The sequence below is a fragment of the Marmota monax genome, unplaced genomic scaffold, assembly GCF_021218885.2.
Source record: "Marmota monax isolate L192 unplaced genomic scaffold, Marmota_monax_Labrador192_F-V1.1 WCK01_AAM20220418_F8-fsc00002, whole genome shotgun sequence".
Classification (NCBI taxonomy): Eukaryota; Metazoa; Chordata; class Mammalia; order Rodentia; family Sciuridae; genus Marmota; species Marmota monax.
Genome location: NW_026693571.1, coordinates 5,175,516 through 5,463,873, shown reverse-complemented (window position 1 = coordinate 5,463,873; position 288,358 = coordinate 5,175,516). Strand labels below are relative to the sequence as shown.

Here is a 288,358-nt window from a genome sequence, read left to right as displayed (position 1 = left end):
TCCAAAGCAAGAGGGGAGAATACCTATGAAAGAGCAACCAGCCAACTTTGCTACACTATCCATGTGAATAAGTTTCTGGAAGGCCTGCCCTGCCTGTCCACCCACTTGTCTATATCTGGGTTTAAATTCAGTCTAAGACTTCACTACATCTACCCATTAAATTTTATTTCTTTGTACAATAGCATGTGCCTTGGCCAAGCCAATATTATTATTTCAAAGCTATCATAAGCTATTTTACTTTTTATTTTTTTAATTTATACATGACACTAGAATGTATTTTGACATACTATACGTACATGGAGCATAACTACATAAACTATTTTATTTGGTCTTATCTATGACAAGTATTACCACTCTTTCAATTTTATCTTCTGGCTCATATTGACTATCATCTGTATAATTGTTCTGTGTCATTATCTCATAGTATTGTCTTAAAAATGAGAGACACTCAGTCTGTCTGTTAACTACAATATTCCATATTGTGACCCTTTGCACCAACTGTGCCAAATAGTATATTTAGATGACAAGTATTTATTTTCTGAAATTCTGCCCATGGAAGGGTATAAGCCTATGTTAATTTCTGATGGGTCTTTCTACTGGAGTTAATAGAACTCATACAAATTGTTTAGGGTTGACTTTAGGACATTCAGCAATGTGATTTCTTTTTTTCTTTTTTAATTTAAATATATTTTTATTTGTTCTTTTTAGATATACATGACAGAGTGGTAATTTCTATTTTCTGAGTGAGTCCTGGCTGGTTCTCTAAGGTATAGATCTGGCCACTTTGAGATACTGTAGTGAGAATAATAGATTTGGTTATACAAATTATGCCCAATTTATACAGCTTGGAAGTGTGTTTTATAATTAAAGTTTACTCTTTCTCCAATCAAATTGGAAAATAAATCAGGATTGATTAGTGTTAGCTGATTTTCAGAGCTGTTTGGTATACTTTTATTTCAGGAAACACTATATGGAAAATCCAAATTTTGCCCAGGGTTAACCCTGTTTGGAGAGGTATTGATTTTAGATGCAATCAAAAGAAAATGTACAAATATATTCAGGGAAATTAGAGCCCTGTGGATATGTGTGCACTGTCAATTATTTTAGTTTCTATAATGCTAACTTTGAAATTAGTGTTAGTCATTAGCTCAAACAAAAACCAACATAGCTAAAGATGATTTTGTCTTACTCAAACACATAAACACCTACACTTATGTATGATTTGAACAAGGTGATCATTAAAGCCTAGTGTATCTTGGGTCAATAAATGCTACTCATGTGATTTTTTTTTTTTTAATTTTGGAGTTGACATTTCCCTTTTGTATTTCCCACAGAGGGAAATTTATAGCATTGAATGCATTTTAAGAAAGGAAGAAAAATCCCAAATTCAAGCATCCAAGTTTCTATTTTAGGAAACTAAGAAGAGCAATATAAGCCTTCAGTTAGCAGAAGAAAAGTGTAAATAAAACTAGAGCAGACATTAATACAACTGAAAACAATAAAACAAGAGAGAGCATTAACCAAAAAGCTGATTGTTTCAAAAGATCAATAAAATGGATACATCTCTAGCCAGACTAACCAATAAGGGAAGACAGAAATCGCTAATATTAGAAATGAAAGAGTAATCATCACTAACCTCATATACATAAAAAGACAATAAATAAATATGGTGCATTACTTAGATAAAATAGACCAGGTCTTTGAAAAACATAATCTGCCAAAACCCATAGAAGGAGAAACAGATTGTGTGTAAGCTGTGTTTATGAAAACAATTGAGTCAGTAATTAATCTTCCAATACAGAAAGCATGGGGCACAGATGATGGCACTGATTCGTTGTAACAAACGTTTAAGGAAGAAATTGTCTACAATCTCACCAAAAAAATTAAGAAGAGAACACTTTCTAACTCATTCTATGAGGCCAATATTATCTTAATATCAAAACCAGTTAAAGACATGACAAGAAAGGAAAGCTACAAACCAGTATCTGCCATGAGAAAGATGCAGAAATCCTCAGCACAATATTAGTAAATGGAATACAAGAATGTATAAAAAAGATCTATATTGTACCCCATTATCAAGTGAGATTTACTTTGGGTATAGAGGGTGGTTTAACATTTGAAAGCCAATTCATTACAGCAATAGGCTAAAGAAGAAAAAACATCTGATCAGATCAATAGGCATAGGAAAAAAAATTGACAAAATCCAACACTTTTTCCTCATTCTTTTTTTGGTGCTTGGGATTCAACTGAAGGGCTCAGGCATGCTAGGGAAGTGCTGTCTCACCAAGCTATGCTTCCAACCCCCAAAACTATTCTTTATTTTTTAAAAAGTCACAGCAAACTTCCTTAATTCAATAAATAACATCTACAGAAAACTGACAGCTAACATGCTGCACAGTGGTGAGGAACTAGCTGCTTTTCCCCTAAGATTGGGAACAAGTCAAGAATGTTCCCTCTCACCATTCCTATTCTATGTTCCACTGGAAACGTAGAATGGTAAAACTGTTCAGTGCAATTCCGTAATGGACGCACAATTCTACATATTTGTAAAACCCATAAAACGTCACAAAAGAAACTCTAATGCAAACTGTGGACCTTAGTTAACTAAAAATAAAAAATTAACACAAACAAAAACACTTTCCAAATTCCATAGATAATTGCTGATTACTTATATATGTATCTTTCTCCAAATGCATATGTATAAATGGATTGTTATGCTCGAATTCGGGACCCCCCAAAAGACCACCAGAGACCGAAGATCGATGTAAGCAGCAAAGAGGTGTTTATTGCGAGCTAGCTCGGTCCTCCGCGAGCACACACAGCAACTGGTGGCGCTGAGAGGCCCAGAGCCCAGGGTTTGCAGCAGTTTTATACATTCTTTGGAGAAGGCAGGGACTTCACATATATCATAGCATCTCTTAGCAAATCATCACACACGGTGGGAAAATTAAATAACAACTCTAAAACATGATTAGCACATTCACTGGCGGGAACAAGTTGGGTAGGGATGATTGGTTACTACAAAAGGGGTATTCATTTGAACTGATTGGTTTAAGCCAAGAGGGGTGTTCATGCTGAATTACATGGTTTCCCAACAGGTTATCAACCACCATAAACTATTGGGAGGGTCATCTGGCATCTCAGGTATTTCCCTGTCTCATGCTGATTGGTGGCTGCTAGGGGGTTACTATGGGTCTCCACGTAGCCTGACTGAGTCAGGGACACCTGGCAGCAGATCTCTCCTGTTATTTGTAGATAAACCATTTAGCAGGGTGGGAATGTGCCTAGGAGTGCTCTGTGGGTCTTTCCAAGGACAAAGGTGATGTCCCTCCCTTGGACAGGCTTTGCTCTGAGGTAGAGGCTGGTTCTTCAGGATCATAATTAGCTTTTACATTTATCAATGAATTTTCTATTTCCATAATAGCACAATAAATCAGGCTTTGACCCAATTCAAAGATACTACTTCTTCTACTATAAAAATGGAAATACTTAAATTTTCCAGGAAATTCAACATGGACCCCAAAGGAAATGTCAAATTCTAGACATTAGTGTGGTGATAGGACTCCAGAGATATACAACTTCAGCATTTTTGATCATCAGCATTCCTCCCACTGTTCTTAGCCATCGGCAAATCATACATTCTTTCATATATTTATGCATTCATCCACCTATAAGGACACTATTCCAGGCAGAGAGAAGCACACTTCAAGTCCTGATATGTGAAAGGCCCCTATCACTGGTGTGTGGTCAGGGAAGAAGACCAAGGGGAAGCCAGATTGCAAAGGCTCTGGGATTGCTACTAAGTTTAGTGGAAATTCATTATTGATGAGGCATTTGCTAAGCAGAATCAAATTTATAATTTACTTTTGCACTGAGAAGAATGCAGGATGGATGGAGTAAGTAGAAGTGGTGGAGTTAATGGAAAGCTTTTTTTTGTAGAGTTGGTGAGATGGGTTGGTGTCTGTGGGGACAAAGTGAAAGTATAGGTAGAAGACATTTAGGTAGAAAAATTTATAAGGTTCAGAGACAGATTGAATGTGGATAACTCCTACATTTTGGGATGGGTACTATTTACCCAAATGCAGATATTGGTAGGAGAAACACAATTGGGGTGAAAGATCCAGAAATATCCATCAGACTTCCAGGTGAATCTGTCAAGTGAGTTGCTCAGAAGAGAGATCGGAGAAAGAAACTTTGCATTTTAGCTGGGCATGGTGGTGCATGCCTATAATACCAGTACTTGGGAGGCTGATGCAGGAGATTACAAGTCTAAAGCCTGTCTTAGCAACTTAGTGAGACCCTGTCTCAAAATAAAAATATGAAAAGGGCTGGGATGTTGCTCAGTGAACCCCTGGGTTTAGTTCCCAGTATAGGAAGGAAGGAAGGAAGGAAGGAAGGAAGGAAAGAAGGGAGGGAGATGAAAGGGAAGGGAAGGAAAAAGAAGGAAAGAGAAGGAAAGGAAAGAAGCTTTGCATATGGCACAGACAGGAAATTTAAAGCCAGGGGAATAGATACTGCTGCTGAGGAGTTTATATAGAGTGAGAAGAAAGGAGCCCCCAGGACAGTTCTGAACTTCTGAATTTGCTGAAAAATGAGACTGAGACATAGCTGAGAAGATAGGAAAAAGAGTAAGAGAATTTTGAGTGGCAGAACCAAGGGAAGAAAGTTTAAAAAGAGGACAGAATATTCAACTGTGAAGTAGTGTTAAAAGATTTGGTAAGATGAGGACTGACAGATCTCTATTAGATTTGGTCACCTGAAGGTCACTAGTAACTTAGTAAGATATTTCTAGGTATCTTGAACCACATAATGAGACTGAGCTGAATTTCTAGTACATCCTTCTCTTTATCTTTGCATTGTCCCTGAGACTGATTTCAATTTCTGTTTCTCTCCCCTTTCCCAAGTTTTTTTTTTTTTTTTTTGGTGTGTGTGGGTGTGTGTGTTTTCCTCCCTACCCATGTAGTTTTTCACCTTTCTCTGGTCCAAAGAAAAATACGACACAGGGAGGGGACAGGTGGAAAGAAGGAAACAGGATAAAAGAAAAAGTGCAACATGGTATTTAATTTTGTGTTATTCTTCACAGAATCACTTTTCCTCCTTGTTACATTCATGCAATTTGCTTACCTTTATCTACTTAGAAAAATCACTATGGTTTTATTTAAAATATCTGTTTCATTAGGTTCACATAAATGTGACTGAATCATAAACAGAGCTTTACAATTTAGTAGCTGTGATCCATAACATAAAATGAAATTGACCCTAATGTGGAATGCAGATATTGTAATATGGCCATGTCAGGGTGACTGGAAACTTTTCATCCTTTTTCCATTTTATTTCTTATAACATTCACATAAGAAAAGACTTGGCATTAAATGCTAAGAAACAAATGCTTAGATGATCAGGATCTGAGAATTTGATAGCCTTCATGGCACGAAAACATCAACTGTCTTAAAAACAGTATTGTCTAAGACTGAAGATTTATTTTAAGTGGTAAATGTTTTTTTGAAATAAAGGGAAAAATTAGTGATGTTTTAATGGCAATTTTTAAAAGTAATCAAAAGTCACTCCAGTATATGTCAGTATGAATTTATTTTAAACAACTAAAATAATTTAGAATCCGGCTTAGCAGTAAGAAAAATCCAGTTAAAATATTGCTTTAGTATCTTTGAAGCAGGTAGGATCCCTGGAAATGCAATACTGAATATTATTTGTGCCTTAAATGATTCATCAACATTTAGGAGTATAAGATTTTTATTTCCAGTATCTTAAAAGTTAGCTATATAAACTTGATAGCGTATACATATTTGATATATGCATTAGTCATTTTTCAGGAAATGAAATATTAATGCCCACTTGAATGTTTATTTAAATATATAACAAAAGTTAAGCTGGTTAAACCTATATTTATAAAAAAGACTGATAATTATGTTTTAGCAAGTTAGAAAACATATTAGCTATAATTTTTGTCTCCTTCCTTCTCTATGCATTGTTTTTCTCAGAAGAAAATCCTAAATTAGGCAGTGTGTGTGTGTGTGTATGTGTGTGTGTGTGTGCAAAGGGCCTCACAAACCTGGGGATATAGGTTGGATGCTAAACTGTCGCGACCCCTTGCCCGCAAGGAAGACGCAACTCAGGAATCTTCTTTCAGCAGTTTATTCAGGCCCTTGATATTTCTTCTTCTCTCTCCCGGATGCCCCTCCCAGCCTTAATAAAGCATCCCAAGCCCCAATGCAAAGCTGCCGCGTGGAGCTTTCTCACAGGGTGGTGAAAAATCATGTGCCAACTTTCCCAGATAAGAAGTTGTTTGTCACAGACCACAGCGGAGCCAGCGTCATCTTGTAATGGCAACCATAATCTGCAGAAACGGCAGAAGCGGCTCACCACAGTTCCCCCTTTTCTGTTTTCTTAAAACAATACAGGCGAGAGTAGAGGTCCTATCCCACTGTGCAGAAGTGGCTGCATAGTATGACTCAGTCCTAAGGAGGCGCCTTCCCCAGATCTGAAGCCATATCAGCCGACGCCTTTTTTCGTGGGGCGGGGCGTGAACGCGTCTAACCCGCATGCAATAGGACATGCTCTCCTTGAGGTCCACGTCAAGGATCACTCAAGTGCAGTGCCTTGCCTCGCATCCTGTATCGTGACGATGGTGGACGAAGGGGGATAGCTGAGGCTGAACTGTGGCCGTTTATAAGGACAAACAAGTTGACAGCACCCTGAAAGAAAGGCACGGACTTTAAGGCGATAGAAAAGCACTAGTGTGGAAACCCATCTGCGTGCAATGGCAGTAAGACCGGCAGAGTGCAAGGGCTTTCCAACACTAAGAGAATAACAAGGAAAGTCATGTCGATCCCAGTGCAATGTTATAATAACTTGGGGTGTAACGACCATGACAAAGGTTTACTGCTTAAGATGCGCAAGCCAGACTTGAGGCAAGTTGCCATTTTCTAAAGCTGCAAGAGCTTGTATGATCATAGCCTTATCGTGAGCACTGCGGGCCTTAAGGCGACAGAGAAACCACAAACAGAGGAACATACCGAAGCAACACATTGCACCAAAAATGCCCACTCCCACCCATTCCTTAAAGAAGGAAAAAGCAGAAGATATCCAATCCGTGAATTGACCCAAAGTCACTGATTCAACACGGGTACTGTTCAAGACAGCTATCTGGGTTAGTTGAGACTGGATCATGTTTTCTGCTTCCATGGACCAGGTTCCGGATGGATACTCCCCGATGATGTGGGAGGCATTTCTGGAATCATAAAATCTGACAGAGGTTATACATAAATGTGCACGTTGATCAATACAACCCAAATGTACTAGATCAGACAATTCCTCAACTTGAGCTTGAAGTAGATCTATCCTTTGATTAGCAGCCAGAATCCCAGATAAAATGTGTTGATTAATTCTACTTTGAGATTCAAGTATGGTGGATGTTTGTTGAATAACCTGATTAATAGTGGCAGCAGTTTGTACCTGGCTGGCCATGGCTACTCCAGCTATAACTGCTGCAGCAGCAGATACCGCCACAGCTGTCACTATAGCTGCCGTAATTCCAAAATCTCTGCGGACTCTAAGTAGCTCAACAATGGGGAATTTATCTGGGTCCGCAATGACTGGGATTGGGACAAAAGTTGGAATCTTCATAACCACTGCTACAGTCCAAGAACCATTCCAACACTCAGACAAATAACAGGTAATATTAGAACAATTAAGCATCCCCTGTAATGTAACATTAGCCAAAAGAAACAGGAACGGAGATTGGAGACAGACTGCTGTGGAGGGTAATGTAGCATTAGATAATTGTGAATTATTTGCAGAAATTTTAAGCCTCCTACCTCGCTCCGAGTCTTGGGTACTGCCAGAAACATTAAACAGCCAACTTTGGACTCCTAATATTTCCCTGGGGAAACACAAGCGCGGACTAGACTAGCCCAATCTGAGGGAGTCATGCAAAATCTAGTAAGTCCCTCCACCTAAGTGAGTGAAAGCGGCATCTATGCCATAAGTGCAGACAGATTCTGCCAAGGTTTTAATTATCTTAAAGTCTAAAGGCTCATGATATCTTCCCCTGTTATTGTCCTGAAATACAGGGTATGCAAGTCCCATATCTGTATTAACTGTCCTCCAAACTTGTGCATGAAAAGATCTCCCGGAACCTTGGCTCCCCCCCACATACGGAGGTGGGGCAATCGGCACCATATCTTCTTCTAGATATTCTACCTCCTCCTCCTCAGAGTTTTGTTGACAAATGTTAACTCCCTTCCCCTTCTTACAGTAGGCCTGCGTGCCCTGTGTCTCCTTTTTCTTCTTTTTCATTTTTATCTTATGTAGTTGTTGTAACAATATATCAAGGTCCTCAGAACTCTCTGAGTCGCTTGTGTTCTCAGGCGTTTTTAATTCGGTCAAGTCTGGGTAGAGCCTTCTCCTATTTTTATCTTCAGGCTCTTTTGCCTTCTCACTACTGTTACTTTTAATACTCTCTGCCACTTCACTACATGATCCTTCAGATTTTTCCTCATGCAGCTGCTCAAGAATAGCTTGACCCTCACTCACAGCTTCCTGGCATTTACCATCTGTTATACATCCTCTAACTAACTTCCAAAGTGGTATAATGCCACCCTGCAAGGTACCTTGCTCATGAGCGAAATCTAGATCTTTCCCTAATTTGTCCCAGCTGGGAACCGTAAGACTCCCTGAAAAAGCAAACCAAGGAGCCGCTATATCAGCTTCTCTTAAAAACATCTGCAAAGTACTCTGCTTTATCTTAAGTCCTTTTGAATGTAACAACCCATCTAGGGCCAACAAAATTGGGCTTGAAGAAGCAACGCCCATAATGTTTTTAGAGCTATAAAGAAAGTGAAAGTACAAAAGTCCCCGCTCTCTTCCTTTTACAGGGGAGCGTCCCTGTCATCACAACAACAAAAGAAGCACAAAAACAAAAGCGAAATGACACAAAAAAAGAAACACAGAAGACAAAAGCGAAAGTACACAGTGCAGCTGCAATAAAATGTAAGGCGCTCTCTTTCATTACAGAGGAGCTGCCCCGCTTTGGTCGCGGATCCCACTTACCTGGGACTAACCGGTGCACCACCCCTGACTGCTGAAAGTTCTGGTTCCCGGGTCTCGGCACCACTTGTCGCGACCCCTTGCCCGCAAGGAAGACGCAACTCAGGAATCTTCTTTCAGCAGTTTATTCAGGCCCTTGATATTTCTTCTTCTCTCTCCCGGATGCCCCTCCCAGCCTTAATAAAGCATCCCAAGCCCCAATGCAAAGCTGCCGCGTGGAGCTTTCTCACAGGGTGGTGAAAAATCATGTGCCAACTTTCCCAGATAAGAAGTTGTTTGTCACAGACCACAGCGGAGCCAGCGTCATCTTGTAATGGCAACCATAATCTGCAGAAACGGCAGAAGCGGCTCACCACACTAAACCTCCATTTCTACATTATCATTCTCTATCCCATTCCATGTTTTAGTAATAAGAGTATGTTTTAGTCAGCTTTCTGTCACTATAGCAAAATACCTGAAATAAGCAATTTATGAAGAGGAAACGTTCATTTGGGTTCACAGTACTGGAGTTTTCAGTTCTCGATCAGTTAACCCTATTTACTCTGTGCCTATGGTGAAGCAAAACATCATGGCGGAGAGTGTGTGGCAGAGAAGAGCTGTTCACCACATAGGGGAGAAACAAAAAAAAAAAAAAGAAGAGGAAGGGGTAGGGACCCCAATATCCTCTTCAAGGGTATTCCCCAAATGATCTAGAGACCTCCCATTAAGCCTACTTTTCAAAGGTTCCATCACTCCCAAGAGCACCAAGCTGGGATTAAGCCTTTAACACATGGGCCTTTGGGTACATTTACCATCCAAACTCCAGTAGATTGAACTCCCACTTAGCATTCCCGTTCCATAGGTGAAATGTTATCGTCTCTTTTCAAAAATTAGATGTTGGATTTTTTTTTTTTTTTTTTTTTTTGTGTGTGTGTGTGAGAGAGAGAGAGAGAGAGAGAGAGAGAGAGAGAGAGAGAGAGAGAAATTTTGATGGAGACATGGTGGGAATTCTGTATTGGGAAATAAAAATAAAAATTTGTTCTTATAAACATTTTTGAAAACATCATCATTACAGAAAGACTTTAAATTATTTTGATAAAGACAAAAGAGTTGTAGAAAGCATGTTTATCTGGGGGAAAAAACTGAAAGAGAAGGTGGGACCATTAAAAAAATAAAAAGCAAGTGAAGTGTGACTTAAAATTAGTGGAATAAATTACAAATAACAGGAAAGGAAAAAGAACATGATTTTGGTAACAAGTGTAGTACTTTGTGACCCTACCTAATAGTATCTAGTTACAGAAAATAAACAACAGAAATGGGAAATAGCTAGACCTAGTATACTAAATGGTTGGGGTAAAAGCAGCTCTAGGAAGTAGATGATAATCCAGTCACATTGAGAGGATCTAATGTGCCTCTGGAGGGTTTCCCAATAGATAGGCAAAGCTTGGAGATGGAGAGGAGAGGAATTCTGGATATGTATTAGTATTATTGATAGTGGTCAGAGGCAAATTTTATCAGGTAGCACTGTTCCCCTCCCGGGGATGTTATTAACCTAGATTGGAATTTGCTTTTGACATCAAAACATAAACACAGTTACCTGAACTGAGATGCCTGAGTGATTTGGTCCTGCATTTTGGACAATTGCAAAAAAAAAAAAAAAAAAAAAAAAATTACTTAGTCCCAAGGCAGAATTTGGAAGTGAATATAAAGACAAGAGTTTGTGTTTGTCAAATTTCTGTCACTATGGCAAAATATCGTAGGTTACCTATTGATGAGGAAAGATTTACTTAGTGTACAGTATTGTAGGCCTCAAGGACTCCAACACTGTGAGGTTTCAGCCTATGAAGCCTCCAATGCTGATTATATTGTATTGTGTATTAGGATATAACTTAAGCCTGACTTACCGTATATTAATATACAATTTGAAACTGTATAAATAAATGTATTTTTAAATTAGTTATAAATATTGTGATCTAAAATGAGGTTAAGAAAAATCCTAGGTAGGGATCTGACAACTAAGAACCTATAAATATCTTGCTTATGCATGAATATTGCTTCCTTTGTTTTTTTAATTTCTATTTTTACTCAGAGGGAAAAACGCTGCATACTACTTTAAATTATATTTTGTATTAGATGCTTACACTTAAATTTGGTTTGACCAGAGAGGACATTTTTGTTGCCTCTATTCTGCAAAACAGAAAAATATCAATTAAAAAACAACAACAACTACAAAAATGTAGTAAGCATTAAAATAGTCCTCCAAGTCTTCTGAACATTTAGTTTCTTGAATAGTACTTTAGAGCTACTGGATTTTGATATCTTTCATCCAGCAGAGGGCTACCTATCTCTATTTCTATGAAAGTGCATGATGATAAATGTGTGTAGTTTACTTCAGTAGTTTTCAGATATTATTTTAGCAGCAGATCCTTTCTAAAAGTGGAGTTTTTCAATATGGAAGTGAGATACATGGGACCTGTTCTAAGAGAAAAAGTTCCCTTAAAGCTGCTTCTCCAGAAGGCCTGGTGAGGTATGGAGGGTAATGGAAACCTTTTGCTCTGATTTATCCAAAAATTCCCCTCCAAATCTAAAGTCAGCTCTTCTTGGATAGAGTCGTATATTATAAAAGCCACAATGCTGACACTGCAGGAAAAATATATAAGCAAAATGATTTCTGAGTTATGAAAGTCCCTCTCACTGGACTTTGTCTTCGACTGTCTTTGCAGTCTGACTGTTGTGTGGTTGTATGTGTTATTTGTTTGTTTTTGTTTTGTTTGAGGGGAAGGTGGCATTTTAGTCCAGTCTTCTGAGTTAAATAATAATAATAATAATAATAATAATAATAATAATAATAATAATAAAACATTTGTATTGACACATTTTCTTCACAATTTTTCATAGGTGTGCCCAACTAACGGGCTGGTTGCCTTGTATTTCTATATTTATCCCTGTAACTGGGCCAGTTTCTGCCCTTTACTAAAACTGGATTTTAGGGATCAATTATGGGAATGAAAAAGCATTCCATCTGCCTGTGCATTACTGGGCCTTGGTGATAAATCTATTTGTGAAAGAACTTATTGCAGAACCTTCCATTTGGAATTATGCCTGCTTGGTAGTCAAATAGTGATTGTTCTTTGTTTTGTTTTTCCACTCAAAACAAAGCCTTTGTGAGGGGCTTCTTTACTCTGACTGAGGCCTCTCCTAATCTTTTATATTGACATCAGTTCGGTAATGTGACTATAAAGAGCTGTACTTTCATCAGAGCTAGTAAGCTTCCTTTCTCATGCAGGTTTTTCAGGTTCATTCCATAGTTTCTGTTAGATTTCATTCTCTGCATGTGGTCTTCAGAAGTATGAGTTTATTAATGATGCTGACCATCCAAAGTGATCAGCAGTCTTTTCCATTTGTAGTATTTTGGGGAGGTGATTCTGTCATATTCTTGGTCCATCCCTCGTATTTCTGTCTTATAACTCTTTTTTTAAGCTTCTACATTTATGGGTTTTTTTTCAGAACAATAATCATAGAAGTCACTACTTACTGAGCATGATCATATCTTCTACATGGGCTATTTACTTGGTTATATTAGGTAGGCATTGTTAGTATACCTATTTATGTAAAAGAAGTTTGAAGCCCACAGAGACTAGGAATGCACCTGACATATGGCCCAGGTTGAGATTCAAAACCCAAACTCAAGATCTTCCATTACACAAAGAAGTTTGATTGCACAACAGAATCAAAACTGCTATTAGACCAATTAATGAAAAAGGTGACTAAAGGATCATAAAAAATGATACATACATACTTTAATCATTTTATTTTAACCTACACTTATACATAGGAGATTCTTTGACATATTATTTGCTGTAGGATCAAGATCTTTTGTTTAAGCATGTTCTATTTAAGGATGTTCTATTTGGGGTTTAACCTTGGTGTTGTTTTTCCTACAAACAATACCTACTTGTATCTATTATCTCACCTATATTTTCTGGTTTGTTATCGATTAAGTGTAGTCAAAACTTAAAGACACTTGCAAATCAATCTGAGTGTGAAATTCCCAGATTTTTCCAGTTTCCTCCCCAATCTTTTACATTTGTTTCAGCCATACCTATACTTTAGTCACTGTGTTTCTAGGGACCCATGTTTACAAAGTCCTTATAAAGCAGTTGCATTACTTTTCATAAAGCAGCAACTCTTTTGTATTCATATTTCATCAGATTATATAAGATTTGTTTATGTAACTGGAATAACAAGTACAACAGAGAAAAAGAAAAGCTCTGAAATAAATATACCTGGTTCTTGGTAAACAAACAGCTTTATTAGTGGAGAAGAATGTATACACAGAGTAGCTAGAAGGCTATATACTCTTTGCCTGAATGTTGGGTGTCAGTATTCATAGAGGAAATGTTCTGGTTTGTTGATGGAGCTTCTGCTCCACTTTTTAGTAAATCAGAGAAAGAGCTAACACATTTTCTGTGAAGACATGATATTGAAAGCTAAGCATAACACTGGTCTGGCAACAGAATTTTATTTTTACTTTACGAAGTTAGTTGGGTTAAATATTTCTCAAAGTTTCTACATAAACCCTTAAGTTTGTAGTTCTTGTAAAGGTACAGTTTGTGAAAAAAAACCCTATTGTATTTTTTGCCTCTTATTTATTTTAGATTTTGGTGATGTTTTTCAAATCTCAAAGGTTTAAGGTTACAGATTATCTATTATGATTTACTTATCATATATATGTGTTGCAATATTATACTGCACCCCATGCATATGTACAATTATTATGTTAATTAAAATTTTTTAAAAATCAGAGCTGCCTTTTTATATTGCAGTATGGCTTCATATTTACTTCAAGAAAACATCCTGAACTTCTTGGCATGGTTGAAAGTTATCTTATAATTTATTTTAAAAAATGGTGATGCAATGAGATGTTGGATGGATGGATATTTATAAACAAGAGACAGTCAGTTAATGGTTCAAATTCCCTAATGAAGAGTTCACTGCCTTTAGCTTGCTTGCAAAGAAAGATCCTCTGCAGGTGCCCATCCTCCAGAAACTACTATACCGAATCCTGACTCTTCTATGGGAGGGAAATAAACTTCTACCTTATTTGGATGAAAAAAAAAAGTGCCTATTCCATGACAGCCAGACCCCCTAGGGGATGAAGCATCCTCAAAACAGAAGGAACCTGAATCCCTGAATCACTCTGTGAAGGAAATCTGCCTGCCAGCCTGTCATGGTGTAAGACCTAAAATGAAAGCCTGATATTATATGCTGCTTTGACATCTGGTAAATTGGAGCACCTCAAATGGCCTAACTGCAAGTTTACTTCCTACTCTGCTTTTTTAGATAAGGAGCTTTGTCCAAGCAACCTTCTTTATCGAAGGGACCAGGCACAGTGTCTGCTCATCCCTGAGCAATGGGTTTCAGTTCCCTGTCAGCCCCAGTGAGTTACTCCAACAAGCCAATCACATCCTCTACCAGGAATCCAGGACCACCCTGCCCCCTGGACACCACAAAACTTGACATCCATAGTCCTACTTGTTTACTCTGTTCCCCATTAGAGCCCCCAGACAACTATACATTGCATGTGCTTTCCCAGGACTGTAAGTACATGTGACTAATAATAAATAGCTCTCAATATAAAAAAGTCTTTATTACATCATTTTTTAAACTTTATGTTTGATTAGTGGGGTTTGAACCCAGGGATGTTGCTTTACTGCTGAACTACACCTCCAGCCCCTTCTTAAATTTTTATTTTATTTTGAGAGAGGGTCTCACTGAGTTGCTGAGATTAGTCTCAAACATGAGATCCTCCTGTCTCAGTCTTCCTAGTAGCTGGGATTACAGGCATGAGTCACCATGCCCAGCTTTTAAAAACTTTTTATTAAGAAAGAAGTATAACTTTCTGCAGTCCTGGAGTACATATTTTTCTATGATTCACTATAAACATTTCTACCATGTGTATATTGCTTACTTCTTTAAAATCATCTGTTATGCAGTGTGACTTAGTGGAAGAGTGGAGGGAAAAAAAACCAAAAAAACAAGACATTAGTCTGTGCTCAAAGAGTTGAAATTGCTTAACTTCCCAACTGAGTGATACAGCTTTGGGAAACCAGAACCATGTCTTTGACTCTGTCCCTTTTGTGTCTTAGTGCCTTGTTCAGAGTTCCAGTATTTGAAGGCTTTATAGATCTGTTTCTCTGTTCTGTTATTTGTGCTGTGTGTCCAGTAGTCTTTGTTTATTGATCACTGTACTCAAAAAATGATGTAAGCAGAGGAATTTGGGCCATGGATGAATGTAACTCCTTTAGAGATGTACATTTGGTTCGGTCAGGTTTTGTGATCAAAAGTGATTTGGGAAACATAAACCAAGTTCAAGTTTTGTTTAAAGTCCAGGCAGTAAAACCCAGGTTGTTAATCTGTTTGGAGGAATGGTTGTTTATTATTCTACCCTAGCTTAATAGTATTTCTTTTTGTAGTATCAGATGACTGGGGAGAGGCCTCCCTATTGGACAAAGCACCTTATATGGACATTGACCTTTGGCTTCTGCCCTATTGCCTGGAGGTTTACAAAATCCAAGTTCAAATTTGCTGGGGAAATGCACTAAGGAAACAAAAGCAATTTCCTCGTTTGCTTCTTTCCCAGTGGTTTAATTTCCCCTCAGTTTTGTTTAGTAATTCTGTATTATCATGTTATCTATTTGTTGTTTTTAAGAAATTATTTGCATTTTATCCAGCATTTCTGGCTCATTCCAGTAATAGTGTTGGTTTAAATGACCTGTCTTCAAATAGCTGGAAACTCACATTGTGAATTTAGGTGCTTAGTGTTTTGGTTACTGATCTGATTTAAAAGTGATACATAGACCATGTCACAGAAAATTTCTACTTTCCTTTTCCCTGAAAATGGTTTCCAATGAAGGCTTAATTTGGAGATGGGGTTGTGGCTCAGTGGTAGAGTTCTTGCCTAGCATGTGCAAGGTGCTGGGTTCTATCTTCAGTACCACATAAAAATAAATAAATAAAATAAAGGTATTGTGTCCAACTAAAAAAAGTACATTTTTTAAAAAAGAAGTCTTAATTTATCTTTCTACTTTGGTTTCCATATTAATGGAATACGAGTTTGCTTGAATCAGTATAAAATTCAAAGGCTGATCTTATCTAAAATAACAAGCAATGAATGGCAAGAAATCAATTTAAGGTGTGGGTTAATTAAACACAGTAGTGAGAAAAAAAGAATATTTTATGTCTGGTGGGGAAGAAATGAAAAAGGATCATAGAAGCTCTTTCTGGGGGGGGGGGGAAGGACTGTTCAATGTGGTCACATCCAGAAGAGTAATGATCCAGATGTTTATATCTTCATAAAAGTTACTAAGTACAACAGTCATTTATACAAGTTGAAAAATGACCAGACGGTGACACTTCAATTTTCTGGTACCAACAATGCAGCCATGAGGGGATTGTTTTTAAGTGGTTGTGTTATTGAAACAACATGTTTTATAAGCCTTTTATATTCACCGAAGTATCTACTGCACAGAGACTCTGCTGGGGATAAAACTGGTTGTGGGAGTTGCCTTGTTTATGTCCATGTTTTAAAGATAAGGGTTTTGGATTAGAAAACTGGAGACCTGAAACATCTATTGTAAATTTCAATATATTTAGATTTACTCTACGACTACATTTTGCTGTCTTCCTATTGTTAAATTTGAAAAATAAAATATTTTTCTAATATTTTCTGTGTTAGAGAACTATAATTCATATTTTATAAAACTATAGAATAATGGCCCAAGGACTTTAATCTACATTTAATGAGTTTTAAACTTTACTAATTTGTATGCAAGTTCAAATTATTTCAGAAAAACTTAAAATACACATGGCTTAAATTTGGAGTCACATAAAGAATTACAATGAAAATAGCTTTGCCCCCATAAACCTGCTAATATTTTCCTCTTGCAAATAATATAATTAAAAAATGTCCTATCCAACTACTTATTCAAATAATACTTCTAATTGACATTTTGTAAATTTATAGCTTTCTAGCATTAATCCTGTTTCTTTTTTCCTTATCAAAAAGTTGTTTTCCTTGAGATGTTGAAGCTATTAACACATCATTTCTGAGTAAAAGTATGATTTCTAAATTTAAAAAAATTTTTTTTTGGATAAAGACAAGACATAAGTGCATAAAAACATCCCCATGATCTTTAAGCCTAACCAGACCAAAATTGACTTCTCACAATTTAACCACAAATTCAGTTCTTTTTATTTGACCATAGTAAAAGGATTAAGAAATACACCACGGAGCTTTTATGAAAAGCTGTTATGAACCAAAATGGGGTGTTATGTGTGTTTTAAAGCACAACGGTAAATCATCAACAGGAGTTAAAGTTAACTTCAGTGTTTCAATCCTTCAATAGACTATGGGGCCTTTTTATCCAAAATCAGTACATCTTTTGGGAAAAAAATATTTGTAAGCCATCGAATAAAATATCATTTATGGGAACAGAGAAGTACTGAGAAGACATTTGAAGATATTTACAAGGATTTTGAAACTTGAGAGCAAGTTTTTAAAGATTCTGAGGTGGCTTTCTATTGAAAATCTGAATGTCAGTAGTTATAGTCACTGCAGATTGTAGGAAGTGGCTGAGATGACCCAAAAAGTCAGTACATAATCATTTACAACTGGATTTCCATCTCAGTGAGGGCAAGCAAGAGCTTTGCTGTTTTTATTACTGCATCTCCAAATCTTAGAACTGGTTTAGAGTAGGTCTTCTGGGACTAGATTCCATGAAAAGAGAGGACCATGGATAGAAGCTGTACAGCACTGAGGTAAAGATAATGAGAAAGCCTTATGAGGGGTGAGGATGGTATTTTCTGGAGACTTAACCTAGAGACACTTTACCACTGAATCACATCACCAGATCCCCACCCTCCTTTTGTTGTTGTTGTTGTTGTTTTTATTTATTTTGAGATGGTCTCACTAAGTTACTTAGGGCCTCCCTAAGCTGCTGAGGGTGGTCTTGAACATGCAATCCTCATGTCTTAGCCTCTCAAACCTCTGGGATTATAGGTTTGTGACACTACACCCAGCAGAAAACTCCTATTTTAAGCAAAAGAATGTTTTAAAAGGCAAATTTGAAGATTAATCCCTATACTTTCAATCTAAGTTTTAAAAAGAAAGATAGTAACATTGTGGAATTTTTCTGATTCCTGAATGAACTGATTTCTTTATTTCCTGTCAAAATAAGCACAGGAAATAAAGAAGCTCTAGTGAAGCTCTGTTTTTGTCACAGGAGTTTTGCACAGTGAGCAAATCCAGTGGTTGTCTCAGGCAGATCCAGTTCACACAGGCTAGGCTGGGTCCCCCTCATCAGGGTTCATACTTGGGGAAGGACTGAGGGGGTTTGGGGGTAGAGTTGGGAGGATGCAGGAAGAGACAGACTGCAGGTAGAAATCTCTTTTCCTTCTGAACTGTGGCCTTTTCAACTTTGCCTTGTGGATTCCTTTCCCTTCCCTCTGCTGCCTGTAATCCCCAGAGCATCCATCCTGTCATAATGGAGGGAGGTCTGTGGTGACAAAACAGCAACTATTTATGACCTACACTTTGTGTGGCTTTTATATTCTTTATATAAAGGGCCTCCAGAGGGAAGCTTTTCCTCTCCTCCTCTGCTTTCCATTGTTACCAGCTAGAAAATTTCTGTGAAACTCCAGCAGTTTTGGAGCTTAGTTCTGAGGCAGGAAGATGGGAGTCTGGAGACTGCTGCTGCTTCATCCCTCCCTGAGAAGCCGCCTGGGTTGGGAGGTGGTCTGTCCTTGCTTCCTTTCCTCAGGCAGACGTAAAGGAAGATGGCTCTCATGTTTAGCCAAATCATCTCCTTATAGAAGCATTGTTATCAAAATATAGTAGGATCTCTTACATTATTAGCAAGCTCTGCTTTAGTAATTTTACACTATCAGATTAGTTTGTTCCTTGGTTTGGCTTCAGGTAATACAAATTGGGGATGGAACCATTGTAGTCATTTAGTTTGCTTTCCTATCCATTGATCTCCGAAAACACACAAAATTCTCAAATATGAATTAATACCATTGACTTGATTAGGAGGAACTCTTGTCTCAGAGCTCAAGGGAGCACATTCTTCTTGTTTGTTTTGTTTTCTTCCTTCCTTTGATTAGGTGAGTTTTAACTGCCTTTGTAGTGCATCTGCTTCTTTTCCCACATACCACCCACACTCTGTGGTGATAGAGTGACAATATATGCTGTTCAATTGCATGGCTGCTCTTCCTGGGTGGGGCCAGGGAGAGAGAAGGGGGATTAAGTTGCATATGGCTAGGTCAGTTGTTATTGAACACTACCCTGACTGATGCCTGATGTCTGCAGAGGATTTTCTTTGGATTCTGATCAATGGAGTGCTGAATAATGAAGACAGCAAATGACCATTTTTGCTCCTGTCTTTAAAAATGAAGTGTGTCCTCTCCAAAGGGCAATCTCTCTATGCTGGCTCTCAAGTTTAAACGTAAACGACAGCGTGTTCCTTACCTTTGATGGCAGACTCACGCTTTGCCCATTGATGGTCAAGATGCTTTGTGGCAGGAATCAGCTCTTGTTACAAATCCAGAACTCAGCCAGTGTTATGTCTCTGCTGGAGGCTTGATGGGAAGACCCCCTTTAATGTGGTGCATGCATCATTTAAATGGCTGTGAGCTCCTGGGACTGGAAACTGGTGCCCTGTCTGTGCAGAGGTCATCTGGTGAGTGAGCACTGCTCTCTTTGCTGATACTGATTTTTTTTTTCTATCTAAACAGAAATCATAAGAAAGTGTGAGCAACAGAAATAGGCAAGAGGAGATGATTTTAAAAAAATCAGTTTCTCGCAGTTCACTATTGAATAAGTTAGTTATAGAGAGAGTTATCACTTTGTGGGAATGTCTACTCAGCCTAGCTTTTGAAAAAGGATTATGAGCTGCTAAACATCTCATATGGGAGCAATCTATTCCTTCATTGGGGAACAGATTAATTAAAATAGCACACCCGGAAAGAACTTTTCAAAATTGATTCTAGTTTTCTGAAATTTTTTTGTTCTGTGATTTGGACAGTACAAGCCACAGTGGGGAATTTCCGAGTGGGTTCCTTTCAAGGTGGGTTGATTTAAGAGTCCTGAACTTCAGTCCTCCTGCCTTTAAGTTGTCCTAAGAAAAACAGTCTGGAACAAGTCATTTGCCTTCTAGCATCCTCATCTGTAAAAACACAGTTCCTTTGCTTCTCTGAGGCACATCCAAAAATGATTTGAGAAAAGTAAGCTAAGTTTTTAAAGATTTGGCAAACACAGTGCTTTGTACAATATGTATGTCAGTCAAGCTAATATCCAGCTAACATCTGATTCATTATCTTTCTTCATGAGATGAATCGATGCAAAGAACTCTCATACTTTTTTTGGGAAAAGTTGAAGGGAGTCCTGGAGACAAGATTGCTTCAAGCATGTCTAAGCATTTTGTTGTTGTTGTTATCAAATTGAACTTTAAAACTGTGAAATTTTATTGGCATTATAAAACAGCATAATTAAATTGAGGCTTCCCAATTTTACAATTGGGTCTCTATTGAGCTCATTAAAGGCTAATGAAATAAGTACTTCTTAAATTTTAAGAAAAATTTATAACGGACACTGCTTACTTTCTTCTCTAGCTGTGCCTGTGATTTTTCACTTTCCTACTGAGAAATCAGATGGGTAGATGATACTATGAGATGCTGTGAGCAGATACTATGAGATAGGGGGAAGAGCCTGTCCTAGAAGAACTCTCCCAGTCACCCTCATCAACAGAAAAAACACTGTAGGAGACTCGGCCCCACATTCTATTGGGACTCTTGTTACTAAACCAAAAAAGGATATTCATGAATCACATGTGACTTGCTTGTTGCAAACATTTTTTTTAAGTACTTAGAGAAAAGAGACTGGCAGATGGCATTGAGAATGCCCCATGCTCCAGTCTTGCTGCCTCCCTGCATTACTTTTGACTAATGACAGTTTGGGGCACCACAATAGTTGGTTTTCTTGTGGTGCCTGGGAGAAGAAAACACATGCCATGTGTTCAGGGGGTAAGCAATGGTTAAGGAGCTAGAAGAATCCTAACAATCCAGGTTATCCTCCCAAGAAGCCCAAGTAACCAGGTGTGTTTCTGTGTAAACATGTAAGACTTTCCAGAGAAAGGAGTTAGGTAATAATGAGGTTGATTTGGTTTATTTTCTTTTTGGAATCTGAATTCTCAGCTGTTCAGATCTGAGAAGAATGATACCCCAAACATAACAGAACTTACTTCTCTTTCTCCCTTTCTCAACCTGCTGCAAGTTGCATGACCTGTGACCAATTGTGTTCCAAATGCCACACTGCCCCTGCCCTGGTGACTGTTCTTTCATTTGACCATTACTTGCATCAGGTGAAGTGCTGGCTTCTCTGTACTGCCATGGAATGCATTTTACTTGCTTGTAGGATATTTTTTTTATTAATTTACTATTTTCTACCTAAAAATTTCAAATGTTACCTAAGCTAAAACATCTAGGGCCTACCCAGAGTAGAGAAAATTAGCATTTTTCCCTCTGAGAAGAGTTACTATTTTACTATCTTCTTACAGTACAGGAAATGAGACTTGATATTCTTCATTTAGCTACAAAAACCATCATTTTCTAAGAGAACACTTTCAATACTTAAAACAATTTTCAGTAATAATAGGATATATGCAGACTCAAATACATTAATTGATTTGAATTAATAATTTAAATTAATAATTTACATAACGATTTTTCTCCTAAAATGTAAAAGTTGGAGTGGTGTCCACGATCCACTTTGTGTCACACAGTGCCTCCAGCCAAGAGTGAATTATTAAGAAGCGAGTGCCATTCTTGACATCCTATTGGCCCTTGATAAAATTGTGGCAAAATTCTGAAAATGTAGTAGTATATGCAGTTGGGTTATGATGGAGAATTTCATTTTCTTGAGTTAACAGGCTGGATCCTCTGTCTTCTTTCATTGCCATTCCCTACATGAACATCCAGAAATTTTAACCTTGCTTTACTCCATCACATTGCTTTTCCTGTTAACTTATCTATAACCAACGCCTTTGGTAATGAATTTCCAGAGCCTGTGTGCCCCTCTTAGAGAGAGAGCGGTTTAGGCGGTGTGTGCTTTCCCTGTCCCCTTTCTCTACCCCTGCCTTCCTCTCCTTCTTTTGAGCGCCCCCCTCTTTCTCCCAGGATTACCCTGCTGAGCCCAGATTACACCCTGTGCTCACTGACAGCTCCTTTCGATTCCTTGCTTAATGCAGCTCCCTAGAGCAGCCCGCGTGGGTCTGGAAACCACACAGCCAACACCGGCTACTCCCTTCCCAGACCTGTTCATCCCTGTGGTTGCCACGGGAATGGCAAGTAACTCCAACTCTGCGGGGCTTCTCCAAAAACGGCAGCATTGATTCTTTTCTTTAAATGCACCTTGGAGAAGGGAAGGGCTGGGAGATTTAAAAGGCAGGGATTCCTGTCATGCGCTACAGCAGAGCCATCCGTAGCAACAGCAGAAGAAGCAGCAGCAGCACCGCGGCGGCGGCGGCGGCGGCGGCGGCGGCAGCAGCAGTGAGTCCTTTAGCGAGAGACTGCACCATTTTCTTCCCACCCTGCATAGAGGTGTGGTTGGAAGCGGCAATAAACTACCCACCCCTAGCAGTTTCACAGAGGTGGCCTCTTCCTGGCTCCAGTCAGAAGACACAGACTGTCTGGAGGAGTCCACAAAGACTGTTCCAATTGGTGATGTGTGTCTAAGGAAGGCTTTTTCAACTAGTAGGATGCTTGTCTGCACTTGCGGCCACCCAACTGCTGAAGAGCTCCAAGTCTAGTGCTCCGCCTTCCCCTGGGACCATTTCTGAGTGTGGGTGCACACCTATGCCTCTGTGTGCGTGCAGGTGTGTGCGGCTGAGGGACTCCGCTTGGGATCAGGGTACCCTGTAGTGAATTATGGGTGCTGCAGAGGCTGGAACAAGATTATGACCGAGCTCGGGGGCGGAGTGGATTATTTTGTGAGTGTTCTGGCTGCCAGCCATTGCTCTGGTGGGGAAAATCACATCTCCATATAGCTCTCAAATCACCTGGATTGCTGGGGAGTGGAAACTGATCCTCTGCAACTGCTTCTGCTGATTTCCCCCGCAAAATGGCTCACGCTGCTGCTTCTATTAAAAAAGTTCGAGAGGCTGAACTGGATGAAAAGGAAAAAAATCTGGAGAGAGAGAGAAAAAAACAACGGAAAATCCCCAGAGACCGTATGGAACGGAAAAGAAAGGTATGAGGAGCATCACTTTAACCTTTTCCCTCTGTAACTCTGTGTGGAACCATCAGCCTCAGAACTGGCAACTTCATCCTCCCTTTCTCCATCATTCCCCTGCACCATTTCCAAGCTCAGTTTGCAGCCTAGAGCTCATGCCTACATTTGCTGCATTGGGAGGAGATGCCTGAGCAGAGTGAATTCCCTTTGCTGTAACCAAGCAAAGCAAAATATGCCTTCGTGTCATTTACCCCTTTTTTACCCACTCAATTAAATTTATTCGATCTCAGAGACAGGTGCTTTCTCCCTCCAAGAGATTCAGCACTTGTCATAGAAGAAGGAAAGGGTTGATTTATGGCTAGAGGGTTAAGATATTTTCCTCCTTCCCTGCCTCTACTACTCAATCATTAGCACCTGTCTCCTCAGTGACTGTATATTTGATGTAGACCTCTGGTAAAGAACAAACCACAGGTTTTATGTACTCTTTTCCCTTCTGACAGTTGACACTGTCAAAATGCGCTCAAAATATTGATGCAGTGAGCTGTGTCTCTGCATTTATAAAACTCTATTTTTTTTGTTTTCTATCATTAATACCATAATTTTCTTTTCTGAGTTTGACAATTAAACAAAAACGCCAAGTTAAACAAAGGAATGAAATTCCCTTTACGTTAAACTACAGAATTGTCTTCTCTTTCCCTTAAAGTGATTTTTTTCTCCTTTAAAATATAAATAATCTCATAAATTGATGGAACTGAGTTACTCATTTACCATTGGGTCTGGATCTATAAAAGAAGAGTTCTCTGTTAAATGCTTTAATTAACAAAGTAGGTCACTGAATAATTTCAGAAGATGATAAATGGCATATTACATTAGCAGATCATAGATATAGTGGTTTGTACACAAGCTGTTGTTAAACATAGCTCTGGGATTAAGGATGCACCAGGGATACATATGCTTAGTAATCCATTTGCTCAATGGATTTTTCTTTGTTTTTTTTCTTCCATAACAGACATGTTTACCTTTGCATTTGGGGAATATTGTTTTTGCCTCATTTTTAGAGAGATACTCAAGGACCCACACTGAGTTGAGATCTTACTGCATAAGGATTTGCACATTTCAATTTTACTACTGGTTAGATCAAATTGTTGTTAGTGGGCTGTACAAATAAAATTAGCAGTACATAATGATTTCCCTTCTGGGGAAAACTTTAATACTGTTTGACCTTTAAAAGGCCTTGTTTCAAGGGTGCATTAATTCTCTTTTATAATATCAAAAGTCTTTTGACCATTTTTATGGAAGTTGGTTTCTTTCTTGACAGCTACTGCAGTTCTGTTTCTAATCCTCCAAATGGAACATGACTACATAAAGTAATTTCCTATGTTTGTGTCTTTTTTATCTTTTGTTCTCCAAAACATAATATATTATTTCTTGGTCAGGAGTGCTTGTTCAGCATCCAGTTGTGACCTAGCAACTTTGATTAGTTGGAGTACCATGCACACACCTGAAAAGTATGGCCTCGTTCTGATTTGTTTCTGCATCCAGTTCCATGTTATTCCTTTTCTATGCCTTGTTAAAACTGAAAAATTATATTGTTAAAATGCAAAAGTGCCAGTAGTTTTTGGGAGTCTCAATTGCTTGGGTGCTGCATTGCCTTAGCTTGACTCCTGCTCTGTAGGCAAGATCATTGGCTAGTAATGTGGTCATATGACAGAATCCTCTGGTCTTCACATTTAGATGTCATTAAGCTAGAACCAGAGTAAATGGGGGAATAAAGGCATAACTACTATTTATTCTTGTTTTTCTTCTTTTTCATATTCCTCCTCCCCCCTTTTCTACTGCAGATGCATGTGGTATCACATAGATATTTACAGAGCTCGACAAATGCTTGATAAAACAGTTGGTGTGTTTTTGTGCTGTATCAGATTTATTTTTTAGAAAGACAACCATCTCTCCCACCCTGCCATACAAATACTCACCTGACCCAGTTTTCAAATTTGATTTGAGAGAAAAAGCTACCTCATTATTATTCCATAAGGTGTATATAATGATAGTGCATGGAAAGATGAATAAAAGGGTGGTTGCCTATTAGTGGAATTCTAGAGCATCATCTCCAAAAATAATATAAAAATTATCATTCTATTTTTTTTTTGCCAAAGGCATTTTGTAATATAAAAAGATATATTAAAGATACAGGTAATGGAGTATATCATGTATCTTTTTCATATCTATTTGAAAAACTTCTTGCTAATGAACTTGTTTAATCAAAAAATCCAGATGAGACCTATCCCAATGAAGGTAAAATTTAATTATGGAGCTTGAAAAATACATAAGCTGATTTTGAAAGGAATTCTTTAAAAGCAAGGTAAAGATGTTGATTCTTAAAATAATTAAATTAAGCAGCCTCAGATTTACACTTTTTATTTATTTATTTTTTATTTTTTGGTACCAGGGATTGAATTGAACCCAAAGGTGCTTAACTACTGAGTCACATCCCCAGCCCTTTTTGTTTTTTCTTTTTCTTCTGAGATGCTGTCTCACTAAGTTGCTTACTAAATTTCTGAGGCTGGCCTTAAACTTGCAATCCTCCTGCCTCAGCTTCCTGAGCTGCTGGGATTACAAGCATGCACAACTGTTCCTGGCTGAACTTCACTTTGATATACTTTTGTTAACCTGCTATTAGATAAAAGAATATTTGCTCTATTATTTTTATTCCATAAAACATTTAGAGCCAATTTCAATTATTTGTAAACCTGAAACACTTTATATGTTTGATTAGTCAAACCCTTATACCAAAGTTTTCAGTGGTGTGATTTTAGAAAATGCCTCTTTGTATACTAAGGGATCTCGTTTCAACCTCATTATAAGCAGAATTTATTTTAAGATAATATGTTCATGCTTCCTAGGCTATACTCTGCATAGCTAATATTTAAATGCTCGTTGTATTTGTGTCATGCTGCACACAGCTAGAATGAAACCAAGTTTTAAGCAAATGGACCAAGATTTAAGATTAGTTGAAACAAATTAACTTGTATTTGTTTGCACAAAAGGGTATATTGATCTGGCTTTTTATAGGAATAAGATGATATATTCTGTTAACTTAAAGTGTTCTCTTTCTATGTCCAATTTCTAGTTCCTATATTAGAATCTAATAATTTTAGACTTAAGAAGGGTACCAAAAGGAATGGCTAAGTGAACTATCAGAGTTTTAACAAACTTTTAAGACTTAGTGACTTCAGGTCTTTCTACGAATAACCAACTACTATTTCTAAGCTTTTTTTTTTTAATATGGGAAAAAATTTTCAGGGAATGAGTAAAATAAAAAAAACAACAACAACAAAAAATTGCATCCTTGAGAGTAAAGCATATATTTATTTGTTTTGAGTTTTTAATGGTGTATTATAACTATACATAATAGTGGGATTTGCTATTATATATTTGTACATTCACATAGCATTAATTAGTCTATTTCATTCTCTGTACCTCCCCCTTTCCTTTTTCTCCTCCCTCCCCCCAATGCCCTTTCTCTACTAGTCCCTCTTCTATTTCCATGAGGTTCCTCCCTTTCTCTCTCTCTCTCTCTCTCTCTCTCTCTCTCTCTCATCATATGAGAGAAAACACATGACCCCTGACTTCTGAGTCTGCTTTATCTCACTTAGCATGCTGTTCTCCCATTCACCCATTTTCCTGCAAATGACATGATTCCATTCTTCACGACTGAGTAAAACTCCATTGTGTGTATAGACCACATTTTATTTATCCATTCATCTGTTGATAGACATCTAGGTTCATTCCATAACTTATTTGTTATGAATTGAGCTCCTATAAACATGAGTATGCATGCATCACTATAGTATGATGACTTTAATTCTTCAGAATAAATACCGAGGAGTGGAATAACTGTTTCATATGGTGATTACAGTCTTAGTCTTTTGGGGAATCACCATATTGATTTCCACAGAGGTTGTACTAATTTGCAGTCCTACCGACAATGTATACTAATTTACAATTATTGTAGTTTTGATTTGCATTTCTCTGATTGCTAAAGGTGTTATACATTCTTATATATTTGTCGGTTGTTTACATTTCTTCTTTTGAGAAATATCTGTTTAGTTAATTTGCAAATTTACTGATTGTGGGGTTTTTTTGGTGATTTTTGAGTTCTTTATATATTTTGGATATTAATCCTCTGTCAAGAGAGTAGCTGACAAATGTTTTCTCTCTGTACACTCTAAACTGTTTGCTGTGCAGAATTAAAGTATATATTTAAATAACCTTTTTCATTAAACATATGATAATGAATTTTCAAATAAACAGCTATAATCTCCATTTCTCAGCTTGGACATACCATTCTCCAATCAATCACAATGTTTCCAACACTTATTAGAATCATAAAAGACAATTTGACCATTTCTTAGCAATACTGATGCTCAAGAAATTCTTCCTATTATTTTAATTTATACTATTAAAATTCCAGAGTTTTCACTTAGTGAAAAAATATTTATAATAATTTATTAAGTACCTATAGGAGCCTAAATCTGACATTTTCACACAGAGTGCCATTTAACCTTATTAATAATTCTATATATGAGGGACTATTCTGCACAAATAAGGAAACCAAGACACAGAAAGTTGTGGAACTTCTTTAATCATGCACAACCAGGTTATGACAGTGTGAGAATTTAAACCCTGGTTCTGTTTGATTATACAGTTGATTGAGGAGTAAAGGTAAGAGGATTTCTTGATTTTGTACCAACAGTGAAGACAAGTAAATCATTTAATCTACTAATGTTTATATTTCTTTACCTCCAAAATGCTTTTCTACTGCTGAAATTTAAGTATTGTGAAAATAAATGAAATAATGTATAGAGGGAAACTATATAAATTGAAGATTGTGATTCTATTACAATTGCATCAAAATATTTCATGAGATTTACTGGAAAAGTACTGGCAGTCAACATTTACTCCTTAAATTGTTGCCAGTTGCTGGCAAAGATAAACTCTCAGGTTATCATTCTTTATTACAATTTCTTCAGTATTTTAAAAAATGTAACTGCATACTTACATTTATTAAAGTACAATGTGATTTTGCATGGGATTAAATGAAATCTTTCTTCTACACCTTTTCATTGAATCTCACAAGAAAAGATTCTGATTGGTTCTTTGTTTACCTGTATGTAGTTATTCTTTTGAAGGAATCAGGATTAACTATTTCTAGGATAGCTTTTGTGGGACACCCCCACCATATTCTGTGTATTTGGTTTTTTAATTGATGGCAATAAGAGTTATTACTGAGTCTATATAATGGATGCCTCGCCAATTTATAAGGGGACATTGAGAGGTAAAGATTTTTAAAAGTTATACTGGTAAGTTTTTAGTGGAAGAGTATTTTACTTGCAAGTTGAGAGAATATTTTCTATCACTTTTGAATTATAAGAATTATAAGAATTCATTGGTGATTCAGTAGTTGCCCCTTGTCTGAGGTGTTGCTTTCCATGGTTTCAGTTTCCTGAGGTCAATTGCTATCTGAAAATAGTCTAGAGGAAAATAATTCATAAGTTTTAAACTGTGCATTATCCTAAGTAGTCAGATGAGATCTTCTGCCATTCCAATCTGTCCCACCCAGAATAAGAATCCTCCTTTTGTCCAGCATACACTTGCTGGACATGTCCCCTGCTGTAGTCACCTAGTAGCCCTGTCAGTTACCAGATGATTGTCATGGTATCACAGTTCTTGTGTCCAGCTAACCCTTTTAAACATCATAGTGGCCCCAAGGGGCAAGAGAAGTGATGCTGGCTATTTGGATATACCATGCTTCCTTGAAGTAAGAAGGGGAAAGTACAAGATGGTTTGAGAGAGACCACATTTACATAACTTTTATTAGAGTTTCTTTTTCCTTTTGTGACATTTTATTATTAGCTATTGTTGTTAATCTATTATTGTGCCTACTTTATAAATAAAACTTCAACATAGGTTTAAATGTACACATAGTATTTGGTCTCGGGTAGCCACTGGGGTCTTGGACTGTGTCTCCTGCAAATAACAGGAGACAACTATAAATGTGAACTATGACAAGTGACAAGCTGTGCCTGCTTCTCCCTGTGGTCTGTGAGTGAACCCTGCTGTGTAGGAAGAGAGTGGGCAGGCTGATCATCCCTCCTGTCCTTGAGCCTTCTGCTTGGGGACTCAGCAGCCTGATTCCAAAGGGCAGTGCAGCTTTGGAAGCAGCAACACTTAGTCAAGAACCACGTATGTACGAAGATTTCTGGGCACCAAACCAAATACGATGTGATTAAAAATACAAACCATAACTGAGTAATGTGGCCCTGTATAATGTATTACATTCTAGACCTCTCCAAACATGGAAAATTCCTTGTGACATTTTTTAGGAACTACATCAATCTGTCTTTATGTGACTAACTCCCCAGAATTTCTTTATCAATATGTTGATATTTGCAGAAACCACACTGACACAGGTAGATGTGTGATGTCTTGAACTTTATCTGGACAGATGTCCTTCCCAAGTCCTAATGTTCATTTGTAAATGAGAAAGTTTTGATCATTAACTTATCCCATTTCAGTCTAAATAAACGTGTTGAGGTACAGTTATTTGAATGTGAAAGCTTCCATAAAATCATCATATTTTAAACCAGCTTCTTCCTTAAAATTCCTTCCATTCCCTTTTCTTAGCTCAATTCACAAATCCTTTCTTGGCTAGAAGAATTATTTTTATGTAAATTTTCTAACACTATTAATGGCACTCTTTACCAGCACCGTAAATCTGAGTTTTTATTAGTTTTTTAATTATAAAGAACCTCTTTCAACTACTGAGTGGGTGACTAACTACCAGATTGGGGGTACAGCTGTCAAATTTGCGTGATTGTGGCAAAAATAGATAAAATTATATGCCTTGAGATGTTTTTAAGAAGACTTTTGAAAAAAAAAGGTAGATCTTAATTTAAAAAGCTACTATGAGTGAGTTTGATTTATTTTTGGCATTTAAAGTCTTATATACAGCCCAATTAATATTTTCTCTTAATCTGCATTCATCTAAACATTTTAATCTTTTAAAAATCAGGAGGAATTCATTGGTGATTTTTATTATAAAAATTTTAATATTATTAGACATCTTATTCATTGATTATATAAAAATAATAACATTTACAGCATATTTTGACAGCAAAAAGAATACTTAAAATACTTTGTAGAAGTTTTGCAGGAATCAGTGGAAATACAAAGCCATTGGAGTATGACCCTTTCACTCCAAAGGTGGGTTGTGATTTTAAATGCTTACTGTGGCAAGTCTCATCACAATCATCTGGCTCTACCCCATTCAAAATAATCAGAATCCTGAGGTAGAAGGGGAAGGAAAGCAGAGCATAATCTACATATTTTTAAAAACTCCCTTGATAATTTTAACCAGCATTGGAAACAACTAAAATAAATATTTGTGTTCATTCACCAACCTCTAATCTACTTCATCTTGAAATATGGAGCAGAAACAGATTTATGGATGATAATAAGAATGACTCTAAATTGCCATGAGAAAATTTTTTCCATGTGTAGATAGGAAACACTGGCAACCTTTTGAAACTTTAATAAGAATAATTAGTCTATATAATAACCAATTAATTCTGAGCACGGAGAGGAGGAACAGGTGTTTAAGTTACCTTGTCAGGCTTCACGATTTGCAGGTTGACTACATTTTCCCTCGTGAGATAATGTTTCAGAAGGAGACTTGGGTGTTTCTGAGTTTTACATAAACTAAATTGAGTTTGAGCACTCATCTAAACCTAAGTTTTTGAAGAAAAGTACTAGATTGTGGTTTTAAAGTTACTTCTTAAATAGGCTGTGCTGTTTTGAAAGAATGAGACTAAATGTCCTAGGGAATTAATTGGTAACTTAGCAGCCATGGAGGCCTCAAATCTTTGGAGATGACAGCACTTCTAGAAATTCTAATACAGGTCAGCAGCTATTTTTTTGTTTCTTGTACTTGACTTTGGTCGATCTCTTTGATCTATTCACACAAAATGTCATTTATGGGAAGAAGAAGAAGAAGGAATAATAAATGAATAATCTCCCCTGAATCTTCAGATATTTCCTTTTAATATTTTTTAAAATTTTTTATTTGTTATATGTTTTATTTGTTCTAATTGGTTTACATGACAGTAGAATGCATTTTGACACATTGTACATAAATGGAGTATAACTTCTCATTCTTCTGGTTGTACATGATGTAGAGTTACACTGGTCATGTAATCATATATGCACATAGGGTGATGATGTCTGATTCATTCTACTATCCTTCACACCTGCATATCCCCTATCCTCCTTCACTCCTCTCTAATTCAAAGTGCTTCTATTCTTCCCTAGTCTCCCTCACCCCCTTATTGTGAATTAGTGTCAGCATATCAGAGAAAACATCCAGCCTTTGGTTCTTTGGAATTGGTTTATTTTGCTGAGCATAATATCCTTCAGTTCCATACATTTACCTGAAAATGCCATAATTTCATTCTTCTTTAAGGCTTAGTAATATTCCATTAGTAATATCTCATTAGCTATTGTGAATTGAGCTGCTATAAACATTAATGTGGCTGTGTCATTGTAGTATGCTGATTTTAAGTCCTTTGGGTATATGCTGAGGAGTGGGATAACTGGGTCAAATGGTTCCATTCCAAGTTTTCTGGTGAATCTCCATACTGCTTTCCGGAGTGGTTGCAACAATTTGCAGTCCTACCAGCAATGTATGGGTTACCTTTTCCCCCATATCCTCGCCAACATTTATTGTTGCTTGTATTCTTGAACATTGCCATTCTGATTAGAGTAAGATGAAATCTCAGTGTAGTTTTGATTTGCATTTCTCTAATTGCTAGAGATGTTGAACCTTTTTTTCATATATTTGTAGATTGTATATCTTCTCCTGAGAAATGACTGTTCAGTTCATCTATTGATTTGGGTTATTTTTGTTTGTTTTGGTGTTAAATTTTGAAGAAAAGATAGCCTCTTTACCAAATGTGCTGGGAAAACTGGAAATCCATATGTAGCAAAATGAAATTAAACCCCTATCTCTCACCCTGCACAAAACTCAACTCAAAGTGGATCAAGGACTTAGAGACCCTGTGCCTAATAGAGAAAAAAGTAGTCCCAAATCTTCACCATGTCAGCTTAGGAACTGACTTTCTTAAAATGAGACTCCTAAAGCACAAGAAGTAAAATCAAGACTCGATAAATGGGATGGATTCAAACTAACTTCTTCATAGGAAAGGAAACAATAATGGGAAGAGAGAGCCTACAGAATGGGAGAAAATCTTTACCAAATACACCTCGGATAGAGCATTAATCTTTTAATATTTTTAAATTCTCAACTTCGTATGGTATGAGGGTCTTTTATTTGTTTTGTTTTGTTGTTAGTTTGGCATGAATATGTGACCAGTTGAGGTGTCACTCTCTTGTTAGCTAACTGTCAGTTTCTAGGGCATCAGAAAGGAATCCCTTACTCAGTTGAATAGAATTCTGGAATAGTCTTTTTAGCACATACAGTTAGAACTACTCCTTCAGTTTTCCCTATTTTCATTAGAAGTTCTGCTATAGAAAGCACCCATAGAGCTTCATTTATATCCAACTTAGACTTCTTCTAGATATATCCTTTCATTGTATATTATTACTATGCTACTTATAATGGGGAATAGAAAACACTATCAGTAATATTAAGGAAGAGAAATATAAGGGGGACAATCATCATCATAAAGATATTAATCAATTTATTCAGTTAGGAGTAATACCATTATTTTACATTTATATCTATTTCTCGACTTTTTACTTTTTGCATGGTGACCTGTTAATTACCAATTTTAACTCACTTGTTTCTAATCTGCTAAAAACATGCCGATTGTAAGAGTGACAGTGACTTTTCTTTGTGTATTTACATATCATTAATGATAGTTTTGCTAAATGTCTGCTTTTTAGGGCACCATTTAATCTCAGGACTATTTTTTAAAAGCAAATGATATAAAAATTACAAACATGATAATATAAAGATCAAGCTGGGCACAGTGGTGTACACCTATTATCTTAGTGACTCTGGAGAATGACACAGGAGGATCGAAAGTTTGAGGCCAGCCAGAGCAATTTCAGGAGATCCTGTCGCAAAATAAAATAAAAGAAGTGCTGGTAGTAGCTCAGGGTAGAGTGTTCCTGGATTCTATCTCCACTACTGCAAAACACAAAAACAAAAACAAAACCCAATCAAATATTGCTGGTGCATTTTAAACAAAGTTTAACTGCTTATCCACATGGAACAGGATTAGAGATGGGAGTGGAATCTAAGATTATGAAGAAGATATAACATACCAGAAAGAAGCTATTTCAATTTTCCTTTTTTTTTTTTTCCTTTTTATTATACTAGAGACTGAATCCAGGGTGCTTAACCGATGAGCAACATCTCCAGCCCTTTTTATTTTTTATTTTGAAACAGGGTCTCACTAATTTGCTTAGGGCCTCACTTAGTTGCTGAGGCTGGCCTGGAATTTGTAAAATATCCTTCCTCAGACTCCTGAGTTGCTGAGAATTCAGGTGTGTGCCACCATGCCTGGCCTAATTTTATAAGTAATGGTTACACAAAATTACCAGACATTACTAAACCTTCCTAAAAAAAGACTTGAGCTTAATTCTGTATACCAACTGTGACCTTGGGTAAAAATTCATCTGACCTCAGTTTATATTGCTCTAAAATGATGAGGATCTTAGCGCTGTTAGAATTATTTCTGTTCTTATATGATGCTGTGTTTTATTTTTTTTTAAATCATGACTTTGCTTCCCTTTATTATGATAACTGAGATACTTTGGTGGAATTCCCAAGGTTTTCTTCACTCTGTGAATTATTTTGAGCTGACTCTGTGTCCCAGACATAGTGACCTCCCACAGAGCTCACACACCATCTGAGGTGATAGCAACTTTCACAAATAACAAGAATAAAATATCATTTGGGCCATTAAGTTGGATTTAAGGTTGTCTATTTTTTAATATATGATGCAAATTTTCTTACCTGGCAGATGAAATAATGGAAGGACATAGTTCCTGTTGTGGTGTTTACACTTTTCTGGAAGTTATTAAGGCAGTATATATAGAAAATGAAGTAATCATATGAAGCTATGCGGTGGTTGTTTTGTATTTCACACACTGAGTCACTGGAAGGAAGAAGTTTATTGTGGTTCCCTTATTTTCTATTAGGTACTTTGTACACTGATAGCACCAGGAATTAGAAACCACAGAAAAACATCAGCATGGTGCTGTTAATCATTTTGCAGAGACACAAGGGCAGTGATGGTGGCCTTCTGAGTTGTAGGGTGCAGTGATGGGAAGTGCCACATAAACACTGGAAGAAAACTCAGCAATTCACACACCATTCAACTGCACAACTTGGCAAAAATAAAAACTCTGCTGAGTTCTTCTAGGGGCTGTAGTACAAATTTCTTCCTTATTTATGGCTCTTGCCTCAAACTGGGCCAGAATGCTTAACTAAACCACATCGCATTCTAAAATGCCAGAGACCCACAGAGTGGGTAACCTGGAAGCTGTGAGTCCTTTGAAGATGGAGGTTACTTGGGAGGTGAGGGGCTTTTGTTCAGGGTGGTCACATACTAACCCCAGGGCTCAGTGTGGGCTCTGGGACAGGAATCAAAGCCTGGGTGTGGGTGGGAGAAGAAAAAAGCCATCTGTGAGATACAATTTATCGTTAGTGTGGAGAAGGCAGATGACAAAGGACCAAGGAGCAGATGCCAATGCCCTTGCTACAAACCCTTCATTGAATCATGTAAGGGGCTTTGTATGTAACACGGAGCACACATACCCGGTCATTTAACATAAGATCTAACATTTCAGAATTTTTAGCTTTCATACTAGAAAGCAGCGCTGAAAGGTATAGAAGAAGAATTTGAAGTAAGCCAATGACAGAAATGTTTTGCCTTTAAATGAAACTTGGTAATTAAGCCACATGCCTTTTAAATCAATTAATTGGCTTTCACGCAGAAGCCTTCTGGGTCGTGTATTCTACATTAAGTTGAATAAGAGCTTATGAAGCAGTTTGGTCACCCTAATGATCTTAAAATTCTTCAAAACTCAATTTATAATCAGGAAACTCAGATAATTTTTTTAAAATTTTAATTGATTTTAAAACTTAGAATCAATGAGAAGCTATTTTAAATAGAGCTTGTTTCGTTTCTTTTCCTTCTTGTCTTGGATGAAAATTTGCCATGCTTCATTTTCCATGAAGCTTTTGGTCTAATTCCAAAGTGGGTTCAGATGTGTACAATACACACACATTGTAACTATGGCTATTGCAGTCTCTTTGATCAAACACGTATTAACTGAATAACAACTATGCACTAACTCTTTTTCCTGTTGAATGAATTTTATTTTATTAAGAAAGTTTGCGAACACCAAAATAAAAACAAAAAGTACAAGAACAACAAAAACCCATGATCCTGTGAGCTGTCATCAAACTTCAGGACAACCATATAATTTTAATTATCTAAGAATATGTTGAAATATGATGAAATGTATAGAAAATTTGTGTACTGTATTTTAAATTGAGATTGGCAAAGATTCTTGAGTTAAAAACTATTTCCTCTCAACTAATTTCTCTTTTAGATTGGTATTTAAGATTAACCTCAGTAGAAAGAATAGAGGGTACACTAGATTAGGTGTAATAGCTGGTTCTTTGAAATCGAGGTTGGACTTGGAGGATGGTTAAATTTAGCTTGGGGTGGAGGGAATATCTCACAGGTTGGATATGGAAGTTGGTGAGCAACATGGCATGAACAAAGAGGAAGGGAGAAAAGATTTGGAAATAAAGTTGAGGGGTCTTCAAAGCAATGAATGAGGAACTAAACTCAAGCAAAAAAAAATAGAAATTATGGAAGGCTTTGTTAGAAAGAAAGATCATGGGGAGGAAGTAAAGCTAGCAAGGTCATCCGGGAGACTGTTACAATAAACCAAGAGAGATAAACAGAGCTTGGATTGAATGGCTGCCCAGGAAAATCAGCAGGGAGGGAAACAGGATGGATTAGCCCTCAACTAGAATATAGAAAAAAGAGTGACTCAAAGCGATTTCAGGGTTATTCGATAATATAAAAAGATGATAGTCAATTGACAAAAACAAATGTCAAATACATGTCAGGGGAAAATAAAAATACATTGCTTTATATATGGAAAATTTGCATTGGTGGAATGATGATGCAGAGACTTTTTGTATATAAAAGACCAACAAATGTTCTTTCTCTTTGGATGTAGTAGAAATTATATGAAATGTAGAGTTGGAAGTCCTTAACTCAGATCTCACCTCCACCAAATTCTGATGTCTGATGACTGGCCTCAGCTTTTTTAATCTATTTCAGTTAATAATGCCATATACATAAGATGTATCTCATTAATATGATACATACACACACATATAAACATAGTTCTAGGGACTTAAAATGATGCAGTGGTTTTGAAAGAAATATGTACATAGAAATATTAGTTATTTTTATCAACAGATTTCTCCCTTTTTATGTGACAGAAGGAGAAAAGGAAATACTGTCATTGCTCAAAGGTTAAAAATGTCTATGCAGTATTTTGTTCATGATAGTACAATTTTTCAAATATCTGTAATTTGCTTTATTGGTCATGTGTCTGAATGAGACTGCATTCTTAATTTAGATGATATTGGCACAAATGCAGTGGCTTTTTTTTAAACTTTACCATTTTATTTCTGTTCCTTTTTTGAGTAAACAGTCATTTAAAAGATTTTTTTTATTCTTTTTTTGGATAATGGGTAAAATTGGGTTTTTCCCTTGCCAGTGTGTTAAATATATGATACAATATTTGTTGAACAATTTCCATCTTCTTATTGGCTTGCAAAATTCTAATTTTATTTACCTTGAATTACATAAAGAACTATCTATTCTTTCACCTCTTTTGTAATAAGACTTGCCATGAATCTGTGCAATATCTGTGTATAATATCTGATGACTGGCCTCAGCTTTCTTATCTGTAAATTTCAGTTAATAATCACATATACACAAGATGTATGTCATTAATATTACACACACACACATATATAAACATAGTTCTAAGGACTTAAAATGATGCAGTAGTTTTGAAAGCAATATGTACATAGAAATATTACATATCTTCTCTTTTATAAATCAACAAGGCAACTGAAAATGTTATGAAGAATAATTTCTTTTTTATAGAGAAATATTTTTCTTCCTTTGTACCATTGATCTTTATGTATCTATTAGTACCACTGAAACGAAAACAGCTGTTTACACGAGCATGCAGTTACTTTCCATATACAGATAGTACCCTTATAATTCATGAATTGTGAGTCCCTTGTCCCCTCCCAAAACTTACTCCATTTCTCATTTTAATTAACTTTGCTACAACAGCATGATCAAACTCAGTGAAAATCTTCCTTCCTGTCTTTGTTTTTAACATTTCACTTGCCTACTTCAATTCTTCTTAGCAAAATATTCAGATATGTAATGTACATTTACTTTGTAAACCAAATTCTCAGTTATAATTAAATGTATAATGATATTGTAAGTTGAGCATTCATTCTTAAACAGCTTGTACAGCACTGTAATACTGATGAGAGACCATGACAGTATCTACATTGGGTTACATGTACATTCTTTATATAAATGACCAAATGGTATAAGGATAATTGAACGTGTTTACTTCAAAGAGCTTCTTTCCTTAAACCTGTGCACTTTGAAATTTTAATGTGCCAGAACAGCATCTTGCCTAGAACAGACAAATGCCCTGATCCCACAGGACTTGACCAGCTTGCTGTGCACAGAATGTCCACTGATCTTCTTCCTATAGCGCATCACCATTGCCTAAGACACAATAGTACCCTACTGATTCTAAACAAGCAAATACTGCTTTTGGGTCCTAAATTCAGACTTGTCATAAGTTAGTCTTCTGAATCAAACCAAGAAAGAGAAGTTTTCTTAGGCAACCTATGGATTGGACCTAGCATGAACAGTTGTTTCAGTTGTTTCATAACTGGATAAGAACTTTTAAAGATTTTGTAAATAGGACTTCTCTTTTATAAATCCACAAGGAAACTGAAAATGCTATGAAGGATAATTTCTTTTTTTTCTAGAGAAATATTTTTCTTCCTTTGTACCGTTGATCTTTAAATATTAATACATTGTGTTTGTATCTTAAAAATCACACTAAGGCCAGGTGTGGTGGCACAAGCCCGTAATTCCAGCAGCTTGGGACTGGGGGGCAGGAGGATTCCAAGTTCAAAGCCAGCCTTAGAAATTTAGTGAGGCCCTCAGAAACTTAGGAAGACCCTGTCTCAAAATAAAAAATAAAAAGCCTGGGGATGTGGCTCAGTGGTTAAGCACCCCTGGGTTTAATCCCTGGTAATCCCCCCCGCCAAAAAAAAATATCACACTAAGGTTTAAAAACTGTAAAAATTTTAAATTAATAGTTTTGAAGCTATAAATTTTCTTTGCAATACACATTTCTTACTCTGAAGGATTGAAACTTTCCTCTGGGATACTTGAAGTATACTATATTGGGTCAGCAATTCCTTCTCAAAACTATTTGTACTGTTTTTCTTTCCCATTAACCTTGATTCTTATTCACAGTCCACCTACCCGTGGCATGTTTAACTGCCCTAAAGCATGGCCAAACTCTGTAACTTTCCTTGTTCTTTTTCTACTCTACTTTGATGAATGTCACTCAAGCTCCTGTCATGATTTATCTGTATATGCCATGACCCAGGTATACAGAAAGTCTGGGTAAGGGCTGATTACTGAAATCTAGATTTCATTCCTCACGTGACATTATCAGTGTTCCAGTGACTTGTAAAGATTCGACTACCTGGTATCTGTAGGTTTCTCACATTTGAGAGTTGCTGGAGAGCAAGCACATTATTGGAATACAAGAGTGAAACAGGGAACAGAAGTGTGAACCTCATTTAGGCTTAGTGGTGGGGCCTGTCGCTGTGTTTATAATATATTCCCACGTGAAGACAAACCTGTGAAACAGAATACCAAGGGCTAGCTTCTGTTGCAACAAGCAGCATATTGTAACTGGATTGAAACCCCCCTGACATTCCTGCACACTAAAGCACAGTAGATTTAAATGGGATCTTTGTGACTCCACATATCCTGAAGAAGTTTTTCTCTGTGTGAAACCACATACATTTTCATAGAAAATTCAGAGATAAAAACACATCTGGCAAGATATTAGAGTGAAATGTATAGACAAAAGGCTGAGCATTCAAAGGCTTTTTTCTTTCCTCCTTCCTTTTCCTCTTTGAGCTCAATTATCATTTAAAGCCATGGAGTGGCTAGGTCAAGAATTTGACCAGAGTGATAAAGTTGACTAGGAAAATACTTCACCATATGAAAGAAAAAACAAGAGACTATTCTGAAATGTCACAACCTATCAGACCATAAGCCCCTTTGCAACTCGATTATAGAGTTTTTGTTTTGGTTTAGTTTGGCTTTTGATGAGCTCATTTTGGAGAAGGTCTTTTGAGAAAACCTGTACTTATAATTCTGTTCATATAGTATGATGCTTACGTATATGTTCACACATATGAACATATGTGTCTATATTCTATTTTTTTTCAGAATGTGCTTCCTTTTTATGTGTGTTCTAATACATTTCTTCCTTTGGTTTTTTCCCCTTGAGTTTTTAACATATCAAAGGTACATTATTAAAGTTTTATTATAGTGTGTACTTTAAATATATTTATGGGCTGGGCATGGTGGTGCATACCTATATGCAACTCAGGAGGCTGAGTAAGGAGGATTGCAAGTTGGAGGCCAGCCTCAGACACTTAATAAGACCCTGTCTCAAAAATAAAATAAAAAAGGCTGGAGGTATTGCTCAGTGGTAGAGGGTTTCTGGTTTAATTCCCAGTACTGGAAAAAGTAAAAGTACTTATGGGAATGATCATTTTAATAAGATTTGACTGTGAGGTAGATCCTTTTAGTAAGTTTATAAAATTAAAAGAACATTTTTGTAAGTTTAAAAATTATTGAAATTTAAATTATAGATTTCTTCCACAGAACTGCTTTCTATAGCTTGAGGCCTGATGGTACTTCATCGGCCCAGCACAGTCTGTGAATTGGAGGAATTGTGACCTATGGATGGGGTGAAGAGAACCGACTAGAGAAGACAGTGTACCAGATGGGCATGTCAGGCATGTTGTCACAGGATTACCTCAGGCTCACTGTGGGAAATAGTCAACACTGGGGTTTTCATTCAGGTGGGGGAATAAGGCAAGGGGGACTTCCAGAGACCATTAGTATTTGGGGATCAAGTAAGGAGGGGCTTCACATCGGCCAGCCACTACCCATTGATATTAATTATGAGACAACACGTCAATACTGGGAAAGAGAAATGTAGTGATGAAATACCCTGAGGGCTATACCCACCACCCTCCTCACAGCAGCGCCCCCATTAGGTGTGGGCAGTAGTGTTTTGGTCATACAGGCCAAGTTTAGAAATAAAGGTTGATGTTCAGTGACAACATGAAGAAGAAAATGAAGTTATATTTGGGGGCAACTTAATTATTGGTTGTCCCTAGACAAAGGTGAAGGCACCAAGTGGTGGGTGAGTAAGAAGGGGGCAGGAGGAGCTGTTTCCAGGGTGACTTCGCTGTGAGTCACCACTAGGTGGAAGCCTGAGGAAGTCTGACCCTTTTATTTTGAAATCAGGGATGGGAGGCAGCAGGTGGGAAGCCTCAGAAGACCCAGGTGTGAGGAAATGAGAAATAAGAACATGAAGGCTTTCTACTTGGCTTCTTGCAATTGTTTATTAAATCATGTAGTTCCTACAATGATGTAGATATTTTTAACCTCATTTTTTAGGGGCGGAAAATGGGGCTTAAAATGATTCATTTCCCCCAAAATTTCACAGCAAATAAATGCCTTAAGGGACAGATCCCAGGTGCTGGATTCCAGGCCCATGCCTTTTCCCTAAACCGTGCCTGTCTGTATGATGATACAGTATCTGAGTATTTTAAAATTAATATATCACTTTTTTTTGGGGGGGAGGGGTACTGGGGATTGAACTCAGGAACACTCCAGCACCGAGCCACATCCCCAGCCCTATTTTGCATTTTATTTAGAGACAGGGTCTCACTGAGTTTCTTAGTGCCTCACTTTTGCTGAGGCTGGCTTTGAACTTGCAATCCCCCTGTCTCAGCCTCCTGAGCTGCTGGCATTATGGGTGTGCATAACTCCCTTTTGTGAAATAGGGAAAGTGAGGTTAAAGAAGGAAGAAAAAAACATAAGACTCTGGACAACTTGTCCCTGTATTTCTCCAAATGACCTTATAATTCTTTAAAGAAAAGCTGTGATGGAGAATATGTATCACTAAAATATGGAAAAATATTTTTACCATTTCAAGGAATGGAGCAAACAGAATAGAAGAGAGTGTGTTAGGAGTTGTAATATAGTTTATACTAAGCAAGGTCTCCAATAACAAGAATGGAGGACGGAGGAGGACAGAATACTCCAAACTACTGAAGGCTCAGGCCATCCATACTGCTAGGACTTCTGACAACCAAAATGGCGTCAAAGCAGATGTCAGAGTTCTAGATGTCTTCAACAAGAAGTTCTTGTAAAGTGGAAGAGGGTCCCCCGGGCCCAAAGTGTCACATGGTTGATTAGTTCAGAGACAGTTCATCAACCTGCAGATGGAGATACTTCTAAAATTTCCTGAAAATTGTTTTTGTTTTGTTTTTCTTTCCATCTCTTTCTTTTTGGCTGAAGCCACAGAGAAAATGCAAGAACAAATAAAATAAAATGAAAAAAAAAAAAGAAGGTCCCTGAGATATTTCTGAACACAAATACAAAAACCTAGGCAGCTAGTGAAGGTCTTTGAATGCTTTGTCTGCTGAACCACAAGGTCAAGGGTCTGTATGATGCTTCTGTACATAGGAAGGTGATCTTCCTTTATCGTAATATGGGATAATAATAAACTGAACTATATCAGGTTTCAGAACAAGAAGGAAACACCTTCTCAGAGAGAGTTTTTAACCTTTGATCACCTGCTTAGCTGAAATTGAATGCTATTAAAATAGAATGCACAAATATTTTTAAAGTTGACATTTAAAAATGTCAATAGTTAATGGAAGCTACATTCACTCTTATTGATGATTCTTTTAAAAGAAGAACTTAGGATAAAATTAAATTGTCATGACATCCTTCTTGGTCAGCTAAATAGAATATGACCCATTTAGTGAAACCTGACCAGAACTTTGCCATATAGTCTGAGTTGTCAAAATATAAAATCAGAATTGAGTGCTGTGGTGGATGCTTGTAATCTCAGCAACTCGGAGACTGAGGCAGGAGAATTGAAAGTTTGAGAACAACCTCAGAAATTTAGAGAGGTCCTCAGCAACTTATTGAGACCCTTTCTCAAAACAAAAAGTTAAAAAGGGCTAGGATTGTAGCTCAGTGGTAAAGCACCTCTGAGTTCAATCCTCAGTATCATCCCCCCCCCAATATATGCGTGTGTGTAAGTGTGTGTGTAATAAGTTTATAGGCATAGAAATTGGAAATTCTAATTTCCAACATTAGAAGCATTTAGAATAATGAAAGTAAAATTTTGGTATCTTATGGTTCTCATTGTTTTAGGATGCATAGTTATTGCGTTAGACATTCTGAAGTACAAACATCTGATAATGGCAAGGAAGGAGAGGTCACCTGAGTACTTTAGTTGGTTGTTGACCATGAGAATGAGGAGGAATGCATTTCTTTCTCTGAGGATTTACTGCAGGCTCATAACTGTGAGGTATTTTTGCATTTATGCATTTGCTATATTAATGGTGGCTGTTGTCTGTAAAAGATTAATATTTATATTGAAAGTTGTTGGGAGTAATGATACATATGAAAAAATAAAATGGCAAATTAAAATATATATATATATATATAAATGGTGGAGAGGAAGAGAAGGAAGTGGGTATCATAGGTTAGAGGCAATGTCATTGAAGGTGGTGGACATGCAGAAATTATGGTTGTGAAGAGCATAAGATGCAACAGTAAAGACACAGTAAGGGAGCTCTTGATGATCCAACAGTGGGAAAAAACAGAGCCAGTAATGAAAGAACAAGGAAAGCTCTACAAGTGGGAAGTGGGATGAAAAGAATTTTCTAGGGCTGGGATTGTGGCTCAGAGGTAGAACGCTTGCCTAGCACATGCGAGGCCCTGGGTTCGATCCTTAGCACCACATGAAAATAAATAAATAAAATAAAGATATTGGTTCAACTGCAACTAAAAAATAAATATTTTTTTAAAAAGAAAAGAAATGAATTTTCTATTACACAGAATACTTTATAGATCCATGATGGCCAAGCTGAAGGGCATTGTGTGTGTGTGTGTGTGTGTGTGTGTGTGTGCCCCTTTATTGTAAGAATCCATTTGTACCTCTAGAGAACAAACACTTTATTTCTGGCATTAGTAATGATTACTCAGTTTGTTTTATAACCATATCTATAAATACCCTGAACCACCCATAGTGTAGTCAGTAGTCTTCTCCTTACCTAATAAAAGATCCTCTGTTTGTGGCTCTTATTACTTTGCATTTGTTCTTTTCATTTCTCTTCATCTTCAGATAATTACTAATAGATTCAGTGCCTGGACCATTTCATAACAAAATCAAACATCTGAAAAAATAACCATACAGGAACTGACAGAATAGTAATAAGAACAAAACAAAGGAATATTTAAGGGTGATTGGATAAATTACTACAGATAGCCATTTTCAGAGACTCACTGAAGCATGTACATTGGTAATATTACACGTTTGCCTCTTTTTATTTAAATGATGTGTTTGGGCCTGGCATGTAGTGCTAAATAAATATTTATGGGATAAATTAATAAATGTCTGTAGAAACCAATCATATTTTAAATGTGCAAAGGAAGATTTTTTATTGTTCATTTATTCAGTAATCAATTATGGGTGCCTAACATATAGAGGCACTGACAGGAGTACTAGGGACATATTAAAATAAATATCTGCCCAACATATAAAAAGATAATTACAATACAGGGTAACAATCACCATGCTGACTCTGTATCCACAGCAGATCCTAAACTTGTGGGACAAGCAGGGCTTCACAGAGGAGTTTTGTAAATATTGAGAGGGAGGGAGGTGATCCAGATAGAGGATTAGTTATTAATAAAAGCACAGAAGAAATTGCAATAAAGAAAAAGCAAAGATGGGGTGATGTAGACTAGGGTGAGGGGGATCAGATCTACACCATATTAGAGTTTGGCTTTTATCGTGAAAATTCTATGGAGTGCCCTAAACAGGTCTGAGCTGTGGAGAGAACACACTGGCTGTAGTGTAGGGAATGAATTGGAGGTAGTGCAAGGCTAGAAGCAGGAAACTGTTTAGGTGATGGTTACAGTGATTTCTGCCGGAAATGAATTACTGGCCTAAAATAGTGGCAAAAGGATAGAAAGAGTAAATTCCACAGGACTGGGTGGACGGGAAAAGGAATATTAAAATCTTTAAGATATCCAGCTTAGACAGCAAAGTGGATAGGGCAGCTGGATACTAAGCCAAAGAAGACTGGGCCAGGAGCAGGTTTGAGGAGGACCTTAGGAAAGAGAGTTTTTATTGACCCATGAAGGCTCTGAGCGTGTTTAAGTATTCTGAAGAACTATTAGAAAGGAAAAACATTTTTCTTAAAAAATTCTTTACTGCTTTTAAAAGAAAAAACAAACAAACAAAAAAACCCTTAAGATTTAGAGATAGATCTGCATTAACTTATATTTTCCTCCCTCCCTTCTTCCTTCCTTCCTTTCTCCCTCTCTTATCTTGCTATAGAGAAGATAAAGTATATGCTGACCTCATAGCAGGATTTATAAACTTCTAACTTTAAAGATTAAACACACACACACACACACACACACACATTAGCCTAAGAGGCTCTTTATTATAGCTCGTTATTATACAGATGGGAGTACTAAAGTTCAAAATGAATTTACAAAGTATGTAGCCAATAGTATTTTACAAAGGACATAAGATCACACTAACATATTTTTAGAAGACTAAGTTAATAATATTGATTTTATAATACTTTTATGATTATATTCCCAGAATTTTTGATTGCCTGTGAAGTAATTCTATTTCTGAAAGAAAAGTAGGACATAATTGAAAACTTAAAAATAATTCTCACATATGCCAGGGAGAAAAAAAAATACATAATCAGAATATTTACTCCAGCATGAATAATATATGAAGTATTATAAACAATTCTTTATACTTTAGGATACATAGAAGAAATCTGCTCTAGAGAGATCTTGAAATAGAACCCAAATAAATGTTTAGTTAAACAATGGAATTCAGACTCGTTTTGGAAGTTCTCTCAATCTTTGCAGTAAATTGAATTGAGTTTATCTATCATTCATAATTGTATGCAACTTGTCTTGATTAAATGCATAGTCAACGTGCGTTTTTAAAGGAAACCATATTTTTATGTTACTCACTGAGTAAATTCAGTTCATCTGAGTGAACACATTTGATTCATGTTTTATCATAGAACCAGGAAATATGTTACTATCTTCATAATAAATCGGGTTTAATTGTTAATCTTAAGGTAAATACTCATATCTTCTCTGGTTTGAACTAGCATTAGATATTTACTTTGAATTTGAATTTGTTCTTGATTGCCCAGTGCCTGGCTGCTGCCTCACAATGTAATTTAAATGTCTATGTCTTTTGCTTATTTCACATGTTGTATGTATATTTAGTTAGGAAATTATTATCTTAAAATACTTTGAGACCAATAGATTAAAACATTTGTGTCTATGATTACTTGGACCTGGGTTTTACAGTTAAAGAATTTTTTTGGTAATGACAAACGTATCAAAACATTAACTCTCCATATTTTGTGTCTCATGGACCAAAAAAGCTTATGAAAAATTCTCATTCTAGAACATCTAGACTAAACGTTCAAACTGAGCATATGTATGTAGCTGCATGCCTATTAACCTTCAAAGGAAAACATTGGCCAAATATTAAGCGAAGTGGGAATTGAAAAGCACCGCAAGGATAAATGGATCTTCATTTGCTGGTTGTAGTAATGATAATTCATCTTAGCGCAATGGTGAGGTTTGCTATACGCCTAATAGCAAGACATCATTTGGGGAGATTAATTACAAACTCTCCCTAATACAATACCTCCATTTATCTTGTCTAGATGCTCAAGCACTTGTTTACTACCGTGGCATGTGATAGTCCTCTTTGATAGATCAGTCTAGACAGCCTATGGAGCAGTAGCTTCTCAGCTTTCCCCCTAGCCTCCCACAAACAGTCATTTCCCCTAAGAATGTTGTTCTTTTGACCGCCAGAATCCCTCACTAATTCATCAACAGTTATGCTATGCACTATTAATTTTAAATTTACCTTAACTGAATACTTTTCAGATCATCATTTGCTGCCTCCTTTAGTTCAGAAATGAAAACTAAGAAGAAATGTTAGTAAACTGAAACAAAACAAAACAAAACAACCACATCAAAAACCGAAAAACTCACTTAGGTTTCAAAGCCAGACTGTTCACAGAGCCCCCTTCTGGCCTTTCAATTTTAATCACTTGCCCCTCTTTTCATGCAGTGCTTGTAGGGAGCCCCTGCTTCAGTAGCTGGCCATTTTCTAAGTATTATGAATACACAGATTTTTTTTTTCTTCAGAAAAAGTAGGAGTGTACAATGGGTAAATTGTTTTATTAATGTTGCATTTCAAAATCCCGTTAAATATGAAAGAACATAGAATTAGTCAAATGGCCCTTTTGGCTTTGGACACCCTACATTTCTTGACTCATGGTCTCTTTAATGTCAGTCAATGACATTTATGAGTGCCCTTTTTGTGCTGGGCATTGTGTGGAGTAGGCTTTAGAAAACTTCACAAGTTGTTAACACTGTCTATTAAAGAATGTTGTCCTTGATTTGCCAGAAGTCAAGAGGCAGCAGGCTGGAATGAAAATAATAGCTGGGAGGAATGTAAAATTAAATTGGTTAATTGATGTTTGTGGGCCATGAATAGCTCGGCAGTATCCATTTTGGTTAATTTGTGTAAAGCATAAACAGTAAAGGTCATTTATACTGACCTCAATTAGAAAAGTTATGCCATGTGTTAATTTGGGAATCCAGTGTAGATCCATAAATCATGCAGTTTTCCTGATTGATCAATTATATAACAGATCCAATTGGCAAAAATCATTATGTGCATAACTTTTAGCCAAATAAATTATATTGAATGTACTCAAACATGGAAGAAGAGAGCATGCTGCCCGAGTTGTGGCATAGAATGTTCCAAATTTATTTCCATAAGCAAGTGATTCCCAAAGTTGGAAGAACTCATCCTTAGTTTTATATGATGATGTTGGCATTGAGAATTTTGCATGCAACAGGATGATCACACTTTAGTTTAATTAGTTAAATACATTTGACTGAAGCGGTGAGTCTAGAATTGAAGCTATCCTGGTAAAAAGTGGTAAGGGTATAGGCTATAATCTACGTGGATTTTTATTTTCTTATTTTTCTTTTATTTTTTTAAATTCTTTTTGTATGTACATGACAGTACTGTGTATTTTAACATTATATATACATGGAGTATAACTTGTTCTAATTAGGATCCCATTCTTATGGTTGTACATATTGAGGAGTTTCATTGGTTTTGTATTTATATATAAACATAAGAAAGTTATGTCTGATTCCTTCTACTGTCTTTCCTATTCCTATGCCCCCTCCCTTCCCTTTATTCCCCTTTGTTTACATGGATTTTTAAATTCAACAAAGGTTACGTAAAACTTCTCTATTAACAATGAACTGAAAAATACCAAGTGTGTAACTAAACATGTTTAGTTTAGATTGAAAAAAAATCTACATTGCATTTTTCATTTTTGTAATGTTCTTGAGTAACCTTCTTAAACTCAGAGAAAAACAAAATAAATCCCAGGGTTCTGAGGGAAACTTTCTTTCTAATTTGACACTGTAGATTTGTGATGAACTATTTTTTCAGCATTTTTAATGTGATAGAACTCACTCTTTAAAAACATGTTTATGAACATATTTAAGAGGAAGTAAGAACCCTGCTAACTTACGCAGCTTGTTTGCAAAGATCTATCTTACTGAGTTCTATAAAACTGCCCAGCAAAATCAGTTTGGGAATAAGATTATTTCCAGGTGGAAGTCATATAATTATGGGATGTAGAAAGCTATGGCAGGAGATGGGTTCCAAAATGTTACAAGTTTATCAGTGGGGCTAATATTCAGGAAAGAAAGAGCACAAGGGTCCTTACCTTGGCAAAGAGCTCCTGGATACCAATAGAGTTTGTCGTGTGTCACAATGGTCCTTTCATCTTCCTGGTGAGTCTGCCAGAGAAACAAGACTGAACAAAGCCAGCCCATAGAGGCAGAAAGCATGATGCAATGTGCCAAGTAATTCTTTTATCCTCCCTGCCCCCACAATCTAATTATCTAAATAGATGGTCATCTTGGATTCTCACCTCAAGTTAGGTGTATGTTCAAATGTTAACAACTTCTATGTCCTAGAAGCAAGAAACTGCAGACTTGGAAGGGACCTGAAGCAATCATCTAGTCTAACTCCTAAAGAGATAGATAGATAGATAAATAGATAGAGAATTGAAGACTAAATTTGATAAAGGTTACATAAGTCCACACAGGTAAATTAATGGTAGAACCAAATCCTGGTATTAGTAACACCTTGCTAAGAGAGCTTTAGAAAACTCCACTATCAAGAGCCGTGATCTCACTCTGTAGCTGTGATCTCTTTTATGTTACCTTTGCAGAATTTAAATTACGGAACTGAGACAGTTACTTCTTCTCCAAGGTGTTAGTTTCCTGATGATTCTGTAATCATTACTTCTTACTTAAAAGGTGAAGTTTAGAACAGCAGTGAATGGATTTCAGATTTGCTGTTTTAAGGACTTAAGCAGCAACTTGCAAAAGATTACAGCTGAGAAGCCAGCCTTTGTTCCCAGTCCTTAATGGCTTTTCTCTAGCGATGGATTTGAAACAGCAATACAGACCCAGTCCTGACAGTAAATGCCTGGGAATTTAAGAAGATATTGCAAATATGCCACATCATGGGGTGTTTGAATTTCACCTTCTAAGTCGTAGATCAAGTTCATGTATCCTGCTCTAAGTGTGGTCAAACATGCAAATATTTGCTTTCTGAGTCATTTGCCCTAATGACTTTGAAGCATTTTTGAGGAACAGTGGTGACATTGTTCTGCCCTGGCAGAAAACATACCCCTTGTCAGATGTCCACAGAGATCCCAACCATCTACAGGCTTATTATTAAGACATGAGTGCTGCACAGCATTTGGTAACCTTGGCTTCAACTTGACAATATGTTATGTATATAAGTTATCACTTTGCCCAAGCTTTTGTGACAAACCTGTCTGGATCTTATCTGTTAGTTAACCACTGGGAGGGAGAACAAGAATTGTTTTAACTTTTTTTTTTTCTTTTTTTGATACTGGGAATTAAATTCAGGGCTTCCACATGCTGGGCAAGTGCTCTACCATTGAGCTACACCCCCTGACCTAGGATTGTTCTAACTTCTGAAGTGCCCATGGACCCTCACACTTTTGCATTTGATTAGGAAGTATTAGATCATTGGCAAAGTTTGGAGTGATCATAGCTAGGAAGCTTTTCACTGGAAATTCTGTTTTCATAGTTACTGATATCTTCTGAATTTTTCATTTAAATCTGTTCAATCAGAAAATAGAAAATTTCAGCCATCCTAGGAGTGCCAGGGTTTGTATTTTTCCCCCTTTGCCCAATCTGGTTCAGCACTGAGCAGCAAGGTTTGGGGACCATCACATGGTATATTTTGGATAGCCCTAAAGATAGGAGTATGAATAGTATATTCAAGTTTCTCTGGAGAAAGTATGAGAAAATTTCCCTGAAATGAAGAAAGGAGAGATGGGCAGAACGAGCATAATGGCCAGTTATTTATAAAACAAGTATTTTTCTAGCCAGACAGGGTGGTGCACACCTATAATCCCAGTGGCATGGGAGGTTGAGATAGGAGGATCATGAGTTCAAGGCCAGGCTCAGCAACTTAGCAAGGCACTAAGCAACTCAGTGAGACCCTGTCTCTAAATAAAGATAAAAAAGGACTGGGATGTGGCTTAGTAGTTAAGCACCCCTGGGTTCAATCCCCTCTATCCTCCCCCTCCAAAAAAAAAAAAAAATCCTTCTAGGAGTTGCGAGCCTATCACTTTTTTGGTTCATAGTGTCAGTTTTTTTTTCTTTCTTAATAAAGCATTATAATTTCTTTTCTAGGAAAAGTTATCTTGAACAGTGTCAAACACTAAAAGGAGTCTTTGTTTTAAATCAGTAAAGGGAGTTAAAATTTGTCATGCTTAAAGATGTTTAAAATAATTAAATGGTTATTGTTAATGCATAAGAGAGAGAAGCTCAGACCAGCATAGTCCAGATAAATATTGATGTTATGAATTGTACATCTATCTGCAGCTGCTTTTGTTCATTTATTTAGCAAACATTTAGTCCTAGTGTGTGTAGTTAGATCTATGAGGAAGTCAGTGAGAGAGACCAGACATATCATGCAAAAAGAGGAGCTGATAATAGTCCAACTTTACCACTAAGGTACACCCCAGTCCTTTTTATTTTTTGAGACAGAGTCTGGTTCAATTGCTGAGGTTCCCCCTAAATTGCCAAAGCTGGCTTCAAATTTGTGATCTTCCTGCCTTGGCCTCTGAGTCACTGGGATTATGACGCCTGCCACCTTGCCTGGAGAGTCCCAACCTTCATCAAAAAGACATTAGAAAAAATTTAGGGATTAATATAGAGGTGATGCAGACTTTTAGGGGAAAGTGAATTTTAAGATGAACTTTGAAGGAGACAATGAACAAAGATGGTGGAGGAGGGGAGGTGCATGCTTGACTAAAAAAGAAGCAAAATCAAAGGCGTGGAGGTAGAATGGGTAATGTATTAATGAGACAGAGAGAGGCAACAATTCATGCATAGCAGAATTATTCATCTAGCACCTAGAGACATTTCTCTAATCTGCAGTGGTTAAATATCTCTTTTACATGTGTCAGTACGGAGTTTCAGATCTCAGTTCCATGAAGATGTAGGGAATTTGCTTCTAGCATCTTAAGTTATGTAAGTGCGTGTTAAGGATTCTGTCAAATGTTGTATTGTTATGCTTTAGAGATGGTAAATTAACTCTGAAAGTATAAGGGAAGTGCAGCTGGAAAAATGTCAGTTTATGCTGTGAATAAAATAGCTCACATATGTTCAAGAAGCAGCACCCACTATTAGAGTTTGTGGACAATAGACCTTCTCTAATCTGTAAGAACCTTGGAGAAGAAGAGAGGAGAGTAAAACCACATCTTTCTAGAAAAGTTTGTAAACATATATCATTAAGCATCAGAGCTTAGGTAATTCCTACATCACACAGATGAAGGATATGGAACATTTGATGAGAAATCACCATGTTATGACAAATTGAGAGCTTCTTCTATATACAATGATCTAGGCAATGTGAAAGGTTTTGCTTCATCCATCTCAGCCAACAGCCTGATCTTATTGCTGGTATGGAAGCATTGTCTTTATGCATACTTTTACTTAATGTTTAACATCCAAAATGTTTAGATTATGCTCCTCTTGGATATGAAAGGAGAATTTGTTCCTTCCCTTGTTGTGATAATATTGTTGGCCCAGTCAGTAATTTTTTTTTTTAAAGATGGTTTAAACAGATGCCTGAGAAGTAAAAATAATCCCACTAAATACTGGTGATGCCTCTCAGAAACTGGAGGGTGGGGATAGGATCTTTATAGTAAGTCACATACCCTAGGATCCTAAACACTAGAATAGATACTCAAAACCAGATTGGTTAAAAAGCAGCTTGAGATCCTATAGAAACCAACCCAAATATGCCATTCTCCTTCAAATTTGTCGACCTTTATGAACTCAAATCCTGAGAATGGAATTTCAGGAATGTTATTTTTAATTTTATTTTTAAAAACAACAAATTGTTTTTAGTTTTCTAAAAATAATTACAGGACTGTGTGTATATGTGTATGTGTGTGTGTGTGTGTGTGTGTGTGTGTGTGTGTGTGTGGTGTAGGGGAGTGTGGTTCAATGGTAAAATGCTTGCTTAGCATCTGAAAGACCTGCAAAGATATAAATGCCAAATTACAAAGGTAATTTTAGGTGATCAAATGTATTATGATTAATGTCTAAACTTTCACATACTATTTTCTTCAAATGATTGCTTTCAATTCATTTCTTAATCACTCAGTAGTTAATATATAACACATGGATGGATGATACAAAAATCTAAGTCTGGATCCTAGTAGTTTTAAGCTATTTGAAAGAGAAGATATATCTATATATATCTATATATATCTATATCTATCTATCTATCTCTCTCTATATATATATCCACATACATACACACACACACAATAAATAACAAATGTGAAAGGACAGGACTAATATTCAAATAAAGTTTTATAGGACCCATAGCAGCCTATAATAAAACCTGATTTCTACCACAGTTGGCTTCCTTAGTATAGTGTGTATTTGATGGGCTCATCTCAGTGGGAACCAATTTCTTTCAAAAATCTATAATATGATTCCATTGTATGGTGTTGAAAGCCATCTTAATTATTTTTGTAAGGTTAGGAAATGTTTTTAAAATATTAAAAGTTTTAAAGTGAAAATGTTCTCTGTTTTGTGACCCTTATGAATAATGACAAATTGCATATGATTTATAATATCAAAAATCTCACTGGTACAAAGGCGCAGGCTTGTAATACTAGCAACTCTGGAGGCTAAGGCAGGAGAATTCCAAGTTCAAAATCAATCTTAGCAACTTAGGGAGACCCTGTCTCAAAGAAATAAAAAGGATGGGGCTATAGCTTAGTAGTAAAGAGTCTGGGTTTCAATCTGTAGTACTGGGCCTGGGGGTGGGGGGAGAAAGAAAGGAAAGGAAACCTCCATACCAGGTATAAATGAGCTATATTAACTGATATATTTACAATGAATATTAAATGCTAAAAGGATGGCTAACTGATTTCTGTAAATGATAATGAAAAAGAGTACATGTCAAGTATGTGAATGCAACTTAAAACAACTAAAAATGATTTTTTAACTGTAATACTAAGAAAGGAAGGTTATTCACAGACTTAGTATTCTGTGAAAGTTAGAGCAGCAGAGAGGAAAATCAAAGGATTCAAAGGAATTTATTGAGTAATGCAAAAATTCTCTTATGCAGAGACATTTTACACAGCAGGAACTTAAGTCCATGTGTGAGGCAGGCTGCTAGCATAGTAAAAAACAAAACAACACCGCCCCCTCCCCTGCTCTCCTTCTCCCTCACCCCCCTCACTCCATTGACATGCATAGCTGGCCTGGTAGGTGTAAAAATAGACTGGCAGTGCCTGAACTGGAAATGGTCACTGAAGGCAGCCTGCAGTTGCTGGGGTTGTGAGTTCTCTGACTCCGTCAAGCCTGCCAGCAGATGGGGAAGACTGGTGAGGGGCGTGTAGGGGAACTGAGCAGAGGAGCCAAGGATCATCTGGATGAATTGTCCACGTTAGTGTACCCCTGGGAGCCCTGGACAGAGTGCAGAGGGCTAGGACGGGCCCACTGACAGCTGAAGCCCCAGAGCTGAGATGGGGAATGCAGCTCTCTGCTCGTCCTGCCATGCGGATAAGAGTGTCAGAGCCCAAGGCAACATGCAGGACTTGGACAGAACTCCAGACTACTATGGCTATAACAGTGAGGACGTCAAAGAACCTGGGGTACGGGTAAGTTTTAGGTCACAGAGGAGGGAGCAGGGAGGATGGTGGCATGGGAATCAACAGTGGAGCCCATTGGTCAAATCTCTCAACTTCCTGGAAGGAAGTTTTGGAAGAAAAACCAATGTGATCAACCACCTGACTGCCTCTGATTCAGCGGCACACTGTTGTTCCCTCTTAATACTACCCAGAGCCACGTGTTGGTTGCTTCTTAGCTATCACTCACTATGAACTGGCATTTGGGGATGAGCAATGACAGTGTCTGTTTAATTTGGAGCTTTGTCCAAAGCTGAACCTGTATATTATTATATTATAGAGTGATGCTCAGCAGTATTGCAGAAACTCACTCATATCCAGGCTGCCAAATTCTTTTGCTTATTTATGTATTCATGTACAGTTTGTTTTTCACTAGATCACACAGTAATTTTAAGCATGTGCTTAGAATCCCAGTTTCAGCCTATAAGGACATTTTACTTCTAGTATTTCAATGAGAAGACCTTTAAGTACCATTCCGATTATGATAGTGACAGTTTGTGAAAAGGCTTGAAAGTTCAGTAATCAAATATTTAAAATCATATTTCAAATTTTTAATAATTCACTAGTATGACACATTCCTAAAAATGAAAACAAAGGTTTATTGTGATTTTTTAAAAAAGTTTTGCCTAGGAATTTCTTTCTGACATAGGTTGATTTTTAGATTTGCTGGATAATAAAAGTTTATCTTTGATCTGTCTGATCTAGCCTCTTGACCTTATTGCAAGTTGATGTATTTCAGACAGAAATCATAACACTATGATATGTAGAATTTCTGAGTATAAAAAGGTGAGGGCTTTGCCCTTGTCTTATAATTGCCTGATGTTTCCCAGGCTGACTAGAGGGTCTATAAGGCTTGTGAGGTGGTTTTCTTTCCTAGATGAATTGCATCATTGAACTTGTTAGACCATGGTGACAATGAAACCCAAACTTAGAATTTGTGAATAAAAGCACATGCAGAGTAATGTGTGCAGACAGCAGAAGTGAACATAAAGTAATGGAGTAAAGAACTTCCATTCTGGAAGTCACCTCTGGTAAAAACAGATCTGAAAGGTGAGCAGGGAGGCAGTCCCTCCGGGCAAGGGAAGCCACTTACCTGGTTTAACAACCTTACAGGCAGGTTTGTGGCCAGGAGCAGTGAGTTTCTCTTTCCAGATCATAGTTTAAATGACTACATCCTAGGACATCCACTGTCGATCTCTCACATCAGTCACTTCTAATGGAGCTGAACTGAGGGAGGAAAAAAGGTGAAGGTCTCCACAAGCTTGCCTGTTGCAGTATATAAACATATTCTCTATGAAATAATCACCTTGTTTGAAAGGTAATTTCTATGTTCATGAAATTTAAAAAATAGAGTTTAGACCATCCTTTACAATGTTAGTTAATAATTCCTTCAGTGCTTTTAAGTTGCCGAATATACTCCATTTCTTCCACCTTTTAAAAATCATTAAGAGAAAAGTGAGAGACAGAGTCATGACATGATCTAGGCAAGGAAGAACAAAGAGACCTTTGAACCTGGAGCATCATTACGGAGGAAGAAGCAGTGAAAATGAAGATAGATATTTGGGGTCAAATAAACTTTGGCCTTATTAGTCATATTAAGAGATTATTTTCAGTGATAGGAGACTGCTGATTTTGAGCACAGAAGTGTCAGTGTGACTTATGTTTGTTGCTACTATGTAGATAATAAAATGTGGGAGATCAAGGATGAAAACAGAGACAATTAAGAGATATCCACAATAATCTAGGGAAGAGAATGTGGTCAAACAGACCAAAATTGTGGTGGTGGAGGTGAGGGGAATGCAGGATAAATAAGCTAGAGTATGCAGAGTTTATGGACAGATTGTATGTGTGGTTTAAGAGAAAGAGAAGAGTCAAGTTGATTTCAATATTTTTGTTTGGACAACTAGAAAAAATAATTCTTCATTACCAAATGAAGAAGATTCAAAGAGTAGCAGTTCTGAGGGTGACAACCAAGAGTTAGCTACATTGGAGATGACTGTTAGTCTGTCAAATCATATGGGGCATAATTTCCTAGAATTTATGCTGGAATACAAAAAGTTGTGAACATAGACGAACTCAATCTCATGCCTTTTTGATTTTTCTCTAACTTTCTTTATGTCCTCCATCCTCATATCAAGATTGATGATATTTAGTTACCTGATTACATTAGGTTCTTTTGGGGAGCCATTGAGCAAATATATCCCTTATTTTGTAAGAAAGTCCCTCCCTTGAAAATCAAAGTAAAAAGTCTTTCTTAATGATACAAAAACTTGGTAGTATAATTGGAATGACATTATGTTAATTAGAGGGGATTCAGGAACAGTTATGAAGTAAGAAGAGAGGAATTTCTATTGGAAGAGAGAAAAATTGCTACAGAAGATGGGTAACAGTTCACATGAGACGCTCTCTCAAAATTAACTCACCCTGAAAGATATACAGTTTGACATGCTCTGCAGATATGTGATGATGTCATACTTCTGGAGAGAAAGCAGAACATTTCATTAGTGAATTTAAGGAGCAGAAGAAAGAATGATAACTAAATTTGATAGTTCTCCAGAGGGACAAAAAGTAGCTCTGTCAGGCCCTGAATAACTGATTAGACTTATAAGAAAATCTGGGTTAGGATTGGTTTTTGTGTTTTAGACATATCCCAGACATCTGAGTTAGGGACCAGAAAGGAAATTTGGAGGCAAAGAAGGAAAAGGAGGAAGGGAAGGGGTGGGCTCATTTTCTGGTTTGTGATATTCTGTCTACAATTTGTCCACTTTGGGCTTTAGGACATGGGGAAAAAAAAAAAAAGAAAATGATGTTTAACTTAATATTAGGGGTGAAAATGGTTTTATGCAGATGAAGTTTCCCAAACTTAAGAAATCTACCATCTTTTCTTTTTTTTACGTGTTCTGTAAGACTGAAATTACTCCTTGAATTGTTTACACATTGCTTAATTTACACATTTTCCAGCATTCATGCTTGTCACAATTGATGACAAATAATTGCTAAGAGGTTCATAACTTTTAATTGTTATATTCTTTTTAAATCATCTTTATTTATTTATTTTATTTTGGTCCTGAGGATTGAACCTATGGGCACTCTTCCACTGAGCCACATTCCCCACCCCTTTTTATTTTTTCATTTTGAGATAGGGTCTCCCTGAGTTGCATAGAGCCTTTCTGAGTTGCTGATGCTGGCCTCAAACTTGTGATCCTCCTACTTCAGCTTCCTGAGTTGCTGGGGTTACAGAACTATGGCACTATAATATTCTTTTGTTGAGGGAAAAAGTAGACAGAGGTTTTGGCATATCTTTTTCCTTCTGGAAATAAACTCAGAACTTATTTATAGAGTTTATTATATTCTTGGGTCAAAAGTCTCAAATTTTCCAGTTTTATTCATAATCACAAAAACTAACAAAATATTAACTGAAAATACTAAAACTACTGAACTTTATATAAATTAGTATTTAACTCTTTTTCATACATTTTACTTAAAGTTGTGTATACCTGACCTTATTTGTAAAGATCACTGTAGTAGTGAGTAAAAAAATCAGTCAGAAATGGTATTGGAAATAAGTGAACAAAAATAACTTCTCCTTGAACAGTATTATTGTACATCCACTTTTGAAAATTCACATGTAAGCTTTAAGAAAGATAAAGTAAATCAGCAGAATAATTCCAGATACATTATATAACTAAAAACAGAAATTACACAAAAACACTTAAACAAATGAAACTGGATATCATTTTGACGGCATGATAAATTTTAAATTTAAAACACATTAAAAATATAGAGAAAAAAGATGAGCAGCAAATATGACAAACATTTAAAAATTCCATAATGAATAATAGTATATTATTTTAATAATGTATATACACATTAATGTTTAAATCAAGAGCAGAGTTTATCAAACTGTAAAGGGTCAGAGAGTGAATGTTCTAATTTGTGGAGCACATGGTCTTAGTTGCAGCTACTCATCTCTGCTATTGGAGAGTAAAAACAGCCAGAAATTATAGATAAACAAATGGGCCTATAAGGGCCTATATATGAAAAAAATGGGCTATATTCCCATAATGACTTAATTTTTTATTACTACTGCCAATTGTTTTAATTACTAAATTTGAAAATAGTGATTTTAGTTATTTTTACTAGTTTGTAAAAATATAGATTAACATGATAAATTACATTGAATATTAATTTAAGACAGATACAAAATATAACAATGTTCAATCTTAAGAAGACTGTTGAGACTGATAAACATTCTGAGGCATTCTATAAATGGTTCTAATTATTTGGAAAGCAATTTGAAAACATATTTCAAAGTTTGGTTGTAATTTCTATTTTTCATTTTACCAATCCAACAAGGACTCTAGTAGCAGGATTTGCATGGAGAAAAAAAAAAATCATTAGCAATCTTTCTGTGCAGAGCTCCTCATCCCCAATTCCAAATAACTGGGTGTGCCTGAACTCAGATTCACCATTGTGAGTGTCCCCATACCCATCCCTCCTTCACCCAAACCCTCAAGGGCCCTACTGAATTCCTATCCCCAGAGATCTTACTCCACATCCACTGAGAAAATGTCTATCTTTCTAATGAAAACATAACTCTCAGCATATGTCAGGGTTTACCTCTGCCATGTGGTTGCCTCTTTCATTAACCCTTAAAGCACTCAAAGGTCTGCTTTTATTGCAATTGGCTTGGCAGCTCCAAAAAGAGGAAATGCTCAGGTGAGGATCAAGAACAAAATTTAGCTGTTTTAAAATTTTTATTCAAAATATGTTCTGGGAGTGCTTCTATTTTTTTTTTAAATCACAGAGGGGAAAACTATATCATCTCTCAAATACCTTTCGTTTTCATTTATGCGGCTACTATTGTATATATTTTAATTTCACTTATGAAAAAAGTAGTGCCCTGGATCCTACGGTAGTTCTGCCTGGGACATGAGTCAGTGAGGTCTTTTAGTGTCCATGTGGGCAGCATAGAGAGGGACTTAGTTAACTATGTTCATGTAAGGTGCAATCTAGAACAGTATCAGAAAGGCATTTCTATTTTATTTTCTTCTCTTGGCTTGTATTTTTATTATGGCACCATTTGTAAATTTGCATGTTGTTCTAAGTGTACTATGCATTTTTCTTACATTAGGATTATTTTTATTGTCGTATCTTTTCATATCAAATTAATTTGCTTTGTTCCAAAAGAAAAACAATAAATGTGATGTTTCATCATAAACATTGATTAAATTATCGATCCTAGCTGATTTTCTAATTACCATCCTTCTCTTTTTATCAGTTTACACTCAGAGATTTTTTTTATTTCCTTGCCTTATTTATTTTTAATAATTTTCCCCTATGGTAGTAGAGGATTTTCAGCTCTTTATATCAGCTTTATCTTTATCCTATCAATTTGTTTATTGCCTCAGACCACAAATAAATAATGAATCTCAGTGTCATGATGAAAACAATTCAGTACTTCTGCTAGGATGTGTCAAAAGACAGTCACTTGGCTCTTTATTGATCCAAGTATACTTATAGGTGCTGGCCACACAATGACAAGAAGACCAAATTCCTATAGTAAAGAGAAACAAACTGTAAAAATGTAAGGGAGGGAGGCACCCTGCCTGTCTGAGGGGTGTGCTGAGCCTGTTTAAGGGAAAGATGGTCTGAAAGATGGTCCCTTATTCAAGGGAAAGTGTGGCAGAAGCATCCTGAACAAACAGAAGTGTGGCAATGAGATATGAGAGTGAGAACTGGCTCAACCATAGCAGAAGTTTGGGGTATTTTTCTAAATGTCATTTGTCTTGGTAAAGGAATTTAGTTTTTCTTCAAAGTATAGTGGGAAGTCTTGAGGATTCCAGTCCAGGATATAAATGGTGAGCTTTCATTTAAGCTTTGAAAAGATTCATATTAATATTCTCTCTCTCTCTCTCTCTCCCTCTCCCTCTCCCTCTCTCTCCCTCTCTCTCCTTTCTCCTCTTTCACTTTAGTGGAGAATGGATTGTGGCTGTAGCAACACGGGAAGAGAGATCAATTAAACTAGTCTCAGATTAGATTAGGATGTTAACAATGAAAATGAGACATGATCAGACTCAAAATGTATTTTGGTTTCTGTAAAATAATTGTGTTGAAGTTTTAAAAGAAAAAGAAAAGAATGGGTGTTTTGGCTTAAGCAATGACAAAAGATAGTACTACTTACTGAAATGTGTGTGTGATGTCAAGAGTTACATTTTCCTCTGTTTTATATGCTAAATGATAGAAATAAAATACTTTAAATGGTATAGGGTGTACTATCTTCTGAAGCAGTTATATAAAAGATAAGGAAATTGTCTTTATATAGTTAGTTTTGATGTGAACTCCAGTGAGAACTAAAAGTGTAATGTAAATCATTTTGCTACAACATTTCAAAGAATATGAAATGGCATAGAGTGTGATTATGTAACTATTGGATGATTGATTTAAAGATAAAGATTGAGGGCTAGGGCTGTGGCTCAGTGGTAGAGTGCTCATCTAGCACATGTGAGACACTAGGTTCGATCCTCAGCACCACTTAAAAATAAATAAATAAATGTCCAACTAGAATATATATATATATATATATATATATATATATATATATAGAGAGAGAGAGAGAGAGAGAGAGAGAGAGAGAGAGAGAGATTGAAAGAAGATACAGCTTTTGGTCCCTAGGAGCTTACAGTCTAATTTTAGAAATGGAACTTATCCACATGTAATCAATTAATTAACAAACACGATAGAATTAAGTGGCAACATGAATGGTAAAATGGGTCTCCTAGGACACCCAAGAAGGGGAGGACTAGAGTGGGCCATGGTGCTCAGGAAATGTCTCTGGAACAGGAGTATTCAGCCATTTGTGGCAGAAGAGCTTTGCCACCTGTTTACAGTTTGAAATGCTTCCATGCAGGCTAATTAACTAGATAGCTGCTGCTCTGAGCTCACCAAGCTGTCCCTTCTAGTGAGGCTGAGCGACCTCCATCCCCAGGATTTCCCAGCCTGCCACCATTGCTCAAAGAAGCAAACAGGGCATAATGTCTGGACTTCTGGGACCACCCTGACCCTTGATTGTTATAGCCAGTGTTCATTATGATTGGTTGGTATCTGAAACGTTTTAGTTGTTGAATTTTTTGAGTATTCCACTTGCTAATGGAAAAGGGGAGCTTGAAGTAGATTCTGGAAACAGACTATAACCGGGGTTCCTATTTGGAAGAAAAGATGCTTGTGCATTCAGTAAGGATTTAATGACCAGGCATTGGACTTACCAAGATTAATTGAGACATGCAACCTTGGCTTGAAGGAAGTGCAACCTAAAGATGGACAAAGCTGGAGTTCGATATCATGTCACAGAGTTGCAAGAAAGGACAGGGTATTATAGGGTATTATGGAACTCCTGAGTTTCGAAGAGTTGCAGAAAGTTGAGTCTTGATGCATTAGGGGTACATCACATATTGAATCTTGGAGTAAGGAGTGATGTGTATGATTGAGAACCATTGTGTAAATCTCATGTCTATAATACCTAGTTTCTATGGGGCATGTTTGGAACCCATGACATTTGGGTAAAAAGCATGGGATCAGATTATCAAAAGCTTCATAAGCCAAGATTTAGAACTTGGACTATATTAAAGTGAAAGACCAGCAATCAAAAACTATTTTAGGAGAGTCAGTTAGGTTGTGGTCTGTATGCCACAAACTCTGTTCTTTTTGATATGCTTAACAAAGTGTCTACCATCTCCTAAATACTTAGTAAAATTTGTGGTAAAGATAAATGAATTGATGACTCAGAAATGACTCAAGGTAACAAATCTAGTTGTGGGCATTTTCCAGCTGCAGCTGACACATCCCCAGAGTATGAGACTGTGAAAAATGAAAAGGTATTGGAGGTATAAACAACATTTCTAAAAACACTTGAAGACCTTGTTGTCTAAGAAGTTTTAATTCCAACGTTTTGTTCCAGAAAGGAATGTGGCTTTACTTCAATGGCACACATGACTGCTATAAAATATTAATGTATTTATAATAGAAACTAATGGATTTTCTTGAATTGTTATCCATTTTCTATACTAAATTTTATGTAAAATATAATAGTCACATTTTATGGAAAATGTGTTAAGATTATATTGTGATAAGAGAAATAATTATGGGGCTGGGGATGTGGCTCAAGCCGTAGCACGCTCGCCTGGCATGCGTGCGGCCCGGGTTCGATCCTCAGCACCACATACAAACAACGATGTTGTGTCCGCCGAAAACTAAAAAATAAATATTAAAAAAAAAATTCTCTCTCTCTCTGTCTCTATCACTCTCTCTTTAAAAAAAAAAAAGATAATTATAGTTTAAACAAAATCTAATATATTCGTATTAGATTTTTCTTGCAGTGAGGAACATCCAAACCAAAATTTTTATTTATTTGGGCCGTATAATTATTTTAAATAATATTTATTCTGCTGCGTCTCATAGGATATGTTCCACTGTACCCACAGTGGCTTTCAAGGGTACATGTGTGACAATGGAGCTGAGAAGCCACTGTAGAACCAGCTCCCTTCTCAACATTATTTTGTTTCCTTCCCACACAGACATCTGCTGTGACTCTTACTCACTCTCAGTTGCTGTTTTGGATTTAATGTCCCTCTAGTTAAATTTATTACACCACAAGAAATATACTTGTTTTCCGATTCCTCCATTTTTACTTAAGGGTTTCTCTTTGAACTTTTAGCTAAATTATATCACATTTGATTGTCAAAATTTCAGAGGTTCGACATTTAAAAGCGTATGTTTACGTCAAATTTGTGAAAGCTTATGTGGCTATAGTACAACTTGTTTCGTAGCTTTCTATAATATTTGCTTATAAGAAGTAAAAACAATGCAATGATTATTTGAAGAGTAATCATTTCACTGGTGTCTTAAAGCTAGTCAATTGTATCTAAAAGCTAGGTGAGAGTTAAGTGTTTAATAATAGAAATTGTACATTGAACGTGTTTTGATGAATTATTAATGTTGCTGACATATCGTTTATTTCAAATTTCTCTCCACTCTTTACTTATCTCAGTCATCACTGAGTTACAAAGGAGGCTATGAAGTAAAGCTTAGATTCTACAAGATTTTTGTAGCAATTTCTATATTCTAACAACTCTTTTATTAAATAAACATATGATGTACTTAAATTTAGGTCTCTAAGATTGGTATGTTGCCTATTGAAGAATTCTTACTTTATCAAGGAAAAAATACAAGAAATTAGATTTCTCATAAGGTATTGGAACTAGAGCTGAAGCTTCTTTGAATTTGCTATTATAGTATCTTTCTAGAGTGCTGACCTTTTGGAGGAAATTTTTAAAACACCTACTAAAACATCTGGTGAGGCAGCAAAATATAGAATTGGTAAAACGCTTGCCTTTTTGAAAACCACTGGCTGTTACATATAGATTTCCCCCAAGAATGATAAAAGGAAAATAATGCCTTTCAGGATAAAAGACCTTCAACAGTTTTCTGTTAATAAGGTGTTATGTTTCAAAAATTTGTTTATATGTCTATAATACCTGATTGTTTCTTTTAAAAGTGGTTTATGACTTTCAGCTTATTTGTTGTAACAGCATACATTTTTTTTTAAATTAGATAATAAGTGGTGATATAGAGATAGAGTATATTTGGGGTTATGTGATAAATGCATGGGATAAAAGTTCTAGTCAATCCTGTATGTCAGTACTTCCCAAAGTGTTCTGTAAACTACCTAATCAGAAGAATCATCTGGGTTTTTTTTTTTTTTTTTTTTTTGTAGTTGTTGTTTGTTTGTTTGTTTGGGGGAGGGGGTTTACTTTTAAGAATGATGTAAATTGCAAAGCTTCACTCCAGACCTCCTGAATCTCAGAGGTGGGAGCCAAGAATATTTACTTAACAAAATGAAGCATGATCTCTGAGTTCTGAAGTGTGATGGCCCCTGCTTTATGTCTTAAGGAGTTGACTTTACTGAAGTGATGGGTCTGAATATGTAACAGCAGCACATAAGGTCACAGGAGTGAAAAAAAAAAGTCCTTCACATTTTATTAAGTCTTTTCTGTCCAGATTAGTTCAACTAGTTGCCAACACTCTATTTGGCAGCAGTTAAAGAAGCAAAGACCACACAGGACATGTGAGAACAGAGGATGTTCTGCCAGCAAACAGGCCCTCCTGCAGTTCCTAGCATCACCTTAAAACTAAGCAAGTGTCTCTCCTGTATCGCAGGGGAGTCTGAAACTCCTGTACTTAGAATAAACTTAAGTTCTACTTTCAAAAACTAATAATCACTGTTTCCCTATGTAGAGAGCGTTCTTTTATTCATTATTCAGCCTTGTCAACTCCCATCAGAAATCTGGTCACTGAGGGACTATACGAGGTTGTTATGGAAGTGTGTTCCCAATTTTTAAAAGGCAGAATTTCATTCCACTGTTGAGCAGCCAGCTTGAGCAGCAAGATTGTTCAGAATGATCTGTTACTCACTTGGAATTGAAGTCCAGTACAATATCCTGGCTGGATTCCAGACTTCTGCCTAAAAAGTCATGTAGCACATGAGAGATGATTAACAGAATTCTTCTGGACTCATTAAAAGTTCTTAGAACATTAACAATTAAGAGACAAACTTTAGACAAATTAAATTTAGCAGAGTTTATTTATGCAAAGAACAATTCATGATTCAAGCGGAACTTAGAACCAGAGCTCCACTCAGCAACATGGGCAGGCAGCAATTAATAGTCAGAAAAAAGGAAATGACCTACAGAAACAGCTTGACTGGTTCAGCTCTGCATTTATCTTAGTTGAGCATGGTGTGATGAGGCATTTGCCTTATCTGGATATGATCTGATCAATTGGCAGCCTGTGATTGGGTAAAGTTGCAACTCGTTTTCATACTAAGTTAGGTTGCTGTCAAAGTATAAAGTACTGAGACAGATTCAGGCCAAATTTTATTTAATTTGACACAACTAGTGCAAAATATCAAATATGCAATACTCCATATATTTAAAAAATTTACATAACAATTATTTTAATTATTATCTGAAGTATTAAATAAATTTTTTTCAAAAAAGTAAATAATTAAATTCTATAAGTCTACATGTTTTCTCTCTTTGTTTTTTTTCTGTTATATGATATATAACTACAGATCAAAGAACAAATCTTTTACTTAGTGATTGATGATTAATTCTGTAAAAAACTAAGTAGCCATCCAGATAGACATGCCAATAGCCATTCCTATTTTAAATGTGACCCATGCAATTACAGCAATGTGCCATAACCTCATCATAGACATTGTCAACTTAGTTATGGATGGTAGGTTTCCTGCTGGTCCATCCTGGACTTAATCACATGATCTGACCTTGAGACCAGATCTATCATATTCAGCATCATCAGTGACTTAGAGGTAGAAAATAAGAAAGGAATAAAAAAAGGTATATATGAATGCAATATAAGAATTTGTATGCTTGTTTCCATATTAATTATTAAAAACATAGTTATAATTTATTATTCTCTGTTTTCTACCAACTTCTATAATTTTGCTCTGTATAGCATTTTTAGAATATAATTTTTGTTTACTCCTTATAGTAGCTTTGTGAATCAAGTACTAAAATATATTTTATTAAATGACTGCTATCCCAATACACTATTCTCATGGATTTGCGTATATATGAGTAAGCTAAGACTTGAATTCACTAAGTCTTTCAATGTCACACAGGTCATGCTAAGTCACAGAACCATAATTTAGAAAGTTAGTTCTAAGCCTATTATGTTATGTTGGCTCTTTAAGAAAAGAGAATAAAAAGTGTCATAAGAGAAAATGAACAGCAGTCTGTAAGATTTTTGACACTTGAAAACTTTCAAGTAAGATTGCTCCCAAACAAACAAATAATTCAGGAAATTGTAATAGTTAGATGAAGAGGGAGAGAAGAAAAAAAAATTTAAATCTAAAAGAAAATAAAGAGAAGTATTTCATTGACTTCAGCATTAGAGAGCATAAAAGTAATGGAATAAAATATAAAAATATTGGCTTATATGGCTTATACTTTTTACTTCATATAACAAACTTCTAAAATCTTGCAAAAACCCCACAACAATGTTATCTGATCTGTATGCAGAGTTTAAAAACACATTTGAAACTCTGAAAGGACAAAAAAATATGAATTGACAAATCAAAGAAGGAAAAAAATATAACTATATGCCTAAGTTTTTGAAATCTTCAAGAAATGACAAAGGAAAATCAAAACCATGATGATAAACATATGAATTGAGCAAAGCAAATCTGAGCTTAAGAATTGTGTTGGGATGTCCTTCTGCATTCAGTTGAAGGGCAGTTTGGAAAGGTTTATAGATATACCAAGAATTTTTATCCTTTGACATGATTATTCTACCTTTAGGACACCATGGAGACTGGGACAAAGATGTACAAAAATTTTTACAATAACATAAAATAATGAAAATGGAAGGAACTACTTCTGTGCAAATCATTGGGGAAATCTAAAACAATGATAGTCCATCCACAACCATTACGAGATTTAAATTATGTTTCAAAAGTTTCCAGTGGTAAAGGCAATACTTATTTTGTGATGTTAGTTTTTAAAAACAAAAGACAGAATATTATCCCAACTTTATAAAAGCATTATCTAAACACACATACACATATTACTGTGTATACAGAAAATTCTAGAATCAAACTGACAAAAATATTCAGTGTTAAGTTTAGGTAATGGGATCATGGTTGACAGCCATAATTTTTTAAATTCATGTTTTAAACATTTTACTATGAGACTGTATATAAATATATATGTGGATGTGTAAGTATGTACATGCATGTGTGTGTGTAGATTTATATGCATATAAAATAATCTCCCTGTCTTTTATAAGAGAAGGGAAAGCAAAAATGGAGTGAGAGAACATAGAAATATGTGTAGTTTTAGGCAAATACTCTAATGGAATATACATATTTCTATGTTTCTTTGGGTTTCATAACAAATTTACATATCACATGTATTTAGACTTCCAATCAATTTGGAAGAGAGGACTTATGGGTACATTTTTTAGTACTTAACTTTTACCAAGAAGAGAGACTTTACCATTATCATTTCTTAAAGGTGTAATCAATGGTTAAACAACAAGTGTAGTGATTGATTAAGAACAGCTGAGAAAGATTCTGGAAGCATCTTGGAAACAGTCCAAGTTTAAATCCCACTCAGGGAAATATGTCAGTATGCATGAGTAAAAATCTGCATGCTGTTTTAGAAATAGAGGAACAAATGTTGTCTTTGAAACCTACCATTTCTGTGGAGCTTGAAAGTTTTCTTCTTTGCATGTTAGTAGTGACAACTGTGATAGAGACATTGCTCTTGTCTCACAATATTACTTTGAAACAACATAACTATGTCCTTGAAAGTCACAGCTTGTGTGTTAGAAACATTAAAGAAATCTTCATATTCTGGAGGTGTCAGTGTTATAAGTTCAAACTTCTGGTCCTTTCCCTAACACAAGAAAGGGATTTAGGCACCAAGGGGGGATCAAAATCTGAGTTCTGAGCCAGGAACATGATCGCCAGAGGTTTGCTCTGGGCAGGAAGAAGCAACCACCCTTATAAGTCAATGAACAGTGAAAAAATATTCAGCACTTTTGGGGGGGAGTTGGGAAAGTAAAAATGAATGGTGGTGATGAATGGCAGTCTCTTTAGTAAGACTGATTGGGTACCAATCTCAGCACTGCCGTTTATTACCCCCAAATCTCTGGACAAGAGGCTTAATTTGCTAAGCCTGAGTTGCTCATTTGGGAGGTTTATGAGGATTAAATAAGATTATGAATATATTTGTCCTGTACTGTTATCAATATTGTAATAGAAGATACAAGAAAGAAATATAAAGAGTGCAGATATTATTCATCCCTCCAAGGTTCCGAGAGTCTAGTTGAATAGTCGAATATCTATACACGAAAGCAAATTACATCTTTATAGAATCTTATGAGTAGATAAATGACATAAAAGAAAAAGTCAGCCTAGATAGCACGTAGAATCCTAGTATGATGTGTTATGCCGTTCTCTATTCTGTAAGAAAACATTTGACATTTTTAATAAGTAATCACTAAAACTGCATGGGTGTATATAAATCATGTAAAAAATGTTGAATAGACTTGTTTGCCTGATGTCCTTTTTGGCAAGTCTTTAATCTTAAAACAAAATATACTAGATAAAACTATAGTAAACCTAATAAAAACAACAGAAAACTATAGTAAACCTAATCAAAACAGAGAAAGTATTATATTTCAACCCAGTTAAATTTGGTGGATGAACAATGTTTTTCTGGCTATAGTTAATTCTGCCTTGTGAAAAATAATTTGAATGTTTTTATATGTGTAAAAGTTACCAAATTCTTGCTTTAGCAATTTTCTGGTTTTTTTTTTTAGCAATTAAAGTGGTTGTCACTTGTATTTTATATTATCTGTTTCCAGCTTTACCTAAGAGTAAAATATATGATACTTTTCTTCCCAAAGTTCTTTTACCATCATAGTCATCTTTATTTTAGGCATTGAGCTAGGTTATGGTAAATCTGAAAAATTTAAGACATGGTTCCTGCTTTCAAGTGAATTAAAATTTTGTTCTAAAAATAGGCTGCATGACTTTTGCTCTCTCTCTCTCTCTCTCTCTCTCTCCACACACACACACACACACACACACACACACACACTCACCTGTTGAAGGAAAATATTTGTTAAAAAAAAAGGAAAAGGGGAATTAAGTATGTAGGTTCCTTATGACTGAAGGGAAGTAGATTTTATGTGCATAATAATTCTTAAAGAAAATAGCCTCCCTCCTCTTTAAAGTCAACAATTTAGGCATACCAGCGGTCTCTTGTACTTAGAAGATAATTCTTACTCTAACTACTGTGAATATTGAAATATTACTTTTTTATTCTAAAAAAATGAGTAGTCATTAATTCCTCTTCTTTGGGAAATATATATGATTACTTTGTGGCAGATACTGTGTTGGGCAGTGGACACAGAATGATATTGTGGTCTATATCTACCCTGCAAGGCCAGGCCAGTAGGAGACATAGACATACATGCAGATAAACTGGGGACCTTGCTACAGCTAAACACAACAGCCAGCATAGTATCATGCCTGTAACTAGTAGCCAACAAAAATTTATGAGTAAGTGAATGCTCTTGGTGGTAAGGGAATTAAGAGAAAAGGAGCTTGGTCAAACTTGAGGTAGATTCTAGGGGCTGTCCTAAGAAACCACCCCTCAAGCTTCCCAACAAATCAAGAATTTGTTTTGAAAGCCACCTCAGAAGGAGTTCAGATATTATTAGGGTTTTGACTGAATTCCAACAGAAGGATTTTGCAGCTTAAGCTAAAATGTTGATAGGGGAGGGGGTGGGGAGTAGGGGAGAGGAGGGAAAGATGGAAGAGGGGAATACAGTGCAGGGTGAAAGCTATGCATGCTTGATTTCCTAATCTTTTTTCCACTGCATGTGCTGTGTACTGTAATTCACCAGATACATTCCTTTTTAAAGCCATTTTCCATCCTAGCTCTTACATTTCAGTGTAAAATTACACAAACCCTATACCTTGCATATAGTTTAAATTGGATTGCTCAAACCATTCTTGACAATTGCAGTTCATAGCACAGGGGTAAATTTTAAAAAATGTAGCAGGTCACATTGAGGAGCATTTTATCCACTGAGGATAAAACAACATCCCAGTTGTGCCCCTGGTCTTATGGGGAAATATCAGCCACATGGTATCAAAAATCTGAGCTCATGAGAAACTTCCTGTACAGGATTCTGTTCTGGTTTCACTGGTGTTCATATGCATGTGTGTTCTCTCTCCTCGCCCCACCCCCCCTCCAGCAGTTTCTATTTTGTCAGCATTCCTGCATTTCATGATAGATTGACAGTATTTTCTTCCCCAGGCAGCTGCTTCCATAGCCCTAGCAGTTTCTAGGACAGTGTAAGGAGTGAAAGAAAAATCCATTATCTGCAGAAACATGAGTCACTTCCAGATGTCTCTCTATGACCTATGTTTTTAGTCCATGAATCGCTCCTGGACCTTTTAGTCTTCTATTTTCAATTTCTTGATTCTCAGTCATAGTTCTTCAAATTTAATCAGTCTAAAACCAAATAATTGTCTTCTTCAATTTTAGGGTATTCTGTTCCTCCAAATTCCTAATCCTGATTAGAAGTGTTGTATGCCAAAGCTAAAAGTCTCCAGGTTTGCAAGTGATATAGCCTTTTTATATGACAGACTTTTCCCTGATGGCATTGCTTGCCAAAACTATTTCAGTAGTCTCAGTTTGACTTAGGAACCTCATTCTATGTTTTTCTGCAACTCTAAATATTACTGGAGTGACCATTTTAAAATAACATTCTGATCTTTTCTCTTCCTATCCATTCACCTACAGGGTAACAATCTTCTAATCATACGGAGCATTCCTGGTCTTCTTGAGTTTCAAAATTTTACTTCTTTCCCGTTTCCGTGATTTTTATAGCTCACACATACCAACTTATAGTTTTCTCCCTTCTGAGTTCTGTACATCATGACATTGAACCTGCTGGAACCTGTGCCAGCTATGTTTTGCAACTGACATCACATGAAACTTTTATCAAACACTATGCTATGATTTGTAATCTAAGTGTAAACAGGAAAATATGAATCTTTGAAGGAATGTATCATCTTATTTCTTGAGTCCTAACATCTAGCATAATGACAGGCATACAACAGAGCTTCAAAAATAATGGACTGATTCTTAACAAAACAACCTGTTGTCAGAGCCTAGTTAAGTTATTTTAACTATTTGTTATCAAAATTATTTGTTTGACAAACATTTTCTTTTTTTTTTCAAATTGAAAGCTATGATATATACATACATATATATTTAAATAGGTCCAGTTATATATAGGTCTTTTGAATAATTTAATCAAATTAATTCAGTGAGTCAAACCTGCAAGTAATTTTCTCAGAGAGTTCATGTGCAAATATTCTTTTTTTGTTGTTTTAATTAACATTAAATTTATTGACACTATTGCATACCATTTGGCCAGCATTATGGGGTCAGGAAATGACTGTAAAAATAATTTAACTTAATTTTGTTGCATATGAATTTCCAATTTTCCCAGTACCATTTGTTGAATAGGCTATCTTTTCTCCAATGTATGTTTTTGGAGCCTTTGTCTAATATAAGATAACTGTAATTATGTGGGTTAGTCTCCGTGTCCTCTATTCTGAACCATTGGTCTACCAGTCTATTTTGGTGCCAAAACAATAATGTTTATGTTACTATTGCTCTGTAATATAGTTTAAGGTCTGGTATAGTGATACCACCTGCTTCACTCTTCTTGCTATGGATTGCTTTAGCTATTTTAGGTCTCTTCTTTTTCCAGATGAATTTCATGACTGCTTTTTCTATTTCTATGAGGAATGTTATTGGGATTTTGATCAGAATTGCAATAAATCTGTATAATGCAAGTATGTAGTATGATCATTTTGACAATATTAATTCTGCCTATCCAGGAACAAGGTAGATCTTTCCATCTTCTAGGGTCTTTTTAAATTTCTTTCTTTAGCAATCTGTAGTTTTTGTTGTAGAGTTCTTTCACCTCTTTTGTTAGGTTGATTCCCAAGTTGTTTTTTTTTTTTTTTTTGAGGCTATTGTAAGTGGGTAGTTATCCTCATTTCCCTTGCAGAGGATTTGTCACTGATATACAGAAATGCCTTTGATTTATGTGTGTTGATTTTGTATCCTGCTACTTTGCTGAATTCATTTACTAGTTCTAGAAGTTTTCTGGTGGCATTTTTTTGGGTCTTCGAGGTATAGAATCATATCGTAGGCAAATAGTGCTAACTTGAGTTCTGCTTTTCCTGTCTGTAGCCCTTTAATTTCTTTTGTCTGTCTAATTGCTATGGCCTGTGTTTCAAGAGCTATGTTCAATAGAAGTGGTGAAAGAGGGCATCCCTGCCTTGTTCCAGTTTTTAGAGGGAATGCCTTCATTTTTCTCCATTTAGAATGATGTTGGCCTGGGGCTTAGCATAGATAGCTTTTATAATGTTGAGATATGTTCCTGTTATCCCTAGTTTTTCTAGTGTTTTGAACATGAAGAGGTACTGTATTTTGTCAAATTTTCTTTCTGTGTCTATTAAAATGATCATATATGCAACAAAATGAAATTAAACCACTATCTCTCACCATGCACAAAACTCAACTCAAAGTGGATCAAGGACCTAGGAATTAAATCAGAGACCCTGTGTCTAATAGAAGAAAACGTAGGCCCAAATCGCCATCATATTGGATTAGGCCCCTACTCTCTTAACAAGATTCCTATAGCACAAGGATTAAAATCAAGAATTAATAAATGGAACGGATTCAAACTAAAAAACTTCTCAGCAAAAGAAACAATCAGTGAGGTGAATAGAGAGCCTACAGCTTGGGAGCAAATTTTTACCACTTGCACATCAGATACAGCCCTAATCTCTAGGGTATATAAAGAACTCAAAAAGCTAAACTCCAAAAAATAAATAACCCAATCAATACATGGGCCAAGGAACTGAACGGACACTTTTCAGAAGGTGATATACCATCAATCAACAAATATATGGAAAAATATTCAACATCTCTAGCAAGTAGAGAAATGCAAATCAAAACTACTCTAAGATTTCATTTCACTCCAGTCAGAATGGCAGCTATTAAGAATACAAACAACAATAAGGATTGCAAGGATGGGGTGGGGGGAAGGCACACTCATACATTGCTAATGGGACTGCAAAATGGTGCAGCCAATATGGAAAGCAGTATGGAGATTCCTTGGAAAACTGGGAATGGAACCACCTTTTGACCCAACTATCCCACTCCTTGGTTTATACCCAAAGGTCTTGAAAACAGAATACTACAGGGACACAGCCACATCAATGTTTATTGCAGCACAATTCACAATAGCTAAACTGTGGAACCAATCTAGATGCCCTTCAGTAGGTGAATGGATAAACAAATGTGGTATATAAACACAATGGAATATTACTCAGCAGTGAAAGAGAATAAAATTATGGCATTTGCAGGTAAATGGATGAAGTTGGAGCATATAATGCTAAGTGAAGTAAGCCAAGCCCCAAATCAAATGCTGAATGTTTTCTGTGATATAAGGAGGCTGATTCATAGTGGGGTTGGGAGGGGGAGTATGGGAAGATTAGACAAACTGTAGATATGGCAAAGGGGAAGGAGTGGGAGGGAGGAGACAAGGGGGTAAAACAAGCTAGTTGAATGAATTGGAGATAACTACCCTAAGTACATGTATGAAGAAGACACAAATGGTGTGAATATACTTTGTATGCAAGCAGAGAGATGAAAAACTGTGCTCTACATATGTAATATGAATTGTAATACATTCTGCTATCATAATAACAAATTAGAATAAAAAATTATAAAAAGACAAATAAAAAAGGCAAATCAAATTATTTAACATACTGAATTTGTATAATGCTGACTTATCAGAGTTGAAATTTTGCCTTCTTAAGTCATTGTTTAATGCCGTGCTTGGGAGTGCTTGCCTGTAGTTCCAGCAGCTCGTTAGGCTGAGGCAGGAGTATTGCAAATTCAAATCTAGCCTCGGCAACTTTGCAAGGTCCTAAGCAACTCAGTGAGATTCTGTCTCTAAATAAAATACAAAAAAAAAAAAAAAAAGGCTAGGGATGTGGGTCATTGGTGAAGTGCCTCTGGGTTCAATCCTGGTACCAAAAATAAGTAAATAAGATAAACTTCATTGTTTATATTCTGGGTCCATGGAGTTCATCACAGATGTGCAAAAGAATCTGGGAGCTGTGCATGACCCTTTGTGCCCACGTACTTTGAAAAATGGGGTAAATGGAAACATTCTCAAAAATTATGTGTACATTAGAAAAAATGAACCCTCGACATCTTCTGGATGACAATGAACTGAACAATTTAATGAAAGGATTAGAGATACACAAATGATTTCTAATAAACAACATAATTATCACGCTAGAATTCTTGATACCCAGTAATTAGAAAGACTTTTCAAAAAGAAGTAGAAACTCCAGGGGTAGCATAAGCAGAGTTCTTGAGCCTATTATTCCCCAAAATTAAAATATTGCCTTGGGACAGGAAATGATATTAGAAAATAATAGACTTTAATTCTTATGTTATTTTGGAATCGATGTTAATATTGCAAAAACTATATGCTGGAAATAGTGAAAATGAAAAATGTAAATTGAGTGATACATTTACTCTAATTTTAACGATGGATAGATGAGTTCAGAATTATATTTAAACAAATAAAATGAGGTTGTTATCGTGTGTGGTTGTTCAATTGTAATTAAGAGATATGCCCTAGGAAAAAAATCAATGTGACTGACAATTATAACTGTATAGTAGGTTGTAATAAACAAAAGAACTTCTATATTTCCATGTGCATCTTGATGGGCCAAATAAAATCAACAATGTTAGGAAACGTATCAAAATAGAAAAATATATGCAAGTTCTTTTAAAAGAGAGGTCTTATTATAAAACAAACCATTGGGAAGTTTTCATTTGGAGAATTGATTTTTTTATTCAGTCCTGAATAATTCTATGCTAAAGCACCTATCTATTTTTTAGTGCCTGTGGTCCATGGGGTATGGTCAGTGCCTCATTTGTGCTGTGTCACGAAGCTGCTTCTCACTGAGTGATGTCTGCTTCTTAGCAGATGGTCTCTGGAGCTGAAGAATATTCAGACCAATGGGGTAAAAATGCAGGGCCTACCTCAAAGGGGCAATAGTAAATTTACACTGTAGGATGCCTAGCAGAAATAAAAAATTGATGAGAGATATTTTCCCTTGGGCTCAAGAACTCTGCTTATGCCACTGGTTGGGTTTGTTTTTTCATATCCTGACAGTTCTAAAAGCCTTAAAAAGAGATTAAAACTTAATTCAGGTTCTTTTATCCTGATCCTTAAGTAATACAATGGGGTGAACTCTAATACATCTTTTCCCCCTAATGTCCTTAATATTTTAACACTTGGATTAATTAGGGAATGAGGAGTTTTGCAGAGATTTCTTTCTTTTGTTTTTTTTTTTTTTCCTAATTCTTTTTTGCCTCTTTCTTTAAAAAAAAATTGTTCTTTTTAATTGTACATGACAGTAGAATGTATTTTGTCGTATTACACATACATGGAGTATAACTTTCCATTCTTGTGAATGTACATGAGATGCAGCTACTGTCTTGCCATTCCTGTCCCCTCTCTCTGCCCTCCATTCCCATCTGTCCAATCTGGTGAACCTCCATTCCCCCCTCCCATGACTGTACTATGAGTCATGTGCAGAGATTTCTTAAGGAATGAAATAAACCATTGTTATGAAGTGATTTCAAAGCTCTGTCTTTTTCCTCCTGACCCAAATGTTGTCATAGTTGGTTATTATTCAACTCTTTTTAAGATCAGTGATGATCCAAAAGGAAATTCCTTTGTAAATTCGTGTACACGATATGAAAGTTTGATAAATTCTTCCATGTTTTGGCCTGTATTCATTTGAGGCATTCTGGTGTAGGTGGAACATTCTCAAGAAATGCAAGAAATGTCCAGCTAATTGGATATTAGTAGCAACATTAGGTCTGGGATATGTATTGCATATGAAAATAGTATTTTCCTTATCATCCACATAACTAATACCAGTTAGAGATACTAAAGCAACAATTGAGAACTGTTTAGAATTGAATTCAATTGAACATAGATATATATTATTAAATGTCGAATACGGATCTCTAAATTCCATTATATTTATTGTTAATATGTGAAATACAGATTTCCATATTCTTTAGATACTGAAAATATTGTATAATATTATAGGGGAACCATAGTATTCAGCATAGGACTTTTTTTTTTTGGTGCTGGGGATTGAACCCAGGGCCTTGTGCATGCAAGACAAACACTCAACCAACTGAGCTATATCCTCAGCCTTCAGCATAGGACTTGTATAGTATTTTACTTGCTTTTGCATGGTCACCATTATGAAGATAAAATGTAGGTAGAACTTTGCAAATATATCAGTTCAAGAATTACTGTTAGGAGTTGCATATGGAATGAAATCAGGATGCCACATCTATATTTTAAGAAAAACCAGCAACAAAAGTGATAAAATCATGTTCCCTAAATAATATACCATTTTCTGGAACTGTGATATGTGAATATTAACTGTAAAGTGTGAATATTAACTGTTGCTAAATAATTCAGTGATTAAAGCAATCACTGAGATGCCTACCTAACTAAAGTAATAATGCCTTAAATTTGTTCATTAACTGGGGCCTCTAAAAGATGCCTATCTCTTGAAAAAATATGAAGCATCAAATAGCAGAGTTCTTTAACTTAGGTTTAAAGATGAACCTAAATTCAAGTTGTTACTTATTCTAACATCTGACCTATACCTACAGAAAAATGTTTCCCTTATTACCCCAATTTTCTTAGATGTTCATAAATGTTGTAAAATGAACCACAAATATTTCCATCTGCAAATTTACATTTTCCCATTCAAAGTCAGAAAATATTGACATGTATTTGGTGATGGAACTTTTGAGTTCTGGAGATATTTGGAGTCATAGTGCCTAAAATACAAGCAATCAAAATCTATTGATCTTCTGCCTTCTGAGAAGCTGCTTAAAATTTAAATTCTCTCTAAAGTTCAGTAGGGCAAGATATATTGTAAACACTTAGGAAATTACCCAGCTATCTTTGTGAAAGTTCTTATTTTAGAGAAAGTTCTGGTATGCCTCATGGTTACAAATCTTTAGCAATGAGATTGGCAATAGGTTTGATAAAGCCAAACTAATGTCAGCAAAACAAAGATCCCTTTGAGTCATATTTTTCTTGTGCCATGAAATCGCAGCTGAAGAGTTCATATTTCTTCTGTACCTTTATTCTTTAAAAATGAATGTACATGTATGTATGTGTGTAATATATAAATAATCTCTAAAATTTCAAAATATAGGGAATATGAGTATAAAGTCATTAAATGTACATTACTACAATCTTTTCTGGTGGGTTGGTTTGTATTTTCTCGACTAGTTGAAGTCTGTGTGCTGTGTGTGTGTGTGTGTGTGTGTGTGTGTGTGTTTCCATGGTAGTAATTTTCATTCATTCAGGAAGAATATTGTCACATTATTAATATTTTGATTGAATGTAGAAAAGTGAGTACCATAGAAAAGTAAGTGTCCTGAAATTTTTTCATGTATAAAATTGTCTCTGACAAATGACTTCCCTTAAATTTATTCTAGAAAATTTGAACTGAGATCTCTGAATCAGAGCTGGTCTTCTTGGATTAGCATTAAATATTTTGAAGACCAGGGATGTATTATTTGTATAATAGTGGTGAAGAATAATTAAGGTAGAATAACCTTATTAATGTTACATGAAGAGTATAATTCATGTATGATCAAATAGAATCGTGAACCTTTTATAAATACAGATTCAATGGATGTTAGAGCAATTAATTACTAAGTTCTAAGGGTTTGATGCTTAGTTAACATTTTTTTTAAAGCCAAAGAACCAAATTGTGTATATTTGGTAATCCTCATTGTCTTTTAGATTGTGTGGTTACTTTAATATATGCAGTACAGTTTTCACTGAAGGTCTAGCAGAATGTAAATAATCTGTATCAGAAAAATTGCCTCTAATATGAGAAAAAGATACTGATTTTGCATACTGATTTTTAGTTAGTTTACTCTTTGGTGAATTTTTGTCACCATTGTATGAATTAGGAATACCTTACTTTTCTTAGGGTTACTATCTTTTTAAAGTAATCTTTAATTTATATGTGACATATATACAGAAAAATGCATAAATTGTGAATGTTCATCCCAATATTGCTCTCAACATACACAATTCTCGAGCAACTCTCAGAACTAGAGGGTAAAACTAGCTCCCAGAAACTATTCTGACTTCTAACTCTATAGGTTAGTTTTGTCTGTTTTTTAAATTTTAGTAAGTGGAATAAAAAGGTGTCTTAGTGTGTGTGTCTAACTTCTTTTGATTAGTACTCTCTTTGTGAGATCAATGATACATGAAGTTATGGTTCATACATTGTCATTCCTACTGCTGTATAATATCTTTCAAAGCTTAAAAATTGTATAGGGGATTCTTAAATCTCCATATGGTATTGCAAAATAATGCATTAGCATTTAAAGGGAGAGAACTGGTATGTTATAGGTGGCTCTTACTGTTTGTGGCTGGTATTGTAGGGAAAGCATTGATGAGTAAAGTGATTTATCTAGTACGCTAGCAAAGATCAATGTCAACATGTAATACTGAGTTAATGAAAAGTCATTGTCTATATAAAAATGAAATTTTAAGTCATCTAATAGAATAAAGATACTTAACATATGCAAGAGGAATTTTTCTACTGAAACTTAGATATTGTTCTGATTTTAATTCTCAATTTTCTGTGTTTATAATTATCTCAAATGTTACATTTTAGAAGTAAAAATGCAAACATCTGAATTTACTCTGCCTTTTCCCCTTATCTAAAGTGATTATTGGGCTTACTTTTATGTTAGATCCAGTTTTCTTAACACATAGGTCATTGGATTAAGAACACTCTTTTGGGTCTTAGCATTAACTCTGAATATTAGAGCACCTGTCAGTAATCTGCCTGAGTGCAATTCAAAGACCTGTTTGTGACACTAGAAATGTAGGGTCATTCATCTACATGCTTGAGCTGGAAAATATAAATTTGGGGTTTATAGAGTTTTTATTACTGGTAGCAGCTGAATAGAAATTGTCAGTGGTTCTTACGGTGGGAAGTGTTTCCTGGCATTTAAAATATTCCATGCAGTTTTTGATTGTTTCCAAATTTTTGATTTTTTGACAAAGTAGCAATAACACTTTGAAGCTACTGAAAGAGCTGAATTAATCAAACAATCCAGTAGTCCGTACACAAAAGCATGACTATATAATAAAAACCTTCAGATGTCATGCTCTACAAAATCCTCAGCATCTGCGCTGGCGACAGACCCTACCCATTCTGGTTCTCTTTTTGTCCTTTCACATGTCCAATTAACATGTGGCACAGCTGCTCTTTGCATGATCCTGCAGTATCTTCAAGTCCTCTATTTTGGTTATGACCTGCTTGCAAGAGAGTAACTGCCAACACCCTTCACATTTGAAGATCATGTGTCTGTATCTATGATTTGCTATTGTCGTTTGGCATTTATACCCTACAAGAAAACCCACAAAAATAAAACAAGCTCAGTAGGTGTCTTCTGTGCCTCTGTCAGGTTCAGTTCTTTTAAATCATCACACTAATCCATCTAGCAATTCTAGAAAGTACGTTTATTTTTTGATAAGAAAATGGAAACTTGTAAGACCATAAAAGCTAAGATCAGATGACTCAGGAATTTCCCGAAAGTAGATCATTATCATTATTATTATTATTATTATTATTTTTTTTTTTAACTGGGGATTGAACTCAGGGGGGCTTAACCACTGAGTCACATCCACAGCCCTTTTTGTAGTTTATTTAGAGACAGAATCTTTCTAACTTGCTTAGGGCCTCACTAAGTTGTTGAGGCTGCCTTGGCACTTGCAAACCTCCTGCTTCAGTGTTTGGAGTCACTGGGATTACAGGTGTGTGCCTACAAGGGAATAGCAACTTACTTCCTAAGGAAATAAGTGAATTCCTCAGATTCCACAGGAACATGTGCTTTACTTAAGGTTAATCAGCCAGTAAATATTTTCAGAGAGTACGCCATAACCCAGTGTTCTGCTTCCTTCTGTTAAGGCTCCTAGACTCCTGGCAGATTCACACTTAGACAAGTGCCTCTCAAACTTGAATAATGCGTTGATCCCTTTGAAAGCATACAAGCCTTTTATGACCTCCAGTGTTATTTTTATTTACAGTGGTAACTTAAATATTAAAAACACAAACTACATAAAACTCATACTACTATAAAACAATTTTTACTAGCAATTAAATTTTACAAATAGTCTTCTAGTAAATGACACCAATTAAATTCAGTGGATAAAAATGTCTAAAACTGACTCACAGATACTGGGTGTAATAATAAAAAGATATGACCTCAGAGTTCCACATTTAATTTAATGTTTCTGAATTTGACTTCAGTGAAAACAATATAAAGAATACCTTGTTTTGTAAACATGTAGAAACTATTGTTAATAAGTTTAAAGTTTTATTTCCTACTTCAGGATAATAAAACTTAGGGCTATTAAAGAGATTTGCTAGTGTCAATTTTAATGGCATGGTATTTGATAATCTTTTAAAGCTCTATTGGAGATGAAACTGGTATTGTGATAGAGATGGTTACTTAATTCAGTAAAAGCTAAAATTGAATTAAAAGCTATAATCTAAACCTGAAAAATGTTCACTGTGGATTTTCTACAACAATGCAAGCAGGATCATTCAAAGAGCATCTGAGCCACATGTTAATTGGACATTAACTTGCTGCTGCTTGCTATTGTCCAGACTCTTGGTTTATCATGCTTTTACCATTCTTGCCATGTCCCTCTCTGTACTACTGCAAAACGTTTTGCATATCCTGCCTCTGAATGCCACTTATACTTCACTTGTTATGTATGCACTGAATTATAAATACAAATGCATATACCAAAATCATATATTTGTTCTCTGTTTTAGGGTAGCCATCTAGATGAACTGGAATATGCTTTCATTTTCTTTATTACATTACTATTGAAATATAAGCATAAATTTTTTAAAAAACCTTGTAGCAAACTCAGATACCTGTGAGTGTGCCCCTTGAATGCATGTCCCTCCTGGCCTTTCAAGTCCACCCTGCTGGGTGCTAAGAAAGTTGTCCTGTTTTTCTAACATTCAGATTTTTTAAAAAAGAAGAAAGAAAGAGAAAAAGAAAAGTACAAAATTGTGTCAAGAAAATTTTAAGAGGAAATTTTTCTTTCTTGGCTTGAGATATGACACTAAGGTTGTAAAGGGCAAGCTTTAACGGCTTCCATCTGTTGCAAATTAAAATAGGTAGGATTTGGCATTTGAATTCCTTGTCCAGAGTCAGACTTAATAGGCATAAGCACAATTGGTTTTAGGGTTTGAGGGTCCTAGGGACATAAAGCAGCAAAGCAGAGAGAGGTTAGTTTTACATTTGTCTGGAACTTTCTCCCAAAGGTATTGCGGTTGCCTTGTCTTAAAAGATTTTAAAAGGCGAAATCTCTTGGCTGAGCAAAGAAAATGGTAGTTTGAAAACATACTTCCCCCTTCCTCATTCTTGATTTAAAAACTTTTGTCATAATCAGAGGGAAATACAGAATGGTGAACACTACTGCATCTCTCTCCATCTCAGCATCTGAGTTTCTTTCAGCTCTTTATTGAGTAAAGATAACCAGACTGTTTAACTGTTTATCCAAAGCTCTTTTGTCAAGAACTTTAATCACAGATTGACCTCATTGTAGGGCAGCATGTGTGTGTGTGTGTCTATGTGAAAGGGGGAGAGGAATGTAGATTTCTATGTAAGAAGACAGGTTTGACCACAATGTTATCAATTCATGTATAAATTTTGAAACCTCATTTTAATTTCATCCACGATAGCCACATTCTTGAAACATTTTACAATAACATTTTCATTTAATGCATTTTCTCACTTTGGGAAAACTAAATCCCTTAATGGGGTTCTAGAAGAATTCATTGTGCACCAAAGTATACTCTGACTCAACTGCAGAAGAGGTCCCTGGCAGAATGACTGGGATATTACTTTTCCACTGGGTCCAGCCCCTCCTGAACACTGGGAACATTGTTTGCTGAAATTCCAGGGATTAGCTGTAACTATTTGACTTGCATTCACATTATAAATATTTGATTCAGAAAAGAGAAAAACAGTTTTAAAAAACATCTAGTTACTATGTATCAGCAAAAGCAGTCCTGCATATCTACCCTATCCCTAGGAAGGTTCAAAGAGGGTGTGTGTATTGGGTGGGTGCTGCTCTATGATGCCTGCAGCCCCTGCAGACCCTGTGGCCCCCTCTAGGGATTTGCAGTGGTGTCTCTAGGTGTCTCTTCATCCCTCTGGGGTTAGTCTTTCCCTCTATTTGATTATAACTTTCTTTTTTGTAGGAATACTAGAGCAACCTGCTCTTATGCTAAGGTTGGGTATGTTAGGCATGTGGAGAGAGAGTGTGAGAAAGAGAGAAATGTCTTTTTCATATGGTGGCTACTTTTTCATTTCTTTCCTCATTCCCAAATGAATAAGTTTCAAGATAGTTTATCCCAGTCAACTAGATTTTTCTAGCTGCACGTAGATGGCCAATAGATTTGAAGGTAGAGATGGCAGCTTAGAATTCTCTCTCTACCTGAGGCATTCTATGTAGCTAGTGCTGTGATTTACAGAATGAATATGTAGACAAAGGGTGTAGTGTGGTCAATCCAAATGAAACACTTATTGCTCATAAGTCAGGAATCCATGGTAACATCTGCTTTGATACTTTGGAAGAGCGGAGATAGAATAGCAGATAGATTTCTAGCTCCCAGTCTGATGAGCATGAATTAAATCTTAAATCTTCCACTGAGTCAATCTGAGTGATACTGGAAATATTCCAAACCTCTCTCCTCACTTAATAAATGAACATAGTATAGGTTCTTTCTTCTTAATATTACTGTGAGTATTGATAATTTAATGCATATGACTTCTTTATTCTAGGCCCACAATTAACACTCAATAAGTGGTACCTATAATTATTTGTGTACAAATTGGAAGTATTTTCTAGGAACAACCTTTAATATGTTGCACATAGATTTGTTTTGGAAATAAACCTGTTCATACAGGAATAATACGTTCATATTTTATACCTGTGATATAGTATTATTTTATTTGTATTGTTTTATAGTGAAAAGATAAGATTTTTTCGTGAGTTGTTGGTGTAACATAGCCCTTTCACTTGTAAGGCCTATGGCAAGAAACCTCCTGGAATTTAGCATTTGCTGCAAACAGCAAAATAATTTCATAGATTACACATTTTATGATGAGTCACAATTCAGTCACTGCAGCATTGCAGATCTACTTAGGGCACTCTGCCAGGGGCACAGCTTTCAGGAAGGATGAAGCGTGAGGTGTCGCAGGGAAGTGGGGAGGGAGAAGAACACTTTTTAGTATTAATCATACCATGATACATTTCTAAAGAATCAGAGCATGAACTCTGGATGTGTAGATTTCCGTCACATCTTTCAACTCTTAATAAATATCTCTGATTTGTAAGCCTACAAGCCATTGTGGTGTTTGGGTTAAATGTGAGGTTATTAGTCCTAGGGCCTTTCAATCTTCCCATGTGTAAATCATTTTAGCAGTATGCAAGTAATTCCATATTTGAAATTCCCAGAGAAAATACTTCCATTTCTCTATCTTGTACATCACCACAAATCATAAATAAATAGTTCTGACAGAGTGTGCTGAGAGTCCTTGCAAAGCACGGGCTTCCACAGAGGGAGACAGGGTACCCCAGGGAGGAGAATGCAGTAAAAGTCATCAAAACCTCATCTCACTTCCAAATGTGTAAATTAGATTCCTCTTCGTGCTACCATTTTCTCTTTAGTGTGACATTATATCACAAGAAATATTATAGTAGTTATGCAAGTGGCCCGGACCCTAGCAAAAATTTATCATCAGTATTATATTAAAGGTTAAAAGTTAAAAGTTGGGCTTTTTAATCAAGCTGAGGGGATTGTAGCTCTGTCCCTGGAACAACTCTTCTCAGGACTTTTCAGGAGAATTCAGCTGATTCTCCCAGTATCAGATTTTCAAGAGTGTGGGAAGATGAAAAACTTAAAAAAAAAAAAAAGCAGTCTCCATCCAGAGCGATTGTCTTTACCAAGAGATGGTATTATGTCAGCTGGTTTGAATTTAGTCATGTTTTTCCAAAATCACGGGAATCATATAATTTGCATCATCCCAGTCCACACCTGCCAAGGAATGCTATCCCCTTTCTTCAAAGCACCCTTGGAGCTTTCTATTATTCTCTGATAATGAGGACTGATGACTCTTCAGTGACCTATACTCAGTTCTCTGGCAGACCCATCTGAAAACTGACAGTAGAAAAAGACAGAAAGAAACCCAGGTTCTCCTTTTTTTTAATTTCTCTGATTCTTTTTGACTCGACACTAGGCTTAATATAAAGTCATCCAAATCCTGACACTAAAATAAACGGTAATAGTGGTTTTTGAAACAGTATAAATTCATTTTTAAATGTGGCTGAAGATTTGGAATAAAGCAATAATAATTTTCATTTTAATGTCCTTTTATACTCTTTAATATAGCAGAACATATTTCCCAATGACTTTTATATTCTTAAACAACATCTAGAAATATTGTGAAGTTGTTACCTTCTACTGTGAATGATATTCAATGTTTTAAAGTTAGTATTAATTTTTTTTTTTGACTTGCAGTATAAACATTCTTGCCTTTCTGAATGGGATGTTTTCTCTTTATCCATCACTCACAGAGGTCTTTTCTTCTACCCACAGTCTGACAGCAATGCAAGCTTCCTGCGTGCTGCCAGAGCAGGCAACCTGGACAAAGTTGTGGAGTATCTGAAGGGGGGTATCGACATTAATACCTGCAACCAGGTAAGAGGTGGTGGTGGCTCTGGACAGCATCAGGGCAATGCAAAAGCAGCCCTCCAGAGTTAGACTCAGAGCCCAGGGCTATTTTTTGTTTTCATTGAATTTCCTGGTACCAAGGACTTGGTCTTATGCAACCCCATTTTTGACTCTTACTAACTTTTCAAGCCTCCGATGTTTGTTTCTAGAGTTAATATTGTTGGCAAAGTAGACAGATCAAAAATAACAATTGAATATCATTTTCCCTATAAAATGATCTGGACCATCCTAAGTTGAAAAATGAACCAAAAACGTTTTACTCCTCATTTATCATCCTCTAGTAATCTAGATCTGAATTCTTTCCTTTTCTGTTAAATGTGCATTTTATTTTTATTTTTTTTCCATTTTTATTAAAATGTGCATTTTAGTCAGGAGTAACTGGTGGTGAAAAATTTGAGGTAGAGAAATAAAAGGATAAAATCAAAGTTTTCTTCCTTTTTACCTGAGTTAATTTGAAAATGTGGGTTAGAATGAGAAGAATTGAAACTACTGTGTTGGTTTAAATGAAGTATTTGAATTGTTCATTCATCACATCTATTGAACAAATACTTTAGAGTATATACTTTTATATTATTTGCTTTCAATAATATTAATATTTCGTGCCATTTTGGAGTAAGACTTTTATACCATAAATTATCTAGAGGACCCTGGTGTTCTCTACATTTTGCTCAAAAAAAATTTTTTTTGGGTTTTTTTTGTGTGTGTGTTTGACAGAGATCTAACTGAGAAGTAAAGAATCCTGGCCAATTTTATGTTAATAGGAGGTAAATTCCATTATTTGATTCTAAATCATGTATAGAATGCTTATTTCTATATCCCAGTATATATTCAGCCTAGTTATATTTAATTTATAAGCCACCAAATTTATTAAATCTCTCCAATGTGACATTTCAAAAGCTTAACTTGGTCTTTTCTTATCCCCAGACTTATTCTCCCAATTTCCTACCCTCTAGTTTATCCTCTAATAGGTCAGTTCCAACCCAACTGCTCCTCATCCCTCATCTCCCCTCCTGCAGCCAGGGAGGTTTTCTTCTATGTCCAAACTCACATTGATGCTCCTCACCTCATGGTCACTTACCAACATGGTCATCATAGCCTCCTTAATTAACTCTGTCTTATCCATTCTGGACAGTTCTCTATACTGTCTTGAGTGATCTTTCTAAAAAGAAAATATGATTATGGCACTTCCCTTTTCCCCAAACTTGCTACAAATGCCCAGAATAGTGAGGTGGCTGTATCAAGGTCATCTCATCTGGAGGCTAATTTTACAAAGGGTACAGAACATCTCTTGCACCTCCTGAGAATCACTGGCATGGAAAACATTGTCACTGATAGCAATACTTTTCATCCTTTAGGAGAGTGTGTCTCTTTTCATGAAAAAAAGTTGAGAGCTATTTGCCCTTGAGAAAGGCATCCTGCTGTGGCCCTGAGAATTCCTGCAGATATTCTTGGAGATAACAAGAATAAAAGACATGGGCCTGGGTTTCATCTGGGCCATTTCTCAGGGTGATGCCTGCAGTGAGGAACTGAGGGATTAGCAACACCTCCCTCTAGACACAAAGCAGGCTGTCTGAATCCCCCAAGATCACTGCTGTCAGGCACAGGCACCCATCATTGGTCCTTTGTGTCCACCAAGTTAGTTTTGGTGGAAGAAGGGCATAGGGAACTGGTATAAACCAGTGCTGATGCTAAGCAGCTGCTATTGCTATGAATTAAAAATCCTTTTTCTCTGACCCAGATTTGTGTCTTATACTCACATCATGAAATAGTAACAGTTTAGTTTTAAAACTTGTAGGTCAAATAAAATCTCAAATAATTTGACCTTGAAATATACTAGTTGCCTTAAGAGAGAAAGAACATCCAAACTCCCATATGGGTATATGTACTCACGCTATAAAATCACCTTAAGAGATCATTATCAACCTAAGAGGTTGAAAATGAAATATTGTCTGATCTTGAAATGTTACCCTAGGTTTCTTTAAGTAGATTAAATATACTTCTCAAATTTTGATATCAATTTTCTAAATTTGAAATAAGCTGGAGAGTGGACCATGAAACTATTAGCTCATTTAGGGGAAAAGTTTTATAAATAATGCCAAAAAAGGGAACCCAAGATAAATGAAGCTAACCTCACTTCAAACTGTTTACTTCACCTTCAAATATAACAAACGTGTTAATTTTGCGAAAGGTTTTAGGTTATTTTAGGAAACAAATACTTACTTTTATCAAATTTATAGATCAACCTAACTTTTTAAGGTAGCTCAAGGTGTTGCTAATAGGCCATTTTTTTTTTCTTTTGTAGTGGCCACCAATCCACTAACATGTCACTGTAAACAAGAACTTTTATTATTCTGAGAACTCAACATGATATTATAAAATCCTTGCAAAATTTATATCCCACAGGCTCAGATTGGAGTCTCACAAAGTCATTTCAATTCAGAAAGTGGAATAACAATATACACAATGGTTACATCCCTGGTTGCAATGCAAGTTAAATTGTGAAATGGTAAAAGATATTTTTTTGTTTTTGTTTTTGTTTTGTACTGGGGGTTGAACCCAGAGGTGTTTTACCCCAGAGCCGAATCCCCAGCCCCTCCTTTTTATTTTGAGACAGGATCTCACTAAGTTGTTTAGGTCCTTACTAAGTTGCTTAGGTCCTTGCTGAGTTGCTGAGGCTGTCCTCAAACTTGTGATCCTCTTGCCTCAGCCTCCTGAGTTGTTGTGATTATAGATGTGCACCACTGTACCCAGATGGTAAAGGACTTTCTAAGGTGTATGCATTCTATTTGCAATTTCTGTGTATGATTCACTAAGAATCAGAAAAATCAAAACCTCTATACAAACTATGAGATTGATTTTTCTAATCACCTGAATTTACTAGGTATAGTCTATAGGTCTGGTGTTGGGTCTTTATTATTACTATTCAGGAATGTGTATTAATTAAACAGATTTGGGACATAAAGTGAATAATATTAAATAATTAACTATTTTGTATCAGGTTTCGTGCTGGGGCTTTTCATATGATATTTTATCCATCAGCTGAGAAAATAAAGGTATGAGTTAAGGGTTAGCACAAGTTTACAAATGCAGAAATTGAGCCCACAGATGGTTAAGTGATTACTCTCAGAGTCACAGACATCTGTTTCTCACGTCCCGGTTTATCTATTTCAGGTTATCTCTTTGAGGAGATGTCTGATACTGTCCTTTGAATTATACAGTGGCAGTGTGCTTTATCTTGAAGCTCAAACTTACTAATAATCTACCATTATTAATATATAAGATCTTTATTCTCCTTAGGTTAATATAAAAGGTAGTTTAAAAAACTTGTGAGTCAAAGAGCACCACCACCAGGATTTCTCCTAAAACTCCAGTAAAATGTAGAACAAAATAATTTCCAAGTACTCAGGAGGGCAAAAGAGAGAAAGTATTGCTATTTCTAATTATGTGTAATATTCAATGAAAATGTATCCTCTATTTTGCTTCTAAGCCTGAGTTTCTAAGGAGCATTATGATATGTAACATACAAACCAGAACTTTCTGTACCCTGTTGTATTTCTCAATGAAAGACAATCTGGGCTGTACTAGCTTTCCAAAAATATCACATGTGTTGGCATGCTAAGATTTTTTTTAAACTGAATTCGAATCAGAATTTTTTTTGTTATAAAATTTGTCTTATAACTACCATGAGAACTTTGAAATTTAATCCAAAATTATCATGTGGCTTGTAATAACTTGAAGGACATGGAAATCATTCATAAATTTGGCACAGTATCTCCCAAAATCTGCAGGTTTTCATTTTTCTTTTTACTAATGACTACAAACATATTTGTTACCTTTTATTTATAAGATTAGACTCGTAATTTATTTACCTTGTTCTACTTTCAGAAAAGAGTAAATCTTAGCTTTTACTTAATTTATGTAACTTATAAATATTTTATCTATTTAGTAATTACACATGATCTAAGACTGTTACAAACAAGATTAACATCATAACATTAAAAATAGACTGTCTAACATTTTCATAAAAATTTATTGATGGTTTAAAAGTCAATAAAATCTCTGGAAGTTTCAGATACTTTTATCATCTATGAAATTTATTAGTTTCACTCTAGAGATTTTAAAATGAAGTGCTATCACTTAGCATTTATTGGCTATAATCCAAATATGACACCAACTAATGATTAATACTTCTTAAAATGTCCTGGGGTTTGGTCTTGATCTTTTACCACTAAGTTGTAAAGGTACAAAATCATCAGTTGAAGCTTATGTTTCCTTTCTCAAAAACAGAAAATGAAGTAAATGTACCATTTTTAAGACAATACTAATGTTCCTGAAATACTAGGCCTCTTGTTCCTAAAATAACAAAGGGATAAATTCAACAATGATTTTAGCATATGCTCACATACTATGACTCAGACCATAACACATTTTTGGAAGTCTTGTTAAAATACGGGTGGTGGAATCCAAATTCTCATTTTCTGCACTCTCCAGCTAAGAGATCCTGGGCAATCAACTTCTCCAGACCTGAGTATTCTCAACTGTAATGACCATAGCAACACTGAAGTCATGGGATTGTGTTGATGATTAAATGAACTGTTTGCAAAGTGCCTAGCAGAACAAGTACTCAGTAAATACTAGTGAAAATGACAATCCATATTACCATAATATAATCTCTTGATATGGATTTTCAACCTAAGCTTTAGCAAAAATAGTACAGATCCTCACAGGCATGACAGAACATTAAATGGTATTACCATAGCCGGTTTCATCAAATAGGAAAGATTATGTTTAATAGTAGTTTAATAATGGTTACTGTTTATCTGGGTTACATTAAACTGAAATGTTTTTTCTGAAACTAAACTTTTTTGTTCACAAATACAATTTGGATCCATCTGGTTTGAACCTCTCTAAAAAAAATGACAAAACCAATTTTATTAACCTGAGACTAAGATAAAAGAGATGGAGAGAGAGAGAGAGAGAGAGAGAGAGAGAGAGAGAGAGAGAGAGAGAGAATTGAATTTATGGAATTATTAGACCACAAAATGAACTATATTCAGTATTCTAACCAATTAAATCAGGCACAGATATATACATAATTTACATAGCTAACTACCCATATGTTTATTATTGGCCCTTTGTTTAGAAAAAGCAAAGGGTGTTTGGTTTGTTCTGGCTTTGTGTGCCCTTTTGTTTTTGCATTATGTACTATCCTGTGATCTTCTTTGGTACATTCATGCTGGAACTTGCAGTATACTGTGTAGTGCTGATTCAGATTAAGATTGATTAATGCTTGCCTAATATTTTCAGTTCTTAGATTTTGAATTTCAATATTAATATTTATTCGATGTAAAATGAGGTCAGTGAGACATTTGATTAACTACTTGTCCATAGCTCTAAAAAGTTGTGATCATATTTGCAATTACACAGATTTATGAAGATCTTTGAAATGTGACTCTCCTTTTATTTAAAACTGCTTCATGCAAATTATTTCTTTGGCTATCTTCTAAATTACTCTGTGGTGGTTCAGATTAGACCAGAACACTTTATATTCTGGGATTTCTCTTGAACACTCTCTACACCCAAAGGCATGGACCATAATTCCCAGGCAGCCACGCAACTCTCCCTAACACATTTCAGATACTATAATTATGCATTCTTTTCAACCAATCTGATCCTAGGCATAATATTTGTGCATCTATTATTTATTTATTTAGTAAGAGAGAGAGAGAATTTTTTAATATTTATTTTTAGGTTTTTGGTGGACACAACATCTTTATTTGTATTCTTTATGTGGTGCTGAGGATTGAACCCAGAACCCCATACATGCCAGGCGAGCGCGTTACCGGTTGAGCCACATCCCCAGCCCGCATCTATTTATCTAAATATATATTGTATGCTTCTTCTGTAGCAAGCAGTGTCTTAGTATTGGGAATGGAGCCGTATAGATTTAGGCAAAAACCTTGCTCTCATGTAGCTCATGGTCTACGGCTTGAGAGAGAAAAGTACTAAGGGAAAAGGTAAGATATGTGAAAAGAGGGTAGGTGCTGTGGCACATGCCTGTAATCCCAGCAGCTGGGGAGGCTGAGACAGGAGGATCACGAGTTCAAAGCCAGCCTCAGCAATTTAGTGAGGCCCTACGCATCTGAGCGAGACCCTGTCTTTAAATAAAATATATAAAAAGTGCTAGGCATGTGGTTTAGTGGTTAAGCACCTTGGGTTCAATCCCTGGTACGTATACACACACACACACACACACACACACACACAAGATATATATCTATATCTATCTATCTATCTATATATATATATCTATCTATATATAGATATATATAGATATCTATATCTATATATATATGAAATGAGGAAAGGCAATAAATGATATGAAGAAATGGAGAAAATACAGTAGGAAGGAAGGAGAGAGTATTAGGGGAGCTGTGTCATCGTAGATAGGATGATCAGACAAAGCCTCAAAGGAGCTAAGTATGGGAGACACTATTTTGGGGGAGTACACTTTAGAAGACAGACGAGAGAACCCCATAGAAGGAGCAGGGTGGCATATTTAAGGACCAAGGAGGCCAGGCTGCCTGGAGTTGGAGGAGACTGGGGAGGACAGAAAGCAGCATTGAGTCATGTAAGACTTGGTAGCCTATTTTAAGAGCTTTGGCTTTAATTCTGAATAAAAAGTGATTAGAAGAGCTGGGGATGGGGCTCAGCAGTAGTGCACTTGCAGCGTGTGAGGCCCTGGGCTTGATTCTCAGCACTGCACTTAAATAAATAAAATGAAGGTCTATCAACAACTAAAAAAAGAAAAGAAAAGATATGATTAGACAGTTTTTAGCAAAGTGACACAAACTGACTTGTTTTAATAGTAACACTCAGGCTGAACTGGAGCAAGGGCAGAAGCAGGGAATGCTATTATAATCCTTTAGGCGAGAGATGAAGTGTTTTACACAGGGCGAAAGGCAGGAGAGATGGTAAGAAGTGGTTGGATTCTGGGTGCACTTTAAAGGGAAAACTGATTTTTCTGATGGATTTATGAAGGATGAGAGCAAAAGAGGATGTGGTGATGACAGTTGGGGTTAAGATTTCATGAACTGTGGTGCAGAAGACTGTGTGTCAAGGTTTAAAGGAATAATCGGGAGGTCCGTTTTGAACACAGTGTTTGATTTGTCTATGTGATCTCCAAGTAGGCAATTGGATAATGAGTCTGAGGTCTAGAAGAGAGGTTTTAGTTAGAGATAAAAGTTTTGGTGCACTCAGAGTACACAGATTGCCAGGTGAGTGTCTATGAGAAACAGAAGAGACTCAGGGGCTGAGCCTCACTGCATTCCAAGTTTTAGAGGTCAGGAGGATGAGGAGCCAGAAATGAGAATGGGGAAGGGTGTCCAGAGATGTAGGAGAAAGAAAACCTGGAGAATGTGGCTATCTTGGAAGCCAAATGAAAAAAAAAATTATTTTCAGGTGGATGAAATGATCAGCTATTAAAATGCTATTGAGGAACTGAATGATAGCTTTAGGCTGTGGTGGTCACTCGTTAGTTGATTAAAGCAATCTCAGTGGAGTGGTGAGTTGAACTCTGGATTGAGGCTCATTCAATGGACAGTGCACAGACAAAATACTGCTTTAAGGACTCTTTCTATAAAGACAGAGAGAGAATAAGGAAGGTAGCTGGAAGGGGAAGTGGAATTAAGAGAGGACTTACTTTTTTTCTACAATATAAAAGAAGTGATAGCATTTTCATTTCATTGATGGGAAAAGCATCAACAGGGAAAGAAAATCAATGACTCAAGAAAGAGAGAAGGGAGACTTACTGGCTGGTATCCTTGAGTGGATGGTGAGGACAATAGGGCCAGGGCACAAGAAAGGGAGAGTTTGACCATTGCTAGAAATTTCTAATTTAGGGAAAGAAAGGCTATGTGAGTAAAGGATCAGGAAGTGTGGTGTGTGTGGTTCTGGGAGTTGGGTGTGGGGTGAAAGTTCTCTTTTAACTGCTTCTATTTTTTCAGTGAAGTATGAGTCAAGATCATCAGCTAAGAGGGAAGATGGGAGAGGAAGTGACAGAGGTTGAGAAGACAGAAAGTGTGAAATAAAAATCTAGAATAGTGGAAGAGTGATTAATGGTAGCAGGGTAATTCCCAGGCAGCGTAAAGGGCCTGCCTGAGGCCCATGATCAGGAATTAAAGGGAGTCCAGGTAGGATGTGTGTGTGTACTTCCATAGTCACATTTCGGTCTGAGATTTTATATATATATATATATATATATATATATATATATATATATATATATACACACACACACACACACACACACATATAAACATATCACATATATAATCAGTTATAGACAATCAGAATGTGGGTTAGCCAACAATTTATGGTAAAACTAGAAAAATACAGAAGAATTGAGGATGCATAGAAGAAAATGTATGCAATGATTATAAAGCATACATAGAATTTTATACTGAATGTGGAGAAATGTGGATATGCTGAAAAAGTAATGGATTCTAGGAATCGGGTGCAAGGATTACTGGAGTTGGCTGAATAGGTTGGCAAGAGAGGAAGTGGTGATCAGAAGTTTAGATGCTTAGAATTGAGAACCTGGAGGAAGGTTATAATTATTGGAAACAAAAAAGTCTAGAGTATGGCCATGCAAGTGGATGAGGTAGAAAAAAGGAAAACTCCTTTGGCTAGAGAGAAATGCAGGAACCTGAGTGTCTGGAGAATTCATGTATGTATATGTCAAGAACATGGATGTAAACTGGAAACTAAAATCTTCAAGGGACGAGGAATGGGAGCTGGAGGTTACACACTGAGGACAAGTGGAGGTTTATGAAAGAGGAGGACGAATAGTATGTAGAGCAGTGAAGAGTAGGGAGCACAAGTACAGCTCCAGCTCTATTCCAGATGCATAGAAAGATGAAAGGGTGTATACATATCTATCACTTGAGAGAACTTTAGAGAAGCAGTTCCTTCAGATTCAATTAGAGCAAAAAAGGTTAAAAGCAATGTTCAGAGAACAGATTTAACAAGAGAGATGTTACTAATAACCATGCTCACGAGTTCCAAAGGGCTTAGTGTAAACGTTTCAGGAAGTAGTAAGAGACAGTCAGAAAAGGGGTACTCAGTATTTGGAGGGATGAGCGTTCAGTTGACTGGGTCAGATATGGATAGCAAGTGTGATAACTTTAGCCCAAACAGGCCCAAGCAGATAGTAATGGGAATGGTATAGGGACTGTCTGGAGAAAGAGGTAGAGAGTCTACCCAGGAGCCTGAAGAGTTCTGGAGTCCCACCTTGACTTCTACTGATGGAGGTCAATAGAGGGAAGATCTTAATGTACATGAGTATTCAGTGTAACTCTTTAGATGTGAACTACAACCAGAGGCAAGAGATGTGTGAGATGAGATCAAGCTGCCATTTCTGCTTAGTCATCTTCTCCTTGGTTATTTTCTTCATGTCATTGGAAAGCATCCAGACCTTCTGCAGTGGCTGAGATTTTGCCCATTCATATTTTAGAATTTTCTTTCTTTAGCTGGCCGTTTATTCTAAACAGTCTCTTCCCTGTATAGAAGTTTCCTGGGCTGGGTGTGGTGGGATACTCTTGTAATCCCAGCTGCAAAGGAGGTTGAGGCAGGAGTTTTGAGTCTAAGCTAGTTGTGACAATTTAGTGAGACCATGTCTCAAAACAACAACAACAACAAAACAAACAAATAAAAGAGAAGTTTCCAGTCATTTCCTATCCACTATCTATCCCTCTCTGCCCCCTGAATTTCTCACTCCCTCTGCTTCTCTCTGTATGTGTGTGCAATTTTAATGAGTCCCCAGATTCTATCATCTCCAGTGTTTCCAAGGCCTTTCTCTCTTGGAGAAAGTAACAGAAAAGAAAAAGGAGATCTTGTTTTCAAATGGTACTTCTTCAAATTGAGGGATCTCATTCCAAGAAATTAATGAAATACATGTATATAAGTGAATTTGGCAATTCTGCATTAAGGAATGCTTTCAGTTTGAAGGGAGCATGGTCAGGAGCTACCTAGCTGTTAATGAAAACACATATACACACACATGTATATGTGTGTGTGTGTGTGTGTGTGTGCGCGCGCGCATAAATTAAAATAGGCAATTGTTTTTAATTCCATACTCTGTTCCTTTTTGGCCTTCTCCTTCAGAAATAAAAGGTCTTAGGGTGGGATGAAAGTGTCTAAAATGCAGGTGAGCAAGAGCTTATAAATAAGGACACACCTTGGAGCATAAGGGTGTGCTTACACATATGCACACAATTGACATCAGTAAAATAAGAAAGGTCTTTTTGCAGTGTGGAGTGGACAGTGGGTAGTCTAAAATGAAACCCTGCCTCTTAGTGGATGTGCAAAATCATTGCTGGGGTGAGGAATGGTGTTTCTGCCATTGGAAAAGAGGCTTATAGTATACTACTTCCTTTGAAGAACAAAGGAAGACAGTAAGAGTGCCCAGGGGGCGCAGAAAGGAGAAGTAGGGAAAGAGAGAAACAAGTTTTCAGGGAGTTGAGAATATATCATCTAACAGAATAGCCAGAACTTTCTTAAGATTATTCAAGTTTCCCTTAGAGTAACTTGTTTGGAACCAGACTAATGATAGTCCGTGAAGCCCCTTTTAACAACTCTATTTTTGGTGAGTTTTTTGTCTATGAAGGAAATATGTTCTTACTAACCATTTGCATCCAGAGTTAAAAATTTATCAATTTGCAGGAAGTAATGCAAGTCCCACACACTGGGGACTTGGAGCACAGGAAGATTGAAGGACTTAAGAAGAAAAATATATATACTAATATAAGTATGGTTAAAATTAAACTGGTGGGGACAGAGTCTAGCACTGACTGACATGAACCAACTCAAAAAAAATTATAAAGTAGAATTTATTAACTTGACCTCAGTCTTGTGTAGTAGAAAAGAGTATACTGTTGGAAAGAATAATAATAGGTATCCATATAAGGTTTGGTAAATGAATGACTGAATGATCTTTGCACGCAGGGCCAGCCCCTTAAATCACTGAGTGTCATAGTATATATTTATGCAATGGGAAGTAATAATACCCATGATATCAAGTAGTAGTTACCTTTTTTGGAAGTCTACTACAGGCTCATCATTGTATTGTACACACACATATAATCTTTACAATATGTTTCTCTACCTCAAAGGGAGACTATTGAGGCCTGAAATGTTACAACAACCCATTATGTTGTCTACTACGGTTTCTTAGGGACCAAATTATGACCTTGGTGGTTGTCATTAGATAAGAGTTTATTAACAAAAAGTTGGGTTATACAAATGATGATTTCACCGAAGATAGAGTAACTGGAAGGACAAGTTTGGACAAATACTAACAAGTTTATTTCTTCTGATTTTAGCTAGAAATCTTCTTAGTCAAAATAGTCATTATTTCTTTCAGACCATTGGTAGTTCTGGGGGACGTAGCACAATTCCTAACACTTAGGAACACTAAGTCATACTACTCTGCTTTCTAGATGCAAAGGCTCAAGTCTTATCATTTTCTGTTTACAAACCACCTGTGAAGGCCGTAGTTCTTCTACTTAAGAGTGGGAAATTGCTGAGAATACATCTGTGTGCCTCAGCTTGAGAAATGCTGCTTTAAAAATTGAGTGTTCCCTGTAATTGATTTTTTGAAATCAGCACAATCACAAACATGACAAAGAAGAAGAAATTAGTAGATGGTACCTAAGTTAATGTGATTATTCAGATGATACAGACTACATTTCTATTAACGTGTTTTAGATTGGCACTCAAATGAAAGAGTAAAATTCAAAGATTCTCATGGAACTCTGTTCCTTAAGAATACATCCAGAGATCCAGGCTAACAAAGACCATTTTAAAACAATGTTTCTCTCTGGTCCAATTCCTACTTACATATGTTAACAAGGCCCAGCTTCAGACTATAAGAGTAAATGTCTCCTGATAGTGTTTCCAAAAGCTGGAAATGGATGCATCTGTACCTGACTTGTCAATAAATACTTATCGAATATTTTTTTTCAATAACCCGGTTGTCCATAACCTGATTCCATTTACTGACATAATGGATGAATGAATCAGATTCCTGTTTTCTTCCATACTGTACATACTATTCATTAGCTCATTCATGATGCAAACATTAGTGAAGTACCCTCTTTCTTGTGCCAGGTATTATGTTAGATGTGAAGGTTACTACTGTGAATAGGATTTATTGCCTGTGAGAAGTCTTATTGGGAATATACAGAGGAAATGCACAAATACAATAACTTGGTGAACAGAACCAAATTTTGTAATTGCTCAGAGTATGAAGTGGCTAAGGAGCTTGTGTATCTCAGTCTAACTCAGAAGTATATATTAAATGTTATTTAGAGGAATTTGTTTTATAATAATGGAAAATAGATAAATGATATGCTATTTAGACAACACTTAAAAGCTAACTTATATTGTTCAGTGGCTCTCTCCTTTCTCGCTCCTTTCTCTTCCTTCTAGAATCCAAATTTGACTTATTTTTAATCAATGTTGTAAAAAATGGGGAGAATATTAGAAGTCATTGTAGTTCTTTAATAACATTGCCAACTTTTGTATGGATACCTTGAAATACAGACTTGGTTCTTACTAGAATGTTTGGTATAAAACAAATATTCAATAAGTATTTTGTTGTGTGAATTCTTGATATCCAGTTATTTTTATTTATTGAATTTAAGAAATTGCTTATTAATATTAAAACTTTGTACCATATTTTAATCTGAGTTTGATGTCTTACGTCCAAAAATGTTTCTTCACTTGTGTCTCATTAGAAGTAGAAGAATAGAGCACAGACTAGAAATAGCTTCAGAACTTTTTGAGTTCTGTTTCCTTCTTACTTCCTTTCCTCTGAGATCATGAGACTCTTTCTCCCTCTCACTCTGATTTTACCCTTGGCCTCTGGAGGCACCTTAGGCTGTCCCACTACAGAATTCTTTTGTTTCATTGGAAAAAAAGTTACTAGTTGATTTTGATACACACTGCTCCTCTGCTTGATAAATTCCATGTTGGGGGGCGAAATGCAGATTTTTAATGCCTTCTTTAGAAATGGTTTGCTTGAAATATAAAATAATCAATATACAGAGATGAAACCTCTTCTTTTAATAGTATCTGTAAAACTGAAAATTATGCTTATTAATTGTCATTTGGTTTTAGAATCACAGAATTTTATTACTGTAAAAATCTTGAGGGATCAACCATTGTAACCCATTCTTTTCACTTTTGCTTTTCAAATAAAAACTAAAAGAATTAAAAAAATAAAAATAAAAACAAAGCCATGTTTGAAAAAAAAGAGACTATCTAAGCTTGATATGCATATGACAACATAGCATTTTAGAACTCTAATTTTCACATAGGTCTAGAAGCTTCAAAAAGATAATTTTCAGAGACTGATATATTTTCTATTCCACAGGATAATATATAAGTCTAATAAGAAGTTAAGGTCTAAATAACGTGAAGTAGAGTTATAATGCAGAATCCATAGAATCTTTTTCCTTTGGTTTCATTTTTTTGTTAAGACAAGGAGAGTTAAGAGTGCAGTTTGAAAGCTAGAATCACCAGTTCCTAATTTTCAATATTCAATTCAGGATTACATGATTTAATGCAATTAAATGCTTAAAGAGTGCTTGACTCATAAAAATAAGCCATAATAACTTTTAGCTATTATTTAAATAATTTGCTGCTTACTTTTAAATTTAATGTTTAATCCCTTTAAAACATGAATATTATAATAAGCAGTTTAAATAATTTTCTTTTGCTGAGATTTATATGACCATTTTCCTTAATATATATATTAAATTAACTACTAAAAAATAATGTATAATTTCTCATAAAAATGAATTTAACCAAAAAAAAATGAGACTGTGTGAAAATGACACTGGAATTAGGAGAGTTAAAACTTCAGAAGCCAAATAGCAGTTCTTTGAATTACTGATAAGGGTGGCTATTAGTGGGTCAAGCTTCTTTTACACACCTGCTCCCTAGGTTTCATTGGAATTCAAAATGCTTTTTAAAATGTCATTTCTGCATCAATTAATACTTTACTAGCCCAGGTAAACATTATATATTGAACTCAAAATGCCTAATTTAACTCATCATATTTAACCAACTTTCAGTAATAGAAAATAGCTGTATATGGGGCTGGCTGGGGTTTTGGCTCAGCGGTAGAATGCTTGCCTAGCACATGTGAGACCCTGAGTTCAATACTCAACACCACATAAAAATAAAATAAAGGTATTGTATCCAACTACAACTAAAACAAAATATTAAAAAGAAAAGAAAACAGCTGTATGGAAGGACAGAGTTAAAAATCTATGTTTTATTATCTCTTGAATCTAACTGAAAAATAATAGCTTATAATTAGTTACTTTATAGATTCCAGACAACATTAACATGCATTAAATTAGGCTATCTTATAAGTAGCTATCGCCAGACTGGAACATTTCTCCTTTGTACCAAGGGATAAAATTTGTGTTATGCCTTTAGTAATGGAGAGAAAGAATAGGAACTGAGGCTTTCTGTTGCTTATGTTGTGTTCTCTGCTAGACCCCACTCCCTCTGTAGCCCCAAATGTGAATGGTTTCATAGTGATTTGGCATAGATCTGCAAAATGAATATTTTTGCTTCATCTCATTGTCAGTCTTCTTATTTGCATTGCAACACTTGTTAAAATAGAAATGAGTTCAGAAAATTCAAATAAGCACACTATAAAAACTATTCCTAAGCATCCATCATCTGCTCTTAACACGATCTATGGGAGCACCAACTTTATTTATTTGGTTTGAAAGGACATGTTGTTTCCACAAGATGACCTCATGTCTCAGGTCTCATCTAAACATCTTTAGTTTTTTTGTGCACATGTATATACACATGTGTATGCAAATGTGTATGAAATTTCACAAAATTGAACACTTGCCATGCACAGTGCATTCTATTTTCTTTTATTCTAGTTCATGATTTGAAATATGCTGGTTGACAATATGCTGACTTTATGACCCTGCTGTGTCCTACTGTTTGAATCACTGATTTATGGCTTAGTTATTTTACCTTACAGAGCATGGATTTATGAATCAGACAGATCTATGTATAAATTTTTTTGTTTGTCCTCTTATTAGTCTAGTGGTAGGGATCTTTGAAGGAAATTACTAGACTTCTATCACCTATAAAATATAATATATATTTAAGTTATACTATGATTATGTAAAATATAAACTATAATAATGATTGTTTCTTATTCTTTCATTCATCAACTACTTATTCCTCAGCACCCATAGACTCTTCACCTCTTGTTTTTTTTTTTTTTTTTTTGTACCAGAGATTGATCCAGGGGCTTAGTCACTAAGCCACATCCCCAACTCTTTTGATTTTTTTGAGACAGGGTCTCACTGAATTACTTAGGACCTCACTAAGTTGGTGAGGCTGGTTTTGACTTGCAATTCTCCTGCTCAGCCTCCCAAGCTTCTGGGATTACAGAAATGTACCTCTCTTGTTCTTAATAAGCTTCTGAGGATAAATTTTATAACTAGTTTTTATCTGAAGCTGACTCAACTGTCATTCTTTAAATTTGAGGGTTATGTGATAGAAACATTTGCTGGAACTAGATAGGAGGAAAGACCAGTGCCCAAAAGGGAGCAACTGGCCTACAGCACTCGATGGAATGCCCCAATGGAGAAGTGACCTGGAAGTGGACAACATAAGGTGGTGTACTTCAACGCATTCTTGTTCTAAATTCCCTATGAAATGATCAGTGATTTACCCAATTCCAAGTCTTATTGCAAATATTTTTAAATTGACAAGGTCGTAGCAAATAGCTCATGAAATATTCATCATTTGGGAATTAAAAAGAAAACCTTAAACACTTAAGAATAATAAAAAGTCACCCATAAAACAAATTTACTCCTAGATCACCTACAGTTTATACTTTATTAAATCAGAGACCTTGGAGACCAGCCAAGGACACAGCTAAATCATATTTGACAAAGATGACACAGTGTTTGCTCTGTCCTTCTTTATCATCACAACTAAATAAATACTTAATTCCATCACAGGAAACAAGTTGTCTTAGTTTAAGGAGGCTACCATGAAGAGGTAAGAGAGGTGCACATAAATTATGGATGGATACAGAGAGAATGGATGGAAGAAAACTAAATGGGTTATTTTGTTGGTTTTATTTTTCCCCCATTATACAGATTATTCCTTTTTTTAAGGTCATTTGTGCTGATGGAAGATGGAGCTGTAAATAGTATTTCATAAATATTTGTATTTGTGTCATCTACAGATGTGGCTTCTCTTGGGAAGTCCTGGTTTAGGGGTGCCTCTGACACAAGAGCCCCAAACCCAGGGGGAGGGGGCTTGGATTTCTGGGGTGCCAGTTTTCTCTATCACTGTCCTTAAATGTGACCATTTTCTCTCTATCTCTTACTTCTGAAATATTTTAGGAACTCATCTATTTTAATTGCCTCCATCCAAATTACATTTTAATACAATTAAAGAAGTTACAGAAGTTAATTGGACTTTTCTAATAGTATAAGACTTAGACTGAGGGCCTTTCATTCAACTTGTAAGATTTATAAAGCAAGGTAGCCAGAGATCTGAAAAGTAAAATTGTTGACAAGTGTATATTATTTTTCAGTGGTTTAATAAGAGTATGTGTGGGCTGTTTAGGGACAGAAACTATGCCATGTGGCCTTTGCTTCCCTTAGAACCTGGTAGCTAGAGCTGAGCACTTGGTGGGTACCTTGCAAATCCTTGCTAAGTTTGTATAAATTATGAATTCGTACTATGGTACAAAACCATATTTGTTTTGTTAAATTGATTTTGACACAAAATTTAACCTTCACGTAAGTTTAGTTGCATCTTTGTTTAGTCAGCTTTTTTGCTGCTGTGACTAAAAGATCTGACTCAGAACAATTTTATGGGAGGAAGAAAAGTTTATTTGGGGGCTCATGGCTCAAAGGCCTCTTTGTCCATGGACAGCAGGCTCCATTCCTCGGGGCTCGAGGTGAGGCTGAACATCATGGTGAGTGTGTGGCAGAAGGAAGCAGCTCACATGATGATCAGGAAGGAGAGAGAGAGAGAGAGAGAGAGAGAGAGAGAGAGAGAGAGAGAGAGAGAGAGTCCACTTTCCAGATGCAAAATACATAGCCCATAGCCATGTCCCCCATGGACCACTTCCTCCAGCCACACCCCACCTGCCTCCAGTTACCGATCCAACCCATGAGGGATAAATTCACTGATTAGGCTAAGGCTATAGCCCAATCATTTCTCCTCCAAACCTTCTTGCCCTGTCTCACACGTGAGCTTTTAGTGGGACACCTCACATCCAAAGCACAACACCTCACATATAAACCATAAAAATCTTCTTGATTCTGTTCTTCAACTTTTTGGAATGGACAACTCTGTGGCTTTTCTGGATGTGACAGAAGTTTAACTAACACTCAAACGACTCTATAAAAATTTTTATTGCATATCTGCTGTACCTGGGGTTTCATCTTCTAGTTTTATATGAGCTTAGGAAAATCCATCAATGGGCAAAATATATAATAAAATCAGCAAGGGAAATAGAGACTAGAGTATCATAAATCTCATTGTAAACAATTACAATATTGCTTCATAAAATTTTGATAGAAGTACTAAACAAAAAAGATAACTTTTTTAGGATTGATATGCTCATTATTGTTTCAAAGTAGCATTAATGACCTTGTTTTTTAACTACTTGGTCTGTTTAGCCATTTTAACAATATATAGAAATAGCATTATTCTAAAGTTGTAGTATGAAAAGTGATACCTTGCCTGGTACTCAAAGATCTATGAAGCCCAATATCTTGCTTACAATAAGGGCTCAGTGGATATTTGTTGATTGTTTTAAAAATTCAAGTTTATATTTTTTATCAGTATTAACTTAAGTAAACCAATATCAAGGACCTATCCATAGTAGCTGATTTGGTGGGTTTCTGTTCAACTTGTGTAATTGACAGATATTTAAACTATTGCTAGAAATTAGTCTATATCTGCATGTAGAGAATCTAACACCTGTGTTGATCATTGCTAAAGTGGATCTATACCTCAATGCATCATATCATCATGCTAAAATGCTTCCCTCCTAAATTCATATTTCAATAGAAGGCTGTAGGTAACACATCTCTGTACGACAAATCTGTTCATACTCTTTATCAGCTTCATGTCTTTTGCCACTAAACTTGAAGGGAGGCCTTATCAGCAATATCAGCACCCTAAGATTATCATATTTACTAATTTCAATACCATGGTCAGGACCAGCTGGAATTAAGAATGGATCGTTACTGTTATTGTTTTAGTGCTACAGTGTACAAGGAGGACAATTTCTATAACTTTCATATTTAGTATGACTTTTTCTGTTTTATGCTTAGAATATCACTAGATCATTCTTGAATAAGTACTCTTCTATAGATACAGTATATAAAACAAATGCTTCTCTAACATATGCAATGATACTATAGTGTAAACCATTTCTGTATTCTTTTCCAATATCCAAAATAATTATAATGAATCTCTGAAATTATCTATGAAGTAACATTTTCTAGAAGGACTTGGGTTTACATGAAATGTACAAGACACATCAAGACATGTATACTTCAACTTGCATGTGGAAAGCCTTTAATTTTTCAGTATTGATATTAAAATATTTTCTGTGTATGGCAAGTAGGATATGAAAACTAATAACTGGTACCACATACCATCTGCCAAACTGTTTTTTTAAATTTATTGTTTTGTTTTTGCTTTACTAGAGCATCAGGTGAAGACCACAGTCCCTTTCTGAAGATGCAGGGACTAGTGTTTACTCAGTGGGGAAATGGCAGGGAGGGTTTGGATTAGTATGCAATGCTAATTCCTGTAAAATCTACACTTTTTCCATCTCATCACTCTACATTCTAAGAATATTCCTTGGAGAGCATTCAATGTCAAGTCTGGGCTCTTATGACTCATCTCACATTTTCAATTCTAGTGATGATTAGGAGAGTGGGTTTCATTCTCCATGCTGACCTTAGCTAGGTACTCACTTCTGAACTCTGTTTGCTCATCTATGTTATTTTACCAGATATCCAAGATCCTTTCCAGTTTTAAACTCTATACAGCTTGAGTTAATAATTTTTTTAAGATCATTAATTGGTAGACACTCATATCCAACAGCCTTTTTTTAGAGAGTTGTTATGAGAGTAAAAAAATAATATATGTAAAGTAGCTTACACAATGTTTAGTACATAACTGATGCTCATAACTATTCATCTATTTATCTGTCATCATACTGCCTTAAATAGACATTTTCATCCATTGAGATGATGATCATTGTTATCATTATTGTTGTTGTTTATATGATATTGGTAGAGGGCATTGTGGGTTACTCACCTAAAACTTGTTTCTAACTACTGGTTAGTAGCAGAGCAAGAACAGATTGCATTTCTTATAGTTTCCAACACCATGTTACTATTCCTGCAGTTGGCCACACTTTAAAGAAGGAAAAAAAAAAAGGAAATTAGAAGAAAATGAAAGAGAAAAAAGCACAGTCAATTGCATACAAATAATACTCTTTTAGCACCTAAAAGGAAATATTTCCAATTCTCTCTAATTAACCCAATTGTTCCATGGGCTTTCCTTGTTTTTTGCAAAATTTTTAACTTTATATTCATCTACTTTCCTTCTATTTATTCAGTAGAATTATAACACAAATGGTGTTTTATTCCCTCTAGCATACTAAGAATATTAACTGAGTGCTTAGCCTACTATTTTTCAGGTTTAATTAATTCTTATCAATTCATCTTAAATTTTTAACCATAATACATTTCTAAGTTTTTTCCCCAAATTGTTGGTCAGTATTGTGAGACTGAGTAGCTGATTAGAATCAGTCATCATATTGATCCAAAGTATAATTAGGAGGTAGGGGATCACCTATTTTGACACATGCTTAGTGGTGTCAAAATAGGTAATCTAAGTGTGAATGACACTTAACTCAGTGCTGTTTTGAGGTCAAAAGGAATGAATTTTTTTTTCAATAACTTATTGGTGGCACAGCACATGTTCACATATCCTGTGATTTTGACATTGTCAAAAATGAAACTATACATAGGAAAAAGAATAGAGAACTAGAGGATAGAGTAACTTAATTCATATGGATATTGAATTTATCCTGTGTCTGCTGGAAACTAGCAAAAAACGACAGTGAATTACATGATTTTTTTTAAAGTTTAGCAAAAGGAAGAAAAGAGCTTTTTTTTTTTTTAAATAAAACTTTTTCCTGTTACTGACTTCAGTAACAGTTAATCCAGAGAATAGATATTCTATAAACACAAGGCCATAAAATCTTGCTCAGATGGACATCTCTTATATCCATCTTACATAAAAACCAAACGGGTCATCATGTTTCATAATTGAGTGAAACCATTTCTCTAGGGAATAGAAATAATGTGTTCCAGACACATTGCTTTCTGGTGATCTAACTGAGTATCAATCCTGATATTAATCTAGGGAGTGAAGAGTTAATGTCTCTGTTAAACACAAATTGTTTCAGATACACTTTGGCCAAAACTCAGTAAGCTTATGATGAATGTTCTAATGAATGCAGAGACTTAACGTCTTGAAATGGAAAGGACTTTGGTTCCTCAAACACCACATGTGCAGAAGGCACTACTGGGAATTGCTAGAGGGTGCCCTGTTTCTCCACTCAGATAAAAAGGCTGCCCAGTTCTGCATGTCTGTCTTCTTTCTACTCCTTTACCAGACAAAGTAAAAATATTTAGCAACAACAACCTCTTTTGAACTTTGGGCCAGTATTATCAAGTGACTACTCTCTGCTAAAAAGCATCAATGTGGCTTCTGTGGGAAGTTTGGATTTTTAGAAATTGTTACCCATAGGACTTCCCAGAATGGGCTAACCAAAAACATTATATATCTTATTCTCAATAAATCAACTTAGTTCTATCCTTAAATAGTATTGTCACTCTCCATTTTCATGTGATTTATTTTAGCTCATGATCATAAAATAAAACATTTTAAGTCCTGTTGATACAAGTTGCTTTTCTGATAACTATCATATTTGCATGTGTGTGTGTATGTGTGTGTTACTGGGGACTGAACCCAGTATTTCATACATGTGGGGTAGATGCTCTAGCACAGACCAACATCCCAGGCCCTTCTATATTATTCTTTATTTTGAGGCAGGGTCTTGTTAAGTTGGTAAGTCTAACGATCCTCCTGCCCCAGCGTCCTATGTAGCTGGGATTATAGGTGTGCACCACTACACCTGACAACATATTCCACTTCTAGTTAAAATTATTTGTGGTCAAAAATTCCCAAACCAAGACATTAGCATAAAGAAAGCTGCTAATGGACATGTATTTAGAAATATGACTGCAATCCCAAATGTTTGCATGTTAAAAGAAGGCAACATAAGAATTTATATATAGTATTTGTAACTAGAATTTCCCCCATCTGTGTCTTTAAAGCCACTCTAGTTTCAGTAGTAGTAGTACGTATTAGTATTACAAAATTTTGAACACACATGTGTATCCTGAATTTGATTTGCATAACAGTTTTGTTTTTTAATTATTTCCTCAAGAAGAAAATTTTAATCATATTCTTTCAATCTTCCAATAAAATGTGACTATACTATAGTGATTTATAATGGGCACTTTGTGTCTCCCCTCAAAAAGATAACTTTTCCTTAATTTTTTTTTTTAAATTTAGAAGGTCAGACTTAGTTACAAGAAAGCTGGCCATTTGTTGAGAGAATACTCTTTCATATGTTGGAGATTTAAATGGCTTCCTTTTGTGAAAATGAGGTAGGCTACATTTGGAATACATAAAGAGTAAACTCCATGGAGTCAACTAAGATAAGTAATATGTCACTGGGTTCCTCCTGAGGATACCCTCTCCTGAAATGATTAATTAAAAATATATTTGGGTTTCATAAGTCTCTAGATTGAAAGTCATGTATTTGCACCTTTGTTAATTTTTAACACATTTTTCCCCATATTTATGGAAACAAAAATAAGAAGTTTGGGGTTGGGGTGGTGGATCAGTGATGGAACACTTGCCTAGCATGTGTGAGGCACTGGGTTGGATTCTCAGCACCACATATAAAATAAAATAAAGGTCCATCAACAATTTAAAAAAATACATTGAAAAACTTTTTTAGAAATAAGAAGTTTGGTGACTCTCATGAGCTGGTCTTAAGCAAGTGGAAGTTTTCAGATGAGCTGCTACTGTAGAGTGCAAGGGGAAATAGATATTTCCACATCCCCAGATGTGATGGAGCAGAGTGTTATAAATGCTCTCGACCTCGATTTGTCATTTGTGGGATTAAAGAGACATTTTACACCTTTTTAAAAAACATTTTATTCCTCAACTCTTTCTATTTTGAGTCTCTAAAGTGGCATTCAGGGTACTACTGTGGAGGAGATGATTTTTCAAGCCACTTTAGAACAATCATTTTAAGCAATAAAGGATTGATGAATAATTAATAATGCTTGACTGTATATTAGAAATATAAACAAGATTTCCTATTGGTAGATTCCATCTGTTATCTGTATTTTAGAATTTTAGAGCTAAGTAAAGAACAGATTGAGGCTACTCTACTTTAGAGAATTTGGCTTTTGAGGAGCCATCTTTCCAGCTCATATTTTTTAAAAAATGTCAAAGCACCTTCAACTTCGCCATTCAAACAGTAATATTGTCTGTAAATGTTTAACCACTGACAGTCTGGGTGCAAAAGTCCTGATTTTTAATTTTTGTAGTAAAATTAATTTTCCTATGCCAGGGATATGATAATGGGGGAAATACTAAAATTAAGAAACTGGAAGGGAAATTACTGGCAAATATTGTGAAGATGCTTCCTTCTTTTCCTCCTTCAGCTGATAATAGCTCAGAGGCCAGAGGCTTAACCACAGAGTTGAATCTGTTTGGAGTAATTGCTTAGAGTGCTCTGATTGTTCTAGATGGGAAACCCTTCTCCATCTTCCCTCAGCTGGTTGGTGATTTCAATTTACAGGTTAAACTTTCTTTTTCTAACATCTAGTAAACATTGACATCAGATAAGACCACTTTTTAAAAAGCTAGTTAGCTGGGCATATGGCACACATCAGCAGCTCTGGAGGCTGAGGCAGGAGGATAGCAGTTCAAAGCCAGCTTCAGCAAAAGGCACTAAGCAACTCAGTGAGACCCTGCCTCTAAATAAAATACAAAATAGTGCTGGAGATGTGGCTCAGTGGTGGTATGACTCTGAGTTCAATCCCCTGGTACACCCTGCCCTCCCCGCAAAGCTAAAGTGATCACTTTGGTTATCTAATGAGGCATAAATGATCATCAAAATGGTCCATTTTTTAAACTAAAAGAGAGTAGAGGAGATAAAATAATTTAATACCTCATTCCTCTTGTCTTAGAAAGGACATTCATAAAATGTGGATCAACAGCTTTGAAGATGTAGCTCAGTGGTAAAGCATTTGCCTAGCATGTGCAAAGATCTAGGTTTAAACCCAAGTACCACAGAGAGGAAGGAATGGAGGGAAGGAGGGAGGAAGAAAAGAAGGAAGGAAGGAAGGAAGAAAGGAAGGAAGGAAGGAAAGAATGGAGGGAGGGAGGGAGATTGGTCAAGCAGTGTGGCACATGCCTGTAATCCCTGTGACTCAGGAGGCTGAGGCCAGCCTGTGCAATTTAGCAAGACCCTGTCTCAAAATAATTTGGAAAAAAAAGGGGGTGGGTGGGATATGTCTCTTGGGGATATAGCTCAGTGGTAGAGAATCCCTGGGTTCAATTCCTGGTACTTATTTTAAAAAAAAAAAAAAGAGTGGATCAATACAGAAAGTCATCCATGTAGATTTTGTCACTTAACCAAGTTTACCATTTGCCTCTAAAGTTAGAAGACTCCTGAATTATATGACATGAGATTTTAGAGAGAAGATATGTTCTGGCAGAATAAATCTGGTGTTTCCATCATGCCTCAGACACCTGGAAAAAAATATCTCCAAATCAAAAATGTCTAATCCCATTTGGACAAAAGCCCTGATATAAGCAAGTTTATAAATCATAGAGACCATTATCTTTTTATATAAAATGCATTAAATAGTTTTAATTTTTTTTATAAAAGTAGTCTTTACCAAACATTTCCTCTTTAGATTAATTCATTTATCTGGCAGTATTTATGGAGTAGATGCTCTGTCTAGGGCCTGGAGCTGAGTAGGAAGTGAATCATTACCATGGATAATCTAAACAGTCCTTTGAAATTCTTGGGTTCTAAAACCCGATGGAGGCAGAGAAAGGAAAGAAGCCTACTGCTAACCACAGACATCTTCAAATGTGACATTCCTTACCTTTTTGCTTCCTGGGCCATCTGGACAACTTCCATTTGCTGGAACATTTGATTCTTACTGAAGTAACTGATCCATACTCCAAAACGTTTACACAATTCTCCATATACAGAGCCAAAGACTTCTTTAAAAAGTGTGGGAAAGTCAGTGATGGCTATGCAGAAGAATATGTAGCAATCAGAAGGTATCAGAAAACATTAAACTCTTTTTTTTTTAATTTTTTATTGTTGGTTGTTCAAAACATTACGAATTTCTTGATACAACAGTTAAGATTAAACTCTTAAGTACCTTAACTATCACCTTTAAATTCCTACCTTATGGTCATTCTGCTTGTCCCCAGAATAGGTGTATATCAGTTATAATTGCCTATTACCAAAGAGATTGGATGTTCAATAATTAGATCAGAAAACAACTTTATAATGCAATGCTTTCCTTGATCTGGTAGTAGGAGCAAAAACCAATTTTCATTTGTGAATCACCTGTCTGTATTTAACATCGTTAACATTTTCATACTGCTTGAATGCAAGGGGCAATGAAAACCTTTTTCAAGTTTTTATTATCTTTTTGATTCATTTGTTAATTTTTCTAGGAATGTAATAAAAAATATTAGAAGCTCTTCACTTTCTACCATTTGGTGTCAGTAAATGGGCCCAAACCATACAGGCATGTTTTGTAGAACAACTTTATTGGCTACTCAAAGTTAAATGTGGATGAGGAACCAGGGCTGTTTTGCAAAGGAAAAAAAAAAAAAAAGCAAACATTACCTATTTTCTTTATTGAAACATAAAAGGCTGACTACTTTCTATATCAAAATCATTAAGTAAGGGCTGGGCTTGGGGCTCAGTGGTAGAGCGCTTCCCTCACATGTGTGGGGCCCTAGGTTCCATCCTCAGCACCACATACAAATAAATGAATAAAGGTCCATCAGCAACTAAAAAAAAATTAAAAAATCATTAAGTATAATTACTGTACAGCAAATATATTAATATGTTTCTTCTTCTTTTTAGTATTGGGGATTGAACCCAAGGGTTCAATTGGGGATTAACCACTGAGCCAGACCCCCCCCCCCGCCTTTTTTTTTTTTTACAGTTTTTTATTTAGAGACAGGGTCTCACTGAGTTGCTTAGACCTTGCTAAGTTGTTGAGGCTGGCTTTGAACTCGAGGTTCTCCTGCCTCAGCCTCCTGAGCTGCTGGGATTGCAGGTGTGGGCCACCACACCCAGCTATGTTTCTTCTTCTATGTATGATCAGATCTACTTTCAAACTTCATATGTAGTTGCAAATATTTTCTGTCTTTTTAAAATATTGTCTCTCACTCTGCTGACTATTTCCTTTGCTGAGCAGAAGAAGCTTTGTAGTTTGATGTAATCTCATTTGTCTATTTTTGCTTTTGTTGTGTGTTATTGAAGTCCTTTCCAAAAAAAAAAAAAAAAAAAAAATCCTGCTCTGGCCAGTGAATGTCACAAAGCATTTGCTTTGTATTTTCTTCTAGTAGCTTTATAGTTTGTGGTTTTATATTTAAGTTTTTAATCTATTTTGTGTTGATTTTTGGAATTAGTGAGAGACAGAGGTCTAGCTTCATTGTTCTGCACATGGATATCAAGTTTTCCTGGCCCCAGTTCTTCAAAAAGGCACCCTTTTCCAAATGTGTATTCTTGGCACCTTTGTTGAAAAACAGTTGGCCAAGTGTGTTGATTTCTTTTGGGGTTCTCTGTTCTATAAGTGTATGTGTTTGTTTTTACACCAGGGGCATGCTGTTTTGGGTGCTATAACTTTGTAATATATTCTGAAGTCAAATAGTATGATGCCTTCTGGGTTTTTGTTTGTTTGTTTGTTTAAGATTGTTTGGTTTTGGGGGTCTTTTGTGGTATCATGAATTTCAGGAGTGATTTTTGTATTTCTATGAAAAATATCATTGATACTTTGGTAAAGATTGCATTGACTGTATATTATGTTAAATAATGATGTGCTAAATGAGTTTTTTCAATGCTGCAGTAAAAAACTTTTTACAGATTTATATAGATAGGAACCAGATGTTATAGTTTTAACAGATAATATAAGATAAAATTTAAATTTTTGCTTAAATAAAGGCTGTTTAGTGCCATACAGCAAAATGTATTTTAAGTAAAGTGTTATCACTGAAGAGTTGTATTGCTTTAAAAATTGTCCTATGGAAGCTAGAGAGAAAAGAAGAGGCGGTGGGAGGAGAAAGGATTTTATGAAAATAGAAGGGAGACCAGCAGGGTAGAGGGTAGGGATTTTGGGGAGGGAACTGGGAGGTACATGGATATGCATAAGACCAAATTATTCTATGTGCAGGTACAGATATATCACAATGAAGCCTACTATTATGTGTAATTATAATTCACCAATAAAATAAATTGTCCTGTGGTTTTAACTTTATAAAAGGAACATTTTTCTCCTACTTGTTAAAAAGTAAGATTAATTTAAAGCTCTATATGTTCTAGGAACTTGGCAAAATTTTATTTTTTGCCCAACAAAATAAATGTTGTAGAATTATTCTCTTTATTTTCTCATTAGAAAAAGTAGAGATTCCTCTGGCAAGGATGATATACACTTGCCCTCACTTAGATTATAGTTGGTTGATGAGAGCATTATTCTGAGCCAGTTTTGAGTGAAAATAAAACAAAAATAAAAAAGAAGAGTGGAGATTCCTTAATTAAAGAAAAAAAAGATGTTTTGTTGAAATGAAGTTGCCAAATTCATGTTTCTGATGAATATTTACTTTTTTGCTTATTGGAATCAGAAACACTAAAAGGCAGTCTCTGAACTGAATAGATTAAAGAGACTACAAAGAGGAGAGAGACAGACAGACGGGCAGGCAGACCGACAGACTCACCAGAGTCTGTGTGTTCTCTGGGTTCTGTGTTTGAATTCGATGGGCACACTTCATCATAACTCTTCTTCTGAGATTTTGCTTGTTCTTCTCTCAGAATGGACTCAACGCTCTCCATCTGGCTGCCAAGGAAGGCCACGTGGGGCTGGTGCAGGAGCTGCTGGGACGAGGGTCCTCGGTGGATTCTGCCACTAAGGTAATGTTCATGCTGATAGAACTTGTCTTCCTTAGAAAAGAGGACTTACTTTGGAGCTTCTTTTCCCAGTGTGCATTTCAGAGGTTCCCTGGAGCATTGAAATTCATAACTACACAACCACAGTGGAAGTCCTCCCATTTAAACTAGTTTGAATCTTTTGTTTAAGGATTTATCAGACATGAGACTGAAGACATTAATAAATCTAGCATTGAATATTTTGTCTTTCCTGTTTTGATTCACAAAGAGGACTAGATCAATATATTCCTCCGTGAATAATACCATTTTCCCCTAAGATTAATTCATTTTTTAAAAGTAAATTGATGTGGCAAACTTGTCAGTGGAAATGAACAAGTAATTTTCATGCTTTAATTAAATTGACGTATCTTGTAATGTATTCATTCAACATGGTATGGGAATATACAGAATCCTTTAATGGAAAAGAGCTTTTGGATTTTGGATTGAATTACTAGAGTAAGATTAGATTTTTTTTTTTTCACTATAAATGTGTGTTTATAAAGAACTTGGAACTCACTTTTTTTTGAGGGGGGTACTAGGGATTGAACCCAGGGCACTTAACCACTGAGCCACATTCCCAGCCCTTTTTCATATTTAGAAACAGGGTCTCGCTGAATTGTTTAAGCCCTCACTAAATTGCTGAGGTGGCTGGCTTTGAACTTCTGATTCTCCTGCCTCAGCCTCCCTAGCTGCTCAGATTACAGTGCCCCACCATGCCCAACTGGAACTCACTTTTAAAGAAATACACAAGATGCTTGGCATTACTAGAAGCTATGATCCCTTGTGGATGCTGTTTTTGTTAAAATACATTTGAACTTGTTGACATGTCTGTTATAAATAATGGACTTTAAAAAAATATCATCAGTGGTGACAGATGTTTGTCTGTTAAAAGTAAACTTTTTATTTGGAAAACTAAAATCAGTAACCAGCTATAGCTAACCCTGTTGAGAGAACTAGAGTGTGACAATACTCTGTGGTAGAGGGAGAGAGACAAGTTACACACTCAGGTGTAGGCCCAGGCTTAGTGGACAAAGAGTTCAGGAATAAATTAGAAATATGGTCAGATAACCTACATTTCCAATGCTTCATGCATAACTACCAAAATGTACATTAGTCCGACTTATAGTATAGTAAAGAACAATTCCTGTGAAAATTTAAAAACAACTATCAGGCAATTCAAAAGAACTTAAAATATAAGTTCACTTTATGTAGTAAATTACCTACTTTGAACATATAAATATTTCTCTTAAGCACATCAAATAAGCGTGAAACAATTACTTAAACAATATATATTTGAGGGTAAAAAAAATTATTTGCCTCCAAAATTGCCCATATTAATATAGTGTATTCATTAAACCAACAACTTTTTGGTTGTTGAAGTGTTATTATTTTCATTTTTTCCTTTCTTTTAGACTCTATTGAGATTTTAAAATATAGGTTTTCTTTTAATCCTAGATTAGAGTTGTAGAATTTTCCAGGCACCTCCCTCCCAAAAGAAATTCCTTTAATAAGAAGGACACTGAGTCCCCGCATAGTAAGTGAAGGGTTAGTGGCCTCACAAGTAGCTTGGTAGCAGAAATTGAACTATTGTCTGAACTTTGTCTTGGAATCTATAGATATCTGGGTTTTTTTCCCCATTTTTTGTTACTTATTTTGATTACATCACAAGTATTTTTAATCTCTTTACCTATATTTTATTTTCACAGAAGGTTTAAATTATTTTTCAATGACAATTGGTTTTGTGAATGATAAATTTTTATGTATCAAATAGTAGAATTCAGGGCTTGGGCTATAGCTCAGCAGTAGTGCACTTGCCTGGCACATGTAAGGCACTGGGTTCGATTCTCAGCACCACATATAAATAAATAAAGGTCTGTCAACAAAAAGGTATTAAAAAATAGTAGAATTCATTGTCAATGTTATGATTCATGTAAGATTTATTTTTTTTATTCTCAAAATATTTTTGAGTAGTGTCCACATGCTCTTGTATCTAGAATCACAACTACCACTGAGAATCCCTAGATTTCATTGCAAGGTGAAATACATTCAATGTTTTAGTAAACTCTTTTTAAAGTTAGAACTTCCTTGTAGTTGCATTCTTTAGTTGTTGATTAACTCCCATGAGTGTCATGAGATATTGTCACACACATTCATGCACCCACATCCCAATTTTTTTTTATTCACTGAGAATAGTCTTCCTATGTCTTAACATTAGAGCAATATTATGAAAAACAGAAATGAGAGATACTAGAGAAAATTGTCAATTTTCAATGGTAGAAAAATACAAGTAGGTGGGAAGACTACTATTGTTATAAAATGATAAATTGTATTCATTTGAAAATGCCTGTACATTTTGATTTTTACAAAATTGGAGAACCTCTAACATTTTCTACTTTATTTCTCCAAAACAGAAAGGAAATACTGCTCTTCACATTGCATCTTTGGCTGGACAAGCAGAAGTTGTCAAAGTTCTTGTTAAGGAAGGAGCCAATATTAATGCACAGTCTCAGGTATTACAGATTTTTCTCTAATGGAGATAAATTTATTTTGGGATGGTTTTGTGAAGTTGTTTTAATATGTTTATCTAGCTGCTGTGCAGGGATGTTTATTATAAATCCTGTCATTTATTTAAGCAAATTATTTTATTAACTCATGCAATTAAGTTTTTTACTTCTTGACATATTGTAATCTCCCTTTTGATGTAACTGAACACTTGACAAATGTAAGTCTATCATTATTTTTAAGTATTTTATAAAAGAATAGTGATTTTTTAAAGAATCACAGTGACATCCGTGAATATGAATTACTTATGCCAGTTCTGTATGGCTCTATGAAAGTATTCTTTCTCCTTAAATTTAAAAAAATTCTCAAAAGATTGACATTCTACTGGGGAAGTCTGCTGTTAAGTGGGAAGCACACTATTTTGGTTTTCTCAAACTTCAAATGTGGGTTTTACTAAAACATGAAGGGAAATAGGCAGAATTCACTCCCATAGCCTTCTGATGCACACAGTAATAAAGAGGAAATGCAGGTTCTTAATGAACTTAAGAAAACATTTAAACAATTCTTATTTAATCAAAATTTTACTATTAAGTTGGCTCCATTTTTCTTTTTTGTTTTGTTTTTTTCTTGGTAAAGAGAGAGAAAAAAATGTTTTACCCAAAGTTTTACTCTTGGTATCTATAATGCATATATTCAGGATTTGATTGTGTATATTCCTAATGAAATGCATTCCTTCAGCATACACAAGGCCTTGGGGCTAGTGACCTGCACCACCCTACCCCGCTGTCAATAAAAAAAAAATGCACAAAAATATTTCTCTTATTTTTTCAGGTTTCTCAGTAGATTTTCTGAGTACACAGGCCACATCATGGGCAATATTGACAGAATAAGCCAGCTTCTTTTTATCCATTCTTTGAGATAACATCACCATCTTACCTTTGTTTAGAAACATTTATTTCTTCTTTTTTCATTTATTCATCACATACACGTGGTCCTGGTTGTATAGACTACACAAATTCTAGACCCCGGAAATACTAAAGGCAAAGGTTAGAACCAGCCATGTTTTCTTTTAGTTTGGTTACAAGGGGAAAAAAATCCATTAAAATTGTGACAGGTAGGACACTGTACATTAGTGTTTTAAGTGGTGACAATTCTTTTTTCTTACAACTTTTAAATACACATCAATATTTTCATATGAATTAAAAATATGCCTTAGCCTAAAGTCTTTATTACATAAAATTTCAAAATTTGATACCATCTATAATGAATACTAGTATGTCCAATAATGTATAATAGCATCTTAAGCTTGGAGACAAAAACTGTACAAAATTCACTGCTCCAAAGTAGGAATAAAGACTGTCTTATACCAAGGGAGCATCTTTTTCTGTTAGGGCAGAGGTTTTCCAACAACATCCTTGCATCACAATCACCTGCTAGGCTTGTTGAAACACATTTCTAGGTCCTACCTCAGAGTTTGTGACTCCATTCTGTGATGGTACCTGAGAATCTTAATTTTTCACAAGTTCTCAGATATTCTGATGCTGCTGGTCCAGGGAACTATTGCTTTAAAGAATGTGAGAGAAAACTGGGTGTAAGATGTTGCAGTAAATTTCATTAAGTGTAGATTTAACTACACGTCTCAATCAATAGAATTCTTACAAATCACAGAAATGAAGGCAGGTTAAGTTCAATTGCTCAGAGAACGCTTCCCTTACTTTAATAGGAAATTCACATATACATCAGCGCTGTTAGTATTTATAAAAATAACAAGGTTACATTCTCAAAATGGATAAGTTGAACATAGTAATGTCATAAAAGTTGATAGATTGCCAATGCTGCAAAATAAGTGCTTGTTAAAGCTATAATATCCATTATTCCACAGTGGTTATTGGAAATGCACATGCTTAGGCGACTTTTCAAGGAGAATAAGCTAAAGCTTATCTTATTATAGTCACAATCATACCAGAGTGTAACATCTTAAAAACAGATGTATATAATCATTAAGAGATCACAATAATCCTTATTTGTACATATACTATTAGATCAATTTAAAATTTATGTTTTAGGAAATCCTGGTAAATAGTTTCAAACTGATTTTTATATAGCCAGAAGGTTTTTGAGTAAGAAAAATCAATCAAATTTTAGGATGGTTTTCTAAATGCCTAAATCATTTGATAAGACCTATGACATTATTTGCTATTATTCAATTTCGGTAACCATCATTATCAATTGGCAAAATGTATAATTACATAGAATTATCAGTAATTCAATGATTGAAATTAAAATACATGAGTTTATATTAGCAGATTGATTATTTTATTACTATGTACAAGCAAGTCCCCAAAAGCATGATTTTAAGGCCACTGAGAGCTGATATGAATTCTTCCTCATATTTGATTCCTCACAATTCTATCTTATTTAAAATACAAATTTATTTTTTCTATATATTTCTAGGTATTTTATTAGTATATAGGGTAAAATGTAAAGTTTATTTCATAAAATTTTGGGATTGCAAATATCTTCATCTATATAGGAAAATATTTTTTTAATGATGTTTTTCTTTTTATTTATTTTAACTAGAATACAAATTTATTTATGTGATATCATGAGGTTTTGGGTAGATAGGCAGGCTCATGACCATGGCAGATGGACAGGCACTTCCTTTTGGGAACCACAAAAAAGACATAGGAGTCTGAAATGCTCAATATAAATTCTGAATTTTGTATTGAAATTATGCCTTCCTCTACATCTTTCTAAGAATATATTATATAATTCAAAGCACTGAAATGCAGAATAGTCTGAAATTACACTTTTAGGGCATCTGAAGTAGGCTACTAAAATTATTTTTTTAAATAAGAATGTAAAAGCCTGAAAATTTCCAAGAAATAAACATGCAGTAAAAAATTTGGGGTCCATAGGTTATAAGAGAAGCAAATGTTAATAGTTTTATTTTTTAGCATTCTCTGAATAAATTATAAGATAAGTTCCACATGTGTTAAAAAAAAGAATTATTCAGTGATGCTTGCTAATGAATGGTAAGGAAGACTTTCATCAAGACCATTGCAATAAATGGAGAGGTCATTGTGATGTGGTCCATCAGTGGAGGAAAGAGATTGGGCTTGACTCTGAATATAACATGGGCAAGTGAGAATTTATGGCCGAAGAGCAGTGTGGGGGCAGTGGAAGGAAAATTACTCAGAGGAAGCATCAGAAATAAGGAAGATTTTTTTTTAATTTTTTATTGTTGGCTTTTCAAAACATTACATAGTTCTTGATATATCATATTTCACACTTTGATTCAAGTGGGTTATGAGCTCCCATTTTTACCCCATATACAGATTGCAGAATCACAACAGTTACACATCCATTGATTTACATATTGCCATACTAGTGTCTGTTGTGTTCTGCTGCCTTTCCTATCCTCTACTATCCCCCCTCCCCTCCCCTCCCCTCCCCTCCCCTCTTCTCTCTCTACCCCCTCTACTGACATTCATTTGTCCCCCTTGTATTAAGAAATAAGGAAGATTTTTATGAAACTATCAGGATTTTTGCAAAAAATATACCAGGGTGATCAGACGCAACTTGGGGAATGGCGTAGGATTAAGAACCTGATCAGATATTGAGGATGATCACATATGACGAGACTGATTTAGCAGGGTTCTTTTTGCTAAAACTGGATTTTACAAGGAAGTGCACAGATGGGTCTCCAAGAAGTTTCAGAAACTTGACTGAAGTTTGGCCAACCAAAGAATCTTTGTCATTTGTCACATGACATAGTGCCAATTTTGGTAGGCAGTATCCTTAATTCATGAGAGTCCTGAAATGCCATCAGAATCAACTTACCTATTTTAAATGAATTATGTAATTGTTATTGTAACAAAGAACAAATGTTTACTTACATTTCTGTATTCAGCAGTGTCAGCAGTGTGGGCTTTAAAGATTATTCTTGACCATGTAGCTCTCTGGCTTGGTTCTTTGGTCTCCTGGATTTGGTGATATGGAGGTCTCATCTACCTCAATGAAAGCTGTCTTGGTGAAATAATGGGACTGAACATCAATCAGATCAGAGTGAATTGAGGAATATTGTTTGTTCTGAGGATAACTGTAGCTTTCTAAAAACAGGCACACTCAGGAAATCTTTACTAGACATATAACATGCTCCATACAAGTATGAATGCTTTCCATCTGTCTGCATGGGCATTTGTTGGGTTACTTTTGTAAACTGTAAATCTATTAGACTCAAAGACATGATTTAAAAAATTGTTCTAATTCTATCTTGTAAGCAATTATGCTTTTGAAAAAAAAATTTAAATATTCTGAGCCATGATTCCTTAAAATACTTGCAGTTTTTGTTTGCTTTTTGCCCATTGATACTGGCTTATCTTTGGCTTATTGTGTATCTACAGTTTCTCCAAGATGGTAAACTTCTTGGGAGAAGATTTTTTTGGTCATACTTTTTTAAGAAAAATAATTTTAGGAATTCACAGATATATGATTAAAAGCTGAACATATGCACACACACTCTTCATATATTAAGAATTAGCTTTGTTGCAATTTCTATCATTCCTTACAGTAGATGTTAATATAATAATAATACAAGTAATAATATTGATGACCATGCTCCATCTGTGGCCCATTGTGTATGTCTTTTGATCTTCATTTACTCTGTCATTGTTGATGGCAAGCTGGGACTCAGATGGTCCCTTTGCTTGTTCCAGTGCAAATCTTCATTCCATGCGACATTCCTTCTCATAGTTCCTATAACAGTTCTACCTTTCCTTATACCCAAAGAATGTGTGTGTGTGTGTGTGTGTGTGTGTGTGTACAAATTGTGGTACCAAGGATTGAGCCCAGGGTCCCTTAACCATTGAGCCACATCCCCAGCCCTTTTTTGTATTTTATTTAAAGACAGGGCCTTGCTAAGTTGCAGAGGCTGGCTTTGAGCTTGCTGAGCCACTGGGTTTATAGGTATGTGCCACCACTAATTTTTAAAATTACTTTTTTTCCTAGCTTAAGTCATATTCGGGTCCATATAAGCTGATTCTCCTGAAGTAGAATTTATGCAAAGAGTTAAGATGGAAACTTTTCACTTAGTACTTTTTATGAACTATAAATGCTATAGCTCTGCAAAATGTTCAAAACATGAAAGAAAACATTAAAAAATTGTTCTAATTCTATCTTGTAAACAATTATGCTTTTGAAAAAAATTTTAAATATTCTGAGCCATGAATTCCTTAATTGGTTTCAAGAAAACCATGAATTCCTTTTGATATTGGTTTCAAGAAAATTTGGCCTTAGGGTCCTCCTTTTTAATATTTTTTTTCTGAAAAAATTATGAATTTTAGTTATGAGAATATTTTTCCTTTGGGTGTCTAATATATTGACTAAATATAACATCATTAAAATCAGAATGACCCCTGTACTAATGCAAAATTACCTTCAAAGTCTCTATTTATCCTTTTGATTTTACAAAACAGACCTTTTTATGTTGCATACATTTTTTTTTTTTTTTTTTGCATACATTTTTTGACATTTAAAAAATAGCAAGTTAGGGCTGGGGATGCCATTCAGTGGTAGAGCATTTGCCTAGCATGCTTGAGGTGTTAAGTTTGATCCCCAGCACCACAAAAAAATAAAATAAATAAATAAAGTAAATAATATCCTAGGATATTGTTTTTCAGATAGCAGAAGCTAAGCTAAATTTTGGAGGATGGATACAGTAAAGTTTCTTGCCCTTTAGGAGGACAGGAAGAAGGAAAGTGCTAAAAGCTCTCATGAGGCTCCTCAAGAAGTATGTGTCCACAGAGCTCAGTCATTGGAACAGATTCCAGGTGTCATAAAGCTACAGCCCAGTGATAGAATCTTGCGTTCAGGGTCTTCTTTTTTAATTTTTTAAAATTTTTTGGTGGTACTGGGCATTGAATCCAGGCCTGCACACATTCAACACACTAAGCAAGTGCTGTACACTAAGCTACATGTACCTTAGCCTTTTTTTATTTCATTTTGAGACAAGGTCTGAGTAAGTTACCCAGGCTGGCCTTGAATTAGTGATGGCTTTCTTTTCAGGTGCAGCTTCCAATAGTTTTCTCTTCATTGGCCCTAACCCATTGTCACACATAATTTGAATTGGACTGTGAAGGGGAAGAAAGCCCACACAGTTGGCCAGCATGCCCACTACCCTGAATTGCTTCCATATGGTCACAGGCATCCTTGGATCTTGAAGCAAAAACTCAAAAATGAAACATTCTGTTCTTTCTCTCTCTCTCTCTCTCTCTCTCTCTCACACACACACACACACACACACACACACACACACACTTATATAAAATGGGATCCATGGTCTAGTTTCAACTAAGAGTCCAAAAAAAACCTTTCTATCTTCAGGTTTTTTCCCCTCCAATATACATATGGTGCTTTCTTAGTAATACTCTTATTGTTTTCAGGTGGGAGCATCACTATCTGTAGTAGAAATTCCTGAAGTTCAGATGAAGATAGGGACTCACATTTGACACAGAATAAAAAGAAGTCAGGACTCTTGTGATATCTCTTTGACTCTGAATGTCAGCCTATTGGGTCATTACGAGTTTGTTAGAGGGTCTATTCCACCATGCTCCAAGTGAAAGGAAATATGCTTTCTCCAATTTTCCATTTCCCAATGTGCTTGGCTAACTGAATTGAATATTTTTAGAAAGACATGGCTATCTCCTATTCCAGTAAACTCCAACTTGAAATTAGCAGTACGTTAAACACTCACATACATATCTGAAGATACATGATGTTCTGATTTTAGTTTTTCAACTTTTGAAGCAAAATTAATATCAGAACATTTTGTCTGAATGCTCATTTATCTTAGAAGAGATGATTGGGAAAGGCTGAATCCTAGTTGTTATTTTTTTTCTTGAAAATTAAATTATGTATGATATGTCAAGATCATTGTATTGTCATGAGCAACTAATAAAAAAATTTTGTAAAGGCAAAAAAAAAAAAGAAAATTAAATTATGGCAAAAACATCATCAAATCTAAAATCTTTGGTTGGTGTCCTATTTGTCATTTCATAAACTTATCTTAGTACAATATTGTTGTCTTCTTAAGGAACCTAAATGTGTAGGTAGGTAAGACTTGTAGGGAGAAAGTTAAATGGCAAAGAAGGCTTTAAAGTTTCATTAATAGAAATAAGAGGTCCAATTTTTCACCGAAGGCCCTTTCTTTTCTCTTCTTATGAGTTAAAATAAAGGATGAGGCATTCCAGAAGTAAAAGGAAAAGTAGAACTACAGCATACACCTCAAACCTCAGCTCTCATGGCACCAATGCCAGGTGAAATCACCAGGAAACACAAACCACAGAACAAAGAAGGAAAAAAATGACACTAAATACAACTTGCCAATACAAAACGATAGAAATTAATCCTCACTCACTCAGCAGATTTTTGTGTATCCAACAGGTAAATCAGGGTTTTGTTTTGGATTCTGCAAATATCACCTAGTGAAGCTTAGAAAATTGGAGGGAGGCCAGTGAGGGGTGCAAATCCAAACAGTGATGGATTCCAGGTGAGAGGGAATGTTAGCTGGGAATGGAGAAGTGGTGGTTTGGTGGTGGGAAAAGTGGAGTGCTTTGAGAGGTTAGTGGCCTGTTATTGAGCACTTGGTGGTGACCTGTGGGAGAAGCGTAGGAGGGTGGTGTCCAGGATGACCATGGGCTTGCTCCCTTGTCTCAGGGTACAGATGGTGACACAATCCACTCAGACAGCTGTGGATAAGGACAGGTTGTGTTGGGTTTTTGATGAAGAGGAGGGTAGACATGGAGAATTGTATTTTAAGGGCTTGTTAGACTTTCCAAGAGGAGGTTTTAATAGGAAGTTTGATCACAAGTTTGGAGCTTCAAGGGAAATTGGAATAAAGATATTTCTGGGTCATCTGGTGTAAATGGTTATTAAAGCAGTGGACTTGATTGAGACCACAAAGCAATGAAGCCAGCAAGAGGTAGGAGAGGGTCCACATTTAAGGGACAACACTCTCATGGAAGAAAAAGTTAGATGAGGAAGAAAATATGAGGCATATGTCAAGAAGTGAAAAAGTTATAGTAATAATTATCCAGAGGACTCTAGGTCCTTAGTGTAAAGTTAGTCTTTCTTTCTTTCTTTCTTTCTTTCTTCCTTCCTTCCTTCCTTCCTTTCTTTCTTTCATAGGCTTGAAAGAATGAAAATGAGAGCTAATCAGCTCCAGGGAAATAAGCATTTGATTTACATCTGGACAGGTAACAGCTTAGCAGGGGTTAGGAGCAAGGGTTCAGAGTCCGATAAGCTGGAATTGAATCTTAATTCCATAACCCACATAACCCATAAGTAACTTGAATAAGTTACTTATTTTTGTGCCTATCTGTAAAATAGGTAAGGGGTAATCACAGTTCACTCAATTTAAACTTAAAATTTAGAGTTGTTTTGAGGATCAAAAGAAATAATAATATAATTATCACAATCCTTAGAATTGTTGTGAGAATTTAAAGAAATAATAGTGTAATTATCACAATCTTTAACACATAGTGAGCTCTCTATGTTAGTTCCTGTTGTGATTTCTATTTTTTTTTAATTGTTAGCTCCCTGGGAAAGCTATTAGTCTATCTTTGTGGGAAGCACTAGATCAGTGGTTATTGTTTCCTTAGATCCTGAATTACTTCCACTTCCTACTTATTAGATGTGTTAATTCTTAAAAATAAGAAGAAAATGTGAGCTTGCAATTGCAAGGAAAGAGTGTTAGGAAGAAGCAGAGGAGAGCAGTGGAGATAAGAGTTGCTCTTGAAAGCCTGTGGGGACTGTGATAGAAACCTGGAATTTAACTCATGAAAAAGAAAGAGCTGGAGAAAGTAAAAAACTATTCAACTCTATCAAGATCTTTTAAGCAAATCAGAGATTTGCCACTTTTAGTCACATGCTATTATGATTTGTCTGACTAGGAAAAGATTCTTGCATCAGTGGTCCCTTGATGTTAAGCTAGTGATAAACATTCCAAGCCATGAATCTGATCATGCTTCTTTATAGATGTGACAGCTGGACCATGGAGGTAGCCTTTCTCCTTTCCTCTAATGTGCAATTGATTAATAACCAAACAGCTTGCATTTTAGAGCAAGGCTCCACATATTGCATCATCTTAGATGGATATTTTTGTGTTTTTCTTATTTTATGAAGCTATTTGAAAAACTTTCAGTCTTCTAAATTAGCAATGGGCTTTGTGTTTTTACAATAACAACAAAAAGTTGTAGAAGCAATAGGATATAGACAGCGTTTGAAATGTCTTGAAGGTAAGTCTTCCACAGATGAACACTTAAATATTTTGTTTTATTTGGGGGGGCACATGTCCCTTACATTCTCCATATATTTGAATAAGCTGGAATTGAATCCTACTTCCATAACCCACACAACCCTGTGATCTTGGGAAGGTTACTTATAATTTTCTTACTGGAAGTGGGTATTAGAGGCATCATATCCATAATATTTATTATAGGAATCTGAAGTCCACAGAGTCAAATATCTTGCCTGAAGTCATGTTGTTAACTTTTATTTCTTGATATCTGGTTAAATTTTCCACATGTTTTGAGGATTTATCTCTGTTTGCCTGTTCATCTGTCTCAATTTCATGTATAAGACACCAACAATCTTGTTTTAAACAATCAAAATAATGCAAAAATGTGAGGAATAAAAAGTATAATTCTCTTTTCATAGCTCCTAACTAGCATGGCCTTCCTCAGAAGTAGTCATTTTTTATTTCCCTTTGATTTATTTAAATTCTCTTTATTCTATGTGATGTTTTATAAACAATTACATCATTATTGTTCCTTAATAGAATTTTTCAGTATGGATGTCTAAAATGCTGATAAGCATAGTGAATTTATTTGCAGTATTTCATTACTGTTCAATACATAATTTGCATAGAGATCAGGCATTAATTTTTCCATTCTATTAAGAATTTAAGTAACTAACCAAAGCTTCACAGTGATTGATTAATTGCATAATCACTCTTGAGAGATGAAAATTAAAACTGTATTATGTCTTTATTTTTTCTAAGGCTTCATAGTTGGTGAAATTCTTAATAATTTCTTTCCAAGTTTTATTCTAGCCCATATCCTTAGTATGTATTTCTTTTCTTATTTGGGAAAATGGGCAGTGTCCAATAATTGTCTGAATATGTCAATATAAATTTGTATGCAAATGTATTACAGTTAACTACAGCTTCTTAACTCTATGTAATAATTGGAATCTCCTGATAACTTCTGCTCTTTATTTCTACTCTTTAAGACATGAAAGAAAAAGAGAAGTTTTTTTGAGACTGTTTTAATACTGCCCAAGAAAGGCAGCATAGTAAAATGGATAAGAACACAAAATTTAAAGCATGCTGGTCAAATTCTAGCATTCAGATTCCAACTAGTCCTGTGTTTGTGCTCAGTGCCTCTTTTTGTAATATGGGATTATAATAATAGTACCTCTTGTAAGGGGTTGTTGTGAGATTGATCCGTGTGTAACATTTAGAATACTGCTTGGCAATTTTATGAGCTTCATGACTGTGAGTAATCATTGTTACCAAATTTAGTCAGAGTGCATTTTTGAAAGACCAGCCTTTCTTCATGCCCTCTGCTGCCTATTCTTGGCACAGTGAAGAATAAAACAAAGTCAGTTTGTGTAACTGGTTTGTTTCACAACCTTCTTAGAATGCTGTCAATTTGGGTACAGAAAATTACATTTGTCTAAACACCTCTATAAATTTTTAAGGAATTTGATAGGACATTTAGAACATAGCCATCCATGTCCTAGAGATCCTTACAGCTTCCTCGAATGGGGAAAAAATGAGCATTCTCATCTTGGATATTCTGAGGGGTAAAAACTGAAGTAATTTAATTTACAAAATGTGGTTTGGCCAAATACTATTTTTAAAAATCACTTTCAGAGGACAATTTCAAGCTTGGAAAGTTCTAAATAAAATATTATAAACCTAAAATGTATTGTTTATATTTGTTTGTATACAGTAATAAAATGATTTTTGATATATATATATATATATATATATATATATATATATATACACATATATATATACACACAGATACATATATAATATATAAAATATAGTGTTAATATATCTTATTTAGAACAAAGTATCAGTGAGCATAAAGTTGCAAATATGAAGCTATGCAGAATAACTTTAAATTGCTATTTAAAAAAATACTCAGTGTTCTTAATCTATATAGGTTAGTACTTTTTTTTTTAATTCTTGTGGTTGTAGATGGACAGCATGCCTTTATTTAATTTATTTTATTTTTTATGTGGTGCTGGGGATAGAACCCAGTGTCTCACACATGCTAGGCAAGTGCTCTACCACTGAGCTACAATCCCAGGCCCTGGGTTAGTTTTTTTTTTTTTTTTAAGTTCCATGTAACCATTATTTGGGAAGATATTTACTATCTGGGAATCAATCTCAAAAATAAGTCTTGAGAAGAACTAGTTAGTGGCACTTTTATGAGTTAATATAGTTCTCCATGATACAACTTTTTCCCTTAGCATTTTAGTATTTTTTTTAGTATTTATTTTTTAGTTGTAGTTGAACATGATACCTTTATTTATTTATTTATTTTTATGTGGTGCTGAGGATCGAACCCAGGGCCTCGCACAGGCTAGGCGAGTGCTCTACCACTGAGCCATACCCCAGCCCCACATTTTAGTATTTTAAGTGATAATTTAAACTAATAGATTTCATTTAAATTTTAATAACATTTTCATTTAAATTTTAATAAATTTTACCCAACTAGGTATACTGATATACTGCTTCCAAAATATATCAAAAACTACTTCGTTATTCTCATTAGAGCCACTAACAAGAATTCTGATATACCAAGAATACTGATGTTTGGAGAATTCTTGTTAGTGATACTATTTGACATTACACTTCAGCCTTAGCCAATGTAATGAAAAGAGGAAAAGAAATGAGAATCTGAATAGAAAAGGAAAAGACAAAAGAATGGTATACAGAAGCAGTTACTAATTGACAATCCCAAAATTCTACAAATCAGTTATTAAAATATTTTCATGTTTACCAATTTATTCAGAGCTCAATGCCTGCATAATTCTATACTATGTATCAAATAGTTGTCCTCTCCTATTATTGGGCTGAGATTTTCTTCGGCTTAAAGGCAGAAATGAATTACTCTTTAAAAAGCTAACACTGTCTTATAAGTACCACGCGCTAACCGATTGTGTGGCTCAGTTGTAGAGCATGTGTGAAACACTGGGTTTGATCCTCAGCACTACATAAAAATAAATAAATAAAATAAAGGTATTGTGTCCATCTACAACTAAAAAAGCTAATACTGAATCTAGGTAGTAGGATTCATATCTAAGAGTGGCATATTAGACTTTAAATATCCCACACAAAATTGCATGCGTGAAGTCCAGGTTGAAGCTTCATCTGAATGTGCTTGCAGGACTGACCTCAATGATATTATCTGTTCTTTTCAAGTCACTGGGGAATATTTTTTTAAATATTTGAAAGATCATAAAATCATATTATGATAAAAGTATCTCTCTTTTCATTCACAAACAGCATCCCTTCAAAATTGGATTTTCAGGAATCGAAATACATGTAAATCAACAATATGATCAAAAGATATTCATCCACTATCTGATTGTACAAAACACTCTCCTGTACATTGTCTGAACAGAACTTGGTATAATTCTTATGTTTAAAAATTTACATTTAAATGCTATATGGAATTGAAGATGTTAACAGCAAGAAAGTGATAGAACAAAACCTTGACATTAAAATGTAAAGCAACAAAGATGTATCTTTTCAGTGAAGAGCAAAATAAAGACATCAGTACTGGAAACAACAGCAAGGCTGACTCCACTCTACTTTTGAGTAAGAGAGAAAAGATGATAAAATAATGTTGAATTACTCCAGGGACACTATGGACAGAGATGTTGATGTGGAAGTCTGTATAGTCTAGCAGTTAATAACCCTACTCTGTCACTTGCCACTTTCATGACCTTAGGCTCATTACTTAATATCTCAGTGATTCCATTCCCCCTATTACTATCCCTATCTGTTTAGATCATTGAAGAATAGATAATGAGTGGTTTGGAGTTGAGGACAACATCATCTGTTATTTTGGTTAATTGTTAATTGAAGCTTTCAGATCATTATTATCTGAGGGTGGGATGGGAAGAATGATAGCAGCATACAACTTTTCCTTGGTATAACATAGTTTGGGAACTGGGGGCTTCATGCTGAATGGTTAGAAAAAGCCCTTGCTACAAACAGCCCCAAAGAAAAATGAATGTGTTCTTTGTACATGTACCATGTGCCAAGTGCTAGTCTAGGCTGAACATGCAACAGGCAGTTTCAATTTACTGTTGGTAGTTAAAACAAGCAAACCCCAAACTCCATTTCAATTGTGTTACCTCTATTTAATAATTAATTTTTCTATTTTCTGTCACCTTATAACCTACATTTTAATTTTTTTAACAAATGTACTTAAATATGATTTAATGAGGAACAAAGTTCCTTGCTTCTTCTAACACATGAAATGCACATTTTGAAATCCCCAAATCATAGACTTCTTATGTAGAAAAATCTGTTATTTTCTCTTTCCACTGTTAAACCAGACTTGACATTTCTTAATATTTATTTCAAGTCTCTAGCTCAATACTCTCCCTTACATGAGGAGCAAGCGATTTCTGGTAAAACTATTCCATTACTAATATTTGTAACAATCATTTAGTTTATTGAGAAAGTGGCTAAAACAATATAAATCTCAGTGAACAATTTAGCAGTTTATTGTCACCTTCTGATTTTGCAGTTAGGAATTGCATGAGTCCAAGCTACAGGACCCTGTCAGCAACCTCAGACAATGAAAGCTTACTCAGACCTACACTTAGCATGGTTTATAGCATCAGGAAGGAGAAGTACTATTCATTGACAGATTAAATTTGAATTGTAGACTTTTAAAGGTACTTACATCTAAATAATCTGATTCTAAATTTAGAAGGATTGGTTAATATTCATTTGCCATACGCAGAAGAAAGATGAAAATGCTTCTGAATGGCAATGACCATGCCAATTCAGCCAATTAAGCCATCATCATTTGAAAACATTGTAATAATTATCCCAGAGGCCATGACAGTTACTATTTGGGGCAGTCGTGTTAGAAAATACATCTAATAGGTTAGTCTAGTATTTGGGGGGCCTCATAGGGTAATACATTTTGGAGCCAATACATCCAGATAGGCTAATCATGATATATTTACATCAAAAGTCTGAATTTCAATAGGATAAGAAGTAGGTAGCGTGTTGGATGGCTTTTATGGATAAGCTTTGGAGGTAGTATTTTCCTTTAAATTTATTGTAGCTTAAATTGTACCTTTTATATTTTGGAAACAAGAACTATATGCACAGATTCTTTTAAGCTGATCAAACACACATTTTAAAGGAAAAGTTTGCTGTAAGATGTCTTTCCATTGGAGTGAGCCAGCCTCAGTCTCTGAAAGGGTACATCTTGAATCCATCTTGACACCTTTCAGAGCTTATTTCCTTGAATGGAAACTCCCCTTCCACTCACTTGTTGGTGATTCTTCCTTCGACAGGCTCTTCCAAGGAACAACCTTGGGCACATTTAGACAGTCAGCTTCTGTGTTTCTGGCCTTTGTATGGAATCAACATTCTAACCAATAAAAGGCAAGTTGCCTTTTCTTAGAAATTTGGGAATTCACATCATTGATCACATTTCCTTTTTTTATGGTTGCCAAGATCCAATTGTTCACTTATTGAACCAATTTTTAATCTGGCTTCTGCTGACCACTACTGGAGATCAATTAAATATGTTGAGGTCCAATTATATATATACATGTGTGCGTGTGTGTGTGTGTGTGTGTGTATGTATAAGCATAAATGTGCATAGATATAAAATACATTTATATGTATATAAAATACTAAATGTATTATTAAATAATATATTTATTACAATCAAACTATTAATTAATAATAATTTAATATTAATTATATAATCGAAATAGTTTTAAGTAGGCTTATATCCTTTATAAATGTGAAAATTATAAAGTTATAAATTCCAAATAAGTATTCCAAAGGACGTACATCTATCTATGTGACTCAGTGAACCCATTAGTTATCTACATATGTGTTTGGATTATTACATGGAAAATATTTATTCTTTGAAGTTGTATCTTTGGCAAATGGTGAACTAGAGTGTGTTAAGCAGCTGTTAAATATTGAGTGTATCACTCGGGTTACTTCCCTTCTTGATCTCGGCACTGCCTGGGAGCACCACCTGTTCTAACTCCCTAGAAGCTTTTGAAAGAGCTCTGATAAGGGTAAGTCAGCACAGACAAAACCCTACTCTTAGAAATAGAAGAGTTTTATATTAATGCTTTCAATGTGCTTAACTCCTGTGTTACTCAAAAATTACTGAACCTATTTATATCCCCAGGTCTTGTTCTAATGTTCTATTCTCTATATACATCAAATTCATGTAAAATGATTTGAAATGATACCTTGTTTGTATCCAAACTGGGGTAAAAATATCCTTATAATCCTCAGACATGGGGTAAAAATATCCTTATAATTCTTCCCACTATTGAGTGAGAAAACTTACAGTAAATATTATGGAATTTATGGAAATGAAACTTTTACTTTGGGAAATTTTAAAAAATCTTTGAATCCCATGAACTATGTCAGTGTATTTGTGTCAGCATGCCGTCAAACTACATGTCTTTTGACTTGACATGCAAAGTACTCTATCATCTTAACAGTAATCATTAATGACAAAAATGATCGACTTGCTGAAGGAAGCAATAATTTCATCTGGTTAAAGATTTAAACTTTCTGGTTGGAGGTCTTAGGCAATAAAAAATGCTATACTGTTACCTTATACATGGAGTAACAAAGCCAAGCCTAGTAGCTGTGGAAACAGGTGGCTTTGGATGAGTTGGTCTAAATGAATCATATGATATTTTTATGATAGATGTGTTTTTAGAGACATGGAGCAGCAGTTCATTTTCTCAAATCAGTGGGTAGAAATAAGAAAACTGGCAATCATTCATTAAAAATATATTTTTGGTATAATATACAAGAGAGGTAAAGAGTTATAGCTTATTCTGTGTAGTTTAAGGAAAGTCAAAGTTCCTTCATTCTTATATTTAATCAACCTCAACATAAAAAAATGATCAGTTAAGTTAGGACTGTGGCTTAATTCAAGATAATTATTCATATTTATGGATTTTACTCTGTTGGGGAAAAATTAAACACCCCATGATGATTATTACTGACTTGATTTTCTCAGGGTTGTGGAACTGTACAGAGTATTGTTATTTTTGCCTTTCGAGGTAATACATTTTCTCTTGCTTCTGAGTTATTGGGTCACTTATGAAATTGTTCAGTAATATACATTTTTAAAGCACTTGCTAGTGCCAAGCAAATCATACTACACATTGAAGATCTGAAACTTATAATCTATGTTCTTTAGCAATTTGAAAGTCTAGAAACATATCAGGGAATTAATTTCCACCCAGTTTAAAAATTCAAATATTCATCAGTCTGGTAGCTTCCTCTCTGATAGTCAAAAAAATTTTATTGCTTCTGTAGAAATTTGTCCTGGTGTTACATCTGCAAAATTTAATTTTAGTTTGTGTTATTAAAATTATTTATTATATGTGGATCATAAAGGCATTATTATAAAATTTTATGTTATATAATGAGAAGGACTTAAACTTAACATTTCTATTGGCAATTTAAATAAAAGTTAGCATTGTATATGCAGAAATACCAATGGAAGAAAATCTACTACTGGATACCTCATTTTGTATTTTCCACTTACACAGGAAAAAAAAATATTTTAGAATCTCATCACTTGCAGGACCTAATTTCTTGAAACTGATCCGTCTGCTCTTTTGTAATTTAAACTCATTCTTTTTAAAAAATTGGTTCTTAGTTATACATGACAGTAGAATCCATTTTGATAAAACTATACAAGCATGGAATATATCTTCTTGATAAACCTATCTTAGATGTTTTATGCAGATCTCTTAGGATCATAGAATAATGTTTTAACCAAAATAATAATAAATTAGCTTTTCATACTATTATTTCTGATATGTTTATAACACTCTACCAAGTTCTTAGGAAGTGCTTTAAAAAAAACTACTGCTAGTAATATAAGCTCTATTTTGCTTTAACTATTATATCAACTAGGATGCCTTTGACTGCAAATAAGGAAAATACCCACCTCCTATTTGGATAAATAAAAAAGGCAATTTCTTGACTTTCTAAGTAGAAAATTTAAATAGGTTAGGTGAGCTCCAGGACGTATTTCTGTATGTCCCCCTACTTCCACCATGATGGCTCATTTCTAACCAAGGACTCAAATTCTTTCCCTTTGCTATAATTTGTAATGTAAGCTTTATTCTAGTCTGGCTTTCTTTGTGGGCCCAGGATTGGAACCAGATTTTTTTTTTCCTTATTCACAGTTAAAATAAGAGAACAGGTCTGTCCCAGTTTTCCAAAAGAAAATCCTGTATTTGATCGATTAGAGCAGCTTAATTCTCTTGCGTAAACTATAACAAGTCATTGTATTAAAAAGAATGGGATGTGTTGATTGGTTTAAGTTATTTGATGACCTGCTTGCTGTTAGATGATGAGGAGAGTGGGTTTCATTAACTACCAATCAAGTATATAATCATAGTTTTTGTTCTTTTGTTCTAAGTACATCCCCAAAGTACAGAAAGTAGTCTTTATTTTAGTGACTACAATTATTATCCATTGGTTTTTTTTTTTTTTTTAAGAAAAACATCCTTTGTAGCTGTGTATTCACAATATATTTAGGGAAATAATTTGAATCATCCCGATCCTAAAGCTTGGCGATAATTTAGGGATGTTGTTTTCTCAACCTTATCTCTCATAATGCTAATTCAAAGAAGAAGATGATGCATAGTTTCAGGGATGGTACCTCGAGTAGTTACTAACCAGTTCTCAGTCGAATCTTATGAAAAGCTTCCCAGAAGGTCATGGTTAAGGATGCTGAAGAATTCTGCTCTATGTAAAAGCCTAAATCATTAAGCCAACTTGCCTGCAAAAGTCAGGAGACATCTTTAGAAGGCAATTCAGGTTTCACTAGTTTGAAACCCTGAGCTGTCTACAACCATTCCCACTTTTCTATTGTTTCAAATGGTCATGAAATTTCTTGATGGTGTTTTCCAGTAGGTGCAGAATATACATGATACTTTCAGAAAACTGGCAAATATTAAGGTTATTATAAACATTCAAAACTGAAATTGTTAAAGCTCTCTTAGGCTACATATTGCTTCATCTAGGCAAATAAGCACAAGCTACCTATTGCATCTTCTTTTTTTTGCAAAGACCTAATCTTTCCTGCTTCTGAAGCACTGTCATGAAAGCTAACACTTGGTGACAGCTGCTTTGTCATTGTGCTTTCCCGCCCTGCTAACTCTTAAAACAGCATTCTACAAGGAGGATCCCTGATGTGCTCCTTGATACATAATACAGTTTAAAAACAGAAACAAAACTGTCCTGGTAATTTAGGGTTAGGGAAGACCTTGCTGAAGAGCCATAACTCAGTCAACTTCAAACAGGGAAACCCCAATAAATCTTTTATTTTTAGACTTTCCAGGTTAGATAGCATTTTAAGAGGTATGTGACTGCAAAATTTGAATTTAACTGCCTAGGATGTAAATTTCTTTCCTAAAGAAAAAGGAAGTAGCATGGAGTGAGAGTGGAAAGAGGTGTGGTTGGCAAGGTGGACAAGGGCCTGATCATGTAGAAGCTCAGTGGAAGTTAGATTGGTTAGCAATTATCACATAGTAAGTTGTTCCCAAACTTAGCAGCTTAAAATAAAAATCAACATTTATTATCGTCACCATTTCAGTGGATCAGGAATTCAGTGGTAGCTTAGCTATGCACTTATGGTTCAGCATCTGTCCGGAGATTATAGTGCAGATGTTGCCCAGGGCTAAAGGTTTTGAAGCTAGAGGATTTACTCCCAGGTTGTTCTCCCAGTTAGTATGTTGGTTCTAGTTGTTGGTGGGAGTTCTGAGTTTCTTCTCATGTGAATTTCCACATGAGCGGCTGTTTGAGTGTCATCTAACACAGCAGCTCATTTCCTCCAGAGAAGATAATCCAAAAGAGAAAGCGATGCTAAAGGGCTATAGATTTTAAAACCCTAGCCTTCAAAGTCATATACCAACCATCCCACATAATCAATACCTTAGACGCAAACTACTAAGCTCTCCTGCATTTAAAAGATGTGGAATTAGGCTCCACTTTTTGAGAGAAGTGTTTAAAAATTTGCAAGATGTATATTGAAACCACCACAGGCATTTAGAGAAATTTGTATTTCATTCTATTTTATCTGTTTATCTTTTAAAAATATTGACTGAGCACATACTATGCTAAAATTTTTATAAGAATTAAATAAAGCCTCTCAGAATGACAGAATAACACTTGTACAAAAGAGAAGAAGGATATGGTAAGAGTCTCAAAGCATCTCTGCCACTACTATATCTACTCACCTCCAATTTTCTCCTTTACCTTTGTAACTGGTCAGTCCACTTGGCAATCAGTCAGTCTCTGGGTTAAAGATTATTTAAAATGTAAATTGTAAAATGACAACTTCCTTTTCATCTGTAGCATTTCCAACTAGAAAAACAAGACAATTTCTTAATCATTGAAAGGTACTTAATGAGCTTTGCAATATTGAATTAAAAGTAAGAACAAATAACATAATAATAGGCAATTTGCAGATATATTAATTTATAAACCATTAGAAGTTTTCATAATTTCCATGCTTGACTTCAGAGTAGTATATTTCAGAGACTATGATTTAGTTTATGCTTGATCTACAAAATTATCTAAGGAACAGCTTTAGCTGAATGGTAATGTGTTAGGATTCATTGACATTTTTTATGTATCTATCTAGCTAAGAGATTTTCAATTTAAAAAACATTTTAAGGACTTGAGAATTATTTTCAAATGCATTCTTAAATAGGCTTTTACTCATGTTGGGCAATGTGTATTATTGATTCTGTATGAATCTATTTTATGTAATGTGTTATATTATCTGCTCTTTGGGGGCAGGATCTATATTTGTTTCTTTCAAAAAACCTAGTCTAGTATGGCTCATAGTTATATTACTAACATAACTGGGAAAAAATAATATTATGTGTTTAAATTTTCTAAAATACAGGAAGATTCTAAATTTGGAAAAAAGTTATACCTATTTAATAAATCTATAAAAATAACTATTATCAATGACCTATAATAAGACTGAAAGAAACCACATCTAATCTTTTCAATCATGAAGTTTAATATAAATGCCTGAATACTAAATTATATTTTGAAGTACCAAAGTCATATTAATATTTCTAAATCTCACTTCTTCTCAGGATTATGATGAAAATCTTCTTTCCACTCTGCTAGACTATAGTCTGGCCACTTTCCATGTCATCCTCTCCATTCTTGGCAATGTCATTTCCTTAAAATGCAAATGTGTTCATGGTGAACCCCTGTTTAAAACCCAGTGATTCCCAAGGCGTTAAAAATAAAATCCAGACTCCCCAGCAAGGCAGATGGGACTGTTTTCTGCCTATCTTTTACCTCCTCTCCCCTCTAGCATTGAATTATTTGCAGGTCCCCATTTGTTTTACGTGTTCTCATCTCATACTGTTTCTTCTGTCTGAAACACCTTTTCTGCTTCTGGGTCTAACTTAGGTGTTTCCATGACTCAGTTCACACTGAGTCACTCCCAGTAACATCCTTCAGATACAATTTCCTTAGAAAGTTGAGTTCTGTGTCCTTTATCTATGTTTTCCTTATATCCAATATATCACTTTAAAAATAAAAATTTATTTATTTAATCAATTATTTAATTATTTAATAAACTAATGTGTTCACTGAACTGTAGTTTGCTAATTTGTTCATCTTAGCTCTGGACTGTGAGTTCTTACAAACAGATATTTTTATTTTTTGTCTCTGAATCACTAAGGCTAAACAACAATTTCTGACAGTGAAGAGTCACCAAACACATTTTCTGTTGAATAAATATAAATGAATGACAGATAATTAGTAATTTCCTACAGGCAGGGGTAATGTTCAAAAATATTTAATGATTAGTTTCTAGAGGTACTTATGGGTTATGTCAGAATGCTCTTAACAATTGCTGATGCTGTGCTTCTTGTACCCACCAATATCAACTCCAGCTATAGGGATCTTTGACTTTTTTTTTTAATATCAACATAAGAAACTATATATACTTTCATACCTACTTGCGTTCGGACTATTTTAGAAAAACATTGAGACATAATATATGGCCAAGTGCCTTAATGCATGTACACAGAGACCAATTATGCTGTGTGGTTAAGTCACTTATGTGTGAAGATGAATGCTTTCCTGTAAAATTTACAATGGTGTTAATGTGCTGCTGGGCTTTGTCTTAATTACTCAGAGGAGTGTTCACATTCTCCAGTGGGATATTTCTTGTTAAGTAGCAGTATGGTAAGAAAGGATCATTTGTACATCTTTAGAATCTGCACTAAATCTTTATTGTCTCATTTCATGTGTTTTATATCAGTAAACAATTCCCTCATCTCTTAACCAGTGTTGCCTAAGCTCATGTTTCCTTCTTTTATGTACCCTATTGCGAATTCTGCAAAAACTGATTAATACCATGTTTCCATTCTCTTCTCCTACCATCCGAAGCCAAGGTATTCATTTTAGAAAGAGTAAACTTTATAAAATACAGATGCAATCATGGTACTTCCTACCCCAAACCAATCAACCATTCTGCATCACTTATAAAAAAATTTCTTTGGGTGCTTTCAAAAAAATGAGTTTTGTAAAAAGTGCATGTGTTTGGGCTTTGTACATGGAGACTCCAGTTTGGTAGGAGTAGGGTGGTAGAGTGGTACCTAGACATTTTTAACAGTTTCTAGAGGAGATTCTATCTCATAGCCAGGCTGAGGACTCCAGAAAAAGTCCCAACTCCATTACAAGAAGGTTATTCATGAACAATAATTAGCTATGAGATTTTGGCCAAATTGCCTATGTATTGGACCTTAGCTGCTTCATTTTAATAGGGGAAATAGTGCTAATGTTGCAGCACTATGCTAAGTATTAGAGATAGGGTTGGGTCATTAATCATCCAAACTGAGATACTCCAGGACATTTTGCATAAATGTGGGCTATTCTAGGCAAATTGGGGCATGCAGTCACTATAATTTGAGAACATATATTGAATGCATTTCTCACAGTGGCTAATGTAGCAGAAGCTCAGTGGATCATCTTTATTTTCATTGTTCTTAATATTTGTTTTCCTCCTCTGTTGGAAGCCCTGGCACACAAGGTTATGATACAATGCACACAAATGGTATTTGTGATGTATTGTCACCAAAATCTAAAGTTTCCTATCATGGTCCTCTCCCCTCTGTTTACTATATTTTGTAAGCCTTGATTTCTCTCCCCTACCCTCTCCCTTTCTCTCTCTCTCTCTCTCTCTCTCTCTCTCTCTCTCTCTCTCTCTCTCCTTTCTACCACTCTACATTCCTTTAATACTTGCAGGTCCCAAGGTAAGAGTGCAAAAGGGACCCACTTATAATTTTTAAAATTATAAAATATAGATTAAACTAACAAACTTTTAAATAAGTGTTCTATTTTGATAACTACTACAACAACATGGCAAATCCATATATAGACTTGGAGTCTGCACAGTTCCGCACAAGAACTATGGTGAGAGGAGTGCCAAGCCTGGACCTTGACCTATGGCCGGCCCCTCTGCTCTTCTATCCCTGGCTTCATCTGCATTTCAGGACCACCAGCCTATTCAAGCTCTGTTCATCTCCTACTTCCACTCTCCCTAGTAAGCAACTCTTAGGGTGTGTATTTGATTCCTGTTGCTGCTGTAACAAATTACTACAAGTTCAATGGCTTAAAACAACAACGAATTTATTCTCTCCGAGTTTTGAAAATTAAACTTACTGGGTTTAATCCAAAGGTTGGCATTGTTGTTTCCTTCTGGAGATGTTAGATAAGAGTCTATTTTTCTTGACAGTTCCAACTTCTGGATCTGTATTCCTTGAATCATAACCCTTTCCTTCATCTTTAAAGCCCAAGGTGTAGCGTCTTCTTTCCCTCTGAACTCTTACTTTCCTCTCATGAAGACCCTTGCAAAGGCATTGAGCCCATTTGGCTAATCCAGGTGTCGAGGTCTTTAATTTAATCATGTCTGCAAAGTACCTTTTATCATATAAGGTAGTTTACATGTCCCAAAGATGAGGATATTGATATATATGAGGCCCTTTATTCAGCTAACCAAAGAACCCTTGGGAGGATGACAAGGAAGAAGTCTGAGGAAGCATTGGGAACATACTCAAGGACACTTAGGCAGACATTCTGGGCAGCCAGGTGTGTGAGGGGTGGCCTGGAAGTCAGGAAGCATTGGGGTCATAGTGGGCATGTCTCCTTGGCCCTCAGCATTTGCTGCCTTGCTCAGCCAGAGGAGGTTCTGCTACAGCTCACCACTCAGGGCTGGGGCTGTTGTAGAGGCACAGGCCAAAGGATGGTTCATTTCCTTTCCCCTGTCAATCTGGAAACCACTATTTTCCTTTCTCCTTATTCTAGCTATAAGATTCCGTTGGAGGAAAAATGTCAGCAAATTGTTGTACTCGATTAAAAGTTCTTTTTCTCTTTTTGCATCCCTGCCTTTTACTTGTCATGAAAGATCCCATTCCACACCCACTCATTGTTTTTAACCATCTTCCCTGGCTTTCCCTTCCTTTGAATCTCTAATTCCATCCTTCCGCCACCTCTTCATTGTTCTTAAAATATACAAGATTTCACCTGCTTGCTATGTTTTAAAAAGTATGCTATCGAGCCAGCAAATTATTCCTGAATCCTACAACATTGTTAATTCACTCTTCTTATAATATTTCTTTTTTAAGTTTTAAATTTTCTTCTACCATTTGAAGCCTGCAGATTTTCTTTTATAATCAAATTTAAAATTACTTATTCTGCTTGTACACTCTGTATATATTTTGCTGGATTTGGGGCATTTGAATACTATTTCCACAGTCATAGAGTATATAGAAGAATTTTTATGTCAATAAAATAATTTTACAATGCTATTTTTCTCCTTTTAAGTTAAAAAAATCTCTGAATACTCACCTCTGTTTTTACGCATTCTTGTTAATGCATGGAAAATTTGAGGAAATTATCAATGTTTTAAGATTCTTGTGGTTTTGAGAGAATTGCTAGGTTTTGAGAGTTTATGAACTATTATACAAGCTTTATTTTTAAACAATTTTTTGGTGTTTCTTCTTTTCTTAATGGGGCTTATATTATTCCTAAGGATCTAATGAAAAGGTAACCTGCCAATTTAAACTTAGTTTTAGAATAATGTTGTAAATTTAAGTGAATTTTTGCCCAAGTCCATAATAATGTAATATTCCTGTAATGTATGCTCCGTGAGAACATGTGTGTTCCTCTTGTTCGCTGTTTTTCAGTGATGACTTAGCTACTAGCAGCTGGATTTTGATAATTAATTAATTAAATAATTACAAAAATGGTAACATTTCAGAATGATTTTAAAATAATAAAATCATGTTCAGTACAGGCCATCAGGCCATGCTATTTCAATCAGAATGGTAAAATACAGATTTTTTTTTTTAACTTTCAATCAAATTTGCAATTTCTTCTAGCCTATTCTGGTATAAGCAATAATTTATACCCATAAGAATACTAACTAAATTGTTTATATTCAAGGCAATACAGGCCTGTTTAAATAGTTTATGAATTGGTAAATACAGAGGACATTATATATTATTTTATGTATAGTAAGAATTCTATATGCTCTATAGAATATCTACATAGCCCAGAACTATGTAGATTAAGATAAATAAGTATCTTCAGCAGTTTTGGGAGATGAAAAATGTGAATCTCTGGTATTAAAGTGAGAAAAATATTTTCACTCTGTTCTTTTCTCCTCATTTCTTTTTTTCATGACATTTTTTAATTTTTAATTTTTTTGAGTAAAAGAAGATTCTAATTTATTTGGAAATATTTCATGAATTTGCTGTTAGAATTGCAAGCATAAATTCATAACTATAATAGAGAAGTAATAGTTACTTCTCCTCATTTATTTATTTCTTTATGAATTGTTTGTGGGAATTGGTCAACTGTGATCTAGTCTCATAATAGTAATGACATATATGATTTATTCAGTGTGAAAGTATGCTATGTAGCTTCGTCATTTGAAAGGTTTACTTCATAATGTCTCTTTCCTTGTGCTATTTTCTTCCATGGCTTAAGCTTTATAAATGATTAAAGCTGTCATCTTTTTTTATCATTTGTTCTTAGAATGGCTTCACTCCCTTATACATGGCTGCTCAGGAGAATCACATTGATGTTGTAAAATATTTACTGGAAAATGGAGCTAATCAGAGCACTGCTACAGAGGTAAGACTGCCAGTCCAAGTCTTGAGTTCTTTGATTATAATGTCCATGTTCTTTATACCAGTTGCAAAAGCTCTCCATTAACTTTTCTAAAACATGCTGGCAATACTTATATTATAATTACATCTACAGAGTGGCTATGAAGAAATGACCCAGGCTTGTGCACACAGTTCCATGAGTTTATGCCTTCACTTTAGATTCACGGCCACTTATTCTTATATGAAATCATGCCTGTGTCAATTTGGGGTATTCTACTTTTGCAATCTTTATACCATTTTAAAAGTAGATTACCATGAATCATAATCATTTCTTTTTATCAATATTTTATCTGGTTAAATTCAATACAATTCCTTGAAGGAACAATTTCTCACCATCAGAAATAATTCACAAGTATTTGTGTTAGCATAATTTTCTGAGGAAAATGTCACTAAAATGCTATTTATACTGAAACTGGAATATGACATATGTGTGTAACTCTGTTTATGGCAACCATTAAATACCATGATTGACATCAGTCCAGTTTCAAAGAGTTCATTCAGGACATCTAATCATACGAGGGATTGGGAGGGGGCAGGGACTCTCAGAACATCACTTTTCTTTCCTACACATGTCCACCTCATAAGAAGATTTTACTTTGTATTTTCCATCTCATTTTAGCCTAGGCAGATGCAGGGGCAAGTCCAGTGACTTTCCAAGACAGTAGTTTCTAGGTGTTGCTCCTGAAGCCCTTGAGCTTGGAGAAAATGCCTTGGGGACTCCTGGAGAGCTGGGAGTTGGTGATGTGGGAGAGGAGAGGAAGGAGCCTCCACTTGGACATTTCCCTCCTCACCTCTTTTAACCAGAGTATTCAGGCTTTGTTTTTCCTGTTTCCTATTTTCTAGTTCCACTGATACAATTTTACAACTCCAGCCCTGAAGTGAAATAGGACTGCTTGAATCTTGTAACCCAGAAACCATCTTGATAATTTTTAATGTTGAATATGGCTTCCTTTCCAGACAATTAAATCTTTAGGTTAAATGAACATGAACTTCTTTCTACACAACAATGGAAGTCATTAAATCTATTAAATCCACTTCCAGGCTGTTTGGGAGAAAACTTTTTATGGAGCCAATCAAAATCACTTTCTGACAGTTTATTTCCATTTAAAAAATCCCAATAAATCACTCTTAATAAGAACACATTTCCTACTTAGAACCAGAAAACACAGCTGCCCAATATGAAATGATTTCTTTGTTCAGAACAGACAGATTTTGCACTCTTGCCATAGGAGTACAAAGTGATTGTTATGATTTGGGGCCTTTTTTTCCTGAGACACTAATTCTGTCCATGTGAATATCTTCAGGCAAAGCTTGGGTAACAAAGAGACTGTATCTCTGAGAAATATACCAAAACAAGGAAATCTCTCTAATGTTTTATTCTTTTACTTTATAAAGACAATATCACTTACCAGGTGAAACTTGTACACCAGAGCCCTCTTAGTCACCATATAGACTTAATGTCTCTAGTGGAAGATTTAGGTAAACTCAGTTTGCCCACATTCTCAGCTGACTCAGGCTCCTCTGGTCTAGACCTTTGCAGCATTTCAGTCTGATTCCAAAAATACCCCTTTATGTACTCTGCTTTGGTAGAGGTGATGTTACATCATGATCCAAAGAAACTTAAAACCCTCTCTGGTTTCTGTACCAAGATGCAACTTTTGCAAATGAATGGGATTTTTGAATCTTAGCTTAAACACATGCATACCTTATTTGTTTCATTTTAAAAATCACCTTAATAATTAAATTTAACTTTTCCTGATTGAATGTATAAAAGTTTAATTCATTAATACACTAGCACTGATCCTTATGATTATCAAAAAACACACATATGGACTAAACTTTACACATTGCATTTTAAATCCATCATTTCTGTTAAAAAAAATGTTTGTAGTGGCATATGGTTGGTTGTCATTTGGTATGTTATGCTGCACTGCTAAATATCTGCTATAATCTCATGGGCACAGATGTGGTTATGCCTAAAGGAGACACCCTGAACTGGTTGTTAGTACTAATTTGCAAAAAATTAATTACTAATCAAGACATTATGCCCACTTTAAAAATCAGATAATTATGGAATCATTGAACATGGCAGTGAAACTCATGTGTATGATGAAATATTTAAAGTTGCAAATTTCTCATGATTATAGCAGTTAGCATTGATAAATAAATGATGAAAAATGAAGCAACTGAAATTTAACCTGGATTTCCTTGAGTTAGTTGAGATATTTCAACATATCATTCCAAATGAGGTATAGATTGGAATAAAATCCAATAAAACTTGGATGGAGATCTAGAATTAAATTCTCCAAAGAGAGTTCTCTGTCTCTCCAGTTCCATTTTTATATTTCTCTGCTCTTCCTTCTTCCTGAATGTTGCCAAAATTGAAGGCTGATATCTCTCTAATAAAGTTCCATTCTGAGAGCAAATGCTTCATCTCCAAGAAAAAAAAAATCAAAGTTCACAGTTTTAAAAATATAAGCTATCACAGTGTTTCAAGAGGTAATAAAATTAAATATGTATATGATAATGACACCATGTTTTCCCTGTTCAACTAGTGCTTAATCTGTGCCTAAATTCTAAATTTAAGCTAGCTGCTGTTTTTCATCTTCAGACACAACATTCTTTACTCTTGTATTCTGTTAAGTAATCAGTTATACTTAAAATTCTAATCTTATTAAAAAGAAAAAAATCACTTATTGGGGTTAGTACTGCATACATAATGTGATACATTTGAGAAAAATTATTTTCCTTCAAAAGGCTTCACTTAGCATTCTAAAATTATTATTGAAAACAAATTTAGTAGTTACATTGTGGTAAATTACCATTGTCTCTATAATGCAATCTTTAAATGTATACCCTCCTTTTCAAACTTTTTCTTTCTTTCTTTCTTTCTTTATTTGGTATCAGGGATTGAACCCAGGGGAGCTTAACCACCAAGCCACATCCCCTGTCCTTTATTTTATTTTATTTTTTTTATTTTTTAAACTTTGAGATAGATCTTGCTAAATTGCTTAGGGCTTCATAAAATTACTGAGGCTGACTTTGAACTTGGAATATTCTTGTCTGAGCCTCCCTACCTGCTAGGACTACAAGTGTGCCCCACCGTTCCTGGCTCTTGACCATGTATATACCTGTATATCCTCTTGACCTCTCTTCTGTATATGAATGGAAACATTTAAGATTTGTTTCTAAACTTTTGGGAATTAAGGAGGTTTTTTAACAGAAATATAGCCCAGAATATCTATTTTTTTTCTATTTACCGATCACCTTTCCAGGAACTAAAGACTTGTTTTTAAAGAGAAAACATGACCTTCCAAGTTGTCTAGCACAGTTGTCTATTTACCCCTAAGCTCCTTCTAAGTTTGCATTATCTGTACTGTTGTTTGCTTAGCACTCTTCTTAACTTTAGATTTCAAAAATCAGTTTATAAATGTTTTATAGAATGTATATTTTATATCTAAATGCTCTTAAATAAAATTTAGTTTAGAACAAAATTAATGATTATCCTAATTTGCCAAAGAGTTTTAGATCACATTATGTCCAAAACTTCCAAAATTGGATTGGTAATAGCCATTCCATCCACAATGGTTATCATTTTCCCAGCCAATACAGAGACATTGAGCAACTTGCATAGTTGATCTTGTGTGTGTGTGTGTGTGTGGGGGGGGGTGGTTACCATATTTGTGATTCCCAGTCAGATTTAAGTTCCACTCTAAAGTTCTACTCTTGTCTTCTCACATTTTCCTTCTCATAACCAGGCATTCCTTAGGTTTGTTCTAATTTTTATTCCCATTAAAAACATACAAGTGATCAATAAAAAAAAAAACACAATTACAACAACAACAACAACAAAAAAAAACATACAGGTGATCACATTCCGGCTTCAAAACAATCACACCCTTTAGGTAGTGTGCTTTGTTAGGACACATTTTTTAAAGAAATCTATAGAACAGAATTTAGGAAAGAAATCTGATTAACTTAGTCCACAGTGTGACAAATGACTAATTATAATCTGCTTCTGATCTTGCTTATCAGTGTTCATCACTACCTTAAAATTTAGAGACACCACTGCTTGGAGCTGAAACCTAATAATCTGGATGTTAATGAAAGATATTTTTCTTCCTCGATTTTGCCAGGATGGCTTTACTCCTCTAGCTGTGGCCCTCCAGCAAGGACACAATCAGGCGGTGGCCATCCTCTTGGAGAATGACACCAAAGGCAAAGTAAGGCTGCCAGCTCTGCACATTGCAGCTAGGAAAGACGACACCAAATCTGCCGCACTCCTGCTTCAGAATGACCACAACGCTGACGTCCAGTCCAAGGTAAAAGCTGAGTGCATCTGTTTAAAGGAACTCTGTGCTGCCAGATTCTTCCTGGGGAGTGATAAAGAAGTAGGCCCTGGTGATAATGCAAAATTACTCCTGCTCATGAAAAGAGATAAAATTACTTTCAGAGGTATTTCAGAAAGATGGGGTATTTGGGTACACTAGAAAAAAATTAAATGCAAGATAATTTTCTTTAAATGATGAGGATTGGCTATTGAGAAATTTGCTTCCTTCTGTTTACAGTCATAAATAATATAAAAAGAATCAGAAAGAAACAACTGTATTGCGTAGTGTTTTAGGACTTTTTTCTGCGTAGACTGCATTTTGGCATGTTGGAATAGTATCCCCAGTTCAGCAAGCAGATTGACTGTTTCCTTAATTTTGCACTGTGTAATATTTTCCCTCTTTTTCCCATACAACACTGCTTCAGATGATGGTGAATAGGACAACTGAGGTACAGTATTGTGATTATACCAAAACTTGCCTTATTTTTATTTATTTTTAATTTTTACCCAGTTAGAATAAATGCTCACTAATTCATACTAATGATTAAAATTTCCGTGAATGGGAAATCATTTAGAAATTTTTCTTATAATTAAGGAAAATTGATAGTTCAAATATATTTAATGCAACATCTATTTGACGTGTTATTAAATCAACGAAACTATTTAAATACAAATTTAAAGTTTATGAGACTAGACCATGAAATAAAACTCTTCCTTAACATATTTTAATAAGTGAGCTTTACTTTTAACTTTTTGCAAAGAAGAGATGTGATCTTGATTTCTTAATGAGAATTCTCAGATTAAAGTTTAGAGAAGTGAAAATGAGAGAGGTTTCTCCGTTACCATGTTTTATATTTTTGTCTAATTGCAATTGCCTTTTACCCCTGTATGTTTTTTTCTTTATCACTTTGTTTGTAATCAATAATCATATCGAGCATATCATGTGCAAAGCAGTTACTTTTTTTATAAGTCTTAAAACACTTGCCATTAAATCATTTTCCTCATGTGAAAATAGATGATATCAAGCAACAAGAGTAATAAGTTTTGAAACCTCTCAGGTGGGATATGTGTGTGGGGGGGTCTAGTCTCTCCTTGGCCATTGCTGCAGACATGCCCTAACAGAAACATTGTTGAAAGTATATTATAGATATTATTCTATACTCAAAGGCAAGTGGCTGATCATGTAGCTTGACGTTCACTGGAGTGAGGGAATTCTTTTTTTTTTTTTTTTTTTTGGTGCTGGGGATTGAACTCAGGACCTCGTGCATGGGAGGCAAACACTCTACCAACTGAGATATATCCAAGCCCCTGAGGGGATTCTTTAACATCTTATTTGATTACTGGATTATGGGCTCATGGAGATTATGAAGCCTTGAACATTCACACTAGATACGATAGAGATGTATTTCTAAAACTATAATTTTCTTTTTTTTTTAAATTTTTTTAAATTTATTTTTTTATTGGTTGTTCAAAACATTATAAAGCTATTGACATATATTTCATACAATAGATTCAAGTTGGTTATGAACTCCCAATTTTACCCCAAATACAGATTGCAGAATCACATCGGTTACACATCCACATTTTTACATAATGCCCTTTTAGTAACTGTTGTATTCTGCTACCTTTCCTATCCTCAACTATCCCCCCTCCCTCCCCTCCCATCTTCTCTCACTACCCCATCCACTGTAATTCATATCTCTCCTTGTTTATTTTCCCATTCCCCTCACAACCTCTTATATGTAATTTTGTATAACAATGAGGGACTCCCTCCATTACCATGCAATTTCCCTTTCTCTCCCTTTCCATCCCACCTCATGTATCTGTTTAATGTTTTTTTTTTTTTATTTTTTATTGTTGGTTGTTCAAAACATTACATAGTTCTTGATATATCATCTTTCACACTTTGCTTCAAGTGGGTTATGAACTCCCATTTTTAGCCCATATACAGATTGCAGAATCACATCAATTACACATCCATTGATTTACATATTGCCATACTAGTGACTGTCATGTTCTGCTACCTTTCCTATCCTCTACTATCCCCCCTCCCCTCCCCTCCCCACCCCTCTTCTCTCTCTACCCCCTCTACTGACCTTCATTTCTCCCCCTTGTATTATTTTTCCCTTTCCCCTCATTTCCTCTTGTATGTTCTTTTGTATAACCCTGAGGGTCTCCTTCCATTTCCATGCAATTTCCCTTTTCTCTCCCTTTCCCTCCCACCTCTCATCTCTGTTTAATGTTAATCTTCTTCTCATGCTCTTCGTCCCTACTCTGTTCTTAGTTACTCTCCTTATATCAAAGAAGACATTTGGCATTTGTTTTTTAGGGATTGGCTAGCTTCACTTAGCATAATCTGCTCTAGTGCCATCCATTTCCCTGCAAATTCTATGATTTTGTCATTTTTTAATGCAGAGTAATACTCCATTTTGTATAAATGCCACATTTTTTTAATCCATTCGTCTATTGAAGGGCATCTGGGTTGGTTCCACAGTCTTGCTATTGTGAATTGTGCTGCTATGAACATCGAAGTAGCAGTGTCCCTGTAGCATGCTCTTTTTAGGTCTTTAGGGAATAGACCAAGAAGGGGAATAGCTGGGTCAAATGGTGGCTCCATTCCCAGCTTTCCAAGAAATCTCCATACTGCTTTCCAAATTGGCTGCACCAATTTGCAGTCCCACCAGCAGTGTACAAGTGCACCCTTTTCCCCACATCCTCGCCAGCACTTGTTGTTGTTTGACTTCATAATGGCTGCCAATCTTACTGGAGTGAGATGGTATCTTAGGGTGGTTTTGATTTGCATTTCTCTGACTGCTAGAGATGGTGAGCATTTTTTCATGTACTTGTTGATTGATTGTATGTCCTCCTCTGAGAAGTGTCTGTTCAGGTCCTTGGCCCATTTGTTGATTGGGTTGTTTGTTCTCTTATTGTCTAATTTTTTGAGTTCTTTGTATACTCTGGATATTAGGGCTCTATCTGAAGTGTGAGGAGTAAAGATTTGTTCCCAGGATGTAGGCTCTCTATTTACCTCTCTTATTGTTTCTTTTGCTGAGAAAAAACTTTTAGTTTGAGTAAGTCCCATTTGTTGATTCTAGTTATTAACTTTTGTGCTATGGGTGTCCTATTGAGGAATTTGGAGCCCGACCCCACAGTATGTAGATCGTAGCCAACTTTTTCTTCTATCAGACAGCGTGTCTCTGAATTGATATCAAGCTCCTTGATCCATTTTGAATTCACTTTTGTGCATGGCGAGAGAAAGGGATTCAGTTTCATTTTGTTGCATATGGATTTCCAGTTTTCCCAGCACCATTTGTTGAAGATGCTATCCTTCCTCCATTGCATGCTTTTAGCCCCTTTATCAAATATAAGATAGTTGTAGTTTTGTGGATTGGTTTCTGTGTCCTCTATTCTGTACCATTGGTCCACCCGCCTGTTTTGGTACCAGTACCATGCTGTTTTTGTTACTATTGCTCTGTAGTATAGTTTGAAGTCTGGTATCGCTATACCGCCTGATTCACACTTCCTGCTTAGCATTGTTTTTGCTATTCTGGGTCTTTTATTTTTCCATATGAATTTCATGATTGCTTTCTCTATTTCTACAAGAAATGCCGTTGGGATTTTGATTGGCATTGCATTAAACCTATAGAGAACTTTTGGTAATATCGCCATTTTGATGATGTTAGTTCTGCCTATCCATGAACAGGGTATATTTTTCCATCTTCTAAGATCTTCTTCTATTTCTCTCTTTAGGGTTCTGTAGTTTTCATTGTATAAGTCTTTCACCTCTTTTGTTAGGTTGATTCCCAAGTATTTTATTTTTTTTGAAGATATTGTGAATGGAGTGGTTGTCCTCATTTCCATTTCAGAGGATTTGTCGCTGATATACAGGAATGCCTTTGATTTATGCATGTTGATTTTATATCCTGCCACTTTGCTGAATTCATTTATTAGCTCTAATAGTTTCTTTGTAGAGCCTTTTGGGTCTGCTAGGTATAGAATCATATCATCTGCAAATAGTGATAATTTAAGTTCTTCTTTTCCTATTTTGATGCCTTTAATTTCTTTCGTCTGTCTAATTGCTCTGGCCAGTGTTTCGAGAACTATGTTGAACAGAAGTGGTGAGAGAGGGCATCCCTGTCTTGTTCCAGATTTTAGAGGGAATGCCTTCAATTTTTCTCCATTCAGAATGATGCTAGCCTGAGGCTTAGCATAGATTGCTTTTACAATATTGAGGTATGTTCCTGTTATCCCTAGTTTTTCTAGAGTTTTGAACATAAAGGGATGCTGTACTTTGTCGAATGCTTTTTCCGCATCTATCGAGATGATCATATGGTTCTTATTTTTAAGTCTATTGATGTGGTGAATAACATTTATTGATTTCCGTATATTGAACCAGCCTTGCATCCCAGGGATGAATCCTACTTGATCATGGTGCACAATTTTTTTGATATGTTTTTGTATCCGATTCGCCAGAATTTTATTGAGGATTTTTGCATCTAGGTTCATTAGAGATATTGGTCTGAAGTTTTCTTTCTTTGAAGTGTCTTTGTCTGGTTTAGGTATCAGGTTGATGTTGGCCTCGTAGAATGAATTTGGAAGTTCTCCCTCTTTTTCTATTTCCTGAAGTAGCTTGAAAAGTATTGGTATTAGTTCCTCTTTAAAGGTTTTGTAAAATTCTGCTGTATACCCATCCGGTCCTGGGCTTTTCTTAGTTGGTAGTCTTTTGATGGTTTCTTCTGTTTCCTCGATTGATATTGGTCTGTTTAGGTTGTCTATATTCTCCTGACTCAATCTGGGCAGATCATATGACTTAAGAAATTTATCTATGCCTTCACTATCTTCTAATTTATTGGAGTATAAGGATTCAAAATAATTTTTGATTATCTTCTGTATTTCTGAAGTGTCTGTTGTGATATTGCCTTTTTCATCCCGTATGCTAGTAATTTGAGTTCTCTCTCTTCTTCTCTTCGGTAGCATGGCTAAGGGTCTGTCGATTTTGTTTATTTTTTCAAAGAACCAACTTTTAGTTTTGTCAATTTTTTCAATTGTTTCTTTTGTTTCGATTTCATTAATTTCAGCTCTGATTTTCATTATTTCTTGCCTTCTACTTCTTTTGCTGTTGTTTTGCTCTTCTTTTTCTAGGATTTTGAGATGAAGCATGAGATCATTTATTTGTTGGTTTTTTCTTTTTTTAAGGAATGAACTCCAAGCAATGAATTTTCCTCTTAGAACTGCTTTCAATGTGTCCCACAGATTCCGATATGTTGTGTCTGTGTTTTCATTAATCTCTAAGAATTTTTTAATTTCCTCCTTGATGTCTTCTATAACCCATTGATCATTCAGTAACCTATTGTTCATTCTCCAAGTGATGTATGCTTTTTCCTTCCTTCTTTTATCGTTGATTTTCAGTTTCATTCCATTATGATCAGATAGGATGCATGGTATTATCTCTACTCCTTTATATTGTCTAAGAGTTTCCCTGTGACATAATATATGATCTATTTTTGAGAAGGATCCATGTGCTGCTGAGAAAAATGTGTAACTGCTTGATGTTGGGTGGTATATTCTATATATGTCAATTAAGTGTAGGTTATTAATTGTGTTATTGAGTTCTATAGTTTCCTTTTTCAACTTTTGTTTGGAAGATCTGTCCAGTGGCGAGAGAGGTGTGTTGAAGTCTCCCATGATTATTGTATGGTGGTCTATTAGACTCTTGAACTTGAGAAGAGTTTGTTTGATGAACATAGCTGCACCATTGTTTGGGGCATATATATTTATGATTGTTATGTCTTGTTGGTGTATGTTTCCCTTAAGCAGTATGTAGTGTCCCTCTTTATCCCTTTTGATTAACTTGGGCTTGAAATCTATTTTATTTGATATGAGTATGGACACTCCTGCTTGTTTCCGAAGTCCATATGAGTGATATGATTTTTCCCAACCTTTCACCTTCAGCCTATGTATGTCTTTTCCTATCAAATGCGTCTCCTGTAGGCAGCATATTGTTGGGTCTTGTTTTGAGATCCATTCTACTAGCCTGTGTCTCTTAATTGGTGAGTTTAAGCCATTAACATTTAGGGTTATTATTGAGATATGGGTTGCTGTTCCAGCCATATTTGTTTATTTATGTTACTAAACATGGTTTGTTTTCCTCTTTGATTATTCCCCCCCCCTTTACTGTCCTACCTCCCACTGTTGGTTTTCATTGTTATTTTCCATTTCCTCTTCCTGTAATGTTTTGCCGAGGATGTTTTGAAGAGATGGTTTTCTAGCTGCATATTCTTTTAACTTTTGTTTGTCGTGGAAGGTTTTAATTTCATCTTCCATCCTGAAGCTCAGTTTCGCTGGATACACAATTCTTGGTTGGAACCCATTTTCTTTCAGTGTTTGAAATATGTTATTCCAGGATCTTCTAGCTTTCAGAGTCTGTGTTGAAAGATCAGCTGTTATCCTGATTGGCTTGCCCCTAAATGTAATCTGCTTCCTTTCTCTTGTAGCTTTTAAAATTCTCTCCTTATTCTGTATGTTGGGCATCTTCATTATAATGTGTCTAGGTGTGGATCTCTTATAATTTTGCACATTCGGCGTCCTGTAGGCTTCTAGAATTTGGGATTCTGTCTCATTCTTCAAGTCTGGGAAGTTTTCTCGTATTATTTCATTGAATAAATTGCTCATTCCTTTGGTATGGAGTTCTATACCTTCCTGTATCCCAATGACTCTTAAGTTTGGTCTCTTAATGTTATCCCATATTTCTTGGATGTTCTGCTCATGGTTTCTTAACAGTCTTGCTGAGCTGTCTATGTTCTTTTCAAGTTGAAATACTTTGTCTTCATTGTCTGATGTTCTATCTTCTAAGTGTTCTACTCTGCTGGTAGTACTCTCAATTGAGTTTTTAAGTTGTTTTATTGCTTCCTGCCATTTCTAGGATTTCTGTTTGTTTGTTTTTTATAACCCTTATCTCCCTGTATAGTTGATCCTTTGCTTCCTGGATTTGTTTGTGTAATTCCTTGTCGAAGTGATCTTTCATTGTCTGATTTTGCTGTCTAATTTCTTCCTTGATACTCCAAATCATCTGAAGCATATATATCCTGAATTCTTTATCTGACATTCCATCTGCTGCAGCTGTTACCTCTTCTAAAGTTGAGCTGACCTGCATTGCTTGTGGTCCTTTCTTTCCTTGTCTTTTCATACTGCTTGCGTTTCTTTCTTCTTGGTGAAACTGTTGTGTTTTTGAAATTTCCCCCCCCCCCTATATACTTATATTGCTCTTGTATAGTTGAAAAGTCTCCCTTGCAGGTGCGGGCAGGGGCTCTGCTCTGCCCCTCCTTCAATTGGTGTGAGGTGTCTACCACGCCCGCGGACCCCTGGGCCTGATCCGCCGTTCTGTCGCAGGTCTGCCTACCTTGCAGGTGGGGGCGAAGGCTCTGCCCTGCCCCTCCTTCCACGCCCGGGGACCGCTAGGCCTGATCTGCAGGTTGGTCACAGGTCTGCCCACCTTGCGGGCACGGGTGTCAGTTCCGCTCTGCCCCCACTCCAATTGGGGTCACTTGACCACCACACAGGCGGGCCGCTGGGCCTGATCTGGGCGCGGGCGAAGGCTCTGCTCTGCCCCTACTCCAGTTGGGGTGAAGTGTGTACCACGCTGGCAGGCCGCTGGGCCTGATCCACCGGTCTGTCGCAGGTCTGCTTACCTTGCCAGCGCGGGCGGCGGCTCTGCCCTGCCCCTCCTACCACGCCTGCAGACCGCTGGGCCTGATCTGCAGGTTGGTCGCAGGTCTGCCTACCTTGCGGGCGCGGGCGGCGGCCCCGCTCCTCCCCTCTGGCTCGACGACAAAGCGAGAGAGACTGTGACTCACCCTCCCTACCAGGGGACCAACTGTTTCCGTCGCCGCTGGCACCGATGAAGTTCTCTCCTCGGCTGCTTTCCGATGACATCAGATCTCTGCCATGCTGGCATCCCCTGTTGTATGGCTGCATCCAATTTTCTTCTCTTCCAATAGGCGGAGCTGTGCCCTCTGAGCCGAGCTTCTGCCCTCTATGTGCTGACAGAAATCCCTGTAGGGTGGCTCCTGGGAGTCTCTCAATCCTGTTAGTCCAGAGCCCTTTCACTTATCCGGCCCCTCCCCCTGTTCCTCCTCCCAGCCAGCCAGCCAGGTCCTGTTCACCAGAGGCGGTTCCCCAAGGATCTGATTACACTTGCAGCCCCACCGCGTGTCCTATATCCCGAACGATGAACACCCTCTCTGTCATTCAATTAAGCCCAAGTGCTGTGGTGGGGTGATCTGGGAACCAACAGTTTAATTTTAACGGACCCCTTTGGTGGGCACGCCCCCAGAAACTGGCGGCTAAGATCTTGGGTGTCGCCGCTGGTGTTAAGGGGAGGTGGGGATCTGGAATCCCCTCTGCTTCCCTAGAGACACGCCCCCGGTGGTTTCCTGGCTGCTTGTATCTGGAGGGGGTGGGAGTCACACACCTGCTAATGTGGATTCCGCTGGGAAGGAATTCTGTCAGCGGAACTCTGGTGATGTCACCACTCTGCTATGGCGGGCCCCAGGCTCCTTGCCGGAGTGTCCGAAGGGAGGGGTGGGACTGGTCTGTCTCTGGTTGGTTTCAGCTCCCGGTTTGCTATTTCATGAAGGCTTGGCGAGAGACCTCTTCCTAGAGTCCCTGCACCGCTCCTGCTGCGCTGCGCCTCGGAGGCTATCCGCCCGACAGTCGCCGAGTCACGCGGGCAGCGGCTGGCGGGTCTGGACCTCTGCGCTGCGTGGCGGAGATTCACTCGTCTAGCACAGACTGTCACCTCCAAAAATCCTTCCAATTCCCGGCCGGTCTCTCTTTAGTGGAATTTTGCTAGGAGTTTCTCAGCAGGTCGAATCTAAGCGTATCCATGCGTCTCTCTGATCCCGTTGTTGAGGAGGTACTGAAAGCGCTGCCTCCCCTCTCGCCGCCATGTTGGATCCTCTCTCTGTTTAATGTTAATCTTTTCTTCCTGCTCTTCCTCCCTGCTCTGTTCTTAGTTGCTCTCATTATATCAATAGATGAATGGATAAAAAAAATGTGGCATTTATACACCATGATGGAGTATTACGCAGCACTAAAAAATGACAAAATCATAGAATTTGCAGGGAAATGGATGGCACTAGAGCAGATTATTCTTAGTGAAGCTAGCCAATCCCTAAAAAACAAATACCAAATGTCTTCTTTGATATAAAACTATAATTTTCTTTATCGACACATTTGTGTTTTGAGATGGCAGTAGACTTGAGTTATTTGTGTCACTTCTTTTGGTCCATATCTATGCATGGAACCTAGGTCAGAGACAAAAACAAAAAACAGCAGAGGCCCCAAATCAATACTTTGGTGAAATTATTCAAATAGGAATTGTACAAATTGATCTTTGGTGAATATGATACGTTTTTGAAAGCAGTGTTAGCTCTAAATATCATATTTGAAAGCAGCAGTTTGAATTGAGTTGTACTTGGTCATAAATATTTCTCTTAAGTTAATCAAGCACCAAGAATAGGAATCATTCCATCTGTAGTCTTGTGGAAGGGTGAACTCTGCCTCCCACTTCTCTGTTAATCAGGGAAGAGTCCTCTGAGAGGGCTTCTGTTAGTCTTGTGCTGTTCCAAGACTCACAGGCTGAGGCATTAACCTGGATGGTCAATGAGGATGTATCAGACGATAAATTCATTTATTTTTGCAAATGAGAAACTAATATTATTATACTTGAATAATTTGAAAATGTTCTACCAGCAATCAGTATGTTTTTCTGAAATTATATTATAACTTGAATAATAGACATACATTCAGGATATGCCTGGGTGACAGGAAATATCAAGATAAAAATGAAAAAATCAATTATGTTTTAAAATACAACAATTTGACATTTTATAAAATGATATACGGACTATACTGACTTTTTTTTTTTTAACATTTTGACATCACTTTTTGGCATTACCTAAATGTAAAATAAAAATATGTTGACTACAGTTGTGAAATTTTGGATTGATAATTACTATTCTCATTTTGGGTCTTGCTTCTCTACAGTAAAAATTATTTGCAGTTAATGTTGCTGATAGCACAGAAAAATTTCTGTTACCTAAGTTATCTGAGAACTTATTCAGAGTGTTTTAAAAACAAAACCACTAAACCCACATATCAACTCAATAGAAAAACAATGATTGTAATTTAGAAAATATTTCTTTAAAGTAATATGGTACACATCAAAGTTCAGTTCAAATAATAAAGAACAATAGAAAATAATCAGAAAACGGCAGGATGTCATAGCCACTTAATACTATTTTAAGTAATGAAAATAGAGTGAAGAAGATGATCAGATCTTTGTGTAATTTAATAAGAGTTAAGACATCTATTGTGATAATTAATGTCTTTTGGGGGGCAGGGGTTACTGGCGATTTACCCAGAGGCACTTAACTCTGAGCCACATTCCCCCTTCTTATTTTTTTATTTTTTGACAGGGTCTTGCTAAGTTGCTTAGGCCTTCACTGAATAGCTGAGGCTGACCTTGAACTTAGAATCCTCCTTCCTCAGCCACCTGAGTTGCTGGGATCAAAGGTGTGCGCCACTGTGCCTGGCCAAAAGTTTTAAAGCAAATTTCATCAAAAATAAATAAATATATAAATAAATATCTACTTTTCTTCACTTAAAAAGTTCAGATGTTATTTTTTGAACATTTTCAGAATAAATAATTTTCTAATACTTGTATAATTGATCTAACCTGGTTGCCTTAATCATATTTTATTAATAAAAATTAGTTTAATTAGCATTCAAAATTGGACTATGCTGAACTTTTATTTTGTATTCTTATTACTACCAAGTATATTATTTAATTTTTGTTTAAAAATTTTTTTTCATTATAAAACATTGCCTGATTAATCAGTTGTAAGGATAAGGAAATACCATGACAGGTATTTGTAAGAATTTTCAGTTCTTACAGTTCCAAAGACATAATGTCAACCAATGCTATTTTACAAATCAAGAATAAAAACACAGGTTTGAAACCTCCCAAGAAAACCACATTTTTAAAAATTCACAATGTGTTAATTCTATGGCTGAAACTTTATGTTTTTTAATCATATTTTGTTTTTCTCTATTATGCTAAATCAACTCAAGAAACATGGTTTGGAATAAGCAAATCTGATAAATAGATAAAAATTTGTGATAATGAAAAATAATGATACCAGTGAATGTAGAATATTTATTTCTTTATATAACTATATATTGCGCATTTACCTCTTTATGTAACTATCACCACATAACACTACAATTTGAAAAGAGTCTTATTAAAGCATTTATTATCTAAATTATGTTTTTCATATATTAGGTAAGCTGTAAAATAAGTGATTTTCTTCATTGGTTTGGTGACCATAGCATAAAAAGTGAAATGCTTTGTCAACTGCCATTTCTTTCCTTTCCACAGAGTGGTTTTACTCCTTTGCACATAGCTGCACACTATGGAAATGTCAATGTGGCAACTCTTCTTCTAAACCGGGGCGCTGCTGTGGACTTCACAGCCAGGGTACGGATTGAAATATTTTCATATCTTAGGCAGCAATAAACGGGTATTTTATGAAAGTAAAAGTGAACACCAATGGCTTTCTTAAAGATTTTATTTTTATTTTTTCCCCTTTCTTGGAACTTCCTAAAGGTACTAGATTTTCCTTTTACTTTTTTTTCATATCACAGGAAGTTCTTGGGATTTAACAAGTAAAAAATAGGAATGTCCTAAATTCACATGCACACAAATCATTTGCAATAGTTGAGGAGACTATTGGTTTTGACAACAATTTGAGCAGTTATGTTTAAAGATCATGCTGAAAATGATGAATAATCAGCTTCAAGTTAATAAACAATGAAATATTATACATAAAATATGTAGGTAGTATGTGTTACAGTAATAAGAGGGCATGCGATTTGACAGAAATTTTTTGTTTAATGAATTGAGAATTCATTCATACGAAGAGTCTGACTAAGATATAGAAACAGAAATAACATGGAGTATTATCTGCTTAATGGTATGGAAATAATTCATTTACATGAAAGATATAAAATTCACATGTGGTAGTATTTAGTATAAATCAATTAATGCAAGATTTGGATATTCAAAAAAGTATGACAAAATAAGGTACATATTCTCCTAAGAAGTTTTCTGCACTGGAACTATGTTGTGCTGTTTTCAAGTTGCCTTTCTTACTGCATTATTCTAAAAAATATGTTTATAAGAATCATTTTCCATTGGATATTAATATGTGTATTTGTATGCTATTTTAAAAAAACTTGTTCTTTTTAGTTATACATGACAGTAGAATGTATTTTGACATATTATACATACATGGAGTAACTTCCCGTTCTTTTAGTTGTACATGATGTGAGTTACACTGGTCATGTATTCATATATGAACATAGAAAAATTATGTTCAATTCATTCTACTGTCTTTCTTGTTTCCATCCTCCCTCCCTCCCCTTTATTCCCCTTTGTCTAATCTAGCTGTACTTCTATTTCTAAGTGTAAAAAACTTTGAGATCCCAGACTTTTTAAGAGCCTGGATGTTATCAAAAGATTTTATCCTAGGGATCTATGTTAGATAGAATTTGAGTTTTTGTTTCTACTACACCAAAGTTCTCCCTTTTTCTACTCACTGTAATGTGTACGTTCAATACATTCATAGCTATTGACTAATTTATGCTGTTTTATTCCATTTTGTATTCTCTAACAATAGTGCCTTGTAGTTTGTGTGCTTCTTTGGTCCTTAAAAAAATCAAAGATATTGAAACAGTAGAAACCATGGGTCAAATTACCAGGTGGTCATTTGTGCCCTTTGTGCCCTTTGACACCAAGTCCCTGCTATCATGCCGTCATACCCAACTTGCTCTGTTTTGTCTTTCCATGGTGTAGAATGGAATCACTCCTCTGCATGTGGCTTCCAAAAGGGGAAACACAAACATGGTGAAGCTCTTACTAGATCGAGGTGGTCAGATCGATGCCAAAACTAGGGTGAGTGTCTCTGTTCTTTGATTTACTTCCATTATAATTTCTTTGTATCCTCTTACCAATCACCTTAAAACACTAGTCGGTAAACACAGACAATGTGTTTTCAAGGAAATTGCTACCTTGGATTTGATTTAAATCTCATACAATATTTAAAGGCTTCATATCATAAAGTGAAATTAATATTTGTTCAGAAATGCCTGAAAACAGAATGTTAGCCCCTCAATGTAATAGTTTCACATTTTTTTTTTTTTTTGGTCTTACTGATTTTCTGGGAACAAGGATCAAAGATTGGACTTATACATCTCTCTTTTGGATAATTATAAATAAGAACCCAAATTTGTTAGAAAATATTGGGCTATGAGAATGTGACTTTTACATAAAATATTTTAATACATGCTGAAAATCTTGTTTCTAACATCAATTCCTAAGTCATTTTTCTTTTTTCTTTTTTTTTTTTTAGTTGTCAATGGACCTTTATTTTATTTATTTATATGTAGTTCTGAGGATCAAACTCAGTGCTAGGCAAGTGCTCTACCACCGAACCACAACCCCATCCCCTTAAGTCATTTTTCTTAAGTGACTTTGTTAGACTAATCTGAACAGGAGATTTGCTATTATGCTTATTAAAAAAATACAGTTGTCCAATCTCCAGGACAAAAACAAACAGACAAAACCCCAAAACAATAACAAAAAAAAAACCACATTTATTTTGTACATTTACTTGAATATCATCTTGATGGATATGCTATCCTTCATTAATTTCAAACTTGAGTAAAATGTCATTCTGTGTTTTTAATGTATTCCCAATAAATCAGATAATATGATGAGAAGTAGAGTACAATTGTTACTAGGACAGATTCTGAAAAAGACACTGATTAATTTCAGTCTCTACTTCCATCATTTTCTAATGTACTAATTAATGTACTAATCTTCTCTGAATTTAAGCTAATGCTACTTTCTACCTCATAAGGTTGTATGAGAATTAATTCTTAGCTGTTTATTTGCCTTCTTTAAAAATGTGGAGTGGGTAAAAGACTTAGCTACTTGTAATTTTTTTAATAATATTGCTGACATTATTTGCTTAATATAATCTAGTGGGTTAATATTAGGTTTATTGAAGTAGATTAGGTTAACCATTGACTTTAACAAAAAACTTTAAATATTCCTATAATATGAAAATTTTGAAATATGTCATATTAAAAAAGCTATAGAAGTTAATGGATAGAATGTATAATTTGTGCCGGGCATGGTGGCGCACATCTGTAATCCCAGCAGCTCAGGAGGCTAAGGCAGGAGGATTGCGAGTTCAAAGCCAGCCTCAGCAAATCAGTGAGACCTAGTCTGTAAATAAAACACAAAATAGGACTGAGAATGTGGCTCCGTGGTTAAGTGCTCCTAGATTCAATCCCTGGTATCAAAAAAAAAAAAAAAAAGAAAAGAAAAGAAAGAAAGAAAGAAAAGAAAAGAAAAAATAAAACAAAAAAAACCATGTCCCTTGTAATATTTCTCTTTATTTTGATAATTCTGGAACTTCATGTTCTCAGTCCAAGCAATAAGGATTACATCTAGTACCCTTGCACATCTTGAGGCAAGAAAATATTTTTAAATAAATCTCACCATCTTTAAGTCTCCAGAATGTACGCCCATCGTGGACTACAAATTCTGGTGTTGGATACTCTTGCAGAATATTGCTTTCTAAATCTCATTTCTCCAGGACATTTGGTTCAAGGTGGCTGTGTCAAATTACATGGGAATTCTGGAGTAGTTTGTTTTATCTGTCAGAAGCTCTGTTGTGGTGTCCAGTGTCTTTGCCTCAGTGTTTCATGTGGTTCTACCCTTTGCCTTGTAGGCATGTCACTTCCCTTGCTATGCTGTGGGCACATACAATTTGGAACTCCCAGAGCTGCATGCTTTACACCCTTGCTCTTTATATTTAAAGCAAAAGAGTTTCTGCATATTCCTCTATTACTATCACCATTACTAACATTCCTAACACAATGCTATATTACTAACATAACCATCAACACTGTTTCTCCCTTATTCTTTTTTTTTTCCCTATGAGACACTTGAGATTACCTAGAGGAAGAGCACTTTGCAAATGCAAAAATTTGTTACCTTGGCCAATGTGCTAAGATTGTACATTCCTTTTATTAATGCTTTTCTGCAGTATTCATTCATTATTCAGGCAGTTTGATTTTATTATCATTGATTACCACAATATTTATTTAGCTCTTTAAAAGATGCTCCAATTTATGTAGCTCATCTACATTCCGTACAATTAAAAAGCTTAACTTCAAACAGACAATTCTTAGTACTTACATAAAGAGGACTAAGAAATGAAGAGAAATGGATTCTTATGCTAGATCTGCCATTTACCTGATTACCCTCATTTTATTCATTTTTGCCAGTTAAAAATCCACTGTGTTAGGAGGCACTGGGAATGGAATATTTGGATCATTTTTTACTTGGCATAGTTAGATATAGCAAATAAATTACTTTCAGGGTTTTAAAAAGAAAGATTTTCTGATTGTGTGGATTGTGAGGACATTCTATTCTTTCATTCTTTCAAAACATAGTTATTGAATTCCTGGTACTGTGAACCCAGAAGATACAAGTTAACAAAATAGACTAGATCTCTGTATTCATAGAGATGCAAAGTTCCCAATACCCAAGAGACGAGGTTAGCAGTGTGTTGTTAAAAGTTTTAATCACAGGTTCTCAGAAAAGCAAAAGGAAAACAAAAATCTTGATTTGCAGTGTTTCCTGGTTTTTTTTTTTTTTTTTTTTTTGGTATAAATAGCTCCACCATGGTCAATTTAGCTACCAATATGGTATCTCTAAATGCAGAATTGGGAAGAGATATACAGAAATTAGCTCTCTCTGCTCAGTGTGAGCTAGTTGGCTTCAGCACATGCCAAGATTGTGCACAATATGGAATAGTACAGTATTGGGCACAATATGGAATAGTACCAAAATGTTTCCCCCTTAAGTTCAAATACTTACTCTACTCTAAGTGGTAGGATATTAAAAGTACTGTTAAATTATTTTCATTCTGGCTAAAGCTAGAAGACCAATATCCCTGTTATCAAAGACAAACTCAAATAGGAGGTAAATAGTGGAAGCAAGACTATGGTCTGGAATTGAGGACAATTCCAGAGATATACTATTTGATTACTAAAATAATGGACTGTAAGGTCCAGGGGTGCAGCTCCATGGTAGAATGCTTGCTTAGCATGCACAAGGCCCTCGGTTTAATTCCCAGTACTGCAAAATAAATAAGTAAAATAAAAATTTTAAAAAATAAAATAGTAGTTTGCTTTTTCTTTTGTCCTTTGAAAATGTAGTTTTAAATAAAAATATTTAATTTATTCCTACTTTCATTTTAGATTATATAATAAAATTTCTATACATGAAATTTAAGATTATATCACTTTCTCATTTTTGTCACAGAGTTCTCAGTTTCCTCTAGCAATCAAATTGACCATGAATACTCTGAAATTTTATATATCACATTTGCATCTTGATGACATTCTCATCACTGACAAGGTTCTACTATGTAATTCAGAGAAATTTTAACCAGATCCCTTTGGTAGTGTCTAAAAATCCTCATTTTAATATTGAAACATAAATTTTAGAAATAGTTAAAATGAACTTGTTAATTCAGGCTTTATTAAGGGCATTATTCTTTTTTGTTGTTTTTTAACTTATTTATTATTTAGATGTGGAGAGGCCCCATGTGAAGATTATGTTTAAAATATTGAATTATGGATTTCAATGAAAACAATGAAAGTATAAAAAATTAAAGGATAATGAACAAAAAAAATCATATCAGAAAGAGGGATCGCCCTTGCTACTATTAAAATGATAACAATAATGGCCACCAATTGTCACAGGCACATGATGTTCTAGGCACCCTACTAAGCCCTCTACGAATATCATCTTATTTCATCTTCCTAACAACTTGTGAAGCACATAATTTTTTTCTTGGTAAGAAAATATGCTGAAATTAACAGGTATTCATTTGAAAAATGAGATTACCAGAAGGGAAAAATGAGTTTCAACCTAGTTAAGTCATATGACCCGGATGCACAGCTTAGTTATTAACATTTTATTATAATAAAAGGACTTTAAGAGCTATTGCTACAGTGACCTATGCAGACAGGGAGAAAAGGAAAAGATAAGAAAGAAATGGCTGTAAAAAGCTAGTGCTGAGTTACCAACTAGATAGGTAACCCAGCAATGTGGATTGATCGTCTCCTGTCAGAGTTATCCACATCATGGTGGTAGCACATCCATGTGGAATGAACCTAGTGAAAAAAAAAAAAAAAAGGAACAACAGGAAAGGGACTTTGGAGAGGGAGACGAAAGCATAATTTTCAAATTCAGGATTAAAAATTTAAGTAAAAATATCAATACAAAACTAGGGCAAGATTTTTTTCAGCATTAACTCAATACTGTACTTTGTAGAAAAGATTCAAGTTCTATTCGGATTGAGCATGTTGGGCAACTTGAATTTGAGATCATCATTCACTCGTCTTTTATAAGAACAGCCACATTGCATCATTAAACATAAGATTTAGAACTAATCTAATCCATATTGTTCCTTAATGTTCTTCCAGGCATCTTAGTGTTCTCCATGATGTTCCCATTGTTATCCTGGGATAACAATCATGTTGAGGTTTCAACATGATTACACAATGACCGTTCCATGGAATTCACAGAAAACAACATTCCACATTTTCTAAAAGTGATGTAAGGCACCATCCTCTACCTTATCTTCCATACAATGCTGTAAGTTAAACAGGGCAGGAAAAATCATCCCAGTTTTATATGTGATGAAGCTGAGTCTTAAGGAGAGGTGCCCCAGGCATCTGATCTGAGATTTTCCCCAGGTCTCTGTGACTCATTGCACTGGATGCTCCACTTACTACATGGAATTCCTCAAACTCAAGATATCAATTGCAGCATCCACCAGGAATGTGAGCAGTCATACTATATCCAGTTATTGTATAGCTTTTATAGCAACTGTTGCTCTGTAGTTTCAGCAGGGTACTGTTATCAAGACACAAAAGCATAATCATTTTGCCAGCACAGTTTCCTTTATAGACTCCTATCTGGTAAATTCATTAAAAAAAAATGTGGAATCCCACCTATGGTAAGTACTTTTTTCTGGAAAGGAAATCTTGTCATGCGAGTTCTCCTGTACCCCAAGTTGCAAAATCTTTTAGTTATTCAGTGTCTTCATACGAGCTAAATACATTTAAATACCAGACAAGGTCCTAGCCAACAACAGATGGCACATTCAAACTGATCATTTGATTAGAGTTTATTAAAGGGTCTATTTATAATGTCATGGGTAGTCTGTAGGGAGGGCACAAAGAATAGTGTAGACTCTAGAAGCTAGTCACCACAGACCTGAAAGAAGAGAAGTAGAAGAGGCCCCCAGACCATGAAGGAGAGACACATGTGAAAAAGCTGCTTTGGCAGGAGTTTAACCTTTGGTTATGGTGGGGTGCTGGGTGCCCTGCTAACATAGTTTCCTGCTCAGAAGGTGATGAGCTACCTGAGAAAAGGAAAGTTTGAAATAATTAGTAAAGAAATAAGAGACAAAACCAGAAATTAAGTTTGAAAGGGCAAGCGGAATTCCTGATAGGTTCTTATAGGAGCTGGAACTGAATCACTAGAAAATGGCTCTGATCCTTTATATAAGGGAGAGTACATCAAAGGCAGGGATAAGGTTTCAGTGGGTGGAGTCTTGCTTCATGGTGTCTTGCAGTCAACAGGTTTATTGGCATCTTGGCAAGCCACACCCGTCTCTGAGAGGCTGTGTGGCCATGTGGCTGCAGCAGGTCACCCCATCTCCAGTGTAGTGCAGAACCTGACAGAACTAGGTCGGATATAATATGTAATGGGTGGTATCAAACCAGCAGGAGTGAGGCTGGGAGTGCAGCTGGGAATTGCCAGATACCAGACTTTCCCATCCAGTGGCTTTCATGCCCACTGGGTTCATTCACGGGTGGCTTCCAGCATCTGGTAAAGGCACACAGCCAGATTTGGGAGATCCCTTGGAGAGCCCCATCCATGTCTTGCTGCCTTTCCCATTGGCCTGGCAGATGCCAGAGGGCAGGGTAGCCCACTGATGCAGCCTAGAGTCAGTCAGGATGCAGCAGAGCGTGGATCTGGAGGGTCAAATGAAAAATATCCAGCATGGAAATCCCAGAATATTATATCAGAATGAAATGTTGTAACTCAGAGGAATTATTTTTATTAAGAGTAAAGCATAACCTGGAAAGGTGGTCTTGGAAGAAGAGACAAAAAAGATAGCCTGTCACAGTGCTGGATGAATTGGATCCTTCTGGAGCCTCAGAACTGAAGCCTTGGAAATACTCTTACTTTCTCCTGTACTTGGTTCTTTCTGATTGCTACTTGCCTTCTCCATCTCTTTCAAGGGATAATCTCTATTTTTTTTTCTTAGTGGGTTAATTATACATTCAGGATTCCATTTTCTCTCTCACTTCTTGCTCTTTGTTCCTTACAATGCTTTTGCCTTGTATTTTACCTCATATTTCCTACATACCCTGCCTTTTGGCCTTGCCACGCTTCTGGAGGAAAATAAAACAGAGACAGTACATTTGAGAATTGTTCTGGAATCAGAACCTACCTCGAAAGTTTTCACGTCAGAAAATTTTATAAATAATATATGGTTGTATCACATTGGATTTGACATAGTTTTAATTCTATTATTAATAAATTTTATCTTTGGGAAATAATTATTTAAATATTTATGTAATGATGTAAATAATCGTGTAATTATGTAAGATATGTTGGAAATCCTTGGAAGAATCTGACAAAGACAAACATAACAAACCTTCCCTTCCGATTCACAAGCATCTGGTTGCAATTTAGGAAAATTTATTAAAGTAGTAGGATATATATGGACAAATTGTAAGAATTATCAGGTGAAAGTTTTGTTAGGATAACCAAAATGAAAAGAGTATAACTTGATGTCTTCCTGAGTTGTGATTCCAGGTGAGCAGGGTTTTCAAGTTCAACAAATGCAAAATGTGTTATTTCTCCATGACAAAGCAAACACTTGGCCAGAAGTCGGTTTTGTTCCAGTGAAACCCCACACATAGGATTTCTCCTGCCCTCCTCCTGCTTGTTTTGTCTTTGGTTTTCTATTTCTCTTTGTGAAATACCCTTTCCATCTTGTTTTCTCTTTCACTCATCTCTTTTTCCCTCTTATAACTATTTGCAGTTCTGTTACTTTAAGAAGCACCAAGAGAGGGCTTCTTAAACAATAAATGTAGTCTCCGTTTAAAAAGAAAAGAAAAAAGTGAACTCAGCCCTAATTCTTTAATTCTTTTGGCAGGATGGGTTGACACCACTTCACTGTGCTGCGCGAAGTGGGCACGACCAAGTGGTGGAACTTCTGTTGGAACGAGGTGCTCCCTTGCTGGCAAGGACGAAGGTGGGTCATTATGGGTGAGAAGGGATCCAGGCAGGATACCCTTTGTGTCACTTTGTAGAAATTTATTTTCTTTTTGAAGTTAAAGAATCAGTTAAGCATTTTCTAGTTACTCAATACATGTATACTCAAAATAAGAAATATAAATCCAATCAATTTAAAGTTAATAAAATGAGCATATCCGTGCAATTAAGTTGTATTAAGTGTGTACCTCCAGGTTCTTCCTATATTTTGCTAGTTTTACTACAGGTGAAAACTAGAATATAATTATACATAAATAAGAGTATCATATAAAAATTAGAATATATTTTATATTCTCTGAGTCTAAATTTTTGACACTCTGAGATAATCATAAAAACATATATAAATATCTTTTAAAGGAACACAAGTAGCAATAGAAGATGGATCTTTTGCATATCTAATTTTTATCTTTTAGGCAATACTAGTAAAACAATTACTTAATGGTGTTGGTTGATTACATTTGGATTAGGAGTGGTGATACAGAAAACATAAATTAAGATTGGCCACCTACAAAGAACCAATCAACAAGCATATTATTCTTATGGCATAATATTTCTAGTATTTTTGTCTCATTTTGTTAATATGCTTAAACATGAACTAAATTCTTTTCTATATAAATAAGAACCACATGGTTAGTTGGTTTGTTGGAGATTTTAATTATCAAATGTAGTTTAAAAGCTTTATTGTGGTGTAGTTCCCCATTATCTAGCCTTACTTTGGGTTATCAGAAAATATCATGAAACAGATTGATGTTAATCATCCAGAATTATATAATGGGATATGCTACAACTTTTGGATCATTAACTATAACACCAATTTAGACCAAGTACACTTCTTATGTTTTTCCTCATTTCTTCCCCACCTCCCACCCTCAAACAGGATTGATATCAACTGATGCTTGTACTTGGTTCAATTAAAAAACTAAAGCAGCTGACACAAGCAAATATTTTTCAACTTATACTATATTTCAATTGACTATTTAGTTAAAATCATTCAGAACAAACTAAATTACTCATTTAAATATACATCTAAATATTTATATTGTATTGGAGAAGATGAAGTAATCAGGTTGAAGTGAGATGATACTTCTAATCTAGGAGGTACCAGATCGCCCTCCCTTTTCCTCCATAAAAGCTCTTGGTTTTGAATCACCCACAATTCCTCCTTGAAACAACTCCCCCTCAGTCTTTCAAAGTTCTAGCTCTCAGTTAACTGAATCTTTATCACAATTCATTTTGAATTCTTGGTAGTTTTAATGACCTTTATAAGAGCAATAGATTTAACAAATTATTTAAAATATTAATTTTTTTGTGTGTGTGTGTGTAGACAGAGAGAGAAAGAGAGAATCAAGTCTTTAAAGATGTGTCTAACCAGCCATGGAAAGGTGGATTGAAATCAGAAATAAAAAAAGAAATAAATTATCTGAATTAATTAATTGCATTATCATGTTGATACTGCAAGTATTATAAAAATATATTTTAAAATGCAAAATTTGGGGATGGATAATGCAGAGATAATTATGAAAAATTTGGTTGAAATTTAATTGGAAATAAAATTTTGGACTGATCATTTTATAACCAACAAAAACGTATATCAAATTTAGGATATGCAGATATTTTATTCCACAAATCAAAAAATCTTGTCTATGATGTTTTCCCATAACTGTCATATCATTAATGAAGACCCTGGATAACCAAGAAGGGGTTATTTTAATGGCCTTCTGTAAAATCAAGTGATATTCAGATGTAAGGATCCAACATAAACTGTTCATGACATGATTATATTCATTCACTCAAGCATGCATCCAACTATAATATTGAGATAATACAGTGTGCCAAGCAGTGTTCTGCACACCACAGGACTATTAAGATGAATAATACACAATTTACATCTTTAAGATGTTCAAATTTTGGTGGGAAAGATAGACAAGGAGATAATTACAAAGAGTAGAGCTATGTGCAGGATTAGGAACATGGAGAAGATGAAGTAATCAGGTCAGAGTGAGATGATACCTCCAACCTGGGAGGTACCAGACTGCTTTCCCCACCTCCTCCATGAAAGCTCTCAGTTTTGCATCACCCATGATTCCTCCTTGAAACAACTCCCCTCCCCCCAGTCTTTCAAATTTCTAGCTCTCAGCAAAATGAATCTTTACCACAATGCATTTCAAATTCTTGGTGATTTTAATGATCTTGATAAGAGCAATAGATGATTCTTCTACCTGGCCTCTTGGTGCAATAACTGTAAACCTTCTATTATTTCTGTTTCTAGCCTTCCCAACTTCAAACCATCCCCTTTTATATTTCAGCTCACTTTATCCAGAACCCACTTGCCCAAATTTTCTTATTCTGGTGGGCCATTCAGTCATAGCTTCCCTTGTCTCTCTTCATCTTATGCCCTCAGTTCTCAATCAGAACCCACACGGTCTATGTTCTCTTCTGTTACTATCATCTAACACAACTTCTTACTACTCCTTTCTCAAAACACCTTCCTTATTTGCCTTCTAAGAAATTACATTCTTCTGGATTTCCTTCTGTTTTTCTGGCTTTCACTTCTTAAGCTCTTTAATGAGTTCCTCCTCAACTCTCAGGTCTCTGAACGTTAGAACTTTTGGAGCTCAGTCTTTGTGTCTTTCCTCTGTTTATCTGTACTCACTCCCTATGAACTCTCATATAGTTCCATCTTTAGATAGCATCTTCATGCTGATGAGACACAAGTGTATATATCTAAAATTCCATATGTTGATGTCAAGTCACCAAGACTATCAACTGGGCATCTCAAATTTAGTAAGTTCAAAACTGAACTCCTGGTATTTTCCCCACTCCTAAACATATCCTCCTATAGTGTCTCTTATCTCAATTCATAGCCATCCCTTTCTTCCAGTTTCTTAGGCCAAATGCCTCACATCATGCTGGAACCCTCTCTTACTCTCCACATTCAGTCCCTAAACACTATAGCTTTCTCCTTTAAAATGTGTCATTAAGCCAGGAGCTTCTCAACAATCTCACTACTACTCTACTACTAGTCACCATCCCACGTGGATGGTTGCAAGAGGCCCCAATTTGACCTCCCTTCTTTTCCCTCTAGCCCAGTCTATTCTTTTTTTTTTTTTAATTTACAAACTAGACAATGGTATTCTTAATACAAGGATCACTGCAATCTTGTTGCCCTAATTCTTTCAGCAGAATCTCATCTGAATAAAGTCGAATTCCCTGTTCTGACATGCAAGGTTTCTGACCTCTCTGAATTCCTCTCCCTCCTAAATCATGTAAGCTACATGATTCTTTTCTTTGCTGCCTATTGATCTACCATGCCAGCTGTGGTCCCAAAACAGCATGTTTCACTTATTTTTATTCTGCCTCATATGCTCTTTCCCCAAATCAATAACACCAGCTCTCTTATCTTCATCTTGTCGAAACTCACCTTCTCAGTAAGGCCATTTATGGCCACCCTAACACTGTTTCATTCACACCCACAAACTCTCTTGGCCATTTTCTGCTTTGGATTTCCCTGATGCAATGATGATTCAACATGTGAAATATTTTAATTTCAATTTTCATTGTTTTTGAATTATATATCTATCTCCAACCTAGAAGTTAACCTTGATGAAGATGAGCATCCCTGTCTGTGTGTATATCCAGTACTTGAATAGGGGCTTGAGTAGGTTCTCAATAAACTAAAGTAAAATAAAGGATTATAATGGTGAATATTTTATTTTCTACATATCTCAAGTGAATAAAGTAGCATCAAAGAATAATAAAATTTTGGAGAAATATCTAAAACTGCAGTCCAAATAATAAGACTTGTATTTGTCCTTCACTTAGACATTATCTTTTTCTCTAATGCATGGTTAAATTCTTATTAATGTGCTTCTCTTTTCTCTGTTCATTAATGGCTTTCTACATATAGAAGCAATAATTTTGGATAAAGATTATTTTAGAAACAATAAAAATATTATTTTTAAGTCACCTGAACTCTATCACCCAGTAACTATGGTAATCAGGACTTTAATTCATTTATTTTTAGTCATTTCTCACTGTTGAAATTGTCCTCCTTATTGAGAATATTGGAGTGTGGGTCTCTTCTGGTATCTTATCCAGACACAATTTTTACTTTCTTGAATGTAATTATTACCAAAGTGTGGTTACTTCATCAACAATCATTTTTCTAGTGACTATATTAGAGTTGGTTAATAAGAAAAATGAATGGTACAGTCTCTTGAATGGGCAAATATTGCTTAAATCTAGTTTACTTCCTGGTTTTGCATGTATTTCATATACACATGTATATTACATATACAGTTTATTTATTTAGTGTTTTCAAAAAAAGGAGAGTCTTACTTAGATTGGTAATTAACAGTGCGTAGCACTGCTATCTTATATTTCTGCTGGTGGGAAAGATAGACAAGAATTAAGGTTAAAGTTGCTTAGGGCAGTATAGATGATGACAAATTCAGATCCTCAAATTCAAAATTGTGAAGTCAGTACACATGGTCCACATTGGCTTCATGTTCCTCTAGGGTTCAAGCCCCAAATAAGACTCATAATATTATTGGAAAATGGAATCACGGAATTTCAGAGCAGCGTAAAACCAAGAGTTGATCAGTTTCTTTACCTCCATGAAGCATCCACTTGTTCCTCCTTCACTTACCTCCCCCTCTATAACAAATGAAGTGCTGGCAGAGAGATTAATTGAATGTCGACTGTTGTGTATGGAACTGGATGCAAATAATTTAAACATCAGCTATCACTTATTTTTATAGATTTAATACTGCCCTAATAATTATAAAATCAGGCTGCATTGCCACATATATTATTGCCATATATATTACTCATGAAAAGCATGTTAATATGTGTTTTACCTAAGAGTAGTACAATTATACTTTCCTTTCCATTGAACATAATCTGTTATTTATGCAGACATCAAATCAATATTATTTTCCCCCCTATCACTTATGTTAGAGATCAAGGATTGACTCTGCTGTGTTTCACAAACTTAAAGTCATTTTTGAAATGGTAAACATAGTTCTGCTTTGTTTTAACATACAGAATGGGCTGTCTCCACTTCACATGGCTGCACAGGGGGACCATGTGGAATGTGTGAAGCATTTGCTACAGCACAAAGCACCTGTAGATGATGTTACTCTCGACTACCTGACGGCCCTCCACGTTGCTGCACACTGTGGCCACTACCGTGTAACCAAACTCCTTCTGGACAAGAGAGCCAACCCCAACGCCAGAGCCCTGGTAAACCTGGCCCAATCCACATTTACCGAATACAGATTGAGACAAAATCCACATTGATTGACCAGTGGTGCCTACACCAGCAGTTATATAGTTACAGATATATAATTAGTACTGCGAGTTTGTCAGTTTGTCACCTCCCACAAGTTGCCTGCCGACTTCATGCCTTCATAGTTTGCTGTTAAATGATGGTAAGCAAGGATAGATTTAAGAGAACACCCAGGTAACATTCCTGAGATGAGTGAATTGCAAACAGATAGATACAAAGTTCTGGAGTAATAAGTTATATTAAATGGAAAATAGAAAAGAAAAAAAAGGAAAGTTCTAGATATCTCTAGATATTAAATAGAGTCAGAATACAGGTGTGTTGAACTTTATTAATCTCTTTTGAGAAAAAGAAAGTGATGACTGTATGTAATACATAGGATAGTATAAAATAAAAGCCTGTGAAAGTTCACATGCAGATTTTCCTTTTTGACCTGATTACCCAACCATAGGTTAATAGAAAAGTGATGCCTGGTGTACTGTCTCTTTGGGAAGCATTTTATAGAAACCATTCCAAGAATTGCTCAAGAGAAAACTGCAAGAGGCAGTCCTTAGATTAGCTTCTGTGTCTCCCAAGATCTAATATTAAATAAATCTTCCTTGCTTCACTTACATTCTAACAGTAGTCATTGGAAGTTTTAGGCATGTACTAATTCATGCAACTTGTATCCTAATTCTCAAACTAAAAGCAAATCCTTTTTTTTCCACACGTTTAAATGATTTATGTCAGTGCAGATTCCTCTCTAATTAGTATGTAAGTTGAGAAAAATCATTTATATCATTGAATATGAATTATTATTTTTATTTGAAATTTTCCATTGGAATCAATTTATTAATAATTACATAGAAAATAAATATACCCCCAAAGGTACAATTAGGTGATGGTATTCATGTTTTCATAGGGAAATGAAGTATTAATTTTTAATTGAATAGAGCTCTATAAGCTTATAAAATGCCACAATCTAATAATTGCAGATATATTTTAAGTGCTACATGTTCATGTGGCTATTTATATCTGGCTTGTTATACAGTCTATAAATAGGTGAAATGACTCAATGAACTAATTATGTTTATCACTCCACTGTGAAGGATAAGAAGTCATTAGCTTAAATAAAACCATGTGTTTTCCTGAGAACTGCTAATATATAAAAATGTCCATAGATGATCATTACCCATTGGGACATGTAAAACTGTTAACTGGCAGAATAGATATAACTCAATAAAGGATCATTGTTCAAATAAAAAGATGACAAATATAACATAATGTTTAACCTTGGGATTAATTAAAAATTCACACAATTTCTCCAGTTCCTGGACATTCACCTAGTTTGCAAAGTTACAAAGTACCTCATAATCATCTTCCCACCTTCCCTTGCCTCTCAGAGGTATCTGCTTGCAATGATCCCAGAAATTCTCCCTTTTTCTTGAAAATATTCAGGAACTTAGTCATTTCTTTATGAAATGAAATGTGTCTGATTGGCATATATGTGATAAATATTTTCAATAGAAAAACAACCTCAGGATATAAATTTATAACATAAATAATAATTTCTGGTAATTTGAAACACTTCTCTAAAGAAAAGGATAGCAGAGCTGAAATATTATTTTAAAGGCAGTTGTCAAAGATTTTCAAAAAAAGATAAGCAATTCTTATGCTCTGAGAATGGCCCTTCATCATGAAAACACATTCTTATTTTCAAGGCATCTTCAAGTCATTTCATCCAAGAATATCTAAAATATAATTGCCCCTCTATTTTTCCTTCTCTGAAGAGTAGGCCTGTGTATTTTTCTTTCTCTTTTTGTTTGCTTTGTAAGCACACAAACAGAATTAAGAACAGACCCAACGACACAAGGAAGCAAAATTCAGTGCCCATAGGAACACACACCACCCCTTTTCTTTCCAAATTCAGACACCTACAAAGTTTGAAGAAATGGTGACATTTTGTGACGATGTAACATTATTGCCTGCAATGTGCCAGCATGGAGTTGTGTGAGAATCGTTTCTGCATGTTTTCAACTAACTTGATTGTCTTTTGCACAGAATGGTTTTACTCCACTGCACATTGCCTGCAAGAAAAACCGCATCAAAGTCATGGAACTGCTGGTGAAATATGGGGCTTCAATCCAAGCTATAACAGAGGTAGAAAAATGTTTCAGCTCATCACGAAACATTCCTTCTCTTACTCCTTACCCTTCCTCTCACCCATCTTCTGTCCTCTTCACCAAGTTGTATTTATCTGAAGAAGCCCCAAAGCCCCACCGGTGCAGAGGAGTAAAACTGCTGTTGCTTTGTTTCGCAGTCTGGCCTCACACCAATACATGTGGCTGCCTTCATGGGCCACTTGAACATTGTCCTCCTTCTGCTGCAGAACGGAGCCTCTCCAGATGTCACTAACATTGTGAGTATGGCTTGGGTCAGAATAACCGCAGGGACAAAGAAAGAGGAGCTGAGAGTGTGGGTGTATGTAGGTGTGTTTGCGTGTATATCATCAGAGCCAGCAACCTAGCTTTGAGAAGGGCCCTCATAATAACATACTGTGAAATAATTGCTGGAACATCCCCGAAAAGAACCTCGATAGGTAAGAAATGGGCTCAACAATGAAATGGGAGTTTTTTTTTTGAAGTGAGACAGCTTGAGCTACCCAGAGTAGATGGATTGAACATGCACATAACATGCATTTACTCAAACTACATTTAAAACACTCCTCTGAGAGTGAATAGATGATTGTTGGGAAAAAAAACAACAAAACTTCTGGGGTCATCCTAGTTGCTTGAGTGAATTATATTCCAGATATTTTTCAATAAAATATCAAATCAGTTCCATAATCAGTCTTATCAAAAGATTAACTAGAGATAAACCAGGGGTTAAATAGGGATTTTTTTTTCCTTGATAACAACTTCTTCTTCTTTTCAATGACATGGATTTTCCATTTCCTAACCTTCCTTTGATTTTTAAATTTTGATTTAATTTCCTCTGCTGGAGTGGAGACCTGTCTTACTTGAAATAGTTACACTCTCCCAAAATGAACTTTGATCTCCAGACAACTTTCCTTCTGTCAGGAAATACTGGTTATCCCAGGATCCTTCTATCTAATCTAAATTAGGATTTTTTTTACTTCTGAGTTCTTTATATTTCTCTCACTTTCGTGGGTTCTGCCCCCTTTAAACTCTGACTATTATATCATGGAAAACCATCTAATTCAAATTTCCCCTGAGCAAGGGCACTGTTTTACACATGTGCCATCATGTATCAGAAGCTCAAGAGTGGCCACTGGAGTATTGGGATTTTTAAAAACATTTGCAAAAGAAATTACTATCCCTCAATACATGTTGGTCACGTTAGTAAAAAAGAATCATGTTTACAGAAGCATTTGTCTAACTATTGTTGCTGATTTTTAGTAGCTCCTTTCATATAAGTTGTGAAACAGAAATTTCCAATTTTGCTTTTTTTTTAATCTCCCCTCACATTACTGTTTTAAACATTGCTTCTTTGCTAAAGTTTTTGATGCCTAGGCAAAATCCATTGTGGAACTAAACTTATTTGATTTTAAATATTATTTAATACTCTATATTATCCAAGAGTTGATGCATAAAACTATTAAAGTCTGTATTTTTGTTTTCCTAATTATTGATTTTTGGTCCTAAGTTTACACTATTATATGCTAATTGTTAACTGTTAAGCAGATGTAATTTTATAATGTGCCAACTTGAGTTTAATTTCTAGTCACTTTAAGAACTCTAAAAGAAGGCATATTTTATTCTTTATTAAGATATGATCAAAAAAAATTTTGACTTGAGCAGGTTTACATACAGGCCAGTAACTTAAAAAAAAAAAATACTGTGTATATTCTCCTATTCTTCCCGCCCCCACCCCCGACTTTCATTATTTGAATTCAATACTCAAAAATTCACAGGAGTAATAATGATAACATGTTAACTCGCTATCATATTACAATAATAACACATGCAATTATATTCCATGGGGTTGTTTGATTGAAGTCCCCTAAATTAATCTTTTTTAGGGGAGATTTTTTGTAAAATCTTCGAGAATAATCCATACAAAATGGTTGTGGGATTCTGTGACCATTCTTGCTTTGCTTCTTAACTGACCAATTCCAAATCTTTGATGGCTATTTCCTTCCAATGTGCTCCCCTAGGGATGGGAGAAGGGAAATTATATAGAAGACATGTAGATTTTTCAATAAAAATAAATAAAACACTAATTGAAACAATAAAAATGTTTCATCTCTTAAAGACTCCCAAATCTGGCAATTAAACATAAATCTATTAAACATAACTCTCAATTAGTCTTTCTAAAGTTCTTCATTTTGTTCTGTTCATTTGTCCACTACATTCTCTTCCCCTCCAGCCCCCTAAAAACAAATTCTTGAGAAGCACCTGCCAATCTAATCCTCTTCTCAACAGGATTCCTAGTTGGTTTTGTTTGTTCATTGACTTTTAGAAGATGTGTTCTTTAGGAAGTATACATCTGTAGTTAGAGTTGCAAGATAAAATACAAGATTCCCCATTAAATTTAAATTTTAGATAAACAGTGATTTTTTTAGTATAAATATGGCCTATGCAATAGTTGAAACATACTAAAATAATTATTCATTGTTTGTCTGGAATTAAAATTTAACTGGCCATCTGTATTTTTATTTGCTAAACCTGGTACTCCTACATTTAGAGGAATTTAACTTTCTCTAATGGTAGGATGCCTGTGAATATGAGGATATAGCTACTCAATCCAGAACTCTTTGCAAGTTGATTAAGAAGCCGTGTGAACACTGATTGCCTGCTTGCTGTGTTAGAGTTGGTCATTTCCTGACCCCAAAGTACCCCACCCTTGGAGCCTCTGTGTGCTGCCTGAAATCATGTTGCATTTTTGAATGCAATGCTGTCTGTTGTGCTTTGATGCTTTCCAACTTGATGCAGCCAAAGTGGAAGTCCATGTAGCTGTCTGCAGTCGATTTTTAACAACTGAGAAGAGGAGCATGAAACCTAGTACCTGCTTTGGACTTGAGCATATCCATTCTCTTGCTGGTCTTGTTTTTGTCTGAAAATTCACTCCAATGTAAAGTGTACCAGTAACTCAATCAAGTGCAGATATTTTCCCTGAAAAGCTTCCCTGCAGGAAGCTTATAATGAACCCTTGAAAACTGCCCTACCAGTTACAGTACACTCATAAGCCGATGTATTCATTGACAACCACAGAAGTAGAAAAGCAAGCAGTTTTAGGACTAGTGAGAGTACAATCATTCAGGTTATTAAAAAAGCATCTCTTCTTCCTATAAGTCATGGTGAAGTTCACACTTTGCATTATGTTTAAAAAATTTCCCCCCAATTCTTAAAGTTAATTAGCTTACGATAATGAAAACAGGCTAACAATCGAGAAATTGAAATTATTGAGGTAAACAGTATATACTTCCTTTTATTTTCTTATTTATACCTATGCAGAAACAATGGTAAAAAGTAAATAATAAAGGGCAAGGGCAATTTATAATAAATGCCAGTTGGTCCAGAGTTACTAAACAAGAATTAAAGGCCACTTTTTAATGTGGAAGGACCAGGTCTACATACATATGTAACTTTTCTTTAAATATGAAGTTTAATACTTTAGGTTCATATCTAACTCATCAATTTCATATGTGTAAAAATCATAAAAATAACTTATTTTATGTATAAAGTAAAGCTTTTCAAAATATTAAGACTAGTACTGAAAACATTTTTAGATTTTGACAACTCCTATTGATAAAGCTTGGCTTGTAAAATAAACATGTAAATTCACCATTGAGTAGGAACTCCTGGGGCCTCTTTGACTTAACCTCTTATCAAGAAATAATTTGTTCTTGCCTTTGTTTTTACCAAAACTAATAAGATCGCTAACCTTTTATCAGATCTAGAAATGAAGATTTGTTCTTTTTTTTTTTTAAAAGCAGTTAGAATCAGCTTCATCTATTGAGACACAAGTTTTATATGTTATAGAAAACAAGTTAGAAATCATGGTTGTCCAAAAAGGAAAAAAAATTGCCATATGTTTAAATTCTGAAGACAACTATTGCTACTCCAGTGATACATCACTTTATAAAATAACATATTCCAGATAGATTTACTTTACAAAAGTCACGGTTTGCTATCAGATAATTACTAGAGATAAGTGAGTCATCAACAAAGAAGAGAAAATTAGAGCAGACATTCAGTTTAATGCATTCACAATTAAATCATTTGACAGGAATTTCTCATAACTTCAAAAGGAATGGGTCTCAGAAGAGTGGGAATGAACTGTGAGCCACATACCTGAAACCCTCTAGATTTAAAGGTTTGTTGTGCAAAGCATCAGAAGACATTAATCACAGGAGTTTGTCAGAAATATTCAATTACCATAGCCAGATTTAAGATCCATTCACTGTATTTGGAATGATTTGCTTTAGTTGGTTGGAATCAGCCTTATGTTCTAGAAACATCATGGCAAATCGACATAGAATAATTTTTATTCCACTATCTTGTTCTCACTGTAACATGATTTGATTGAAGGAAATTCTGCCCTCTTCAGAAATAACAGGCTTCCCAGTGAACAGATCCTCTTACATCTAACCCTCATGCTTCCCATCTCCCAATGAGTGTGTCAGATACTTGAGCACTGGTGTGTCATACTTGAGCACTGATGTGGTGCCCGGTGCTGCCGACTTCCACAGTTGACCCTGTGAACAGCTGTTTTGCTCCTCTCTCAGGAGCTTGCTCAGATCACTGCCTATAATTCATGTAAATAGGACACCTCCAAGATAAATCAGACTTCTTGTATGAAGCGTTGTTATCTAATCTCATAATACAAAGACAAATGAGATATCAAATAATAGAGTATTATTATTCAAAAGTTAAGTTTGAAATTTGAAAATAAATATGCATGGTATAAGTTACATGATTTTTTTCCCCCTGTTACTGCGTCTTTTGTATTTGAAGTGGCTGATTGACATGGGATCCATGACAGATTTTAGATTTGTAGGATGAAAAATAACTTTATCTCCAAACCAGTATAAGTTATGGCAGCTTGATTGTGAAGTTAAACCTTAAGGTATCCTGGATGTGTGGGTAAGTTCACTAGTTTGTCAAAGACTGAAAAACAAATAAATAAAATATTTGCTTTATCCTTATGAAGATGGAGAAGACACAAAAAACTATATTTTTTCCAAACTCAATAACTATGCCTCTTCGTAGATTTCTTAAATCCTTGGATGTATTGCTGAATTTCGTAAAAAGGGACTCTTTATTCTTTACCATCATCAGCAGAGGGTTTATTTATGATTGGACGATTTTTGTTTCCTGGCAGCGTGGGGAGACGGCACTGCACATGGCAGCCCGGGCAGGGCAGGTGGAAGTGGTCCGATGCCTCCTGAGAAATGGTGCCCTTGTCGATGCCAGAGCCAGGGTAGGTTCTGGGGCTCCCAGGTTCTCCCCTATCTCAGTGCATGGTCTCATCTTTAATAGATGTGTATTCTTCAGTTCCTTGGTTTGGAAATGCCATAGGACCTAAGTGAATGCATCAGTAAAATGACAACATTTTCAGGCCAAAAAAAAAAAAAAAGTGACACACAACATATAAGTATGAACAATGAAAAATGAATCCCAGTTTCAGAAACACTTGCAAATATGTACAATTTGGCATCAAAGACATTCAGTATTGACTTAAATCTTAATATAATTGTTTAACCCAGGACAGTACACTCATCTTTTTATTGTCATGAACTTAAAAACCTTATACCTGCATTATATAGATGTTATACATATTAAAATTAATTTCTTACTACCACCACCAAAACCAAATTTTTATAGTCATTCCTTTCAAGTTACTTAAAAATCAAAATACCAGATTAAGGGAAAAAAAAGAAAACACAAATTATCTTCAAAATTTTAATGTTTCTCTTTTATCTGTTTCACTTTCCTTTCTTTTATATTGAGATCTACTTTCCTTTCCACTCTGGACTTTATACATTTAGATGTTCTACATTTTTGCTATTTCAGAATAGAAGAATTTGGGCACTGGAGATTACTTGATAAGACTTGATCTGTTTCTAATGACTTCAATTTCCTCATGGGTTGATTTTACCTTCTTTTTTTTTAAATTTTATTTCCCAATTTCTTTTCTTACCTTCTCTCTTTCTGCTGAACACACTAGTAATGTCTCTCTATTTCCCTTTCCTCATTGTTCCATTAACTTTTGCACTACCATCATTGAGATCCTTATGGACTACTTAAACACTTTCTCTCCTTACCCAACGCTGGAAACCTAAGTTAGGACTCACTTTAGCTTGAGTCATACCGTTGAGGCCCTATTTAAGAAGCCATTGTCTTGGAATGAAAACATCTGGCTGGAGTCATCAGAATTTTCAGGGATGTTAGTTACGTCACTTTATTTCTGTCTTTATCATTAAAATATGAGGACTGGACTCAGAAACCTCTAGTATGCTTTCTAGACTTCCTCAGCATTCTCTGACTCAGTGACTTTAATAGGCTTTTGCTTATAGCAGGTCCCATGGATCACCATGCAGAATTCAGTGGTATCCACACAGCCTTGACATCACTTAAGTTGTTTTAGGTTTTATCTGACTTTCTATTCATTATGCAAGTAGTGTAACTTATATGTTCATTGATAACAATCATGGATATTTCATGTTTTTTATATTTTTAAAGCTTTTGTTATTCAATGTTTCCCCATGCCACAGTATGTTTTCTCATTTCCTTTTAAGGTCACCTGGCATTCTGCTATTTAAAAAATATTTCTGTTGTCAGAATATTTCTGAGTACCATGAACTTCACTTTTTTTTTTTTTAATCAGAAATGGTCATAATGTTCTCGCTGTATTTTTGTAATCCATGAATGCATTGCAATTCTTATTACTTATATACAGCATTCATTTTTCATATTTATGGTTGTATATAAAGTATATTCACACCAATTCATGTCTTCATACATGTACTTTGGGTAATGATGTCCATCACATTCCACTATCCTTGCTAATTCCCTGCCCCATCCATATTTAATAATAAAAATTTCCAATTTTCCTTTTAAGATAAAACCCCTTAGTATTTTTCTGATATTCAAAAATTTTTAAATAATTTATTCATTTTCATGTTTTTAAGCTTATTTTCTACATTGATTTGACCTATCATTATGGGCATATACCCTTTGGATACCATCTGAAACCCCTTCTTTAAAAACACCACTGGCTACATATTCTTTCCTTTGAACTAGTGTAACAATCACTCATTTATGTATTTATTTATTTATTTGACATGCAGGCTCTCTTTTACAACTACATTTAGTCTTGTAGGCTTCATATAAAAACAAATATCTCTTAATTCTTCATTCCGTCTATTATTATTATTATTATTTTGGTACAAGGATTAAACCCAGTGGCGCTCAACCATTGGGCCTTATCCCCAGTCTTTTTTAAATTTTGTGACAGCATCTCACTGCTTAGGGCTTTGCTAAGTTCCTGAGGCTGACTTTGAACTTGTGATCCTTTTGCCTCAGTCTCTTGAGCCCATGAGATTACAGGCGCCACCATGCCCAGCTATTCCTTCTAATTTAAATATTAAATTTCATATGTTTTCTTTTCTCTTTACCTTACCACTTACTCTAAAATGCAGCTGAAATCCCTTCAGAATAGCATCCTTCTATTACAAACAGGAAAAATACCATGCTTTATAGAGCAGTTCTCCCCAAAGGCCAATGTGCATAAAAATCACCTGGGCAGGAGAAGAAGATTAACATTTAACAGGGATGAGAGGTGGGAGGGAAAGGGAGAGAGAAGGGAAATTGCGCGGTAATGGAAGGAGACCCTCAGGGTTATACAGTGGAGGGGGTAGAGAGAGAGGAGGGGAGGGGAGGGGAGAGGTGGGGAGGGGGGAGGGTGGAGGATGGGAAAGGCAGGGGAGCACAACAGACACTAGTATGGCAATTTGTAAATCAATGGATGTGTAACTGATGTGATTCTGCAATCTGTGTATGGGGTGAAGGTGGGAGTTCATAACCCACTTGAATCAAAGTGTGGAATATGATATGTCAAGAAATTTGTAATGTTTTGAACAACCCACAATAAAAAATTAAAAAAAAAATCACCTGGGGCACATTGTTAATTGAAGATTTGAACTCAGTTCTACATTTCTAACTCACAGGTGATGTCATTTCTCCTGTTCTGGGATTATACTCTGAGAAGCAAGGAACTAGAGTTTTCCTTTTCATGTGTTCTATTTTTAGTGGGGGCAGGGTTCTGGGGATTGAACTCCCCAGTGATTTACCACTGATATTCACATGTTCTATTTTAAGGCAAACTTTGCCATGAGTTTTTTACTTTAATTTAATCCTTTAAGGTTTCCCTGAAACTCTTTAATTTTGTTAACATTTGTGCAGTGCTTTATAATTCATGAAGCATTTGTAACAAAATATCCTAGTTGACACACAGAGCAGCCCTGTTTTCAGGGTGGTTTGGGCCTCCTCAATGCTGACTTGGCTGTGGCCACAATTACGATAAAAAGGATTTCTCTGGTGGTTCTGCATCTTCCTCCTCACTTTGCCTACAGGCATTAATTCCCTCACCATAAAGCATCATTGCAAGGCAGCCTGGACCAGGAAGTAGCTGAGCTCTAATCTACTTGATTTCTTTACCTCCTGTTTTAATGTAAAGAGAGCTTTTCTCTGTCTCACCCAAACAAATTGCTGGTTTCTAATTAGTCACATCCCCTTCCTGAGCAGGTGGCCATGACCAGGACACAGAGCAAGCCTGGGCCCATTCCCATTCACAAGGCCCATTCATGAGTTGGGGTAAATGCTCTAGGACCTCTAGAAAAACCCTCTAGAGCCATATGTAGTGCAAAGGAGGGAGGGCTATTCTCAGAAAGAGGTGCAAGGGTACTGGGCAAAAAAAATGAACATATATCTGCTGTTTTACTTGGTTTCCCCTGAGAACTTCCTTTCTTAACCTAATACCATTGCTTTAGAACTCACCCTCTCCCAGATAGGAGATTAAAAAATTAGGTCTACATTAAACTCAAAAGTTAAGATCTCTGGGTCACCTGTCATTCTTCTGAACTGAGTTTTGAAATGAATACCTCATGGTTATATAATTCAGGATTAAATCATAAATTTTTTGCCTACTGCCAATATATAACAAAAAAAATCCTGCATAATCACAATAATATTTCTAACTTTAAACTGCAAGCAGCATACTCTATTTAGTCAGGGGCATGGGACATATTTTTGCTGGACAGAGTGGACAGCAGGGGCTACAGTGGCATAAGTTCCTTGGTCAACCAATCTGTGGACCTTATCTGAGAAAGGTACTTCTTGTTCAGGATTCACAAGAGAAATGACCAGGAGGACCCACCAGGGCCAAGTTCTCTTGCTTTAGGAGCTTATTCTGTTGGGGCTCAAGTTTTGCTTTAGGGATCCAGTGATCACAGAGACTTAACCTCACTTGCAACTTAACTCATTCAAAATTTTAAATAGCTACCAGTAGACTTAGTTCCTGGGTACCCTGTTACCTGGTAACTAATACCAGAAATATCATCAATATTTTCTATTTATTTTTGGCACCAGGGATTGGACCTAATAGCACTTGATCACTGAGTCACATGTGCAGGTTTTTTATTTTTTATTTTGAGACAGGATCTTGCTAAGTTTCGTGAGGTCTCACCAAGTTGCTTAGAGCCTCACTAAGTTGCTGAGGCTGGCTCTGAACTTCCAATCCTTCTGCCTCAGCCTCCTGAGCAGCTGTGATTAAAGATGTGTGTCACTGTGCCTGGCTCATCAATTTTTTTATAAGTATGTACCAGAAACTGTTATTTCTGTCTTTATAAAAGAAGTTGGAGCTCAGCAAGTCTTCCTAATTTTGGTTGCCTCTAAGCCAAGTAAAACAGTAGGCTCTGGAGGTCAAGCAGGGTTCACCTACTTCCTTGACCAGGCTGTATCACAGTCAGTGATACTTTATAATGAATAATTGTTGCCTTTCCTAGGGTACCAGGCTCCCCCCAACCCCCTGCATAGCTTTACCTCTTCCTACCAGTCTTCTGCACTTTTCCAGTTCTTTTCCTTGGCTTTATTTAATTTTAGTTTGAAGCAGCTAATTCAGCTTTTGCTATTCCACAAAGAGATAACTGCCCAAACTTGAAAAGGTCTGATATCCTGGTTACAGGTTGCAAGATTTTCTTAGCAAAATCTTTGTGCCCTTTCCTTTCCCATTTTCTTATAGGACTATATCAAAAATTGAAAAAAAAAAGTGGGCAAGACTACTTGTTTCTTAACTGAAAAAGCAAACAAAACAACAAAAACCTTAATCCTCAGAGCAGAAATAGTTGAGCATTTACCAGTTATCCATAGCTACCACCAGTCAAGGGTCAAGGATTGCCACTTCTTATCCATAGATGAGAGTTGTCCTCACCTGCCTGCCAAACATACTCATTGAAAAACACTTTTGAGAGTGTTTTGCTTCTATACCCAGCTCTGTCGAGTTCTGTAAGTTGGAGGTCTGAGAAGGGAAACCCATCAACAGCGCGAATGTTCACTGTAGCTATTCTCAAGTTCCTTGATTTTTTGGTGGTTGTATGTTTTGCTAACCACTTATTTTTGTAAATGTTCAACTCTTCATTCCTATTGAGAGTCAATCTTTCTTTTTTGGGGGGTATTGAGGATTGAAACCAGGGGTGCTTATCCACTGAGCAACATTCCCAGCCTTTTAATTTTTTTTTTTTAGACAGAGTTTGGTTACTTTGCTTATGTCCTCACTAAGTTACTGAGACTGACCTTGAATTTGTGATCCTCCTGTCTCAGCCTCCCAAGTCACTGTGATAACAGCTGAGATTCGTTCTTCATGCATCTTATTTTATCTATTTCTGTAGAATATGTAGCCAAGAAACATTATCTCAAGAATTCAGTGCTTTCATTCGAGTTTAATAGTTTAATAACCTTGTATAATCCTTGAGAATTTATTAAATTCCTTTTATTCTCTTCATCTGGAAAGTGGTTTAATAATACATTCTATGCCTTCCTTTCAGGTCTCTTAAAAGGATAAGTCACATGTGCCTTGTACATAAAGGAAATTTATAAACTGCAAATTTTTATGAAACTTCAGTTCTAATACTGAAATAATCATTACTATTATTTATTATTTACTTCTGAATAATAATTACTATTACTTATTATTTACTTCTGAATGAGAAGTAAATAACAATAATATGATTATTTCAATATCAGAAGCAATGCAATTTCATCTTTCCTATGGTTTCTTTTTTTTTTCTTCTCATTACTTTAAGGTACTGCATTCCTTTAGACATATCCATCATAACTTTTCTCCACTCATTCTTAGTCCTGGAAGCTGGCCCAGTTTTTCCTTCCTCGGTTTCATTATGAGATTCCCTGGACAAATTATAAAGATAAATCCCCTTTCATCACTAAGGTTACACCCAGTTTTCTTTTTACATGGGACAGTGGTTTGGTCTGGTTCTCTTAGCTCTGAAAACTTGATTCCTGACTGCACATTAGAGACAGGCAATTTCATGATCCTTAAATATGTCCTTCCTCTCATTTATACCCAGCTATATCCTCTCTCTGTTTTTAAAATAAAGCATTTGGCTAATCATTCATTCCATTTGCTTCTTGCCAGAGTTCCATTTCATCTTTGAAGTCCTGGATGTAAATCCCAGGCCCATCTTCGACATTTCTGTAACAAAATCTCTTTAAAAATCAGATTATAATATCTTCTTTATCCACAGTTCCTCTTTGAAGGAAATGACCAGCATTTGTGTCCTTGGTTTGTGGGTGAAGTAAGCACAAAGTTTTCCAGCTTCTCTGGTCTTTTTCTCTTGATACAGTTCCCAGAATAAATTTTGCCTCTAATTGAAAGCTCTTAGAGGTGAATCTAGGTCTTAGGATGTCTGGATTCAGTTTCTTTCTTCTTCAAAACCATGGTTTTCTATTTAAACAAAAGTGAGGACTAAAGCTTTAATGAATTTAGAAATATTTTGGGGTGCCCAGCAAATTGTGAACAAGTTCATGAAAGTATGTACTATTTAAAATCTAAGGAATAGGGGCTGGGGTGTGACTCAATGGTAGAACACTTGCCTAGCATGCGTGAGGCACTGTGTTTGATTCTCAGCATCACATATAAAATAAAATAAATAAAATAAAGGTCCATCAATAACTAAAAAAAAATTTACAAAGTCTAAGAGATATTTTTTAGTTCAACTAGGTCATTTGATAGTAAAAATACAAATGAAAGCATGGTTCTAGTAGTAATGATTTTCTTCTTGAAAGAGGTCAGTGGAGATTCCAAGAAAACATCATGAAACCTCTGAGTGAAACATAATATCAATGAAGTTTGGTGTGCCTGCACTAACATTTTGCTTGACTTGAGTTGTAGGAGGAACAGACACCTTTACATATTGCTTCTCGCCTGGGTAAGACAGAAATTGTCCAGCTGCTTCTGCAACATATGGCTCATCCAGATGCGGCCACTACCAATGGGTACACGCCACTGCACATCTCTGCCAGGGAAGGCCAGGTGGATGTGGCATCTGTCCTCTTGGAGGCAGGAGCAGTACACTCCTTAGCTACCAAGGTAAGAAGAATGCCTTAATACTAGTAGGACTAAGAGAACTCCTAAGTCAGGATCCCTCTTCTCTGCTATACATAGAATCATGGGCAAATCTCTGTTAGGTCTCTGACTTACTTCCTCCTCTGAATATTTTAGATTCATTGTCAAAATGATCAAAGATGGTAAGATTTTATATAATAATTTTAAAAAGAGTGCTGGATTCTGTTTTATCATTTCCTTAATGCAAAATATACTTTTCCTTCCCTTTTCACTATAAAATCTATAGTGTATTCTCAAGAGAGAAAAAAGAAAAGATAAGATTCCCAAATACATTGAATTTTGGTATTACTAATGAGGAAGAAAATGTCAAATTAGATTGAAAGTACATTTATGGGTTGTAGTACTACGTAGGACTTCCCTTGACTTAATCTTGCATTTTCTCAGTCCTGGGATGAGCCACCACCTATTTCGTATCTCATTCCTTTTCTAGTCTCTACCGACTGCACTTTTGTCTGAGTATTAATGGGCTCAAAAATCATACTTTATGATTTGTTGTTGACATTAAACAAAGAATATACATGAGCCTGAATTTTACTTGTACTCAAAATTTCGTGATAGGATAATTTTTCCTTTTCTTTTTGCATTCTATTTAAATTCACTATTTGGAGGTAACTTAGAGTGAAACACAAACACACCCAGTTAATTGGAACAAAAGACTTTGAGAAAGTCTAGAATAAGTGAATTTGTCACAGGGCTAAATAATTTCCACAAGCACAATTGTAATTCATATTAATTTTAACAATCTCAATTTGTTTATAATAAATAGGAATAAATACTGCCAACTGAGATGAAGAAGGCTTACAAGTATGAGTTGAGGCAGGGAGGTGGCCCTTAAAAGAGGAAACTAATCACTTGTGCCTTTAGGGCTTAACTGGTGGCCCATGGCTATAAAAATGTTCCCATATAAGAAATTGATTATTATTTAAATAATAATCTGAACAATTGAAAGGACTTTTAAAAATCTTTAAAGAGAAAAAAACAGAAATTCAGAAACTAAAGAAGAAACATATAATAATGGTTATTTTAACTCAAGGGAGACTGGATGATTGTCTTACAGGTGAAGAAGGTATAAATAAATAGAACTAAGATATGTGAAAATATAGAAACGCAGGAGAGTCCCTTGTATTTCAAGGATTATTATTTTTTAAATTTAAAAACATATGCTAAGTCCGTACTCAATCAGGATGGTAAAATTGGAGGAACTATTAACCAGGGCAGTTTAACAGTGCAACTGAGGGTTGAGCATAGGTGACTCCTCATCATTAAAGCCATGTAAGTGTTTATAAATAAGGGAGGGTAGATGGAATCCTGATGAGGTTGACATGGGTGAGAAAGGGCTGGGTGACTAAGAGGTGCTTTCTAACCCCAACACTGTGATTCTATAATAATGATTCCAAGTGGTTTCGTCTAATGAGAGTCTCCAAATTTATAAAGGGATTGCATCACTACCCAGAAGGATAAGGAGTTTATTTTTTCTTCTTCCTTCATGGTTTGCCGCAAAAAACCTCACCTTCCTCCCAAGCACTGTGTGCACTGGGCCTGGGCGGCAGAGCTTTGACAGTGAATGTGGATTTGTATGGACAAATGCCAGAAGGAAGAAATATTTCCTACATTTGTCCTACTCTTGGAAAAACCCAGGAGATTCACTCTCTTCCAAGATCTTATTAATACCAAATGTTTAAAAACAAAACAAAACAGAAAGAAAAAAAGTCATCTTAATTAAAAATAATTGGTCTGGTGATACTGTGAAATGGCAATATTGATTTTGGGGGGATATTTGGTGTTTAGGGCTTGAATAGTCTGAGAATAAACCAAGTCTTAGAACACCTATTACAAGCATATTTGCTGTGTGTGTTTCAGGGTTTCTGGTCAGTGTTAGAATCTTTTTCCCACTCCCCCTGGGGTGCCAGAAGAGCATGTGGTTGAAGTGTCTGGCCAAGATAATGGATTTGAGATCATAGTGTATGAGCTATGTCATCCTCAAGATCCTCATCCAGGAACTTATCAATATTTATAAATACTGCTAATTACAGAACATGGCTATTGGTTGGACACAGAAGCCATATGTACATGTATGTATTAACATGTACATATAAATGTGCAGGACAGCTAACTTTTAAAAAAGCTTTAAAGCTCCAGTGTGTCTCAAAGCCTGGTGTTAATCAGCCCAACATCATACCAGAAGTAGAATGTGTTTTACAAGACAAATTGGTCTTTTAGACAGTATGGGTCTTCTGGGACAGGAAACAAAAATCAGGATGTGAGGAGCTTTTTAATAGTGAGAATTTTTTTTTCTGCAAACCATTTATCTTGCACTTATATTTCTACAGCAAATACGTCAAACTGAATCTCAAATAATTATTCATTTTTTCCATAACCCCCAAAATATCCAAAAACTTAAATAAATTGGGAACTAAGGTGTTATAAAAAGGATTGTAAGAAACAGAAGGCAGCTGTTGTTTCAATCCTATTAATTTTAGAGGCCAGAAAAAAGGCAGGCCTTGTTTTTCCACTCACAAATCACAGCCAGTTTCCTGACACCAGTGGTTATTACAAATCCCAAACCTATAAAGTGAAATTTCAGTCTCCAAGCACTTAAAATAAAATTTTCTTTTGTCTTGCCTATTAAACCAAACTTTTAAATGTTAAATTTCATTCTTTTTTCTTGTCCTTGTTTGTGACTAACTGATTTCATTCCATTTTTCCCAAATGGATAAGGAGCAAAGCTTGTTTAGCATGTTAATAAATAAAGATCTTGATAGGTGTTAGAAAAATAAATATTAAATTTTGCATTTCTTCTTCACATTTTCAGAAGGGTTTTACTCCCCTGCACGTAGCAGCCAAGTATGGAAGCCTGGATGTGGCAAAACTTCTCTTGCAACGTCGTGCTGCTGCAGATTCTGCAGGGAAGGTAAAGGTTTTCAGTAATATGTTTTAATTGTGAAACTCTCTTGGGTTGATAAATCTGGAGATCTGTGAAGATATTTTTTCTCAGTGTTCAGAAAGGAATGTGAATCCAACTGCTGCAACTATGCCAAGTACATGGTGTGGATTATCTGTTCATGATTTTCCTCGTACACACAGATTCAGAAAATGTTTTGAGCTGAGCCTCTAGTGTGTGTTCTCGTCATGACAGGGCCCACAACTTCTCTATGTTGAGAAGAACCCCTGTGATGTCAATGTGGCATTTCTTACATAGCATTTGAGTTCTTCATTTGTTGTGACCATTGAGATGCCCTTTGCTATTTGTAAGCCCATTTTCAATTTTAGTTATATGTCTAATTTGAAATTTATTATGTATTTGTTTATTTATTTTGATTCTTTTCTATTGACTATATTAATTAATTAACACAGACTTATCAACATCAATTTCCATGCATCCTAGTAGCTTCAGGGCAGCTAATGCTAATTTCTTAATGCTGACACTTAAACACACCCTTTACAGAATGGCCTTACCCCGCTCCATGTTGCTGCTCACTATGACAACCAGAAGGTGGCGCTGCTGTTACTGGAGAAGGGTGCTTCCCCTCATGCCACTGCCAAGGTGAGGACTACAGGAGAGGATTTACAGACACAGGGCATAGCTGTAATCTGAAAGCGCATGGGAATTGCTTTTTAAACACATGGTATTGTATCATTGCAACTAGCTAATAATAGTAGCATTTGTTATCGACATTTTTTCCCTTCTATTTCTACCAGTTGCTTCTATAAAACCTTTTAACTGTTAGAGTCAGCAAACATTAAAGCGAAGGCCCATAAACCAGTAGAGATGAATCTTATTTCCAGTAGTCAGTTTTGAATACTGATATCTGAATTTTTAGAAACGAAACAGGATAAAGGCATGACACATTTTTTCCTTCTTTCCTATAAAACATAATATGATACAACCATCATTTTATACTTCTATTCCTTCAGAGACCTCATTGTGCTGTATGAAGAACTCTTGTTTTCTTGGTCTCTTAAAATGATTCAACCACGTTCACTGTAGTGTGGATCCTTTTAGGTCCCTAGACTAGCAATGGCAGTCTAGACTACCAAAACAGCTCCAGCTGAGTCCAATACCTATGGACTAGGCATTTCCACCACTGGAATTGTCCTTTGTTATAGAATGAAAATATACATGAAAGTCACACAATATATAAAGTCATCATTATATCTTTCATTTGTTTATTTATTTAGCAAACATATTTTAAAAGAAAAAAAATATTTGTTGTGTAGGAAAATATCCATGCCACATTAGAAGAAATAATAAGACAATAATTAGCATGTATGTGACACTGTACCTAGTCCTTTACATTCAGGATCTCATTTAATTTCATAGTAATCCTAAATTGATATTATAGTGATACCCATTCTATACCTAAGAAAGTGAGATTTAAATAGTTTGGTTTTTCCAAAGTCACATAAATGGTCAGTGCTAGAGCTATTGTTTGACCTCAGGCTAACTGACAGAGCTATCACTCTTCACCACAAGGTCCATTGTGTCCCAAAGCACTAGAGGAAGATTTCTTCCACTGTCACTTTACAAATATGTACGTGTATACTCTCATGTCTATTTAAATGGTACATATTATATATAAGTAATAAAATGGAATGCTATGTATATACATATATTCTACAAAATACCAGACATTTTGTATATAAATGTTCCCTCTACAAATTATTACAACTTACATAACTTTATATACACACACACACACACACATATATATCTTTCCACGATTTCATTATAATTTCCCCTGCCCCTAACACACAGTCCCTTAATCCTGCAAACTCCTTTTTTCTTTCTATCAGAATCCAATACCTTCCCTGGGGGTAAAGTAGGATTGGGTGAGAGGAGTTTCAGTTACTTAGTTCCGAAAATGTTTATTCTTTTTGGAGTAGAGGACTCTTCAGATCTTTAGGTTGAGTATCTATCAGACAGTCAGACCTCTTACATTGCCAAAATCAACTCTGTCTTCAATGATCTCATGTCTTGTTTTGTTAAAACATCTTTGTCTTCCTCTACATCAGTCTCATTAACAAATGCCCTGGTACTTTCCTACCTTGGTAGAGCTTATGCTGCAGGAATGGGGGAAGTTGGGACTGAAGAAGCTCTCTGTAGCAAAAAGGAGATGACTTAAATTTATATGGTCCACAAAAAATCTGTGTGGTATTCAGTCGAGCCCCTGGAGCCAAGTGTGATATTGTGAAGCAACTGGGGTACCTGGGACCTATGATCAGCACCTGGAAAGACTTTCAAGAATAGTGTCTGGATTTCCTTCAGCAGCTGAAAAAGAAATATTATTTATAAAAACAAAAGGTGCTTATTTTTGCTTGGGAAATGGGAATAGTGAAGATACCATAGGGCCATTTGAAGATTGAGATTTGATGATGGCACAGAAAGACATTTAAATTCTCAAATCTGCTTTTCATGGTTTGGTACATATTTGAGGAAATAGCATGTCCTAAAAATACCTCTTAAGGTAGTCTCACAAGGAGCACTCCATCAGTATGCCACCTGTTCCTTCAGAGTGTCACAGTTAATGGCAAAACTACTGTTTTTCATCTTTACCACACTTTTTTTTTTCATGGAAAATTTTACCAAGTTTGATAATGATAAGGGAAGAAAACAATACATGTTCCAGAAACGCACTTGTTTCAGTGATTTTGCTTTTTATTTTCTTTTGACTAAGTATGAGGATTAGTATTTGGTTCTTCAATGCACAAATTCCCGCATTAAGCAAATAGCCTCATGTTTCTACTTTTGAGGCAGAAGGCTATGGAGAAGAAGGGGAAATACTGGATTTAAAGTGACCCCAGGATTAATATAAGCCTATTTTGTTGGTTAATATCTTTTTCCATTAAAATGCAACCTCTTAGAGACAGAGAACATGCCATGTGCACCTCTGTGTCCCTTCATTCTGCCTGGCATCTGTTTGGTACACTTGCTGAATGTGCAAGAGGTACAATCCAATCAGAAACATGTTAGCAGGAGATCAGAAACAACCCCATTTTATTCTGTATAATTAAAACTATGTCTGAAGGGTAGCATTCACTTCCAGCTAGCATGACTCAAGAGCAACATTGACAAACTCTAGTCAGCTCCAGACAGTTCACCCTTGGTGGAGAGAGGTCTCAAAAGGATGTCTTCTATCAGGAAGAGTGAAGGAATAGGAAGTTTAGCTGGAAAAGAGAATCTAATAGGAGATATGAAATGCACCCTAGGGCTAGGCGTGGTGGTGCATGCCTTGTAATCCCAGGAGTTCCAGAGGCTGAGGCAGGAGAATAGCAAGTTCAAAGGCAGTCTCAGCAACTGAGCAAGGCCCTAAGCAACTTAGTGAGACCCTGTCTCTAAGAAAAATATATAAAGGACTGGGGGCATGGTTTGGGTGGTTAAGCATCCCTGAATTCAATCCCTAGTACCAGAAAAGAAAGAAAGAAATCCACTTCAGGTACTTAAAAGACAGTCATGTAAAAAGGTGTTGACTTATTTTCTCTACTGTTCAGGTGAGAATCAATATTATAAGGGGAAGATGTTTAGCTTTAGGATTTTTGTGTCTGAATCTGTATTATAGTGTAATGTGGCACTTTTTGACTTTGGTTGCAAATATTGGTTGTGGTTGGATGGAAACTTGTGATAGGTTAGAGTTTGGATTAACTGTCAGCTCACTTTTAACTTTTTTGTTGATTACAGATTCTTATTTCCTTCAGAGATACATATAAGGTCAATGATTAAGCTTACTATATATATATATATATATATGTTTTTGTTTTAGAATGGCTACACCCCTTTACATATTGCTGCAAAGAAGAATCAGATGCAGATAGCTTCCACACTCCTCAACTATGGAGCAGAGACTAACATTGTGACAAAGCAAGGAGTAACTCCACTCCATCTGGCCTCACAGGAGGGGCACACGGATATGGTCACCTTGCTTCTCGATAAGGGAGCCAATATCCACATGTCAACCAAGGTATTCTGATCTCTCATCTCTTCTTGCATCAATCAAGAGACGCGTGGATGACTGTAAACAAAAACCAATCAAAGATAACTTGGAACAAAAAGGGGGGATGTATCAAAAGGAAAAAAGGATGTATTACAGACCCCAAGGACACAAGGGAGACAAGCTTTATGAGGAACTAGAAAGCCATGAGAAACAAAGCAGTTAGTCTTAGATTCTCTGCTTGTGTGACTACATTTTGCACCTTGAATTTTCTCTGAAAGTCAGTTTTATTCACCTCTTCCTATAGATCTGCTTCCTCAACTTCTCTGTGTAGTGCCTGAATAGGCTATGCCATAGCTCCCCAGAGTTCATATTACTGTAGTTCAAAGACTTAGCTCAGATTACTCTAGTTGGTGCTGGTTTTAATCCCAAATCCAGAGAAAGGAGGAGGTGTTAGGGAGGAATGGAGAGAGATGATGGTTCCATTTGGAATTTGGCTCAAATAATTGCATGTAAGCTGGCCAGCCCACATCTATCATTGAGGTTATCTTTCAGCACAAATGCCAGTCACCTCTGGGGTGGTGGTAGTGTTGGTGGTGGGAAAGTCATTGTTATTTTTAGTTTATAATAATGATAAATATGTATCTGAAATCAGTTCCCTATGTCTGCCTTGATGGTATTCTTTCAAATGTATGGTATTCTTTCGAAACTCTCCTTGTGAGAGAGTTTTAGCAGTCCCTCAGCTAAGATAGAATGAGTATTTTTGAGTTACACTCTCAGCAATGAAAAAGAAATATTCAATTTTGAATCACAAAATAACTATATTATCTTTATAAAAATGATTTCAGTGTTGTATTTGAGCGATGTTCTAAAGATAAAGCCATGCTGGGTGTGGTAGTGCATAACTGTAATCTCAGCAGCTTGGGAGGCTGAGTCAGGAATATCACAAGTTCAAAGCCAGCTTCCGTAACTTATTTAGGCCCTAAGCCATTAAGCAATGTAAGAAAATATAATAAAGGGCTGGCTCAGTGGTTCAACCTCAGTACCAAAAGAAGAAGGAGGAGGAGGAGGAGGAGGAGGAGGAGGAAGAGAGAAAGAAGGATAAAGCCATGATGTATTTATCACTAAAGTAAAATTTTCCTACACATGATGTTTCAATATACTGGAATGATAATATAATATATAAACTCTCTGTGTAAGAAGTATAACCTTGCCTTTTAGTTGGTATTGTAGTAAGAATGCAATTATAAAAATACTTCAGATAAGAAGCAAAACCAACGACAAATTTTCCCATTGATTTTGAGACCATCTACAATCAATACTCTCATCCCTTCCAAATGATTATTTCTCAGTAATAACTGTAATATGGAAATGATAATATATTCCTTAACCAATACCATATAATAATAAAACACTTATAGGTCCACTAAGTATATTTAGGCAATACCTTACTTTTTTTTAAAAAAAAGAACCCCATCAACATCTTCACTTTATTTAATGATCACTTCTATAATTTTTTTTTTTAGAGATGTCAGAACAGAATTTTTATTGCTCATTTCCAATAGATACTTGGTGGATTTAGTCTGACCTAGTGAATAGGAGTGATATCCACATTTGTTTTAGTATGTATTCCTGGGAATCTATTGCAAAAAAATCCAGAAAAATCTAATCAAAAGCTGCTTTTGTCATTTCAAAAGATACTTTTTATTATAAAACATAGGCAGTAATTTTTAAAAATGAATATTTTATCTATACCTATATATAATAATTTTAAGGATCAATCCATAAAATCTAAATATCTGAAATAAAGATAGTTTTAATTTTGATCAAAGAGTGCCTGGTACAGATCACTGATGTTCAGCTCCAGATTTATATTCATCTTTCTGTGTCAATATTGGGATAGACCTACTATATCTGTAAAAAGAAATAATCTTCTATTTGCTGTTATGAGGTAGAGAAATCAAAGTAAGGAAGAACCTGCTATTTTGTCTTAATATGCAGATTTCTTACACTTTAGGATTAAATAATATTTATTTAGATGTGATGAGATTTTAGTACAAAAGGATGTCTTCTATCTTACCTGATGTTTTATTCACCTCAAAGCTGAGCTCAGCCAAAGTTCTAAGGATTAAAAATCCCAGATCCTGAAATAAAAAACACCTTCTCTCCACTTGTAGAATGTTTTTCTCTTTGTAGATATTACTGATATATATATATTTTAAGATCAGAGAACTTATTGATTCCTAGAAATAGCACCTTGGCTGTAGATCATGGGTATTCTTTTTAGTTTAGTTAAGCATTGGAATTTATTTTATTTTTTATCAATTCTTTTTAAAAAAATTTATTTATTTTAATTAGGTATATATGACAGCAGAATGCATTTTGATTCATTGTACACAATTGCAGCACAAGAGATCATGGGTTTTCAAGAGTACAGCTTAGCCTTCTTGGCTCATGAAGAGGCCTGCAAGGTGATAGTCAACAGGACCTGCCAGCTTCAGCTGGATATGAATTGAGGGTGAGAGAGTGCACAGGTAGCTACTCAGTATACAGCTGTAGGATATGGAGAAAGAGGATGAATATACAAGGTCTTGGAGGAATAGTTGGAGGAGAGAAACATTTGGTATGAATATGCTATAAGCTAGAATGCAAGTTCTGTAAAGGGGAGCTTTTGTTCATGGCTATATTCAAGTGCCTAGAATAATTCATTATATAGGAAAGGAACTAAAAAAATGCCTATTAATACAAATGACTTAACTTTTAAAGATATTCTTTTGATCTCAATTTTGCTGAATGGAAGCTGCTTGTACACTGCGAGATGCAAATCACTTCTTCCTCTCCTTTCTTCATGCCTTCATTTTTGATTAATTTATAACTGTATTTTTTAACCTCATCTTCAAATAAACAAAATAATTTCTTTGATTAATACATGTCAAATATTTTTACATAAAACTGACCCATTTATGTTGCTGTGCAAATTATAGTTACATTTTTAAATTTAGTGTCAAGAGGAACTCCAGACACACACACACACACACACCATTATACTCTCTTTGGGTGCTGGGAAAATTACTCTGAAATCATTTCCTATTATCCAGTACATTTTTTTAAACATTGATATGATATTTTATTGGTGAACATATTTTATTGGTGAATGTATGATATTTTATTGGTGAAGCCAAGGTAAATTATTGTATTGCTATGGTTATACAACAGCAGTAGTATTTAGTTGATCAATTATTTAAGTAAATAAATAGATTCAGCAGGAGTAGTCTGGTTTGGAATGAATATTGTTTGGAGACTTTGAAGGTAAGTTATTTTAAAGTCTTACATTATAAACACTTAGTATAGAAAATAGAACATGTGGGGCTGGGGTTGTGGTTAAGTGGTAGAACATTTGCCTAGCATTTGTGAGGCACTGGGTTCAATTCTCAGCCCCACATATGAATAAATAAATAAATGGTCCTTCGACAACCAAAAAAAAATTATAAAAAAAGAAAAGGAAAAGTTTAATTTGCTGGAGGTGTTGATTAGCTTAGACAATAAGTCTTGAATGAAAAATTATATTAACTTAAAATGTTTGTCTTAGAGATATCAAACACTGCATCTTCCAGGGGTTTTTTCAAGACATTGATGTAAATGTTGCAATACATTTTCCTCTTCAAATATACTTCTTTCATTCCATTCTCTCCATAGAGTGGACTCACCTCCTTACACCTTGCAGCTCAAGAAGACAAAGTAAATGTTGCTGAAATTCTCACCAAGCATGGGGCTGACCAGGATGCTCATACAAAGGTGAAATTAATCACTATCCATCTTGCAACCTGTTCTGACGTGAATGATTTCCAGTAATCTTCAACAGTCCAGCCCCTGCCCTATTCCTCATAAGTCAATTCTAAAGTATAAACCTTCAGAACAGATCTATAGTGGTTCCTGGTTTTTGAAGAAATCAAATCCAAATGGATAGCATGGTATCCGGACCCTTCATAAGAAGATTCTAGTTTTGCAGGCTTAAGTCCACCTTCTCCCTTGTTGCCTTAGCTTGTCCAAATGGCTCACTATTTTCCTCCTGTGCTTGCTCACCTCCATGCCCTTGAAATGCATTTCCCTATTCAAGCCACTGAATTCTTTCTCTTTCTTTAAGCTCATCTTAGCTTCACCCCCGGGTCTCCTCCTGAATGTCCTATCAAAGTCACCCTTTCATTTCTGTTTTTAGATGATATCATTTTGGGCATCTCTCTTAGCTTCTTTTCAAATTAAATCACACAAGTCTGATCTGCCTTGCTGATATAAAGTTCCCTGTGCTCCGGGGTCTGCTCATAACCATGTTGGCACCCATGGGATACATATATAATCTGCTAAATAATATTTATATAATCAAATTGAGTTTCAACCCATCCTATAATAACTGAAATTCTACCCAGTTCCTCTCCTTTTGAGTATTAACCACTAGAGTATTAATGCTTCTACTTTATGATTTATTTATTATTCACAGCTTGGTTACACTCCTTTAATTGTGGCCTGTCACTATGGAAATGTGAAAATGGTCAACTTTCTCCTGAAGCAGGGAGCAAATGTTAATGCAAAAACCAAGGTAAATTATTGTACACATTTTCCTTTTCTATAAGCAAAAGGGTTCTGCCATCTAGATATTTCACTTGCTACCATAGCTACAAATATGTTTTTTTTTCTTTTCCTTTTTAGTTTTCTTAAAGTGATTTTGAAGAGGCAATGTAGTTTTGTATTTGTTTGAGACTTTTCATTCTAATAACCTTTGACAGCCATGTGGGTTAGCTTCAGAATTGCTTCTGTTACAAAGTTAAAGTAGCTGACGCTGCTTTAACAATTTACTGCAGGACACAACAGATGCTTGCTAGGACACCCTGATGTTCAGGCAGATTTCAGAGCCTTGGCCCCCTTACCCCTAGCTCCTTGTCCACTCATGAAGAAGGGCAGCCAGGCAACCTAGATTGCACGCCTTTCATTTTTAATAAACTCTGTCATTTTGGGAACATTGTGGGGTCATGCTCAGTAGGACAATAATGTGTTAAACCCTGAGCTGGAAGTTCTCAAGGATAATACAGAGCTGACTTGAACCAACAGCTTTCCCCAGAGGAATTTGAAGGCTCCTATGTAACAAAGCAAGGTCAGAACATCACCCCACAATTCAGTTCACTCAACTTGATTGAAGTTGAAGAGAAATCCACCATATAAGCACTGCTGTTATGCATAATGTAACTTGCATCTCCAGGTCCTTTGGTCCAAAGGAATATCTGCATGTTGTTGCTGTAAGTTCACATATCAGAAATTCCTAACTGCAGCTCAAGGAAATTACTGTAAGCACATTTAGAAGTTTTCAAAGCCATCATTCAAGATGCTACTAATTAGAAATACATAAAAATTTTTGTAAGTCAGTGTTTCTTTTCATATCCTCTCAGCAGCAGAAACAAAATCATGTCTGTACATAAGCATATTATAGCTAATTTTAAACAAATTTATTTTGTAAATTACAAAGAGTTCTGTAACATTTGAGATTAAAACCTATAGTCTTACCCTAGCAAGAACAGTTGCAGTCTATTTCCTGACCAATTCTTGAGTTTTCATGAAATTTGACTTTGAAACTTATTTAAAAGCTCTCATATGAGTTTTTAGACATTAGCTCCTAGACCATTTTTGCTGAGCTAGTTCACATTTAAGCATTCCAGGAAAGATATTTTTGTTGAAATGAAGATATTTCCCAGAAATGTACAAATGCAACAATTCAATGAAATGATGGCAGGGCTTGAAAATATTTAACATACCTTTTGTAATGTGTTTGGTTGTTGAGGTGGTTCTGACATTAAAAACAATCATTATATTGTCTAGACAATATCTGTGGCCTCCCTGGAATTAGATCTATATCAAATGGACTTTAAATTGAGAGAAAAAAATCTCATTTTAACGTTTAATTTTTTAAAGGTGGACTATGAAATTTTCACTGTTGCATTTGGAACCATATATGTCAGGTATTTAGATAGATACATACCTCAAAGTAAATCTTTTAATAAACCCTTCAGAATTTTTTCATATAGAATGATCTCTCTGAAGAAGAAATTACATTTTCTTTCTGACATTTCATGTGTAACCATAGTTTCTAAAGAATTGTTTTATTGCTTTGAAAGAGCAAAAATATGTATTGCTTTTATTCCCCAACTATTCATAACTTGGTATAAAAGATTTACAAAAGTACACTTGCTTTTATGGAGCTATTAGTTGCTTAAAATTAGAATTAGAAACCCTGTCACATTGGCTTAAGGCAAACCAAACTTGGTTAGTTAACTTGAGAAGAAGGTTTAGAACTACAGCAATTAAAGAATATTTTCTTCATAAAATATATTGCAAAGATTATAGAGTTCTTTAAAAAGCAAAAATGCGAAACAAAACAATGTTTGCTAGCATTTTCATATAAATTTGTAACTAAGAAGTAATTCACGGACAACTTATTTTCTCTTTCATCAAACTTGATATCTTGGCCATATTTATTTTACAAATGAGAAAATTGGTATTTGGAGAGGTTTGGAGATTTGCTAATTAGGGGGTATGTCTACAGCAACTAGCCAGAAATAGCCTATGAGAGTGTATTAATCTTCAACCTAATATTCTTGTAAATATTTCTAAATTGCTGCACTTTCCTGGCAAATGGCCTAACTCAGCAGAGGCTTTAGATAAAGATTGGTTTAAATCAGGCCTGAGAGACATTTCCCTGGTCACAATGTCCATTGAGGGCTCCATATACTATGAATTACTAAAGCAAGATTGTTACTTCATAATTATTAATCTCAGTTTGGCATTATTTACATATGTACAGATAATATATATTAATTTATATTATTCTAATATGTTAATTCATCATACATAATGTTAATTTATATCCTCCGTTATTTGGTACATAGTGTTTGGTTAGTAAATGCTTGTCAAATGAACTAATTTGGGTGATACTGAAGGGATAAACTCAATTTGTTGGGTAGAACATTGTAAACACAATGGAAAGGAAGAATTTTTAGGAAAAGAAATATCATTTGCTTAATGCTCCTGAAATATCTATGGATTAGCTCATTTGGGAGCAGGGTCCATGCAATAACTATAGGTTTCTTAAAGTTCCTGTAATTGGTTTATATTTCCAGATTTCCCAGGATTATTCCATTGTAAGGCTATAAAGCAGGCTCAAGACTTCTATCTAACACAGCTGTGCTAGACTTAAGACACTCAGCCAGCAAGACTCTCACACATATGAACATTCCTATGGACAGAAAGGCCATGGTGAATGTATAGAAGGAATCACGTGACACCCATGTATATAAATAAGCACTTTGTATTGTCAGGATAAGCAGATATGCATGTTGATCATGAGGTCACAGTGACATTGGATAAAAGGGATGTATGTACTCCTACAAGCTTAGGATATGAATGGGCCTCTCAGCACTTCTAGTCCAGCACAAGTGCATCAGAAGTACATAGGTAAAAATTTGTCAGTGATGAAGCAAGTAGACTTAAAAAGCAGTTTTGATAACCACTGCTTGTCATTGTCTGCCATGTAGGATCTAAACCTGGAATGACTAGAAAAATTGCTGAACTGTTATTTTCAGTTTCATTATCTTTGAAATGAGTAGAAACATCTACTTATTCAGTCATTTGTTCATCACTCACTTAAATCCACCATTATTTATGAAATGCCTACTGTGTCCCAAGCACTCTCATTTCAGAGTGATAATGAGACAAAACTTTAAGGTCCTGTATCTGGCACAAAATGAATGCTCAATAAATGATAGCTATTACTGTTGTATTTCCTGAGATTCTAGTGCAGCTTTTAAAATTAATGTGAATAAGTAACTAACCTGTACTACTTAACCACCCACTACAGTTCTGAGCAAGACTGGCCTCAAACCAAACTTAACAGCAATTCTTCACAAATCCTAGATTACAGAGTTTTCATCTGTGTGAAAATTTAGACCTGAATATTATAAACCTAATTTTCAAAGACTTTTTGCAGGGTGGGGATAGGAGGGTGGTTCACTCAGCTTCCAGTGATGTCTTATTACCTCCAAGAACATGTGTTCTCTAGCATATCCAAAGCTGTACACTAAAATGAATATGAGACTTGAATTTACTTTTATTGATATAGAATCTCAAATGTTAACCCAAAGGTTCTCTGTCAGGGAAGTCACAAGCAAACAGGGTTTGTGTGACCCTTTGCTGCCTTGGTTTAAAAACAAGTTTACTTTCCTGTTGCCTAGGGGAGAGATCATGGAGACAATGCCCTTTCCTATTTTAAATCTCCTCCCCACCCATTTTTAATGCTAATTGGTTAAAATGTAATAATAGTTATAATTTGGAGTCTGTTTATCTTGTGTTTCATAAGCCAGTCTCTTCTCTTTGTTCGGCAGACCATAAGGTGTGAGGGAGGGTTTGCTGCTGAGAAATACGTTGCAGGGAATATTGGCTCCAAATAAACAAAGTGTCCTAATAGTTCTGTTGTAAATAAAAATGAAGGCTAACCTACTTTTCTTCTTCCTCTGCAAATGGATGCCATCATTGTCCACAGAATGGCTACACACCTTTGCACCAGGCTGCCCAGCAGGGTCACACGCACATCATCAATGTCCTGCTACAGCATGGAGCCAAGCCCAACGCCACCACTGCGGTAAGACAGGCACCACTGTCTCTCACCAAGCTTTCTTCTTCCTACCCCCTTGTCCTGCTGTCCTCTTGTCTGACCTAAGATCTGATATATCCTCCCTAAATGAGCTCCCGGACTGTGGAAAGTCCCAGATTGCTAGAAAACCCTTCCCAGAAATCAGTGTGACTTCCTGGGAGTGCTGGTCCCAGGAGGGAAACTAGTTTGGCCAGACTCAGTTGACTCTCTGGAGAGTGGGGCCCTCCTCTTGGGCTGCTGGAAGGACTCTGCTTACAGCTGGCTCTCAGATGTGTGAGCAAATCATCCCCTCCCTCTCTGCCTTCTTAAGGGAGCTCAGTTTCTGGGCTGCTGGCTTAGACAAAGCTCATTGGGATGTGGAGCATTGAAATGTAAACTAAGTGGAGCAATTAAACAAACTGGGATCCCAGGAGTTGGTCTCCAGGCAGCCTGAATTGCTTGCTTCTGTTACTTTGCTGCATAGTAAGCTCCTCCACAGCTGTAGCTTGAATATGTTACTGTGTTCCCTATGGTAGCATCTTACCTGCACCAGATGGCCTGACCTCAGTGAGGAGCAAGTGTACCTGGTGTTCCCTAACAATTCTGGGAGGCATTGTCTTCAATCCAAGAGGTACTTTCCTAAGCCCAGTCCCGTTTTGTAGAAGGCATTTGACAACCTCAGGGTTAAAACACCAAGTGCTTCTTATTAAAAAGAGCAGGCAGATGCAAAGTTGTTGTGTTACCATGGTGACCTGGGCTATAGTCTAAAGAAGTTACAAAGACAGATTTAGATGTAATGGTAAAAACTAGTGATTTTCCTAAGCTGTGCCTTGTTTTGGAAGGAAATGCTGGCTCATGCAGAGCTGCGGGTGATCTCATTGGCTCACATCTCAGTCCTCCCTCTCATTTCTCACTCTCTTCCCCTCTTTCACTCTCTCTTCAGAATGGTAACACTGCCTTGGCGATTGCTAAGCGTCTGGGCTACATCTCCGTGGTCGACACCCTGAAGGTTGTGACCGAGGAGGTCACCACCACCACCACAGTGAGTACAAGTGACAGATGGGCTTCTGCCCTGTCTTCTTGGTTTTCCAGCCACATACTTTTCCACTCATGCAGTTTGAAGCTTTTAGAGTTGAACTTTGGTCGAATGCATTGCAGAACATACACAGAAGTATGCAGATGCAAATGCTTTACACAAGGGACACGGGACTTTTGGCTTCTTTTACTCAATGTAATTCCACGCAATGTGTGTGAATATAGTTTTATAATGTTTAGTATCTTCTTTAACTTTTTTTTCCTGGTGCCTCTGCCCTTTTCCTTGAGTTGTGTGTGACACCTACTGCTGGCAGAGTGGCAGCACACTCTGAAGCAAACTTCTTGAAGCAAACACAGGAAGTCAGGTTGCCTATGGACAGACCCTGACCCTCCTGTCCATTGTGCTCCTGGCCCTGGCGGAGTCAAATGCACTGTCAGTGAGAACAATTGATCCTGACTTTTCTTCTTATTTCTGATTATTTTATTCAAAAAGAAAATTCCATGTTCTTAGTAGATTTTTAAATTTCCACCCTTTTATCACAATAACTGATTTCTTTAGCAAACAGTGATGATTACTGGCCTTTGCCAGAGAAACTCTGGAAGAGTGAACACCCGACAATCATGAGTCCCAATGCTCTTGTACAGTTCAGCTGGAGCGAAGCCTAAAGGAGGCCCCCTCAGAGGGGGCTCCTGGCAGGAAGTGGAAATGCTATTATATTTGCATTTATTTGCGTATTAGCTTTTTCACTTCAGCACAAACTCTAAGAACAATAACTTTTCAATTTATCTTTGTAAAATAGAAAATTAGAACAACAGTAAAACATTAGATGTAGAGACAGTAAAACCATAAATCAACAAATAAAGGATTCTGAAGAAGGTTCTAGTAAATGATGCAAAATGAGTTTTGGAACGCTTGGTTCTTTTGATCGATGGGAGGAAAAAGAAAGGAATTTTGCTTTCCAGGGTGATGGAAAGTCCCTATTGACATCCACTGAAGTAGATGGAATAAGTTGGTTTAACATGCAATTTTAAGTAGAGTGGAGTATGATTTATTAATGAACTGCAAGATACAGACTGAATTTAGATGGGAGAGAATAGGACTGCTCATTTTCTCCAGCAGAATCTTAAAGCCTTTAGCCAGTACACCACAATGTTTTTAAAGATTTAAAATGTAGCTTTAATAAATTATATAGGAGTAAAACCATCTTATCACTGCCTAACAGCACATTTTGTAGGTCATTACATATGGCTGAATCCTTTTTTAATGTTAAAATTTTATTTTTATTTAAAACCATTTTTGAAGATGCTTTAAAAATGTCCATATTTATGGGGTCCAGGTAATGTTTTGATACATGTATACATTCTGTAGTGTTCAAATCAGGATGAACCTGTCTAGCTGGTAAAAACATTCAGAATTCTTTTTGTATGACTAAATCTTAATTTGAATTTTAATTGCTTTTTCTTACTATATGACTTATCATCCCAGGATAATCTTCACGTTAAGGTTCAATACACTTAGGCCATTTTATTTGGCACATTTTCAGCATTGTGTACATCCCAAACAAATGAAGTCTTTAGTGGCAAGATTACCCAAGCACATCTGTTGTGAGAAGTGTTTTTTGGTCAACTCTATTTCTTTTTCCATGCTCTGGGAATCATGTATGTACTTTTTTTTTTTTTTTTTTTTTTTTTTTTAAATCAATTCCACTAGATGGCAAACTTGCATCTCTTTTGCTGTCTTGGACCTGCTTTTCTTCCACTCATTAAGTAATTGATTCCTTCGTTGTTTTTTGGATATAAAATATGCACTAGGCTCCTTGCTGTACGAAAGTCATTCATAGTAGCAGGAATAGAGAATGAGATTTATACTCCACAAGGAAGTAAGGTTTTTTACATCAAGAGCACTATGCAACTTACAGCTTCAGTTCCAAAGTTTCAAATTACTTTAAACATAAAGATTTGAATTTTTAAAGAGGAACAATTAGCTTTCTTCATTTGGCTCTAAATATTCTAATTACTGTCTCCAAACAAGTTCTCAGATACCTTCTCAGAAATCAGACTGTGAGGTGTACTGAGAGGTCATCTCCAAACCACATTTAGGTCTAGAGAGAGATGACAGCTTCCTATACAACCCTCTGTGAGTTTTTTGTTTTATTTTTCCTGTTAACTGTTATTCTCTACACATTCTAGCTGAGCACAGTTCAAAAATCAAGACATCAACAATATAACCCACTATACTCAGAATTCAAATTTATAAGTAAAAAGCCAATAAACAAATATAAACCATGACATAATTTCTGAGTTCAAGTAAAATAATAAAAAGTCATTGACAGCATTAAATAAATAAGTACCCCCTTTAATCAGGTGTTTTTATGGATACATATTTCAATACTGTTGTCTTTACTTTCTGCTTCTCTGATTTCTTATAGAATGGTGAGTTTGTTTTGTGAAATGGAACCTAGGGTGAAGAGTTGAAAATAAGAATTTATTCTTTTCTATAAAATCTCTCATATTACACTTCTTTTTGGGAAGAGATTTTCAAGCATTCTTTTCCACATAATTTATTTTCCATGTAAGCTGTTATTAAAAATAATAGTTAATACTTAGGGTTAAAAATATGCCAGACATGGAGGGAAGATTTAGGATTCAAGTTTAGGTCTTTGGATTCCAAAGCCCTCATTTCTAACCACTCTGGCTAACTGATCTTGATTTTGCTGAAAAATAGCCTAACAGGAATTTTGTACAGGAACTATTTTTTTTACATAATTTTTTATTAAAAAACTACCCCCCAAAACAGCATCCTTTCTTGATTTTGGTAGGAGCATCATATTCAGTATCATTTTCTCAAGTCTGTAGATTCACCAAAATTAATTTAGTATGTGGTGATAGCAAATAGCACAAGACTGTTTAATAATTAGGTAAAATTAATAAAATCTATTTTGATGTTATTACTATTTAACTATACTAGCTGCATTACAGCTATACAGCTGACGTATGGATTTCACATCAGTTGGATTCATATGTTGTGCCATTTGAGCAGCCATGTGAGTTCTCTTTGGATCAGAAAAAAAATGTTCCTTTGCTTTTCTTCCTTCCAGAGTTCTTTACTCCAAAGTATGAATGAAATCATTGTGCACAAGGCAAAGTAAGGCATCAGTTTATAAAGGAAATGTTACTGCTGCAGGGATTTCTGAGACATTTTGGAATCGTGGTTTGTTTCCTTAACCTTTGCTTTTCTAACTTTACTTTGAAAAACACAGCAGGGAAGATGAGACCGTTTAGAATTCTCCTGAGGCTACAGTCACTCTGAGTTTGCCAGAATAGACGTCAGAGTGGTGGGGACACATTTCTGGCAGCAGAAGCTGGCAAACCCAATCTTCTAAGGCAGCTTGGAAAAAGTATGGGATATGACTCATCCCTCTACTTATTGATCAGCTATCAATTCCTTTTATTTGTATAGAGTCATCATGTTTTGTGTTGCATATAATCATTGGCAAATAGAGCATAAATTACTTAATCAATTACTGAAATAAAAATATCAGATATAAGTGATATGATATATATTTTCATTTGAAAATTGGAGCAGTCTTTTAACAAGCAATTAGGAAAGTGTAAAGCACCCAAGTCCTAAATCTTATCTGATACCATGTCCATTAACAAGATAGTCATAAAACTGGCAATGTAATAAATAAATGTAATGTCATTTGATACCTTTTTATGTGACATCATTTCTGTGAATAAGGTTCTGGACTCAATGGCTGAATAATATATACTATATTATGTATATTACGTACTATATACTATATTACACTCAATAATATACTATATTGTACATGTGTATATGCCTTATATCTATATGCATATGATATTTACATAACATATGCATTTTTTAAAGGAGACATTATACTAAATGGAGAAGCATTTTAAATGTTTGTCAGATTTTTTCCAGTATGTTAGAATTATCCCAGTCACACTTATTGGGTGGCAGTTATTTTTGGCGACTCACCTTTGTTGAGACTTTGCAGAGTACTTACCTTAGTTTGTATAGAAAAAAGTTTACATAGTATTTAATTTAATCACAAAAGTTATATCCACATGTGTGATTGGTATAAGTAGATTTGAAAACAAAAACAAGTTTAGCCTGTAAATTGATGGGAGGCAATGATTGTGAGCATTAGAAGGTTACATAGTGGTCAAGATCAGTCATTGTATTGTGGTCTAATGAATATGTGACATAAAAGAAATGGTTTACTGGGGAATGGCTAAGTAAAGGTCAATTAAGCACACTTTTTCTTTTCATAGAACAAACCAGATATTAACCACCATTTATAAAACATCATGTTAAGGGCTCATGCTTTATTTTCTACATTTTCTGTATATTATGATAAGTAATAAAAACTTGTCATCTGATTTAATTATATCCCATCAAATTTGTACAGAGCATACTACTCATTTTAACTTTTAAAGTAGTTTCTAATCTTGACCATAGCATCTTCGTTTCTACAGCAGAAGGAGAGGCACATGATCATTTAATTATAGCTTTGTTTTGCATGTACTGTTCAGATGTAATTGCATACAATCATATTTATGTTTCAATAATTGAGTTTTCAGAGGATACTTTGTTTAAAAAGAAAACACATATTCATTTCTCATTACATTACTCATGAGTAGGAAGACTTATTTGTCACCCATTCAACAACACTTATTGATAGCCTTCTAAAGGCCAAGTGTAACATTGTGTACAAATGGGTATTATCTTTACTATATTGCCAGAGGGAGTTTTGAATATACAAAAAAATACCCTTGGCAAAGATGATTACTGTGTTCTGATTTTTATCTTTCCACATACATTTGCTTATAATAACTTTGACAACATTCAAAGATCAGACTAAAGCAAATTAATTATTTCAATTTTTGTAAGTACAAATACAATATAGTCCCATTATCAGCATCTGAAAATAGAAATTGAGACTGCCAGGAGGCAGTCATTCAAGAAGTATCTCCATCAATTATTTTTGAATGGAGAATCATCCTCTTGAAGAAATGTTTACCTGGAAGGATGAATACTCTAGAACATTTCTGAAAAAAAAAAAAAAAGGACTTTGTGGTGTAGTTGAATTCAATAGATATAAGTTCACATTTTTTATTATTTTATTTGCCATTAGATAATTATTATTAAAGAATAAAAAACTTTTAGCAAAACGTCATAATATAGCTGTCTCCATCCCATATTTCATATGAAAATCATTCTTCCACATACACTTTCTCCAATCCAGGAAAATGAATCTCAAATTGAACTACACAAAACACCCAAATAAAAAAAAAATTACCGATGTGATAGATGACCATTTTACTTTTCTTCAATTTTTATTAGTAGATGATCATTCCTTTTGCAAATTCATTCTTTGGCAGTTTTATATGATTATATTCCTCACAGCATCTAAAATACTGCTGGGTGTATACATGAATCATAGAATGTCTTCAGGAATGTGGTGTTAAATAAGTTGCCTACCTAACTGAGGAGCTTAAAAAAAAAAAATACACATAGCTGGACCCTATCCTCAGGGATTCTGATTCAATTGGTCTGTAATATGATCCAAGCAACAACATTTTTTTTAAATCCCTCTAATAATTCTAATATGCAGCTAGAGTTGAATACAACTAATTGAGAACATAGGTTATAATTTATCTGTGTTAAATTTATAAACCCATATTGACAATATTAAAATAATAACCAAATGGTATAACAGTCTTTTTAAGTTCATTCATTCAACAAATCTTTATTCAACACCTATTCTTCTCCAGAACTTTGGATGCATGCTTTTGTCTTTCCTGCAACATTTGCTTTCAGTGAATAAGATGCTATGGAATTATTTAAACATCATAAGAAACATTCAGGCATGCTGAATTTGTTATTCTGTGCTTCAATTTTGCCTTCTCTGGATATTGTAAGATTTTCTTTAGTTATTCAGTTTCTTCCTAGTCATTTAACTATGATTCTACCCCAAAGAAAATCTATTTAATCATTTTTGTGGCTCTTAACTATATTTTTTGCATAATTTCATATCATCAATTTTTTCAATATGTATTGGGGAGGTACATATTGGAAATAATTTCCCTCTTAAATGACTCACAATGTTATGTGGGAGCAGATAAATAGGTAAGGCTCACACAGTTATATGATGTGGTCACACGATGTTCTAGGAGTACATAGCAACAGATGAACAGAGATAAACAAATGAATTAATTGGTGAGGGCCAGGAATGTTTCTCTAAGGAAGTTTCGTCTAACATGAGCCAAGAAAAGATGGGGAAGAAGAATCCTGGTAGAGGAAAAAGTATGTGGAAAAACTGAGGCATAAGAGAACATAACCCTGTACTGTCTTATACTTATAAAAAGAAAAATAAAAAAAAAAATATAAAAGGTTTCAAAAGGGCTGGTAGCTCAGGGGAGAAGTGCATGCTTAGCATGCCCAAGCCCTAAGTTCAATATGCAGCACTATTAAAAAAAAGAAAAAGAGAAAGAAAGGAAAGCAAATAAACAAAATTTTCTAAAATAACACAGCAAAGAACACTTGATAGTAAAACCATTAAAATTTACATCTTGGATTGGAGTGTGGCTCAGTGGTGGAGTGCTTGCCTAGCATGCATGACATTCTAGGTTCAATTCCCAGCACTTCAGTATTTACACACATAAATTGAATGTCTTTTTTTCTACCTTAATGGTTTAGAAAACCCTTTTGGAATAGCTCAAGTTCTTGCTTGGTTCAAAATGATGGATTACTTGACAGTTATTACTGTTAGGTTACAATGCAGCTTGTAAATAGTAAAAGCAATAATAAAAGTGTGGTCATTTAACTTTCGGTGTGGCAGGGAGAGAACCTGACCTGTGTGTCAGTGACACAGGCCTTCCAACATGGTCATAGTACGGAGTGAGACATGGGGCCTCCCTGTCAGTCCCTCTTCACTACATCACAAGGGGTCTTGTGAGCCATTTTATTTATTTATTTATTTTTTCTGAAGAAAATGGAGAGCCACTAAAAGACTTATGCAGTATCACATAAAGATTTTAATCAATCCCTCTTAACACACATATTATATATGTATATATTTCTAATTTCTCAGTTTAATTTGACAATCAATTGAATTCTTCATAAATATATTTGAAGTTCTCTGCTGCTTTTGGAAAGGAAAGAATTGGTGGTAGGATTATTATAGCCATTCAAACAATCTCTGATACCTATGTTGTGAAACCTAAAGAAAATATAGACAACTTATTCATTGTACTTCTGTGCTTTAGTTGAAGATTTTACTAATGTCATAGAATTTTCCTTTTAAAGTTCCCATGACTGCCAAGTGGTACACTTAATACATTTTAAATGGAGAAACTAGAGATATAGGTTTGAGACTCAGGAATATTTAGTGATATTTAGGTGACATTTAGTCATGAGATTTAGATTTTTATTCTTTTTTGTACATGTGTTTTATTTATTTATGTAAATTGTCAAAAATGGTACCTGTTAATGGTGCACAATGTGAAGCTTTGATGTGTATATACATTCTGGAATGGCTAAATCAAGCTAGTTTATATATCCATCATTCCATATACTTATCCTTTTTGGTGATGAGAATGCTTAAAATCTACTTCTTTGGCAATTTTCAAGAATACAACACATTGTTTCTATTGCTATAGTCACCATGTAATAAATCTCAAACTTACTATTCCTGTCTAACCGAAATTTTGTGTTCTTTCAACATCATCTCCCTAATCATCCTCATCTGGCCCACTCAGCCCCTGGTAACCACCATTCTACTCTCTGCTTCTATAAGTTGGACTATTTTAGATTCTTCATATAAGTAAGATCATGAGGTATTTGTCTTTCTATGCTGGATAATTTATTATTATTATTATTTTTAATCACTGTAGTGTCTTAGGTGTTCAGCATGATTATTATGCAATCTGCATTCAAAATGTTTCATGAGTACATGAGTGCCTGAAACTTCAGAGGACCATGAGAGGTGGCACACACACCTAGTGACTAGGGAGGCTGAGGCCAGAGGATGGCAAATTTGAAGCCAGCCTCGGCAACTTGGTGAGACCCTGTTTCAAAAAATAAAAAGGGTTGGGGATATAGCTCAGTGCTAAAGCACCCCTGGTTCAGTCCCCAGTACCAAATAAATAAATAAATAGGTCTCAACCTTATGCCACACATCAGGAGGGAAAGGCAGTACATCTGACCACTCTGGGTGCTATCTTGGAAGGCAGATAAAGAACATACCAGAATTGTGGTGAAATACAGAGAATTTGACTGATTCTCTACCGTTGATCTTCTAATCCAGAAAGGATGTGTCACATTATCTGCTCAAGTTAATTTATGTGGCTCACATTGTTTACAACTTCCTTTCCCAAGGCTTTGCTTTTAATAAAGTGCATGTTTTCATTGCTTCCTTTTAAAGCTTTTCTAGAAACGTCACTTAGTTCATTTTAGAGAAGCCTTGAAAGCATTAATGTGCTTTCTCAGTATGACTAATTATTAACGCCATCACTAAAGAATTTACTTTTTAAATGAGAACTCAAATAATAAACCTTCTCTTGCATAATTTCACTGCAAAGATCATTTTTCTTCTGAAGGAACAGATGAGTTTTCACAGGAAAGAGAGGTTTCCACAGGGTACACTTGGATAAGATGGGGCATTTGGGGCCTGATGCTGCTATCGAGTATGATCCATTCCATTGTTCTTTGCATCTTCTGTTTGATTTTTTTTTTTAACTTGAAGTCCTAATGATTTTTGTCTTTTCAGACCATCACAGAGAAACACAAGTTAAATGTTCCTGAAACGATGACCGAGGTTCTTGACGTTTCTGATGAAGAAGGTAAGACTTATTTGAACTGCTATGACATCTGTCACATTATCACACAGAGACCAACCCAGTGCTGGGGATGGCCACCTCTTAACACTTAGATTTAACATTCAAAGTTCTTTCTACATCTTGTTTCAATATGTTTACTTCTGCCACTGTGGGGGAGCAGGGAGGAAAGACTGATCAGTCTATTTTCTCCTTTCATTGTTTTTAATATATGTATTAAATGACAGTTGGCAGAAAGTGGAAAGAAACAAAACTGGTCATGCTTTAAAAGAGCTACCTGGTAATACAATTATTAATAATGTGTATTTTAATTATGTTAAAATATTTTTTATTCAAGTGCCTTAAAGTCTTTAAAGTATTCTTCATTAATGATATATTAAGAAATCTCTGCTTTCTGATTGATTCAAATGTACAGAACAAATATTAAATCCAGAGGAAAAGAGCCATAGTGAAGGCTTAAAAATAGCACTGCAGCAAATGGTACGAATCCAACATAAATAAGCAGCTCTTTAAGTAAAAAAAGATGCATCTTATAGTTTTAAAGTTGATAAAAATTATCTAAGGCAGTAGATTGCAAGTCCTAGGAAGCTCATTTTTCTAAAAGGCGTCCTAGGATCTGCCTAGGGTAAGTTTGAGGCATCTTGCCAGAGCTGGAGTTCTGGCCCCTCTACTTCAAACCAGAAAGTCGACTTTGTTTTATATTTTGAATTTTCATATAATAGTCCACTTGAATAAAAAAAAATCTGCTACTAAAAAATCACAAAGGCAGTTTATAAAGTATGTAACCTAGCCTCAATGGTGCCACTGTTGGTCATATGTACATGATTGAAAAATCATTGCCAAATGTTTATACATGGAAAATGTATATGTTTGAAAATTATTGCCTTAAAAGGTGGTACTAGGCTTAATACTATAGTTTTATGAAGAAATACTAAAGCATTTTTTAGGTTCATCAACATAAAATCAGGTAAAACTTTAATTGTGATATTTTTCTTTGGAACCAATTTGTTATATCACCTATTGACTGATAGGTATTGAGTTGTCTCAATTTATAAAAGAATCAGGACGGACAAGAATGAACAAATGTTGGGTAAATACATTATTATAAGTAAGTTAAAAAGTATTGTCAAAGTTATCAGATGCACATATTTATCATAATTTTGTGTTCTATCCTTATACTTTATGAACTAATTTTCCAGTATCCATGTATGCATACCATATTTTGTTTTGAGGATCATCTTTCTCATCTTCACTTCTATGTTGTACAGCTTTAAAACAGTTTGGGGACCATTTTGTTGATGGGGAAACACTTAGTGATTCAGGTACCATTAGAGGAACTTGGAGTGTAAGCTTTTCTTTGCTTTTGTTTTTTTCTTAAATGGATAAAAACAACTTGCTTAATATTTAAATCTGTGTGTGCCTGTTACTAATGTTTCTTTTGAAATAGCATGTGTAATATGGGTGGAATTGTATATGTGTGCTTATGAGTGTGCGGATTTTATTAACCTAGAAGCTTAAAGCTGTAAATAGTTTATGCTTTCAATGATTTTGCAACTACTATTGAGACTTACTAACATAACTTTATCTGATGATATTATATAAATATTTTTCTCAAACTAATATCTTTTCATAGGATATAAATTTAGAGAAGAAGTAATCCTTTGCTAAATTGATACTAAACTAGCATGATCATGTTAAAAATATGTTATTAGTTACTAACTAAGCTATCAGCTAAGACTGCTTGTAATGAATACAGTTCACATCATCCTTCTTGGATGAAGACATACTTCAAGTTTGGTAAGAGAAAATATTAAATTAGGAGCTGGGTATAGCAGCAAGAGCCTATACTATAGCCCCAACCACTGGGGAAGCTGAGGCAGGAGGATTACTGGAGCCCAGGAGTTCATCAAACTATGTAATATAGCAAGACCCTGGCTCTTAAAAAGTACAAGTATATATAATATATATTAATTTTTACTATATAAATTAGTGATTTAAAAAAAAACTAAAAATTAAAAAAATATTTTAAATAATGTCATTTTTTAAAAAAGTTAAGAATGGAGATAAATGAACCCTTAAAATTATTTATGGTAAACTTGGCATTTAGGGGAAAAAAATGAATGTTATAGATATTCTATAGCTAGAAATTTCAAAAGTACATGTGGTACTATTTTAATGCAACCCTACTAAATGAAAATCTAAATTTCTAACATGAAAAAAATAATGATTATTTGATTTAAAAATAACTTTATTTACAAAATAATTGTTAAAGAATTCCATTAGCTAGTGCATTTAAAGCATATATTATTGGTATATAAAACTTTATATCAAAACTTTAGAAATTTCGTTTATATGAAACAGCCTCTCAGACTGCACAATAAGGTCTAGCTATAACATGTAATTTAAAAAATTAAAACCATTATCTATTAAAAATTATTAGGTATAAGAACTGTTGATTTGAGAAGCATATTGGCTAATGATCAAGAAAGTCTCTTTAGTAAGAAAAAATTTCCATTTTTAATAATAGCCCAAAACTTAGTAACTTTTTATTCCCAGCAGGCAATTCAAGTTGAATAATTTTTATATAAAGGACATATTAGAGTATTATAAACTAACTTTTTCATTCAGGGAAAGTATAAAGAGAGTTGGCTTTGACATTGCCAACTCTTTAATGTTTTGCACAATTAAAATGTTTTCATGGAACCTGACATCACCCACGTGGACATATTGCATCCACATGTGTTTGGAAAGAACTATCCAATTCTCATTTTCTCTACAGCATCTATTATTTTAATAGTAGTAACACTGTACTACAAAACCAAAGAGTAGTCAAAACAAATACAGATGTCTTCTAAGACTAACTTGCTATTTATTATAGCAATCAGCATTATCCGTCCATGAATCTATGAACAAGTAGTGAATGTGAAATTTTATGGTGGAAAGGTCTATAACTGGTACTATGGGGGAATCAAAGGTGAATATGGGGTATGCCTTTGAGAAGCATGAATGGAGAGATAATGTATAAAAGAAGTATAATTTAGGGCAACATGTCAGGTTTTCATATTTGCTTGGCAGGATGGAGATACTTAGCAATTTCATAGATGATAGATGAATAAGAGAGTAATTTGGGTTTTGGGGAGTGAAGAAGGGATAGTGTGAAAGTTCCAAGATGCGAAAAGTGCAAAAGAGACGTAGAGTGGTCAAGTAATACAGTCAATTGATTTGGCTGATGCATAAAAAATGGGGGTCAGTTGTGGAGTGTTTGAATTCTTAACTGAAAAGTGTGGGAAAATTAAGATACCTTAAAATGTCATTTAAATCTGTTAATCCAATTAAATCTGTTAATTAAATCAAATTAAATCTGTTAATCCAACAGGGGTCCACAGAAGGCATGTACTAAGAATCTGGAAAGAAACAGATATCAAAGGAGAGACAAATAATTTATTGAAGCATTTAGATGTGTTATCTTATTTAACCCCCACAGCATCCCTGTGAGAGAGGCTATAGATTTCCCCCATATTTTTTTTTCAGGTGAGGACAGGCTTATCTGCAGGTGAGGAGAATAAGCCTTAGAGACATTAAGTAGTTTGTTCAGTGGCACACAGCTATTAAGTGGTAATAGAATCTAAATAGTAGTAGAATCTAAATCTAGCATGAAAACTGTTGTAACAGCTTGGTTGTGTTAGAAAGAACATCTTCATGGAGGAGCATGGCAGGAAATACAAGAAGAAGACAGAAGTGGGAAGGGAATTATAACGTCCAGACTTCATTGAAGCTGTGAATGTAATCCTCGACATCTCCTAGAATCATGTGCTGATTCCTGTCTTTGCTGACTCAGCTCCATAGCCATAAGCTGTAAGTGGGAGCTGAGGAGTTATAACACTAGTGCAGTGGGGAAAAAAAAATGATCCAACAGTTGAGAACTCCAGCATGGCAGAGCATTGTATGAAATACCGAGGCTCCATCTGTCTTCTGCTTTGACACACTTCACTTCTATTGTGAACACTTGACACTTAGTGAAGCCCTTATCTCAGAATTTGGTCTTTTCCCCATATATCAACAGCAATGATAATTTGAATGGGAGGGAGCTTAGTGACATTTCAGATAATCATCTTCTTCCCAGCATCAAGAGAGGTTGTCAGAGGGGAGGACTCTTGTGACCATTCCATTTTATCTTAATTTGTGTCTATGCTCTTCAGATCTGTGTCCTACAGAGGCTGGTTATTTTAGTTGGGTTTGTGTGATTGTGATCAAAAGGCCCAACAAGAAAATCTTAGAGAAGGAAAAGTTTATATTGGCTCAGTTTCAGGGGTTCAGTCCCTGGTCATCTGAGTCCATGGCTCTGGAACCCAAGGTGAGACACAACATCATAGAGGAAGGATGTGGCACAAGGAAGCAGCTCAGGATGTGACAACTAGGAAGCAGAGAGCACTGCTCACTAGAGACAAAATATAACCCCCAAAGCACACCCCCAGTGGTCCACTTCCTCCAGCCTCACCCTGCCTGCCTACAGTTACCACCCACTTAATCCACATCAGAGGATTAATCCACTGATTAGCTTACAGCTGTCATAATCTTTTCACCTCTGAACATCTTACACTGCCTCCCCTATGAGTTTATGGGGGACATCTCATATCTATACCATAACACTGTTCATGGTTAAATTCCACTATCACTATGGAATCTTGTAGTTTCCAGCTATCAAAACTTCAACTCTGCTGTGATACACTGATGCTTTTACGGTTAATAGGAAAGCGTTGTCACAACATTGTTTGGAAAGAATTGGAGAACACAACAAAGAAAAGTAATTCATAAACCTGGGAGTCATCATTTCATTAAGTGAGGAAGTAGGTAATGAGGGGGAGGTGTCATCCTGAGTATAGGCAACAGTAAGGAAATTTATATAAGGTTTATTATATGATGGAATAAAATAGGTTTGACTATTTTACATTAAGTAAGTAAGCTGATAAAAGGAAGTATGTTGGTGTATAATAATCCTTTCACAAGCTAAGTTACGTAAAAGTTTTTCCAAGTAAACTGGAAGTCTACTTAAATAAGAGCTAAATGTATTAAATCAAGCTATTGTTTTAAAACACTCATCCCCACAGACCTGATCACCTTGGGCAAAGAAGTAGTTGTTTTGTTTGCTCATATATGGAAATTGCAAAGAAGTACGGTGGTTAGGGGTGGGATAGGTAAAGAAGATGAGTTCTGTTTGGGACAAGCTAAATCTGAGTTGCTTGTAGGAATTTCAGTGCCCCAAACTAGGATTAGGACACAATTTCCATTGTGTAGATGTGGAGTTTTCGAGCAAGGTCTACGATGGATATAGATTTGTGTATAGATAGTGTAAAGGGGGTCCTTGAACCATTCAATAATCTTAATAATGCATGATAATATATGACATAAGAAGAAAGATTAGATGGGAAATAGCAACATTTATGAGAAGTAGAAGCTTAGAAGAAAAACTCAAAGAGGTAAGGGGAAGACAAGGAGAGATTTATGTCAGAGAAATTAAGAAGAGTAATTTTCTAGAGAAAAAAAAGCTTCTTTGAGTCATCTCTCTCTGAGACATAATCATCATGATCATCATGATCAGAGAGAGAAAGCAGGAGGGAAAGAAGAAATACAGGGAATTGAAATAGAGTAATTGTGTTATATGCATTTGTGAATGTCAGAATAAACCCCACTATTATGTATGACTATAATACATTAATGAAATGTAGAAAATAAAATTTTTTTAAAACACTAAAAAAGATTAAAACAAACAAACAAAAAACCCTGTGATGTTATATACCTAAGGCCATCATAGGTGTCTCTAGAACTGTGAAGTGCTGGGCGTGGTGGCTTGGAAGTCGGAGGCAGGAGGATGGTGAGTTCAAAGCCAGCCTCAGTAGTTTAGCGAGGCTCTAAACAACTCAGTGAGTCCCTGTCTCTAATAAAATACAAAGTAGGGCTAGGAATGTGGCTTAGTGGTCTGGTCGAATGCCCCTGAGTTCAATCCCTGGTACCACCCCCCATCCCCCACCCTACTTCACTCCCCCCATCCCCACCCCCACCCCCACCAAAAAAGAAAAAAAAAACTGTGAAGCTTCTTTGTGTGTGTGTATGTGTGTGTGTGTGTGTGTTTGTACTGGACATCAAACCTAGGGCTGCCTTACCACTGAGCTACATCCCCAGTCCTTTTTATCTTTATATATACATATTTTTATTTTGAGATAGGGTTTCATTAATTTGCTTAGGGCTTTGTTAAGTTGCTGAGGCTGGCCTTGAACTTGCAATCCTCTTGCCTCAACCTCCCAAGTTGCTGATATTACACGTGTGTGACACGTGGTTTTTAATAACACTAAACATAGCAGCTGTCAGATAGAAAGCACCATGACAAAACCTCAAAATGTAGAGAATGAGGGAGAATGCAAAGGAAATCCAATGTCTCATTAACTCAGTATAATCAGAGGTTTTTAAATTTTATGCCTTGATTTGTTACTAGAGGCAAAAAAAATTGATGCATTTGATTAAAAATGTACTCTTAAGTGGCTTGCTTTCTGTCTTCTAACAAGATTCTGTATTCATAAGAGAGAAGACAAGGATTGGATCCTGTGGTTCTTTTGCATAACCTTCAAGATGAAACCATGAAGCTGCGTCTTGCGCCTGCCAGCTAGACTCTTTTCTCTTTCTTTCTCCCCTTTTCTTTCCATCACATTTTTTTAACCTTATTCTCTCCACAAACACATGACAAGAGGGAAAGATGGGTGGAATAAGGAAACTGGAAATTCAAGACCTATTTGAGTAAGGAGTTTTTGGTATTTTCTTTTCTTTTTTGGACTGGTGATTGAACCTAGGGGTGCTTAGCCATTGAGCCACATCCCAGCCCTTTTTATTTTTTATTGCTGAGACATGCCTCAAACTTGCCATCCTCCTGCCTCAGTCTTTCTGGATTGCTGGGATTACAGGCATGTGCCACCACACCCGGCTAATTTTCAAGAACTTTAAGAACCAAGAAATTAAAGCTTATTTTGAGTTGCTTTTGTTCCCCATCACCACCGTGACTTCTGAGAAAGTGAACTGAGAACTGGCAGATTGGGAGAATCAAGTTGAAATGCAAAACCAAATTGATGTGGCAGAGGGAGGGGATGCCCTATTTGTGGATAATATTAGGAATGTTGTGTTAGAAAGCAAAGCAAAATTGCAGTGGATTCTTGGGGGTGGGATAGTAGAGTGGGGGAAAGAAAGAAAAAGAGAGTGAGAATGCACCAGATGACATTCGGCTTTTTGTCAAGCAATCCCCAATAGATAGCCTGTGTTATGTGACAGTTCTACAGTCTACCAACCCATCACTTTTTCACAAATAAGTGTGTATGTTGTCCTCTCAAACATTAGCAAAAGTCACTGAAAATAATTTAGGCTTGTACCCAAACTATATAGTGTGTTTTGTTAGACCTATTCTTAGAATTCATCTTAGATTTTTTTCTTACTTTATTCAAGTGTTCTTCCCCTAATGTATGCATTTTATTAATCCTATAAATTAATTATTCCACTTAAAATTTGTTTGAGAGGAATAGACATTTTTAAAGCATATTGTCAAATGTATGAAGAAACTATGTACAAAATTATTGAAAGTACAGATAGAAGCCAAGTAGTCTATGCATTGGATTAATTATTAAGCTAAACAATATAAGCTAAAAACCAGTTGTCTTGATAAAGCAAATTGACGGGCTTGAAAAGAATTATAATTCAGGTAATTATTTATTCTTTATATATTTTAGTATGTTTTAGCCTCTTTCAAGTGTCTGCATGCCTCTGTGTTCTACTAGAGTGCAGTGTTTCATGTATGTCAGGGCTGTATATGGAATGCATTCTGCAATCACAATCATAATTTGTAGTTGATACTACATCCAACAAATAAATTCCTCCATCTTCCTCTGCTTGTTTCAAGGGGATGACACCATGACAGGTGATGGGGGAGAATACCTAAGGCCTGAGGACCTCAAAGAACTGGGTGATGACTCCCTACCCAGCAGTCAATTCCTGGACGGCATGAATTACCTGCGATACAGCTTGGAGGGGGGACGATCTGACAGGTATTCACGCAAAACTTGATGACCATTGAAAGTGTATGCAACACAATTTTTATGATGATAAAAAAGTAGATGCAATTATTGAACACTTAATGGGCACCTCACCATTTTCAGCAATTAGTATTTCATCTCATTCAGTTCTCTAACAACTTTAAGAAGTGTCCATTTGCTGGGCATGGTTGTGCATGCCTGTAATCCCAGTGGCTCAGGAGACTGAGGCAAGAGGATCGTGAGTTCAAAGCCAGCCTCAGCAATGGCAAGATGCTAAGCAGCTCAATGAGACCCTGTCTCTAAATAAAATACAAAATAGGGTTGGGGATGTGGCTCAGTGGTCCGGTGCCCCTGAGTTCAATCCCTGGTACCCCCACCCCGCAAAAAAGAAGTGTCCATTTTCAAGAACAGACACTAAGGCCAAGAGAAATTAAGTAATTTGGTAAAATCAAACAACTACTAAGAAGCAGAACTGTGATAAATAAGAGTCTTTAATGGTGGGTTTGATCATCTGCTACTTCTTTTCCTCTTGGTAAATTCAAAGGGCCATTTTGCATATAGAACCTCTTACCAAGTGGCATCTATAGATATCTCTTAATCCCTTTTTTTTTTTTTTTTGGTTAATCATATAGTTTCTGTGAACAAAAGTACATTATGAAGAATAATTAAAACGATTCAAAAGAAAACTGTGCCTGGAATTAGCTTTTTCATAAAACAAACAAACAAAACTGAATAGATCTTGGAAAAACTGAGGTATATTAGAAACTATCTGAGCAAAACCTTAAGGAGCCTCACTTTTATAGAAAAATCTGGAGGGCTGGGGTTATAGCTCAGAAGTAGAGTGCTTGCCTTGCACATGTAAAACACTGGGTTCAATCCTCAGCACCACACAAAAATAAAGATATTGCATCCATCTATAACTTTTAAAAAATTTTAAAAAAGAAAGATCTGGAGAGGTTTATATAATATCTGAAATATATGCTCTGTGTTATTTTTGGTTATTACTGGTAAAACTCGTACTTGTTACTTTCTGAGGCAAGCTGATTAAGAACACTGGAGCTGGGTATGGTGGTACACACCTGTAATCCCAGTGACTTGGGAGACTGAGGCAGGAGGATCACAGTTCAAAGCCAGCCTCAGCAATTTAGCGAGGCCCTAAGCAATTCAGTGAGACCCTGTCTCTAAATAAAATACAAAGAAGGACTGGGGATGTGGCTCAGTGGGTAAGTGCCCATGGATTCATTCCCCAGTACCAAAAACAAACAAAAAAATCTGGAATACCTCATCAAAAGCATGACTACTAATTTAGGTCAAGCATATCGTTGTCCATGTAGTTCTATTTCCTAATCAAGACTCTCATGTTTCTTCCTATCTGTCTGTCTGTCTATATATCTATTTATTTATCATGATACTGAGGATTGAAACCAGGGGTACTCTACCACCTGGTTTATATATTTTATATATATTTATATTTTATACCCCTAGCCCATTTATTTTATTTTGAGACAGGGTCTCATTAAATTGCTGTGGGTCTTGCTAAGTTTCTGAAGGTGCTCTTTAACTTGCAATCCTCCTAAATCAGTCTTCCGTGTGGCTGGGATTACAGATATGCATCCCCCACCTGGCTTTGTCTATTACTTTAATGTTGCTTCTGTTCTAAGCTATTTTATGAATAGTCCATATATTTACAGTTTAAGAAATAATTACACTAAAGAGTAGTCAATTCTAAGGAAACAACTGGCAAAACTGAGTTTTTCTTGGGCTTTTTCTTTGAATATCAGTGCTTTCTACCTTTTTTTTTAATTAACATTCCAATGTGGATACAATAAAATGCATTTGTTTCAGGCTTTGTGGTAAGGACTGAAGGTGCCAACATGATTAAGATATGCTTGCTAAACTCATAGCCTAACAGGGTGGGAGACAGTAGATTAGCAGTAGACAAAGAGGGCCACTGGAGCCCTGTGGCTTGAGCTGCCTGGAGAAGAGCCCAAACTGAGATGCAATGATGATAATGATGGTGGGGAAAGGTAGGCTGGGCACCTGAAGCCTTAATAGGTCACAGGCAAAGGCTCACAATGTGTGTGAACAACAAAGAAGTGTAGCATTTCTAGAGAATAAGTGTAAAAGAGGAATCATATTTATATTTTTAGAGGACTCCTTCTACTAATGAGATGGAGGATGAATTTTAGAGAAGAGTTGTTTATCTGAAGGACTAGATCTCTCAGTTGTAGTCACCTGAGAGCCTAGTGCAGGGTTATTAACCATGATTGTTATGGAGGGCTTCAACTCTAACCTTTGAGATGGTCATGGAGGGAATTAAAGCAATGAAAAATCTAAGACATATCTCAGAATATGTCTTAGCCAGAATATGAACTAGCCAGATTTGGTGATGGATTTCATGGGGTGGTTGAAGTGGTTGGTAAGTTGACTGCTTGGCCTTAGTGGCTTAGATACAGGATGGACCTTGGGATCAGGATACAGAAGGAGGAGCCCATTGGGAGATTGTGGGGGGGATGATGGGGGTCAGTGTATCATACATTAATTGGAACACATTTTGAAACATTGATAGATTTGGAACTTATAACCTGAGATTCTTAGAATTTCAATAAAAGGAGAATTAGGAGATGTTTATAGTTGTGCATCAATTCATCATAATCATGAAAAACTATATTACTATAAGCCAGAAAAATCTTTATTTTCAGCATAGTCTCTTTTATTAAAAATACATACTTCATTCAGTCATTTTCCCTTCTTTTAAAAGTGCTTTAACCTGAGAAAGAATGTAGAATATATGTTCTATTAAACAGGGGTGGATGGTTTGATACCTCTCCTTAAACTGAATTCTTATTAGCATGTAAAGACAGGGACAGGAAGCAAACCAACACATGATTGTCCTTCAGGTCCACATGTGCCTATCTAGAGTCCCAGATGTGTTCACAGTCTCTTAAATGGAACCATAGGCAGCATCTCATTTTCATGGTTTTCTTGTTCATTTTACTTTCTTTAATTTTTAAAATTTTGCTCAGGCAATTCAATATCAGTCACCTTTTTTTTTGTAACCATTTTTCCCTTTCATTATTTCTTTATTTGGTATGCTCTCAATAGTACCATGCCCAGGTAGGTATTACACAGCATGAGAACATGGCCTTCCTGGTTTCATCCACATCTCCCTGCTCACTGCTCAATGTGTGTGTATGTGTGTATATGTATGTTGGCAAGAGGTGCTTATATTCTAGAATTATGGATCTATTCTCGAAGTAGGATTTTTTTGGACTAAATTGAAAAACTGTTTGAGCTAGAGAGATGAATCTATTACTGGAATAAAGTGAGCTACAGACCCAAGTGTGACTTTAACTGTCACAGCTCCACCTTGTGGTTGACAAAACATGAACATAGCTTCCTCTAAACTAACCCAATCAGCTTGTGTGTGCTTGGAGAAGACAGAAAAAGGATGATGATGCCTAAAATGAACAGAGATGCAAAATAATAAAAAATACGCAATTTAATTTATGTTGAACAAAAACCCAGATAAGCCTTGAGGAGTTAGATTTTGCTTCCACTTTATTTTATTAGTGCTTACAAATTTTAAATTCTGTCCAAATCCAATATAAAACACCAAATAACAATGAACTGCAGAAGCTTCTCCATTTATTAAAGCAAGCAAATTAGATTTTTTGGATATTCACTTGTTAAATAAGGTTTGAAATTCCACAAATCAAATGTCTAATAAATATTGTCGTTTACTAAGAGTAATTATTACACTTTTCAGTGAACTTATACTTTCATATTAGCAAATATGAAAGCAATTTCACCATAGTGAAAAAAGTATAAATTGAATCCATAGCAAATTCTTGGCAACCAGAATGGACAGTAAAAATGTACCCTTCTATGGAGATATAATTATATATATGTTTTAACTGAACAGAGGCCCTCTGACTTAATGGAAAAAAGAGGAATCCTATTGCAAAATACTGAAACTTGTCTGTAATGTTTTAAATACATTAAAACAATTTAATTTTTTTTAAAAAATAAATCAAGTCCCTGGACAATTTCTGATCCAGGGACTTGACTTATTTCAGAGCTTTGTGCTAGTTATTCAGAGAAAATAATTTTTCTGTCCTTAGACTATTCCAATCATAGTCATTTCATTTAAAGAGATTCTATAACAGCATAAAAACAAAACAATTAGAACCTATAAACATTCATTAAATAACCAATTAGTATAGCAGAGGGCAGTAAACAGAGTGAGCTAGAATAAAATTCTTACACAGAAATACTTAGAGACACGTTTCATCTTCCTCATTTTGCCACATTCTCTCTGTCCAATTTTTCTCATTCTGTCCACATATCCTAACATTTTGCCTTCTTTACCCATGTCATTTTGTCTCCTTTATCCTTCTTCCTGTCTTTTAGGAAAGACAAAAAAAATTATAACAAGAACAGCAGCAGTATCTCTTTACTCTTCCCAGTTCAAAACCAATTGAGAGACCCAGTTATCAGGTAACTGGATATCAAAAATCCACCTCAAATACTGATATCAAGTGCTGATGTGGCTTTATATTCACAGCCCAGTGGGATCTTTCGTACCACATCCCTGAAACACACAGATGAGTTCACCTCGTCAACACCACTCCTTGAGAGTGACAGTTGAGACCTGGTGACTTTTTTGAAAATTTAGACAGGTATAATGCTGACAGGCATGTCACTAGGTTTTACTTAGGGTAGCTTTATTTACCATTCAGTTTGCCCCCATCCAGCTAAATTCCATTTACCCTTGAGACCAGTGTTTCTGCTATTCTTGTGCTGCATTCAAGGGTTGGTTTTGCCTAGTGACAGTAAAAAGTTACCCTTCCATGGAGAAGGGTAAATGTTTTCTCTATGATCAGACTAGTTCTAGTCATGGACTGTGTGCCTCTTGTTCCTTTTGTAGTGTTGATGAATATACATCGAGCAACTTTAAATGTATATAGTCAAAATCTGAATCTTTTAAATCTAAAGTTTTGGATAGAGATTATGTAATTATGAATCTCAAATCTTGAAAGGGTGAGTGACATGAATCAAAGTAATTGATGTAAAATATGCTGTCTCCAGCTGCTGGGATTTAAAACCCTAAAGCAGGGGCAGCTTTAGCTTTGTCAGGAGACTCAATCTGCCTCCAAGAGCCTATTAAAAAATAAAAAGCTAATTCCCAAATTATATTAGATTTTATTTTATTATAAACCCATAGATTCATATAGGGATACATGCCTAGGTTCATATTATCAATTACTTTGATTCATGTCACTCACCCTTTCAAGATTTGAGATTCATAAACCTACCTATAAAATAGGAGAGGAGAGGTCTTAGATTACTATGAATAACCTCTCAAGAGAGGATTTCTTCAAAGACAATTGTAGTTGTGATGTCTCATAAGGAGAATAGTATATGGCTTATATAATTAGATGTATTTTCAAAATTAAAATAATTCCTACTAATATATTTGCTACCTTGCCATCCAGTCCATAATTCTACTGTGCTTCACTGGTCAAATGCCAACTAGCTACAAGTAAATGAAAGTTTGCTTCTATCAATATTATGAGAATTGCATACCTTCTCTCCTCCCCGACTATGGGCTTTGGGCTAATATTTTGAATGCAGGTCTTTAATTTATGGACTAAAGTCACATAATAAGCTATAGTATTTAAAACATCCAAATTAAGATATTTATTATATGCAACTGATTGAAGAATTAAATTGTCTATATGCAAATGTTAAGTTTTGTTTGAGTGTATAACTCAGAACTTTGAGCTGCAGATTTATCAAAAGTAGATCATTTTTCAAGGCCTAAATCCCATTTTGAAGCCCAACCTCAGTTTCATCAATGTCCATTAGCAATTTGTCTTTGTGCTGGCAAGCGTGTCTGTGCTCGGGGCTGGTGCTTAGAAACCGTTTCTTGTGCTCTTGCATCTCATCCCCACGGCAACCAACACTTCATTGGTGCTTCACTCACCACACGCAGGACACACCAAGGGGACAGTGCTCTCCTTTGAAATAATAGCATTGTTGGAGTCACCAGAGAAAAACAGGAGGAACTGCACTTCCACAGGAAGCATGCATCTGACCTCAGTTCATTTCACTCTGTACCTTCCAGGGGAGTGGACCAACATTCAGTCATTCAGTTTAGAGAGGAAGAGAAAGAGGCATGCAGAGAATGGAAAATAATAAGCGAAAATGAAACCTGCGCTTTCGTTTTGTTCTTCTCTCTGAGGGGCTGCCTAATTTTTCTTAGTGGCAGGGAGATTAACATTTCACACAGATTGCAGCAGTTTATCCTAGAATTAGTTCCTGTGTGACTTTCTTGTACTGGCAGCAAGTAAACTGCAGTTGCTGGTTTCAAAGATTTCTGGGAAGAAAATGAATCAGATTAAGAGTATCACATTTTAACTTCTGGATTCCCTTGTGCCTTGGTCATTGAGCAGTAGGAACCAGTCAAAGGAGGTGTTAGTTTAGCTGCTGGACAGAGAGGTAGGGCAACGCAGAGACCTTGTCCCCCTGGAAGTTGCACGGTTAGCTAATAGCACGCTTTTTTTCACTTCCCTGCTCGGCTCATCATTTCATCCTCCCAACCCTACTACTGCTGTTGGTATATCACCATGGCCTCCTGCCAACCTACCAGCCTTCGATCCTTCAGTTCCGACAGGTCTCACACTCTGAGCCATGCATCCTACCTGAGGGACAGTGCCATGATTGACGACACAGTTGTGATCCCCAGTCATCAGGTATGTGACCTTTTGCTTTTCTGTCTTTGCTTTCTGGATAGCTTTGAAACATTACCTGATGCTAGAAATGTCCTGAGAAAGCTTTTAATCTTAAAACAAAAAAAGCCTTAATTCAGTCGGCAATTTAGGATGCATATATGGTATAAGATGAGTAGTAGCTAGCTTAAAATTTATATATCTTTCAGTATTTAAAATTGATAGCTATGAGAAAAGGCTTACAGTTTATGCTGAAATATTCTTATTTAAAAATAGTTTTATTTTAGGTATGATTTTATCACTTTTGGTGGATAGGATAAAGGGAAATAGATGGACACTTAATCCCTTCAAAAAAATTATACTAAAGTGATCTTATGTCAATAATATAATTTTAAAAGGGAATGCATTATAAAAGATTTCATTGTAAATGCATTGGTCTTATGTTCTTAAATGAAAATCTTTCCAGGAATCACCACCTCCTTGTGTTGCCATTTTAAAAATTTCACCCTATTTTACTTTAATTGAAGCAAAGTATTTTTATGAAATCCAAGGTTCTTTGTGTTTAGGTGTCAACCCTAGCCAAGGAGGCAGAAAGGAATTCTTATCGTCTAAGCTGGGGCACTGAGAATTTAGACAACGTGGCTCTTTCTTCCAGCCCTATTCATTCAGGGTGAGTAAATCAATATTATGTATCCAGATCAAGAGGTAAAAAAGAGATGAGAGTGAAAATAACAGCTTTGTCCAATAGCTGTAGCTGATGGCTCGCTCACAGTGCAGGTGACCTTCATCAAAACCTGTGAATAACATTGCTTCATCCAATCTATACAAATAGAATAGAAAAAAGGTTGAATTCAACATAGGAAACGGATTATAGTTTTAAAATAACTAGCAGGACTTCGTCAAATAGCTTGCTAACTAACCAGAACATCCCAGTGGCCTCCTTTACAGAAGTTTGAATCACATAGATATGCAGATAAGTCCATTACTGCTTGAAGTAGGGATATAAATAAAAGGACAAGTTTGCATGCAACTGTAAGCTTCTCAGTTGTATTTTTAGAGTCATCCAGAATAAGTATGAAACAATTTAAGCAATATTGTCTATTTATACTAACTCATTAAGAAGCAGGACTTGAGTCATACTTTCAAACATAAAATCATTCTTAAGGTGTAAGAATTCAATTAGGTATAATATAAATTCTTTAAGAAGTTTTAAATTGTAACATAATTCCAATTTTTTTAGTAGCTTCGAATATTGTGGTAATTTCATAATTATATATAAAATCCCCATATTTTATCATTTAATTACTTTTTAAAAAGCTCTACCCCTATTTTATTTAATTGACAGTAATATTATGGTTTAAATTATTATCCCAAACTTTTTATTTATAATCCCCAGGGCTATTTGGAGTAGCAGATCTTTTCTTCTTTTACTCTAAGATAATTTCCTTTTAGGAAAGTATTCCATGGTATTGTAGTTAAACATTTTGAACTTCTTAGTCTAACCTTCTATGAAATAAAGACCATAGAATATAAAATTGGTTCTTTAGATATTCAAAACAATCATCACATTTTCTTTATTAAATAACAAAAGCTAGCTTCTGATAAAGGAATTGTATCGAGGAATAAAAAAAAATAAACCTAATCTAAATTTCCTTACATACTTTTAAGTATAAAATGAGATAACTAAAATCTCTCAGTTGTAAAATATTGGAAAACCATAACATTGCATTCTGCAACTAAGTTTCTCAACAATGATGTATAGGAAGGAAAAGAGGCATAGAACCAGAGGAATAAAAGATCATATGCAAGAATCCAGAAACTATATTAAGTATTTAAAATCCATATACACACTAGAGTGTGCAAAAGATTATAGTCACTACTACTTATGCAATCCCCATCCCATGTTCCAAATTTTTCACAAATTGCATCAGTTAAGCAAAACATATTCTGAATCCTCTAAATGACAATACCAACACAGTTCAATTTATAATGGTAATATTTGACTTGTTATTTTCATTAGGTAATTTACTATCTGTTAGTGTTTCTACTATAGTATTTGAACAAACCTAAAGCTACAGATGACTCTAAAAGCATGGCTGGTCTGGAAAATTTGGTTCCGAGTATTGCTGTATTTGAAAACTACCATGATATTAGTGTATACGAATAATATTCCTCATACTGTATCATTTAACAATGATTTCTTGTAATCTTGTACACAAGATTCCTGAGCAGTAGTTTTTTTAAGGAACTGAGTTTCCATTTAATTCATTGGGTAAATTCCTAAACAACTTCAAAATCTGAAAATGGAAGAAAAAGAGTGCTTTTTATTTTTAATAAAGAGAAAGTAGTTTCTAATGCACATGTCACTGACTTGTGTATATAATGGTCTAATAGAGTTATGTTAGATTATTAAAAGATCCAGCTTCTACTAATAAGAAGTATTGGTGATTTTATTTTACCTCTATGGTTACGTTTTCAAAGACTGATGACCATGAGCAGAGGAGAATAGGTACAATATTTAGAGTTACTGGGGCTGGTATGTGGCTCAAGAGGTAGCATGCTCGCCTGGCATGCGCAGGTCGCTGGGTTCGATCCTCAGCACCACATAAAAATGAAATAAAGATGTTGTGTCCACCGAAAACTGAAAAATAAATATTAAAAAAATTTATCTCTCTCTCCTCTCTCTCTCTTAAAAAAAACCCATAGCATTGTATTCTAATACCAAGCTTCTCAATAATGATGAGTAAAAAGGAAAGTACTCCTAGAACCAGAGAATTGAATGATCATAGATAAGAATCAGAAACCATGTCCAAAATTCATTTTAAATATTGTTATTCCCAAAGTTTTGCTTTTGTAGTGATTCAATAGCCAGGAGCCATGAATTAAATGCCCACTTATGATGTTGTGCTACAAGATAATATGAATAATATGAGTCCATAAGATGATGATCTTTTAAAAGAACTTCATAAAAACATTTTGAAGATGGTTTTGCTGTGAAGGTCACATTACTCTAAGGAATAAAGTCTATTTTTAAAAAATGTGTTGAAGACATTTGCTCAAATAATGGAGTATTTGAAATGCAAGGAATCCAAGGCTGTTTTTCAGGTCACAACATGAAATGTTTATCCAAGTACTTATAGTGGTGATTTACTTGTTCATGTGTTTTATCACACCCTATGGTCTCTTTTAGATACATATAGGCAAATTCTTTTGGATAAACAAAACTTTTTATAACTAGCAAAACAACCTGTTTTGTAAGATTGGATTTCTAGTCCATTAAACGTGTATACTTCTGTATGTCATCAAGTGTTGAAAATACAAGTGAACTATTTGAAAACATATGGAAAGTTTCCAAGAAAAGCAGATTCACAGGTAGAAGAGAAGTGAAGGGTAGAACCATAGAGTGGGATTTAACATTAGGTCCAGTGCAGAAGACTACAATCTCCAAAGCAGGGAATTAAGTTATTTAAAAAAAAAAAAAAGCACTAAGAATTCATTTGCTTAGTATTTTGTTACAGACTGGTAGGTAATTAATGTTTTCTATTTTGCCTTAGAGTTTATGCTGTTTGTCATTGAAGCTATGTTTTAAATTATGCATTTTCTGTTTGCATTTCTTTTGTGGTAGCCCAAAATGTATTATCATTGTTCTAAAAGTTTTAGAAGTATGAATGAAAAAATTTTTGAGTCAAAATTATGTCCATCAAGTCAAATGTATATTTTTCATTATAATACCCCTTGACATGTCATAGCTTCTTGAACACTTAGACTTTAAGTGTTCCCATGAACCAATGTTCAATAATGCTACAAAATCTACATCCAGTGATTTTATAACATCTGCAGTTTCCTTAACTGGGAGTAGCTACAAAGCCCCCACACCTTGTCTTTCTTTCAGCATTTGCATAGAGCTGTCTCATTGTATTTCCATCTTTTTAAAAATTTTTTTAGTGAATACTGTGTTGGTATATAAGTTATATATTTCAGTTGAAAGTCGCTTCTGATTTCATTCTTTATATTTCACTTTATCCATTCCTTCTCTGTGCTAAAGTATCTATTCTATTGCAGCCGCACCTCTCCATGTCTTGATCGTGACAACAGCAGGTGAACTTCTGCATAATTCCTTCTCTGAATCTGTTGCCTATTCCTCTCCCAATTTCACCATCTCCTTCCGCATATCCCCAACCTCAGGATGCTTTAGTGTGGAAGATACCTAGCCAAACAGATAGGTTTATGTTCTCTAAATCATGAGCATGGTTCACTTTCCCATTCTCTCTCTGCAAAGGGAAAGTTGCTTTATTTACTGTCAGTGGAAATAAGGTGGGGCTGTGCCCAGATTAATATGGGGTGCCTGTCTTGGTCGTGGGTCTCCACATCTCAGCTTCTTTTTGTGAGAAAAAGTGCTACACAGAGCTAAAATATGTTGTTCTCTGCAATTATGCAAATTAATTGAATTATTTTAGAGTTTTATTGAAGATTATCATTTTAAGTGGCACTTAGCAGGCTTTTTGATTTTGTTTTAGCTTTGTTTGGTCTTACCATATTTTAGGTGAGCCAAAGGCTGAAAGTTTATTAATAGTGAATTTCCTTGCTAGTACTGCTTTAAGTATAACCTTATGATATTTTGGAAATTGTACTATAGAATGATTCTAGTCCGCTTTCTAAAATAAGCTATTATTCTATGTCATTATAATAAAGTTATTTTTAGAGGTTGCAGACTGCTGATTAGAGGATAATTCTTTAGTCATCCATGATGATACTATAGATCAAGAGTCTACAATTTAGACAATATTAGCATTATTGAAAACGTATCCTTTTACTTTTTCTCAAACATCCACTAAATATTATCTTTCTGTATGTGAACATATAATGATTGACAAATAATTATTTGGTGATGGTGATTTTAACAAATTGGAAACATATTTTCAAAGCCCATTTTTATCAACTTTTCAGTTTATGGAATTCAGAGAATTAGGAAGGAATCAAGGGACTTATAGACGAGAAAAAGCTCATGGTGTGATTTTCTCACAGTATCTTGGAAATTGAATTTAATTTGAGACCCTCTTGCTATGTATATGTGGATCACTGAAGCACCCTGACTTATTTTTTCCTTTTCTTTCACCCAGTAACTAACTATGAATGTTGCAATCTCCTTGTCCCTACCCCCATCGTCCTGGATGAATTAAAAGTAAAACTAAGTATCAGTAACTTTTGGGGTGCAGATATAGTCCTCAAAAGACCAGATCATTGTTTTCTGCTGACTCTGAAGCATGTACCCATTTAGCTAATCAAATTGAATATTTGTAGGCAAGTCATCTGCATAATAATAGTGGATTGCTTTTGCTTTCTTTTAAAATTGTAATAACATTGTATCTCACAATTTAGAAAACTTCAATAAGAATTTCTACTTTGCATGACTGCTGAATTTTATTTGGAGAGTAAGATATGCTATTAAAGCTGAACGTTACCTGGTTTTTTTTTTTTGTTTTTTTTTTTTTGTCTGTATAGTCTTTAGTTGATGTTTAGTGTAGTTCATATACATATTTCAGCAAAGCAGCTATTTTAACTGTAAGGCAAAAATAATACAAAATTCTTATTTTCCACTTAGGAATTCTTCCAGAACATCTAAAATGGAAGATTCCAGTAGGTTTTCTAACCTACTCAATAGGAAGCTACACATAACATTTTAACCTTTGGGAAGCAACTTAGAGTTTGTTCATTGATGTCTCTCATTTTATGGATGAGAAAACTAAAACTTATGAAGATGTTAAGTGACCTTCCTGTGGTTACAGTGATAATTCAAGACAGAAACAGGTCTACAACCAGTGAAGAGCATGATGCGCGTTACATTATCCTGTGCCCTGCAATAATAGCATTTTTACATTTTATTTAAATAGTAAATTTCATAAACAAAAAAAAACTCTATAAAATCTTATTAAACTACTTAGCACAGATCCAGGTTCATTGGTGGGTCTCAAAAAATTTTAGTTTTCCTATTTTTATGTGGTCATAACTTATAAGACATCCAAAATATATAAAACTCTGTGGCTACAGGTAAAAGAAGACGCTGGAAGCAAGCATTTATTGAATTCTGTATGTTTACCCATACGACTTAATTCTCACCATAACCTTAATATGTAATACGATTACCCCTCACTGACAGGAGGCTTCAGTCTTAGATCTCATAGCATGTAGAGCTAAGCTTTGATCTATTTGTTGTCTTTTTTATATGTATCTAATTATGTGTTTTTTACTTTAATTCTTTTCATCTCTAAATGTTTACAGGCATTATCTTGTCTCATTTTTAATCTTCTCAACACTTAAGAAAATCATATTTATTTGATCAACTCTAACATGGTGACTGACTCATCTCATGGCTCACGCCTTCCAACCTTTCTCTTGTTCTATGGTACATAAAGGTAAAATAGTCTCTTATGATCTGCTTTCTGCAGCTTTTTTGTACCTAGAAGAATAATCATCCCCCAATTCTACTACCTGTCTCAATAGTGGCACTTTTTGATATTCTGCTACCTTTAATGAAAACTCTCAATGCTTACCCAATTTTGTATTAGGAACTTTGGGCTTAACTGATTATATATTGACCTTTACCAGTAGACTTTTCATCAGTAACTAGATATAAACTAGGGTCATTATTTCTCCAATTCCTTCTTATTTAAAGAAAAAGCTTCTTATACTTTGCAACTTCATAAGTTCAAAATTTTTATTAGTCATTTGGCAATTGCACTATTTGAGTCTCATTTGTTTAGAATATTTTCTTGCTAGACTTACATTTTTATTCATTTTGACTGTCAATATTTAGTTCTTTCATGTCTTACAAGTCATCTTTCTACTTGACATTCTTCTCTGTTCTCTCTTCCTGAAGAAATTGCCTCACTACAAACTACGGTTTGTCATTTTCTGTGCCATTTCTTTAGTTACTTGATGAAAACAAAAAGCTTTATTTTCTTTAGAAATTCAAGTCGCCTCCCAAATTATGCATTTTTGCATTTTATTTTTCCAATTTGATTTGCATTTGGTGCAATACTTAAATATTATTTTCCTGATTTATGATGATACAGAGATACTTACAGGTAAATTTATTAGCTTGCAGCTTTAGTCCTTAAGAACTTTTACTTTGGATTCCCTATCTTTGGTCTTTCTTCATACAATTTTTATTCCTAATTAAAGTATTTGCTTCATTAAATTCGAATTCTTGGTTTTTGCTTAGTACCATTTTCTACAAGTTCTCTGCCAAGGGAAATAAATACATTAGATATCTCATTTTGGAGCAGAAATAAGCTGACAAACTATAATGAATTAAAAAGGCCTTTCAAACTGCTTTGCTACATGTGAGTGGAGTAATTGGAAAGAGTTCTGGAATAATTGTCTAGAGACCAAAAAAATTAAGTTACCTCTTACTTCATCCTTCCTCATTAGACACAAATTTAGACAATGTCTCATAACTGGCCTTTTCACTCTTCCATTCATTTATTGATTCAAAAATTACCTACCACATGTTGCAGGACCCACACTGTTCTAAGCACTGACACAGGAAGAAATATGGAGAACATATTCACTGCCTTTTATGGCATTTGGGTGTTTCCTAAATGGGGCTGTAGTCCATTTCTCACTGATCAGGAAGTTAGCAGTTCTGAGCAACGATGAAGCCATCAGGAGACATCTGGGCTTAGACCGTGAGCTTCTTGGAAGCACCACCTGGTTCTTAATAGGAAGGTAACAAAGACATGAAGAGGAGTGTGGAAATGGAAATCATGGAGCAAGGAGAATAAAAAGAGGGTTTCAGCTACACGAAATCATGGAAAGTAATTGAACATGTGGTTATTTGACATTGTTATGGTCAAGAACACAGCTACTGCAATTCACTGTTTAGACAAGGGAACCCAAGAAGGTAGATGTTATCCATGTTCTTCTAGATGGAGAATTGATATATAGGCCATATGCCTCCACTGTGGCAGATACAGTGGAAATGTGATAGCAAATAATATGAGCACTGAAACTTCTTAAATGCCTTCAAAAAGTACAGATACTATTGAGGATTCATAACATTAATGAGATATTTTATAATAATCCCTTGACTAGCTTTAGTCCCTTTTCTCTTTTTGCCATACAGATAATAGTAAATAGATTTTTAAAAACAGAGGACGTAATACTGTTAATTATCAATGAGTCAAAAATGTTATAACTAGTTTGGAAACATTTTTAGTTAAAATGTAAGCTTTTTTCCCTACTTTTAAATGAAAATCAATACAAATATCATAATCAAATAAAATAATAAAATGGAAAGGAAGCCTTTATCTTTATGTTACCAGTTCTTTTAATTCTTTTATATTTAAAAGTTAGATAAAAATTAAAATTGTAATAACATTGTATCTCACAATTTAGAAAACTTCAATAAGAATTTCTACTTTGCATGACTGCTGAATTTTATTTGGAGAGTAAGATACGCTATTAAAGAAAATTTTAAGAATTTATATTAAAGACTAATAATAAGAGCCAATATTTTCTCATTGTTTTTTGATAAAGACCAGAAACATCAACACTTCAGTATTGAAATGTTGATTGTATTCCCCAGTTTTCTTCCTTTCCTGGGAACTCCAAGGCTAGGGAGGAATGGCAGATCTGGCCTGGCTCGTGCATGTGGGAGGACTGTGTGCCTCTTCCCATGGTCTCATACTGCATGACGTGCTTCAGACAGGCACACTGGGCTTCTTCGCACCCGTTTTTTATTACTAGCGACAGATTTCTGTTTAATGGCATGCTTAATGAGTTCTATGTTCTGCTATGAAGAAGATGCTAAGATATTATTCTTCACTTGTCTAAAAATAACATAAGTGTATTGTGTTTCTATCCTGTAACTTACTTTGATAAAATACCTTTCAATTGTTTTCAATGTTGTCTTGGAAGCAATATCTAGGTGTGTCAAAGCTGGTTCTTTGCTGGTTAAGTTATAAGTAGATCCATGAAACACCTATATGTTGCTTTCCTATTTTTTTTTTGTCTTGGTGTAATGATCTTGCAAATGCAATGAAAATAGGGAAGACATTAGTGCAATTGGGTAAGAGCCTACACCCTATTGGTATGTATCTTGGCACAAGTGTGCATGACAATTAGATTGTCATGTTATATAATTTTTGCTCCTTGAGAAAGTGAGTGCCTAAGAAACTTTCATAAGTGTTATGTCTAACAGATGTCCAGGTTAAGCTGGAGCAGGATCTATAACCATCCCAAAGGAAACAACTTCAAAGATAAGACCACTGCTTTCTCTTGATACACTTAAAAAAGCTGAGTCACCTTAGGTTATAGATCTCTTTGCCATGAATGATTGATTTAGTAGGCAAGGAGCAAAAGTAATAGAGGTGCTTTTATATTTCTAAATTATGACTTGCCACATTCAATTTATTATACTTTGGGGAAAATCATGATGCACAAATATTCTCCACTAACAGAGCTCAGAGTTTCCCACTTGTGAAATGATGGTTCAGAAACAGAGCAAAGGAGCCAGGCATCCTGGCGCACGCCTGTAATCTCAGAGGCTTGGGAGGCTGAGGCAGGAGGATTGTGAGTTCAAAGACAGCCTCAGCAATGGCAAGGCACTAAGCAACTCAGTGAGACCCTGTCTCTAAATAAAATACAAAATAGGGCTGGGGATGTGGCTAAACAGTCCAGTGCCCCTGAGTTCAATTCCCAGTAACCCCTGCTACCAAAAAAAAAAAAAAAGAAAAAAAGAAAAAGAAAAAGAAAGAAACAGAGCACAAGGGACTCAGCTGCTTCCAGTGCCCATCTTCTTTGTTTCAGTCAGGTGGCCTGGCAGAAAGACTCCTATTTAAAAAGTGAAAAAGTACATTTTATCTAGCAAACTGGTTCAATCCAAAACATTTAGTCATTTTGCTTTTCTCCTTTTAGAATGCAATCATTAAAAATCTGCATCCTGGGTAAGATGATGTTGGCGCAGGATGTGTTGGCATGGATTTGACCTTGGAAGACAGCTATCGAATATTTTTATCAAGTCATAAGATCCTATCAAAATGAGCTGGACAAGATTTATTTTGAAAAATCGTCTTGAGTTAACTCAGAAAAACTGTTAATTCGGTCTTTCCTCTCTGATCTAGCTTCACTTTATTTCAACATGTGGATTATTCAACATATGAGGAAACAGAAGTCTTCACGCTTTTACCAAAAGGAGACTTCTCAGTATTTTTTATATAATTTCATTCCAGTTACTTTAAAAATCATTTGGACATATTTTAATCTTACAGTTTATGTTTAAAATCAACATTGTCAACAAAATTATAATTCTTCTTTAGTAACAGATGAAAATTATACAAAAAAAAAACATAGCAGAAATAAAGACACTGGTATATGGTAACTTTTGAAAACAAATGATTTACCACCATCTACTTAAATAAAAAAGAAAAAAGTTTGAGGCCAAATTATTAGGGAAAAAAATTAACTTCACAAAACTTGATAATTTGCTCTAATATTTCAAAACCTACCTGACATTCTATTTTAATTTTTAGCTTCCTGGTTAGTTTTATGGTGGATGCCCGAGGTGGCGCTATGCGAGGATGCAGACACAATGGGCTCCGAATCATTATCCCACCTCGGAAATGTACTGCCCCAACACGAGTCACCTGCCGGCTGGTCAAACGCCACAGATTGGCGACCATGCCTCCAATGGTGGAAGGAGAAGGCCTGGCCAGTCGCCTGATCGAAGTCGGACCTTCTGGTGCTCAGTTCCTTGGGTAAGGGTTTCTGATAAGCCTCCCACTTAGACACCGATGAGCTTGTGTCCTCTACATGAAATCACTAGGATGGAATGAAAACAGGTACGTCAAACCACTTTGAAAGAGGATCGGCTCCTATGAAATTTTTAAAAATTGGAAGTCAGACCTGAATGCTCGACTCCACTTACATGCCTCTTCTTTTAAGGCATTTAGGAGTTAAACACTCAGGCTGATTATTATTCTTTCTCTTTGGATGTCATCAGACCTGCCAGATTCCCTTTGCAAGTAACCATATTTTAGTTGATGGTAGGTATTTTTTTTTCTCACCTGAGACTTAAGTGGCAAAGTATAAAGAAAAAAAAGAAAAATACTGCTCTATTCCAAACAAAAATGTATTTATAGCCTCATGTCGTTTTTGACGCAGAATCATTATCTTCATTTTGAAAAGCAGTGTTGCCTTTATGGAATATCCAAAAATCAAAATTGCTACCTTGAGCCTTAACATTAAACTAAGCTGTCTATTTAGCCACATCGTGTTTTAAGGTGCAATCATCAAGACTAACTTCCACCTGAGGTCATTTTGGCAATTTTGAGCAGAAATTAGCATTTCTCATTTCTTCTGTTTGTCTGTACGGCTGCTGTTATTTTAAGTGGCATCTCAATGTGTCAAGAAAGGAATAGCTATCCCTGAAAGCGGACCAAAGGATGAAGTTGTGGAGGGGGACACGTTTCAAAACATATTGAAACAAATCAATTGTATTTAAGTCTCCTCATATCAAGTCTTGGTGCTTTAAAAAAAAATGGAGAAAACTTATTAATCATGAACTCTTTCATGTTGTCGGTGTCATACTGGGGAGAGGATTTCTCGCTTTAGAACTCAGGAGAGGTTCTAAAGCCTGTAATTTGGAGCAAACAGTTAACAGGCTACTCCAAATTACTTTCACACCTGAAAAAGGGTGTGTTAGTATTTCCCAATTGTAGAAACCACCTCCCATGTCCTTCTGTCAGATGGATCAGAGCCTTAGAAGGAGCCTGTGAAGTTCTGGGTTGCATCAGAAAATGCCGTTATGTTTCGAGTTTTCCCTGATGATTCTTTTCATACTTACCCTCTGCTCAGGTAGTTTTAGGTTTTTAAATAATCTTCAAATCTGTTGGGGAATATCCATGAAAACATCTGGCCTCTGTACGGAGCAGAGTTTTTATTATATTCCCAACAGCTTTGTCTTTCCCATGGAACATTTTTTCTATTTTTTTTTTTTTTTTTGGCTAGTGCCCTGGCAGTGAACCTGATAGGGACTGATCTGACAGCCAGGTGCTGTCCTCGCACAGATGCGCCTCCATTGTACACTCTGGGTCTCGGTTCCTTGCTCATTGTGACCAATGGAGGGGGCAGAACCAAACGCAGAGTGAAACCAAAGTTCACCCTGTGGATCAGCTGGCGACGCTGGGGTTCTGTGGAAGACAATACCTAAAGCTTACTTATGTTCTTTCTTTCACTGCTGCTTTGGATGTACTCAGTAAACTTCACCTGCCAACGGCTCCTCCCCCACTTAATGAGGGAGAAAGTTTGGTCAGCCGCATCCTTCAGCTGGGGCCTCCTGGAACCAAATTCCTTGGGTAGGAGTGACTTAAAACAAATTGATGGCTGCTGGCCCCCCATTCTTCTCCTTCTTCTGCAATATGATTTCTCTTTTCGTCATTGTGCCCATGACATGTCCCTCTCTATGATTTAAACTCTGTATAACCTATCTTTAGTGGACCATTTCTGACCCTTGTGGTATGTGACTTTTATTTTTGAGTGATGTTTTTATATCTTTTCCCTTAAAGTGCTGTGACCTTCATTTTCGTTTAAGCATGAGATCTGCCTAGTTGTACTATGTGCTAGTTATGATGTTGTTATGACAAGTTTGGAGTCTGTATCAAAGCAACCTGGACTCAAAAATCAAGAGCCTCTATATATTTTGAGAATGAATTTGACCTAAAAATTGCAGGATGGTGCATGTTTCGAATCCTGAATATAATAGGCATTGGACACACTTGGGTTGCCAGTGGAGGGGCTCAATCAGGGCCACGCTGTGTGCACATGCCTATTGTTTCCTTGAATGAAGACAGTACAAGCAAAACCCATGAGTGCATGGCTCATTAGCACACGTAGTCTACCTTTATGACATCTCCTCATTTACGACACATCGAATTATGCAATGTATGAGCCATTTTTCCTCTTAAACCATTTTGTCATTTTGCACCTTGTAGAAAATGTTTTAGGAGATTGGCATACATCGTAGATATGCATGTACATTTCTTTTGGTTAAATGTGTATACTTACATTTATCAAAGGAGAAGTTCCAGAATGCCACATGCACTCACAGGGAAACATTGGCTTAAGGTAGCAGCATGTATGTGAGGATCGGTGCCCCTGAGGTGGAGTGCCACTGTGCGACCATCTATCTGCTAACTAATGGGCTCCAGAGGATGGCCCACTATGTTCCTGTCCCCAGAAGAGCAGAATTCCAGGTCACTTTGCAACAGACAGAGTCGAGGTGCTTGTCTTGCTGTTGGTTGGCTCCTGTCCACACTAAATGTTCTGCATTGCTATGTCAGGCCTGTGATCGTGGAGATCCCCCACTTTGCGGCCCTTCGAGGAAAGGAGAGGGAACTGGTGGTCCTGCGCAGTGAGAATGGGGACAGCTGGAAAGAGCATTTCTGTGAATACACCGAAGATGAACTGAATGAAATCCTTAACGGCATGGATGAAGGTACCTTTGGATTAAGAGGTTTAAAAGAAAGGAAAAATGGAAGCATGAATATATTGCATTTCTTTCTTATAGTCCAGTGATTTGTGTGGTGTGTGTGTGTGTGTGTCCCTTGTGATGTTTTTCTACAGAAGCTATCTGCTGTGTTCAAATGGTGGTGAGGCAGGGTACTCAACACATTTGCCTAATTCTCCTCCTGTTACATTCAGACAAGAAAATCCTTCAAGATAGCAAGCATAGCATTTTAAAAGGAGATACAGCAAGCTTTCATCTTTTTTTTTTAATTTTTATTGTTGGCTGTTCAAAACATTACAAATTTCTTGATATATCATATTTCACACTTTGATTCAAGTGGGTTATGAACTCCCATTTTTATCCCATATACAGATTGCAGAATCACATCAGTTACTCATCCATTGATTTACAGATTGCCATACTAGTGTCTGTTGTGTTCTGCTGCCTTTCCCATCCTCTACTATCCCCCCTCCCCTCCCCTCCCCTCCCCTCTTCTCTCTCTGCCCCCTCTACTGTCATTCATTTCTCCCCCTTGTATTATTTTTCCCTTTCCCCTCACTTCCTCTTGTATGTACTTTTGTATAACCCTGAGGGTCTCCTTCCATTTCCATGAAATTTCCCTTCTCTCTCCCTTTCCCTCCCACCTCTCATCCCTGTTTAATGTTAATCTTCTTCTCCTGCTCTTCGTCCGTACTCTGTTCTTAGTTACTCTCCTTATATCAAAGAAGACATTTGGCATTTGTTTTTTAGGGATTGGCTAGCTTCACTTAGCATAATCTGCTCTAATGCCATCCATTTCCCTGCAAATTCTATGATTTTGTCATTTTTTAATGCAGAGTAATACTCCATTGTGTATAAATGCCACATTTTTTTTTATCCATTCGTCTATTGAAGGGCGTCTAGGTTGGTTCCACAGTCTTTCTATTGTGAATTGTGCTGCTATGAACATCGATGTAGCGGTGTCCCTGTAGCACGCTCTTTTTAGGTTTTTAGGGAATAGACCGAGAAAGGGAATAGCTGGGTCAAATGGTGGCTCCATTCCCAGCTTTCCAAGAAATCTCCATACTGCTTTCCAAATTGGCTGCACCAATTTGCAGTCCCACCAGCAATGTACAAGTGTAAGCTTTCATCTTTAATGCAAACTTCTTTGAATCTAAAACTAGTGGTAGAACAGACATTGTTGCCCCATGACAGAATGAAGTGATATTAAATGGTAAAGTATGTTTTTTTTTTTAAATGCCTAACCTGAAAAACTATATTTAAGATACTGGTAAAAAATGCTAAGCTCTTTGGTTGGAAAACTTGCATCTTTCCATCACTAGTACATTCTAGAATAATCTAATTTCTTTTTAAACTTTCTATTATTAAAGCAGTAGGAAAATTAGGTTCATTCAATCTTCTACCTATAATTCAAATAAGGAGTTAGCTAGGATTGAATTGCATACATGCACATACATATCAACTTGAGGAACTTAGTTTTTTTTATTTCATTTTTTAAAATTTATTTTAATTTGTTATACATAAGGGCAGAATGCAGTTTATTTCTTATTACACATATAGAGCACAATTTTTCAATGATTGTATACAAAGTATTTTCACACCATTCATGTCTTACACATGTACTTAGGGTAATGATGTCTAACTCATTCCACCATCATTCCTACCCCCTTTCCCCCTCCTTCCTCCTCCCTCCCCTTTGCCCTATCTAAAGTTCCTCCATTCCTCCCATGCTCCCCCCACCCACCGCCATTGCCATTATGAGTCAGCATCCTCATATCAAAGAAAACATTTGGCCTTTGGGTTTTGGGGATTGGCTTGTTTCACTTAGTATTATATTCTCCAATTTCATCTATTTACCTGCAAATGCCATGATTTTATTCTCTTTTAATCTATTGTGTATATATACCAAAGTTTCCCTATCCATTCATCTACTGAAGAGCATCTAGGTTGGTTCCATACTTTAGCTATTGTGAATTGTGCTGCTATAAACATTGATATGACTGTGTCCCTATAGAATGCTGTTTTTAAGTCCTTTGGGTATAAACCGAGGAGTAGGATAGTTGGGTCAAAAGGTGGTTCCATTCCCAGTTTTCCAAGGAATCTCCATACTGCTTTCCATATTGGCTGTACCATTTTGCAGTCCCACTAGCAATGTATGAGTGTGCCTTCCCCCCACTTCATCCTCACCAACACTTATTGTTGTTTGTATTCTTGATAGCTGCCATTCTGACTGGAGTGAGATGAAATCTTAAAGTAGCTTTGATTTGCATTTCTCTAATTGCTAGAGATGTTGAACATTTTTTTCATGTTTGTTGATTGATTGTATATCCTCTTCCAAGAAGTGTCTGTTCAGTTTCTTGGCCCATTTATTGATTGGGTTATTTGTTTCTTTGGTGTTACGGTTTTTGAGTGCTTTATATATTCTAGAAATTAGTGCTCTATCTGATGTGCTTGTGGTAAAGATTTGCTCCCATTCTATAGGCTCTCTATTCACCTCACTGATTGTTTCTTTTGTTGAGAAGAAGCTTTTTAGTTTGAATCCATCCCATTTATTGATTCTTGGTTTTAATTCTTGCGCTACAGGAATTTTGTTAAGAAAGTTGGGGCCTAATCTGATGTGATGGAGATTTGGGCCTACTTTTTCTTCCATTAGGTGCAAGGTCTCTGGTTTGATTCCTAGGTCTTTGATCCACTTTGAGTTGAGTTTTGTGCATGGTGAGAGATAGGGGTTTAATTTCATTTTGTTACATGTGGATTTCCAGTTTTCTCAGCACCATTTGTTAAAAGGCTATCTTTTCTCCAATGTATGTTTTTGGCGCCTTTGTCAAGTATAAGATAACTAAAGTTATGTGGGTTAGACTCTGTGTCCTCTATTTTGTACCATTGGTCTGGTCTGCAGGTCTATTTTGGTGCCAATACCATGCTATTTTTGTTACTATTGCTCTGTAGTATAGTTTTAGGTCTAGGATAGTAATGCCACCAGCTTCACTCTTCCTGCTAAGGATTGCTTTAGCTATTCTGGGTGTCTTATTTTTCCAGATGAATTTCATGATTGCTTTTTCTATTTATATAAGGAATGCCATTGATATTTTGATTGGGATTGCATTGAATCTGTATAGTGTTTTTGGTAGTATGGTCATTATGATTAATTCTGCCTATCCAAAAACAAGGTAGATCTTTTCATCTTCTAAGATCTTCTTTTATTTCTTTCTTTAATGTATTTGTTGTAGTTTTCATTGTAGAGTTCTTTCACCTCTTTCATTAAATTTATTCCCAAGTATGAAAATACTTATCATACAGATTAAGGATAGAATTTTAAAGGCCTCAAGAGAGAAAAATCAGATTACCCATAAGGGAAGACCAATTGGATCTCAGCAGAGTTTTCAACCCAGACTCTTAAAGTTAGGAGATCCTGGAACAACATATACCAAGCTCTAAGATAATGGATGCCAACCAAGAATCTTATATCCAGCAAAAATTAAGCTTCAGATTTGATGATGAAATAGAAACCTTCCACGAGAAACAAAAGCTAAAAGAATTTACAGCAAGAAAGCCTGCACTACAGAACATTCTTGGCAAAATATTCCACCATGAGGAAATGAAAAACAACAATGAAAATCTGCAAAGGGAGGAACTTAGTTTTTTTATTAGAATTTAAATCTCTAAATCCAAAATTTGCCTTTGGCCATTAATCCATAGGTTGAAATGTCTCTGTTTGACTAAAGGGAAGTTGCTCATTATTAGGCCACCACAGGTTGCACAGAGAAAATGCCCATGTCCTAAGATGAGGCACAATCCACTTAAAGAAACTAGAAGAAATAGGGCAAGTTCTTTGCCTAAGTGACAACAGCATTTCTTATGCAAAGAGGGGATGGAAGAAGAAATTATTATTATCTTCCAAGTAAGGTAAAAAGGATCAGAATTCTTATTGATAAAACTTATTCCTACCTGGCGCCACGGTTGCACAACTGTAATCCCAGTGGCTCAGGAGGCTGAGGCAGGAAGATCTCAAGTTCAAAGCCAACTTCAGCAATAGCAAGGTGCTAAGCAACTCAATGAGACCCTGTCTCTAAATAAAATATAAAGTAGGGCTGGGGATGTGGCTCAGTGGTTGAATGCCCCTGAGTGCAATCCCCAGTAACCTCCCCGCTCCTCCAAAAAAGCTTATTCCTTGCAATATTTAGGCCACCTTTACTTTTTGGGACCATTTCTTTTGCTAGCATGTAGATTTAGTATATTTTTCTCTGAGATGTTTACAGGTCACTGATCTAGCCTTGAACACTGGCATCTTGGCCTTGATGGGGACCCACTCTCATAACTTTATGTATGTAAAAAGTATATTTTAAATGAAGAATCATATTTTCATATGTTTATGTTTGTCTGTTTTTAAATATATTCTTTGTTAAGTATATGATAGTATTTGCCAGTGTATTAGTCTTTAATTATATCTGTAGGATCGAATCCTGGGACTTTTATAGTAACTAGTTATAATCAATAGTCAAAAAACATACTTTTTCTGCCTTGTATTATGAATTGTAAATGTGTTCTAAAAGTGAATGACTCTCCATAATCCCTTAAAATTCAGTGATCCACTTAGTTCAAATTTTCTACATTGTAAATACGCCTGATTTTTTGTGTTGTCCTAAATATCTACACTAATGCAACTTATAAAGAGTACACGACCCTATCCCTGTGAAGTTAGATGACATATTTGGTAAGTTGTTGGCATTGGAGGAATATTGAGACTCAGAAATCATAAGCATGCATTTTTTTTTTATAGCCACAGGAACTATCACAGAGACACCCATCTCACTAGAATAAACACATAAACACAAACCTTACCCTTTCAAGACAGATTTTATTCCTGTACCACTCCCTTGAGAATCCAAAAGGCCATATTATTTCTTAAAACCACAATAACTGGTCATGAGCTAACTTTGAATTCTGCAAACAAAAGGAGTTCATACACAACTTCCTTTCCATCACACGAACCAAGAATAGAAGAGGTTCGTTGTCATTCCAGGTTTGCCCTCATATGCCCTCATTTACAAAGGCAGCCCTGGAGGACTGCAGCTGGTATGAGATGCTTTCCTTTCACAGTGCCCTGGAAAGTCCTAGTTTTCCCAAAGAAAAAAAAGGTACAAGCTGAATGCTGACAGGTCGTAAAAGACTGCAATGTTTATTTATTTTTTCTAGTGTCAGAGTAACCTTGCTTAATAAATTTTTCTATTACTTGAAAAAAAAAGTTTTGATTCCACTTCTATTCACTATTAACTATGCCAATGAGTTTGCTAGAATGCTATCAGAAGGAAATCCTTGCTGCATGAAGATGGGTATTTCTTGTCTCAGTGCTGGATAGCCCAGAAGACCTAGAGAAGAAGCGAATCTGCCGCATCATCACACGTGACTTCCCCCAGTACTTTGCAGTGGTGTCTCGCATCAAACAGGACAGCAACCTGATTGGCCCAGAGGGAGGTGTGCTGAGTAGCACGGTGGTACCCCAGGTGCAGGCTGTCTTCCCAGAGGGAGCACTAACCAAGAGGATCCGTGTAGGCCTACAGGTACACCCATATTGGATGCAGTTGATCCTCATGTGGATTTATTCCTTTGATTAAAAATGAGCATTTCAAATGGAAAGTAAAATGTTAAATAATCAAAATATTCCCAGGGGTGCCAAAGTAACTATGGGAGATCATAGCTCACAAATTTACATGAGTGCTTGGTAATAATATAAAACTTGGAATTGCCATATTTGAAGTCTCACAAACTGATTTGTGAAATGAAAAGCAATGCTTTAGATAGGATATTGACATTAAATGTAATAATATATGATTTATTTTAATATTTTTCTTTATTTTGAAAAGGCTCAACCTATGCACAGTGAGCTGGTTAAGAAGATCCTTGGCAACAAAGCTACCTTCAGCCCTATAGTCACTTTGGAACCTAGAAGAAGAAAATTCCACAAGCCAATCACCATGACCATTCCTGTCCCCAAAGCTTCAAGTGATGTCATGCTGAATGGTTTTGGGGGAGATGCACCAACCTTAAGATTGTTATGCAGCATAACAGGTGAGTCATATATGACCATGTTATAATACAGAGTTCTGAAAAAAGAAACTTAGATAATTGTAAAAATTAAATTGCCTTTGTCATAAGATGCCTCCTGGGTTATATGCATTAATTCAGGAAAAGCATTTGTAATTGATTAGGGAAGCGAAAGCCAAAAGGAAATGAATTCTTATTTACTAAATGTAGTCTGTATGTGAGACTTAGATACTATATATGAATAGTCATTTCCACCCAATTAACCCCTTAAGTAAACTTTAACCCCACGTTGGCAAAAAACAAACTAAGGTTGAAGGAAGATCTATAGCATACCTGAGTTATGCCTTAAATATTTGGAAGAGTTGACATTCAAACCCCAGTCCAGATATCTCCCCAGCCCAGGCTTCAGGTCTTCACTGAAGACATTCCCTTATATCTACTGGGTGGAAAAGAATATTCTGAATTTTACCCAGTGGTTCAACCCAACTGGTCTATCTAGGGTAGCTCATGTCTTTATCACTGATTTATTGAACTAGCTTTGGAGAAACAAAGTAAAGGTTTTCTAATGATTAACTGATTTTTGGTCTCTTCAATTGATAGTAATAGTAGCTGTCAGACAACTATCAAACTCTCCAAAGATATTCCCTAAAACACTGGTTGTCTCTTCATAATAAAACTACCACAGATACAGGCAAAAACGTCCACACAAATAATTTGTTTTAGGGCTATGTAATTTGATAATTTCCAAATATATCAGTAATTATAGTGTTGGCATTCAATAAAATATCAATATTATCATAAGAAAGAAAAATAGCCATTCATGGTTGTTTTGGTATTGTTCAATTTTTTTTTTTATTTCTCCTTCGTATTAACAGAAATGTTCACCCTTATTTATTTCTCCCTCTCTATTTCTCCCTTATTATTGTGTTTTCTATACTTAAGAAGGAGAAACCATCAAGATTATGCCATAAGTTTAGTAATGTGACAAAATTCAACTCTCTGTGGACTGTAATGAGTAGAGGGCGAAATGATCTGCTTCACGTATCATCCTTTTTTCCAATTGCTTATTTCCGGTTATCACTGAGTATTTCTGAGTGTCTTTCCCATACTTTTTGTAGTGTGGGTGTATAATTATTCCCACTATGGTATGCTACCTGATGCTGTGGATGTGAAATGGGAGAGAGAAGTTGTCTGTGGTGCACCCTGAAGGTACCACATGGGCCTAGATACCATCCACCATGTCTTCCAATGAGCTTTTACTAAACAATTTTTTAAATTTAAAATAGTTTGAAAAATTAGTACATTTATGTGTTAATTTCAAAAATATGTAGGTGCGTGGAATTTTGTATTTTTCTGTATTCTATAATTCTGATAAGAATATATATCTTAAAGGCCTAATGGAGTAAACATCTGTAATCTTTCTTTGATAAGCCATTTCCCTCTTAGAGTCAAGGTCTGTCTCCATTTCAGACATATATTCCTCCTCACTGCTCAGTAGAAATAAGAGGTTACTGGCCCTCATGATGATCTACCTATATACATAGGCTGATCTTTGCCATTCATATATTTGTTCATTTGTCCTGCAGTATATGTTGAGCTCTTAATATTTTTGAGGCATTCTTTTTTTCCAATCTTCAATTTTAAGTGGATAGGAAATTTCATCTTTTAAAAATGGTTGTACAGAATGTGAAGTTCAGGAATAAGAAAATACTAAATATTGGATATTTAGTATTTCTAGATATTAAAATAATAAACAATATAAATATTCTCTTATTCCTGAAACTCTTTAATTGAATCTTTTAAAATAAGTGTATATGATCTAAAACTACCTTCAAAGCCTAGCAATTATGATAAAAGCTTCAGAACGTCAGGCAGAGAATGGAACACTTAATAAACAGTTATTCAAACAACCTCCCTGAAATTTGGTTTCTTGAATGGTGGTGTCTGCTGCTTGTGTTCCACGTATCATTTTTTTAGCATGTAGTTTTGCCATTTTGTTCTCAATATGTCATTTTGAGGGGTGGGTGGGATTACGTGCATGAACACAGCCAGAAACACAGAGACTTTATTTTATGACCCAGAGTCTGGAGTTTTGCCTAACTTTCTTCCACAATCGTGTTATTTCAGGTGGAACCACCCCTGCGCAGTGGGAAGACATTACAGGAACCACACCCCTAACATTTGTCAATGAATGTGTTTCCTTTACAACTAATGTGTCTGCCAGGTAAGCTGTGCAGGCCAGAAAAACCCATTGGACTCCCCCTCCCCCTCAAATTATTCCTGTTGTTGTTGTTTTATTTGGCTTCTTAATTCTTTAACAGTGATTCTTATTTTTTTTAAATAAGTTCAACATTTTCTTTCACCTTTTAAACTAGATCTACCAACAAATGTAATAGTGGCACTACTATAACAAAGTCTGAAAGTCAGATGAAAATCTAAGCAAAATGAGTGACTCTGCTTGGGCTGAATGATTGTGACTCTGGCTTTAGAAGCCACTGCTGTTTTTCCAGCTCAAAGGTCTTAGGAATGAGATATTTCCTGTTGTCAACAAAATATCCTAAATTACTTTTTCTGTCTTTCTTTTTTCTTTCTTTCTTTTTTTTTTTTTTTGGCAGGGGGGTGCTGCGGATTGAACCTAGAGGCGCTTGATCACTGAACCACATCCCCAGCCCTATTTTGTATTTTATTTAGAGACAGGGTCTCACTGAGTTGCTTAGCGCCTCACTTTTGCTGAGGCTGGCTTTGAACTCATGATCCTCCTGCCTCAGCCTCTGGATCCAGTGGGATTACAGATGTGTCCACCATGCCCAGTCTAAATTACTTTTTCAACAAAATAACAAAAGCACAAAGCCTGCCCTGGTTTGCTTAAATGGCTTAGTGGTTTTAGAGTCTCTCTTGCATCCTAATGCATTTGCATATTACCCGTTGTTGTGTTGGATATCTTTAAAAAGCTGAAGCTATCTTTCTTATTCACAGGTTAACTCCATTTTTAATATCAGTTCCCATCTGAATAGTCTTTGTTAGCCTCTTCACATTTCTTTAATTTGGTATTATAATAATGCTGTGACTTAAGTAGGGCAAGAAGCATTATGTCTATTTTAGGAAAACTGAAGTTGAGAGTAGTTTAAACTTAAATTCCTATGGGGACAAGAAAAGATAAAAATGCATGAATTGTTAAGTAACAGTTCCAGCAATAGTCTTATAGTTCCTTCTCCAGAAGGCCCAACTATTTAGTTTCCTGCCCATGCTTCAGTGTGTTCTGCCAGCCTGGCACCTGTACTCTAAGGCCCCAAGATTACCAGTTCTGAATGGGAGAGACAGACCAGAGGTACTAAAAGAATTCAGAAGAAGGTGTTGTACTAGTAGTTCCAGAGGATCTGAGAAGAGGTTACCTTTGAAGTATGTGTCAGAACTTCACAGCCGCATGAAATTGGACAAGAATATAACATGAGTAAAAATGCAAAGACAAAATGCAGAGGGTGCATTGGGGGATATAATAAGGATCAATATCAACTCGAATTCAGAAATAATGCTGGAATGTTGCTGGCAACACTCATTATATAGAAGCCTTTAATAATGTAAAGAAATGAAGAGTCACTGTACAATTTGTACTTCTCAGTTAAAAAATACCAAAAAAGAAAAAGAAAAGAATGCACAGCTGTGTCCAAAATGAAAATACTACAAGAACAACAATAAAACTAAAAAAACTGTTGCAGAAGAAATAAACTCTTTTGTGAGAAGATGGGAGAAATAAATATATAAAATTAAAATACCACAAAATGACTCTTTGTAATAATAATTTAACTCGTATGTTATAAGAAACAGTGAGTATAGTTAGATTAGTAGAAAGAGGAAGGTAATTTTGTGTCCCTGCCATGAGCCGAGAACTACACTGAAGTTTAAAAACATTATGCCAAGTGAAAATCCATAGAGACAGGAAGTAGAATAGAGTTTATCCGGGGCTAGAGTGAGGAGGAAAATGGGAAGTTATGGTTTAATGAATACAAAATTTTTATTATGTAAGAAACCTTTGGAAGGGTAGAAAGGACAAAATTGAGAAAATATCCATCTGATGGCCTCTACTTTCTGCTTCAAGTTCTCCACCCTGCGGTAAGGGTGATGCTCAAGGAGAGTCATAAAGGGTTAGCAACCTCGCTGTACTGGGAAAAGTGATATCTGAGCAAAAAGCTGCCAAACAGCACAGATTTATGAGAGTCTGGAAATCATAAAATCATGGAACCAGTAATTTATTCTGTGATCCATTTGAATCCAGTAGTAATTAAAGCATTCAGGAGCCAAATTTTTAAATGGTTGAATCGATACAATCTTAGTTATTGGAGAGTCGCTTGGAAAGGAATAATGAGATGAAGAAACACAGCAAATGTTGTGGAAAAGCTTCCGGAAATGCAATGAAGACTAAGAGGGGAAATAGGAACTCTTTCATTGAGATCCCTGTCAAATCTGAGGCTGGGCTTACACCACTAGAGAATTCTAAAACACCACAGGTGTGTTTCAGAGGATTGAATACATAGAATTGTTTCCAAGGAAGGAAAACACAAACAGTATTTAATAGTTGATCTCAGAAACCTGGTCTAGCTCCCTTCCCCTTGCTCCCTCTGCCCCCCTGTCTATCTTGCCATCCTTGTTTCTTTCCCTTTCCTTTTCCTTTCATTATTCATGCTCTCACCTTCTTCTTATTCTAAGAAGTACTTGTTGACTACTCTGATCATATTAAAGGAGCTGATTTTTGTTCCCAAGGGGTACACTTTAAATAATTGTTTTTATTTCTTTTTCTAGGTTCTGGCTGATAGATTGTCGACAGATACAGGAATCCGTTACCTTTGCATCACAAGTGTACAGGGAAATTATCTGTGTACCTTACATGGCCAAATTTGTCGTATTTGCCAAATCACATGACCCCATTGAAGCCAGATTGAGATGTTTCTGCATGACTGATGATAAAGTGGATAAGACCCTTGAACAACAAGAAAACTTCGCTGAAGTGGCCAGAAGCAGGGATGTGGAGGTACTGTATTAAAAATACAGATAGGCTATGTTGCTGTTCTGTCATTAGACTTATATTTCAAATATAATATTATGAACAAAGTTATTAAAAAAAAACATTAAGGTAAAATCAGCCATTTTCTGCGGCTGGGGATGTAACTCAGTGGTAGAGCACTTGCCTACCATGCACAAGGCCCAGGTTGGATTTCCAGCACTACAAATAAATAAAATCAGCTCTTCTCAGCCAATTTAGACCCGTCCTATAGAGATGATCTCAGTGAATGTGAGAAGATAAAAGGGTTCCTTTGAAGATTATTTGAAGAACAACTATAAGTTATTGATAAACTCAAAATATGTGACTGTAGCAATTGAGATTATTTTAGTTTTCCTGGATGTTCTTTTTATTTGAAATAAATAAATTAAGATTTTTATTTTTTTAGTAAAGAAAACAGTCTGAGAATTTCTTCCTTTTGTGTAAATGTTGACATAGGATACCCAGGGCTTTTTTACATTACTTATTCTTATTTCAGAATTCTCCATCAGTTTGATGTTGAAGTCCAGTAATCTGACTCATTGTAATGTCAAAAATTAGCCAATTAGAATTTTAAACTTAAAAATTAAATATCTATTGGTTTGTGGTACAGTGATAGAAATGAAAGCATTAATATTTCCTTGCATTTGAAGATTTCCATTACCAATAAAAAGTTCTATACCTTGTCACATATAAGACAAATTGTCATTTGGCAACGTAAAGATTATTATATGTATATTTTAAGAATGTAAAACTCCAAGTAGTAACACTGCTGCTTTCTTTGTGTAAATAATAAACTATAATTGCAACTCTTTTGTTCTGTTCTTTTTCTCCATTTCACCTAGGTATTAGAAGGAAAGCCCATCTATGTTGATTGCTTCGGCAACCTGGTGCCATTAACCAAGAGTGGCCAACACCACATATTCAGTTTTTTTGCCTTTAAAGAAAACAGACTTCCTCTCTTTGTCAAGGTAATGTATGCATGGAATTTTGTAATGTATTTTATTCAAGATCAAGAAAAGAATTGACTTCCTTCATAGTGGAGAATATTTGCCTCTCAATTATTCACAGATTTTTTTTTTTAGTCTGTGTTTGTAAAATGTAATGGTTCTAGAAAACCAAATATTTTTATTTTTGGAGTTCAAAGTCAAATTTAAGTTTTAGTTATAGACCATGTTTAAGGAGGAGAATAAGAGTAAATAATAGCTGACTCATTAATTAGAAACACTGACTACTCTTCAAAATTTGAGGGGGAGTCTATTTTTTAAAAAATAGACTAATGACTTTTAAATATTTAGGCTTAAATTTTAAAAATATGAGTGAATTTCAGAAGTGTGGAGACCAAAAGAGTTCTGACAACTTTTTTGTTGTCAAAAAAAAAAAAAAAAAGACCCAGAATCTCACTTAGGCTAATAAGAAATCATCCCAGATAGAGCTATTGATTTGATGTATTTTCGTATATTCATCCAACAAACGTTATGATGACAGGTCAGTGCACCATCAATGTGCTGTCTGTGTTTTAGGAATATCAATTCAAGTTAGGGCCTAGATACCAATTCTAAAGAGGATCACAGCATATGAATGACATTTATGAGATAAAATAAAACTAATAACTCCTCTCTACTCTGTTTGCTCCTTTTCTTTCCTATTTCTCACAACTTATTTCACTATTGTAGAGTTCTTAATGTTTAGTCCTCACAAGGCATAGGCTAGTCTCTGCTCCCTCCCCCCCCCCCCAAGTCCTTCTTCAAGCTTTAACTACCCAAACTGTTCATCAGCAATGACTCCTTTTGTTATTTTTAACACCTCATGATTTTTCAAAACATGCATCTGCAAACCTATTTAATAAATCTGCCCAAGATCTCTAAAGATTATCCATTATGCTACTTCTGCTTCTATTGTTTTACTTGATGAATGATGGGTTCTTACAGACTACCTCATTATACAGTAGTGCTGAAAGGTATTGGACCCACTTAGTAAAGACATCTGCATAATTTAGCTAATATTTGATATTGTGGATGTGCAAAAGTCATCCAACAAGAAACCCAATATGAAAATGTTCTCCAAAGAGGTATAAGAATGACCAATAAGCACATGAAAAAAAACGTTCAACAAATTAGGGAAATGCACATCAAAAGCACAATAAGATACTACTTCATGCTCATGAAATGGCTATTATTAAAATAAATCCTATCAAATAAATAAATGTTGGCAAGGATGTGGACCTTACACTGTTGATGGGAATATAAAGTAATGTAGTCATTGTGTAAAACAATATGATATTTTGTCAAAATATTAAGTACATATGATCCAGTAGTTTTATTTCTAGGTATGCTCCCAAAAGAACTGAAAGTGTTAATAACACACCAGTGTTCTTAGCAGCATTATCCACAATAGCTAAAAAGTGGAAACAACCCAAGTGGGTAGATAAATAGATAAACAAACATACACACAAATGGTATTATTTAGCCTTTAAAATGAATGAAGTTCTGATACATGCTACAATATAGATGACACTTAAACAATATGCTAAATGAAATAAGTGACACAGAGAACAAATATTGTATAGTTTTGCTATATGAGGTACTTAGAGTAGTAAAATTTCACAAAGACAGAAAATGCAAAGGTGGTTACTAGGAGCAGGGGGATGGAGGGAATGGGAAATTATTGTTTAATATACACAGAGTTTCAGTTTGGAAAGGTCGGCAAGTTCTGAATGAAGACAGGTAGGGTGGTAGTGCTTGGTTATACAACAATGTGAATGTACCAAATGCCACAGAATTAAAGATCTAAAAATCTAAACATGCTAAGTAAAATAAAACAGAGAATATTGTATGACTCCACCTTTACCAAGCAACTAGAATAGGCACATTCACAGAGAAAGGAAGTAGAATAGAGGTTATCAGGGTGGAGGACTGGGAAGTTATTGTATAAAGAGGACAATTTTATTGTAGAGTAATGAAAAGTTGTAGATAGTAGTAATGATCACACAGCTCTAGAATTGTACTTCACGCCACTGACTCATATGCTTACAGATAGTAGCAATAGTAAATTTTATGTTATATCTTACCATGGTTTTTTAAAAAGCTTAATAAGTGATTGAGATCTTATGTACAATATGGTGACAGTAGTTGATAATAATGTTTTGTATTCTGAAACTTCCCAAGAGAGGTCTTAAGTGTTTTCAAGACAAGGGGGACAATAACCAGATGAGGTGATAGGTATGTTAATTAGCTTGATTATAATAATTATTTAACAATACATACATACATCAAATCATCACATTTGTGTACTTTAAATATATAAAATTTTTATTTGTCAATCATACTTCATAAAGCTGGATATAGCTAAATGTTTTTTTAAAAAGTTATTCTAAATGAGTGTGGGGAGGAGGAAGACCTTTGAATTTTTACTGAGCATTAACAAATGAATTTTATTTTCCCCCTTTAAATATTGCCTAATTGAAATAAATAGTACATGTTAAATATAGGTGAACATAATGTTGTTCTTGTTCAAGGTACGCGATACAACTCAGGAACCTTGCGGACGACTATCATTTATGAAGGAGCCCAAATCCACAAGAGGCCTGGTGCATCAAGCTATTTGTAACTTAAACATCACCCTGCCGATTTATATGAAGGTACGTAATATCTGTTGTAGTGTGATTCTGACAGAGTAGAAACTGAATTCAAATCCTTCAAGATGAACAAAAATAAAGGCAGTGAATGTAAGCACATGTAACAATCACTTTTGTTAACCTGTTGAATTTATGATTTTTCCATTCAAATAAAGGAAGAAGTAGTTTCTTTTTACTTTGCATTAAATGTACTTTGATGAAAAATTTTATCAACATATTGAATATAACATATTAATATAACATATTAATAAAATGATTAGCTTTATTTCCATGTGCTGTCTTGAGACCACTGTAGTGCAATTAGCCCTACCAAAATACTGGAGTCTCTTGGCTTTGCGTACAACCAATTCACATGTAGATAATACATTATTAAATTCAGGATAACCTCATGATATTTTATTTTTGTTCAAATAATTACCATAATATATCCTGTTTTAGGAGCAATAAATTAATTTTTCAATTATTTTAACATGTCAGTATAAAAAATATCCCTGTTCTACAAGAAGTAACATCAGAAACACTGATGAAAAGAAAAAAAAAAAAACTCACTTCTGACACAAAGTCTATCTAGGCATTACTTTCTTCTCAAACCTTTCCCAGTTATATAAAACTTTAAATACTCTGGTTATATCAAAGATGACAACTGAATTAGTTAAATGTTGTAAATAACTTTTAAAAATTATTTTTAAGTTTTTCAAAAAAATTTTAAACCAATATCCCTTTATAAATAGGAAGCTCCCAATGGCAATCTGTAGGTGGCTACAGTAGGTTGTCAGTGTGCACATTATAGATCAGGGAAGAGGATGGGTGGTGGCTGCTGAGAAGGAGGGATATATTTAAAATCCTAAGTCTTCACTCCATAAAACAAAGAATTTTCTTTCTTATTTTACCCGCCATGATTGTCAAATTATATATTTTGCTTAATTAATTATGTAAACCAAAATAACATAGAGAAAAGCTAAAAGCATCATATTTGACATTGTAAAGTATTATTAAATGACTAAAAAAATGAAATATTTACATATGTAAATATACATGTTATTCCCAAAATTGGAATGTAGCATTGCTATATTGACCCAAATGGATGTAATCTAATTGTACTCCAGTGATGCAGAATGTACTCTTCAGATTGTGGTACTGAATATTGGTGAGTCACTGGAAGCAGAATGCCAAATAGGAACCATAAAAAAATATATTCAAGCCACCTGAGTGATACACAAAGAGAAGGAGCTTTATGTGATACAACATAAAGTTGTATCGCTAGACAGGAAAAAGGAAAAGAAAGGTAGGGGTGGGGAGCTCATGAAAATCAGAAGGAAATCAGTGGAGGAAATGTCCAGGGGGGTAGGGAGAAGTGCTAGGAAGTATACTGGCCAAATTATATTGTTATATTGCATGCATGAACAAATATGTAATAACAAATTCCATCATTATGTATAACTATAACACACCCAAAAAACTGTGGAGAGACAAAAAAATAAAAATAAAAAAGATGAACAAACTTTGATTTGCAGTAAGCTTTCAATAAGCTGTAAGAGAAAACATTGACTTGGTTTTGTATTAAGACATCAGACACAGTTATTAATGCCATGATGGTCAAGAACAATTTTTTATTTACTAACTTATTTACTAGTTCAGTTTTTTATATACCAATTTCAAAAAGGAGAAAATGCCAGCATTGCACATTTAAGATCTACTTTGGAATTTAATAGCATGCTATTATAATAAAACTGCTGTATATTGCCTATGTATTGAAAATGTTTTCATCATCTGCGTACTCACGGTTTTTTGACATTTTCAGTCAATCTCTGTGATGATTGGGGTTATCATCATCACTATTTATGTAGACAGATGCCATTGAATCCATTAAATGTCAGTCTGAGGCTAATTGATGTCCTAGCATCTAAAATTAGTATATTTGTATTTTTTGTTCTTTTGTCTCACAAATATACAGAATTAAATCAGTCCTCTTTGATTTTCTGTCTGCCTTCTGTAAACTTAATAAGAAAAAATAAGAATATGCTGGCTCCAAGGGTGCCTGTTGATGTTTGTTGGTAGGGTATTTACTCTTCTCTTCTAAACACTCTACTCTTCCTTCTCTCTTTTTCCATCTTGCATGGCATGTTGGGGCGGCAAGGAGTCAGAGTCAGACCAAGAGCAGGAGGAAGAGGTAATTTTATGATGGTGTCACTAATTAATGGCTGTGTCATTGCTACAATCACATGCGTTCTTAGAAGAGATAAACCAATGTTTTTAGTAATCAAAGGGGCAGAATTTCATTTAACCTCTCTGAGCCTGTTTTCTCATCTTGTGGATTGACTTCAGAGGATAGTTAAGTTTCCCTATAAATTTCAGTCCTTTCTCTATGCCAAATGTACATTTCTCCAAAAGCTATTGAACTCAATGGTTCTCAAAGGTTGGTCTGAAGTTGCTTGAAGGTCAAAATTCATTTTATAGCAGTGCTAAGGTATCACTTGCCTTTTTAATTCCTATATCCTACCAGGTCATAGAGCAGTACCCAGAGGCCATAAATATGTGATACCATAGTAATGGGATGTATGCTAATATATTATTGGATCCTAGCATTTTCTCAGCTGTAATTTGTAATGCAGATATTTGTTTATGCATATCACATATAAACAAAAGTTCTTCCAGGAACTTCAATAATTTTTAGGAGTGTGGTTGTCCTAAGATCAATAAGTTTGAGAATGACTCAAACCAAAAACTTTTAGGAGCATATGGTTCATTGATTACACTATAATAATGTTATAATAGAGAATTATACACCGAACATTTCTCATAAAGTATGATCTTTATCAAGTGCTCCACGTGTGATCTCTCTTAACCACCCTATGAGGTGTGTACTATACCACAGATGAGGAAAACAAGTCTTTGAAGTTACCCAGAATAAATAGCCATTTGATTATATCCATTTTAGTATTTAATTCAAATAGGTATTTGTCTTGCTTATAAAACGTGAAAATGTCCAAATATTGTAACAGAAATGAAATAAATCATTGGAAAACTCCTTATATTTACTTAAAAATGGCAGCTGATAGAAATGGGGAACTACTAATTACAAGATAATTGTAATAATTACTAGTTATGTTTTTTTATTTTTTTATTTTTTTGGTACTCAGGATTGAACTCTAAGGTGCTTAACCACTGAGTCACATCCTCAGCCCTTTTTTAATTTTTAATTTTGGGATGGGAGTCTTGCTAAATTGTTGAGGTTGGCCTTGACCTTGAGATTCTCCTGCCTCAACCTAGGATTATAGGCATGCACCACCATGCCCAGCTACATTATTTTTAATATACTTGTTTCTTTTATAAATGTTATTCTAATGCTTTTGAAACAAAAATATAAACAAAAAATATAATTAATACCCTGTATTTCTCAGCTTAACCTATAAGGCCTTGGTTCAGAGGATTCCCAGATTTCCCTTTGTCTGGTATCTTGGCGGTGAAGTAGAACAGGAGGAAGGATTCTAGACTTGCTGTCCTGTTCCACATAGCCACACACACGTATCAACCGATGACCGGACTGAGATCATTCTTTCCCTAACTGCATATGCGCTTTCATGTCCTCAACTTCCTTCCTGTACACAGTGGCCGTGTCACCACTGCTACTGAAAATGGTACCTGCATATATTTTAAAGAACAATAAAACCATGAAACCATCTTTGCCATGTTCACAAAAGAATTTTACCCATTAGATGTATGATTTTTTAATTGAGTATTTTCAGAAGCGAATCAGGACAACAGACCCAGTTCATATTCTTTTTAGGGTTGAGAATGCTGACTTATTTTTAATGACAGTACAGCTATCTCTGTGGGACCTATCACCCTGGCATACTGTTGGTTATTTTCTTCTTTTTTCCACTAAATTGACACATGTTGTTTAATGTCAACTCTATCCTTTGCCTGGCCTTTTTCCTAATATGTATTTCTCACATTGATCACAACCTGGGTCATAGTTCCCCAAGAATAATAATTAGGATTTTTTTACCCCTAATATCTAGAAAAGAGATTTATCTTTTTCAAAGTTAGGATAAAAATCACTGAGACCCTCAGGAAAAAAAAATGTAGCAAACAACTCCAACCTTCCAGCATGTGGTGTCACCCCAGGTACATAATTACGAATAAGAGCTTATTATGCACATCAGGGGCTATAAGCAAAGATGCTATTTGTAACCATTCAATTTATGTATGTTTTCTTTCAGATCGATATGACATCTGAAAAAAGTAAGATTTTAAATAAAATTGAGTTTGTTTGAAAGCTGGCTACTATAAAAAGAAGCATGAGTTAAAAATGCAAGCTAGTTGTTATTACTAACCACTGTAATAATTATATTTTATATTATTAATCATTAATATATATTTATAAAGCAGCTTGGCCAGTTAAATTACAAATATGCCTAATTTGTGAGCTAATTAGCAGTAAAATGCAATGATTATTCATCTAAGCATTCACTTTCTTTTGACATCCCTGTTAACCCTGGTATGCTGTTATGCTTGTTTAGAATGCCACCCACTGTTTTGTCCATTTGTTAGCCTAACATTATCATTTCATTATTTTTTAAGCATTGATATGACAGTATCACTTTTTATATAAAGCATCGGGGACTTCTATAGAGAGGGTTTTTTCGTTGTTTTGTTTTGTTTTGTAGGCTGCACCAGCAAAAGTGATACTGTCTAACAGTTTTGAGCTGAAGCTAACTCCACTCACTCCATCCCTCCCTTGCACCCCTTACTGTGGTGAAGTGTAACTAAAATCCTTAGGTGGAGATCTGACAGACTTCTGTGAAAAGTTTCTGAAAAAAGAGAAATTAGAAAACAACTAGGGGTCAACAGTGCAACGATTGAAACCTCCTGGATGAAATCATGAGTCACAACAATGGTTTATTATAGGGCTAATTTTAAATAATGGTGCAAAATCCCAAACCTGACCTAGAACAGACAGAACTGATTTTTATAGACTTTAGAAGAGTTACCTTGAATTTATTTCAGCTTTATAATATTCAATTAGCATTTTAGTTTGTTGGCCTAATTCCAGTGGATACTCTAAATTCTTGTGTGGAAACTCAAGTTGAATTTAACCATTTTTTTTTTCTTTTATGCCCCAAATGCTTTAGAAAAAGACACTAATTTTTAATGTTTACTGATTTTAAGATTTACATTGATTTACTTTATTTTGGATGATAGTCCCAAAAGGAGAAAACTCAGAGCCATGTTCAGTATGGTCACTTGGCCCTATACTATATCTGTGGGCTTTTTTTTTTTTTTTTAACTGCTAGCACAATATAATTTACTACTAAATTCTTGGAATGGCTTTAAGTGAGACTTACCCTCATGTTAAATCATTATTCAAAACTAGAATATTTGAGCCTCTGGATGTGGTTTAAAAATAACTGAACAATTCTGTATTGATACAAATTATCTTGATATATTATGCAGATTCACATTTCATATTGCCTTACCAAATAGAAATTCCTCCAAGAGAAGGCACTTTTGTTTCAATGACATATTATTGTTGCCTTCATTGACTCCTTTTTTTTTTCAAAGGTGATTTTATTTTTTTCTCTCTTATTCAGGTGTTTATTTAAATGACCCTATTTTTTGTTCCTGTGTACAATCTAGTAGGAATCAAAATTTTATCTATCTGACTCAGTTGTTGCAAAAGAAGAAAAAAATGTAACCATGCTGTTAGAAAGCCCTGGGTTTTCCTGAAGAACTTCTAGATGTTGTGAATGTTTCGCAAATCTCAGATATACACTCAATACTCAGTTTTGTTTTAGTTTAAAGACAACCATCAAATAGTCTTCGTGTAGGTACAAAATAATCTTCAAAGAAGGTCTCTGTTGAAGGGTCACTTTCCTAGAGTCTTTTCAGGATTAAATCCTAGAGGTTTGACCAACCCTTCCTCCTCACCATTAATGATGGTGGACCCCTACAATTTGGGCTTCAAATATACTTTGTTCAGCGTTTGTTGTAGGGAAACGAATATCCTTCACCACAGTAATGTTTTACATATTCGTTCTAATTCCTCACCATCCTCCTGCCTGTGCTTTCCCACAAGGCCGCCTCTCCCAGCAGTTTTACTCCACCTTTGCTTTGCATGGAAATAACTTGGCTTACATAAACTGTGCGTGTGTCCCGTGTGACTGTCTCTGATTTGGGTTGCCATGCCTCACATTTTAACTCTGGACTCACATATACGTTTAATCACAGTGTTTTTTGGTTTTGTTTTGTTTTTCTGTTGTTTTTCTTTCCTTTCCTTTATTTCCCTCCTTGGTCTGTCAGTTCCGTGTCTAAACAAGGAGGTTGCTCCAAGGAAAGGACCATGCCTCTTAGCAGAAGACTGTTTGTTTCATTGTTAGGTGTGAATTTCCCTTAGATGAAATGCCAGTTTGCAGCCAATTCAGATGTTTCCTATCATCATTGTGTACTGGCAGAACTAAACATGCTGAATTCCAGAGATACATGATTTAAAAAACGTATGTACACCATTGGACGCGTTAATTCTGAGTTTGCTACTACTGGCTTTCACCTAGAGGAAATCAACTCTCTGCAATTTCTAATGCTTTTTTTCTTATTTTTTTCCCCATGGTATTTTTCTTTTCTTTCTTTCTTTTTTTTTTATTTCCAACATTGATCTGTAACATCTGAACAATCTTGAGATACCTCTGTGTAATTTCACTGCGTTGTTTCTTTGTTTTGATCTGTGATGGGTTTTTTGTGAGTGTCTCGGTTATTTGTGATAGCTTTGTTGTATGTGTGGATGTGCTACAAGTGAGAAAATTAAGCAAGTTATTTCCTGCTCATTTTTCCTTTTCAGTTTTTTTTTTTTTTTTTCCGTTAGCCTTGCTTTGCTCTTGTACCTTGAGACCTTGTGGATCCACCATCCCCAGCCCATTCTGTTGCCCCTCCCACCACGGCAGGAAAAGACGCTGTGTCGTTTCAAAGTCCTGATTTACATTTGCCAATATCTTTTTTGATTTCCATTTTACTTTCAATGTTTTTCATTCACATCAAAGATGATGAGACAGAATCTACAGAAACATCTGTCCTGAAAAGTCACCTGGTTAATGAAGTTCCTGTCCTAGCCAGTCCGGACTTGCTCTCTGAAGTTTCTGAGATGAAACAAGATCTGATCAAAATGACCGCCATCTTGACCACAGATGTGTCTGATAAGGCAGGTTCTATTAAAGTGAAGGAGCTGGTGAAGGCTGCGGAGGAAGAGCCAGGAGAGCCCTTTGAAATTGTTGAAAGAGTTAAAGAGGATTTAGAGAAAGTGAATGAAATCTTAAGAAGCGGAACCTGCTCAAGAGAGGAAAGCAGTGTGCAGAGCTCTGCTCAGTCTGAGAAAGAACTAGTGGAGGAAGGATGGGTTATTGTCAGTGATGAGGAAATAGAAGAGGCCAAACAAAAAGCACCTTTAGAAATCACTGAATATCCATGTGTAGAAGTTAGACTAGAGAAAGAGACCAAAGCCAAAGTAGAGAAAGATGCCACTGGGTTAGTGAACTACCTTGTTGAGGACCTAAATTCATATGTGTCTCCTCATGGAGAGAAGCCACAGACAGGTCACGATGTGGCCAGGGAGAAAAGTGAGGCTCCATCTGTTGGCAAAAGCTCGGAAAAAGAAGGGAAGGCTGCACCCCCCGATGAGAAACAGGGCCTGCAGAAACCGCACAAACCAACCCTGGGAATAAAGAAGCCTGTGAGAAGGAAATTAAAAGAAAAGCAGAAACAGAAAGAGGAAAACATAAACGGGAATGAAGAAAAATCAGAAGTTAAAAAAGGTAGTTCGGAAGAGTCATTAGATGAAGATGCAGGTCTGGCCCCAGAATCTCTTCCCACTGTGAAGGCCACCTCTCCTCTGATAGAAGAAACTCCCATTGGTTCCATTAAGGATAAAGTAAAGGCCCTTCAGAAGCGAGTGGAAGATGAACAGAAAGGTCGAAGCAAGTTGCCCATCAGAGTCAAAGGCAAAGAGGATGTGCCCAAGAAGACCACTCACAGGACGCATCCAACTGCATCGCCTTCTCTGAAGTCAGAGAGGCATGCCCCAGCGTCGCCCTCCCCTAGAACAGACAGGCACTCTCCCCTGTCCTCCTCTGCGAAAAACGAAAGGCATCCTCCAGTGTCACCATCCAGCAAAACCGAGAAACACTCACCTGTGTCACCCTCAGCCAAAACTGAAAGACATTCACCTGTGTTGTCATCAGGTAAAACTGAGAAACACTCACCTGTATCGCCCTCCACAAAAGCTGAAAGGCACTCGCCTGTGTCATCCACAAAGACAGAAAGACACCCACCTGTCTCTCCTTCCACCAAAACAGACAAACGTCCACCTGTGTCACCTTCTGGGAGAACCGAGAAACATCCTCCAGTGTCACCTGGGAGAACAGAAAAACGCTTGCCCGTTTCACCCTCTGGAAGAACAGAGAAGCACCCACCTGTGTCAACCACTGGGAAAACAGAGAAGCACCTCCCTGTGTCACCTTCTGGGAAAACAGAAAAGCAGCCACCTGTGTCCCCCACCTCAAAAACAGAAAGAATTGAGGAAACAATGTCTGTTCGGGAGTTGATGAAAGCTTTCCAGTCAGGTCAGGACCCATCTAAACATAAAACTGGACTCTTTGAACATAAATCAGCAAAACAGAAACAATCCCAAGAGAAAGGTAAAGCCCGAGTAGAAAAAGAAAAGGGGCAGACAGCAACCCTGAAAGAGACACAGAGAACAGAGACTCAGACAATCAAAAGAGGCCAGAGATTCCTAGTAACAGGAGCTTCCGAATCCAGAAGGGGGGTCCGGACTTCCTCGATAGGATTTAAGAAGGAGGATGCAGTTGGAGAAAAGGAGAAAGCACCCAGTCCCAAAACACCTGAACCCGTTCACTCAGCCCCTGAAGAAGAAAGCCATAGAGAGAGTGAAGTTTCCAAAGAAAAAATGGTGGATGAGCAGGGAGACATGGACCTCCAGATCAGCCCAGACAGGAAAACCTCCACTGACTTTTCTGATGTCATTAAGCAAGAATTAGAAGACAATGACAAATACCAGCAATTCCGGATGAGTGAAGGGACCGAAAAGGTGCAGCTTCACTTAGACCAGGTCCTCACTAGTCCTTTCAATACAACCTTTCCACTAGATTACATGAAGGATGAATTCCTTCCGGCTCTGTCTCTGCAGAGTGGTGCTTTGGATGCCAGTTCTGAAAGCCTAAAACAGGAAGGGATAGCAGGCTCTCCATGTGGCAGCCTGATGGAGGGGACACCTCAGATTAGTTCAGAAGAGAGCTATAAGCATGAGGGCCTAGCAGAGACCCCTGAGACAAGCCCAGAGAGCCTTTCTTTCTCACCAAAGAAAAGTGAGGAGCAAATTGGGGAAACAAAGGAAACCAAGTTAGACACGCCCCCAGAAACACATTCAGGAGAAGAACTTCACCCAACCAAAGACATTACTGATGGTTCTGAAGAGCAAGGTGCTGCAGTCACTGAGGGCTCAGAGCCCTCTACTGAGTGCTTTCAGAAGGTGACCACCCCAGACCCTTCCAAAGACATAAGCCCCCAACAAGAAGGCAGCAGTAGTGTATCGTTAGCAAAAGAAACACCCAAGGCATTGACGGAGGAAATGTCTTGTGATGAAAGTCAGCTTACACTTGATAGTTCAGCTCACAAGACTCAAACTGATGGTGAGGCTCGGGAATCTACAGATGAGACAAAGTCCTCACCTCTGACTGAGGCATCTGTAAAAGCAGACACAGGAATTGCATCAAAGCCTCAGGGAGGCATTAGAAGTCCCCAAGGGTTAGAACTTGCACTCCCTAGTCGTGATAGTGAGGTCCTCAGCCCAATGGCTGATGAATCATTAGCAGTAAGCCACAAAGACTCTCTGGAAGCCAGCCCTGTTCTAGAAGATAACTCCTCACACAAGACTCCTGATTCTCTGGAGCCAAGTCCTCTGAAAGAATCCCCCTGTCGGGACTCTCTCGAAAGCAGCCCTGTTGAACCAAAGATAAAGGCAGGAATTCTTCCAAGTCACTTTCCTCTTCCTTCAGCTGTTGCCAAAACAGAACTCATTACGGAAGTGGCCTCCATGAGGTCCCGGCTGCTCCGAGACCCTGACGGCAGTGCTGAAGATGACAGTCTTGAGCAGACATCACTCATGGAGAGCTCAGGGAAGAGCCCTCTTTCTCCTGACACCCCCAGCTCTGAAGAAGTTAGCTATGAGGTCACACCCAAAGCTGCAGATACAAGTACACCAAAACCAGCCGTGATTCATGAATGTGCAGAGGAGGATGACTCAGAAAATGGGGAGAAAAAGAGGTTCACACCTGAAGAGGAAATGTTCAAGATGGTAACCAAAATTAAAATGTTTGATGAACTTGAACAAGAAGCAAAGCAGAAACGGGACTACAAAAAAGAACCCAAACAAGAGGAATCTTCCTCATCCTCTGACCCAGATGCAGACAGCTCAGCTGATGTGGATGAACCAAAACAGGTGGATGAACCAAAACAGGTGGAGAACATGGCAGGTGAAAGCCATGTCCCCGTGCTGGTGACTTCTGAGAGCAGAAAGCCTTCTTCCTCTTCAGAAAGTGAACCTGAATTGACACAGCTGAAGAAAGGTGCTGACTCTGGCCTTTTACCAGAACCAGTTATTCGAGTGCAGCCTCCTTCCCCACTCCCATCCAGCATAGACTCCAGTTCCAGTCCAGAAGAGGTGCAGTTCCAGCCTATAGTTTCCAAACAATATACTTTCAAGATGAATGAAGATACTCAGGAAGAGCCAGGTAACTCAGAAGAAGAAAAAGACTGTGAATCCCCTTTAGCTGAAGACAGTCACCCTTTTTCCACTGATGATGCAGATAGAACTTATGATGATCTAAGCAGAGACACTGATCAGCCAAAAGTCTGTGATGGCCATGGATGTGAGGCTGTGAGTCCTACCTGCTCAACCACCCCCATCTCTTCAGGTCTCCAGAATTCTGCTGGTGATGATGTCGATGAGCAGTTAGACACCCACAAGGAATCATTTGCTCCCCAGGATACTCATGAAAATGACACAGGAGAAGAGCTTGATACTCCTGCTGTGAAATCACCACAGGGAGAATGCCCCAGTGAAAGCTATTCTTCTTTGTCCTCTCTGCCTCATTGTCCGGAATCTGAAGGAAAGGAATTAGATGATGATATATCCTCCACATCTTCCACAACAAAAGTGGAGGTCACAAAAACTGATGAAACATTGGAGAATATACCAAAGGACTGTTCTACTCAAGACTCATCTATTACCACTCAAACAGATAGGTTTTCCATGGACGTTCCAGTTTCTGACCTAGCTGAGACTGGTGAAATCTACGATCCACATGTCATAAGCCCTTATGAAAATGTTCCTACCCAATCTTTTTTCTCTAGTGAAGAAAGCAAAACCCAAACAGACACAAGTCACACCTCAAGTGATTACTCTTCTGAAGTATACTCTGTGACTACATCCTCTGTTGAAGATGTGTTAGTAACTAGCTCCTCTAGTACAACTGCTTCAAGCAAAGAATCTAATCTTGAGGGACAGAACCTAGAAATCGAATCTAGGCAAGAAAGTACCTTGTGGGAAATGCAATCAGATAGAGCCTCCTCTTTAGAGCCTGGTGTACCAAGTACACCAGCAGTCATTAGTGAACAAATAAGCAAAGTCATCATCACAAAAACTGATGTGGATTCTGATTCCTGGAGTGAAATTCGTGAAGATGATGAAGCCTTTGAAGCTCGAGTGAAAGAGGAAGAACAGAAGATATTTGGCCTGATGGTGGACAGACAATCTCAGGGTACTACCCCTGACACCACTCCTGCTAGGACCCCAACCGAAGAGGGGACCCCAACAAGTGAGCAAAATCCATTTCTCTTTCAGGAAGGAAAATTGTTTGAGATGACCCGAAGTGGGGCCATTGATATGACTAAAAGGTCCTATGCGGATGAAAGTTTTCACTTTTTCCAAATTGGGCAAGAATCTAGGGATGACACTCTCTCTGAAGACATGAAAGAAGGGGTCACTGGAGCTGAGCCCCAACAGCTGGAGTCAACAGCTGAGTCACTAGCACTTTCAGAATCAAAGGAAACAGTGGATGATGAAGGCGAATTACTTCCAGATGACTTGAGTGAGGAAGTAGAGGAAATATCTGCTTCAGATACTCACCTTAACTCCCAAATGGGAATTTCAGTTTGCACGGAACCATCCACAAAAGAGGCCATTGCTACAGGGGGTGAGGACCTCCCCACCATGCAAAGGGGTGATACACCTTCTCTGTCCAATGTGAAGCAGACACCTTGCTCTGACTCTCCAGAACCAGTTGTACAAGTTCAGTTAGATTTTTCCACAGTCACCAGATCCGTATATTCAGATCGGGATGATGATTCTCCCGATTCTTCCCCGGAGGAACAGAAATCAGTGATTGAAATCCCAACTGCACCCATGGAGAATGTGCCTTCCACTGAAAGCAAATCCAAAATTCCTGTAAGGACTATCCCCACTTCAATCCCAGAACCTCCATCTGTAGAGGATGAAAGTACATTTTCTGAAGATGTTCTATCTAGTCTGGATGAGGAAAGTAAGGAGGATGAAGCAAAACCAAAGTCCAAAATCCCCATCAAAGCACCCATCCAAAGAGTGGAGCAGTCACTCTCACACCTAGATGCATCTCTTCAGCAGTCAGTTGCTCCTCAGGGACAGGATGTGACAAGCAGAGCACCAGATAATAGAAGCAAATCCGAATCTGATATTAGTCCAGAGGACTCAAAGACCAAATGCCTAGTGAAGGCCAGAAGTGACACTGAGACAGAAACAGAGAGCAGAGAGGGGGCAGAGGAGCTTGAGTTAGAATCAGAAGGGGGGGCCACAGGACCAAAGATATTTGTATCCCGTTTGCCAGTTAAGAGCAGAAGCACCACATCATCCTGCAGGGGGGGCATGAGCCCCACAAAAGAAAGTAAGGAGCATTTCTTTGACCTTTATAGAAACTCCATAGAATTCTTTGAGGAGATTAGTGATGAGGCTTCCAAATTGGTGGATAGACTTACACAGTCAGAAAGGGAGCAGGAATTAGTTTCAGATGATGAAAGTAGTAGTGCCCTGGAAGTTTCAGTTATTGAAAATCTGCCACCTGTTGAGACCGAGCACTCAGTTCCTGAGGACATCTTTGACACAAGGCCCATTTGGGATGAGTCCATTGAGACTCTGATTGAACGCATCCCTGATGAAAATGGCCATGACCATGCTGAAGGTATTTGACAGCCACTGGGATTCCCTGTGCTACGCATGTCATAAATTTGATAGTTTTTTTTTTTGTACCTTTGTTTTATTTGGTGATTTGTGTCTCATTTTCTTTAAGCTTTCCGTAGTGGTTAATGTGTTTGTGTAAGCCCTTTGTGTTTTGTGCTTTCTCTGTATACTCTTGTCTATGAAAACAATCTCAAGATTGAGTAATGAGAATGCTTATGGAAAACATAAACATATCCAGGCAATGAACTTGCCTTTCTTTATTTGCTGCACGTAAGGCCATGCAAGCTTTGAGTTTTGTTGTTCTGAAGTACCCAGGCTTAGCCTCAAATTAAGCACTTTTGCTATTGTGCATGAACATTTGGATTTTTGTTTCATGATATGAGGACTCACAACTTTTTTTTTCTTTGAATACTTCGAAATAATTTATACTTACAATTTTGTAATTATTAGGAAGCCATTTGCTCAAGAAGATTTCACATATCCAAAAATTCCAATTGTTGTGGATCTGTTTTTAATGCAGAAAGGTGGGATTTCAGATACGTTGGTAAACACTTTAAGCAAACAAATATAAGGTAAAAATATGCTTTTCATTTACGTGGTAGATGAATGGAGAATGTACTCAGAAAAGATGCAGCAGACAACAAAAACTCAAACTTTGCACCATTTAAGTTGACTGTGAGGGAATGATGGCTCTTTGAATTGTAAAAAAGGAAACCACAGATGGCTTTGAGAAGTAGCCTCTGGTCTTCCAGTATCTCTACAATGAAGACTATTATTCTTAAATTTGGGTTATAAAAAATTTCATGGTACCATGGTCTAAAATGCTGCCCATCGATCGATACATAGAATTTTAAAATAAATGGGAAAATTATAAATTAAGTAAGATATAAGCTTCCTTGGTAGCAAGCAAGCAGGAAGAAATTTGTCCCAAAGACATATATGCATACCAATCCAACAAACACGAACAAATGCATTTTCTTTTTTCCTCTCCTCTTCCAAGGTCATAGGGACCAAGGTAAATGTTATTTCTGGCCACACTCGATAAATCAGGATGGTCTGAGCAAGCCATGACCAAGATCTCTTGCAAATTTATGATGAGATTTCTTTCAGACAAGACCTGGAAGTGGTCGATGCCTCCATGAATAATACTAGATGGCTCTAGCCAATTATTCTACTTCTGCATCCCATTTATGATCACTCTGGTGTTTCTTGAGTAAAGAGGAGTGTCTTCTGGTGGGCAGTATTCACTCAGATAATTTAAAAGAAAAGTCCTACAATGACTATAAATTGACAGTTTATATAATTATTTTCAGTAAGTAGTCTTGATTAAAGAGATATGGAAGCAGATGGTTTTCATGAATCATATTGGATTTATTCCCCATTTCACCCCAGATATCAGACAAACACACAACTTAATATGATCCAAATTGGAATAGGTAATATGTGCTATCAAATATTTGGACAAGTAACTTCCTTCCTTTGGATGGTCTGTACATCGTTCCTCCCCTGTCATAGACAACCTTTGGCCCTTCTGTCTTTGACCTTCTGTAGATCCACAGGATGAGCAGGAACGGATTGAGGAGAGGCTGGCTTACATTGCTGATCATCTTGGCTTCAGCTGGACAGGTAAAACCAGGGTGACCTTTTTTTTTTTTTTTTTCTTCTCCCTGCAGAAAGCCTGCTTAGTTTAAATGATACAGGTGCAGTAACTAAGTGAGAATGGTTTTTTCCTCCTCCCTTTTCTTGAGAAAGACCACATGAAATAGTGAAAAGAACAATAAACTGTGAATTAAAAATCCAACTTCTGTATTGGCAAGGCAGGTTTTTCACCATCTCTGAAATTTAGAATGACTTTAGATTTGAAGATCTTGAGAATAAACTAAAACTTCACCACGCCCCTTTGCAGTTGTAGATGGCTAAATTGAGGGAGATTATTATGTTTCAAATGATTTTATATGATTTTCATAAAATTTAATTTGAGATTTAACTAGGGCTTCTTATTTTAGATATTTTGTGCCAGGTATCTTCAGAGTAAAGGCACTAAAATTTGTTTGGGGTGAATATTGCAACATATATGAATGAGATGTTTCGATAACTTTTTGAAAAATGGAAATGTTTAAGTATAGAAATTGTATGTTAAATAATTTACTAAGGGAGAGTAAATTATTAAATCAGTGTGGTTTATTTACAAATCATGATTCATAGATTCTAAAATGATATGCTTTCATCTACTTGTGATTCACTACATTACAGCAGGATTTTTATATAGTTTGTTCCTTCATTCCTTTCTGCCTTCCTTCCATTCTTCCTAAAGTCTGTTTTGATTTCCTTTTATGTCACTTGTGACTACTTCATTGAGACAAACAGTATAAAGTTAATATTCTTCTTTCAATTTCTTAAAGATTTGCTAATGAATAGGATTGCTAATGAATAGAATTCCATGTGCTAATAATTGATAATTTAAAATAAATTACTGGAAATGGGAAATATGGTTGCCTCATTTTAAACCATTTTAAAGTAATTTTAAATACTGATCAGCCTTATTTAATTAGAAAATTTAGAGGAAGGTATGTTATCAAATTGTCCCCGATTGACTTATTAGATAGGCAACATTCAATTTTTTTTGTTGTTTAAATAAATATGCCTATGTTTGGTGAAAGTTCAAGCCTTTATAACATCATATAGAAAGATATAAAATGAAAAGTAAGTATGTCTCTCATACCTACTCCTGGTCTTCTCGCCCCCTGTCTCAACAGTAACTGTTAACATTTTCTCTTGTTTTCAGAAAAAAAAATACAATGTGTGTGTATGTATGTATATATGTATATATATATGCCTACCATTTAAAAGTTAGCAAAATTTTATAAATTTTGCTTACTAATATTCCTTATAAATTTTCCAGCAGCATACATGAGCAGCAGCTAGACATACCTGTTACATTTTAAAAATAGTTTTCTAATTCTACTGCATGGGCACCCATCATTTTATCAGTGGCCTTTGTTAATGGAATTTAGGATGTTTCCTCTTACTGGCAATAAATATTCTTGTGTCTTGGTATATTTTTATGAGAATGCCTGTAGAGTATGTCCTTAGTAGTAGAAATGCTGGGTCACAAATAATTTTTATTTTAAATGGTATTATCAAAATGACAATAGAAGCCATCCCTTGTGCACACATACTACCACATATGTGCTACCACATACTCACACAGTCATGCAAAAGCATCTGTATAGATGAATATGGTAGAATTTTAAGGAAAGCATTGTGGCTTTTTCCCTGGGCAAACTAATGCTTTCCATACCTATTATTCATATAACATGAAATCAAAGAAAGAATTTTATCCTACCCCTATAGTTTAGACAAAGCTATTTATATTTATATTAGACAAAGCTAGGTATTTATATCTAAGTACCCAGAAACAGGATTTATAGTACTTAAAATATCACCCAGAATGATTAAAAATGAGAAATAGTCTATTTCTCCCGCTTTCCCGCATTTATTTTCTATTACTTTGGTAAGAGCATTAGTATTAATGGTCTCCTCTGCACTTTTGAATCAAATGAACCTGAATTATACACATTTTATTATCACTGCTTCATATCTGCTATTTCCATTATGGCAATGACCAATTCTATACCCAGTTTTAAGGAAAGACCCATAATCAGGAGTAGAAAAGCAAAGAAATATGAATCACTTCTACTGTGTAGAAATAAAAGAACCCAAATATAGCACCTACAAAAACACATGTATAAAATCACAAAGCAAGGTATAGGTATTCAAACTGTGAAGTCAGTGTGTTTACAAAGTGTACCTTCTCCTCTAGAACTAGCAAGAGAATTGGATTTCACTGAAGAGCAAATTCATCAAATTCGAATTGAGAACCCCAACTCCCTTCAGGACCAGAGTCATGCACTGTTGAAGTACTGGCTGGAAAGGGATGGGAAACATGCTACTGGTAGGTACAGAATTCTAAGTAAAAAGTGGTAGGCTAAAAGTGGAAATCCTGGGGCTGGGGTTGTGGCTCAGTGGCCATCAACATTTTAAAAAAAAGAAAGTGGAAATGCCTGTTCAACAACCCCATTCTTGCAAATTTGGTAAGACAATTAATTAACAAATACCATCCATTTGAAGTACTAACAATGAATGAGAACAAACTGTTGCCCTTTCTAAAACATGCATGTGGCATAAAATATCTTGCATTTTATTCCTGTGATTAATGGGAAATGACACCAGTACTAGCTGACAACAGGGATATTATTCAAGTCTTAAAATTATCCAAATATTGGTATGGGATATAGTTTATTTATTGGTTTATTAGTAGCATGCTCAGTTCCTGCTTCCTTTATTCCTAAATAACGTAAGTAGGGAGAAATATTAAGTACATTTTTTAATGTTATAATTCCTATGTGATATTCTGACCACATGGAGTAAAATGGGAGTGATATGGACCAGAGGTGCTTCTCATCCTTCAGCTGGGCTAAATTTGACACTTCCTTTAATGTCTCCCTGCAGATCTACCTTGAGACCTCTATGCATATCATTTCTTCTGTCTATATGTTTTTTAGTAGCACTGTCATATTTAGCAAATAATAAAAGTAAATTTATTAAAATTTAAATTTCTGATAATTAGTTTACACTGAGTTGGTATAAATCCATCCCATGCAGTATTTTGGATAAACTTGTACCAAAAAAGTATTTTACCTGCAACTCAGATTGGACTGGGTGTCCTATATGTTATCGTCAGCTCTACTTTTAGGGCTTGTGCCTATGCTATACCATCTTCTTTGTGTGCATGTCTCTCTGTTTGCTTTTTACCAAAGACACTTAATTTAGTCTTTGGCTGTTTCCTATGTAAATATCAGAAATGTAGTCAGAAATTAAATGAAAGAGATTTTAAAAAGATAACCTCTCATCTACAATAAGTGGATTTTCTCTGCCATCTTAGATACCAACCTCATTGAATGTCTTACTAAGATCAACCGAATGGATATTGTTCACCTCATGGAGACCAGCACAGAACCTCTCCAGGAACGCATCAGTCATAGCTATGCAGAGATTGAGCAGACCATTACACTGGACCATAGTGAAGGTAAAACACTGTGTATGTTGGCGGTAGAGGTATTGGATTAGGTATTGGATCTTCTCTCTCTCTCTCTCTCTCTCTCTCCATTTTTTGTTCTTAATTTGTTCATAATTTGTTCTTTTTAGATATATTTATAATAGTAGAGTATATTTTGACATATTATATGTACATGGAGTATAACTTATTCTAATTAGAATCCCATTCTTGTGGCTGTACATGATGTGGATTACAGTAATCCATTCACATATGAACATAAGAAGGTTATGTCTGGTTCATTCTGCTGTCTCTCCTTTTAGAAGATAGACCGCAGCCTTTGGTGATCATTCATTTCCTTGTTACTTCAACTTTCCTGCCTGTTTAACACCCCCACCCCCCAACAACTCATACACACTGTTCATTCTTTGTTTTTGTGCCATCATGGGTGACCCATTCAATTTACTTTCCTCGGTTCTTTGATGGCATTTTTGATACTAGTCTTCCTCAGACACTAAATTCTATTCTCACAACCTAGACTGTATCATGACCAATAACTGTTGTACTTCTGAGAAGCACACTACTTGAACCATTATACTTCACTTCCTCTTTTACCTCCACACCAACAATTCTTCAGTCCCACTGGGACCTCCAGGCTTTGGCCCTACCACCTTTTCAGAATTAAAGTTTCTCGAATTTATTGTCATTCCTTTGCCTGCTCAATCTCTTTCTCTCTTATCTCTATTTTATTTCTTTTCTTCTTCCTTCAGACCTCCAATACTTCTCCTTATTTATTCCCAGCTGATACCCACACTTCAGATTTCTTAGAAAGATAGGTTATAGGAAAATGTCGGTATTTTTCCATCCCAAGATCCATCAAGAGGAGTGCATCATGACGCACATTATACCTTCTCTCCTCTTACAGTAGATTAAATTTCCTTGCTTTTCTAAAGCCACTATTTTTTTCTTTTGTCCTGGATTTGATTTCCTTTTACCTAATCAAGGACTTCACTCCTGCCAGTACCATTCTGGCTTCCTGCAACTGGACTATGCCCAACTACATTAAACCATGTTTTAACAGGTCTGTTCTTAAAAAACAAAGCAAATGGGGCTGGAGCTGTGGCTCAGTGGTTGCGCATTTGCCTGGCTTGTGTGAGGCACTGGGTTTGGTTCTCATCACCACATATAAATAAATAAAATAAAGGTCTATCAACAACTAAGAAAAAATATTTTCAAAAAATCAAATAACCTCTTTCACCCTAGATTCCCCTCTATATTTCTCCATCCATTTTATAGGAAATTTCTTCAAAAGAGCAGTCTGAGTTTCCTGTCTCTCCTTCTCTTCCCACTCTCTCAAGAACTGTTTCTATAATCCACTCCAGACCAATTGTTTCTCATTGCAAAATTCAATGGGAAATTCTAAGTGTTCGATTACTTTATCCTTTAGTAACATGTGCACAATAATTAATTCCTTCTTGTTCTCTTTGCTGTTACCTGAGCACCTCCAGCATTCTGCTTCTTCTGGTGCTTTCTGTGTCCTCCAACCTGGATCCACAGAACCTTTTCTCTCTCACTTTTCTTTGGGTCACTGCTCAAATATCACCTCCTAGGGAGAGTCTTTCCTGCCTAGTCTATCTAAAATAGCAGCCCTATTTGTTCTATTCTTTACCCTGGTTTGCTTTTTCCTAACATTTATCATATGTACAGATCTACAGAAATAGAAGTTCAGTAAGGGCAAAAGCAGCCTTTTCTGTCTTGTTAAAATCTGCAAGATATCCAGCCTCTCAACAGCCCCCACTACATAGTTCATCTTCAGTATACATTTGTTGAGCAAACAAATAGGTGAATGTCATTCACTCCTCTGCTAAAACTTTTTCAATGACTCTTCATTGCCTTGAGTAGCATGAAATGCCTTAGCCTGACATAAGACTCTACAAAAAAAAAGACACCCTACTAACCACAGGGTGTTGTGGTGAGTATTAAACAAGTTAATACTTACAAACCACTGAATTAATATTCAGAATGTATTAGTAATTTACTATTATTGATTTGTACTCTTTTTTCAGCTAGATTCTGTGCCTTGACTATATGGTGAATGTCTATTTATCATAAGTATTTCAAACATTACCTCCTCTGTATTTCCTTTCCAACTTCTCAGATGCTGAGATGAGGATAGTGCTCCCATATTTAGTGACTGCCAGCTGTGACCCTGTCACTCTGCATTTGAACTGACTTCTCCTCCCTTTATGTGATCTACCCCTTGAAGGGAGACACAGCATCTTATTCATCTTTCTAACCCATGGGCCTATCTCAGGACATGGCACATAGTAGCTACTTAATAAATGCACATTTAGTATAAATGAGTTTTGATTAACCACTTAAATCATTCTCCCCATCAGGTTTCTCAGTACTCCAAGAGGAGCTCTCCACTGCCCAGCATAAGCAGTCAGAGGAGCAAGCTTTTTCTAAAGAGAGCGAGTCCAGTGACCACCCTCCCATCGTCTCTGAGGAAGACATTTCTGTTGGTTATTCCACGTTTCAGGATTCCATCCCTAAAACTGAGGCAGACAGTGCAACAACAGTACTTTCTCCCCAAACCCACAAGGAACAAGTTCAACAAGATTTCTCAGGGAAAATGCAAGACCTGCCTGAAGATAAGCAGGAATACTTGTGAGTTTCAAAAGCAAGTCTGCATGCCAATACCATGGGGGGGGGGGGCAATTTTAAACTATTACCAGTCATACAATACAGTTTTCAATAATTTTAAAATATCCCTCACCTATAACAAATGACAGAGCTACATCAAAAGAAAAGAAAACCTGAAACATTTAAAACATTGTGACAATGTGTGTGGGACAGACCTGTTTGAACTTCTAGTTCTGTGGCCTTAGACAGTCCCTAAGTGCTTTGAGCCTCCATTTCCACATCTATAAGCCATGATAACAGTAGACACTTTACTTATTTCACAGAGAAAGGTCCAAGACATGCCTGTGAATGCATTGTTTGAACTGTAAACTTTTGTGTCGACAACACAGTCATCACTTGTACAATTGCTGCACCTTGTCTGCTCTAGAATGTTTCCAGTCTGGCGCTCATTGTGCCTTGACTGGTCTGGAGCACGAAGAGTGACGGCAGAGGTATGGCAGCATTTATAAAAATAAAAATACACACAAATGATTCACACAGACCAAAAGACCATTGACACAAGGATGGGGTGAGAAGGGAAGTAAAAAGAGGTTTTCTAGAGAACTTCTGGCTAAGGAAGCTCCAGAGTATAGTGCAGCTCAGAACCTGAGCTCTTGGCTTTATGGAAACAAAGGAGAAACTGAGCTGTCTAAAAGACACTGTTGTCCAGAAAAAGAAAACTGATCATGAGAAAGACAAATGTGTCCCTAACTCTGAAATATGAGAATAGTGTGTCACGAGGCAGCATTACAGCATTTCCTTTGTCATTATGTGAGTGTTGTTTGGTGGCCCTGGAATGTGAGAAGAGGGTAAAGTGGGTAATGAAGTGATCTCTCCTTCCAGTGAGCCACCCCTCCCATCTGCCTGTAGGGAAGAGCATAAAGTTGAGGTCAGGAAAAGATGGGAAGAAAATAAAGTGCTATCAGAGAGGCACTGGATATTTGACATCAATGCCCAAAGGGCAAAACAGAAATTATGCTAAAAATAAGGGAGCAAAGAATTTTCATATTTCAAAATTGGAGATTAAAATGGTTCATTGGAGTAACTCTAAACTGTCAGTAGAAAAAAAGTTTCAGTGTCAACAGATCCCTCTGTTAGTAATATTTTTTTCAGAGGCCCAATAAAAATTTCCTTTTAGTTATGATAATTAGATTAACAAGGGGATTTATTTAATTCTGTCAATGTTTCATTCTTACTTTAGAAATATTATTTACAAAGCATTATTATGTGAAGCTTCTCAAATCCTCAAAACTGCTGACTTATTGAAGAAAAAATAAAAGTTTAATTTATACTACTTTAGAGGTTAGAAAACTGTCATTCACTTTTGGATAATTTTTACCTTTGGAATACATCACTCTCCATCAATGCTACATCAGTGAGCCATATCTCTAGGCTACATCTTTATATATATATATATATATATTTTTTTTTTTTTTTTTTTTTTAATTATTTTCTTGGCCAAATACACAAAACCCATCTTGGCTATCATGGACTATGAATACTAGCTTCACCTTTTCTTCCAATCCTCTTCCTCAAGCAGGGGAAATGTAAATGCCCCATATGTATTATTTGGCTTTTTTGTTCCAGTGTGACCACCCCAGGTACAGAGGGGTCAGAGACTCACAAGGCCACGGCAGAGCCTGGCTCTCCCAGCAAGACTCCTGAGGAGATTAGTACCCCTCCTGAGGAGGAGAGGCAGTACCTTCAGACGCCAACGTCCAGTGAGCGGGGAGGCTCTCCCATTGTGCAAGAACCTGAAGAGCTCCCAGAGCCCAGGGAGGAGGGTTCCCCACGGAAGACCAGTCTGGTGATAGTGGAGTCTGCTGATGACCAGGCACAGATGGTGGAGAGACTCGATGGAGATGCAACTTTTGACAAGGCAAGACTTTCCTTCCTCTCCGTTTTCTTGCCCATCTGTAACAAAGCTACAAACCTTCCTCCAGTTTCATTTCTCTGATGGTTTATTTCTTATTATTTCAAAACAAAAAAAATTTGCCAGATTAATTAACCTAAGCTTTGGGAAACCCTCAGTTCTTTTAAAGTCTGAGAAACAATATATCTAGGAGAAATGGCACACAGGTGCAGTGCTAACTACTGGACCAAAAGTCATAATTTTATCACTGGAAACCTTTTGCTAAATGAAAAATGAATACCATGGTAAAGTGATAATCTTTGCAAAATTAGTAAACATGTGTGGGCTAGTGATAGAGATTAGCAGTTAGGTAAGTTTGACAGCTCTGGGATGTGCTGGGCCAGCAGTCTTGTTACATCTTCACTGTCTGGTAATGAGCAGACAGACTGAATATCTGGTGGCTTTAGCTCCCAAAGCAAACTTTCCTCAGTGGAGGACAGATAATTTCCAAATTAGATTTTCTTAGATTTATTTTAGGACTAATTTAGCAAAAGAACATTTTGTCTAAATTTTGCTGTTTCTGAATGTCCAAATGGCTGATAGTGGCATGAGATTTTTCATAACATATCCTTTGTTATTAAATGAGGTTTAAAGTTGTGAAGATAGGTGTGTACCATCCTAAGAAATTTATTCTCAAAATGCGGCCTCTATGGTTCACATATTTCAGAATTAATTGGGAGCTTGATCTCCCCTTGGACCTCCTGAATCAGAAGGAACTCCAAGAAGTGAAGAGAGAGCAAATCTGCATTTTAAATAACTTCCCAGATGATGCTCGGGCCCAAAGAAGTATGAGAATCTGTCTGAATTAAACTTAGTATAGTTAAACTTAGTATAAAATAAATTAAATTAGATGTTGTTTTTTCCTTTTAGAAAGTAATAGATTTTAAAAGCATTTTATACTTAAAAGTATTTTTCATCATAGGCCTAGTAATAAAAGATTTGTTATATAAAAGAATTGAAATCTTTTTGAGGGAAAGGAAATACAACATCTTTGGATTCAAGATCTACATTTGTTTTAATTCACTATCAGGGTAACAACTGCTACTAGGATTTATCTAAAGTCATAACTAAAATTAGAAAAGATCCAGGCAGATGAGAACTGTGTCCTGATTTTGGCAGTTGTTTCAAAGAATGAATTCATTTCATGAATGGATTTTTATTCCACGTTTGCTTTGCACAGAATTATTCATCTCAAGTTCTTGGCTTCAATGCATACTAGTAAAAATATTTCAAACATGTTCTCTGGGCTTAAAAATTACCAAATTTAGCCTGAAATTCCATAGGCAAATAAGATAAAGACTTAAAACTATTATTTGGATGAATTATGTACTTAATCTATTCTGTGCATATAAATAAATTTTTATGTCATTTTGCATTCTACACACTGTATACAGGCCCGTTCCACTTATTCTTGATGAATCTTCAGGTATCTCTCATCAACTTCATATGTTGACATTTACACTCTTATGGTCATAACTTGGGCATCAATTTTGGTTACTTTTCTTGTAGACTATATTTCTAGGCAGTAGGTTTCTAATTGTATTTCAAGTAAAATTTGGCTTGAAGATATATATTCTTCCTTAGCAGAGAAAAATGTAGAGCTATAATCTGGGTATTTTAAAATATGTGTTGTGTTGTGTGTGTGTGTGTGTGTGTATTTTTTTGTTTGTTTGATTGTTTGTTTGTTTTTGGTACTGGTAATTGAACCCAGGGGCAATCCACCACCAAGCCACTTCACCAGTACTCCCTCCTTTTTTTTTTGAAGAAGGGTCTTGCTAAGTTCCTTTTGGCCTGGCTAAATTGCTGAGGCTGACCTTGAATTTATAAGCCTCCTGTCTTAGCCTCCCCAGTTGCAGGGATTATAGGCATAAGTCTGAGGAATTTTCTCTTTTTTAAAAAACATCATTCCATTAGGAAAGAGTAACTTCATATATGACTCTTAAGACATATGTTCTTATTTAAAATTATGTTCTTAGCCTCAACTGGCTTTAGGTCAAACTCATTGAATGTGATTGTTCTCTTCATTCTTGACTTCTTCGAAAAATAATTGTTATTTGTAGCTTGCCTTTTTTGATACCAGGGAAGTACACTACTGACTAGACAACAGCAACAGGAAATTTTGACTTCCTGCAAAAAGTTCTGCGACAGACACCAGCTATTCCTACATGTGTGGGTTACTCATCCCAAGTTTAAACACAAATGTCCATGACACAACTTGGATCCTATGTTTACACTCAGTTGTTTATGTAAAAGAAGTCATGTGGGCAAGATTCATCTCTTCAGACAGATTTTTGAAAGATGGGTTCTCTGACAGTTCTCAGAATTACAGATTTTTTTTCAATCATTGCCCCCCAAAATCTTTATTTTTGTTGAAGCCTGAGACTACCGCACTTTGCTTTTACCTCTGCTAACTTTTCTACCAAAGCCTCCATGAACAACATTCTCAGAATACAGTGGGAGCTAAAGGAGAAACCAGTAGGGAAGTCATTCCTTAGAATGTTAAAAAACAATGCTTCCATGCTTCCACCAGGAGCTAACAGAGGAATTAGGTGAGCTGGAGGCCAGCTCTGATGAGGAGGCGATGGTAACTACCAGGGTTGTCCGCCGGCGAGTCATTATTCAGGTACCAGTTGTTGAATTACTGCACGTCAGGGACGGTTCTGTCCTTGTACCCATAGAGAGTAACCCACCCAAAGCAATAAAAGCTCGGCATGCTCCATAGGTAATGCATGGTGACTTGGAAGCGGATCCCTTTAACTTTCTTATTTTATTTGTAAAGAAATGCAGTGTTAATGACATTTGCAGCCTACCTCCAAGAGCGGGAGCAAGCAAGAGCAAGATCTGGCTTCTTCAGTTCCTTCCACCTCACCTCTCGCTTATCTGTGTTTGTTTTAAGTTTTACCTAACTTTGATCAGATTCTCCTAAGCATGTTATTACCCACCTGCTTCTGTTTTTTATTAATCAAACTATTTGACAGGAGTTTGCATCTCAGCAATGCTTTTCCACATTGCCTTTGGTTTTCTAACATTCCTCATTTTATAAACACTTGGAAGTAGTTCCTCAGAATTTCAGCCCAATGCTGAAATGACCCTTTTCTCCCAACTATTTAGGGAGATGATATGCCTGACATCCCCCCAGAAACAGTCACAGAAGAAGAATATATTGATGAGCATGGACACACCGTGGTGAAAAAGGTACTGTCTCGGGTCTCCTCACATGGCTATTTAAAAATCTCCTCAAATTTCCTGTTTCAAATCTATCAGTGTTGCTATTCCTTAACTCAAAAATAAGATACACAAATGAAATATATTTCAGGTTACTAGGAAAATCATTAGGAGGTATGTATCCTCGGATGGCACAGAGAAAGAAGAGATTACGATGCAGGGGATGCCACAGGAACCTGTCACCATCGAGGAAGGTGATGGCTATTCCAAAGTCATAAAGCGTGTTGTATTGAAGAGTGACATCGAGCAGTCAGAGGTGAGGCCACACCGTTCTTCAACACTCATAGAGAGGAGCACAGCAGAGTTCAAACAAGATGGAGGACATTGCTCATATTGGTCTCACTTCCTTTTATATGGCAGTCTGCTTATAGTTGCACATTCCTTTTTATTTTTTCCCCCATGATTTGTATAATAGCCATGAAGAAGCTTGGCAGCCATTGTACTCATTGTCTTGTGTCTGATCCTTTTCATTTCTGTTGTCTTTTTAATTTATAGTTGACCAGAACATAAATCTAAAAGTCAAGTATTAAAGTCCCTTTTGCTGAGCAAGGATGTTAGGAAGAGGCATTACATACAACTATGGTGCTAGTGTGTGATTGGGACACCAGCCTTCTGAAGGTCACTTTAGATAAATATTTGATCTTCCAACTTCTGCATTTCAGGGCCACTAAAAGCAGGATCCAGAAACTCCTTGATTCATAGTTTTATTTCTTTCTGTTTAACTTCCCAGTTTCAGGGACATGTTTACTCTCTTGGACATGTAATTTGTGAAATTCTCACCGTTTTACAATCCTTCATATCCTCAAAATATAACTATGAGGTTATCTGGAAATCTACATGTCAGTTTCTCATGGTTTTTTGAGTTCCTCCTTTGGGGATTAACTTTATCTTAATGGGCCAGATGAAACCACTTGAACGTGAGAAAAGAGAGTTCATCCATAGATTGCTCTGTCTACATTACACTATGTAACCAGTCTTGCTCACAAAACTGATTGATTAATTTTTATTCAAGTGATATTAAGTAGGGGCTATGGAGATTTATCCATTAAACAGACATTGCCAATTGATTATAGTTTACTTTTTCCAAGCTTCCTCCTCTTTTCCACATACTGTTTTCTAGCAGGCCAGCATATAATATTGTAGTTACTGTGCTTTGTTTTTTAGAACAGAAAAACTAATTATTTGTTACATTTTAGCAGTCAGAAAATGTATTTTGTGTGTCCTTCATTTCATTAGGTCACTTTGTCTGAACCCAGCATTTTGTCCAGTACCTCACAATTTCAGGCTGAGCCAGTAGAAGGCCGTAGAGTCAGCAAAGTTATTAAAACAACTATGGTGCGTGGAGAAAGGATGGAGAAACATCTGGGGGATTCTAGTTTAGCCACTGATCTTCCTTCAGCCAAAGATGACTTTGAAGAGGTATTAGAAGCATCTTTTTGTCTTTTACTTTTTTTTTTTTTTTGATGTGCATTTTACATTTACTTTGTGCTTCAAAAGAAAATTGCTTGTCATTATGTCATTTCATGCACAAATTCATGGAAGGGAAGAATGCAGCATAATCAAGAAAGCAGATTTCCTGTTTGAATAACTCGTATGGTGAAGTGATGTTTCCTCAGCTTAATGGTGTTCATCCATGTCACCCTAAAAGCTTTTAAAAAATCTAGGTAACCAGGATGCACTTCTGCAAAATTAGAGTCAGAATCTAGAGCTGGAGCATGGTCATCTGTAGGTTGTATAAAGGTCTCAGAAATGTTCTGTACTCCTAATAAGGGAAAGAAATAAATATGTTGCAAATTATCTTTGCTAGCTAATATTATCAACACTGCCAACGATAGACATTAAAAAATTTGGATATGTTTTATAATTGTTACTTTAAAAATTATTTAAAGTTACTTATATTCTGGTTTCAGCAATGAGGAAATAGGTCCACAGTGGCAGATCCACAGCAGTAAGCTAATTTGACTTTACATAAACTGCCTTAGAATTTGATATAACCCTTGGCATGAATTGACCTGAAGCTATTTTGACATGAAATCTACTTTCTTAGAGTGAAAATCCATATGTTTTTCTATTGGTAATCATTGGGTTTGATTATAGGATGCTATCTCCACCTCCTCTGAGATGCTAGTTATATATAGTTTATATATCATGTAACCTTTCTAAAATCTAAATTCTGAAGCACATATGATGAAGAATTGGTTGGGCATGAACAAACACCCACAAGATATTTTTACTGTTGAAATACTTAGAAGTGAAATGCTGTAGGTATATCGTCGAATATACCTGCAACATATATTGAGATTACCTAGGAAGACGTTTGTATACTAAAAACAAACCTTACTTAAATACTTTTAGTTTTTCACATTTAACAACTGGAATCCTAAGATGATAATCCTCGGATTATCCAAAGGTAAATTCTCTGAGTTATATCCTGGCCATTGTTTCTGTGTTTGTCTCTGGTCATTATATTTATCCTCAGCATCTTTTCAGTAGGAAGGAATGGGGTGAAGGGAGGACATTAAGAGTCAGTCAATATGGGTACAGGTAAGTTTCCTAAAGTAATACAAAAAAATCTTCTTCACAAATGAGAGAAATTTTCAGGGACTTGTTAAGTAAAACTCAATTAGATCTGCTGCTAGGAGATATTTCTACTTATCCTTTCATATGTATCTTTTCATACTATGAATTGCAAAGTTGTAGATCGTGTTAAAGTCTATGGTTTATACTGAGTTGTGTCTTATTCTTTTTTTCTTACCTCAGGCTTTGAGTTACACAGGTAGCCACATGAAAGTCCACTTTCCCAGTTTAGTTGAGAATGAAATCCTGAAAGAGGATGGATCAATAATTAAAAGGTTTGGGTTAGCATGAGGTGATGTTTTGCCAACTAACACCATAATTTTTTTTTCAATTTTAACAAAAGAAGGGCAGAGCCCCTGTGTAACCCTAACCCCCACCCCCCACAGGAAGTGCCAACTCTCCTATATTATAAAGCTTTGGTCAGGTGGTACCTGCAGTGCGCGCTGATGCTTTGAAGGTGATGTTGAGGCCTAGCGATGGTGAGGTGAGATGTGTGCTCACACAGTCTGATGCTCTGGGTTTTAGCAAGTTGTCAAAGTCATTGAAGTCAGCCAGCTAGGTTTCCCATTGTGTTGATAGATTTGGAGAACAAAGGACGGGGGAATCTCATCAATTGTACACACAGTAATTTTGTGTCCAGGTACCTGCTGCTCAATCTTAGTAAATCATTACTTTAAATGTGTTTTGTGTTTAACAAACTGTTCATGACTCTGCATGTGAGTGGCAAGTAACATGAGCATGAGTTTGATGCCCATGAACCTGAATGCACCTAGCGATGCTGAAACCAGGGGCTTTTGAAAGTGAAGAAAATGCATGACCATAGGAAGCTGCACTTCTTGCCTATATAGAAGGAGGCTGGCTGTGAGGCGCTCTGGACTGCTGGTCTCTATTAGGGATCTGATGCATAAACTTGGGTGCTATTGCTATGGTCTACTTTCAGTTCTCTCTGGTCCTCTAGCAGCACAGTAAATATCTGTATTAAAGAAATGTTCTCAGCCTCTCAGTGAAAAAACACGATGGGAACCCAAGTTACTATTGTGCTTTTCACTTCATTGAAAAGAAGAGAAAGATTGTCATTTCTAGTACTCTACAAGGCTATTTTAAGCCTCTGGAACATAATAATTAGAACAGCAAAATTAAAGGTTTTGTCACAATGCTACTCTCCAACCAAATGTGAAAAACAGCAGCAGCTAGGAATTTAGCAGAGTATAATTATTCTCTTAGAACTTTAAAAATGCTACAAGAATTAAGGACAAAATGCTTTTTATATTCTGAACTTTAAAGGCTTTTATCCATGTACTCAGATGAAACTATATAACCCTTGCCTGTCCTAACATCACAGGATCTTTAAATTGGAATAGATTTGGAAACCAATTGGTTCAAAGTTCTCCATAATAGCTATTGAATTTGAAGTTGAGAATATAGAACTATTGAGTTCCCCCAGCCAGTCACTGAACTATATTTGTGGTATGCAGCATTTAATCTTATTCATTACTGAAGCATCTTATTATACATCTGCATATACCTGCAAAATATACAAAAAATATTCTATGACAGAGGACCTCCCTTGCACCAATGCTATCAAAGCTCCTCCTAACTCTTGGCAGAAATCGTCAGATATTTGCCTTTTTTTGGAGGAAAAAAGTAAATGGATACTGAACAGAAAAACATGATCTGATTTATTCCCTTCCCTCCCCTCCCCTCCCTTCCTGCCTTCATTTTTGGTAGTCGGGATTGAACCCAGGAGTGCTTAACTGAGGCCACCTCCGCAGCCCTTTTTAATATTTTATTTAGAGACAGGGTCTCTCTGAGTTACTGAGGGCCTTGCTAAGTTGCTGAGGCTGCCTTTGAACTCATGATTCTCCTTCTCAGCCTCCCCAAGCTGCTGGGATTACGGGCTTGCGCCACCATGCCCAGCCATAATGTGATTTCAATCATTTGAATAAGATTTGACCATTTCATCAAGATTAATAAATTTTAGTTTGCCTTCAAATGCAAAGTTAGCCATGTAGTATCAAAGGAAAGGAGAGATGAGAAAGATTAAGAGAGAAGGAAACAAGGATGTCTAAAAGAAAGCTGAAAGTATTTTTGACTGAAATAAGTCACCTTTAAAAAATCAGAATGATCTTAACAAATGCATAGAGGTGTTGGGAAGGGGGCATATCTCCTAGCTCCTGAACACTGGGGAGAAATGTAAGGAAAATGGTGGCTCAAGCTACAAGTTTGATCCTTTCTGACTCTGGTTCTAAGTGAAGATGTGTGGCACAGGAGTTAAGGACTCAGGCTGTGGAATCTTGGGCTCTCGTCTGCTCTGCAAGTCTCCATGGCATGCTAAAACTGTTATTGTTAAATTTCGGGACATTGCTCAAATTCCCTAAGATTGAGTTTCCTTATTTATTGTAATAATTGTGCCTGGCACACAAAACACTTTCATCAAATATTTGTGGCATGAAAAAATTGTATTTACAAGTACAGAGAGAGAAGAACGGAGAATGAACAAATTATGATATAATCATTTTCAGGCAGGGATACAGAAAAATAATAGTATGAAATATAATGATAAGTAATAGTCTCTGTTCTCAAGTAATGTCCAGTCTGATGGGGGAGGCAAGGAAGCAACAGACTGTTAATTGCAATAGGATGCACTAAAGAACAAAGTATATGGGGGTTTTGTCAGGGCAGAGGAAGTGTCTGTCTTTCATGTTTGTTTTTTCCCTTTTTCTCTCTCTCCCTCACTATCCCCGGATGAAGCTCCAGAGAGGCCCATGTTGGTAGTTAACTTTCTTTTATATTAATAGGATACCATTTCAGTTTTTTAACTATGTCTCATAAAAAAGTTCTCTTACAGAATAATTTGGGGAAATTTGATGGGAATGTGACCCTAAAGTGTAAGTTGGCATTTAAGATGTTTTGAACAAATTGAATGAAAAACTCTTCTTCTTAGCCTGTTAAAAGTTGTTTGTGGAATCACCATTTCAGGACAAACTGGGCCCTTTTAGATGGATGTGAGTTAATCAAAACATGAGTGTTGTATGGTTTTCTTTTGAATCATAATGAAGCCTTGTTTCATTTATTTGAAATACTTCTCCAAGATTTCAACAATACTCCTTGTCCCCCAAAACACTTTTCAAAGTCTCATGAATCATTTCATATATGGTAGCCATATTTAAGAGACAAGAAGATACCGGTAGCTGTGATACTAATGGCTTGGTGTGGAATCATCGAGAAGTAATGTCATGGTTGGCTTCAGACCATGTTAGCAATGAAGAAAGAGCGTAACTCTCTCCCTGTCTGCTTTCCTCCAGGACAACCATGAGTAAAGCCAGCACACAGAAGAGGGCTGTGGTGAAGGACCAGCATGGAAAGCGCATAGACTTGGAGCACCTGGAGGATGTACCCGAAGCATTAGACCAGGATGACCTCCAGCGCGACCTCCAGCAACTCCTTCGGCATTTCTGCAAGGAGGACTTGAAGCAAGAGGCCAAATGAGGGGCTGCCCAATTCTCACACCAGAAACCACACATTCACTCAATACGCAATTCCCATTTCCTTAGAGGAGTGACCTATCTGGCCTAATTGATGGGATCCCCTGACATTTCCACTGTTAGCAAACATACAGCATTTTGTTTTAGTTTTCCCCCATCCTTTTTAACTATAAGCTAATTTGTGACCAAAGATAGCATCCTTCATTCTGGATGCTGTACCCACTTACTTTGTGTGTCTGTGCTAACCTGGGAACTGGCCACCTCCATTGTTCTTGCTTCTGCCCAAGCTCCATGAAAATCCACCGCTCAGAAGAACTTCACCTATAGACCTCTTCAAGTGACCATGCAGAGGAATCCTCCCAAGGGATATCCATGTACGATGTATATAGCTGAAATGCTCAGATGAACACCATATTAAAATAAAAACCACTGCCTATCATAACCACACTGGGCATCATGGAATAAAAGGCCTCTAGAAAACGAACAATGGTTAATAGAGATATTGCTAACACAATCGAATGATAATCCAGTTCTACTTCAAAAGAAGCACTTCAGACCTATCATGTCCTTAGAACTTGCAGAATAGCCATTGCTCCTAGGTAAAGATGGGTTAGTAATCTTGAACTGTGCTAAGAAGTTATAGCTGGTGCTGGCCAGCATACTTTGTGACTCTCCAACACCATTCTGAGGGAGGGGAAGGAGGGAGCAAAAAGGTGAAGAGATTCAAACAATGAGGTATTCAGTTGCTGGAAGCTACATCCCGTGGCCTTCTAGCATCATCAGGTCTTGTAGATTTTGAACACGTTGGCAGGGTATTTTAAAAGCTATAACTACTGTAGTTTTCCAGTTTTCATTGCTGCTTTAGCAAACCACGCTGTCTTACTGGTGGTACTTTCTTCTGGCCACTGCACTGTAGATACTCCATTGGAAACAAGATTTACCCACTACACAAAAGATTAAAACTCCTTCACCATGTTGGAGTGGTTTCTTTTTTTCCATTTTTTCCTCCAGATTTATATCTTCTCTAATACCTGCATGTGGCATTGAAAAAAATCAAAACCACAGTCAAAACCCCTCTTCTAATCACATTAATGGTTTTTCGTTCCTTTTGCCCTGAGTGAGCACTTTCCATTCTCCAGCTAGGTCTGTTTTTCAGCTTGCAGACAAGATTGAGAAATCCTTTGAAAATTTGGTTTTGGTTAAAATTTTTCGGTTTATTTATTTGAAATCCAAACTCCCTTGGAAACTCTTAAGTGCATTTGTGCACTTTACTGTTTGTTTGTTTCAAAGAAGGGACTGTAACAACCTGAGTGATTTCCATGTCCTCTTTCTTATTCCTCTAGTGGTTGAAGCTGTGTAGCATTTTAACATATATATATATTCACAAATATATTCATATAAACAGTATACATTTTGAATCAGTTATTTGTTAAAGAAAAGTATATTCAATGAAGATGAAATTTAAAAAAAGAAAAAAAAAAGAGTCTATCCTCCAGGGATTGAGCTTTCTCCAATTCTATCTGGTCTTTTCCTGTTGTGCAAAAAATGACTCATTGCTCCGAATGTCAAAAACAAATGCGACAAACAATGGCACTTCATCATTTATAGTATGTTGCCAAAAGAGAAAATTTCCTGGGAGGGAGGTTTCCCATAAGCCAAATCTCCTAAGCCTCAAATACTAGCACTTTTTGGCAGTTGGATAGGAAATACACGCATTCTTTGGCAGCCAAAAGGAGAAAGGCCTGTGGCGAAACTTTTTGAGACACGCCATGGTCTTCTTGTCAAAACCTTCACTGGAGCTCAAGAAAAGCATTTCTGTTGTGTTATTTGCAGTGCAGATGGTGTCTGTGTAACAACATAATGGTTAATCACCTTCTTTTGATTTTGATTTTTGCTGTGTTATCAAAAAACTTGAATACTGTGAGAAGAAGTGAATTTTCAGTTGATGAATCAGCATCTTGTTCCCATGGTGATAACACTAATTGAATATATCTATGAGGGCATGTATTAGTTAATGGAAAAAAATACAACACTAACAATACATAGCTGCAATGTTGTACAATGGCTGATTTAATTAAATAAAATGTACAAGTGTTAAATGTGGCAACAGTGATTTGTTCTTCTTTATCACAGACCTGTAGTTTCAGGAAAATGAGATTATTAAAGAGATAAGATAGGTCTGAAGCCAACAGAAAGACATAAATTCCTGCTTTCTTCAGTTTTATATAGAAACTGAGTGTGCTGTATGTATCAAGCACTGGGATAAATAGAAAGACTCAGTCTTTGCCCTCCAGGAAATTTTATTGCTTTTGCTATGCAACAGAGAGAAGTTAAGCGTGTATGTTTAGTTTGGGGGTCACTAGTAAACAGAAAATGGGAATCTAGGGACTTGGTGGAGATGAGAATGTGGTAACCAGGTGTCAGCATCATAGCAAGTTTACAGGACAGAACCGTTGGGTTCTTTTCCATAAGGTCAAGGTTATCACAAAACACCTGCCTCTGGGAACAGCTTTTAGATTTGAGCTTTTATTTCTCTTTTATTGCCAAAGAACTGAAAATTAAATGAATATA

General features: G+C 35.9%; 1 protein-coding gene and 1 non-coding gene across 15 annotated transcripts; both read left to right on the top strand.

Moving 5' to 3' along the window:
- The first annotated feature begins 53,408 nt into the window (after positions 1 to 53,408).
- Positions 53,409 to 287,890, top strand: Ank2 (ankyrin 2). 14 transcript variants are annotated; one of them, XM_058583754.1, is made up of 51 exons: positions 53,412 to 54,170; positions 84,664 to 84,765; positions 112,112 to 112,210; positions 114,637 to 114,735; positions 140,142 to 140,240; positions 144,412 to 144,597; positions 145,031 to 145,054; positions 156,046 to 156,144; positions 157,522 to 157,620; positions 164,990 to 165,088; positions 170,155 to 170,352; positions 172,436 to 172,534; positions 172,695 to 172,793; positions 177,722 to 177,820; positions 184,808 to 185,005; positions 187,854 to 187,952; positions 188,487 to 188,585; positions 191,800 to 191,997; positions 195,664 to 195,762; positions 196,463 to 196,561; positions 200,549 to 200,647; positions 201,582 to 201,680; positions 210,475 to 210,547; positions 211,810 to 211,863; positions 218,478 to 218,622; positions 225,266 to 225,368; positions 225,911 to 226,014; positions 229,407 to 229,442; positions 235,877 to 236,101; positions 237,602 to 237,700; positions 238,685 to 238,839; positions 244,201 to 244,412; positions 244,716 to 244,920; positions 247,024 to 247,120; positions 249,694 to 249,922; positions 250,777 to 250,902; positions 253,449 to 253,571; positions 255,706 to 255,738; positions 257,792 to 257,813; positions 260,606 to 266,848; positions 268,399 to 268,473; positions 270,671 to 270,802; positions 271,793 to 271,936; positions 274,303 to 274,573; positions 276,176 to 276,467; positions 279,031 to 279,123; positions 279,612 to 279,695; positions 279,817 to 279,981; positions 280,962 to 281,144; positions 282,486 to 282,577; positions 285,608 to 287,890. In XM_058583754.1, the coding sequence occupies exons 1-51, from the start codon at positions 54,036 to 54,038 to the stop codon at positions 285,789 to 285,791; spliced, it is 12,525 nt and encodes a 4,174-aa protein (XP_058439737.1). In that variant the 5' UTR covers positions 53,412 to 54,035; the 3' UTR covers positions 285,792 to 287,890. The 14 variants fall into 14 exon arrangements, with proteins under 14 accessions (XP_058439740.1, XP_058439738.1, XP_058439739.1 ...); XM_058583755.1 differs by lacking the exon at positions 145,031 to 145,054 and having other exon boundaries at positions 53,411 to 54,170; XM_058583756.1 differs by lacking the exon at positions 282,486 to 282,577 and having other exon boundaries at positions 53,411 to 54,170; positions 285,608 to 285,756.
- On the top strand, positions 111,715 to 111,787 carry LOC124102798 (small nucleolar RNA SNORD103/SNORD85). Its single transcript, XR_006854992.1, has one exon. It is a non-coding gene; the product is annotated as a small nucleolar RNA SNORD103/SNORD85 (small nucleolar RNA).
- Positions 287,891 to 288,358: the final 468 nt, after the last annotated feature.

Excerpts from the sequence above, each read along its gene's own strand:
- Ank2 (XM_058583754.1), top strand. The coding sequence starts at position 54,036 with ATGGGGAATGCAGCTCTCTGCTCGTCCTGCCATGCGGATAAGAGTGTC. Across the intron at positions 271,937-274,302 it reads TACACTGGACCATAGTGAAG|GTTTCTCAGTACTCCAAGAG; the intron begins GTAAAACACTGT and ends TCTCCCCATCAG. Across the intron at positions 279,982-280,961 it reads GTGACATCGAGCAGTCAGAG|GTCACTTTGTCTGAACCCAG; the intron begins GTGAGGCCACAC and ends TCATTTCATTAG.